Source organism: Rhinoderma darwinii, chromosome 3, assembly GCF_050947455.1.
Source record: "Rhinoderma darwinii isolate aRhiDar2 chromosome 3, aRhiDar2.hap1, whole genome shotgun sequence".
Taxonomy (NCBI): domain Eukaryota; kingdom Metazoa; phylum Chordata; class Amphibia; order Anura; family Rhinodermatidae; genus Rhinoderma; species Rhinoderma darwinii.
Genome location: NC_134689.1, coordinates 31,294,723 through 31,583,080, shown reverse-complemented (window position 1 = coordinate 31,583,080; position 288,358 = coordinate 31,294,723). Strand labels below are relative to the sequence as shown.

Here is a 288,358-nt window from a genome sequence, read left to right as displayed (position 1 = left end):
GCCAGGAACGCATTAAATTTTTGCAATATCAGCCAACTGGCCCAATGCAAAACCCTTCAGCAATAGGAGCATTGCCGGCAGCTCCTGCAGGGGAATTAGCAACCAGTTGCCCCAAGTGTGTCTGGTATACGTTCACTCCTTTTATGTCCAATGTGTGTACAATTATTAGACATTAATGTCCAGTGGTTAGTGTCTCAGTACCACTAATCCAGTTTGTTAGCTGACGTAAATGGTTTGGTGCTCCAGTCTCTGGTGTTTAAAGTTTAATATCCTAGTTCCCAATGCCCCTGGGATTCAGTAGTTTATGGTCCATACCTGATGATCTAGCATCTATCCCTGGTAATCCAATGTTTAGCTTCCACACATGATGGAGAATTATGCAGCCTGGTATTTTTTGTTACTGTTGGGGAATATCATGATAGAGATAGGTCATTTCGGGTTAATGGAAACAGAAGTCATGCAGAGGTATCACAGGTCTTCAGATTGGAGGAGACATTATGTAATTGAAACATCATTTTCTAATTATGACATATCCTCCAGATCTTATTCGTAATCATCAGCCTGGAAATCTGTAAGGCACAGACATGTTTAGCTCATTTATGGTTCATTTTAGACAGAGATTATATTTGTTTGTATAAACTAAAGATGTGTCAAAATGCTTCTAAATCTAAAGCATATCTAAAGCATATCCATTTTGTCAATTATTGTTTGAAAAAAGAAAAAGAATATCACTACATAGCAAAAATGTAGAGCGATCCACACAGTCTCTTAAAACAATGTTGATAGCCATAAGCAGGGTAGGACTAGTCCACCAGAGTACGAGAGGATCCTCTGGTGGGCCGAGGCTGGGCCACAATAATAGATCTTGATAGAGCCCCAAAAGTCCAGCAGAAAACAACTGCATTCAGAGCTAACTTTTAATCCGATTACTTGTCACTAGGGTCTATTTCTTAGGTTAAACAACCTATAAGACCTTCTTGATGATATGTCCTACACTATTTAAAGTGGAGGTGCCCATGTCCTGTATAAATCGAGGGAGGGTCTTCAGAATCATATCCTCCGGTGGGTCCAAGAATCCTTTCATGCAAGGATTCCTGGCACTCGCTGGCTGTTCAAGGTAAAAACCTCTAAAGCTCAAGATTGAGGGCTACATATTGACCCCAAAGGTCTGTGAAAAGACTACCTATCACCATAAGATTTATATGTTACATATTGACCTTAACAGGTCTGTGAAAGGACTCTCTATCACCATAAGATTTACATAAAAATCAAGGATCCGCTTAGGAGGGAAAAAGATACGCTGCAAATTATATCCCCTTAACATACGGGACTATCTTCCTATTTTGAGATTTATATTTCTTATAAAAAGAATTTCTTCAAAACACCATTACCAACCACTCTATATAGGAACTCTGGCCACTCTGTGATAAAAACAACATATATGGTTGAAAACCGCAAGTGTGAACACAACTCAGCGATTTTGCTTTGAAAATTGTTATCTTCTCAAATTTGTTCCATGCATATATGATGTTTTACATACTTATGAGGTGATATTATAGACGCAAAGAGGTGCTATTATATGTCTCTTTTCCTGGCCAGGAGATAAATATTTTAAAATTGTTGTTGTATAAATTTATATTGCCGGTATTATCTGGATTCATAAATAAAATATTTTGTTACATTTTATCCAACCCAAGAGTGCCTAGTTCCTGGATCATTTTTTTTCTTTTTTCTTTTTCAAGCCGGGGTCTGACACTGACCATAAGATTTGAGCATTTAAGGCACAATCTTGAAGATCTGTGATGAAGGGTACTAATTAATAATCATATATATAATTTCCAGCAAAACACTCCATTGTAAGATGAACATAGACAAGGGAGCTGACAAAAGAGATCAGTATCTCTGAAATGTGTCGATTTGGATTGACTAGTTTAGCGTTGGTAACATCTCTGGTGCCCCTCAAGGACTGCTTATCAGAGTTGATGCTACTAGTCAGCGCGAGCCTGTTACTTCTATCACATAGCACAAATGGTTTATGAAGTCAAGTGACATCCAGAGCCAGTTTTGATACCTTTCTCTTTCTGCAGTAAATAAAGACCTACTGTCACAATCTGTGGTTATGTGGACCCACTGGTCCGTACCACCGTAGCGGGATAGCAGCTGGCCACACAGTACCAAGTAGAGTCTATAGTTCGAGTACCTGTGGTAGTTCAGACAGTAGCGATGGTTAGGCTCGGATGGGACCTTGGCAGCAGACACCAGGCGTGGTGTAACATAGCAGACGTGATCGGTGGCACAACACGACTCCAACTCTCTAAGGTACAGGAACAAGGTAGCATGGGATACAGGATACAGGAACGGAAACACTGGAAATGGAAAACACTAAGGGACTATTTGCAAGACTAACACGGGTAAACACAACAATGCTCAGGCAATGAGTGAAGGGGCAAGGCCCTTCTTATAGTCCAGGGTGATTAGACAATTCTAAACATGTGTGCGCGCTGGCCGTTTAAGGCCAGGACTGAGCTTGCGCACTCACCCTAGTTGGTCACTGCAGGCCAGGATGGCCGCATGTGCTGGCATCTCCGGGAAGGAAGGCGTCGACAGGATGAGAGGAGTCTGCTGTCTCGGCCGCGGACGTTACACCTATCTTACACTTTTCCGCAAAACCAATAAGGTGGCCTCTGGTACAGGGTCTATGTCCTCCCACTTTACCTACCTAATCCAGTATCTTATGTCTCAATGGTCAGTGACTATTACAACAGCAAATATAATAATTACAAACCAACCTTCTTTAGAGAACTAACATATTCCTACGCAGGATGGCTTGGGATCCTAATAAAGGCCACTGGGTACCTTGCTCACAACTGGGGTAACTTTTTATACCACATATGCATAGTAAGACATGTTTTTTGTGCATAGCCTACAAAAACCCAGATCATAAAGGCAAAGCTTCTCCGACAGGAATAGCAAAAACACCATGTCGTCACCCACCAAGTTGTACTGATAAAGAATAAGGAATTATTAAAAAAAAAAAAAAAACTTGTAAAACCAAAAGATAAAAATTAGATAAAAAAAAGGTTATTGTAAAAACTAGACAGATTCTGATGCTATTCTTGGATGCTGAGTGATGGACTTTATTACGGAGGTATTATCACTTAGAAAAAATGCTTCTAGGGATGATCATTTCAGCAAAACGGCATCTGAAGGATTTATTTTTTTCTGTCGGATTCTGTATGACTCTAACATGAAATGAGGGGCATATTATTCTTATTATATTTAAACAGATCAATTAGTATTAAGCAAGTTTTAAAAAGCGTTGCTTGTTTTTGCGTCATAGTCACCACTTAAACAACCTGGGAGGTCATCTTGTTTTCCCTCTTGTCCCTTGAGTTCTTTAGCCCTAGAGGTGACCAGATCCTCTCACCATAAAACCCCTGAGTCATGGTCCTGAACAAAACAGGCTATTAATTGTTGTCCTAACACCTGAGCTGCTTTATTCTGCAGGGGATATAATATCTGTCCTTTTAGACTATGCTTTATCAACACAATGGAAAGAACTACATACTAGGAAACAAGCTTTGTGCTGCTATTGTTCAACATCTGAAGCTTTTCTACTTCTAAGACACACAATACGCCTTTTAACTGTTAATAAAACCAGTACATTAATCACAGAATGGAGCCGTCGTTCATGTCGTAGATACCCAACAGCTTTATTTTATTTTTATTTTCTTTAATCTAACAATCTTTTCGGCCGGTAGGAACGCTGTATTGTCTTCATTACGAGAGATGTACAACATGTTTTCAGAAATTTTACTGTTTTTCAATCCCCAGTGTTTATAGTGAAAACAGGACTGAATTGGAAAAACAGAACACTGGAAAAAAATAACAAATGTAATAAGTGTATATTATATAGAACATCTCATAATGCTCATGGGTTAGGCCTTTTGTTCAAAGCAAATATTTGCGCAAACCAGAGGCACACATAGTAGGGGGGTCCTAGTACCAGAAACTCCCTCTGATCATTTCAGGAGAAAACATGAAGTTCACCCCTTCCCCTTGCATCCATTTTTCGGTTTTCAATTTGATTTTTCCTCCCCACCGTCCAAAGGCCATAACTTTTTACTTTTTCCATCAATATAGTCTATTAAGAGCTAGCTTTTTGCGGAACAAGTTGTAGTTCTTCACAGCACCATATAATGTACTGGGAAAGTAGAAAATAATTCTTTGTGAGGTGGAATAGGGAAAAAAACTGTGATTCCGTTTTTTAAGTTTTGTTTTTACGGGATACACCGTGCGGTAAAGTCAATTCGATTATGGAGATACAAAATGTATATCGTTTTTTTCATGTATTACTACTTTTACAAGGAAAGAACTAATTGTTTAAAATAAAACTTGTTTTGTGTCGCCATATTCTGAGGACCATAACTTTTTTATATTTCCGTCAATTGAGCAGTGTAAGTGCTTGTGTTTTGCGGGGCAAGCTGAAGTTTTTATTTGGTACCATTTTAAGGTGCATAATACCTTTTGACCACTTTTTTTGTGGTAGATGAGGTTACCAATAAACAGTCATTCTGGAGTTTTTATTTTTAATTTCTTTACTGCGTTCACCGTGCGGTTTAAATAATGCTATATTGTGAAGGTTCAAACTTTTAAGGCAACAAAACCAGCTATGTTAATTTTCTTTTGTTATCGCTTTTGGTGGATAATGGTAAAAATTGGGTTTTTTTAACTTTTTTTTTAATAATCAGAAAAATTTTATTTAACTATTTTTTATTAGTCCGCCTAGGGGACTTGAACCTGCGATAGTAATGTATTGCATTATATCGTGATTTCTACAGGCTCTTATTAAATCCGGCCTCTGGCAGGGCTTAATAGGAGTACAAAGATGGCAGACCTGAGGGGCCTTCATTAGGACTCCAGGTTGCCATGACAACCATCCGCAGCTGAAATGTGCAACTTATGGAGCAGGCTCAGCCAGTGAGCCCGTCCCATAGTTTCCCTCCTGGCCTCCACCGTATACATATGGCGGATGTCAGGAAGGGGTTAAAGGGAACCTATGATTGACATTATGCTGCCCTGAGGGCAGCATAATATAGACATGATGTAAACAATGATTTCAGCGGTCTGTCACTCATTTGCTTAAGTTAAGCCGTTTCTAAGAACTTACATTAGAGTGATGGCAGCGCCACGAGAGAGGAGTCCGGTGTATTCATGAGATCCCACTAGCTCCACTTACTCTACGTTAGCTCCGTTTCCTATTTCCGCTGACTGACAGATATTTCTGTATTACTGTGCATACGTGGACGTCAAGCAGCGCAGAGTGGGCTGAGCTAGCGGAAAGTGGGCGGAGCCAGCCGCGGTTCATGAAGACACCGGACTCATCTCTGCCAGCGCTGCCTGGGCTCTGAGGGTGAATTCACGTGACCCACCTCTGAAATCAGGCAGACATAATTTTACCATGAAACTCTATGGATGTGTGCAGGGAAGCAGAAGATTAGGAACTCTGCATCAGAAACTCTGAGCTCTTACCCCGTACAGAATTCTGGACATAGCTAGATTAAATAAAATTACATTTTAGGTATATTTTCCTGCCCTTGACCACCTCCATGAATTCTTTCACTGTCCTAAACCATATAATAATATCCATACAGTAATATTATTTTATTATGTAATATTAAGTGTTTACCAGCCTTACTGGTCACACAGGGCGCATGATCCGACCCTTCTGAAGGGGCGCCACTGGTGGCCTGGTCCCCAAGGCTTGCAGCTACCACAGATCTTAATATTAATCCTATAATATAATTATTTAGCCATTGTGTATCACTGTTAGTTTACTTGATGTAAGGAGCGGTTATTTGGCCCCTGTATATTTGGATAACTTGAGCACTGGATGGTGGTATCTACATTGTGTGGCACTGCTACTTATGCTTATCCTGTGTGATATGGGTATTTGTATACTGTGTGACAGTACAATATGTTGGGGAGTTCCTATAGAAGATATTGTACAGCGTGTCATCCAGTGAAGGGCCAGCCCTGCCAGTGATTAACTCATAACCACTCCGGACAACCATGTATAATGTATATCATTATTAACCCCTTTATCATTTCAAACCACCAAGAATATTAGGTATTGACTGCTAATGCCACTCCAGACCACCAGCCGGGTTGCCAACCTGATTATTTCTTGTTTTCTAGATAACTTATCCAAAAATCAGATAGACATATAATTTTGTTATGGACAATTTGGAGAACCAAAGTGAATCATAAAGATGATATGTGATATATATCTATAGCTTAGAATACCAGTTTAAATACATCAGCAGCATTTACTGTGTGTTGTAAAATTATTATAATAATAATAATAATAATAATAATAATAACTGTACAAACTTTTCCGGCTTACAAAGAAAAAAAAAAACCACAGTTGCATCAAATTTTTTTTTACTGACATAAGTCTCTTATTTTTATTTTTATGCATTTTGCAGGAATTTACAGACTAGTGGAAACACTGGCCACCAGCAGTATGACCCGTAAAGTATCTTATGTAAAAAAGTGTTGGTAAAGTTGGCAAAGTTTGTATAATTGAGGGAATTTTTTTGTTACGGGCCCCAATGCACTTGGAAAACCCTCCTTTAAAGCGTGCTGCGATCTGATCTAGGCTGGCTTCGCTCGTCTCTGCTCATTACAAACCTAACACAAGGGAGCATCTGCAAGGCAAACTCTGTTAAATTGTGCTGTATTACAAGAAGCTAATTAAGCCGTCACTGTCTAATATTACAGAAGTTATCATCATTAATTACTAATTATATTGATTCTCTTGCTCAAACTCATTTAAAGGGGAAGTCACCAGGGTCATTCTCCATAGTGTCATTGTTCAGTTGGCAATGCTGTATCTGGCTATATAAATAACCGGAACACATGTATCTGGAGTTCATGCCAGGATAATGTCATAGGGGAGTCATGCTCTTTTGTGTGAAAAAGCAAAATTTACATTAAGAGGACCTGTCATCTCTCCTGATATTTTTAATATTAGTTAACTGTCTCTCATATTTAACCAAACTGAGTGGCAAAAACTCTTGATGTGAACCTGTCCCCTCTCCTGACATGTCTGTTTTAGTAAATAAATGTATTCCCCATGAAAAATCATTTCAGGGGCATTTTTTCTTAGAACTCTGCATTGTACCTTTCCCCTGTTATTCCTCTTAGAAAATTTATGAACAAATTGACAACTGGGTGTTATCATTCCCCTTGTCAAAGGGGTGTGTCACTACAAAGTTTAATTCTGTAAGTACTGATTGGACAGTGTCCGTCTGTTTATGGACACACCCCCAGCTGGTAACGCCCTGGTGTCAATTTATTCATAACATTCTAGCAGGAATAACAGAGGAACGGTGCTACTCCGAGATCTAAGAATAATTGTTATTTAATAGCAAATACAAGTATTTCCTAAAACAGACATACCGGGAGAGGTGACAGTTTCACATCAAGAGTCTTTACCACTCAGTTTGGATAAATATGAGAGACAATTAACTAATATTTTAAAAAATATATATATATATATATATATATTTTGCCAGGAAATTGTACCTCCCATGCCCCACTTCTTTCCCAAAGTTTTTTTTACCCGAGTTATCTTTGAGGTGGATTCGCTAAGCCTGTGCATCAAAGGGGTTGTCCCAATTGACTGAAACCCCCATCAGTCATCTTATATTGCTGGAGGAAGCTGCAGGAGCCACTGCAGAGGAAATGTAGTATTTCATGACACTCGTTTAAATGAACGCCAACCAGTTTTGGGAAAGGATTGAACGGCGGAATATTTTTTTCGTTTTCTGTTCTTGGCCAGAGAGTGTCTTTCACAAAAGATTCCACCTAAAAATAAAAAAATTTGTGGTGGGATAGTATACAGAATATAAGGCCACGTTCACACAGCGTATTTTGGAGGCAGAACAACTATATCGCATATTTTGACGAGCAGTTTCAGGGCATTTTTTAAAGCTGATTTTTTTTAATGCTGTACCTAAATACATAATGTATCTTAAAAATGTACTGGCCTAAAAATATGCGCCGTGTATTTTTTGCGCTTTTACGCATGCAAAAACACTGAAAAGCAAGCATTATTTGCCTATATTTGATTGCAGTGGAAGAATTTGGTGCAATTTTGTCGCAGAAGACGAGTGGAGGATTGACATGCCACATTTGATGCGAATTGGAAGCTTTAAAAACCTGTATTTTAATGCGGAAAATGCTCCCAAATGCACCTCAAAAATACACCATGTAAACGCGCCCACTTTTGAAAAAACTTTGTAGAGGCATTTTCTGCTTGTCCCTAAACCCTGCAGCATTATCATCTGTGATGTCAGTCGAGTTGACCCATTTATATTTCTACCGATTATTTTGTATTTGTCTTCAATTATCGATTGACAATCTAAAGTTTTTTGTGGTTTTTTAGCAATTTTCTTCATCCTCGTGAGAATCCGGCTATAAGTTTACAAGTGCGCAGCTCTGATGTACTTCGGTAGTTGTTTCCCTATTGTGCTACTTGAGATTATGACAAAAGAAATCCCAAATCTTTCCATGTCTCACAGATGAGTGACTAGGAGATCTAAGCCAAAGTGGCGGAGAGCATTGCAAAATCTGGTACATACTGACATATCTTATGATTATTAAGGTTATTAAACAATCCCAAATGATTGGTGCATCTGGTAGATGTGCCATTGTAGAGAATGAGATTTTACTGTATGTGAACCAATTCCTTCATGGGATTGACAGCAAATTGCGGTTTTGTTGTGACTTTTATTTTTATTCCAACCCGGTAGTGATATGGCTTATATAATGGTTACTCACAACTTCCAGATTATAATTGATCATTTTTTCTTCTGGACAAATGCCTGACCGAGAGGAGCGTTGGCCCACCTGGCCCACTCGTCAGCCCTTCCTTGGTGACCTTATGATGATTCATCTCCTATGAACATTAATTCGTATCAGAAAACAGCTGCCTCTGCTACATAGATAAGGAACCAGTGCACGCAATATCTATCATATATAATTATTGACGGAGTTGGCATCGCAACTAGACATGTGCCAGCTCCCACGTGGGTGTCTTTCCCTCATTTCCTCAATACACAGTGAAATGGGAAACCCTCTATAATCTGTATTTCTCTTATCTCTGGAGTGCTTCTCTGTGATTTGGCACAAAATGCCAATTATGATATTAATAGACTGGGCATTTTATCCTCTGGGCAGGGCTGGACAAAAACATATCAGTCTTACTGTTGTGCCTCCTTTATTTCAAATGTCAGCATTCCCGATGGATTCCATGCTGGTCACCGGCAGAGAATGATATGAACAGACCAGCGACGGAGGGGGAAAAAAAACGTTCATTATTTTTCTTCTTAAAATTACGGCTCTAATAGTCCTGCCTGTAAAGTTGACCTTCTCGGCAGCTACAAATAGCATTTCTGTATTTTATTTCAAAGCATGTTATAGAAAGCCTATAACATAAAAGGAGAATGCAAAGCTGCTTATTATTAAAATGTCAGGGTTTAAGTCTGTGCGGTTTTGTCACCTTTAATGCTCTGTTGTAACATGGTAATCTCCTATCAATTCCCCACGGGTGCCAGGCGGCCATACGCAAACAAATAAACAAAATCCTGTTTATTTTCATTACCGCCCGGGCCTATGAAAGGTCTACGAACAATCTGCCCAAAAAAAAAAAAAGACTTTTTTTTTGTTATTTCGATACGATACAGCAACGTTGAACATTATATCTGGTTGCTATGGCAGCTGTGACTGGGTTTACTTATTGTGAGAAATATAGAAAAAATATTAGTCACCGAAAGTAAAGCGCAATGTGAAGAGAAAAAAGGAGGGGGGGGGAATATATCAAAACAAGACTGACTGGGGGGTGGCGGGGGGGAAAAGTTTAAAACAGTAATAAAAGCAACCTTTCAGTAATAAGGAAGCAGGTACCCTGCAGCTAAATGCACTTGTAGGTTTGTGAGAAGAAAAGATTTGGCTTTATTCAGAAAAACCAATACTGTATTTTAACGTTTGCCCTTAAAGAACGAAGGAAAATCCCTGGTTCCCTCAACAGTCACAGGACTCCTATATGGCTGCGGACAAAGAAAAGGCTTCTAACAGAGAGGTCGTGATGCCAGACTGGACTGTCTTATAATCCTTTTACTGTGTTTACAAGGGCTATATAGGGAACAAGAAGGGGGATTTCAGGACTGGTGGTGGAGGGCTGCCTGCTCTGAATGGTTACGACTTCAGTTTGGTTACTGAGCTAAGGATGCGGCCTGAGGTCCCCTCTGTTTTCTTGCAGCGCTGTGAGAGGAAGTCTCAGCGGGTTACAGGCCTTCTCTGTGTTACTTACATTCCCTCAGGGATTCCAGGACAAAGTCAATGAATGTTATTCATCACAGAAATAGTCCAGAGTGTAATTTATCACTTCCTCATAGGTCCACGGTGCATTTCTACACAATACGAGCAGAGGGCAGGGATTGTGAAGGAATGAGACTGTATCTGATGAACCTTGATGTATATACTACACTATATGGACAAAAGTATAGGGACATACTACACATTACACTTACTGGAGCTTTTATGACATCCCAGTCTAAATCCATGGGCAATAATATGTACCCTTTGCGGCTACTACAGCTTCCACTCTTCTGGGAAGGCTTTCTACAAGTTCTTGGAGTGTCTGTGGGTATTTGGGCCCATTCAGCCAGAAGAGCATTTGTGAGGTCAGACATTGATGTTGGAGGAGAGGGCCTGGCTCACAATCTATGTTCTAGTTCATCCCAAAGGTGTTGGATAGGGTTGAGGTCAGGACTCTGTGTGGAACAGTCAAGTTCTTCCGCACTGAACTCACCCCCCATGTCTTTATGCTCCTTGCTTTGTGGGTAACAGTCATGCTGGAACAGAAAAGTGTTGAACCCCAAACTGTTCCCACAAAGTTGGAAGCTACAATTGTCCAAAATGTCTTGGTATTCTGAAGCATTAAAAATTAGCCTTCACTGGAACTAATGGACTTAGGCCAACCCCAGAAAAATAACCCCATAGAATTATTCCATCTCCACCAAACTTTACAGTTGGCACGAGGCAGTCGGGTGGGTAATGCTCTCCTACACATTCACCATACCCAGACTCGTACATCAGACTGCTAGATAGAGAATCGTGATTCATCACTCCACTCATGAAGCTCCCGGGGCATAGTTTTTGTGTGGATGTTAATACCAGAGGAGGTTTTGAACAGTTATTGAGCCAGCAGAGTGTTGGCGACTTTAATGCACTATGTGCCTCCGAACACAGCGACACCGCTCTATAACTTTACATGGATCTCGTGGGTGAGTTGCTGTGGTTTCTAAACAATAATACCACTCAAAGTCGACCGTGGAATATCTAGGAGGGAGGACATTTCGCAAACTGCAACGATAGCATCCTATTATAGTACCATGCAGGAATTCAGTGAGCTCTTAAGGACTACGCATTCTTTCACAAATATTTGTAAAGCCACCTGCATGGCTGGGTGCTGGATTTTTATACATATGTCAGGGTGCATTCACATATATCAGTTGCATCAGCATCAGTTTTTTGTCTCTCAAGTGATTACAACGGATGCAAAAACAAACCAAATATATATTAGTTGCCATCAGACTTTTTCACAATTTTTACTACAAAATCATCTTGTCAGCTGTCTTGACCATCTGTTTTTAACATCAGTTTTTAGCACATAGGTCCACCAAAAAGGTAGTCTGGGGTCTGAAAATGTGCCAATTTTATCAGAGTGGTGCATAGTTTGGGATAGATTAGATACATGTTGTGTACTTATCATTTCACAAAACTTTTGACGTGATCCTGGCATGCCAGGGCTCTCCTCTGCTGCGGCCTCAGCGCTACACTGAAGTCTGACGCACACATTGTAATGTCACGTGTGTCATACTCAGTGCAGTGCCGAGGCCGGCGCCGAGAGTAAGGCCTCATGTACACGACCGTAGCCATGTGCGCGGCCGTGATTTTTGGGTCGGCCGGCTGCGGACTGTCAGCCGCAAGCCGCACGCAAATCGCGGGCCATGCACATGGCCGCGGCCATTATTTTCAATGAGCCCGGACCGCAGAATACGGCCGTAATAAGACAGGTCCGTTCTTTCTGCTGTGCGGGCTCCCGGGCCATGAACGGACCGTAAAAACTACGGTCGTGTGCATGGCCCTATAGAAATGAATGGGGCCGCAATTCTCCCGTGGATTTTCGTGGGAATTGAGGCCGCAAAAGCACGTTCGTGTGCATGGGGCCTAAGAGCCCAGAAGGCAGCTGTAACGTCCATGGTCGCTGACCACAAACTCCTTCCATCCAGTCGACGCCCTTCCATATAAAGATAATGCCTCAGTAGATAATGCCACAGTGCCCTCTGTATATAGTGCCATAGTGCCCTCTGTATATCGTGCCACACACCCCCTGTAGATAATGCCACAGTACTCTCTGTATACAGTGCCCCACACGCCCTGTAGATAATGTTGCAGTGCCCTCTGTAGATAATGGCACACTGTTCTCTGTATATAGTGCCACACACACCCCTGTAGATAATCCCACATAACCCCTGTAGATAATGTCACAGTTCCCTCTGTTGATAATGCCACAGTGCCCTCTGTAAATAATGCCACAGTGCCCTCGGTAGATAATGCCACAGTGCCCTCGGTAGATAATGCCACAGTGCCCTCGGTAGATAATGCCACAGTGCCCTCGGTAGATAATGCCACAGTGCCCTCGGTAGATAATGCCACAGTGCCCTCGGTATATAGTGCCATACATACCTCTGTAGATAATGCTGCATTGCCCTCTGTAGATAATGCCACAGTGCCCCCTGTAGATAACGCCACACAGCCCCCTGTATATAGCGCCACATAGTCCCTTTTAGATAGCACCACACAGCCCCCTGTAAATAGCGCCACACAAACCACCTGTAGATAGCACCACAGAAACCCCCTGTAGATAGCACCACAGCCTCCTGTAGATAGTGCCACCCACACCCCTTGTAAATAGCACCACCCATGCGCCCCTGTAGATACCGCCACCCATGCCCCCTATAGATAGTGCCATTCACGCCCCCTGTAGAGATAGTGCCACCCATGCCCCCTTGTAGATAGTGCCACCCATCACCCCTTCTGGAGGAGCCCCTGACATCAATGTCCACATATGCAGACGTGTCAGGGGCTCTCCCTAGGAGCGGAATCCCCAGCCAGAGCGTCGGCAACGCTCTGGCGGGTATTCGTTCCAGGAGGAAGTCCATGTGTTCCACTCTTAGAGGGAGCTACAGTGGTGATATCTACAGGGTGGGTAGTGCTATATACAGGGGGTTGCGCTATCTACAGGGGGCGTCGGTTGCACTATCTACAGGGGGGCGTGGGTGGCACTAAATTCCGATCCGGCTCCCCGGCCTGAGTGTCGGAAATGCTCTTGCCGAGGATTGACAATCTGGTGCTGCCGGGAGGTGGATGCGACAGCATCCGGCGTTGAACTTGTGAACAATACACTAAATAGGATACGGCCAGGGACCCGGTCACAAAAAAGCTGCAGGTAACTTTTTTGGACCCAGCTCCTGCATAGGTCCAGGCCATACGGCGACACAACTTATGTCCCGTGTGCCAGAACAGATACCATAGAAAGCTATGGGATCCGTTCTAGTATCAGTTTCCCTCCAGCTTTTCTGTAACACGCCAAAGAAAAACTGACAGAGACAATGGACATATGTGAATGTTTCTTCAATGGGACTGAAGAAAAAAACCTGAATTTAATGATTAAGAGGTGTGTCCCAATACTTTTGTCCTCATAGTGAACTTTTTCATGACAAGTGCAATGTTACTGCTATCTATGCCAATTTAAAGGGGTTGCCCTAGGGGGGGGTCTGCGTATGGCGCTATCTGCAGGGGGCTGCGTGTGGGGCTATCTGCAGGGGGCTGCGTGTGGCGCTATCTGCAGGGGGCTGTATGTGATGCTGTCTACAGGGGGTGACGCTATCTACAGGGGGATGTGTGTGAAGCGGTCTGCAGGTGTATGTGTGTGGCGCTATCTACAGGGGCTGTGTGGCACAATCTACAGGGGGTCTGTGGCACTATCTACAGGGTGCGTGTGCGCCGCTATCTATAGGGACAGTGGTGTAATGAGGGATTCTTTCATTGATGCCTATAATTGGTGTTGTCTATTTTACTGGTGTACATTGTAAGGGAATTAGGTAGCGGGACAGTCATCTCCTGGGGTAGACGGGCACTCTGTATCAAACACGCCAGTAAATTTCAGTCCGCACAGCAAAGATGTGGTACTACTGGCCTCAGCCAGTTTTATTTACAGGTTGTACATGAAATTGAAAAGAAAACAAATAAAAGAAAACTATGCCTGTCCGTCACTAACTATACAGTCAGGTATCCTAACTAACACAGTGCAGGCCTAATGCCTGGCACCATAAACCATGCAGACCATACAACCTGTTATGAATGCAGTCGGTTTTGCTCTCACAAGCTCCTCTCCCCAGGCTGAGAGAGAGAGTGACTGAACTGCAGCCTTTTTAAAGGGCTATCACACCTGATCCCTGATTAATTGCTAGACAGCCCAAGACCCACCCATCTCTCCCCACTCCAACATCCAGGCCCTTTTCTAGGTTTTAGATAAACCTATTGCAGAGGGAGAACCACATTCTCTGCTGAATTATTCCCTGGTTGTTTTCAGATAGCAGAAGACAGAAATCTTGGGGAAATATAGACCCCATCCACAACCTCTCCACATGGTCTGTCACAACTTGTAATATTATAGTATTTCAAAAAGTAATTTAAAACTAATTTCAAATAAGTTTTCTTATTCTCTAATTTAGTTGCTATATTAGCGTTTACTGGGGTATTACTTTTGGTCATCAGATCGCCCACCATTGATGGAGACTTGCCCTGCTCCCTAACTGCCCCGCTCAGGAGCTGCCAAGAGGGAACATTGGACGTGATCAGTGTGCTGTCCGTGTTTCACGCAGCAGTTGCTAAAGAAATGCAGAGAAAAAAATAAAGAAAAAAATATGCACCGACACTGACATCAAAAACTGATGCCACACGGAATATACACTGATGGGACACAGAATTGTAAGGCAGGAAAAACGCAGCCTTTTTTGCGGACGCAAAACGAACACGTTCGTGTGAATCTAGAGTAAGGGGGATATTACATCGCACCGACGTGGGCCGTGTAAACTAGCGCCGATCAATGAGACAGCTCGTAGATTGGCGCTCGTTTGCTCCTTTCATAAGGAGCTAGTATGGGGACGAGCGCTCGTTAAGGCTATTTTATACCGGCCAATTTAGGTCGGTGCAGCGAGCGTCGATCAACGAGACAGCTCATTGATAGGCGCTCGTTTGCTCCTGTCACAAGGAGCTATGGATGAGGATAAGCGGTCGTTACTCCAATCGCTCGTCCCCATACATTATTATCATGTCGGCAGCACGTCTCCCTGTTTACACAGGGAGATGTGCTGCAGACAATGATAATATTTTACCTTTTTAAAACGATACGATCAGCAGATGATCGAGTGTTTGCTCGTTCATCTGCTGATCGCTGCCCTGTTTACACAGGGCGATTATCGGCAACGAGCGTTTTATGAACACTTGTCTGCCCGATAATGGCCCAGTGTAAAAGCCCCTATACTATGATCGCTCGTCCCCATACATTTCTATCATGTCGCTAGCATATCTCCCTGCTTACACAGGGAGATGTGCTGCCGACAATGATAATAGTTTCGTTATTAAAAACGATGCAATTAGCCGATAAACTAGCTCGTTCATTGGCTGGTCCCTGTCCTGTTTACACAGGGCAATTATCGGGAACGAGCGTTCTGTGAACGCTCGTTTGCCTGATAATTGCCCGGTGTAAAAGGGCCTTTAGCCATGTGTATATTAGATAGATAACTTTACATTACATAGAGATACAATTTTATATACATAACACTGGACAACCACCTTATAAGGCTCTTTACCCAGGCCATTATTATTGTTACATACTCCCCTCAGCACTAGGGTGTTCTGTTACTATTTGTTTATGGCAATATATATATGACATACTAAAATGTATGTAAATGTTTATTGGGGTTCTCGGCACTGTGTGATAAAGTAGTGATCATGGAGACAGACTTGTTTTTAAGCACGAAAAGCTGCTTCAAGAAAGAAATAGATTACATTACAGCAATTCTACATAAGGTAGGGTTTTGCATGTAGTGTTCCTTTAAATTCACAGTTCACGGAAATGAACATCAGGGGCAAATTACAGCACTAATTAGTGCTAATGTAGAAGCAATTATAGCTTCTTTTCACAATGTAGACCTATTTGACACAGAATAGTATGAAGACAATGTTTGTGTGAAAAGACAAGTAGAGGCGACTCAGCCCTACATCTTTCCCAGGTCAATGCCTATAGGATGGCCACCCAAAAACATCAACCTGCTAAGTGTACCACATTCAAACAGGAATACTGCAGGAAAGACAATACTTGAGCCTTTTGCCAAGGATATCCGTGCCATTAGAGCCGTTGTGGTTTTGGAAAGAAGGGGGCCAAATCTGCAGTTGATCCTATTCTCCATGGGAGATGAGAACCTTGGCAGGGTTCCCCTTCTTCCAAGACCTTGCAACTTTCTCAGGCCTTATTCACACGAATGTGCCCATTTTGCGCACGTAAAAAACGCAGCGTTTTTCTTGCGTTGCAGTTCCGCGTGACATACGTGTACAGTGCGTGTCTGCGTTTTTTACGTGCGCATGTCATCCTTATGTCAGCAAAATAAACTGAAGAAGGTGTTTTTCTTTTTCTCATCATTTCTTTAGCAACTGTTGCGTGAATCACGCACAGCACACGTATGACGTCCGTGTGCTGTCTGTGATTTTGCGCAAAAAAACGCACAAGTTTAGGATATGCAGCGAGTTTCACGCAGCGGACACACGCTGGGTGAAAAACACTCAATGTTTGAATGGACCCATTGAATTGCATAGGTCCTTGTGACGTCCGTTGTTTTAACACATGTAACACGGACGTGAAATACGATCATGTGAATAAGGCCTCATACAAAGGAGAGAGGAATAGGACAATGGTCAAGCCTCCATCTCTCATTCAAGAACTGTAGAGGGTTGGTGAACAATTGTTGAGCCCTCCTGGCCTATGATAGGGTGGATTGGATTGGCATGAGCCAGCACCAGGAAACACCACCATTTATGATTACTATTTTGGTGTGCTCTCTTCTACCTATTGTCACTATTTACATCAATGAAGAGGTTAAGTCTACAGCTGAACACAATAAACTGGCATAAATCATCAGTAATATTTCATTTATACATTTCGGGAAAAAAATATATTTTAATCATAGTTGTCCTATGAATCATTCGGAAAACTGGGCCCAGTGTGATAATGGCATCTGTTTCACAGGCAGAACAGTCTGTCACATTTCCGCTACTTGAAGATTGATCATAGCGTTCATGAAGCAGTACAGGGAATGAACTCCGGGTTTTTTCCAGCAAGGCTGTAGAAGACAATGCAGGTTCTTGTGTGTATTGATGGAGGCTGGAATATTGGCAATAATTAATGATACACTACTCAACATTGAAATTACAACACCAAGAAGGAAAAATTTTGGAATTGTAGAAATCACAGGATCGATAGACATGTTAATGATATGCAAATGATAAAAAAAAATGGAAACAAAATTTTCCAAACATCTTGATTTATTCAGTATCGAGTGTGAGCGATATGCGCAAAAAAGCACGCACTTACACGTCTTGGCATGCTATTAATAAGGTTATTAATGATTGTCTGAGGAATGTTATGCCACGGTGAATGCACTTGGGCATGCAACTCGCAACTCATCAAGGTTGGCTGCTGGCAGCTTCCTTTGCAATTGCCGACCAATGACGTCCCAGATGTGCTTGATGGGAGACAAGTCTGGAGACTTGTAGCACGAGCAACATGTGGCCTGACATTGTCTTGTAGAAAAATGGCCGTAGCACTGGTTCCACAACCAAGTCAATGTAAAGTCGAGCTGTTAGTGTACCTGAAATAAAAATTATAGGGGTCCGGCTATCATAAATTATGCCACCCCACATCATAATCTCTGGAGTAGGACCAGTGTGACATTCTCTTGTGAAGGCATTGCCCACGTGGTCTCCAGACCAATCTCTGGCTATCATTACATCCGAGACAACAGCGGGACTCATCGCTGAAGAGGATAGACCTCCGTTCCAGCCTCCATTGCTCTGCACCATGATAGCCTTTGAGAGTGGTGGCGTGAGGTCAATGGAACACCTTTATCTGGACGTCTGGCTCATAGACTGGCTTCTGGCTTCATCTGGACGGCGGCAATGGAGACCTGCTCTCTTCTGCGCAGGTCTCCTGGCGGTTGAACGACGCAAGCAGCGCGATGACATGATCGTGCCGTTTGCGTCTATGAACGGCGCTGATTGGCAGGGCAGAATGACTTTCCCTTTCAACGAAGCAAGTGGCGCCAAAGTATCACACCGCTTTACTTGTACCTTCCTATAGATGCAGGTACAATTATAGTGCAGGAGGGGGTGGCGGCTCGTTTCAGTGGCGCCGCCAACCCCTCAGAGAGGCAGCAGGCCACCGTCATGGACGGTGCGGCCCTGGCGCCCCCCTCTAAGTTGCGCCCGGGTCACATTCCCCGCCTGCCCCCCTAGCTACGCCCCTGCATACACCGGCTACATCCGCTATACATGTACGGCGGTTGTCGCAAGAGGTTAAAGAACATTCACAATCAGGCATGCTAAATGTAAATGTTAATGGCTGGCATAGGGTAGAGGAGGAGACACATGAATAGCTATCAAAGGACAAGCATTATTCTCTCTCACACAGCATGTTAGACAGTATGGTCCGTTATCTGTGATAAGATTAATAGAGAGCTGCAGAGTAGTATCGGACTGTAGGCTGCCTTGAATGGTAAATAATAGTAAACACTTGTCGGCAATTCCATTAAGGCCTCATGCCCACTTCAGTTTTTTTCGTCAAGGTGCTATCCGTTGTTTTAACTGATAGCACCCTGACACATTCATTTTAATGGCTCCATGCACACTTCCGTTGTTTTAACGGAATCGTGCGGCCGTTCCATCAAAAATCGGACAGGTCCTACTCCTGCCCGTTTTTGACGGAACAGTCTCAGGCTTTTCATTGATTTGGTCCATAAAAAAACGGACTGCACACGGAAGCCATCCCGTGTTTGATGGAACCGTCATTAACAGCTGTACAACGGCCGACGGAAGTTTGCATGAAGCCTAAGCCCTTATTCACACGACAGGGTTTCCTGGCCGGGTAACGGCCATTCATAAATCGTCTGTCACCCGGCTGCAGTAGGAACAGTAGACTCCTAATGGGGCTATTCACACGACCGATTTTTTGACGCGCCGGGAAAACCGACAGTCAAAAAATGGGACATGCCCTATTTTCGGCCATTTACCCAGCCGCCCGGCTCCCATAGACGTCTGTGGGGCCGGGTAATACACGCCCATCGCTGGAATGTGTCCTGAGTGATGGCCGTCTCTACCATCGCTCGCTCTCTCACAGCGCAGAGTGCATGTTAGCAGGAGGAGTTTATGCCATTCAGAAGAGGCGCTGTATTCTGGAGGTAACAATGTGGGGGTGCTGTATACAGGGGCTGCGCTGGCTCCCTTCCCCTGCTTGTTTTAAAAGCGCCCTGGCACGGCGAATCAGCAGTCGCCTTTCCGCCAGGGTGCTTCTTCAGGCATCGCTACCGCTATAGCTGCCATAGCGGCTGCTAGCGGCGACACCTCCCATGGCTGATGGTGCCGCTAGCAGCTGCTGCGGCTGCTACTGCTGTAGCGACGTCCCTGCTCTGCTATGTGCTATCCCCACTTTAGCTCCCTGAAGGATCGGAATCCCTGTGTGCTTGGGGATTCCGCTCCTGGACAGAGCGCTTGATGTCTCTGTCCATATATGGACAGTGACATCAGGGGAAACTCCTGAAGCGGAATCCCCGAACACTCTGTGACCGGGGATTCCACACCAGGAGAAGCCAGTAACGTTCAGTGTCCATAAATGGACACAGATGACAGGGGCTTTTCTTGAAGTGGATTTACCGGCCACATGGGGATTCCACTTCAGGAGTTGCCACTGATGTCACTGTCCAGATATTGACAGAGACATCAAGCGCTCTGTCCAGGGGGACATACTAAAGAATGAAGTAAAAGAATTAACATTATTACTAATGTGAAGATAATATACAAAAGGGCATAATGATTTTTTTTATGCTTGGTATACATGGCATGAATAGATTTGATTTGGAGGTAATGAGGAAATAAACAGAAATTCCATATAAAGAGACGTTTTTGGAAATTTCTCTACTTGATAGACCTGGAATGAACAGGATCTATGTGTAGTTTAATTATGCATCTGTTTCTATGGAATATGTGTTCATTCCACTATAAACTGCATTTATATCCTATTCATTCCTGTTCTATAAAGCACAGGAAAATAATTACTTATCTGTTTCTATGGAATATTCATTCCACTATAAACTACACGTAGATCAAAAAAACAATTGAGAAATGAAATTCATCCGATTTAAAAACGGTCAGGGAAAAAAAACGGATGCAAAATGGGTCAAAATCGGCCGTTAAAAACGGCAACACGGCCTGGAATGGAATCGGAATGAATGCAAAACTGATGCAAACCGGCCGGGAAAATCGGCCCAAAACAGACGATTTTATCGGCCGATACTCGGACCCTGTCGTGTGAATGAGGAGTAAGCTTTTTTCACACGACAGGGTCCGAGTGTCGGCAGATAAAATCGGTCGTTTTGGGCCGTTTTTCCCAGCCGGTTTTCACCCGTTTTATATCCGTTCCGATTCCGTTCCGGGCCGTGTTGCAGTTTTTAACGGCCGATTTTGACCCATTTTGCCTCAGTTTTTTTCCATGTCTGTTTTAAAGTCGGATGAATTTCATTTGTACATTTTTGCCACACACTTCCCTCTGTAGATAATGCCACACACTGCCCTCTGTAGATACTGCCACAGCCCCCCTGTAGGTAGTGCCACACAGCTCCCTGTAGGTAATGCCACACAGCCCCCTGTAGGTAGTGCCACACAGCTCCCTGTAGGTAATGCCACACAGCCCCCTGTAGGTAATGGCACACAGCCCCCTGTAATGGCACACAGCCCCCTGTAAGTAGTGGCACACAGCCCCATGTAGGTAGTGGCACACAGCCCCCCTATAGGTAGTGGCACACAGCCCCCTGTAGGTAGTGGCACACAGCCCCCTGTAGGTAGTGGCACACAGCCCCCTGTAGGTAGTGGCACACAGCCCCCTGTAGGTAATGCCACACAAGTAAGCAGAAGTCTAGACAGGGGCCGCTGTGGATTTAGTGTTTTTGGACTTTGCAAAGGCATTTGACACTGTCCCCCATAGACGCCTAATGGGTAAATTACGGACTATAGGTTTAGAAAATATAGTTTGTAATTGGATTGAGAATTGGCTCAAGGACCGTATCCAGAGAGTTGTGGTCAATGATTCATTCTCTGAATGGTCACCGGTTAGAAGTGGTGTACCCCAGGGTTCAGTGCTGGGACCACTATTATTCAACTTATTTATTAATGATATAGAGGATGGGATTAATAGCACTATTTCTATTTTTGCAGATGACACCAAGCTATGTAATATAGTTCAGACTATGGAAGATGTTTGTGAATTGCAGGCAGATTTAAACAAACTAAGTGTTTGGGCGTCCACTTGGGAAATGAAGTTTAATGTAGATAAATGTAAAGTTATGCATCTGGGTACCAACAACCTGCATGCATCATATGTCCTAGGGGGAGCTACACTGGCGGATTCACTTGTTGAGAAGGATCTGGGTGTTCTTGTAAATCATAAACTCAATAACAGCATGCAGTGTCAATCAGCTGCTTCAAAGGCCAGCAAGATATTGTCGTGTATTAAAAGAGGCATGGACTCGCGGGACAGAGATGTAATATTGCCACTTTACAAAGCATTAGTGAGGCCCCATCTAGAATATGCAGTTCAGTTCTGGGCTCCAGTTCATAGAAAGGATGCCCTGGAGTTGGAAAAAATACAAAGAAGAGCAACGAAGCTAATAAGGGGCATGGAGAATTTAAGTTATGAGGAAAGATTGAAAGAATTAAACCTATTTAGCCTTGAAAAAAGACGACTAAGGGGGGACATGATTAACTTATATAAATATATTAATGGCACATACAAAAAATATGGTGATATCCTGTTCCTTGTAAAACCCCCTCAAAAAACAAGGGGGCACTCCCTCCGTCTGGAGAAAAAAAGGTTCAAGCTGCAGAGGCGACAAGGCTTCTTTACAGTAAGAACGGTGAATTTATGGAATAGCCTACCGCAGGAGCTGGTCACAGCAGGGACAGTAGATGGCTTTAAAAAAGGGTTAGATAATTTCCTAGAACAAAAAAATATTAGCTCTTATGTGTAGAAATTTTTCCTTCCCTTTTCCCTTCCCTTGGTTGGACTTGATGGACATGTGTCTTTTTTCAGCCGTACTAACTATGTAACTATGTAACTATGTAACTATGTAACCCTCTGTAGGTAATGCTTCACAGCCCCCCTATAAGTAATGCCACACAGCCCCCTGAATGTAGTTCTACACAGCACCCCCCCTCATAGATGGCACCCCCCCTACCTGTCTGTAGATAGCACCACCATTCCAGGAGAAGTCCCTGACTTCAATGTCCATATATGAAGACAGTGAAGTCAGGGACTTCTCCTGGAGCGGAGACACCGGCCACAGGGTCGGGGATTCCGCTTCAGAAGTCCCTGACTTCACTGTGTCCATATATAGACGGGGAATTCTGCTGGAGCGGAATCCCCAATCCCCAGCCACAGCGTTGCGGAAGCTCCTACAGGGAGCAAAAGACATACCCTCCTCTTCCTCCTCACATGCACTTCGCACTGTGAGGAGGAGAAGGAGAGAGAGCGAGCGACGGAAGACACGGCTGTCACTTGGAGCACATTCACGTGATGGCCGTGTATTACCCGGCCCCATAGACTTCTATGGGAGCCGGGCGGCCGGGAGAACGGCCGAAAATAGGGCATGTCCCATTTTGTGACGGCCGGGTTTCCTGGGCCGTCAAAAACTCGGTCGTCTGAATAGCCCCATTAGGGGTCTATTGTTCCTACTGCAGCCGTGTGACGGACGTTTTTTGAATGGCCGTCACACGGCCAGGAAACCCTGTCGTGTGAATAAGGGCTAAGGCCTTATTCACACGACAGTGAAAAAAAATGTCCATTAAAAACTGATCAATGGTCAGTTTTTCATGGCCGTTTTGCATCAGTGTGTCTCTAAATTTTCATCCATTTCCAGTCCGTCTGTCCGTTTTTAATGGCCGTTTGACATCCATTTTACATCAGTTTTTCATGGCCGTTAAAAAAACTGATGAATTTCATTGGTCAGGTTTTTTTTGTCCCAGCCCCCTGAAAACAACCAAAAGAAGATCACATGTTCACCTAGACACTATTTTCTCTGGCTTCTACTGCATAAAGACTTTTGTTGAGTCCCTAGTTTTTCTGCATTGTTTTCTGGAGTATTTATAGCTATTTGTGGCTTGCAATATGTCTTCAGTACCTGTAGACAGTGTACTACGGAATTGGCTGATTTCTGGGCAATTTGGGGAGCCCGTGCCGGAGTCAGTCATTGTGCAGTACTGCAGCACATCCACTATTCAGTGTACACAGCCATTTGCTTCCAAAACCTGCCACTGCATAACATCCGATGCTCGGAGGCAGCCAGAACAGCTGATCGGTGCGGGGTCCGGCTGTCGTACCCTCATCGATCATGTGCTGATGACCTATCAGTATGAAAAACCTATCCATGCATGGACAACCCCTTTATCTAAACTGTTGCTAAACTTTTAACATGTTATAGTGACATGTCAGAAGTTTTGATTGTTGGGGGCACGAGCACTGAGACCCACACCAATCGCTAAAACTAAGTGGCAGAATCACTTATAGGTGAGCACTGGGCCACTTTGTTTATGATTAGCCTTCCCAGGAGCGGTGTACGGACTGATATATTTTATATTGAGCCCATACACCACTCTGAGGAAAGCCAATCCTAAATAAAGTGTCACAGCACTCTCCCAAGTGTTTATGCAGCTTCTTTTTAGCTATCCGTGGGGGTCGAAGTGCTCGGATCCCCAATGATAAAAAAACTTCTGACATCTCACTGTGAGATATCACTTTTTTAAATAATTTCACCCTTTCAACTGGTTTTGTGTCCACATGGGTTTTCATACCCCTGACCTATCCACAAGATAGGTTATCAGTAAATGATCTGTGGGGTGCAACAATCAGATACCCACACAGATCATCTGAACCAGCTGCCTCTGTGCCTCTGAAGCTGTAAGCAGGGACAGGTGGCAGATGCAGCTCTGCTGTTTTAGGACCAGATCTTCAGTACCGTGGTGCCACTGCTATACAGTGGACATTGCTGGAAGAAGACACACGACACCGTTGTAAAAGTGAAAAAAAAACCTTTTAATACAATAAAGTTAACAATTCAAATACGCCAACATGGCGACAACAAAAGCACCAACATGGTGCAAAAGTACCGTTAAAAGAAATACTTCGAGAAACAAAACAATTTAATTGTCTAATAACTGCTGGAAAGAGGTGTCAGGGGTAGTTCTAACAAAACTACCCTCTAAAACATCCTGGTTACCCTGGATAGGGTAGTGCCCCGAGTAGCCTGGGACAGGTGGTGGGCCAGATGGTCCAGTTGACGAGTAGGACGACGGTCCAGGTTGGCTCGGTCCATACTGTCCTGTAGAAGGACCAGGTCGGCTGTATGGTACGGCTGATTGTGCAGCCGGGGTCTGTACTGGAAATTGCCCATGGGCACCATAATCGCTACGTTGGGTGCGGTCCTGACTAAAAAGGAGTGGGGACGATTCCATTCCCCAATAATGGTTGCGTGTCCCAGTTGTTGCAGGTGGAAATTGTGCATCATCCAGCTGTTGTTGATATGCACTGAGGCACCTCACTATGGGGGATGGATTGTTTGGAGGGACAAAAGCCTCCAAAACAGATATTACTGCCATGTGAGCACGGTACCTGTTTGCTTCTGGGATCCGGCGCAAGAGGGGTCCCAAAGATCGTAGGAATGACTCTTCAACACCCTCCTGCGAGGATCTTTCAAGGTACTCCAGTACCCTCTGGTTTATTCTGGCCCTGGTTACGTTCTCCTCAGAGGCAGAAGCTGTTGAACGTTTCCGTCTTTGCACTGGACGGATGGCAGAGGTTGTAACTGAGGGAGTCGCTAGCTCCTCGGTGTTGATTGTGGTGAGGTCCTGGGCATCAGGAAGATTGATCTGGGTGTCATCCTGGTCGACCTCTTCCACATCCTCTTGCTGCTGTGGTGGATGGACCAACAAATTATCAGTTGATCTACATTGTGAAAGACATGGAAAATGTATGATTAATCAGTGTGAAAGTACATGCCATATTGGCCTTTGCGGCACTATAGTATGGACCAAAGGGGTCTTTGGTCCCACTATCATGCAATTTACCACTCAAACAATTAACTGCCTGTTGCATGATGTTAGCGACCAAAGTAGAATTTTTTAAATTTTATTTGATTTAATTTTAATATGGTATAAACTAAAAATAAAAAGACGCTCAAAATAAATTACTTACGGCCGCATGTCCATAACTCTGTTAAGAAACTGTAATTGCTTGTGATAGGAGTAGGGCCTTTTCTTCAAAGGAGCATCCCCACTCCTGGCGTGCTCCCTGAGATATTTCTTATATTGGTCACGGCAACATGCCCATCGTGACTTCACATCTTTAACTGTAAAATAAATATATAAATGATTAAGCTAGTTTAAACATAAAGGGCCCTGTAACAAGAGGAAATCCTCAAAAGTGCTACCTGTGACCTACAAAGTCACTTTGAAGTACGGTAATGGCAGCCAGTTCTAGCAACATATGACGAAAACAGGATTAAAGTTATGGCAATTGTGTGAAAAGGGCAAAGGTTGGGGGGCTTCTGTTGGAGCTTTCAGTGGGGGGAACCACTCAACAGAAAGGCAAACACAAACATTAGCTTCCCTTTGCTTCACCATTGTTCCCAATGGGGACGTAAACGTTGCTAAAGTTTGTCGTTTGCCAACGTTGTGACAGGGTTCCCTTGTTTTGATAGAATCAATAGCACAGTCAACGGAAGGGACAGCGTTACTTACCAACCAGATCGCGCATCTTGCCTCCTTTTGCCCACTCGATGGGGAACATCTCCTGCCCAATTTCTTACCAGACGGCATCCTTTCGGTGGCGGTTATGGTATTCTTCGCTAGCCGTGTCCCAGACAGCTGGCGGCTCCTGGACAAGCAAAATTAGGCGCTCTACATCCATGTTTCTTGGCATTCTGTGATGTTTGCTGTAATGTCAGGTGTTGAAAAAGAAAATTTCGTAATACATTTATTTTGACCATGCACCCGCTATCAGTATTGATCTGAACGTATCAAACTGTGTAGATTTTTATATTACAATGTATAATTTAAAGGGCAAGGCTAATGGATATGTGCTGATGCTCGCACTCACTGTCCCTGAAGATGATGCCACACAGTGCCCCTGTAGATAGTGCCACACAGTAACTACGCACAAAGTGCCACACTGTCCACATGTAGATATTGCCATGTACTGCACCCTGTAGATAACGCCACAGACTCCCTGTATATGATGCCACACCAGCCTCCCTGTATATGATGCCACACCAGCCTCCCTGTATATGATGCCCCACAGCCTCCCTGTATATGCTGCCACACAGCGTCCCTGTATATGATGCCACACAACCTCCCTGTATATGATGCCACACAGCCTCCCTGTATATGATGCCACACCAGCCTCCCTGTATATGATGCCACACCAGCCTCCCTGTACATGCCACACCAGCCTCACTGTATATGATGCCACACCAGCCTCCATGTATATGATGCCACACCAGCCTCCCTGTATATGATGCCACACCAGCCTCCCTGTATATGATGCCACACCAGCCTCCCTGTACATGCCACACCAGCCTCACTGTATATGATGCCACACCAGCCTCCCTGTATATGATGCCACACCAGCCTCCCTGTATATGATGTCCCACAGCCTCCCTGTATATGATGCCACACCAGCCTCCCTGTACATGCCACACCAGCCTCCCTGTATATGATGCCACACCAGCCTCCCTGTATATGATGCCACACCAGCCTCCCTGTATATGATGCCCCACAGCCTCCCTGTATATGATGCCACACCAGCCTCCCTGTATATGATGCCACACCAGCCTCCCTGTATATGATGCCACACCAGCCTCCCTGTATATGATGCCACACCAGCCTCCCTGTATATGATGCCACACCAGCCTCCCTGTATATGATGCCCCACAGCCTCCCTGTATATGATGCCACACCAGCCTCCCTGTATATGATGCCACACCAGCCTCCCTGTAGATGCCACACCAGCCACCCTGTAGATGCCACACCAGCCACCCTGTAGATGCCACACCAGCCACCCTGTAGATGCCACACCAGCCACCCTGTAGATGCGACACCAGCCACCCTGTAGATGCCACACCAGCCTCCCTGTAGATGCCACACCAGCCACCCTGTAGATGCCACACCAGCCACCCTGTAGATGCCACACCAGCCACCCTGTAGATGCCACACTAGCCTCCCTGTACATGCCACACCAGTCTCCCTGTACATGCCACACCAGTCTGCCTAGAGATCGTGCAACATACTCACGAGAGCAGCGCCGTCTCTTGTCTTCAGGTGTGGTCACTGGTCTGCACGGGATCTGGCAAGGCAGCGCGACGGGGCGGTGACGTCATCGAGGCGCCTTCAAACCCGTGAAGACGAGTGACCACACCTAAAGAAGCGCCGCAAACGTGAGTATGCCAACCATAGCCAGCAAGGGAACTAGTAGTTCCCTTGCCAGTCCCCATGTAACAGATCCGTTTTTAACGGTTGTTACATGTATTGACAGCCGTTAAAAACGGATCCATTGACTTCTATGGGGGCCGTCAGGCCGTTAAAACGGCCAAAAATAGGACATGTCCTATTTTTTGACGCCCATTATTCACGGGCCGTTTAAAAAACGGCCGTGTGAATAAACCCATAGAACATCATTGTTCTGAAAACGGCCATGTGAAAGCCGTTAAAAGGACGGCCATCACATGGCCGTTTTTCACTGTCGTGTGAAAGAGGCCTAAGGCTCTATCCACACGACAGGGTCTGAGTGTCGGCCGATAAAAACGTACGTTTTGGTCCATTTTTCTCGGCCGTTTTGCAGCCGTTTTGCATCCGTTCCGGGCCGTGTTTCCGTTTTTAACTGCTGATTTTGACCCGTTTTGCATCAGTAGTTTTGCCTGTCTGTTTTAAAAACGGATGAATTTCATATGTCAATTTTTTCTGCCACACACTTCCCTCTTTAGATAATGCCACACAGCCCCTGTAGATATTGTCACAGCCCCCCTTGTAGGTAATGCCACACACTGCCCTTGTAGATATTAGCACACAGCACCCTGTAGATATTGCCACAGCACCCCTCTAGGTAGTGCCACACAGCCCCTGTAGGTACCACACCGCCCCCTTGTACATAGCACCGCCGTAGATTCTCCCCCCCCCCCCATATATGGACAGTGAAGTCTGGGACTTCTCCTGGAGCTGAATTCCCGGCCACTACTTTGACAACACTGTGGCCGGGGATTAGGGATTCCGCTCCTTCAGGGAAAAAAAAAAAATCTCCTCCTCCTCACATGCACTTCGCACTGTGAGGACAAGAGAGCGAACGAATGGCAGAAAGCACGGCCATTACACGGATCAAATCCAAGTGGCATTCCAGCAAATATATATAAATGCTCCTTGCCTCACTTTTTAGTGATGGCAGCCCGTCATTGCATTCCCTTCAGATGGAAAAATTCCTCTCCTCCTGCTCTGTCCCTCTGGATTTCTAGGGTCAACGACCTCATGCACATGGAGGACCTGACCTCCACCGTGACTGACTCTTAGGCCTGATTTACACGAGCGTGTGGGTTTTGTGCGCGCAAAAAACGCTGCGTTTTGCGCGCACAAAAGGCATTTGACAGCTCCGTGTGTCATCCGTGTATGATGCGCGGCTGCGTGATTTTCGCGCAGCCGCCATCATAGAGATGAGGCTAGTCCATGGCCGTCACTGTCCAAGGTGCTGAAAGAGCTAACTGATCGGCAGTAACTCTTTCAGCACCCGCGACAGTGAGTTCCGATCACAATATACACCAACCTGTGAATCAAAAAAAGACGTTCATACTTACCATGAACTTCCTGCTTCCTCCAGTCCGGTCTCCCGGCCGTTGCCTTGGTGACGCGTCCCTCTTGTCATCCGGCCCCACCTCCCAGGATGACGCGGCAGTCCATGAGACCGCTGCAGCCTGTGATTGGCTGCAGGCTGTGCTTGGCCTGTGATTGGCTGCAGCTGTCACTTGGACTGAATTGTCATCCCGGGAGGTCAGACTGGAGGAAGAAGCCGGGAGTTCTCGGTAAGTCAGAACTTCTTTTTTTTTTTACACCTTCATGTATATTGTGATCGGAAGTCACTGTCCATGGTGCTGAACCAGTTTAACTCTTTCAGCACCGTGGACAGTGATTGTCTCCTGCCGTCGCGTACCCAAACATTTTTTGCCGGGTTCGGTCAAAACGAGTTCGGCCGAACCCGGTGAAGTTCGGTGCGCTCATCTCTAATTTGACACTCCGTTTGGATGTTTGTAAACAGAAAAGCACTGTAATGGCAGAGGGTAGTGAGACGGACAAGTGAGCCCTAATCTACCCGCCACTCTGTCCCTGCCTACTTGCAACGACCCGCCCTAGGCGACGGGGTACAACTGGGCGGCGGTCCCTGCGCTCAGTAAGTGCACGACAAACACGACAAACATACAAGGAACACAAGCAAGGAAAAGGGGCCGTTGCCCACGGCAACACCGTGAGCAACCAGAGTGGTGAACGAGCCGAGTCAAGCCAGGAGTGTGCGAGGTACAAAATGAAAAGCAGAAGAGTAGTCGGTAAGCCAGGGTCTGTATGGAGCAGGATCAAAAATAGCAGGAGCTGTAGCTGGGCCAGGAAACCACAAGGAGGGAAACACAAGCAATAACAAGCACCGAGGGACAGGAAGTGCAGGCTTAAATAGACCGAGGGCAGGAGCTAGCTGAGTCTGGCCAGGTTACGATAGGCTCTCCCACTCCTAAGCCTGCCAGCCTGAATGGTGGAAGCAGGAGTCAGTCTCAGGGAAGTATTCTCAGGTGCTGACTGATTAGTTCTGGGAGTTAACCCCGCTGTGCCTGGCAGATCCTTTACAAGCACGTGGTGCTTTTCTGTTTACATTCATCCTTTTGACAGCTCTTGCGCGAATCACGCAGTTCGCACGGAAGTGCTTCCGTGCGGCATGCGTGGTTTTCACGCACCCATTGACTTCAATGGGTGCGTGATGCGCGAAAAACGCACGATTATAGAACATGTCGTGAGTTTTACGCAACGCACTCGCGCTGCGCAAAATTCACGCATCGTCTACACTGCCCCATAGACTAATATAGGTGCGTACGACACGCGTGAAAAGCACGCGCGTCGCACGCGCGTATATTACGCTCGTGTAAATGAGGCCTCATTCTAAGTTCTGGCAAACGTGGTCTCCTTGGATTGTTTTTCAGAGTTCTGATTCCTACAAAGACATTCTACGTGAGATGGACCTTGCTCAGTAGTCTGAGTAGGGCTTTCTCTTGTCGTTGGTTCTTATCTCAGTGGGAGGATCTGCCTTTTCCCCTCTCTGTCTTCAGCCTCCCCTATATTTCCTTCTTTCCTTTCCTTTTTCTGCTTGTCTTGTATCTTTTGTTACGTTCACCATTTAGCATGGATTTGAATACCATCGTCTCACTCACTTTTGTGACCATACTTTATTGATCACTGTTAGGCCTCATTTACACAAGCGTAATATACGCGCGTGCGACGCGCGTGCTTTTCACGTGTGTCGTACGCACCTATATTACTCTATGGGGCAGTGCAGACGATGCGTGAAATTTGCGCAGTGCGTGTGCGTTGCGTAAAACTCACGACATGTTCTATAATCATGCGTTTTTCGCGCATCACGCACCCATTGAAGTCAATGGGTGCGTGAAAACAACGCATGCCACACGGACGCTCCTGCGTTGCATGCGCAAAAATCACGCATCACTTGTTATGTCCATGAAAGACAGTCTATAAAGCTGGACAAAGCAAACAAAAACCAGGAAGTGCTTGCGTTTTCACTGCGAGTGGGCAAGGCTAGTGACTGGAGACTGAAGTTATCTTCCACTGAACATCTGCTGCCATGCCGCGTGGGATGGACGTGGAGCGCCTCTTTGTCCTGGTCCAGGGACATCCTGCAATTTGGGACACTCGCTCGGAGGCGTACCACGACCGCACGGTCAAGGAGGACGCCTGGGAGGAGGTCGCGAGGGAGCTGTTTGGCCAGGAGTGGGAGAGTGGCCGAACCCGGGACCTCAGTCGGTTGGGTGAGTACCAGGCTTTTTCTGTCAATGCATGTCATCCCTATTGAAGAACTGGGGCCCTGTATGTGTCTTCTGCGCATTTGCCCGAGGAACTTTGGTGCAGCAGGCGCATCACCGTGGACCACGTAATTGGCAGTGCAGGGCCCCTGATTTAAGTGAGAGGGCATAGTTCTGATCGCGTGATATTTGTTTTTTTACTCCAACAGTCCAAAAGATCAAAACACGGTGGCGGAGCTGCCGTGACCAATTCCGCCGTGAAATGGGTCAAAAGGGACGCAGCGGAGATGGCGGATCTCGCAAGCGACCCTATATGTACACAAAACAGCTGATGTTCCTGAAGGACATCATGGAGATGCGCACGTAAGAGTTTCTGCTTTTGCATGTGTCTAATGTGTGTTCGCCCATGTCCTGTTTGCCATCGTGTTGTTGTGGGCATTGTTCTATATTCTGTTCTAACGTAATTTTCTCATTATAGAACAACCGACAATTTGGAGGATACCACAGAGGAGACAGACGTTGGCGAGTCTCTGCCGGAACCTCCTGCTGCCCATGTCCTGCCCCCTAGCCCAGAGCCGACACCCCTGGAGCCCGCCCCTGGCCAGTCTGCACGGGCCGTCGCCTCTCCGGCAGAGGAGCGACCCGTGCGTGCCCGCACTCGCCGGGCCCGTGCTCAACAGGCCTCCGCAGCTGGGCAAATAGATACCCGGGTCCTGGAGTATCTGAGGCGAGCCGCAGATGAGGACGGGAATGACGCCTTTGGGCGAAGCATCGTTCCCCTACTCCGGCTGGTCCCCATGGACCGTATGGGCCGTCTGCAAGCGTCGATCGTAACGTTGATCGACGCTTCCAGACCGCCCCACAATCCCAACCAGTGCTTCACGGCCATTGAGCAGTGGCGCAGTTCAGCCATGCCGGCCACCACGCCCCAGGTGCCGGGCCCATTCCATCCAGCCCCCCAGATGCCACGTCCGCATCCTTATATGCGCCCTATGGCTCCCCACTTCCCTGCCCCAACATACCACGGGCAACATCAGCACCACTATGCTGGCGAGGAACAACCTCCACAGCTCCAGGTCCAGCATAGTGGTGCTGAAATACCGGCATATTCGTCCCCGGGCCACCAGTACCAACACATTTGAGTGTGTTGGAGGACTGAATATTTGACGCCAGAGTTGTTTTTGCTGCAGGGATGGCAACTCGCCGTCCTCTGTTTTTTGGATGTATATTAGACACCATGTTGGTGTTTTTGGGTTGAAGCAAAATGTTTGTGTTTTTGCAAAACACAGTATTAAAAAATTGGATGTTGATTGGTTAGATTTCGTGTGGTTTTTCATTGATACCCCTCAACACAATGTTTGTGCCACATTTCATTTGCCTATACCCTCTCACACTTCTGGGCTTTGGGTCCAATGCATACACACGTGATATGAGGTTTTAGTTAATCAATCTGGGTTTGATATGGTTTGCAAGAGGTGCGAACGTTTAGGTGCTGTCATGGGCCCCGAGGCAAACTATGTACACTAGCAATTGGACTTTCCAAACTTTAGCCCACACAACATTCTATCTCCAGAAAGAAGGTTGCCAACTTGCAAAAGTCCTGCTCAAACCCCGACAGATGTAAGCTCGCAACCCGCGTCAAGACTCCTCTTGTTTTGCAAGTCCCTAACCCAACACAAACCCCTAAAAAAAGAAAAACCACAGGCCACATGTGACGTGTGTAGGGAAGCCGACAAACAACAGAGAACCCTTCAAAGGTCATCACGCACCCACGGTGCGGTTCCAGATCGACACTCAAAATCTGCCGCCAAAGTATCCCTCACGCGAAGGCCGGATGAGAGAGATCGGCCGAGAGGAAGAACCGGGACAGTGAGGCTGCTGCCTGCATGTGTAAGAATATATTCTGCATCAAAGGTAGCATCATTAATGCGGCAGAAGTTATGCAGCCCGACACACAATTCTATAACACGTGTCACATTCTGCATGGACAATGGCATTGTCGTCAGAAAGACACGCCACCTGCTCGACATAATGCCAAAGGCACATTTCACACATCGACGAGCTCGGCAGAGGCGGAGATTAAGGTGCTAAACCTGCTTCTCCTAGCAAGCAGGGGTTGGGCCAGCTGGCTTATTTGTAGGCGGGCTTGCCATGAATCCTCTCTGCATTTTTGACGTGCGTGGCAAACGCTAGTCGTGCGCGCGTTTAAAACGCAACAACGCAGCGTATACGCTGTCAAAACGCAATGCCAACGCACGCAACACGCTGCGTTTTTTGCGCGCGCAAAACGCACACGCTCGTGTAAATGAGGCCTTAATCCGCATGCATTTTGTCTTTATATTCTTTGTCCTTTCTGTATAAGATGTATCCCTATTGTTTGGAAAATTTTACCTCTGGTCGTGAAAATAAAGAATTTCTAAAAAAAATCCAAGTGGCAGCCGTGCTTTACTCGGCCCCATAGACTTCCATGGGAGCCATGCGGCCGGGAGATGGGCCCAAAATAGGGCATGTTCCATTTTTTGACAGCCCGGCATACCAGGCCGTCAAAAAATCGGCTGTGTGAATAGCCCCATTTGGGGTCTATTGTTCCTACCTCGGCCGTGTGACGTCACACGGCCGGGTTTCCCTATCATGTGAATAGGGCCTAATAATGTCAAATTGAAGGATTGCTAATTATGAAATTTAATTTTATACTTAAATAACATGCCTATTTGGCTCAATTTAGCATGTTAAAGGGAATCTGTCAGCAGTTTTTCACCTATTGAACTCTCCTCAACCCCTCGCTGGCCACTGCTGTCAAAAGTTCATTGCCGTTATCCCCTCTCCAAAGCTCCTCCTCCGACTGTAAATAACGGCCTGCAAACATTTTGCGCCTTTTATGGTAATAATCCGTCAGTCTCATTCATTCCACTTCTTATTCCCGTCCACCACAGAAAACTGGCCCGCCCTGAATGGCAAAATCTCGTCTGAGATAACGCGCATGCGCCTGTCATGTATGGTCCGATACAATTGCTGCTTTGCCTGGGCCTCAAATCAAGTTACTGTTCATGTGCCGTTATGGTGTCCCGATGTGCGCAGGCATCAGAACAGGGCATCGATGAGCAAGCGCGGGATTTTGTGTGTGCTGTGGGGAGCTGTCAATCAAAATTAAGGAGGCGGGGGTTAACTGGGAAAGGCTTGAGGAATGAAGATATGACTCTTTTATGCGCATTGGCATACAGCACGGGAACACTAAAAAATGGAATAGTAAAGGTAGAGAGTCGACTTAGAAGATAATTATAGGTTACAGAAAAATTATATTTCACCCACTTCCAGCAGTTACTGCAGCTTTAATAAGTGAAATGCTGGTGACAGGTTCCCTTTAATGGAGATGTTGGAGAACCAACAGCTATAATATACTTATAGCCAGTCATGTACATCAAAGTCCTATACCAAAAATAAAAATAAGGTTGCTTTCAGGTGCCTCTTGACATCACCACACTTGTCCCATTTTACTTGAGTACATTTTACAATATCACCCCCATTCTCCATTAAAATGGGGTTGAGGTTGAACTGGAATGGGCTTCCTCTCTCCATGGGCCAAATAGCTGCCTCATGGTTTACCTTTACGATACGTACACCCGTGCCTATGACCAACTTTACAAATAATGAGCAGGAAAGAAAAACTTTACCTTGACTTGTTCTACTCTCAAGAAAGAAAAGTAATTGTCTGCTTGACCCAGAATACATCCTACAGAGGCGAACCATACCCGAATAGGGAAACATTTCCATATCAATATATTCCCTCATATGGGCATGAACATACCGATATTGGATGGACACTAGTATAAATAGCTTACCATCGGCCATCCAGGTGCTAGTGACCAAACCTGAATAACCTCATTAATAACAACTCTGAATACAGGGATAATCAACAGTTTTCCCTTCTTTGGGTCCAGAAGGAATTACTATTAAGGATATTAAGGATAGAAAATGGATTTCTTCTATAATACTCAATTACAAGGTTACCGTAAGGCAATTGTGTGTGAAATAATAATAAAATGCAACAAAATGAAATCTCCTTTAGAACCCTGTGCCGACCCCTTGTAAATTGTCATCTGCTTGCGCCCCCGGCCCATCTGTTCCACTCCGGTGATGCAATTGTATCCAGAATCTAAAAAACCTTTGCTTTTTTTTTTTCTACTTTGTTCCCAAGCTCCTCTGATACAGCACATTTTGCAGACAACAAAAATAATAATTGCTGATTGTTTCATATGCTGCTTCTTTGCAGTTTTTTTTTTCTTTATTCCTTGTTAATTGTACGAGAATAAAAAAGAAAAAAAGAAAGAAGTCGCAACATCTGCTTCATTTGCATTTCCTGCGCAAGGCAGAGTTAGCTCTGACTCCTTTATAGCGCAGCTTGGATGATGAGAGGGACACAGAACAGAGGAGTCTTTGAAATGCTGACTTCAGAGAGAAGGCAGGTTTGTCTTACGTGAAGCGGAGGAAGGCAGGGGGAGCTGAAGCAGAGTGTTGGGGGCTCCGAGGTGTTTATTGTATTCTTGTAAGGTTCATTTGCTTCTCACATTTCCTCTTCGTCTTATTTTAGCTGCTCACCATCCTTTCTTCTTCTAAGGGAGCTTTGCTAGTGCGAAACAGCTGCTTATGATACAAAAAAATGCCAGCACAAAGCTATGTCTGATCTGTGCCACCACACCCTGCCTTCTGGCGTTCTGTTAAACACGGCTGTCTGTATGAGTTACACTGGTACCATTCACAGTACAGAGCTGCGGCACACATTTTATTGTCGCCAGGCCTGGTATTGGAGAGCGCAACCTTTCGGGTCTTTGTCTCTCTAACAAGTTCTGGTAGAAAGGTCAGTTTACCTTTGTATTTGACTCAGAAGGTGTATGCGTCTTTTACAGAATGACCTTTAACACTTCTCAATGATCAAGTACACAGACGTGAACGCCACTAGGGGATAGAGAAAGTCACGGCGTAGGTGTAATAGTAAGTAGATGTCATGTTGTTAGGTTCAGAGGCAACACAAGTAATCACAGGGCCCTATAGCAAAAAAACAAACAAAAAAAACAAAATAATTAACAATAAGGGTATGTTCACACGGCGGGGGTCCGTAACGGCTGAAATTACGGGGATGTTTCAGCCTGAAAACATCCCCGTAATTTCAGCCGTACCGGCATGTGCAGGCGCTTGAACGCCGCGTCAATTACGGCCGTAATTAGCGCTGCTATTCATTGGAGTCAATGAATAGCGGCTCCAATTACGGCCAAAGAAGTGACAGGTCACTTCTTTGACGCGGGCGTCTAGTTACGCGCCGTCATTTGACAGCGGCGCGTAAATATACGCCTCGTGTGAACAGACAAACGTCTGCCCATTGCTTTCAATGGGCAGATGTTTGTCAGCGCTATTGAGGCGCTATTTTCAGACGTAATTCGGGGCAAAAACGCCCGATTTACGTCCGTAAATAGGCCGTGTGAACATACCCAAATAGGGCAGATTTACTATTCAAAATGCGCCAGAATTCTGGTGCGCATGTCGTGCGCCACATTTATTAACCTCTTTAGACACTTTTTTTGCCTTGTTTGAGAAGGGGGCATGGCTTAGAGGAAAGGGAGTGTTCTTGTGGAAAGGGGCGTAGCTTAAAGTGATCCACATTATGTCAAATTTTTGGCACAAAAAATTGGTCTGAAGTAAGCCACTGTGATATACTTGGCACATCTATTCTCTTCCATTTTCTGTTTCTTGGCGTTCTTTTTACATTGTCCTTCTTTACCTCCTGCAATTCCAAACTCTAATCACTGTTCCAGATGCCTGCCATCTTCCAGTAACCATTCACTGCCTCTCACCTCTGATGCGCTTTAGAAAAAGTGGGGTTTGGCCCCAAAAGAAACTCACCCTCACAGCAACTGCTATACCTACTGCTATATCAGTTACCTACTTGGTTATGTTCTCTTAAAGGGCATTATGGGCCATTTACATTATGACTCTAACAGATTTGATATAGTGACTGCATTTTTATTCACCAAACAGCCACTATAGTTCCAGTTGTTAGGCCCATAACAAGCAGGTATTATATTCTTATAGCTCATGTGACCTCATAATTTAGCATTTGTGGCCAATCAGAAGGACCACGAGGGCTCCTATACCAGTATTTGTGATAGACGCCCTCAAGCTATAAATTTCCCATCAAATTTGAGGAGGGAGGGACTCTTATCTGATCATATCCATATTCTTGTCGACAGGGGGCAGTAGAACTGTTGTCAATACTTGTGATAAGAATATATATATATTTTTTTCCAAACCATATAGCGGATTTGAAAAGTGACACTGACTTTTCTCAGGTAGAAATGTGTGCACAGCTGTTATCACATCCCCTCACCAATTATTTTTCTTAAAATTCTCTTTTTACTGAATTTACCATAATACAAACAGGCAGTGGCTTAATGTGAAGGTCCTGGTCGCTGATGCAAAATCAGTAACAGGGCCACAAGAAAGGTGTTTTAAATAGTACTGTTCTCCCCATATGGGGCAGGAGGGCCTTTTAGCCCACCAGTCCCCAGGGTTCAGGTAGAACTGCATATCTGTACCCGCTATAGTTACATGCCGATACTAAATCTGTAACAGGGAAACCCCTACTATCTCACATGTTTAATAGTACTGGTCTCCTCCTATGGGGCAGAGGGACCTTATAGGCCTTCACAGGCTCCAGGGCCCAACTGCAGCCTCCATTAGAGTTTTCTACCCTGGACAATCACTGTTCATATGCTCTATTAGAGCACACAAACAACATGATCATACATGATCACCAATTGAGTTCATTGGGCACCATTTAAACTACATTTCTTCTGCAGAAAGGTGGAATCGCCATCTGCTTTTCCTGGCGGTAACAACATTCCAGCAGCTGGACCCCTGACCATCTGCTCTCGAACATGATCAGGGGTTGTCCTAGCTGGACAACCTTTGTAAGACTCCAGTGAAACTACCGTAAAAATTTTAATATAGTAACAATTCCATGCAATACCGTATTCGTACAAAATAGCTAAATTGTACGCAACTTTTACAATATTTTTTCTTTAAGAATCTCTTTCTTCTCTGCCTCTTCCAATGTCTGATGTGCCTGCACTTTGCTAAAGTTTGTTCTTTTTTTCTGAACTTACAAGAAGTAAGATTTTACAAAAACGATGTAAGTTATGGAGAACAGGCATACACACTGCCTGCAGACACTAGGAATCAATATCTTGTCAGTCGTACTTTCTCTACATCAAGAAAAAATATTTTTGGAATATTCAGTAACATTCCTCAACTTGTCAAAACACTTCGCAAAAATCATGGAGCATCATTTTACAAAATAATATGTGATTCACAAAATGATTTTACTCTACCTGTCCAGCAATGCACTTAGGCCAGACACAGAGATTTGATGCAGTTTTTTGGCTCCGATTTTTGAGCCAAACACAGGAGTGGACCCAAAGAATGGAGATGCGTCAGTCGTTTCTATACACCTTTTCTTTCCTTTAGATCCACTTCTGGATTTGATTCAAAAAATTGCACCGAAAAACTGCATCAAAACTCTGTGTGTGATTTTACCCTTAGGGCATGGCCACACGTGGCGGATTTCCTCCGCAACTGTCCGCATCAATGCCGCACCTAATCCGGGTTGCGGATTACGGCTGCGGATCTGCCCAAAATGTGCAGAAAATTGATGCGGACTAGCTGCTGCGGACTGCGGGAAAAGTGCTTCCCTTCTCTGTATCAGTGCAGGATAGAGAGAAGGGACAGCACTTTCCCTAGTGAAAGTAAACGAATTTCATACTTACCGGCCGTTGTCTTGGTGACGCGTCCCTCTTTCGGCATCCAGCCCGACCTCCCTGGATGACGCGCCAGTCCATGTGACCGCTGCAGCCTGTGCTTGGCCTGTGATTGGCTGCAGCCATCACTTAGACTGAAACGTCATCCTGGGAGGCCGGACTGGAGACAGAAGTAGGGAGTTCTCGGTAAGTATGAACTTATATTTTTTTACAGGTTGCTGTATATTGGGATCGGTAGTCACTGTCCAGGGTGCATAAACAGTTACTGCCGATCGCTTAACTCTTTCAGCACCCTGGACAGTGACTATTTACAGACGTCTCCTAGCAACGCTCCCGTCATTACGGGAGCCCCATTGACTTCCTCAGTCTGGCTGTAGACCTAGAAATACATAGGTCCAGCCAGAATGAAGAAATGTCAAGTTAAAAAAGCAAGACGCATCCGCAGACACATAACATGTGCATGAGAGCTGCGGACTTCATTGCGGAAATTAGAATCTCCATTGAAGTCAATGGAGAAATTCTGCCATGAGTCCGCCACTGCTCCGCAACAGACAGAGCATGCTGCGGACACCAAATTCCGCTCCGCAGCCTATGCTCCGCAGCGGAATTTTACGCATCGTCTAAACGAACACTGCTAAATTAAAGTGGAAGTCAATGGAGAAACGGCTCCGCTGCGGATTAACGCTGCGGAGTGTCCGCAGCGGAATTTAAGTGAAATTCCGCCACGTGTGAACCCAGCCTTAGGGTTAAACAGAGCAAATAAGGAGCTTATATGACCCCTGAAAACTACCACTGTCAAAAAAGCTTCCGTCTTGTACGGTGAGGAAGAGTCAAATATTTTGTACATATTTATTTTGGTTGAAAGTTAGTGAAAAAAAAAAAAAAGTTTTATTTTTCTATACCATATATACAGCTGGCATGTTTAAAGCATTAACTTGTAAACTGAACCTCTAACCAAAAAGCAATGGGTGAAGATTTATTAACGAAAATTCTCCAGAATTCTGGCACAAATTGCATAAAAAAGTGGAGAGCATTGCGTCCGGAACCCTGCTGATTGATCATTGGTGGCATACCTGCCACTAATATATATACTGAGACAACTCCTCTATGGTAAGTTCACACGTTGCATAAATTCTGCGAATTGTAGAAAATCTGCAGAATGATACAGTTGCAACAAAGTGGATGAGATTTGAACAAATCTCATCCACACGCTGCGTAAATAATGAGTGGAAAAACGCTCAGAAATTGACCTGTGGTGCATTTTTTAATCCGCAGCATCTCAATTGTATTTGCATAATCGCTGCTTTTGTATTGCGGGTTTCCCCTATTGAATTCAATGGGGAGGTAAAAGCTTCAACAAATAGATGTTGCGTTTTTTTGCAGCGCAAAAGCAGCCAATCCGCCACAAAAACGCAACTCAGAAAAAAACCTTCTTATACTTACCTAGAATTCCGTGTTTCTTCATCCAGGCTGGCCTCCTGGAATGACGTTTCATCCCACTATTTGGTGCGGTTGTTCGGCAGGAATTCCCTGCGGCGACCAGGGCAGATACGCTGTGTGCTTTTACGCAGTGTATTCGCCCTGTGTGAACATAGCCTTAAAGCTCTGACATATCTATTTTGGTTAATACTTGCATTCCCCATGAAATAACAATTAAGTAGTAAATTTTTATTAGAAATCTGCATTGTGTTGTTCCTCTGTTGTTCCTCCGGGAAATGTATAAATAAATTGACATTTTACTGTTACAATTCCCCTGGTCAATGGAGTGTGCCCTACACAGTTTGACACTGTCCAATCAGTGCTCTCAGTGTCAGATTGTGTAGAGTAACACTCTACTGAGAAGGGGATAGTAACACCTAAATAGTAATTTTTTTCTATACATTTCCAGGTGGAATAACAGAGGAGCTGCACAATGCAAAGATACAGCATGGGAAATGCAAGGATTTAATAAAACAGACATGCCAGCGTAGCTGACTGGTCTGAAAACATGTATAACAAAAAAAATTATAGAACTGTCAAAATAGCCCATTGTTGGTATACATATACAGTGAAACCTATATGCCAAAACCGACCACCTAAAATTGCATTGAAAGTCTTATTCTGGGGAAAGATGGTGGTATTGGGCAGTATGCATAGTATATGGTGGAACAGAAAATCTGTCACAAAATTCAGGTCTCTATAAGGGGGTGGTCTTCTCAAATAGGTGGTCTTTTGGAGAGTTTTCACTGTATTTTAATAAAAAAATATATATAAATACCAAAGTACATTTTAGATGCATATACACTAAAGTATTTTAATATGACATCAATGGTAGCTGGTGGGTAGCAGATTATTAAATAATTGGGATTATTGGACATACAGGGAAATTTATATAAAATTCCCTTTTTAGGGTAAATAACATTCAAGAAAAAGCCAAAATAAAAATGCTAACACAAAATCTGCTACTAAATGGGTATGTGCACACACACTAATTACGTCCGTAATTGACGGACGTATTTCGGCCGCAAGTCCAGGACCGAACACAGTGCAGGGAGCCGGGCTCCTAGCATCATACTTATGTACGATGCTAGGAGTCCCTGCCTCTCTGCAGGACAAATGTCCCGTACTGTAATCAGGTTTTCAGTACGGGACAGCAGTTCCACGGAGTAGCAGGGACTCCTAGCATCGTACATAAGTATGATGCTAGGAGCCCGGCTCCCTGCAGTGTGTTCGGTCCGGTACTTGCGGCCGAAATACGTCCGTCAATTACGGACGTAATTAGTGTGTGTGCACATACCCAATAAGTTCTTTCTGCATTGACTTCTGCTTCTAGTCTTCCCTAATTCCACAATGTACTGCAGGAAACAAGTGGCCGAGTATCAGACTCTCTGGATTGTATTGTAAGGGGGAGTTCACACAGAGTTTTTTGACGCGGAAACCGCGCCGCAAAACGCGCCAAAAAACGGCCGAAAATGGCTCCCATTGATTTCAATGGGAGGCGGAGGCGTCTTTTTCCCCACGAGTGGAAAAACCGGCTTGCGGGTAAAAGAAGGGACATGCCCTATCTTCGGACGCTTACGCCTCTGACCTCCCATTGACATCAATGAGAGGCAGTGAAAGCGTATTTCGCTGCATTTTATACCCGCGGCGCATAATGGCCGTGGGGGAAAAACGCAGCGAAAATAGGTGTGCAGGCAAAGGAAAATCTGCCTGCAAAAAAACTCTGTGTGAACCCAGCCTTAGTTGCCAAATGAAAGGAATTTTTCTGTATTTGATATCAATGTCTTAAAAAAATACTGCCAAGTAACAAATAATAAATCATGACTCCTACAAATACTAAAAATTAAATGAAATCCTTGCAACAGAATGATGAAACGCTTTGATGGTTCATGTCACCCTAGTTGCGTTGACACATTTTTTTGCACTCTCTGTTTTAGTGAATAATAATGGACTGGAGAACATATTTCCCCAGGACCAGTGTGAATGCAGCCTAAAACTGCCCATACACTAGTGATTTTGCACGGCCAAAAAGGCTAATTTAGACTATATTCTGCCGACGGTTGACCCCTTTTCGTGACACAAACGCCGACCAAATATGGTTGGATTTCGGTCATTGTCAGGTACAGTCATTTAAAAGTCATTCATGCCAAAATACGTGTCTGCAACAACAGAAGCCCAAACCAGGCCGCAGATCTAGGCAGAGATTGATCAGTGATTTCCCATTTTAATTTATGGCGTGGTCATCCAACAACCTCCACAGAACAACCGTCTGTGACAAGTTGTTCAGAAAACGTGCGTCTGAGATGCCTAATATACGGCCAGTTTAAGACCTCGGTATACTTACTACAGCCCTCCCTTATCCCCCACATAGATTCTGTAGGACTTAGTATGCCAGAAACACGCACAACTTCACTTTCCTCCTGATATAATTTCCCAGTCAATGTTCTCTGATAATGTGTCTCCATCGCTGATAACCTTATTGATTTTCTTATCTTCCATCTGTGTTTATAGCTGTAGAAGTTCTAGTGTGCTTTTTTCTCTCTAGTCAAGCGAATACGTTCTTACCCTGCAAATAAATCATAGTGAGGGGGATATTTGAGGCCACCTGTCACAGGGAACTGCCATCTTGTTGCGTCCGAAAAACAGTCTATTGATTCACTAGGACGTAACTTGATGGGTTCCTAAAATGGATAACATTGCGGAAAGGCCATTGGGGTACAAGGTTTAAATAAAAAAAATAAAAAAGAATGGGTCTTAGCCAGCAAGCTACCATTAAGGGTTCATTCAGACGAGCGTAGTACTCGTCCGTATGCTGTGAAAATAACACACAGCACACGGACCCATTGATTTCAGCGGGGCTATTCAGACATGTGTGAGTTTTCATGCAGTGACTGTCCGTTGCGTGAAACTCACTGCATGTCTTGTATTAGTGCGTTTTCACGCACCTAGTCGCCCATTGAAGTCCATAGGTGCGTGAAAAAACACGGACAGCACATGGATGACATCTGTATGCTATCCGTGTTTCACGCATCAAATACATTGAAAATCTGAGAAATAAATGTAAAAAAAAATGACGTGCTTGCATGGACGTGATAACCACATGCCACACGCAAAGCAGACTGATGCCAATACGCAACACTCATGGACAAGAAATGTAGGAAAAACGCTGCATTTTTTACGTTCGCAAATCAGACATGCTCATGTGAAAGTAGCCTTAGGGTATGTGCACACGAAAACACCAATTACGTCTGAAATTACGGAGCGGTTTTCAGGAGAAAACAGCTCCGTAATTTCAGACGTAATTGCATGTACTCGCGTTTTGCAAGGCGTCTTTTACGGACGTAATTTGGAGCTGTTCTTCATTGGAGTCAACGAAAAACGGCTCCAATTACGTCCCAAGAAGTGTCCTGCACTTCTTTGACGAGGCTGTTATTTTACGAGTTGTCTTTTGACAGCGACGCGTAAAATGACATGTCGTCGGCACAGTACATCGGCAAACCCATTTAAATGAATGGGCAGATGTTTGCCGACGTATTGGAGCCGTCTTTTCAGGCGTAATTCGAGCCGTAAAACGCCTCCATTACGCCTGAAAATAGGTTGTGTGAACCCAGCCTTAGGGTAATGTCCACATGGGATAGATAACCTACTGATTTTTTTTGTCACAGAAAATTTGCAGTGTATCGGCAGGAAAATCTGCATCAAATCGTGCTGTAGATTTGCCTTTTTTGCTGCGGAATTCACTGCAGATTTTCCTGCTGCAGATTTCAGTAAAATATGCGGAAGTTTAGCCAGTTTGTTTCTGCTCCACACCGGAAACGCAGTAAAATCCTCAACAAATTTTAAGGTCCCTTTGCAAGTGTATATGGTGAATACGCAACAACTCCGTAGCAGTTCCGCAACACAACCTGAAATGCTGCGGATTTCAATTCCGCAGGTATATTACCGGACGTATTCTTAGTGGATTTTTTTCCACAGCATTTAGATTACATTTGTTAAAATATCATCCCCTTTGCTTCTACCGTAAGTGCTGCTGGTTTTCCGAACGGAAAATCTGGATGGAAAATCCGCAGTGTATCTTACCCTTGTGGACATACCCTCAAAGTGCAGGTATTAAGGATAACTAAAGCAAATGGCAAGTGAAGAGGCCCTTAAAGGACTATATTATGGAACTGAATAACTAGTAATTAACTAATATACTGTTGTTTTTATTATATTCACTCCCTTAAAGGTGTTATCTCATCATAGACAATCCCTTTCATATAGGAGCCGCCGCAACAATCATCTCATGAAATCAGAAGATTTAGCCGTATATACATGTTGTACATGGACAACACAAGTCCGTCAGAGAGAGAGCTGGTTCTTGTTAGCGGCTCTCCGCTCTGGTTTATAGAGGGGGATAATATAGAGCATATAGGCAGGTGTTGTCCTGATTGGACAACTTCTTAAAGAAGTGAGAATGGGGAAATCGAATTCCATGATTCCAGACTGAACTTGGCACTCCTCAGCTACCCTCAATGACATCATTTGGTGGATCGTCACTCACATCCCCGGTGGGGGGACCCAATGGCAATATCAGGAATCAGCCGTTTTCCAGTTTTTTGTCCCATTCACCTGATTAACTTGTATGGCATCAAGATTTTGGTTCATTCTCTGGTTTTGTTATCAAGCATTACTTCTCATTACTTCTGGCTACATCCCTTGATTCCGCCGGCCACCCGTGGCGTTAACAATACTTGCAACTGGAGGTGGCACAGAGGCAGGAGGGGACCCAAGCTCCGCAAGGAAGTGACTCCACCAACCTTCCCCCTATGTCAGAAATCGACCCCTCAGGGCTCCAAGCAGATGCTCATTGGCAGATACCAGGGAAAACTCTTGCTGGACAGGGCAGTGGATACAACAAGTCGCCTCCAAGACCAGGCAGGAAGATGTAGAAACTGGTAGGAGCCACTTATTTGAGCACCTGTTAGGGGGAAGGGCAAGAGACAGAACTATTACCCTATTGGCCAATACTATACTGTAGAAAGGGTGGGAACATGCGAATAGTTGCTATCATCACAACTCTGCAATAAGGGGTGGGGGAGAGGTAAACAGTGCTACAGCTACCCAGCTAATGCACCCAGGAAACATCAACCCCCCTTACAGTCAGAGTGCACCCTCCCTATTTGGTTGGGTACCCATTAGACCCCCATATACTGACTGTGCTCTAGTGTTCTGATTTTAATAACTTGCATCTCTACGGACCCCACGCAGAGTACATGGCCACTACTTGTGGGTAAAGGAAATTTAATCTCAAGCTCTGAAGATCTATCCAATTACTAATAGGGATCAGAAACTAATTATTTCCACTTTATTGCAAATTAGACTTTTTCAACTAACTGAGGTTTGTAAGTATAAAAGATTGAACTTGATGGATTTAGGTCTATTTTTAAACTTATTAACTATGTATTTATGACTGTTATGCAATTTCCTAATATATGGCTTTCAAATGGCGATCTAATGAAGATATTGGGTGCAGAATAGTTTTCGGGTTTGTGAAAACATTTACATTACATATATATATTTTTAGACTATTCTAGACTGTTTCTTTTAATATCTCCTAAACTATTTTTTATCTTTCTTATTGCTTCCAGACATCACACTGATATGCCATGGCAGGAAGCAGTGGGCAGCATCATTACTTGGCACCTAGCTGCTGCTCTGAAAAAACAGAACTCCTCTATGGAGGGTAAGATGGATAAATGTATGACAAAAACCATCATTCATCTACAGGGGAGAGACATTACTTCGTTATTTAGGTTGAAAAAAGACACATATCCATCAAAACCAAGCTTTCTCAGATCAATTATACATCATTCATTGCTAAATTATTTATAACCGTCAATGCCATTTGTCATTAGATAAGAATCTAGCCTTTTTTTTCAATGCCGTCAGTGATTATCTTTAGTCGTAGAGTATTATATGGTATGACTACTCTAACTGTAAAGAATCCTTTCCTACATTAATGTCTGAATCACTTTTCCTCCACACGTAAGGAATGTCCCCTGGTCCTTTGTAGAGTCCTTGTAAAGAATAAATCATGTGCTATTTCTTTGTATTGACCACACATATTTATACATGTTAATAAGTGGCACGCATCTTTATCTTTGTGTAAGTGGCCAGGACGATCACATGTACTGTAGGTGGATGTCACAGCAAAGTAATATAACAGCTAAGACATACAAGTGGAGGTACCTTTGATATGACTACACAATATATGTACAAGTTTTTCTGCAGGTGACTCTCAAGGCCTTCCTCAGATCCCCAAGGACTAGAGCATGAAATATGTAATTTATTTTGTATGTAGTGTAGGAAGAATTGACTACCACTAGCATTACATATGCCGAAGATTAGATCCATAGCAGGAAATGTGTGTAAGGGGAGATGTAGAATAACACATACCACCAATTGTACATGACTAGCAAAGCTGGGAATGCAAGTGTTTGCTCCCAAGACGATCTGAGGAACATTATTAAGAGAAGTGAGAAGTGTCTTAGGACTTAGGGAATATACAAATATATACTGGGAAGGAAACCCTCAAAATTGGAGGTATATCAAGGGTTTTCTATTAATTATTTCAGTTATTAAGCTCCGAAGTGCAACTCTACATGCGTAAGGAAAGAACTAGATCTTCTCTAGGTATACTGAAACAAAACAGTTGGATATATATTAATAAGTGACATTTTTACCCTAGTAATGCTGGTGATACGAGTACTATATCCCAGGATATTATTATATATGGGAACACAAAACCGTTTTATTGGACTATTTGTCTAGAATCATGCATCAAGCATTGGAGAAGAGACCCACATGGAAAACCTCCCGGCTTATGCGCTCTACCTGCTGGTTGGCACTCAGACGGACACAGATTGACACACAGAATCAATTTTCTATCAAAGCACTGACCTAAAGTTTATAAGGAAGGTATCCAGTCAGTTCTGTGCTTAAATCACATATCACTGTATATTTCCAACGAGTCTGGAATGCAGTGCAGATAATGCAGGACGTGCTGACTTCTCGTAGTTCAGTGCGGTTAGCATTGACCATCTGATTCTAATTGGCACTGACAGTCCTTTGCAGCACTTACTTGCTTCACTTATCCTACACAAGTCGACTGATGTTTATTGTACAATAGAGAATCCATCCAGAAGGGATTAGCAAAACCAAGGCCGTCTACACATTGATATTCTCTTTAACTGTTATTAGACATTACAGGAAAATCAGAGGACATTTTAGGTCAAATTAAAATGGAAACACAGATAAGGACCAAGGATTTGCAAATGTGGGAGATATACTCGGCGAAACGCGCGTCAGGACGAGCACTGTGCAGGAGAATGGGGACATATTTTGCCTCTAGGTTTAGATAGCTTTGATAGGATTAGAAGCTCTCAAGGAATCTGTGGAATCACGCTTGTGCGACGTACGGATGCCGTATAGAAATAGCAGAGTCTAGTTGCCACTATTATCACGTGTATCTTTCTCTCACGCGACGTACGGATCACACGCTGCAGAGAGAGGAAAGCCGTACTGTGCCCTCTATTTGGCCAATATTAACCATAGAGAACATAGCCATGGCGCTGCAAGATCCCTTTGTATACATTTCTGCTCAAATTAAAGTGAAAAGCGTAGTTACATAGTTGCAGAGTATACATAGTGACACCTAAAATAAATTATAAAAGCAACAAAAAGGAAATAACAAATACACACTATAGCAAAAGTCTGTCTGTAATATTGAGATTTATGTATATGAAGTTATATACCGCAACAAAAATAAAAAATAAACCCACTCAAAACCTGCATATCTATCATAATAAGATGGGATGCAGAACATAGTGGCTGGACTGCCTAAATATATTGGGGACATCCAGCCCACCTGTCCCTTGGGTTAACATATAAAAGTACACACAATCCTGGTAGTAAATATTCTAAGTGTCACTTAGAGGTTTAAGGTATATTAATAGGGGCTATATTTTCTTATTACATCGCTTTCCCTCCTCTATTTAGAATGTAATTGAATTTTGGTGGTGCACACCCGATGGTCAAATTCAAAATACCTTCATGTGTTACATTAATAAATTGAATAGAAAAGTAGAATTGGTGTATAACTGGAAGGTTAATGGGGGCTCAGCACACGTTGGACCCAGAGATTCCCCTTTCTACCAACACAGATGACAGAACCTGGTAATGGACCCCTCCTCAAGATGTCAATGCAGAAGATTACAATCAAACTTTACTCCTAGCTTTAAAGAGGATCTGTCCCCTCTCCTGATACGTCTGGTTTAGCAAATTATTGCAGTCACCATGAAATAACATATCTGGAGCATCTTGTCTTAGAATGCTATGTTACGCTGTTCCTCTGTTATTCCTCCAAGAAATGTATGAATTAATTGACAACTGAGTGTTACCAGTTGGGGGTGTGTCGATTTGGGTAACAGCGGAGAACAGCAGTGGGAGCAGAAATTCCCTGCACTTGCTCTCACTGCACCAGATTTACAGTGCCTATATTGTGTCAAAAGAGAGCAGAGGTGACGTAAAGTGCTGATGGCCACCACAACAGACCTCTCCTACACCATACACATTGCTTGTAGACTGCATGGAGAACCACTCTACCTTACACTACCAACAACCAACCCCTTAGGGTATGTGCACACGGTGAGAGGCTTTTACGGCTGAAATGACAGACTGTTTTCAGGAGAAAACAGCTGCCTCGTTTCAGCCGTAAAAGCTGCTCCTCGTATTATGCGAGGCGTCTTTTACGCCTGTAATCTTGAGCTGCTCTTCATTGAGTTCAATGAAGAACGGCTCAAATTACGTTGCAAAGAAGTGCCCTGCACTTCTTTGCCGAGGCAGTCAATTTACGCGTCGTCGTTTGACAGCTGTCAAACGACGACGCGTAAATTACAAGTCGTCTGCACAGTACGTCGGCAAACCCATTCAAATGAATGGGCAGATGTTTGCCGACGTATTGTAGCCCTATTTTCAGGCGTAAATCGAGGCATAATACGCCTCGTTTACGCCTGAAAATAGGTCGTGTGAACCCAGCCTCAGGCTATGTTCACACACTGTGTTTTTAGCCGTTTGTCAGGCTGTAAATGCCTGAAAAAACGGAAGCTGAACTCCTCCAAACATCTGGCCATTAATTTCAATGGGAAAAACGGCGTTTCGTCAATTTTTTCAAACAGCCGCATAAAAAAACGCCCCGTAAAAAGAAGTGCATGTCACTTTTGAGTCGTTTTTTGTTCCGTTTTTCATTGTGTCAATAGAAAAACAGCTCCAAAAACGGCTCCAAAAACAGCTCCAAAAACGGCTCCAAAAAATGCATAAAAAAACGTTTGATGCTTTTGAGGCTATGTTCACATACTTAACAAAAAATGACTGAAAATATGGAGGTGTTTTCAAGGGAAAGCAGGCCATGATTTTCAGCCGTTTTTTTAAGCAACTTGCGTTTTTTGCGGGGTTTTTTACGCCCGTTTTTTGGAGCTGTTTTTTTATTAAAGAGGCTCTGTCACCACATTATAAGTGCCCTATCTCCTACATAAGGAGATGGGCGCTATAATGTAAGTGACAGCAGTGCTTTTTATTTAAAAAAAACGATCTGTTTTCACCACTTTATTAGCGATTTTAGATTTATGCTAATGAGTTGCTTAATGCCAAGTGGGCGTGTTTTTACTTTAGACCAAGTGGGCGTTGTACAGTGGAGTGTATGACGCTGACCAATAAGTGACCAATCAGTGACCAATCAGCGTCATGCACTCCTCTCCATTAATTTAGGCAGCGCATAGGGATCCTTTTAGATCAGTATGTGCTGTCTTAGGGCAGATTCACACGAACGTTGCGTTTTTGCGCGCGCAAACAACGCAGCGTTTTGCGAGCGCAAAAACCATTTGACAGCTGCGTGTGTCATGCGTGTCTGATGCGCGGCTGCGTGATTTTCGCGCAGCCGGCATCATAGAGATGAGGCTTGTCAACGCCCGTCACTGTCCAAGGTGCTGAAAGAGCTAAATCTTTCAGCACCCTCGACAGTGAATGCCGAACAGCGAAAAACCTGTAAAAAAAAAAGATAAAGTTCCTACTTACCGAGAACTTCCCGGCCGTTGCCTTGGTGACGCGTCCTTGGTGACGCGCCTCTCTTGACATCGGGCCCCACCTCCCTGGATGACGCAGCAGTCCAAGTGACCGCTGCAGCCTGTGATTGGCTGCAGCCTGTGCTTGGCCTGTGATTGGCTGGAGCTGTCACTTGAACTGAAGTGTCATCCCGGGAGGTCGGACTGCAGGAAGGAGACAGGAGTAATCGGTAAGTTAGAACTTCGGTTTTTTTTTACAGGTTAATGTATTTTGGGATCGCAAGTCACTGTCCATGGTGCTGAAACAGTTTAACTCTTTCAGCACCATGGACAGTGACTATCTCCTGACGTCGCGTACCGATAATTTTTTTGCCGGGATCGGCCAAAACGAGTTTGGCCGAACCCGGTGAAGTTCGGTACGCTTGTCCGGCTTCGCTCATCGCAAAGACACTCCGTTTGGATGTTCGGAAACAGAAAAGCACGTGGTGCTTTTCGGTTTTCATTCATCCTTTTCACTGCTGTTGCGCGAATCACGCTCGTCCCACGGAAGTGCTTCCGTGTGGTGCGCGTGATTTTCACGCACCCATTGACTTCAATGGGTGCGTGATGCGCGAAATACGCAGAGTTATTGAACCTGTTGCGCTTTTTGCGCAGCAGACAAACGCTGCGCAAAAAGCACGGACTGTCTGTACTGCCTCATAGACTTGTATTGGTCCATGCGTGCCGCGTGAAAACCACGCGGCCCGCACGGACCGAATACACGCTCGTGTGAATCCCCCCTTATACTAACACATTAACAATACTGAAGTGTTTAGACAGTGAATAGACATTCCACGGGATGTCTATTCACAATCTCTGCACTTCGTTACTGTTTCTGTGCTAGTTACAGCAGAGGAAGCGTAATTTCGCAAGATTACGCTGTAGACGACAGGTTACAACAAAATTACGCTTCCTCTGCTGTAACTACCATAGAAACAGTAACGAAGTGCAGAGATTTTTTTACCCCGTGGGAACAGATCGCTGTTTTTCCCATTGAAATCAATGGGCAGATGTTTGGAGGCGTTCAGCCTCCGTATTTTTAGCCGTTTTTCGGGGTCTTTATGGCCCAAAAAACGGCTGAAAATAGCCCGTGTGATCATGCCCTAATAATTAAGTTCGAGTAACAGGAATCATATCAAATATCTTAAAGTCTGGTTTCCTTGGTTTACTCTCCAAAAAGTTCCCTCTGTTGTTTAGATTCTTGAAATTAGATTAAAGAGGCTCTGTCACCAGATTTTGCAACCCCTATCTGCTATTGCAGCAGATAGGCGCTGCAATGTAGATTACAGTAACGTTTTTATTTTTAAAAAACGAGCATTTTTGGCCAAGTTATGACCATTTTTGTAGTTATGCAAATGAGGCTTGCAAAAGTCCAAGTGGGTGTGTTTAAAAGTAAAAGTCCAAGTGGGCGTGTATTAGTGCGTACATCGGGGCGTTTTTAATACTTTCACTAGCTGGGCGCTCTGATGAGAAGTAACATCCTCTTCTCTTCAGAACGCCCAGCTTGTGACAGTGCAGATCTGTGACGTCACTCACAGGTCCTGCATCGTGACGGCCACATCGGCACCAGAGGCTACAGTTGATTCTGCAGCAGCATCAGCGTTTGCAGGTAAGATCGACTTACCTGAAAACGCTGATGCTGCTGCAGAATCAACTGTAGCCTCTGGTGCCGATGTGGCCGTCACGATGCAGGACCTGTGAGTGACATCACAGATCTGCACTGTCACAAGCTGGGCGTTCTGAAGAGAAGAGGATGTTACTTCTCTTCAGAGCGCCCAGCTAGTGAAAGTATTAAAAACGCCCCGATGTACGCACATAATACACGCCCACTTGGACTTTTACTTTTAAACACACCCACTTGGACTTTTGCAAGCCTCATTTGCATAACTACAAAAATGGTCATAACTTGGCCAAAAATGCTCGTTTTTTTAAAATAAAAACGTTACTGTAATCTACATTGCAGCGCCTATCTGCTGCAATAGCAGATAGGGGTTGCAAAATCTGGTGACAGAGCCTCTTTAAGGCCGCTATTCCCCCTAAAATCCCCGAAAATCCCTGAAAATCCATTAATTTCTATGGGGCCATGCACACGACCGTGGTTCCACGGTCCGTGCATGGCCCATGAGCCCGGACCGCAGAAAGAACGGACATGTCTTATTCAGGCCCAGGTCCAGGCTCATAGAAAATAATGGACGCGGCCATGTGAACGGCGAGGCTATTTGCGGGCGGCTCAAGGGTGACACTACGCTGCCGGCCGACCCGAAAATCAAGGCCGTGCACATGGCTACGGTCGTGTGCATGAGGCTTAACACTGAAACTGTATAATTTTCTGATAAAGGATCCTTGAGGCCGGCATGGAGGATAGGTGATAAGACCCCTATTTGTATTTGTTTTGTATCGTACCCTTGATGTATAATACATATTGCAAATTTTAGATCTTTGATCGCCATGTTTTCCATCGGTGGTTTTAACACCTTTCCTGATTTATCCCTCCCCCCTCCCCATATAATCCAACCAATCACTGGCATCTCCTTTTAAAATGCATACAGCTCTGATGCAGCTCCTTCCTTTTGCATTAATCTTTATATTGTTACTGTATGATAAAATTTTTCTTACAAATGTAATATGGAGGAAATATTCAATTTTTCTTTCTGTTGTTAGCAAACTGTCTATTTATACCTGTATTGCTGTACTTTTCGAAAATGTTAATAAAAAGAGAATTAACAAAAAAAAAACGTTTGATGTTTTTAAAACGGCTGAAAATCAGAGGCTGTTTTCCCTTAAAAACAGCTCCGTATATTACAGCCGTTTTTATTTTAGCACGTGAACTTACCCTTAGACCATAGCGTCTTAAACCCGAATTAACGCACAAAGTCCCTTCTTTTTTTGGTTGGGTGGAAGTCGGCCACAACTTTATTATTTATTGAATATGGGTGGTAATAACAATATGATAGTTGGAGGGAAAAGCGGAAGAGACAAGCTCTGCCTCCCCTTCTTATTAGTAACAGAACTCTTTCTTTTGAATGGCTTGAGGGTTGAGGGGCTTACTCAGGGGCGTAGCTAAAGGCTCATGGCCCCGGGTGCAAGAATTCAGCTTGGGCCCCCCTACCCCTCCCCAACACCACCATCAACAGACCCCTGCGCACGCCTAGGCCCAGACGCCTTGCCCAACAGCCCCCATAGTATAATGCCCCCAAACAGTATAATGCTCCCATAGCTGCCCCCACACAGTATAATGCCCCATAACGTATAATGCCCCCCATAACAGCCCCATACCGTATAATGCTCCCCATAACAGCCCCATACCGTATAATGCTCCCCATAACAGCCCCCACAGTATAATGCCCCACATAGCTGCCCCCATACAGTCTAGTGCCCCCCATACCAGGCCTCATACACTATAGTGCCCCCCATATCAGCCCCCATACATTATAATGCCCCCCATATCAGCTCCCCATACAGTATAATGCCCCAATATCAGCTCCCCATACAATAAAATGCCCTCTTACCAGCTCCCCATTCAGTACAATGCCCCCATATGAGCTTCCCATACAGTATAATGCCCCCCATATGAGCTGCCCATACAGTATAATGCCCCCCATATGAGCGCCCCATACAGTATAATGCCCCTCCATATCAGCTCCCCATACAGTATAATGCCTCCCATATCAGCTCCCCATACAGTATAATGCCCCCCATATCAGCTCCCCATACAGTATAATGCCCCCCATATGAGCTTCCCATACAGTATAATGCCCCCCATATGAGCTCCCCATACAGTATAATGCCCCCCATATGAGCTACCCATACAGTATAATGCCCCCCATATCATCCCCCCATACAGAATAATTCCCCCATATCAGCCCCATGCAGTATAATGCCCCCCCATACATTCCCCTATATCAGCCCCATGCAGTATAATGCCCCCCATATGAGCTACCCATACAGTATAATGCCCCCCCCATATCAGCCCCCCATACAGTATAATTCCCCCATACAGTATAATTCCCCCATGCAGTATAATGCCCCCCATACAGTATAATTCCCCCATATCAGCCCCAATGCAGTATAATGCCCCCCCATCTTATCAGCCCCCATGCCATATCAGCCCCCCAGGCAGTATAATCCCCCCCCCCCGCAATATCAGCCCCCTATACAGTATAATGCCCCCATATGTGCATAATAGAAAAATAGCATAATTACTTACCTATCCCCGTTCCCACGCCGGGTGGAAGATCCTTCGCCTCCTCCAGTTTGTGCTATGAGTGACTCGGCGCAGACAGGCGCGATGATGTCGCTACAGCCCACCAGCCTGCGTCGAGCCGCTCAGGGCACAGTGAATGCTGGATCAAGGAGACGTGAGCTCCTTGCTCCAGCATTGAATGGAACCGGGACCTCGGTGAGTGACTCGCGACCCCCCGGAGGCCTTCACACGAATTCCCAGGGGGACACGACTCACAATGTGTAATGTATTGTGTTGTATTGTGCAGTTTGCGGTGGAGAGAGGAAGGGGGGACTGTAATTTAACGGGGCCCCCCTCTCCACCGCAAACAGCAACACAATACATTACAAGGCAACACAATACAACACAACACAATACATTACAATACAGATTCTGCAGCTCACCTGGAGTCCTCCGCACCGACTCTTCCACTGCGCTGGCTGGAAGACGTGTCACGTGACAACACGGTCACATGGTACACTAAGTGTACCATGTGACCGTAACCAGGAAGTGCCGGCTTCACGGCACAGAAAATTAATTTAACAAGCCTGCTGTATGGCAACGGGGGCCCGTGGGCCCCCCAGGCTTAGGGGCCCGGTCGCAACTGCGACCCCTATAGCTACGCCACTGGGCTTACTACAGGTCTGAGGGCCATATGCAGAGGTGTGACTTGAAGCTCCTATGCCCGAGTGCAAAATTTGTGTGGCAGAGAAACTTTGGGCCCCTGCAGGTACCAGGGCACAGATGCAACACCTACCTCTGCACTTCCTATATCTATACCCTTGGGCAGATGTGACAAGCAATATTCAGCCCCCTCAATGGCAATTTGTAGGATATTTGCACATTATCTGGTAGTATTATTAGGAGGCCTAGGGCCTGTCTCAGTGAATGGTAAAAATGACATTGCGCCATTTTTTTTTAATCTCACATACATGACTCCACTTAATCTTTCATGAGTGTCCTCCAGAACGAGGAGGTCTAATGGCCTTATAGAATTCGCAGGTACTATCACCTTTCATTCTGTATCCACACCGAGCAGAGATATTCATTTTCCAGCCAAACCTGACATACAGATCTTATCTGTCATGAAATTTTGATGAGGTATGACAAGCAGCTGAGAAAGGATAACGATGAAGCATCAGACACCTGCCTTATGGTGTCACCGGGCCTCAAGGGATACGTATAAATTTTCCCTTTACAGTTAGTAGGCTAATTCTCATTTCCAATGCATGATTTAATGCCATTTCTTCACCTTGCAATGTATATGTTTGCTGCAGTGTGAGCTGGGAAGTCTTCAGCCAGAGAAAACACCTGCCATGTCACTTATGGTTTAGAGTTCGCTCTCTCCGTGAATGCGCTTTCACAGCCCCGTGTTTAGTGCTGCAGAATGGTAACATTTTCCATATTTCAGTAAGATGACATATGAAAGAGGTAATACTTCTCTCAGATGTACAGAGACCAGATGTATGGGCAACCATTAAGGGAACTCCGCACAAATGTTATACAAAAACTCAGCTCAGTACTGGATGTGTAATATTCTTGGTAGAAAAAAGAAAATTAAATATGAGCCCCGGGCTACTAAGGGACAACCTGAATCAACCTGTGCCCAGGGGTGTATAAAATATTGTGTATGTGCAACCAGTGCATCTGTGCAAAAACGCAGTAGGTAAAGAGCTCTACTAACACCTTAAGGGTATGTTCACACAGCCGATTTTCACCTGTTTTTCGGGCCGTAAACGCCCGAAAAACAGCCGAAAAATCGGAAGCAGAACGCCTCCAAACATCTGCCCATTGATTGCAATGGGAAAAACGTTCTGTTCCGATGGGCCGTTTTTTTATGCGCCCGTTTTGAAAAATGTGTCATAATGATGGCGGCTGCGCGAAAATCACGTAGCCGCGCACCATATGATCATGACACACGGAGCTGTTAAGTGCCTTTTGCGCGCGCAAAACGCCGCGTTTTTTTGCGCGAGCAAAACGCACACGCTCGTGTGAATCCGGCCCTATTAGGCCCTGTTCACACTGTTTTTTTTACGAGATTTTTGACGCGGAAACCGCCCCGCAAAACTCATCAAAAAACGCCCGAAAATGCCTCCCATTGATTTCAATGGGAGTTGGGCGAGTTTTTTTACCGCGAGTAAAAAAAACGCATCGCGGTAAATAGAAGTGACATGACCCATCTTGAGGCGGTTTCCGCCTCCAAAACCCCATTTGAATCAGTCAGAAAGGGTAAAAAAACACCTTGACGAGTGTTTTGACGAGTTTTTGTCAAACCACTGTGCAAAAAACGTCTAGAGCAGTTTCTGCGGGAGGAATTTTCCTCCTGCAAAAAACTCTGTGTGAACACAGTTGGTTCAGACAAGTTTTCTTTCCCCAGATTTTGTTGTGAATCCACAGCAATTCTGCAGCATTTCCACAACTAGTCAGGATTCCAGCGTACATACTGTGTGCCACATTTATTAACTTTTTTAGACACTTTTTTCGACATGCTTAACAAGTGAGTGTGGTATAGCGGGTAATGGGTGTGGTCTAGCGGAAATGGAATGTGGTTTAAAACATGATACTGTGCGCCAAAAAACTGGCGTAAACTAAGCCAGTAGGTGGTACAAGGAAGAGAAAAGTGTCTAGCATGCCAAGCAAGATGCACCACATTTTTCATACACAAATTTTCTGACTGCTTGTTCTAAGTTGTTGCTGTCTAAAACTTAAGAGTGCCCTATCTCCTACATAATGTGATCGGTGCTGTAATGTAGATAACAACAGTGTTTTTTTTCTACAAAAAAACTATTATTTTTGAGCAAGTTATGAACAATTTTAGATTTATGCTAATTCGTTTCTTATTAGATAACTGGGCATGTTTTTACTTTTTTACCAACTGGGCGTCATACACTTCTCTCCATTCATTTTTAGCAGTACTCGCAGCACAGTGTGATCTCGCGAGATCACGCTGAGCTGTCACATACTCCCACATTAACTTTACTGAAGTGTCTTGAGAGTGAATAGACATTGCCTCCAGCCTGACAAAAACTTTGTGTGTGTGTATGTTTCCTTGACCCCAGACTTCCTCCACTATATGCCACTAAAATATCTAGAAAATGCTTTAAGAAGACAGAGCCATAAGATAGGAAATATTTTTCTTAACATGTCAGTCAATAAGGGCATAGGGTAAGGCCCCATGCACACGACCGTAAAAATTCTGCCTAATTGCGGACCGTAATACGAAGTGTACCGCAAAAAATGGGACATGTCCTATCTTTTGCTTTTTACGGGCCGTGCTCCCATACTTTGCATGGGAGCATGGGCCGAAAATGCGGGTAGCCGGCCGTGCCCGCAATCGCAGCCCGTGATTACGGGCACAGCCATGTGCATCAGGCATAAGGTTGAGCCTAATATAATGATGGTTGTGAACAATTCTATTATAAGGCAATGTGCACACTTTGGCCCCATACACATGACCGTGATATTCATGGGTCCGTGTGGGGGCCACGAGTACAGGCCACAAAACTCAGGACATGTAATTTTACTGTCCATATTTGCGGCATGGATTGGTTGCCGTCTGCGTGTTGTCCGCAATTGTGGATATGTTTCCAATTGTGGCCAGACAATTGTCTCCTGAGCGATCCTGTGACCTACTCTGAGGGTTGGAACAAATCCAGCCTTCCTTATTTTTTGTGGATCCGTGAATACTGATGACACTTTGATGCACTATGGAAGGTGTTTTGCGGACAAATGGACCGGAAATACAGAGAACGGATCTGTGGTTTTGCAAACCGCAAACTCACCATGGTCATGTGCATTAGGCCTTAGAGTCATCCTATCCTAGATAAAGGATCTAAAAAGGTTCAATTTGAACCACAAATGTAAAGTATGATATGAATATTATGGGGGTTGTCTGAGATAACTGCTTTTTTTTCCTCAGAAACAGCACCACTCTTGTCCATGGGCTGTGTCTGGTATTGCAGCTCAACCCTATTAACTTGAATAGGACTCAGCTACAATACTAAACACAGCCCATGGTAAAGTGTGGGGCTATTTCTAGAAAAAGTAGACCTTTTCTTCCATGGCAGCAATAGCGATCTATTGAAAATGATTGCTTCAGGTCATTTACACACAGTGATCATTGTAAGATAAAGTCAGAATTATTCAGATTTCATGCCTGGTCAGACAGGATAAGCGAAGCCACTGCGATAGAGCATGTAGGACATTTTCTACCTTTTAAAACCAAATCCCATAAATAAATAAAGAAGGTCCATGATGTTGTGGATCTTAATTCGAGATCAAGCAAGTAATATCACAACCTTGACACCAGAAGTCGCGTTAAAGTCTGATACATTACAATCTCGCTGCTGGAGAGCAAAGGCCATGTTATCTAGCAGGCTACATCAATGTTTATTTGTGTGAGGGCCAAGGCACAAGGGCATAAGACTCAGAGCGCACTATCAGAAAGGGATATTATTTTCTCTGCATTAAGCCAAACTTTTTTGAGAGGGAATTTTTATATCTAAATGTATTTTTTGTGTTGCTTTGCTGTAATAGTTTAGTGTTGAAAAATAATTTTTTTTATGATTGGTCCCGTTCATATATGAGGCACCTGCAATCTAACTGTGATGTCAACTGAAATTTTTTTGGCACGTGACATGCCCTCTTTAATTGCCGTAAACTGTACCGCGGAATAATGCATGCATTAACACATGATGTGTTTTTGATGCCTTTTTATCTCATGCTTTAGGCCAAGAGGTGGACTGACAATTTGAACAGTGCCCAGTGTCCCATGGCCAGAAGAGGTCCAAAGCCCCTGAGTCAGTTGTATTAACGCCATTGTCTGATTTTGAAAATCCATCATATATTGTGTTAAATGGGTATTCTCAAAATCATAAATGATCACCTATTCACAGGATAGGTGATAATTTATGATTTTGGGAATACACCTTTAATGAAATTACAAAGAGGTGGAACCACTGTTCAGGAATCAGGATCTCTATCTTTTAGCCAAAATAAAGAGTGGCAACAAAGAGTATCTCTCGGCCTGGAGGTCCCACATGTGAATAAATTGCATCGACAATCTATTGATTTCAATGAAAACTGTATTGCTTTATATCTCCTGTGGGGGAGCTGCAGGGGAATTAAACATATACTGCCAGGTTACTCAGATGTGATCAGCTTATCGTTGAGGGACCCTTCTAACAAAAAGGGATTGTCAAAAGTTTGAGTGCAGGGCCACAATTATAGCTTAAAAATGTATTAAAATCGCAAAAATGTATTACAAAAATTCATGTAAATATGCCACAAATAATTCAAGTGCAGTGCCTTGCAGTGAGATATTTAGTACGAGATCTACATTACAGGAGCTTGTAGACACAAAATGCACTTTAATTAAATTTTGTGCAGTCAAGACAGTTCAGTCAATGATATCCCGAACTACATCAGCCAAACCTATGCCGAAAAGACACTTTTTGGCATATGTATTGTTAATAAAAAGTCTGTGGACACGTTAGGGCCTGTTCACATTACATTAGTGATGTACGATTAGCGTGTATGTCAGGAAAAGCTCCCTGACGTACAGGCTAAGCGTATACCAAGGCTCAATCACCCTGGAAGAGGTCAAAAAAAGTATCGTTTTGGCCTCAGTTGGGCCGGTGTAAATCCAAAAAGTTTGGGATAATGTAGAAGACTACGCTAGTTCATATAACTACATAAAGTTAAAAAAAAGTATACGCAATATAAAGTTTTTTTTACAATGGGAGCATATGAGCGACATATCCCATTGTATGCCTATACAGTGGTATACATCAGAAGCTTTTCTCAGCAGAGGGCCATAGCATCATGTGAATAGGGCCTTAGACGTATTAGTCAGGAAATTTTCCCAGCATAAGGGCATGACCACACGTAGCGGAATTGCTCTGGAATAGCAGCGTACACGTTTCACCATTGCCTTCCACAGCTTTTTAGTTGTGTTCGTTTACACGTTGCGGACAATTCCGCTGCGTAGCATAGGCTGCGGCGCGGAATTTGGTGTCCGCAGCATACAATGGTTGTTGCGGACGTGTAGCGACTTGTTGCGGACTCATTGCGGAATTTCTCCATTGACGTCATTGCGGAATTTTGACTCTCCATTGAAGTCCGCAGATGTCATGTACATGTTATGTGTGCTGCGGAGCGTATTGGTTTTACTAACATGACATTTCTTCATTCTGGCTGGACCTATGTATTTCTAGGTCTCCAGCCAGACTGAGGAAGTCAATGGGGCTCCCGTAATTACGGGTGACTACGTGTGTGCACCCATAATTACGGGTGACTACGTGTGTGCACACGTAATTACGGGAGCGTTGCTAGGCGACGTCAGTAAATAGTCACTGTCCAGGGTGCTGAAAGAGTTAAGCGATCGGCAGTAACTGTTTCAGCACGCTGGACAGTGACTTCCGATCACAAGATACATCAACCGGTAAAAAAAATATAAGCTCATACTTACCGAGAACTCCCTGCTTCTTCCTCCAGTCCGGCCTCCCAGGATGACGTTTCAGTCCAAGTGACGGCTGCAGCTAATCACAGGCCAATCACAGGCTGCAGCGGTCACATGGACTGCCGCGTCATCCAGGGAGGTCGGGCTGGATGGCGAAAGAGGGACGCATCACCAAGACAACGGCCGGGTAAGTATGAATTTCTTTTTACTTTTACTAGGGAAAGGGCTATCCCTTCTCTCTATCCTGCACTGATAGAGGGAAGGGAAGCCCTCTTCCCCTCAATACGCAATGGCTAGTCCGCATCAATTTAATGCCCATTTTAGGCAAAGCCGCAACAGAATCTGCAACGCAGATTATGTGCGGCATTGATGCGGATAGTGGCGGAAGAAATCCGCCACGTCTGGGCATGCCCTAATAGCAGAATGTTTACACCAAGCATTGTTTGTTCCCAGCCTAAGGCCGGATTCACACGAGCGTGTACGTTTTGCGCACGCCAAAAATGCTGCATTTTGCGTGCACAAAAGGCACTTAACAGCTCCGTGCTCATATGGTGCACGGCTGCGTGCTTTTCGCGCAGCCGCCATCATTATGACACACTGTTTGTATGTTTGTAAACAGAAAAGCACGTGGTGCTTTTCTGTTTTCATTCATACTTTTCACTGCTGTGGCGTGGATCACGCGCGTCCCACGGAAGTGCTTCCGTGTGGTGCGCATGATATTCACGCACCCATTGACTTCAATGGCTGCGTGATGCGCGAAAAAACCAGACATATAGGACATGTCGTGAGTTTTACGCAGCGGACTCACGCTGCGCAAAAATCACTGACTGTCTGCATAGACTAACATAGGTCCGTGCGAGGCGCGTGAAAATCACGCGCGTTGCACGGACGTATTTTACCTTCGTCTGAATAAGCCCTTACAGTGCTATAATATAATCTACTATTTCTTCCAATAATAGGTATTACATTAAAGGCTATGTACTTCTTTGAAATGGATTTATTTATTTTTTTATAAAAAGGCAAATCAGTGTGATTGGTGCAACTTTCTTATTTGTTTTTATTAAAAAGTCTTTTTACTTTCTGAGATATAGCTGCTCTGTATTCTCTATACAGAGCAGCTGTATCAGTCCCTAAATCATATTCCCGTCAGGTCCGTGGGACTGACGGGTTCAGTGTCAGTGGATCCTTCGTGTCTCTGACACGCAGGATCCACCTAAGGCCTTATTTACAAGAACGCTGCGCATCTTGATGTGAAAAACTGCCATTTTTCACGTCTGGGATACATCTGGGCTCAGCAATGCGGGATGCGATGTCACGCATCCCCCATAGTTGAGAGTCTATGGAGGGATGCGTGATGCGCGAAAAGAACGGACATGTCCTATTTTCGCACAAACCCTTCACATGGTCCGTAGAAACAACGGCTGTGTGTTTATTAAAAGAAGAAAAAAAAATTCCTTTCAAACTTCTACATAGCCTTTAAGTTTCAAGTTCCTGGTAAATACAGTTGTTGTTCTGCTTGTGCCCATGTTTAGCTAATTAAAACTCGCACATGGGTACACCTACATTTCACTTGCAATTTTTTTTTCCTGATACGTGCATAAGTTTCCCCTCAGTCTATTTGCAGACAAGCCTGAATTAATTGCTCAACTGTACAACAAGCAAATGTGCCATTTCACCCACACAATAACCCTCAGTCATGATTCTATAAACATTCTGAAATGCCTAATAGCGCACTATCATCAACTGTGTAATCATGTCTCATTTCCAAAAGTATCTTTAACCTTGATTAAACGGTAAACACCTACTTTATTTTCTCTCTGTTGGCTGTAAACTTACGAACAACAACTAATTTTATTTAAGTTTTCTTGTTTATATTTTGTTTCAATGAAAACACGGGCGGGGATGGAGTTCAACGTGGTACAAGCTTGTGTAACTCTTAGAAAAATAAAGAATTTCTAATATCTGTTATCAAGGAACTAGATAAATCTAAGACAAATGGGCCATATGGACAAAAATTATTTGGCCCATAACGAGTGGCCATGCATCTATGGTAACACAGTAGTGGTTTCCAGATGATAAAGATCTGTTCCACACAGGGTCGTAACTAAAGGCTCATTTGCCTCGATGCCAAAGTTCTTCTTGCCCTCCCCCAACTTCTCTTCATGGTCGACAGGCCGCAGCTCTCGGCTGCATCTCTGGGTCTCCTAAATGACCTAATGATGCAGCACTAGTTGCTAATGGCTGAAAATGTCAGGGGCAATAGCCCCAATACATATGTCCCCCTAAAAAATGTATGTGTGGACATGATTAGATACAGTGGCTCAGCAGACTTTGACAACATCCATTACTAAGGCAGGGCTTAGTGTTAGCCGGTGAAGAGGCTAACACTAACACATTATTAACCCATTATTAACCCAGTACCCACTGCCACCAGAGTTACCAGGAAGAGCCGGGTACGATCCAGTACCTGACAATCTGCAGTGATGCTCGGGCACTGGAGCAGCCGCAGGCTGGTATTATTAGGCTACAAAAGGCCAGAAACCGTGGGCCTTCCAAACCTGGTAATACTAGGCTGCTGCTGCTATGTTGTAACTGGCTAGTTGTGAAAAATGGGGTGGGCCCACATAGCTTTTTCCAACTATTCATTTATTTATTTTTTTTAAATGACATGGGGTACCCCCATTTTTCATAACCAGCCAGATGTAACACAACTGGAGTAGCCTAGCATTACCAGAGTCGGAAGGGTCATGGTTTTTGGCATTTCCCAGCCTAATAATTCCAGCCTGTGGCCACTCCAGTTTCCAGCCATTACTACAGATGGTCAGTTACTGGATTGCACCTGCCTCTTCCCGGTACCCCTGGTGGCAGTGGGTACCGGAGTAATAATGGGGGTTAGTGTTAGCCTCTGCACCACTAACACTAAGCCTCGCCTTAGTAATGGACAAAGTAAATCAGCCGGTGGCCATTAATAAGGCAGTAGTAATAAAGTTTAAAAGAAACATAGACACATAGACAAAATATTTTATTGAGATAAAAAAAACCTACACAACCCTCGCCGTCATCTACATAGTCCACGAAACCGATGTAGTCCAACAACCGAAGCTGCAAAAAAAGCAAACACAAAAAAAACCTGATTAGTATCATATAAAAAATCAAAACAAATATTATACTTACCTTTCCTGGGGCTGTGAAAGTAAACTAAGCAATGACAGCTCTAAGCGGTCATTGGTTAGTTTACATAACGTGGTCCCACGTTATCCCCGTGTCACTGGCCTACTTTTAAAAGTAGGACAATTAAGTGAGGGGTACCAGGTGATATAAACTAATCATTGACAGCTTACAGCTATCACTTCTTAGTTTACTAAAGCTTGTAAGGGGCACAGGATCACCTGAGATGTGTCAGAAGTTTGGCGCATCTCGGGCGCATGCGCCATTAAAACATCCTACTGCGGGGTCTCCTTCAGATACAAAGGAGTCCCTGCGCTTTGAGTTATAAGCAGTCATTCACCTACTTTCAAAACTTGGTGAATGATCGCTAGTAACCAGGTAAGGCCCTGTTCACAGCTTCGTTCGGCAGTCCGTTGTTCTGCTTCATCAGACGAGCAGAACAACGAAAATTCCGGAAGTGAAGGAGACAATTGGCGGCCCGACAGAACCCAATGACTTTAATGTGTCCTGTTTTGGTGCGCTATTGTTTCAGGTATTTTAGGCGGAATCTGCAATGGGGGCCCCTAACAGAGCCACTAACACAGATGTGAATAAGGCCTAGGATTCTATGGGTGATGGATGCAACTGTATGGCTTTCATCACAGGTATAAGTTAAACGTATACCTCTGGGAGCTCTCGACATGACTGTCCACTGTCTGCTTGATCCTGTATCTAAGCCTACCACAAGCCTACCACAAGCCTACCTTGGTGTGATCCTGTCTGCTGGGCCCTATATCTAAGTCTAACACATGGTAGGCTTAGATACAGGACCCGTGTGTGGTACTGTCTACTAGACCCTGTATCTAAGCCTACCACATTCTATCTATCTATCTATCTATCTATCTATCTATCTATCTATCTATCTATCTATCTATCTATCTATCTATCTATCTATCCATCTTTCCAGACATTTTTCTTTTATATACATGTTCTTGTATATGTTAATCTCTTATTATACAATGTTCTACATTATAGAAGATGCTTTCATTTTATAAATCAATCATTATTATAAAAACAAAACAAAACTGCAAATCTCAAACTTGGCAAATCACATTGCTCATCTCTACTCCGTGGCTTCATTTTTGTCACTTCTAACTGGACAGGAGATATAGTTGGCTAGACCCCTACAGGTGATGTCACAGTCAGATCAGACACTGTGGATGACAGAGATGGATTCTGCCCAGTTTTCCTGTCTCCAGGCAGTAATTTCAGCTTAGAATTTATGATTTTCTTTTCAGTTATAATGTTAATTTACAAATGTCTAAAATGCAATTAAAAATATGACGGAGCAATTGATTAATTTCTTACCATGTCTTTGTTGAAGCACCCACACATATGATTCCGTGCACATTGTGTAAAATAAAATAAAAAACTTTACAAAACGAGATAGATTTGATGAAGTAGCAACCACCAGAGTCTACATGATTAACTAGCCACCACAGATTATTTAGGAGTCAAGCTCCTTAGTTGCATAGACATCAATTGTAATATCTAGTATTTTTGTTCTATACAGTATCTTCATGATTTTTGATTTTTTTGCTGCGTTCAGTTATTTTTCAGTTTGTTTGTGCAGTTTAGAAAAAATTTTCATACTTTTAGTACTTTGAAAATGGGTGCTGATGTAATATTGTTGGTGCTGTTGGTTTAATTGGCTTATTAAAGGGGTTATAAAATATAAAAAAAAAAAAAAACTTGCCCGTGACTCTATAATATGTAACTGTGCTTGCATGGACATGTCTTTGCAGTGTGAATGGACCCTTAAAGGAATTGTACAGAATTAAAAAAATATAACTGCTTTCTTCCCAGAAACGTGCCATGCCTGTCTATGGGTTTTGTCTGGTATTGCAACACAGCGCCATTGAAGTGAATGGGGCTGAGCTGCAATACCACACACATCCTTTGGACAGGTGTGGCACTGTTTTTGAAAGAAAGCAGATATGCTTCTCTGATCCTGATCCCATGAAGACAACCCCTGCTTTGTAAGAGTCGCTACGGCACTGGTGGACGCCACCTCTCTATACATTACGTTCATGTACCGCAGCACCTACAGTATCATCAGCAGCTCGGATACAGCATCCAATTGATTATACAAAGAATTTTTAAATCATTTTACTATTGTTAGGATCTCCTGCTGTTAAGATTGTTCCTACTGCTAATAACAATATATATTAGGGAATTGTTATTTATGGCGTTCAATAACATTTTATGCAAAGTCAATGAAACCAGAGATGCACTGTTTAATTTTCCTTATGCTCATTATTTTACATTTTTAAAGAGGACCTGTCATTCCCCATTACATAATTCTAAAGCATCTTTTCTCAGAACTGTGCATTGTACTATTCCTCTGTTATTCCTCCTACAAATTCAATTAATAAATTGACAACTGGGTGTTATTAGTTGGGGGTGTGTCCCTACATAGTTTGATACTGTCCAATCAGTGCTCACAGTCTCAGACTGGGTAGGGACACACTCCGTTAACAAGTAACCCCCAGTTGTCAATTTTGTCTAACATTTCCAGAAGGAATAAAAGAGGAACCGCACAATGCAGAGATCTAAGAAAAGATGCTCCAGAATTGGGATTTTATGGGGAATACAAGTATTTACTAATACCGACATGTCAGGAGAGCTGACGGGTCCTGTTTAAGAGCATACATATGTGCAAGTAAGATTCTGAACTCTTAGTAGTGCAGGTAATACATATCTCACAATACGGTAGATAGATGATATATAGTACAAGACATAAAAAAAACTGATATTTCAGCCCCATCATTCCCTTTTCTGCATATGAAACAAGAATAATGCACAAGTGTTAAAATGAAGTCCTAACACATTTAACTATTCTAAATTCTAATACAAAAGGAACAGTAGGGAATGACAGGAGAAATAAAGGAACTGGATTGCCGGTGAGAAAGTGCATTATCCAACACTATTTAAGGGTATTTTTTCTTTCATTTAAAGTTTCAAAAGATCTTCAAAGGCATGTAATATTTATAATGTATCCAAGCATTTATAATGTAAAAAAACATCACTTGCCGTCTCTCAGAGACACAAGTCTGCCCCTGTCCCAATCTTTGTGCTCTTATAGTGAATTAAAGGATTTTTCTGATAAAAAGAATTTGCTCCCATAATGAAAAAATTGCCAGTTTATTTAAAACTTTACATCACATCTGAGCCTTTCGTCAGACATATAGGGTAGGAGTACTGCATATTCAGCAGAAAAACAGTGGCATACGTCGCCAATATGTGGGGTCAAGTCCTTCTGCCGGATGCCTCTGCATAGAAAAGCGTTGTTAACTACGGTTTTCTATACGGCAAAGAAAAAGGTATAACAACGGACACTCTTTTGGTCTCCGCCTGAAAAATAGAACCCTATGGATACATTTGGTAGAAAAGCTCCCGGCGTATACGCCAATGTAGGGCTCAAACATGAAGTAAACAGCGCCTTAGTCCTTGAGTCATCCTCTTCTATCAATATGTTAACAATCCTCTTTAGCTATTTCCGATTTATATCTGTGACAGATGCGTGACAACCAATATGGCTACGACCATTATTGCTCCCACAGCGGCTCGCAGATTTCCCAAACTCCTTAAAGGGTTCGTGACACAAAGATAACCCCTATTAAAATATAAGTCCGTCCGGCGTCAACTGATCACCACTGGTCCAACTTCTCTAACCTGCGGCAATGCAAGTGTAACTGCAATGTCTTTTTGGGAAGGTAAGCGTTCCCAGTCAGCTACGCAGCTATATTAGGATTCCATGTGCTAAAATAGTTTGATAACCACTCATCTAGTCCACCATACCAAGAACAAATGTTTCCTATGATAGTCCTTATGAGGTGTCTGCAGAGCAAACGATGGACGTTACAGAATAAAGGATGTTTTGTGTATGGTCCATCATGACTGATCAGTCACACTTATCTACATGTCCCCTATGGCTATCTTAGATATTCATGATCTCCACAGAAATAAAGAACCATTTGTCACTCAGCGAGGGACTGATGACATATTGACCACGGATGTATCTACAGTGTTGTACAAGTAGACATGGCTTAATGTTAATCTCCATTGATCATTGCTTCAGGATGACTGCAGCCTGGCAGTATTCTACAGGTTGGGAGAAACATGTCAGGAACAAAATTGTCACTTAAATTTATTAATGACTGTTTAGTTGGAGGCTTCAGTCGCCTTTAATCCAGACCTGTGGCAAGGCTACTCCACTGTGGATGTGTGTTATTCTATCCTGTCCTGAGGTTTGGACAAACTGCCTATTGATTTGAGATATCCTGACAGCGGTATCACAACGGTCTCATATCACAATTATAGTTTGATAGATTCCAGTCACAAAGGGGCTGTCCAGGGTTAGATAAAAAGGATCTGCTTTTATCTCAGAAACAGTGCCACTCTTGTTCATGGGCTGTGCCTGGTACTGCAGCTCTCTGTACAGCTCCTGGTCAAGAATGGTGTTGCGCAGAGAAAAAGCAGAATAAATGATCTTGCTATGTTGGGAAAACCACCACTGGAACCTTGGAGATTGAAGGCAAAATACCCATAGGGTGCCATTATGGGGAGCTTATGGGGAGCTCATAGGCCATGAATGCAAGTAAATATATATATATATATGTATATATATATATATATATATATATATATATATATATACACACATCTTCAAGACTCTGCCATTCACTGCTCCCGGAGCAGAATCCCCGGCCAGAGCATTGCCGAAACACTGGCCGGGGATTCCACTCCTAGGGGTAGCCCCTGACGTCACTGTCCATATATATGCAGTGATGTCTGGGGAATTCACTCTTAGAGGAAGCCCCAATGGTGCTATTTACAGGGAGGGGGTGTAGCGATATTTACAGGGGGTATGTGTGGCATTATCTACAGGCTAGTGTGTGTGGCACTATCTACAAGGGGAAGCTGTGTGGATTTATCTATAAGGGGGCAGTGTGGCAGTATTTACAAGGGGGATGTGTGGCACTATCTACAGGGGGGTAGTGGCACTATCTACAGCGGGGGTGTTTGGCACTATCTACAAAGAGGGTGTGGTGTTATCTACTAGGTGTGAGTGTGGCAATATCTACAGGGGGCTGTGTGGCACAATCTACAAGGGCGGGTTGTCTCCTTTAAGGGGGGTTGGTTGTGTGGCACTATCTACAGTGGGGCTGTGTGGCACTATCTACAAGGGGAGTGCTTGGCACTATTTACAGTGGGGGCTGTGTGGCGCTATTTACAATGGGGTGCGGTGTGGTACTATCTACAAGAGGAGGCTGTTCATTATGTCACCATATAGTTTCATTAGCCTCAGTTATACAATCTGTTTTAGTCGGGCACTGACCTCTTTAATTTATTTTCTTTTAATTTATTGTTATGTTAACTACCTTATATAACTATATTGCTTACAAATGGTTTTATGCTCGAGTTATATTAAAAAAAAATACACCTCATTGATTGGTAGAGTAAGCAAACATGGCTAAGGGGATGGAGATGTCGGGAAAGACGTTAGGGGGGCGGCAAACTGAATCTTTGCCCCGGGTGCAGGAGAACGTATCTACGCCTCTGAGCCTTCCTAATAAAGATTTTTAGTGGTCACAGTTGGGTCGTTAATTAAGTCCACGATCACATACAGTTTTGATGCAGTTTTTGTGGCAGTTTTTGGCTTTTTTGAGCCAAAAAAGAGGTGGACACAAATTAAAGGAGATGTAACAGTCTTTCCTTTATACCTTTCCTTCCTTTTGGGTTTGGCTCAAAAAACAGCCAAAAACTGTCACAAAAACTGCATCAAAAGTGTGTGTGATCCTGATCTAACAACAACAGACTATGCTGCCAGATCTCCATGCTTCCAATAAATGTCCATCTCCATGCTAGAGAAGGAATGATGGCATGCTTCCAACACTTCTGGGCTACCGAAGGCTGGCAGTACCTAACACTGAGGCATAAAATCCAAGGTAAATCTAAGTTTAGAAAGGAAGATAGATTATTTTGTGCTTACCTATGATAATTCCAACCAGCGTTGGAATAGAGTTCCTTGGGCCCTCCATCTATACAGAACATATGTAAGGCTGCTTTTTATTGCACCATAAACTTTGCAGTTATCATTTCACACAAAGGACGTATAATCAATTAAGGTCTAATATTTAATCAACCCATAAGAAATACAGCATAGTGGCAAGTGATTGGCTGTAAATGGGGTTATCTTCTACTTGACCTTTAGGACCCATTAGGGCATTTTCACACACAGCAGATTTGTTGCCAAAATTTCTGTGATTCAAAATCTGTTCCGAACATTAGAATGTGGTGGTTTCTGCAGTATGTACATGGATTTTTACAAACCTTATTCAGATGTATGGAACACTGACCGCTATTTCAGCAACAAATCTCCCACATGTGACCATACCCCAGTACCCACCGGAGGATCTTCTGGTATCCTGGTGGACCAGTCTGAATGATTGTGGTTGTTATAGATCTATAAGAAAACTTACACTAAACTTTATTTGCTTGGGTAACTAATCATTAGACAACTATTTACATGACCCGGTCAAACAATAATGATCCACAATAACGATAAGTTTTCAAGTGGCAAATATTCCATTAATGATTTAGTTATTGTCACTCATTATTAATACTCATTCATAGAGGAAGATTCTCAATATAAACATTGATATCATACAATAAATTGTCCAGTCGAAACGCAGCTTAATGGGGTTGTCCAGGATTAGAAATTCATGGCTACTTTCTTCCAACAACAGTTCCGCACCTGTCCCCAGGTTGTGTGTTGTATTGCATCTCAGCCTCATTCACTTCAATGGAGCTGGGCTACAATACCAGACACAACCCATGGGCTGGCGTGGAGCTGTTTCTGGAAGAAAGCAGACAGGTTTTTCTAATCCTGTACAATTCCTTTAAGGGTCTATGCACACTGCAAAGCCATGAGCACAGAAGCTGTACATCAGCAGACAAAGTCTGCACAATAACGTATTATAGAGCCGCGGGCACTCCATGTGGTGTTGCATGGTACCACCATGAGGGCCATAGTCTCCCCTACAAGTAATGCTTCTAGAGGACAATATCTGCCTATTTTTTTTAAGGATTCCATATAAATTGTGAGAAGAACCTCAAATTTCTGTACAGTATGGGCCTATAGCAGTGTTAGGACACCGTATCATGAATTGTTCATGGGCCCTAAGTCTCTACGTCCAAGTTTTTTTTTAGGCCGGGTTCCTACGTAGCGCAAATGTTGCGGAATTTCCACAATGGATTTCTGTGCGGAAATTCCACAGCATTTACAGTAGAAGCAATGTGGATAAGATTCTGAAAATCCCATGCCCACTCTGCGGAATTTAATTCCACAGTATGTCAATTTATGCTGCGTTATTATTGATTCTCCGTTGGGGGTTTTCCCCATTGAATTCAATGGGGATGCAAAACCCGCAACAGAAAGCCCAGTGTTGCAACTTTTGCGGCGTATTCGTAGCGATTACGTCGCAAAAATCACAACTACGGAAAATAAAAAAAATAATCATACTTACCCAGAACGCCCTCCTCCTTCCTGCAGTCCGGCCTCCTGGGATGACATTTCATCCATTGTGATCGCTGCAGCCAATTACAGGCTGCAGCAGTCACATGGGTTGCAGCGTTATGCAGGAAGGCCAGAACGGTCTGCGAAGGAGGGATGCGTCGCCATAACAATGACCTACGTAAGTATGAGCGGTTTTCACCGTTGCTGTACAGAACGAAAATTCTGTCCGAAAAAACGCACCACAATGCGCTGCGGTTTTCAGACGGAATGTACTGAGGGTTCCAGGTCGGATACGCAGCGTGGTTTTTACGCAGCGTATCCGTCCCGTGGAAACCCGGCCTTAAGATGACTCCTTTTATACAGCTTTTTGGAAGTTGTACTAAAAGGGTGTCAAGTGTTGCCCCTCTAGGTTTCCGTTGGTCCATGAATGGCTTCACACAGTCAATGAAAATAACTTTCTAGAAATAAATTTAAGAAGAGGCAATGTGCTGTGACTGGCTGTTTGATAATAAATATGGTATAGTCTCCTGTTCATCAAACATTATAAAACTATCATAGATTCTATCCAGTCTCGTCCAATACAGCAAAAAACTCATTTGCCCAAGGGGAAAACTATGCAAGTTTGCAAATTGTCTTGATTAAGTGCGAAATGTAAACCACATGAAATAAATGCTCGTCTTTAATTATATCTCCTTGAATGCCAAAACGTTCCGGCGATTTATGAAGATGACTTTGTAAACAAGATGCATGCATTGGGGGGTGCTGGGATTCCATCTGCTGGCATAGAATCTTTGGCACCCAGACTATTGTGGGCACTGCTCTTCTGCTGTCATAGCTCCAATGTGAATCAATATATTTCTACGGCAAAACACTATTCAGAAAATAGGCATTTGGAATAGGACTGAGTTATATGATGAAACAATGGAAAAAAGGAACAGATGGGAGATGACGACTGAAAAAAGGAGAGGGTGGAATGGTGGTAATGAATACTAGTGGCCTCGTAGTAGTGCTTTTTATTAGGCTGGTGAGAATGCACGTAGGAATGAGTAAATTCATTAAAGTGAATAATCTCTATAGATATCCCACGAACAAACAAGTCTAAAAATAGTGTTCTGAAGTCAGAGTCTTTGAATAGATGCCCTTGTACACACAGGATAATTTTTAATATTTTCACATATCATTGGTATCAGTAGCGTAGCTACCGGGGGGCAGGGGGGCTGTGGACCCTGGCCCACTGAGATGGTGGGGCCCACCACTATTGCACCCACCATGACCGCCGTTCCCGCTATGGCCACGCCACACAGGGCGGCCTGCTGCCTGTCTTAGGGGGCGGCGGCGCAAACTGAAACCAGCTTCCGCCACCCCCTCCTGCACTAATTGTACCTGCGTCTATAGGACGCAGATACAATTACATGCATTCAGCACCTAACAATAAACCTGATTGGAAGGGCAGAATGACTTGCCCCGCCAATCAGTGCCTTACAACGACGCTAGCGTTTCTGTTGTTGAAAGGCGCTGATTGGCGAGGCAAGTCATTCTGCTCTGCCAATCAGCGCCTCATTGCGCCGCCTCCGTTGTTGAAAGTCGCTGATTGGCGGGGCAAGTCTTTCTGCCCTGCCAATTAACGCCCCTCAACGATGCAAGCGTCGTGCAGCCCCAGCAGACCTGCTCAGAAGAGAGCAGGCCTGCATTGATGCCACACAGCACGGGAACTGGATCAAGGTGAGTATGTAAAGTTTGTTTTTTTTTCACTAAAAAGTGTGAGTGGCATTATCTACAGGGGAGAGCTATATGTGGGGCACAATCTACAGGGGAGGCTATATGTGGAGCGCTATCTACAGGGGAGCTATATGTGGGGCACAATCTTCAGGGGAGGCTATATATGGGACACTATCTACAGGGGGTGCTATATGTTGGGCATGATCTACAGGGGGCTATATGTAGAGTGCTATCTACAGGGGGGCTAAATGTAGCGCTCTATCTAAGGGGGCTATATGTGGGGCACTATCTACAGGGGGCTATATGTGAATCACTATCTACAGGGGGCTATATGTGGGTACTATATACAGGGGGATCTATGGGAGAACTATCTACAGGAGGCTATATGTAGGGCACTATATACAGGTGGTGCTATAAGTAGAGCGCTATCTACAGGGGGGCTATATGTTGAGCGCTATCTACAGGGGGCTATATGTGGTGCACTATCTACAGGGGGCTGTATGTGGGTACAATCTACAGGGGGATCTATGAGGCACTATCTACAGGGAGCACTGTATGTGTGTGGGGGCACAGTGTATGGTGCTATTAGAATCAGGGACACAGTGTATGGTGCTATTATAATCAGGGATACAGTGTATGGTGCTATTATAATCAGGGACTCAGTGTATGGTGCTATTATATTTAGGTGCGTAGTGTGTGGCCCCATGAGAATTTTATCTTCAGTTATAGGTGCAGAAAGGTTTGAAAAATAACAAGCTGAAGACATCTGAGTGGCAAACTGCAGAAATGGTCCATGGCCGGGAGAAGTCACCATAGAGGTCTGGACCAGATGGAGAAGAAAATAGAAAAAGAACATCTAGAATCTGAAAAGATGTCACCGGTCAGTCACTTCATTTAAATGTTTATTCTGCCTCTAATTAGTACTATAGTCACTGTATGATCTGCAGCGAGATGATGACTCCCAGCATATCCTTATCATTGTTCAGGTCATGCTGGGAACAGTAGTTTTCCACCATACAAACCTATACGGCAGGGGTAGCCTGGCTGGTATATACCGGGAGGATGGGTTTATATACAAGAATGATGTTTGTTATATACAGGGATTATGGTTGTTATATACAGGGATGATGGTTGTTATATACAGGAATGATGGGTAGTCCAGCCATCATCCCTGCATTAACCCCCATCATCCCTGTGTAAACCAGCCATCATTCCCTTATGTAACCCCCAACATCCCTGTATATAACCCCCATCATCCCTGTATATACCAGCCATCATCCCTGTTTACAACCCCCATCTTACCTGTATATACTAGCCAGGCTGGTATATACAGAGATGATAAGGGTTATATACCGGGATGATGGCTGGTATATTCAGGGATGATGAGGATTATATACAGAGATGATGGGGGTTATATACAGGGATGATGGCTGGTATATAATTAAAATGCACCTCTTCAGTTGTCAACATGTGTTACGGGGGGGCCCACTGGGTTGAGGCCCACTCAGATATGTTTTGCCTCTGAAAATCAGAAAATGGTGGAATCATACAATCATAGTTATAGAAATCAGGTTCTCTACTACCTCTTATTTTACCATTAAAGGGGTATCAGGGCCCCAACACTGATCGTTACTATACATATCTTGATCTCTCAATTATATTTAAAGGGGTTGTCTTCTTGACAATCCCTTTTTGTTAGAAGTCTCCCGACAATAAGCTGATTAAAGGGTGTCCTGCTGCTGGGACCCCCAGTGACCTGCTGTATTCAGTGCCAGAACTAGACAGCAAGTATGACATTACCCTGTAGCGCCACCATAGGGTCAAATGAACCATCAATGAACTGCCCTGCAAAGTATGTTCATGTAGAGTCTTCCAGAGTGATAGACGCTCCTTGTAGCCTTTCTCAACTCTGGCTAACAGATGAGAGTACTGAATGCAGGACCCCATCTACTAAAAAAATCACTACAAAGAATAGGAGTAGATTCAAATATAAGTGTTAGACTAAAATATATTTTATTAATACCGTGGTTTTGTCTTGTCTCGTGTACCTCTTGTGCATATATGTCCTTTATCCAGAAATCACTGAGATTTCATTGAAAAAAATAAAGGATGATTTCGTCAAAATGTGCAGCCCTATGCGGGAACCAGTCCCTTACTGACTATAAAGGCCTTTTTCATATGAACGCTCATTCCTGATCATTGCCCTGTGTAAAGATCAGCCGATGACCGAGAAAACGCTCATTTATTGGCTAATTTGCTGGTTTATGCGGACAATAAAATGATTGCTAGTCGGCAGCACATCTCTCTGTGTAAACAGGGAGATGTGCTGCTGACATAATGGAAATGTATGGGGACAAGCGATCATAGCAATGATCACTCATCCCTATACATAAACGATCATTGCTTCTTGTTTAGCTCCGTGATCTCGCGAGATTTGGTTTCACTTGCCGGAATCTCACAAAAAAAGATTCAGAAGTGTCAGGATTCTGAGTACACATCATGTCCAGGCTGGATTTCATGTGTATTCATTATCAGGACACTAGTAATGTTAGGGTTTGTGTATGAGGCTGCACATAGTGATATAACTATATCGCTAGTGCAGTGTAAATGAATGGAGTGGAGTGCATGATGCCGATTGGTCAGCGTCATGCACTCCTCTGTACAACGCCCACTTGGTCGAAAGTAAAAGTACGCCCACTTGGGCATTAAGAAAGCTCATTAGCATAAACCAAAATCGCTCCTAACGTTGTGAAAAAAGATCGTTTTTTTTAAATAAAAAGCATTACTGTCACCTACATTATAGCGCCGATCTCCTTATATAGGAGACAGGGCACTTATAATGTGGTGACAGTCTCTTTAACTCAGAATTCAAAAAAAAAAAAAGCAAAAAATTTACTTTTGCACTATTATGGCATATGGGCATCATAGATTAGAGTTCTCGTCTGAGAACCCTCCATTAGCCATAGCAGAAAGTTGTAGCCGAGGGCACCTCCCGCTCTGCAGGACAGCGTCACTATGTATTATACATGGTCACCCATTATTTGAATGGATGCTGTGTAATAACAAATTTTCAATGCAAATTGCAACTTTTGGGCCTGGAAATCCCTTATATAGTGTTTAAATGGTAACTAAACTTTCGAAAAACTTCTGAAATGTCATAGTGACATGTCAGAAGTTTTGATTGGTGGGAATCCGAGCACTGAGACCCCCACCGATCGCTAAAACCAAGAGGGAGAAGCGTTCGGATGAGCGCTCAGCCGCTTAGTTTCTAAACTGCTTTTCTCGGAAAGCTGAGCAGTGGGTGCATGGGCTTAATATAAGGTCTATGGGCCCATACACCAACTGCTCGGCTTTACGAGAAAAGCCGATCAGAAACTAAGCAGCTCAGCGCTCACCTGAACGCTTCTGCCGGCCTTCTGAGATCACGTCTTATTGTTCCATGTGATCGCTGAAGCTATTCACATACCTGGTCGAAATGCGTCAATACAGGAGACAAGGGGAGGTGGTGAGTATGGTATTTTTTGTTTTAATCTTCTTTTCTCCTCTTTTTTTCCCTGTAATCTGCATTTTGACAATTTGTGGCTCCCGCAAACCCCAAAAGGTTTGGATTTCTGCGAATCTGAAACTTTTGGGAAATTGGGACTGAATTATATTTGTGCCGAATCGGTTCACTAATTGTAACATCTTGATGCCACTTTTACTGCCCTATATTTATGTTTTAATACACAAAAAAATTTGTAATATGTTGGCACAATATAATCTTACAGAAATGTTCATCTTACTGTGGCAAAAGCGGGTTAATCATTTCTCAGTTTGAGTCCGCAGCATTACAGCAATATTGTATAGCATTCAGATCACATCTAGCATATGCCCAGAGCAATGCCACCGAATGTTTATGGTTTGCTTGGCCTGGCAGGGGGGCAGCTGACCAGTTCTCGCACGCTGGTCGTCGTGACAGCTCGGTGTTCCCTGCTTGGGAGCTGATGAAGAAATCCAATATTTAGTGGAAGGAAGCCTGATCTCAGGGAAATGCAGGCAGCAGCTCCCTCTTTTATCAGCCAGTGGAAGTGCACAAGCTTTCAATGCAAACGGCCAGCTCTCATTGCTGCGGTGTCTTTCCTCTGATACAGTCTTTGCTTTTCCTATCTTCTTATTTTATGAGCCGGCGGAATTCTAAAATCGAGAGCTCGATTGCGTTATTTAGCTGCATCCTCTGAAACAATACGGATTAAATGTAGAAAGCTGCTTTAACCCCTTGGCTGATGTGAGTACACGTCCTTTTTTACTGTTAACACAATATTGGACGGAAGGTATCCCCCAAAGCATAGATTTTCTTTTCATGCTTTTCTAATGCTCAGCTATTTATATGCAGATGTAGCAGAGCTGGAGCTGCATTGTTTGTGCATTAACTCACTGAGCTGTGATAATGCAGATTTACCTGCAGTCCTATAGCAAACCAAAAAGAGTACAATATGCACTACAGTGCCATTGCCAATCCCAGCTCTGCTACATCCAACAAACTCAACCCTACTACATCTATACTTAGCATGTATTTTAGCCTATTAAGAATCAAACCGGTTTTCTTTAAGAAAAACATTTATCTGAACAGGCTCCCTTAAGATCAGAACATTTTAATTATACAATTTTTTTGTCAGAGCTGAAATACTGGGCACAATTGCACCCACACAGTCAGGGAGGAAGGCAACTGTGCCCTCCTCGATGGCTGAGAGGGCACACAGGGGGAAGGGCATGTGTGGAAATATTTTTTTTTTACATGCACCAGCACTGTGGAAAACCATTACCGGATCCTTGGGCATCTAAGGGTAGGTTCACATTACACATGTACAGGCTGAAAAATACGTAGCTTATTTCAGAGAAAACAGCCTCTGAATTCAGGCGTTTTTGGAGCTGATTTTCAAATCATTTTTTATTTTTGCAAGAATTTTTGAAGAGTATTTTGAGGAATATTTTCGAAGCACTTTTTGAAGTGTCAATAAGAAATGGGAAAAATCAGCTCAAATGTGCCATCTTTTTTATGAAGTGTCTTTTTACAAGTTTTTGTTTTTTAATATTATTTATGAATTTTGTATAACAAACAAAACAACATTTACACGGCACACATGCCTAATAATACAGACAGATAACATATCTCACAATACCATTTCAGGGAAATACATAGCAAAAGAAAAGCTGTTCAGCCATTACATTCATGACAATACAGTAGTAACATATACAATTGTTTTATTTATGACCACTTCACCAGGAAAAAGCGAAGACCCTCAAGTGACTTTTAGGAGTCCTAATTTGCCCTTTAGATTTTCTAGGAGATACCATTCCGTAAGGGTGAAAGAAAACAAGTGCAATCTCCAACGTCGTGTAATAAGTTGTAAAAAAAAAAGTCTCCATTTCCTAAAGAAATATTCAGTTTGGTTATCTTTATGTTATTCCATTTAAATGTGTTCTAAACTAAGCAAAATTGTAATTTGGTCTATCAGCGTATGAATAGTGTGCATCAAAAATTGCAACCAGTATTGAAGCAACCAGACAGATAGTATGTATTAAAGGTCCTAATAAATTGATGGCCTATCCTCAGGATAGGCCATCAATACCTAATCGGTGGGGATCTGACTCCCGGCACCCCTGCCGATCAGCTGTTTCGAAGGGGCTGTAGCGCTTGTACGAGCGCTGCTTCCCTCTCATTCCTTATTTGCTCATACTGTGAATCGCCAACATACTTGTAGCGGCGGTACACAGTATTACAGCCTTCTCCGTTTCACTTGAATGGGAGAAGGCTGTAATACTGTGAACCGCCGCAACAATTGTGTCGGCGATTCACAGTATGAGCAGGTTGAAATGAAGGGGAAGCAGGGCTCGTACGAGTGCCGCAGCCCCTTCAAAACAGCTGATCACGGGTGTGATGGGAGTCATACCCCAACAGATCAGGTATTGATGGCCTATCCTGAGGATAGGCCAGAAATTTCTTAGGACTAGAAAAAAAAAAACTTTAATGCAGGCAGGTATCTCCCACTGCCCATCCCACTGCCCCGACATCTACAGAATAAGTGAAGAGAAATAACAGAGGGGCACTGTAATAAATCACACATTGAAGATCAATGCTTGAACTGCGACCAAAAGAAATAGACCATGCCATAGACCATGGTATAAGTCTGTTTTTGGAGTGTTGCTTCAAAGCAATGAGTTATCCTATCCGGCTTGAATGGGGTCTGCGGTAAAATGAAAGGCATAGATCGCTCTATGCATAATTATAAAATGAGTGTATCTCCATAAGTTATTAAAAACATGGCGGCAAACCGTTCTCCACCCCAGGAAAATCCTATGGTCTACCTCTGGATCACTAAGCTGGTTAGCACAGGCATCAAATAAGGAGTTAAAAGGAATGGTGGAAAGTACCCATTTCAAGCGAACATACAACAATGATATGGATGTACGTCCAGTCTCTGAGACCAGGATTTTATCCATGTCATTCTGAATTACCTCTTTACGAACATTGACTGAGCGGGTCATGAGAAAACTTTGCACCTGCCCATATTGTAAACACTGTGTAGGTTGTAGACCGTATTTCGCTATAAGCTCATCGTTGGTATACCAGCGGGGGTCAGAATCATGTATTAGATGACGGACTGTGATGATGCCTTTTGTTCAACATTCAAGAAATAATTTGATCTCTCTACCCTGGGAGAATTCGGGATGGTTCCACATGGTCAGTATTTAGATATTTCAAAGGACAACTGAAGTTTTTTGCGTAATGCCTTTGTTGGCAACTCTATGGAATTCCACCTCCGTCTTAGCCTTAATAAAATGTTCCCTTCTATCTGTCCAGAGATCAAAGTTCCTCTGAACTGCAATCCATTTCTCTTTTAATTCGGGAGTCTGAGAAGCATGAAACTCTGTACAGGCTCTACGTAGTTCTTGGCTGGCCTTAGTAAATTGATCTCTGGTGACCTGCTTTAAAGCCTGTACATATGCCACGATACGTCCCCTTATCACTACTGTCATGGTCCACCAAAAAAGCATTTGTTTGTCACTATGAGAATGATTAGTGTCAACAAATTCCGACCACCAACCCCTCAACAAGTTGACAAACTCCTCATCTATAACTAGAAAAGCAGAAAATCACCATATAAAATCACTGCCCTTGGGGAAGGAATCAGGCAGGTCTAGCAGCACTTGATCAGAAATGACCATGTCGTCTATAGTTAGGGCATGACCACACATGGCGGAATTCCTCCGCAACTGTCCGCATCCATGCCGCACAGAATCTGCGTTGCAGATTCTGCTGCGGATCTGCACAAAATGTGCAGTACATTGATGCGGACTAGCTGCTGCGGACTGCGGGAAAAGTGCTTCCCTTCTCCCTATCAGTGCAGGATAGAGAGAAGGGACAGCACTTTCCCTAGTGAAAGTAAACGACTTTCATACTTACCGGCCGTTGTCTTGGTGACGCGTCCCTCTTTCGGCATCCAGCCCGACCTCCCTGGATGACGCGCCAGTCCATGTGACCGCTGCAGCCTGTGCTTGGCCTGTGATTGGCTGCAGCCGTCACTTACACTGAATCGTCATCCTGGGAGGCCGGACTGGAGACAGACCCAGGGAGTTCTCGGTAAGTATGAACTTATATATTTTTTTACAGATACATGTATATTGAGATCGGTAGTCACTGTCCCGGGTGCAGAAACAGTTACTGCCGATCGCTTAACTCTTTCAGCACCCTGGACAGTGACTATTTACTGACGTCTCCTAGCAACGCTCCCGTCATTACGGGAGCCCCATTGACTTCCTCAGTCTGGCTGTAGACCTAGAAATACATAGGTCCAGCCAGAATGAAGAAATGTCAAGTTAAAAAAGCAAGACGCATCCGCAGCACACATAACATGTGCATGACAGCTGCGGACTTCATTGCGGAATTTAGAATCTCCATTGAAGTCAATGGAGAAATTCCGCCATGAGTCCGCCACTGCTCCGCAACAGACAGAGCATGCTGCGGACACCAAATTCCGCTCCGCAGCCTATGCTCCGCAGCGGAATTGTACGCATCGTGTAAACGAACACTGCTAAATTAAAGTGAAAGTCAATGGAGAAACGGCTCCGCTGCGGATTAACGCTGCGGAGTGTCCGCAGCGGAATTTAAGTGAAATTCCGCTATGTGTGAACCCGCCCTTACGGTTCTGATCCTGGAAAGTGAAGGTCGGGTGAGGAGGACATTGTCAATTCTGGACCACAAGTTATGGGCGTGAGAAAAATTAACATACTCACGGCTATCGGCAAAGAAAAATCTCCAACTATAACATTGAGTCGTTGCATCCAATAGACTATTCAAAATGGAAGGATGGGTGAAACCCTGTCTTCCTATGCTATCAGGTCCTTTGATGTCTTTCCGATTGGATACAACAGCCTTAAAGTCGCCACTGAATACTTTAAGTGGTTGAGAATCCAGGAGATCTTTTGCCTGCAAGAATTTGTAAAATGGTTTCTGTTCAATATTGGGGGCATATATGTTATATATACTAACATCCCAATAAGGACCCGTTATATGCAAATGAGAGAACCTCCATTCATCTTGGACTTGAGATAGAACCTTATGTGGAAGGGATTTATAGATCAATGTCCACTTTCCGGGATTTAAGCCCCTTTACATTCTATGACACTAATTTCATATTGGGAAATAAAAGTTAAAAAGGGAATATAATCAGGACAGAGCGGGAAGGTAACAGTAGGTTCCCGATGGTTAACAGGGCAAAGTAGTCATTACATAATAAAAAGTAAACTAGTAAGCGATCAGTACATGAAACAGCACACTCTAAAATGGCAAAATGTGAGTGAAAAGAACAACAGAAAACACATACAAAATATTATGCGTATGGAAAAACAAGAAAAACTCAGTTTTGAAGGGGTTTTCCAGGACGGGCCATGTAAGGCTCTGTTCACATCAGTGTTCCTTTCTGCTGAGGGGTTTCGTCGGAGTGTTCCGTCAGGTTAACCCCTCAACGGAAAGGTGAACTGAAACCTTAGCTTCCGGTTCTCTCACCATAGAACTCAATGGTGATGGAAACCTAGCTAATGATTTCCGTTTGTCACCATTGTGACAGGGTTCCGTCATTTTGACGGAATCAATAGCGAGGTCGACTGCAGTGGTGAGGGAACCGGAAGCTAAGGTTTCAGTTTGCCTTTCTGTCGAGGGGTTAACCCGACAGAAACCTCTGACGGAACCCCTCAGCGGAACGGAACACTGATGTGAACAGGCCCTAAGAGGACCTTAAGTCGCAGAAATTTCTACAACAAAATCTGCCTTACGTGAATACACCCTTTAAAGGGGGTTTTACACAGGACGATTATCGTGCAGACGAGCGTTAATATAACACTCGTTTCCGATAATTGCCCTGTGTAAAAAGGCAAACGATCAATAGATGAACAAGCAAACTCTCGATCATCTGCTAGTCGTATTGTTTTAAAAAAGTAAAAGATTATCGCTGTTGGCAGCGCGTCTCCCTGTGTAAACAGGGAGACGCGCTGCCGACATGATGATAATGTATGGGGGACATGATGATAATGTATGGGAGACGAGCGACGTTTAACGACGCTCGTCTCCATCTATGGCTCCGTGTGACAGGAGCAACCGAGCGCCGATTAACAATGTCTCGTTGATCGCCGCTCGCTGTACCGGCCGGGTGTCGGCCGATGTAAAGGGGCCTTTACTCCTCACAGCTGAGAGTTTGCTACAATTATATCCAGTCTCGACAATCCCCTGTGAGATAACCATCAACAGCACTAATTTCTCTTTTGTCTTGTTCCTCTCTCTTGTCTTGTGCTTGCATATGCAATTGTATCCACCTCCTAGGGTGAGTTTACACGTAGCTGCCACAGCGCAACCTGGGTGCTGCCGCAATGCAGCCAAAAACTGTGTCGCCATGCTATTTTCTCGCAAATCTGCATAGTTTTCAAATTGATTGTTGATGGCAAAAATTGTGTAAACTTGCAAAACTGTGCGGCAATTAAAGTGGTTGTCCTGTTTAGAAAACCCATTATCACACAACCTATTATGGAATTCTGTTAATATTGGGGGATCCTCTGCTCAGAATCTCCATCTCTTGGCCAGAGAGGAGAGTGGTTACAATGAGTGTCACTCACTCTGGAGGACCTGTCATGTATTACACATACAACGCATTGATTTGAATAGGCACTGTGTAATGCTTACTTTCCCCTGTGGTGGCGCTGCAGGGGAATTGAACACTTTCTGCTAGGTTTCCCCACAGATTACAGCTGATTGCTCTCTTCCCAGCAGGAGAACTCTGTGTGATCAGCTTAAGGGACCCTTCTAAGATGTAGATATTGTTAAAGTAGAGAACCCCTTTAGCAATCAATATGAAAGCTGCTACAATTTGCAGTAAAACAAGATTCTGGCGTGATTTTCAGCCGTACCTTATCCGCACTGTGCCAGATTAAAAAGTGAAAAAAAATCAGATTGGTTGCTATCGGTAACTGCTCCACATTTCCACTAGTTTTAATAAACCGTCCTCATTGACCTTTCTACACACGCAGGACTTACCAGTTCATGAATCTTAAGAAAATCCCCATCATAATGGCGTAATATCACTTATTGGTTAATGCTCATAAAGTATGGGTCTCCGAAGGTCCTAAGAACTGGTGATATGTTAGGTAAAGCAGCAATCATGGGGACAGGGATTTTACTTAACTTCAGTAGTCCCACTGAGGTTCATTTCCGTGACCCTCTCCCTAACCTGAAATGGCTGATAACAGGGAACAATAGATTGCAAATATGTACACGGAATATGTAGATAAGACAAACTTCAGTTTCAGCGTTGCCTTAAAAAGCTTTATGTGCTTTGTGCTTGAATCCCTGCAGCAAACGGTCTTTGAATAATGTATTTAAATGTTGGCAGCGAGGATGTTTTTTGCACTAATGGAAGTATAATCACAGCCTTCCCCACAGCCAATCGCCTCTTGTTCCGTATTGTGATCTGGGTCAAGATGGGAGATCCTGGGCTACATAGCATTTTATATGTAGACATTACTAGCGTTAACCTGGCAGTTAGCGCAGAAGCTCTGAAAGAAGAGGAGGTGTCAATCAATTGACCGAGACGCTTAGTTGAGGATTCTCCATTGCACATCTCATTCCAGGCAGGTGGATATTTCAAAGCCTTCATATATATTTTGTACTCGTATAAGGTAACCAGACTTCCCAATGCTGGATGCTTATAAAAAATGCATGTCATGGAACTATATTGATGCCAAAGCTGGTCTACAGAATAAAAATTTCATGAGTGCCCTGCTTAAAAATTAGGTCTGGTCACCTTATACCACATATAGTATGGATATGGTACGGTTTCTCCTAATGACCTTATGTCTAGGTCAGTAAAACATATCCCAGTAGGTCCGCTGTCACGTTTCCTCTACTGAAGCCATCAGCAACTTTCACACGTTCACAGTTTAGATAGGAGAACTAAAAAAAACTTCCTCCTTCACGCGGTCAGTCAAACTTCTAGAGCAGCCGAATATTTTGGGAAGTAACTTGTCCTGAGAGAATTCAGGATAAAGGGATGTGAGTCATCTGTCTCCTCTTATCTGCTCTGTAATGACCTATGATAATACATGTATGTGACTGGGATTTTAGAAAATTCCATCCACACATTTACCAATCTATTTTCTGGTGTAAATACATTGAAAACTTGGACAGGGTCAAATGCTATATTTATGAAGCCCCTGCGCCACACGTGCGACTTTGTCTGACTGGGTTACAAAGTTGCACAGAATGCTGCTCATTTATTAACAATCTCTGACGCTTTTCTAAACTGAAATATAATAGCTTTTGGCCTGCGCCACATTTAACAAGGCATGCACCCAGGTGGCGATCACTGCACAGGGGAGAGATACTGACACACCACTCGCACAGTGGGTTAGTATCAATAAATCTCACCCATTGGTTTTAGGGTACGCTGCATTATTTTCTAAACGTACCTAACCCTTACCTAAGACTTCAATGAGGAAAATGACTACTGGAAGTTAGATTTTACATGAGACACCACAATCTTATTTACCTAGTCTCTAAGTTCTAGGAGCATTTCCTACAAAACCTACCAGTGCTCTTTTAAAGGTTAATGATTTATCACTAGAATATGCCATCAATGTGTGATCGCTGCGGATCCGATCACTGGTAGCACAACCAATAGGTGGTTTACCAGACACAGCCCCACTTCTGTATACAGTACCTGGTATTTCAGCTCAACTCCATTCAAATGGAAGGGCTTAGTAGCAATATCAGATACAATACATGGACCAGACCGGCGCTGTGTCTGGTAAAGCTCAAACTCTGGTCCCATAATTTGTGGAGGTGCCGATGGTCGGGCCCCCAGCGGTCACACATTGATGGCATATTCAAGGAATAAGTAATCAATCTTTAAAAGTGCTGGACCTTTTTAATATTTTACACGTGACTTATTTGGTCTAATTCCCAAAGTGGTAACCACTATTGAAGTCATTAGAGTGTTGAATGGCATAATAAATCTCCATTGTTGTGAAGCATTACTTTCCCCGTCTAAATTCTGTCTCTACTCTGTATGTGTCAGTGCACACTGTAGTTCTAACATTCTATTCATGAACTGGGAAATGAATTTAAATGGTAAAATAAACACATTGCCAAAAATAAAATATGTTATTATCATTATCAGTAAGCAATGCTGCATCTGGAATATTTTATTCCAGTTAAAAGGCAGCTGTTTGTACAACACCTATATATATATAGATTTATTTTTTATTTTATTTATTTTCTTTATTTATTTTTTTTATAAGCAGGTAACAGTGCCCTTCCCTGGCTCATGAGCCTATTCCTACTGATATTGCTACGAACATGCTGCCCCCAGCTTCATATTCATATGTGCTGGTGATTTAGCCCCCAATGCGGTCTACCCAATCTGATTTTTTTGCTCATAATATTTTCTTACATCAACTATTTAGAAAAGTAATTTGAGGGCCACTTATATACACAGATACGGCCCCATGGTTAATGTAGACAGTTGACATCAGAAAATATTGATGACCACATGATATACAAGTGAATAAAGCTTGGGGAAGAATATAAGGGGGGTGGTATAGAACTTTTTGATACACAGCAACAAATCTCCTGCATACCTAATTTAAATTATACAATTCTGGCTGCCTGTAGCCCCCACTAGAGGGAGCTTAGGAGCTTACTGCATACTAGTTATACATTAAAGTCAATAATAACAAAGTATGCAGTAAGCTCATCAGGTGGCAGAATTGTTTTGTTTGATGCTATGTGTATGCAGGGAGTTTAGAACTCTTTTATGAACATATATTACAAAATTAACTGTGGACACACAATTTATGGAGACAGATCTTAGTAGGGTGACTGCCCTACTTTATATGCCCCATGTATCTTAGGTCATAGTGTGGTATTATTTGCTATCACTTATAAATATGTTTCATAGCTCGGTACAGGGAGATGACAAACAAAGAAACACAATCTCATTTACATTGTCATGAATATAAAATATGGGGACAAGTAGTTTTATAGTGAAAGCTATCCTCTGGATAACGTGGAATTAGATGTGAAATGTCACATGAATTATTAGCCAGATGTTCCAGGAGTCAGGTACACAGTGAGGCGCCAATGTATATGGCATCAGGTCTAATCTTAAAGGCGACCAGAACGATGTCTGCAAATCAGCCGGGGTGAAGAAAAATATCAGACAGATTTAGACCTTTTTCCTTATGCTACATATTTTATAGGATTATCATGAAAAAGACCTTCCTAGTTTTGTTAAAAGAACCAGAGAATATGGATTTATTTTATGCAATATCACATAGGCTGCAGAGCTCAACATATGGAGCCTTCCCTGACATTAACATTTTGTAGAGCTCAATCCTGAGATTAAGGAAAGTGATTAAACTGTGAGGAACTTCTGTTATTAGAAATTTCAGAACTGGTCTGTTAATGTCACTGTCACGCCTTATATTGTGTCCTTCAAGAACATTAGGGGTCAAATTAATCTGGCAGTGCTTTTAATTTCGGCAGATATAAGGGACCATAGGCTGAATCCATTCAGCTTTCCCTACATGGTACCCTGCACTCGGGGCAAATTGTCCCCCCACTAGTTATGCGCCTGTGTCCCACCATCAGAAAATGTTAGTTGAATGGTTTACTTTCATGTTTTCGTATTGATGATTTTAGAAGTTCGCTCGTTATTTGGGATAAAAGTTTTACAATTTGGGGTTAGAAAGTCACTGGTCCCAGCCAAATTCCAGGGAGATCACAGTTTATTCCTGCTTGTCACTTGTGACATGTTGACACTCATCTGCATCTTCTGCTTCTGGTAGATTCAAATTTCTACATTTTAAGCGGTTTTGAGCAGGGAAACAACTTTATCAGACTTTCTGGATTATCAAATGCTGGATTATAAGACTTGCAGTAGTGATCCTTGGATTTGTACTTCTATTTACACATAACATATTGGTTGGGAAGAAAACACTTCCCTGTGTTGCACCAGATGACGGCATATGAAGCTCCTACTCTGTGCTCCGCCATATTCCTCCATTCATGGATTTACCACATACAGTACGTGGCAAATACTAATTTCCGAGCCCATAATTAGACCAGTTACTTGTAATTAGATTGTTGAAAAAAAATGACAAGTCAGTAGAATTGAGCCCAAAAATCCCTGTAAACAGCACAATAAAGGCCTAAACGTGCAGACCTTAAGGTCTTGTTCACACAGTGTGGATTTGCTGCAGATTTTGAATGCATTTTTTAAGCCAAAACCACAATTAGATCCAAGAGAGCAGACCTATAAGGCTTTCCTTTATATATTTCTTCTGTTTAGGTTCCGTTCATGGTTTGACTTAAAAAAAAATACATGCAAAATCTGCAGCAAATCTGCACTGTGTGAACAAGGCCTAACAATTATTTATAAAAATAAAATAAAAATAAATGGTAAAAAAGTGTCCGCTGCTTATGTCCTTTATAATAATTGGATCAGAAAACAGAAGTGAACATTTTTCCTTCATGCGTCCCTCACTTAGGCCAGTTTCCCACGAGCATAATAGGGGCGTATTTCTGTTCCTGTATTCCAGCCACAAGTCCCAGTCTGACTGTGGTCCCTATGTTGCTGCTAGATCGGGTTAGTAGGCTTGCGGACAACTGAGCTGTGGCTAGGGCTACACGGCGACGTGATCACAACCTGACAATCACAAGAGATCCAAACCTGCTGGATTTCTTGCGACTGTCGGGTCGTGGCAACCTGCGGCTCGCAACGCGGCCGCATTCTATTTAATTATGTGCGATGCACGCAGGGACACACAGCAATCTTTGGCTGCTCGACCTGTGGACAAGTCCCTGTGTAGCCCTAGCCTAAAACCGACCTATCAAACATAGTGCAAAGTAAAAGAGGAGTAGTTGCCCATAGCAACCAATCAGAATCAAGCTCTCATTTCTCAGAAACCTTTATATAAATGAAAGCAGCAATCTGATTGGTTGCTATGGGCAACTACTCCACTTTTCCTTTGCCCTCGTTTTTATCAATTTCTCTTTAGGGTCCATTCAAATGTTGTGCTTCAGGTGCGATTAGAATGACATCGAAAAAACGCATCTGAATACCACAAGCATTTTGATAGCGATTTGATGTTTTTCGATGCGGTTGCAGTAAAAAACACATCAAATCGTAGTAAAACCACATTCGTTTTTTGGATGCATTTTTTCAATGCTACGTGTGAATGGACCCTCATCGGTCAAAAACTGCACTAAAAACATAACAAATACCTAGGGCTTCCATTCGAAAAGAAGTATGAGGCACATCATGTCTCAGCCATGCCACTCCCGTTAGCCAGTGTCTCCCATTAGCACTGAATTGAAGCTGTACCCTCTTCAATATTCATTCATTTCACAACATAACAGCCTCCATTGTAAACAGGAGACGGCTAAACTTTGAAGGATACTACAAGGCCTCTTGTTTGGTATCTGTATGCAGTACGAGGACTCTTTACGCCGTTGTTTACAATAATATTTGCCTCATAAATGCACAGGTGAAGCCATTTACTTCTTTTTCAAAGATTAAGGAAGCCAAATTATGAAAGGAAAATTGCATTATAGATCATTTATAAAAAGAGAAATGGCCGCTCAGAGTTTTATTTATTTTTGATGCTATTAAAGGAGGTGATTTTTCACAAGGACTTGATTGCTGCAGAGACTTGCATCCATTTGGCCAACTCGCTGTTGTTTTAACCCCCTCTGTGGTTACCTCTCACATGCAGCTGGCTGCAATATAATCATTGGCGGGCGAATTACTGGAGCCTCCTCTCCTGCTGAACTCCAGAGATAATTAACGCTCTCAGCACCAAATTGAATTGCATCCGCACCACACATCAGTCTCATCTGGCAGAGGGAGTGTAATGCACAATATCTGCTCACTACAGAGCCATTAGAAAATCACAGCCCACAGCCATTAAGAAACCTCTCCCCTTCTGCATGAATGTGGAAATGTTGTAACAGAATATCGAACGAGTATGAGATATTAATTCAAGTCATTGAAATCCTCAGACAGCATGTTTACTGTTTTTATTGCCTCTGGGCTTTTATAAGACTATAGGCCGGATTGTGCTCGGAAGCTTCTCTTCTTCCCTCTGGGGATCTACAAAAACTGCAGATTAGCAGGGTCAGATTTATTCAATCCTGACTTCAGATCTTGCAGTGTTTTCCATATGATATCTCACCAAAAACATCAGATTGTACAGAGGAGATGACCATGTTGACTAGGACTACTTTACCGAGGCCTTCAACAAAACCCTAGTGAACCTTTTGTGATCTGTTGTTGAAACTAATGTACACCCCTTTACAGGGCTGGCGATAAGGTTTTTTTCCGCAGAGAAAAAAATTGATGGCTTATCTTCAAGATGGACCTTTGGCGATCAGATATTGATGGCCTGACTCTCAGCACCCCCGTCGATCAGCTGTTTTGAAGGGGCTGTGGCGAGTGCTGCTTCCCTTTCATCGCTCACGCTGCTCATTACTGTCAAACGCCACCCCACTTGTTGCAGCAGTTCACAGTATTACAGCCTTCCCCTATTCACTTGAATGGAAGATGGCGAAATACTGTGAACTGCCGGTACAAGTGTTTAGACAGTTTTGAGCAGTAAAGGGAATGAAGGGAAAGAAGTGTTTGCATGAGCAGCGTGGCTCCTTCAAAACAGCTGATCGGCGATGGTGCTGAGGGTGGGACCCCCGCCGAGCAGATATTGATGGCCTATTCTGAGGATAGGCCATCAATTTTCTCTCTTCGGAAAACTTCTTTAAGGCCCTCTTACACGGGTCGATAATCAAGTAAACGAGAGCACGTTCGAGCATTTGTTTCTGATCATCGGCCCGTGCAACATGCCCAGCAATTGTCTGACATATGCGAAAAATGATTGTTTATTGGCTGATTGCATGCTTTATGCACCCAAAATCGGCTATTGGCAGAACTTCTTCCCGTGTAAACAGGTAAGTCCTGCTAACAATAATAAAATGATATGTGCCCTAATGAACACACTAATGATTGTTCAGTCACATACAATAGCGAGGATTTCAACATGTAAATGGTGCTAAACTAGCGCCGATCGACTTGAAAAATCGTCGATTGACACTTGTTAAAGGCAGGAAATCTGCCTGTATAAAAGAGGCCTTAGTTTTGGCTTGTAAGTACTGACCACAATACACCCTTGTTAGAGTGGCCTTAAATTGATTGGTGACTTGTGCAAAACCTTCTATTAACCCCCTTCTAACGTACCATATAGTGCCCAAACAATAAAGTAATACAGTGTACAAATAACAATACCCAGTTAATAAATTATGGAATAATTATGAATTCTGTGGGCACCAAGTACAGGATACGGGGTGCAAGCTTCTAAGAATCAGGGCAAGTGGCACCCCGTTCAGAGATAACAGGTTGCATACCCCGAAGGCCGACTATGCCCTAGAAATATTTAAGAAATTACCCCCCCAATACAGAAGTGGATTAAAACCAGATCTTTACGTTAGTATCATTAAATGTTTTGTTAGTTTATTCATTCATTATACAAAAATAGCAATTTTTCTATCAAAAAAGAGACACATGGTTTTTCTGACTCTGTCACTCATGGAAGATTTTGATGGTGAGTTAGAAAGAAACAGTCTAAATTTGGAATACAAAATTGTTTATTTTTACATCCGTTCACTCGTTTTTAATGAAGGCTGTTCGAGAAAGAGGGAAAAAAACATCTCAGCTGTCAATCTCCCCGACTAGTGAAGAAGATGAAGAACTGCCATGAAAAAATGGTTAAAGGCTGAATGGGTACTGCATGTGCCAGTTGCTATTACCTGTAGGTCCACAGAAAGATCTCTGTCATACATTGACTTAATCATTTGCCGTGATAGTTTGCAATTACCTCATCTTTGGAGGAGAACATGACATTTTTATGGACTTCTAACCAGGTTATATATAAATCAATACAGAGGACATAGGATGTGGGTCTACATGTCTAACTGTAATCTAAGATCTATTGGGAATAGGCAACTTGATGTTGCAGAGGCTGTTCCCTCCTTGATTCCCAAATTTCTTTCCCTTGTGCTTAAGGATATATCCAGACAGATGTAATTTTCTTTTTCAAAAATGCTGTAGGCACTTTATCCTTCATATGGTTTCTGTGATCATAAAGAACAAGGCCGCCTTCATTCCCATGTCTTTTCCTGGTGTTGTAGAGAATTGTTAATAAATTCCATTTATGAAGAAAAGCGATGACATATTAGGGTCAGATCTCAAGCCGATGAATATATGTTCCAAAATATGTTCCACGTCTATTCTTCCAAGAATGAATGCCCAATAAATCCATACTAAATAGATACATATCTGTCAATACACTTAACCAGCATTTCACAGCATACAATAATGATGACATCACAACACAAGTGGTGAGGTATGCATCCTTGATCAGACTATATAGATATCCAGTTTGGCTTCATATTATGAAATACTTCATGAACATATGTCATGTGAACAAACAGGAAATCAGATGCAGCCTAAGACTCTGTCCACATCACGTTTTGGCCCTACACTTAGCGTGTACATCGGAAAAGCTACCAACGTACACCCTAAACGTGTCCACAGAGCTCCATTATGGAGAAGGTCCTTTTGGACCCCGTCGGGCTGGTATACATCTTTATATTTGTAGAGGATGGAATAGTGTAGTAGACTACGCTTTTCCATCCTGAGGATCCGGCAAAAAAAACAACAAACGTATACTGCGCAGTGTACTATTTTTTAACATAGGAGCCTATGGGTGATGTATGCCACTGTGTGGCTCATGTCACAGGTGTACGTTTAGAATATACATCATGGGCTTTTTAATAGTCTTTCATGACATATAAGTTAAGCGGATGCCATTATAGTTTGTGGGCGACGTATGCGTTAAATGGACGCCTAATAGACTATAAGGGTATGTTCACACGGCTTAGCAAAGTACGTCTGAAAATACGGAGCTGTTTCAGGCAAAAACAGCTCCTGATTTTCAGACGTTTTTTTCGCGGCGTATTTTACAGACATTATTGGAGCTGTTTTTCAATGGAGTCTTTTTTCTCGCCGTATTTTGACAGCGACGTGTAAAATAACACCTCGTGGGAACAGAACATCGTAAAATCGATTGAAAGCAATGGGCAGATGTTTGTAGGTGTAATGGAACCGTTTTTTCAGGCGTAATTCGAGGTGTAAAGCGCCCGAATTACGTCTGAAAACAGTGCGTGTGAACATAGCCTAATGGTATCCGTTTAACATATAATTCATGAACAGGGTCATGAGAGATCATGACTGATACGTTACACGTACACTATTTAACTCTAAACTTTCAAAAAACATTTAACATGTCATAGTGACATGTCAGAAGTTTTTATAGATGGGGTCCAAGCACTAAGACCCCCACCGATCGCTAAAACGAAGTGGCGGAAGCTTTCGGGTGAGCGCTGTGCCACTTAGTTTCCGATTATCTTTTCTCGGAAAGTCTAGCGAGCGGAGTACGGGCTCATAGACTTTCTATAGAGCCCGTACACCTTTCCGAGAAAAGCCGATCAGAAATTAAGCGGTACCCGTGTGCTTCTGCCACTTCGTCCGAACACTGTGACCCCCACCGATCAAAACTTCTGACATGTCACTAGAATATGTCAAATGTTTTTTTTAAAGTTTAGTTACAGCGATTTTTAAATGAAACACGCGTGATTTATGGAATTTTTACATACGTTGTGGAGTTTTTTTATTTTAAAACATTTCAAACTTACGCCTTTTTTCTGCTGTTTTCCAAGCCCTTTAGAGAAGCGTATGAGAAAAACGCCATACTTAGAGCGCGCTGTTTTTTTAAAAAAAAAAAAAGCCAATGAACCCAAAAACGCATGCAAGACGCCCCAAACCAAAATGCTGTGTATGTAGCTTTTTCAATATTTCACTATAGACTTTAAATTTACATCTGGCCACAGTGTTTTTGGTTTCAAAAAGATGCTGTGAAAACGAATGAAAATGCTTTACAAAATGCTGTTTAAATCCAATACTTCATCTCCAGCGACACCTGCATCTGATTCCTTTGATGTATCCCTGTGGCATGATAATGTACCACCCACCCATATTAAATGACCAGAATCCCACCAGCTGAACTCGTTTTGCCACCAGGAGAACATATTACCGGTATCGCACCCTCACAGGCATCATTGTTATGGCCTGAATTTCCAGCTTGGTGAGGGGGGGGGGGGAGAGACACTAAATAAACTGAATGTCATATAGTTTTTCTGCTAAAATGAGTCAGATTCTTGTGTTTGTTTTCTTTACTTTTTTCCCCTCAAAAAATAAAAGGAAAAATAACTTGTTCTGTGTGTTATTGCCCGACACTCACAGCAGCGCAGGTGTGGGGGAATCTGTGCATCAAGTACAAATGAAGCAGTGTTTAGTGAGCGCCACACCCAGACTATCTATCAGTGACAGCAAGCTGACAGGAGTATGTGTGTGGCTGCTAGATCCTGGGAGCGTAGCTTGGGCCTTCTGCGGTGGTGATGGGGGGAGGGGAAGGAGACCAGTTCATGTTGTGTTATCTTATCAACCGTAGTCAGGAAAGATTGTGTAACACCTTGTCCTTTATGTGGTATCAGCAAATGGGGCACAGAATTGTCGCATATATTAAAGAGCAGTTCCCCCAAGTTCTTGAGTTTTTCACTTTAACTAATGCTTCGTTCACATCTGCGTCGTTTTGACGGAACCCTTAGGGTATGTTCACATGAGGGCGTCCGTTACGGCTGAAATTACGGGGATGTTTCAGCCTGAAAACATCCCCGTAATTTCAGCCGTACCGGCATGTGCAGGCGCTTGAACGCCGCGTCAATTCCGGGCGTAATTAGCGCTGCTATTCATTGGAGTCAATGAATAACGGCTCTAATTACGGCCAAAGAAGTGACAGGTCACTTCTTTGACGCGGGCGTCTATTTACGCGCCGTCTTTTGACAGCGGCGCGTAAACATACGACTCGTGTGAACAGACAAACGTCTGCCCATTGCTTTCAATGGGCAGATGTTTGTCAGCGCTATTGAGGCGCTATTTTCGGGCGTAATTCGGGGCAAAAACGCCCGATTTACGTCCGTAAATAGGCCGTGTGAACATACCCTTACACAACGAAGACAAACTGAAACCAATGTCGCCGGATCAGTCACCATTGAAATCAATCAACAATTCAAGGTCAAGCAGCACTGGTCACAGTTAGGGTATGTGCACACGACCTCTTTTCAGACGTAATGGAGGCGTTTTACGCCTCTAATTACGCCTTAAAAGGCGGCTCCAATACATACGTCTGAAATTACGGAGCTGTTTTCACCTGAAAACAGCTCCTGATTTTCAGACGTTTTTGTAACTACTCACGTTTTTCACTGCGTATTTTACGGACGTTATTGGAGCTGTTTTTCAATGGAGTCAATGAAAAACGGCTCCAAAAACGTCCCAAGAAGTGACATGCACTTCTTTGACGCGGGCGTCTTTTTACGCGCCGTCTTTTGACAGCGACTCGTAAAATTACACCTCGTGGGAACAGAACATCGTAAAACCCATTGAAAGCAATGGGCAGATGTTTGTAGGCGTAATGGAGCCGTTTTTTCAGGCGTAATTCGAGGCGTAAAATGCCCGAATTACGTCTGAAAACAGTGTGTGTGTGAACATACCCTAATTGGGAGCAGATCCCAGGGATTTGACTATCATCCCCAAACTTGCAAAGAAACACAAACTAGGCAGCACATCTAGTAGATAGGGTATGTGCACACACACTAATTACGTCCGTAATTGACGGACGTATTTCGGCCGCAAGTCCCGGACCGAACACAGTGCAGGGAGCCGGGCTGTCCCGTACTGAAAACATGATTACAGTACGGGACAGTTGTCCTGCAGCGAGGCAGGGACTCCTAGCATCGTACATAAGTATGATGCTCGGAGCCCGGCTCCCTGCACTGTGTTCGGTCCGGGACTTGCGGCCGAAATACGTCCGTCAATTACGGACGTAATTAGTGTGTGTGCACATACCCTAAGTGTTTAGAAAAGAAAGAGCTTTATTAGCCCAAATGCAACGTTTTGGCTCAATGTCCTCAAGCTTGAGAAAGGCTCTAGGACATTGAGCTGAAACGTTGCATTTGGGCTAATAAAGCTCTTTCTTTTCTAAACACCAACTACTGGATGTGCTGCCTATTTTGTGTCTCATTGAAATCAATGGTGATGTAAACGGAAACCTATGGTTTCAGTTTGTCAGTCAGGGCTCCGTTCCGACGGAAAGCTCAGACGGAACGTAGCCCTGATGCAGAAGTGAACATAACCTAAGTTGTTAAAAATTTTGTGGGAAAGCCGAGTGACAACCAACTTGTCTGCCACTATAGCCATAGTAGTTGTCGCCCAACTTTCCTGGTTTCCTGAATGAAAAATCTACCTTGTAACGTGGTCATACATCCCGTGTAGTCTCTCCTACAAACATGGGAGGCAGCATGGTCGCTCAGATGTTAGCGCTATTTTCTTGCAGCGCTGTTTTTGAATCTGACAACATCTGCATAGGGTTTGTATGTTCTCCCCGTGTCTGTGTGGGTTTCCTCCGGCTTCCTCCCACATTCCAAAAACAGATCTATAGGGAATTTATTGTGAGCCCCATTGGGGACAGTGAGTGGTGACAACTTCTGTACAGTGCTGTAGAATATGTTGGTGCTATATAAGTAATAGAAAGCGGCATTGAAGCAGCTGCGATGCGGGACTGGCACCCTCTACACTCTGGTTGTCATGTATCTTGTTTATGGCCGCGTGGTGATGCGGGTACCTGCAAAATTGTGTGGCCATAAAGGGCGTATTCACTAATAGCCGCACGATTTTGCAGGTAAACAACTGCCATGACGGTGCAGCTGTCGGCCGCGTTAATGCTGCTCTGTGGGGCCTTACCCAAATAAATACACCTCAGGATATAATCATGCAGTGACATTTCTGAAGCTACAACCAGAAGTGGATGGCAAAGGAAGGGAAAGTATATAGGACAGATTCTACTTCTTCTCTCCTTTTTTAATTTAATCCTGGTTGTGTCTTCAAAAATTACATCAAACCTGCACTGTGTGGATATACCCTAAAAATACAACGGATATTACGGGACAGTAAAGGGGGTTTTACACAGGATGATTATCTGGCAGACGAGCGTTCATAGAAGGCTCGTTGCCGATAATTGCCCTGCTTAAACAGGGGAACGATCAACAGATGAACGAGAAAACGCTCGATCATCTGCTGGTCGTATCGTTTTAAAAAAGTCAAATATTATCATTGTCGGCAGCACATCTCACTGTATAAACAGGGGGACGCGCTTCCGATATGATAATAATTTATGGGATCGGAGTAACAAACCGCTCATCCCCATCCATAGCTCCGTGTGACAGGAGCAAACAAGCGCCGATCAACGATGTCTAGTTGATCGGCGCTCCCTGCACTGGCCGCTTATCGGACGGTGTAAAAAAGGCCCTTTAGGCTGGCCCCATACATATTAGATTGTCAGCAGGATCTGCTCACAGATATTTTGACGGAACGTATTTCGGCCGCTAATCCAAGACCGAACACACTGCAGGGAGCCGGGCTCCTAGCATCATAGTTATGTACGACGCTAGGAGTCCCTGCCTCTCCGTGGAACTACTGTCCCGTAATGAAAACATGATTACAGTACGGGACAGTTGTCCTACAGCGAGGCAGGGACTCCTAGCATCGTACATAACTATGATGCTAGGAGCCCGGCTCCCTGCAGTGTGTTCGGTCCGGGATTAGCGGCCGAAATACGTTCCATCCATTACGGACGTAATGTGCTCGTGTGAATCCAGCCTTAGGCTACACAGTTGTGGTCGCGCGCAAAAAAAAAAAAATGGTTGCGACTTGCAAATTGGTGAAATTGGTTGTGGGTTGCATGCGATTTAGACTTTGCTACATCCAAAAGACACAAAAAAAAATAATTGCTGATATGTTGCAGATGAGTCATAGTCACAAATGACTTGCATGTGGTTTTCAGCCACGAGGTTTTTACAGGTGAAACACGTTTTACCTGTAAGAACCGCACAGGCGAAAACCACATCACACAGCGTGGCAATTCGCAGCTTAAAGGGTTTTTTTTCGTGATTTTTTTTTTATTGATGGCCTTGCCCTAGGATAACCCATCAATATCCGATCACTGGGGCTCCAATCCCCAGCACTCCCACTGATCAGCCAGGTACCCTTCATTGTTTACAAAACACAACACCGTACATTTGGTAGTGGATAGGCCATCAATATTAAAATCCGGGAAAATACCCTTTAGTGTCTAGCCATGCAAAATTGTGTGTAACTTGCAATCTGCGACCAAAAATCCATAAGGTTTGGATTTTTTTTGTGACAGTCGTAACGCTACATTTGCTGTCCTTACTTGAAATGTCGCATTGCGATCTCTATGTCACTGTGTAGCCCTAGACATGGAGCTAAAATAGCGCCAATCAATGTGCTATATCCTGGATTGGCGCTGATTTACTGGCAGAAATCTGCCTGTGTAAGACCTTGTTCACGGCGGAAAATATCTGCATGAATTCCATTTGTAAAAAGCCTCTCAATGTTTCCAAAGGGAATCTGCCACAAGCAAATTAGCCTCATTGAATTGGGCTAATCTGCGTGCAGAAACCCGGAAGATTTTACTGCAAAAGCGCAGCAGAAATCTGAGGGTCAGCCTGAGATTTCTGCCACGGAATCTCAGCCAAATCCACGTCTGATTTTTCTTCTGGAAAAAACCTCTGTGTGAACACGGCCTAAGGTTGGTTTTACACGGGCAGAAACGAGCGCTGATCGTCAATAACAGTAGGTGCTCATTTGCATGGTGCAATGATCAGGAGTTTGGGATCACTAAGATCATTCACCCCATACAGTTTGCTGTATATACATCCCCTGTTTATACGAGAACATGTGCTGCCCACAAACAACCATTTTTATGGTGGCATAAAAGATGCGATCTGCCAACGAACGAACGAACGAACGAACGAACGTTTGCTTGTCCATCAGCGGATCGCTGCCCAGTTTACACAAGCCGATGATCGGGAACGATTATTCGTACAATCACTGGTTCGTCCTATCATCAGCTCATGTAACAGGTCTTTAGCCACGTTCGATCGACTACCACCTCCTGAGATCAATTCTTCCAGCTGTCCCAAACGATCTTACGGTCGCTATAGGCGCTCATTATACATCATAACGCTGCCATACATCAGTTCACATGAATGGATCTACTCTCCATGTGTGTTTTCCACCCATAAGATCACAGAACTGTGACACTCTTAAATATTGCAATGACTGTTTTTTTTTTCTGTGAGAATCACAGTCTGTCTGCTCCCCCCCAAAGTAGTGATGGAGGAGGGGTCGCTCACCCCACCCCATTTGCAGAGTTGAGGCATGCAACAAGCACACAGCAGCAGCAGCTTTACATTGGAGAGACACAAGGACTGGATGCTGAGAGCTGGATGTGATAAGAATCAGGAGCTCCTCCCCCAGTATAGAGGGACACTGGAGAGAAGGAGAGATCTCAGCTCATACACATCTAGCCACACACCGGGACGGAGCTCTGCTGCCTCCAGTGCTGCGCTCATTTCAAGGGGAGCTCCCTGCATCCGACTGCGGAACTAGTAGCAGGAGCGCAGCCCGGCGGTCCGTCCAGGGGAGCAGCGACTGAAGAGGAAGGGGCTGCACACAACTTCTCATCATCATTGTTATTCTCATTGCTATCACTGGGAGGGCTGCTGTGATTTCTATCGCTCATTTCTCTGGGACTTGCCCGTGTGGATGTGACAGAGGAGACCCGGGAAGAGCAGTGATGAAGAGTCGGGAAGAAGAAGGTGGAGGAGACTGGAGGAAAGCAGGTAAGGAGCTCGAAAACTGCTAGTAGTCACCCCAGTAGTCCTTACTTATGATGGAGATTGAGTTAGGATGAGATCAGGAGCCCCATGATGTGTTTTGAGGGGCTATGGATGGGTGCTATCTCCGCTTTAAATGAAGATTGATCCAATGTATCAAGGCGTTAGAGGCGATTGATACAAACAACTGACTGCACATTGCTGCTACAGATGGCTTGGGAAATATGGGGGGCATTACCCAGCTGCACCCCTATATGTGCTAGGGCGTCAACCCCAATGGGAGTAGGGTTGAGGAATGTGGGGTGCTGCGAGGCAGGATGTGTATTTATCCATATAGAGCTGTAGTCGGGGCAAGATACCCCACCAAAAAAATTGGTAAGTGGATGTAATAGGGGGGAGGGGAGGCTGTGTTTTTAATTGCAGAAAAAGTGCGAAACAGTTGACGCTTATCACATAGAATCGCATGAAATACTAGTGCAGATGTGGAAGCAACACAGAGCTATTGACTGGATGTGACATGTAACCCTTTCACTGCTGGAGACTAGAGATTATGGGGAGGGGGGTCATCAAGAAGGAAGCGGCTTGGCCAGATTTTCTGACTTCATGAGCTGTGGGGGTGCAGCAGTAATGGGGAAACCCTGTAACTTCCAGTCTGCAGATCTTTGCAGTGACAAGAGCTCATCTCACTGTTATGTGAGCTAGTGGTTATAAAACACTGTTAGATTGAGAGCATCAGTATATGGAGATTCCCTGTACTGAGACATCTGTAGACTACACCCCATAAATAATGGGGATCATATATATATAAAATGAGAATACATTCCACAGGGCTGTACAGAGATTTAATGTATTCATATCAGTCCCCATTGAGGTTGACAATCCAGTCCGGCACATGACTACTAGGGACAGTTTCATAGCAAGTCAATAAATAATCTATCTGTATGTTTATAGGGTGTGGGAGGAAACCCAGAAAAATGTGGGGTGGGGGGGAACATGCAAACTCCATGTAGAGGCTTCCAAGGGTCCGAATCAAACCCATAACCCCTGTGATGTGAGGCAACAGTGCCAAGCACCATGCTGCCCAACATACATGTCATACCAATCGGTGTAGGGAAAGGAGGGGGACACTGGAGAGATTCTGGGGAGAACCTACTCTGGAGAGACTGACGTAAGGAAGCTGACTGTTGCCTGATCCTGCGTAGATGTCCATAAATAAATGCATTATGGGGAGATCTGTTGGCAAAAAAGGGGCTCCCTGTGTTTTACATTTCAGACTTGCATTTTGTATATAGGAGTAGCAGAGAATGGCTGTACACAAAGGATGGTTGTCAGTCGTACTCCTTAAATGAGTCCATATATCTTGATGTGAGGCATATAGACAGGCAGTAAGTTCAGAGGTGGGGGCTCACTAGCATTAGTATACAGCTCATTGAACTCAATGTAAAAGGCTATAGACATGGATCGGAGCCATGGTATACAGAGGGGAATTGGGTGCCTGATGCACATTAAGCCGGTATATGGAGCCTAATACTGCCCGGCTTTGCACTCCCGGTGGTGGTGAGTGCAACTACACATTCATTGCGAGATACTTTACAGAGAAGCCTGCAGGTGTCCTATGAGCACTGATCCAGCTGGGCTCATCGGAGTTGGACCCTGTAAGATGTATGTGTGTGGGTGCAATTGAAAGATGTATTGTATTAGATCATTTACTTCAACCCTATCACTGCACGTACCCATTACCCTATAGAATTTTTGTAGAACTAGATGCCCACCACCATCAATATACCCACCCTTTAACTGTTTGCAATGCAACTTTTTTTTTTTTCTCTCCCCTTCGCACTGTCAATTTAATGGACAAGCTGCTGTGTAATATCAGATGTTTTATGCCCTTCTCTCTGTATTTAAAACAATCCTTACATTACCCACTGGCAACTTGGCCAAGAGACTTATTTAATCAGCGAATGCCATTAAAATAAGCCAGTCTGGCTGTAATAAACAGTTCCTATGACTTGGCACTTAAGAGAGAGCATCGGATGCGGTGCCATTCTTCTATAAAAGGTAATGAATATGTAGACATAACACAAATTTGTGAATTAAGGGGTCACTAAAGCATATGGACAATGAGCAGCGACACTCCCTACAGCACGCAGTAGTGGATTTATTATGGAGCGCCACTTTTTGCGTTCTATGATTTACGGCCATTTCAGCCACAATTTTACAATTTCTGTTTTCAGAGGGTTAATGTTGACATATTACGAAATGTTGTTCGCAAATGACAATAAAAACCTAATCCGATCAATCGCCGGTGTAGCTGGGCTTACTGCAGGAATAGGCGCTTTTTATCCCATTATAACCTGGACAGTCATTACTAAACTAATATATGTGTATATATATATATATATAATTTTTTTTTTTTTTTTTGCTGACCTGCAAATCCTCGCTATCTGTTCTAATCAGCACCTATTTTGTGCATGGCGGTTGTTTGTTTTTTTTGTCGCTTATGGGAAATCTTTGCTCTTTCACCCCGAGTATTGCTGAGGAGTGCAATACACAACACCTGTTCATGAGCAGCCGTGTGATCCAATGTCTTTGCCCCTTGCTGATTTTTACCCTCTCATTTCACATAGATTCTGAATATACTGTATAATGCCCATTTTTTAAATTAAATTGAATGGGCACTTATTTCTGCCCTTGTCATTCTGCATCAGAGGGTTGTAGTAAAGTAACTCCTCTGTATACCAGCCTATGTATGGCATCCTTAACATGGCAAAAGAGACTAAAGTGTTAGCTGGCACACTGGTCAGTGGCATAGGTCACACCTTTTTGTGTACATACACAATACCATACATCTTCTCTGGGCATCATGTCACAATTCCTCTTGGTTTTAATGAATGTCTGGCTCAGCTGCAGACTCTGTAGACCTGGCAATCCTCTCTACCTATCACCCAATCTTCTGCGCTCGTCCTAGGAAATTAGATGCTGAGGATCAGGCTTGCTGCGTTTTCCAGCCATGCCAGGCTATGAAGACTGACTGTTTTTATTATACCTTTTTGGATGATAATATTTGGCTGTTTGTTGTGTATGTAGATGTTTACTGAATACAATGCAGGAAAGGGAGCGCACACACAGCAAGTATTGATTTGAGTAGATCTTCTCTCTCTCTCCCTAAATGAACCACACAGATTTAACACTTAAGGTGCTTAACACCAATCGGATCCCTGTGCCATAAGAATTCCTAAGCCTTTTTGCTCTTTTTATGCTGCAGTCGGGTTTCTGTGTAATAGTCGGCTACATAGGCATTTGCTCAGTGGGAAGAATGAGGCTTATTTTGGTGGGTATGACGAAAATCTGAATTCCGTCAGATAACCACTGTCCATTCGTCTTGCAGTGACCCAATGACTATACCATTCTACTTGTGCTCCGCGGCAGTAAAAGTCAGACTGTGTTAGAGAGGCTAGCTAATCGGGGTATGCCAATTGTACTCTGTCTGCCAGGAGAATAAAGCAAAGAGGATTATTCGCAATAAAGATGCAGATTAGAAAGCTGTATATTTGCTGTAGAAATACAGATCCCTGTCTATATACATGAATGCACTACATACATTGGAGTTAATAATTTATAATACTTCATCCCAAAAATATGGTGATTGCAGAATTAAGACTGACGGGCCTGGATTTTAAAGTAAACTACGCATTTCCAGATCTGAAGGAAGGGAGCGAGAGATTGTTAATGAGTGGGAGAGACTCTCGGCCAACGTCGGTGATGGAGATCCACCTAATGCTTGTTGTGTCAATGTAAACCATAGTGTATGTGAATGACGTTTTGAACGGTCTCTCTTTATATAGCACCCCTTTTAACCCTATGTTACCCGCCTCACAATCGTGGCCAGCTTCTGATTGATTCTAATCGGTGATTTAATAGTTAATTTACACTAAGATATCCATTTGTGCAAGGCTTAGGTGAATATAAACTGGGGATTAGCGTGGCCAGACCATATCTGATGTCTGTGAATTATAGATATATACATTGGAGCGGCTGCTGCTGCATCGATGGCTGCCAGTATATAGCCTTTTGCTGGATGTGTTTTTTTTTTTTTTCTTCTGTCATACATTTCATGATATGCGGGAGTTTTTTCTTTTTCTGTGTGTGATGCCAGAAGGCGGTCAGCAGCACAGTACGGAGAATCTCTTAAAATGAAGCGTGATTATGTATGTAATTGAACAGTGTGCACAGTGTTAATGTACAGTTACAATGGATGACAAGAGCCGACTTTCTATAACGCAGTTGTGTGGAAGCTGAGTTTTTCTTAATCCTTTTTATTTTTCCACTCTCCCCCACGAGGAACACTTTGAATCATACAGATTTATAGACCGCTTCTTCAATATACTGGGAGAGGCGAGCCCCATAAAAGTGCCGAAATTGTATCCCTGTGTTTGATGGAGAATTATATAATATAGATGGGGAAGAGCGCCAGAGATGAGATGTTATATTTTTCCTTGGTTAGTTCTCTTGTAGTATTATCCACCCATATGTGTCCCGTTTCCCCTATTCTCTCTAGATGCTCCCTGTTTCTCTGCTCCTGTTCAGCCATACATCCGAATCCATTCAATGGCCGATACAACGGATGATGAGGATACAGTGTATGTTCCATAATATTACAAAGTGCCTTGTTGTATTGTTACCGAAGACATGCGTTGAAAAGAGACCTGGCTGAGCTGTCATTTAGGTAATTTGCCCAGCCAGCAATAACCTATTTACTAACACTAAAATGTGCCTGGATGCTTTCTGTTCCACGTACCGATAGTTGGAGATTTATCCAAAAGCATTTTGTAGTATTAGTAGTTTTTGCTCCTATGTAAATGGTTGGCTCCTACAGACTTTGTATTGTGGTCTGATGCTTATTTGCTGTCCCTGTGGCATTTATTTTGAGGCATCCAACTCAAGAAACCGCACGTAGACCAATGTACAGTAAGGGGTTATATTTGATTTTGAGACCTATAAAAAAAAATCCTTTATTATAAACTTTTTTTTTTTTTTATTTTGTTTTTGTTCAGCTTCTGTTTTTGCTGCCTTTACACTGTTCATGTATCAAGCAGAACTCTTCCAGAGACAGTGCTCCGTGACATGTGAATATGTAATTACAAGATTATTTTTTTCCTGATCTGCTTTTCCCTTTCCCGCTGCTCGTGGTTGTGGTAACATGCATTCTCTCAGATAGCCACTTGAGGCAGTGTAGTCATTGAACAGGTGGGCAGTAGTGAGCTGTGTTTCTGTATAGCGTACAAAAAAACACACCCATATATTAGTATAGGTTTTCCAAATCTTTCCTGCACATAAATGAAGACAAGCGAGAGACATCATGTAAGTCATTTCTACACATTTTTTTTTTGTATGCCACTGACATGTAGAAGCGGAGCATTAAACATGCAGTAATTCTTTCAGGATATGTCTCAAAATCCTGTTAGATTTGCAAGTGATTACGCAGACAACCTTTTTTACATTCATGGGAATAAACGTCAGGCGTTGTAAAACTGTAGCCGTTCTGACCATTTTAAAAACAGATGTTTGCTGAGAGCTGAACGTAAGCGAGAAGAGGAATCCCATAAAATGTGCATTTCAAACAAGCGAAGGGGAATTCTGATTTAACTCGCTTATCCCCAGAAGCGACAGGTTCATGTTGTATATGTAGTCTCCGTCAGCAAAGCTACATAGAGACAGTATAAAATATTCCATTTCTGTAATATTATAAGGAACATACAATGGCGTCCTGGTAAAGATAGGAGACGCTAGAGTCCTATACTGGTAGCTGGGTGTTCTCTAGAAGGTGTTGAATTTGCCACAACGCACTGTGTAAATGTGTCGGTTTTGTACAAATTGATCCTTCCTGTCCCCCAAAAGGCAGCGACTCCCTCCAGGACCAAAAGGTCTATAGATCATAAATGACAGATGGGCCGGTTTTAGGTGGTCTTACACTGAAGTGACATCTTCGACTGTTTGATGTCCACAGTTGAAGACCATTCCTGGAGACAAATTGACAAGTCGATCACTAAAGCAAATGTTATCAGAGACACCTCACACTTATATTATCTTAATAAGAAAAATGTTGACCGGTTTTTATTTTTATTTTTTGTCTTTAGGAAGCAGAAATATATCTCTTGCAATATATTTCTATTTTTTGGGGGGGCCTTTCATATAGTCTGGAAGCAATCCGATTTGATCTTGTAGATTTACCCACAGGGCTTGGGCTGGTATAATGGTGATGTCTGTAGCCTACTTTTTCTGGTGGGTTCCCATCGGCTCCTAGACTTGACCTGATGGTCCCCAAGCATTACATTATTGACCGTCTAATTGAATTTACAGTTGTAGTAGTAGAAAAACTTTGGTGCCTTATTGTTGGCAAGTCACTTTTAAATCCTGGTGACCATATTAAGTGTTCCTATGTCCTGTTTGTTGGTTTTTTTTAGCTTACCTTAGGCATGGTCTTGATTTCTAAGGTAGCGTCCATGTATCTCGTTGCTCTTCAAGACCTTCAGGTTTCCAGAATAAGTGTCTGGTTTCATTGGTTCTTTTCATGATGTGTCCAAAATAAGGAACGTTTCAACCTGGTCAGTTCTTCCGATAATTTTTTTAGACGTTTCTCCTCATTTAGAAATTATATGGCACGTGCCACTCTGAGCGTTGGGCTTCACTATATCTTGACTTGAGCAGTTTATTTTGCTGTACTCTCTCATCTACACCCCCCCCCCCCCCCAGCCTCTGTGTGACCATCCTCCTAATTTGTAGAATACATGTAATGTTTGTTTGGATACAGACCCCACGTATGTACAAGCTGTGACCTGCAATCATACCAGGATCTCCTGCTATGAGACTCTTCTGTTGTGATGCCTTCGGGCAGCCCATGTGCTTGAAGTGTCAGGTGTAACTAAAATGCTATTTTAACACTTTGATGGATGCGGAATGACTTATCGTGGACATCATGGACTCTCGCTGCTTGATGGAGACTTCATTCTTGAGGTTTCAGAGATTATAATCTTCTGCGAATTACAAGGCTTTTATAGGCTTTACAATGTATTACAGTTTTTTTCCATATTCTAAAAGGAACGAACTGACAGTCGTATGAGGAGCGAGCTTTTAGCATAGCGCATGGTGAACCGTTTGGTCTGAACAAGGTTAAGCGACTACAATCTACGTTACTCTTAAGCACTTGTTATGTTGAGTCTTTTTAAGTTAATGTTCTTGGTCATTCGGCGTGTTTATTGTGCACGGACTGAATTACTTGAACGGTTGCCATTGTTTCCTGCCATTAAATAGTATGGCTTTATTGAACAGTGAACAACTGTGACCTGTCGTTGATGGACTGATCATACAGAAGAGAGATGTATACTAGCCATGGACGACGACTAGTATACATCACGATTAATGAAGAATTGCGAGATTAAGGGCTATAAGCTAGGGGAAGTTAACTCCATTATGTTTCTGCTAGTGTAATGACTAGAGGAATTTGTGTGACTTGGTCTTCTGTGTATATGCAGTTGCTGTGATGATCTTGCTGCTGTTGAGCACCAGAAGCCGTGACACCCTCCCCCCCCCCCTTCCTCCGTGATGTGCAAACGTTAGGATTTTATTGAATACCTCTGAAAAATGAAGTATCTGATACACATTTAAGTGGTGCATGGAACGATCCATTAACTTCCATGTACCCCTCTGTCTTCAAGCTTGGCTAGTCATTTCACCGGTGAAAAGTAAAATGCTGAATTTTGCATTTTATGCAGAATGCTTCTTGTATCTATTACTTGGTTTTCAGGCATGAGCCATTAAAGTCTATCTGATGTTAACGTTGGCTGTACACGTCTTCCATATCTGCAACCAGAAACCCTCTGATAACCTGAATTGGGTTGGTGGGAATATTAGTTGCTTTTTGACTCTCCTATCCCTTACATTATGGATGAGTGGGGGGGCCCCCCTCCCCATGACCACCTCTTTGACTTGACTGCATTAGTTAACACGTACCACAGAATGACTTCTTTACAATGTAGCAATGCTGTGACTAACATCCATTCATATACGTCAAGAAATAGGAGACCGTAGCGTATTGATCCGGAGCGTATAGAAGCTGGTCACTGCAAAACAGTGGTCTCTTGGGCTATACAGCGAGAGAGACTTTGTAAGGCGTTGCCATAGAAACACAGCCTTGCTTTGACGCTAGGTGGAGAGCCTGTCAACATATTGGCATCAAAGTGGTTAACCCGTCTCTGACAGAATCACCACTCCTGTATGCTGCATTAGTGTGGGGGGTAAAATCTCTAAAAGGGCAATGAATATTTAATTTTTTCTAATTGCAATTCTATGGGTATTTTTACTGATTCTTTGAATTATCAAACCGGAAAGGCTTCACTAATACGCTACTGTATGTAGTGTAAAAAAAAAAAGCTGCATATCTCGACTCTCTGGATTCTCCAGGATTAGGAAAAAAAAGATTTATAACCCCCTTCCCCTCTAGAAACCACATCTGTCCATAGGCTTTGTCTGGTATTGCAGCTACAAGTGATGTTACTGGACTGCAATACCAGATGCAGCCCTTGGACAGATGTGGCGCTGTTTCTAAAATAAAACAAAAAATGATCTAATCCTGAACAACCTCTTTCAGAGACTAAGGGTGCATTTAGTTATGTTTTTGGCCACGTGGTAAAAAAAAAAAAATGCTGCAAAAGGACTAATGGTTTTACTGGGATTTGTTTGCAATGCAGTTCTTACAGGTGAAACCACACTTATTTTAAGCGTTTCACCTGTAAAAACTGCACAGGCAAAAAAATGCATCAGAAACTGCACCAAATTATGGAAAAACAGTGTGTGGTTTTGCCTCAATTTACTACATTTTTTTGGCAAAAAAACTTCATCTAAATGCACCCTAATAAGATTGCATTGAGGTGACTGCTATAACTGGTTGATGTCTCCATAGTTGAGTGGTGCTTGTTTTGTGCCAGTTTATATTACGTGGAAGGAAAAGTTTTAAGCAATTATTTTTTTTTTTATTTTTTTTGCAATGTCTGGACAAATTTTACGATTTAAGTTTGTCTTTTTTTATGTCTAAATTTGTAATGATCAATACTTGTACTTCCTTCAACAAAGTATTTTTAGAAGGTGTTGGAAGACATCGGTTGCGGTCAGCGGCTATAACTTTATATGTACGTGCTTCCAATTGATGAAACCTTCAATTGCTGGGTATTAACTCTTGTTACTATAACCTTTAGTGATGGCAATAGCAAAGGAGCACGTAAAGGACTAAACACAGCGGACTGTTTATAGATGGTTTCTCCAGCCTCCAGTAACTTTGTATTACTTTCTATAGGCCACCTCTTCATGACCCAACTGGTGAGTCTTCATCTAGCAATTGGCGACTTACAACTGATATGTCTGCATGTAGTATTTCTGTGGCCAGCAATGATGTTTTTGGAAATGGTCTTGTTGGGTTCTGCAGCAGGCTGAAGCTGCTTGATCTATGGTTCAGGACCATGATAATAAAATGATTTAGTAAAGAGTCCTAGAATGGTTTACCTATTGTCTCAGGCTCTTTGTAACCTTTGGGACCTGTGTTTTTCTTGGCCTTGTTCTTATCTGCTAATGGGCCCGTAGCCCAGATCCTTTGAATAGACAGTTACTAAAACAGTCATCCTTCCGAGAGCTATTTAGAGGTGGACTTATGTCTCTTGTGGAATTAACGCTGTTGAGACAGTCCGGCTTGAAGGTGAGTGGTGACTGATCTTTCAATCCCAGACGCTTGCTCCTGTTTTATTGTCACGTCTTGAAGATCAGACCTTTCACCCTGGCCAGTCCATTACGTGAATTTAAGGTCATGCTATTCTGCAGGCATCTGTTATTTTCAAGGAATGTAATCCTCTGAGTAAACTTCTGATAAGCACTAATACAGGGAGCAGTCTGTCTTCTTCCAAATACCTGACTTGTTTCTCATGGGCTATTAAATGGCTTTGAAATCTTTCCCATGAATGTATGTTCATGGTTGTAAAGACATTTAGTTGTGTTTTATATACTGGTAAAACTGTAATGGGAGCCCTTTTATTCTTTATACTACTTTAGGCCCATTTCAGACGACTGTAGTATACGTCTGTGTGACGGCTGTGTCACAGACGCATGTATTTCAATGGGGCCGTTTCAGCGGACAGTGTGAAGGGTCCGTTGAAAAATAGAACATTTCCTATTTTGTTCCGTTTTTCACAGATCCCCCCGATAGACTCAAGTCTATGGGAATCTTTGAAAACGGGACCCGTACGGGGGCAACTCTGATGTGAAAAACTTACTTTTTTCACGTCAGTTTCCCCACGTTCGTCTGAATTCGTCCTTCGACTTTACACAAGACAATTTACAGGCTTATGTTTTTGTATTTGTTATTTATCCTTTTAATAGTGATTGGTTATGGCGTATTTTTTTTAGATTCTGGTTTTCTGTTAAAATAGGTTAATCTTCTTGTGTGCTGCCAGTATTATAATAATGGTGAATTTATGCTTCCATTATGTTATAAATCTGCTGTTAGTAGATTGATTCCCTTGTAATCTGCCTACAAATCGTGAAGGGCCTGTGGGCTTATTTTTCACTGTTCTTTTTTTTTTTTCGAATTAGAGTATCACTTTGAAGCACTGGTAAGTGTTGCACCTACAGGTAACCATTGTCTTTAAAGGGATTGTCCGCTTTGTGCAGTCCTTCTTCCCTTTCTTTTTTTTTTTTTTTTTTTTTAGTTACGAAAGTCACCTGAAAACTAGGCAGATGACTGTCATGTTTGCACATTGATTAGCTGTAATCTGCAGGGCAACATGACAGCAAGTGTTTAACTCTCCTGCAGCACCCCTACGGGGGAAATGAAGAAATGAAGCATTACACGGTTCCCATTTAAAGAGGCTCTGTCACCAGATTATAAATTCCCTATCTCCTACATAATCTGATCGGCGCTGTAATGTAGGTAACAGCAGTGGTTTTTATTTTAAAAAACAATAATTTTTTATCAAGTTATGAGCAATTTGACATTTATGCTAATTAGTTTCTTAATGACCAATTGGGCGTGTTTTTACGTTTGACCAAGTGGGTGTTGTAAAGAGAAGTGTATTTAGCTGACCAGTGACCAATCAGTGTCACACACTTCTCATTGTTCCAGCCCAGCTTCTTTCACTGCACAATCACACTGGAACAATGAGACGTGTATGATGCTGATTGGTCAGCATCATACACTTCTTTTCACAACGCCCAGTTGGTCATTAAAAAGCTAATTAGCATAAATCTAAAATTGCTCATAACTTGCTCAAAAATGATCGTTTTTCAAAATAAAAACCACTACTGTTATATACATTAGGGTTGTCACGATACCACTATTTGGACTTTGATACCGATACTTCGTGTAGTATTGCGATTTCGATACCAAAACGATACTTTGCCAACAGTAATAAAAAAATAATAATTCTGTTTCCTGATGAGGCGCGAGGTGTGGTGATAAATTTTGAATGTGCCTCATTAATAGTAATTAACACCATCATGTTCCTCAGTCATAATGGGTTAATGTGTAATTTACATGATGGGGTTAATTGCTATTAATGTGAGGCTCATGGAGGTTAAATTCATCACACCTCGTGCCTCACAAGAAGTGAAAGAAAGCAGTTTTATATTTTTACAGCGTACACATTATAAATGACGCCAAAAAATTGTCGTTCAGGTTATTACGGCCACGCCAATACCGAATGTGTATTTTATGTATTGAGTTATTTTAATGATTATTGTAAAAGTGTACGTGTATATATATATATTTTTTTATTTAACATTACTTTTGCTTTATATTTTAAACGTGAATGTACTGGCATACATCTATATTACAGTACATTAGCCTGTGTACTGATAGTACACAGGCAGTTCTTAGGACATACCCAAGTATGCCCTAACAGGAAATATGGTAAGACCGCCCTGGGGTCCTTCAATGGACACTGTGCTGTCTGCCCATATATCGTATGTCCCTCAATCGCGTCACAGGGATTCCGGTGATGCGATCCATGGAGCCCCCCCCCCCTCTCATTTACCCCTTGAAGGCTGGGGTCAACTTTGATCGCAGCATTCAGGGGAATAGCGGCAGAGATGAGAGGTTTCTCTGATCTCCACCGTTATAGAGTGGGGCTGCGGCTGTGTAATACAGCCATTGCCCGCTCCTGACAACAAGTGCGCGCGCGGTCAGCATGAGGTGATGTGGCCAGCGCTGCACTAATGAGCAGCGGCGCAGGTACTGAAAACAAAACATAGGGGTGTTTTGTAGTGCGCCCGCCATGTTCTGTCTTCATTGCCGGCTCTCATTAGTGCAGCGCTGGTCGTATCGCCTCATGCTGACAGCGTGCACTTGTCAGGACTCTGGAGCGGGGCAATGACCTGTATCACACAACCGCAGCCCCGCTTTCATACATTCATGTATTCCTATACTGAGCTGTGCGGCCGTACAGCTTCGTATCGAAATACATGAAATAACGGTATCGAGCCGTTTGGGGATGCACCGTATCGAAGTTTCGATGCATCGTGCATCCATAATCTACATTACAGCGCCGATCAGATTATGTAGGAGATAGGGCATTTATAATCTGGTGACAGAGCCTCTTTAAATCAATGAGCTGTGATTGTGAAACACTATGCTCAGAATGCCATAGTCTTCGTTCAAATCTGTGCTAGAGTTCTGTTCTGTCGGAGTTTCCGTCAGAACGGAGCCCTGACAGACCCAAACGGAAACCATAGGTATCAGTTTCCATCACCATTGATTTCAATGGTGACAGATCTGGTGCCAATGGTTTCCGTTTTGCCTCGTTGTGCAAGGCTTCTGTTTTGACGGAATCCGTAGCGTAGCCGATTTATTGTATTCTGTCAAAACGACGGAACCCTTGCACAATGGAGACAAACGGAAACCATTTGCACGGGATCCGTCACCATTGAAATCAATGGTAATGGAAACCTATGGTTTGTGTTAGTCAGGGCTCTGTTCCGTTGGAGATTCCACACGCAGATTCTGTTTCAGTTTTGATGCCAATAGTGGATCTTGAAAGAGGGAAAAGTATTAATGAACGACTGATGTATGTATTTGTGTGTTTTTGCCGAAAAATACTGAGCCAAATATTGTATCAAAACTGTGATCATGTCAATCGCTGCTTGTTGGCTCATTCGAGACAGGAAAGGATATGCCACCTCTGGGATCCACACCTATCTCTAGAACGGCACCCTAAACCCTGTTCTGTCGCACGGTGTTGCTGCAGAAGCAGGCAAATTCTGACCGTGAGTTTAGGAAACCGCGTAGCTTGCTGAGCTATGCTGTTTCTGTAAGTCCCATAGAACTGAATGGTAGTTGCGGAAACTGCGTAGCTCGCATGCTACACTGCTTCCGTAAGTGCCATTCGCTACTATGGGAGTTACAGAAACCGCATAACTCCTGACCATATAGTCAGGAAGTGGTGGGAAGGCAAAGGGAGTAAAAAAAAAAAGTTAGAACGGGGTTTAGTGGGTCCCATTCTAGAGATATATGTGCAGTTCCAGAGGTGGGACCCGCATCTGACATTTGACATATCCTGTGGATATGTCATAAATGTCTGATGGAGTAAAGCCCTTTTAAACAGAGCAACGATCAGAATGTATGAGGACGAATGTTAAATACCTTCGTTCATCCCCATACACTTTGCATCTGATCTGCAGCACATTCCCCTGCTTACATGGGAAGACGTGCTGCCCACAAGCGACCATTTTCTGCGCTGCATAAAAGATCCTGTCCGCTGACAAATGTTTTAAAGTTTGTTGGCGGATTTGCTGCACTGTTATAACGGGGCAATGATTGGGCACAATCACTTGTTCACCCGAATATTGGCCAATATAATAGGGCATTAGTACCAGTGATTTATTTTATCTTAATTATATCCACTTGGATAATTGTAACTGATCTAGTTTTACAGATTTTGCTTTCCTTTTTATAAACGTGCCAAACTTTCTGCAGTCTTCTGGCTCTTTCTGGTTTTCCTAAAATCACAAAAGTCAAATAGAGAGTGAAGATTGTCATAATTGTAAAAAGGAAACTGGGAACAGAACCTACTTCTCTGTCCGCTTTTCTAAGCAAGTTCAGAAGCGCTGGCTGCATTGTCAAAGGTCACCGCTGTCAGCCAGATGCACTATTCCGGTCATCAGAAATTACCCGTGCTCAGGTCCCTTTTGACATTTGAAAGGCTCAATATACGACTGGTCCTGAAGTATTTGTTTAGGTTTGAGTATTCTTATGTAATTCTATCAATCCCGTTGTAGAAATGGTATGTTCCACATTAGCCTTTCAAATTTACTCTAGACTAGTAAAATAGACTCTTGTATGGGAATTGGTGCAGACCAGATCTGGAGGTGTTGCCCATTCCAACCCATCTTTAACTTATTTTTAGTGCTAAATTCTGATTGGTTGCTCCAGACAATGTCCATACGTGCCTATTTTTGAGTTCTTTGTTCTGCACATTGCAACTTAAAATTTAGACCACACCCCAAAATACCCTCCTCAACCTGATGCCCATCAACACAACTATGACATGATCTCCTAGACCAACTAGTGCCCTTTCTCTTATCTGAAGCGATGAGGCCATTGGTGGCTCGATGATGGCAGCAGGGAACACCAGCTAATGTCCTATTACTATAGAATACAGTTTGTGTTTTTTTTTACGGTTTCTTATATAATACCAACATATTTTGCAGTGCTGCACAGTTGGTCCCTGTCCCTAATTGGGCTCTCAATCGAACAGTCTAGACACTGTGCTATGATATTTATGTATATACATCTTAGTTTTGATGTAATTCTGCTTCATTTAGGCCTTCACACACATTTTCTACCGCTGTAAACTGCATGAAAAAAATGCTTCAAAAAAAGCCAACATTATTAAAATGTAACATGCATCTTTTTTTTTTTTTTTTTTTATGGTGGTTTTTCATTTTGGTGTCCTTTTGTACATGTGTGAGTGTAATGTTTTTTTGCAGTTCTTAGGAGAAGCATATGATAAAAACACTATACCCAGAGCATGATGGCTTTTGGGGGAAAAAAAATGCTATTGACCACTTTTGCTCCAAACAAAATGCAATGGTATAGTGCTTTTTAGATTTCACTATAAGGCCTTATTCACACCAGAGTGAAAAACGGACGTGTGACGGCCGTTTTCAGAACAATTTATGTTCCATGGGTGTATTCACACGGCCCGTGAATAACAGCCATCAAAAAATAGGACATGTCCTATGTTTGGCTGTTTTCACAGCCAGATGGCCCCCATAATCTATATCGGGGTCTGTGTGGCATAATCTACCATCATGATTGACCTTTTTTCTTTGGGTGTTTTCAGGGGGTTGGGACAAAAAAAGCCAATGAAATTCATCAGGGTTTTTTTTTCTTCCCCTGCTGCTTAGTAATTTAGAAATGCCTAGTATTTGGACTACAGTAGACATTTGCAAGGTCACATTGAGGACTCTGCTACAAGTTTTATCCAAGGGTATTTCAGTTAAACTCCGCCAAAGCCCTTCTAAATCCTCTGGCTATTGTTGTGACCACATACTTTGGTGAGAGACTTCTGTGACGGATTTAAAGTGGACTTTGGTCTTTCTGAAACATATCTACAAAAATAACTGACTGCCGTATCCTGTTAAATTGACACTTAGAACATTAATGCATTAGACCGAGATGTTTGGTGCAAGTAAAGATTTTTTTTATTTTTTATTTAATATACAAACAATACTACCTGTTAACTTTTATTTTCGTGTGTGTTAGTCCTAGGGACACAGGCTGTTCTTCAATCTCTAAAAGTTGTAAGAATAAGATTTAATTAACGGTATGTGCACTCACAAACGTCTGAAAATACGGTGCTGTTTTGAAGAGAAAACGGCTCCTGATTTTCAGACGTTTTTTTAAGCTGCTCGCGTTTTTCGCTGCGTTTTTTACGGCCGTTTTTGTAGCTGTTTTTCTATAGTCAATGAAAAACTTCTGAAGTGACATGCACTTTTTCGCGGCCGTTTTTTTAAATATGCGGCCGTTTAAAAAAAAAAAAAAAAAAAAGGCTGTGTAAACGCCCCGTCAGAACAGAAAAACGGCTGAAAACACCGTCTGAACATACCCTTAGGCCTATGAAGGGGGCTGTATTTTAAATCGCCCATTTGCTCTCCTGAAGGAAGTCGGGCAACAAAGGTGACACATCGAGAATCTATTAGGACGTTAACACTCTGGCTTTATGTTCAGACGACCTTTTTGTGTTTGATATTGGGAGAGTTCCCCCACGCGCTACCAATTTTATAGGCGAGTTGCATCCAGTTTGACTCTGTATTCTTTTCAGTACGAAGGCTAGATGAATTTCTATGGTATTCTCTTTTAAAAAGAAGGCATGATTACTTAAACCATCTTTAACTATCACTTTGTTTTTCTGTTCTTACCAATAACCTGTCATTTTGTCATGTTGAATTGCTCCTCTGTTTTGGCGTTCTATTTGAGATAAAATAGACCGAGTCACGTGGAAGCCTGAACAATGTAATCTGTGGTACTATTGAAAAGAAACATCACTCGCTCCTAAATCCTGTTAATTAGCTTTTTATTATGTACTTTGTACGTTTTGACCCCTCCACGTTGCCTTTTATACCAGCCTGTGCTTTGAGAACTGGGCCTTTACCACATGGTCTGCCGTTTATTGTACTGTAATAATCCAGTCTTTAGTATGATGGTGGCTTCAAATCTGCTCGGATTTGTTGCCTGGCTCATTGGGAAAAGGTGTTTAATGTAACTCTCTTGAATTGTTTCAACCGTTTCTCAAACAAAGCCTAATACCGGCTAGGATACTGTTACTTTGCTCTAGCATGGCAGGCTTCTTGTATGACATTTATGGAGAGCCCAGAGGGAGAACAGATGGCAAGATGTGTCACATTTTTTTGGTCGTATGAGCTGTCCCTTAAGATAGCGCTTATTTTTGTTTCAACATTGTACTCCCTTTAGTCCCTGTTCCCACCAGCCCAATGTAATATCTCCATCCCCACATTCATATACACTGTTGTATGTTTAATAGATTCCCAAGTATCCGTTAATGTCGGTGGAGTACCTGGAAAATAGTACAAACCTCTCACAGATGCCGTTGTCTGATTTGAGCCCAATGCTGCACCGTAAGGCCTCATGCACATGGTTGCGCCTGCAATCACGGCCTGCAATTGTGGGCACGGCCGTCTGCAGCACGCATTTTCGGCCCGTTCCCCCATACAAAGTATGGGAGCATGGCCCGAAAAAGCAAAAGATAGAACATGTTCTATCTTTTGCAGTACAGTTCTACGGCACAGACACCTTTCTGTAGCGATACAGAAAGGTGTCGACGGGCAATAAAACTGAATGGTCCACAATTACGGAGATTTTTTTTACGGTCGTGTGCATGTTGACTGTGAGCCACCATGCTACGATCGCCTTTCAAAGTTCAAGGTTTAGCCACAACGTGATTTCTATTCATAGTAGAAGACTATTAAAGGGCTTGTTCGTTCTATCAAACGCTAGTTCAGATTGCTGGCTCCCTTTTATATAAAGTGATTGTAGGTCTCACCTGGTATAAAGAAGAGGGATGGAGTAAGTGGATTTGTGTTTCTTATATTGCTTCAACATATTCTGTCCCTATCCACAGTGGGGCTGACTTTTTTTTTTTTCCTCCTTCTTTCCCCTCCCAATCCCTCTCGCATGTACATGCGCGCTAGGTCGTGATAAGCCAATCAAGCGATCAGTATCAAACGTCTCAAGAGAAAACAGCTCCTGATTTTCAGATGTTTGTTTTGTGCCATTCGTGATTTTCGCTGCGTATTCCGCTGGGTTTTTTACGGCCGTTTTTGGAGCTTTTTTCAATAGTCAATGGAAAACTGCTCCAAAAAGGTCCCAAGAACTGTCCTGCACTTTTTCGCGGCCGTTTTTTACGCGTCGAAAAGCACTCCGTCAGAACAGAATGACGTTTTCCCATTGAAATCAATGGGCAGATGTTTGGAGGCGTTCTGCTTCCGATTTTTTCGGGAGTTTACGGCCCGAAAAACGGACGAAAATAGGTAGTGTGTACATACCCTTACAGGCAACAAATCTGGAGTTGTTGCAAGTTAAATACATATTTTTGCTACAATGATTTGACTAGAGATGGTGATACGTTTTTGTTTTTATACGCATATAGCGAAGTATCGGTAATAAGGCGGTGCCATGGGGTAAACATGCTACTCGGCTAGGTTATTTGTTTTTTTTTTTGTTTTTTTTTCCTTCCTATTGTGTCGACTACACTTGCCAGAAAATCTTGAATGAGTACTGAGACTTAGGAATAAATAGGGTTTGGTTGCATAGAGGGAGTAATGCATCAGGAAGTCAGGCGTGCCGAAGTGACTGGCTGAAGTGCAAAACCACTTGATCAAATGCCCCATCGGCTCCATCTCTCCGCTGCTCACAAGGCCTGTAGAGCGTTGCAGTTCCATCTTCAAGAAAGAGAAGTTCATACACTGTGACACAGCGATGCAGAATGAATCCGGAGCCTGTGTACTACTCTCTTCGGCATGATGTATGGGCTGACACTCCGCTCTGATGTGCGGAGACTTCACCTTTTTACCCTGACCAAAAAAAAGTCCTCTTATACAGGTTTAGTTGGTTCTTCTCTGTATCCCCCTCGCAAGGATAAATGGCCGGTTTATGATTTTGGATCTAATGTATAATCTCTCGCACATTTTTGCGAAATTCATTTTTATTTTACATATCCCTCACCAGTTCAAGCAGCATTTTAGAACAATGATCTACTGAAACCCTGGAGACTTCCCACTGTAATTTGTAGCACCTGAGATCAGGAGAAATTGTGATATTTACTAAACAGCAGGAATCCAGCGCTAAAACCCATACATCTGCCGGCTGGGGAACATTGCTTTTACGGGATATAAATTGGGCAGATTGGCCATTTTGAGTGGAGACGTGACTTGATATGAACAAAAGCATGCACCACATCTGCTACAATGACACTCTCTTACCTCTGCTGGGTGCAAGCGGCAAATGTCTCTCGCATTCAATTTTACTGCAGTAGAAAAATATACCCGTGTTGTTTTTACCACCCTATTCAGAGAAAATATAATAATGGGTTTATATTTGCGAACGCTGGAAATGGAAAAATCATCCACATGAGCTCCCTTGTAGATAGCTCCACGCACCCCCCCCCCCCTGTAGATAGCTCCACACACAACCCCCTTGTAGATGGCGCCCCACACCACAGATCCCCTGTAGTACATAGCGCCACACAACCCCAGACCCCCTGTAGTACATAGCGCCACACAACCCCCTTATACTTTGTGCCGCCAGAGCGGTAGAGGTAGCTGGCCCTACTGCTGCCACTCTCCGCTCTGCTTTGATGTCACTCACCGTCAGAAGAAGGCAGGAGTGTTGCAGCGGCATTCTCACTGGTGTCGATGCCTGCCCAAGAGTGGACCAGTCCAGTCACCTGACCGGTCATCTGACGTTACAGGTCAGGTGACTGGACTGGTCCACTCCCGGGCAGGCATCGATCCCAGTCAGAAGACCGCCGCAAGACTCCTGCCTTCTTGTGATCGCTGCTGCAGACGTCTGGCATGCAGGGCGCCTGTCAGCAGCGATCAGCTGTTTTGATACAGCTGCAGCGCCCAGCGGGACATTTTTCAGAACTCACGGGACAACGGTAAAAAACAGAGACTGTCCCGCCGGATCTGGGACGGTTGGGAGGTATGAGATGGCTCATGCACCCATTCATTTATATGGCCTCATGCACGTTACTGTGATGTTCACGGATCCGTGTGGGGGCTGGGAGTCCAGGCCGCAAAAACTCAGTTTGGAACAAACTGGTGACCTCAATTCCAGCCTTCCTTTTTTCATTTGTGGATCTGTGAATACTGATGAGACACGGATATACTGTGGAAGGTTTTGTTGTGGACAAATGGACCGGAAATAGACAACTAATCTGTGGTTTTGCGGACTGTAAAATCGCAACGGTCGTGTGCATTAGGCCTAAAGGGTATACTAGTTACTTCCAAGATTTGAAGGACACCTGTGTTTATATACAGGGCTGTGGAGTCCTTAAGCCAAACTTCCGACTCCGACTATTTTTTACACTGCTCTGACTCCTTCATAAATGACTCATGTATAATTATTAGTGATACTATTTTTCTTCAGTAAATTTAATAGCCATCATGTAAATTATCACGCTACTTAGATAGCACATAAAATATATTTATAGGAATGCAATTGTTTTTTGTTCAGTTCTAAATTACGAATATGCAACACTATATTTATTTATTTTTTATAAATTTAATACAACAATATATCATTTTAATGTTGAAGACTGAATTGGTACATTTCTACCGACTTAGACTTCACAGCCCTGGTAATATACAGTGGTCATACACTGAAGAGAGGGCACTCCACAACAAAAATCGGTATCTGGCCACCGTCCAGAATGTAGCTTATGCCATCTCAACCCTCCAACCATTTACAATGCTATACTCTAGGACTCCTTGGAAAGTGCCACAGTACCCAACTTGATGAAGCCATAATGATCTCACCATGTCACCCATGAGTTACAGATATTTGGTAGTAGGAAACAAAGGGAGAAATCCTCCAGCTCACCTGACACAAGGATTGGGTGTCACTGTCAGCGCCTGGATCTTTTTCGTGTCGGCACACGATGCAGGAACAGAAGTAGCAAAGGAAATGAGGTCCAGCGCTTTAGTAGAAGTAAAATGGAAAAAGTATTTTTCCAAGTTTAATTAGATTGCGTTAAAAAGTCCATTGTAGTATGGTCTCGGTGTGTGGATAGAAGGAAAGAATGATCCTATAAGCCTACGCGTTTCGGACGAGGCAACGTCCTTAGACTTGGCTGTAGTCTAAGGACGTTGCCTCGTCCGAAACGCGTAGGCTTATAGGATCATTCTTTCCTTCTATCCACACACCGAGACCATACTACAATGGACTTTTTAACGCAATCTAATTAAACTTGGAAAAATACTTTTTCCATTTTACTTCTACTAAAGCGCTGGACCTCATTTCCTTTGCTACTTCTGTTAGATATTTGATCTGGCTAAAGAGATGGAAAAAATTTTTATATGCTCCCAACACTTTTTTTTTATTTTTTTATGGCTCTCGACCACTAATTAGTCACATAATTGGTCACATTCTTTCATCCAAGAGATAAAGAAATGTTTTTAGACTGGTTATGATGCTACTTTTGAGGTTGATCTGACTATACAGTGGGATAGGTCGGAGACTTCTGTCGGAGATATGCATTGGGTAATACTCTTGACATATACCTATGATTTGAAGCCTTAAACGCAGTGCAAATTTCTTTCAGCATATTACGCCATTTAATACGGAGGCATCTCGCCCAAAAAAGTGGATTGTCCAAATTTTTTTCTTTTTAAGCTTTTTTAGATTGTCAGGGACTTTATATAACCGTATAAAGAAAGTTGGTCTTCAGTTGGCTCTAATTCTTATTGAAATTAGCAACTCTGCTAAATCTGCAGCCGTAATGGAGGAATTAAGGTATAATTGTGCATGGAATAGACTTTACACCAGTTGAACAATCAGACTAATTTCCATAGATGATTCTTGTCCCCTCAGCTGCATTGTGATACGAAGTGACCCGGCAGGGTCCTGTCTGTACTGAGCCCTTCCCATGGAGCTGTGTGTTGTGGGTCCTGCAACTTGCTAAGCTTTGGAAAATATGTACATGACATTAGCCATTGTGAATAAAACCCCCAAGGGCCTACACCATTCACAATTACAGCACCAGATTTCACACCTCTTCTATACTTGATGAAATTCTACATGCCCCACCAATTATTGAAAGTGAATGACTTGGGTTTTTTGTTGCTGAAATGTAAATCCTTGTTTATCGTCCTTTCTATGCAATGTAGTCACAAAGCCAGTCACCCTTTTATGCAACTGAGTAAATTGAGGCGATAGAAGAACCAAAACATTTTGCGAAGAACATTTTTATATTTTTGTGTGTGTGATCCAGCTACTAAAATTGTTGCCCCTTCAGCTTTTCATACATGTGGGTAAATAGTTTTTGCAGAATTTGGGATTTGTGAGATATAGTATTCTGGATGACTGGGATATTCCCACTAAGGCCCCACCCAGTACACAGGACAGAAAGGCGGTGTTTTTTCCGTACATTTATTTTTGGGCTGTATTCAACCCTGCATCAGCGACGGTTTAAAAACTCAGTCGCAAATTCCATCAGTTTTGCTGGAAAAAATAGCCCAAGATGCAGCAGTATTTGTTCACCAAACGATGAAAACCCATTAGCCGTCGGGTTCCATGGGGCGCGGCTGGTTTCCTGCGCTTCTGTTTTTCTCGTACTGCTCCTATGAGGCAGCAGAGAAAACTGAACACAGATGTGAACAAGGTCTAACAGGATGCTAAAATGTGATGTGAACCTTGCTGTTGTATTAGTCAAAGGTTATATTGCACAAGAAGCCTTCTGAGGTCATACGTGGAAGTTACTGCATTGTACTAAAATTAATGATTATTTGTCTCTTTTATTGATCTCATTTCCACCGTGACTGGTACATTAGACCATGTCTGGGAAGTCATCCTGCTGAAAACACGCCAATGCATTACAGGGCGCATGTACCAATGAGTCACGCTCCATAAAATGACAGAAGTGCAAAGTGCAAACTGTTTCTTAAAGGGGTTGTCTCAACCAAAACCCCCTCCCCCATATTCCGAATACAGCTGTCCAGCTATTGGCCACGAATCTGGCTGCTAAAACCCCTGCCAATCAGTCGCTGCAAGGAAAGTGTAGTATAACCGTGCTTATGCAAAATGACTAGGTGACCCATATAACTGAGTCCTCCAGAGCGAGAGGCGTACTCTATACAGTGGCTCCAGCTTATATAGGGGGATCCCAATGAAGTCTATGCCCTATTAGGATATAGACAGGACTTCTTTTAGACAATCCCTTTAAGCAAGGTCTCATATATATGACTGTATTACACTACACTAAAGGATGCTTACCACCAGCGCAACTTTTCTTTTTTTTTTTTTTTTTGGTAGAAACTTTTTTAGGTTCAATTTGCTATGTAATACTTCATTTTTTTTAGTTTGAAAAGGGTAAATGCACGACAGGTTCGGTCTTTTTGTAGTTTCACACACAGATTGTTTAATGCTGTGTAACAAAAGTAATGGTCATGTGACACTTCGAAGAATGAGGAGCTTCAATTCGCCACAAACTGTCTTAGGAGGTGTACGAATTCACATGAGCGTCTTTACATAAATATTGATAGCCATATAATTTTAAAAAAAAATTATTTTGTTTGTCCAACTTTTTTACATTTTTGTAATTTATAATTTTGCCAATAGCATTCGGCGGCTCGATATTTTGCTTGCGTCCCCTAAGTGTACCGGAGTGCTTGCTCGGTAGCGCAATAGGTGACTGGATAAACCCTTGTGTCCCATTAAACTACATGACCCTGAGGGAGTCTCCTTAATCCATCTTTCCTCAAACAAAACTTCCTGTTCTTCTCTCTCTGAGGACTATAGAACGTGCTTGTCAGATGCAGGTAGTTACGAGATGAAAGGCCCTTTTGATTAACTGCAGCGAAGTTCGGAATGACAGACTCATTTTTAAAGTGAAGGAGAAAGGTCTGTTGATATTTAGAAGGAAGGGACGATGTTTGAAGAGGGGGAAGGTAAAAGGTTGGTGTGGCCTATAGCTTAACAGAACCTGCTTGTGTGCAAACAATAGGGCCATTAAGAACCCGGAGACCATTTCATTCTGTGATTTGTTTAGTCTTCCTGCCTTTGTCCTTCTTAAATCCTTTAACTTTTTACCTTTTCCATACATAAATTTCAGATCCGGTCTAATTTATTTACAGTATTGGTGCTTCTTCTTGGGATCTTTATGCAACTGGATAATCTTATAAGGGCTAATTTAGTTGTCATCCCACTTGTCCCTATTGTAGTATATTACGATCATCGTTGATTATGCAAAGAATATTGGGTCAGATTTACTATTGGCGTTGCATCTTCTTTTTGGCATGAATAATTTTATACATTTTAATCAATAAAATGCACCAAAAAGAAACACGTTTGCAAAGGTTAAGCTCAGCGGGAAAGGGGGCTGTAGCTTAAGAAGAGCAAAAACAGTGATCTAAGCTAGCCAAGAGTTGGTATAAAGTAAGACCGAAGCGTCACTATGAACCACTGATAAATTTAGCGCCTGTAGTCGCATTCCAAGCTGTCTGAATTTAAAGGGGTTCTCTGCATCTTTTTATATTGATGGCCTTTCTTCAGGATAGGTTTGATCGGTGGTGGTCCGACTCCCGGCACCCCTGCTGATCAGCTAACTAAAAGGGGCCGCGGCGACCAACACCGCTGTCTCTTCATAGCTTGCCAGGCACAGGCCCGTACACTCCCGTAGCAGTTGTTCCTGGGATTGCAGTTACCGTACCATTCAAGTAAATGGGACTGAGCTGCAATCCCAGGCACAGCGCCATGCACATCCGTAGCAGCTGTGTGGTAAACATTGCCGAGGTCACTGCGTTCATTCGGACCCCCTCCGATCTGATATTGATGTCATCAATATAAAATGACTGGAGATCGCCCTTTTAAGACCATATAAGTAAATCTGCCCCCTTGTTCCAAATTCATGCACTGCTTCTGGATGGGTGTATAAAGTTTTACATTCACTACGTGTCCAGCAAAATAAGCAATCAAGTCAGCTGGCCATAATTTTTTTTTTTTTCATGGTTTTGCTACTGATATGCCTTTCAGATTTTGGCCGTTGGAGAGCCATACAGGGGTACCATAAATAAAGTCTTAAGAGGAAACACTTGCTGCTTATAAAACAGAATCTTTGAAGTCGCGCATATCTCTGTGTAGGTCTCGTTATTGCGGTTGTTGTGATGTGTCTCCTAGGACCGCCTTAAGAGAGAGAACCCATTTTATGTAATTACCATATGATTAGTACACCTGCAGCTTCTGTAATCTGCCTTCATATCATTAATGCAATCAAGGGCCTTCTCTCCCCCTCCCCCTGAAATACAACATATTTTTTTCAGGTGCTGTGATGGGTTTTTTTCGGCGCTGGCTACAGCGTTTGGGATCAGTTGTTTTTTTTTTTTTTTTCACTTTTTTGTCTTCTCTCATTGAAGTGCATGGGAGAAGGCTGTAATACTGTGAATCACCGCTACGTCTGTCTACTGTTCAGTGACCAAGCAGAAATGAAGGCGAGCAAGCGCTCGTATGAGCGAAACACCCACTTCACAACAGCTCATTGGCAGGGATCCCAGGAGTCGGCCCCCAGACCCATCAGCTATAGGCCATACATTTTTAGCGATTGGAAAAGCCCTTTTAAACAAATAAGGTTAGAACGGTGCCTCATGTTTTATTAAAAAAGAATATATAAGATTAGACCTTGCATAAATCTTTGTTTCTTAAATCTTGTTTAAGAGTTATTTACATCTTCGACATTTGACATCCACGGCGATGCATTCAAGTGGGGATTCAGCTAAGGGATGACTGAGATTGCGGAAAAAGCCAGGCTTGCGGTGCTCTGCGGTTTCCGTAATTTTACATTCCCTAAATGTCTAAAATGAGAATACCTCTTTTTAAATTGCCTTTTTTTTTTTTGTGTGGTGTCTACTAAGTGATGCAAAGAACACCAAAGAGTGAATCCTTGTCATGCACCGCCACCTCATGCCCCGCATTTAGCACAATGCAGTGTATTTAGAGGTGCATGCTATGTAAATAAACCAAAAATAACTTCATATTAAGCTTTATCTCCATGTACAACCTTGCGCTAATACTTCTATTGTTTCTAATGGAATTATCCAAAAAATAGTATGATTCTGGGCACAAGCATTATATGTAAATTTAGCTTTTACCCCTTTTTTCTATCAGCAGGGGTGACCATGAACAGTATATGGGCCCCTTGCTCTCCAGTAACTTCATAGAGCATGCCCTTTTATATTTCTAACAATCCACCGCTAATGGTGTTCTGTAAGATTCAGCATCTCTGCCCCCTACTTGCAATCTTTTAGACCATAGGGACTATGTATGTATAATATTTGACATCTATAGTTTTACTAAAGCAACTGGTCATTTCGGGTTGATTTGTAGTGGGAAAGTCTATTGCAATAGAAGAAATGCCATAGATGCAGCATTCGCGTTGCACATGTCGGTGGTAGAAAGGATAACATTGTATGGGCAGAATTACTCTATTTGTTTCTTCCTTGGCACTTGCTGCCCCCTCTACTCCAGCTAGATCGGCTGCAGCCGTGGGAGCCTCTAGGGTTCCTATTATATAGCACAAAGCCCTGGATTTCAGGCTGTCACACAGAAGAGGGAGGCACAAGCTCCAGGGGAGGGACTGGCAAGTAACACTTCAGGAACTGCGGGCTCGCTTGCTTATTATCGTGGAGGTATTGCCTTCTGACTTTTATTTTTTTTTCCATGAGAAATTCCACTCGACCAGACTGAGCAGATGAGACTGAATGTTTCTGCCTTCTCTCCCTTTTCCCAGAGGTAATAACGGAAGGTGGGAACTGGTGGAAGTTGCGAGGGCTTGCACCTGTCTCGGCAGCTTTAGATTGCTGAACTCCACAGACTAGCCGGTGAAACCTGTTGGGGCGGGTAAGAAAGTTGAGTGGGGTGTGCTGAGGACTGTAGTTCTACACCGGCTAGAAATCCATTTGCCTCGGGCTCTCGACATTTTGTATAGAAACTAATTAGACTTACTATGAAATCCTGGCACTGATCAATTCAATTTATTTATGCCAAAATTTCTCTACATATTATCCTTGCAAAAATACATCTTCTAACCTACTATATATTTTTTACATTTTCTCCCCGTGTAATAAAAAAATCTAGTTTTCCAGGTGACTGCCGGCAGAGGTAGGGCATAGGTCATGTGTTTGCTGTTGTAGAAAGGGTCCATACTCCGGCGCCTGTTGAAAGCTGTAACCTCATTACTAGCGGCTATTCTCTATGTGATCTGCTGGGAAAGCGAGATCTAAGATGGCTTTACTGTGCAGAAAAATGAATTATTCCAGGCTGCTGTTTCATTAGTGCTAGCCTGCAGGTGACGGTCACAGCTTGCTTCCTGAACGGCAAGCAAGGCAGCCAAAGTTGGCCATACATGTAAAGATTCTGTCACTTGTGGTTCCACTGTCATGACATAACTATAGCGGCAGCACTGCATGCATTTTGTTCTAGTTGCCATAGAGACAAAAAGCTGTCATGTATGCAATAGTCATTGCTGAAATCTTAAAACAATTGATTAAAGCCATCTTTTTTTAAAAAGTAAAAAAAAAAAAAAAAATAGCGCCACTCTTGTCTATTGGCTGTGCCTGGTATTGCAGCTTACCACACATACATTTAAATAGCAATTGCAATACAAGGAACAGCCCATAGACAAGAGTGGCTCTGTTTCCAAAGAATGAGTAGACTTTTTTTTTTTTTCTGATCTCCGACAACCTAACCCCTTCATGACTGCCATACGGCTATATACATACTAACTGCCGATGCCCCGTGCAGTTAGCACATGTATAGACATCGACAGCCTGGAACTGGTTTAAAGAGGCTCTGTCACCAGTTTATAAGTGCCCTATCTCCTACATAATCTGATCGGCGTTGTAATGTAGATAACAGTGGTTTTTATTTTGAAAAACAATCATTTTTGACCAAGTTATAAACAATTTTTGATTTATGCTAATTCATTTCTTAATGACCAACTGGGCGTGTTTTTACTTTTTACTAACTGGGCGTTATGAACAGGAGTGTGTGACGCTGACCAATCAGTGACTAATCAGTGTCCTACACTTCCCATTGTTCCAGCCCGGCATGATCCACAGCACAGTGTGATTGTGCAGTGAAAGAACCTGGGCTGGAACAATGGGAAGTGTATGACGCTGATTGGTCACTGATTGGTCAGCGTCACACACTCCTGTTCATAACGCCCAGTTAGTAAAAAGTAAAAACACGCCCAGTTGGTCATTAAGAAATGAATTAGCATAAATCAAAAATTGTTTATAACTTGGTCAAAAATTATAGTTTTTCAAAATAAAAACCACTGTTATCTACATTACAACGCCGATCAGATTATGTAGGAGATAGGGCATTTATAATGTGGTGATAGAGCCTCTTTAATGAGTGCAGTGATGCTTCAGCATGAGCAGCCCTGCACTAATCTGTCGGCTCGCTTTACAAGTGCCGTCACCTCTTTGACTTAGGCCTAATTCACACGAGCGTGTCCGTTTTGTGCGTGTAAAAAATGCAGTGTTTTTCCTGTGCTGCAGTTCCGTGTGGCATCAGTGTCTGCGTTTTTTACGCTCGTATGTCACGCGTTTTATGTCAGCATAAAAAACTGAATGAGGGGTTTTATTTTTTCCTCGTTCCTTTAGCAACTGGTTCGTCAAAAACACGGATGACGTCCGTGTGCTGTCCTTTTTTTTTTTTTTTTTTTTTTTTTTTCCCATTGACTTCAATGGGTGCGTGATGCGCAAAAAACGCACAAGTATAGGACATGCAGTGAGTTTCACGCAGCGGACACACGCTGTGTGAAAAACCGTCTGTCTGACCCCATTGATTTGCATAGGTCCGTGTGACGTCCGTTGTTTTAACGCGTCTAAGGCCTCATGCACACGACCGTAAAAACACCCGTTATTGCGGGTCGTTATTACGACCCGCAATAACGGGCTCATAGGCTTCTGTTAGCCACGGGTACCTTCCCGTTTGCTCACGGGAAGGTACCCGTGCCGTTAAAAAAGATAGAACATGCCCTATTTCATGCCGTAATAACGGCACGGGCATCCCATAGAAGTCTATGGGGCTCCCGTAATCATGGGTGGCTGCGTGTGTTCACCCGTGATTACGGGAGCGTTGCGAGGTGAGGCGAGGTCAGGGGACTACCCGGTCTGCAGGCCACAGCCCAGTGGCGTAACTACCGCCGGGACTACAATGAAAACTATGGCAGAGCGGGGAGGTATCTCCCCGCTCTGCCATAAACAAGACATGTATCCCCTATCCTGTAAAAAATAAAAATAAAAGACGTTCATACTTACCGACAACTCTCCAGTCCGGTCTCCCGCCCGTTGCCTTGGTGACGCGTCCCTCTCGACATCCGGGCCGACGTCCTGGATGACGTTTCAGGCCATGTGACCGCTGCAGCCAATCACAGGTCAATCACAGGCTGCAGCGGTCACATGGACTGCCGCGTCATCCAGGGATGTCGGGCTGGATGTGAAGAGAGGGACGCGTCACCAAGACAACGGCCGGTAAGTATGAATTTCTTTAACTTTTATTACAGAAAAGGCTGTCCCTTCTCTCTATCCTGCACTGATAGAGAGAAGGGGCTGCCGATTAGTGCAGTGCTATTTTGCTGCCAAAAACGTGCTCGTAAATACGGGTGGAATACGTGTGACACCGGACCCATATTTACGAGCACGGGTTCGTAAATACTGGTGCAAAACGGGTGGAATACGTGTGACACCGGACCCGTATTTACGCCAGTATTTACGGGTGTGAAAAAATACGGTCGTGTGCATGAGGCCTAACACTAACGTGAAATACGCTCGTGTGAATAAGGCCTTCGTTTTTTAATTTAAACAAGTTACAAGATTACTGTGCCAGTGTGCTGCTATCGGGGCAAATAAGGTAGTAAAACTTTTACTCTTTAGGCCTTATTTACACGAGTGAAAAAAGGACCGGTGCTCGGCGCTGCGGGACGCGATGTCGCGCATCCCCCATAGATGAGTCTATGGAGGGATGCGTGAAAAGATGCGCGTGCGTGTGTGCTCATAGATGGATAAATATATTTAAAAAATTACAAGCGTTTTTTTTTTTCTTTTACATTTTTATTGAGCTTTTTGTCTCCTCATAATAAAAATGTAAAACATGGAATTAATTAAACTAATCTAGATAATTAAAACCTCTTAAGTCTTGTAAAAATAGTTTGCAACCGCTCTGAATATTCTAAGATATTATCGGTTTAAAGAAGTGCATATAAAATGGAAAATTTGACCTGGACACGCATCAATGACCCTTGGTCATGAAAGGGTTAATGATGGCATTGTGAGAAAAAAAATCACTTCAAAGATCCTTGGCCTGTTCAGTTGGTGCATCAAGTTAAACGGGTTCTCTAACCTACAGTGTTGAAAGATTTCTGACAAGGCAGTTTCTCTGGTGACATTGTTTAGGCTTATAGCTAGTTTTCTTTTGTTTTTGAGTTTTGTTTTTTTTTTTAATTGCAGGAATTACTGTGGGGTTCAATGCAAAAATATCTTCTGTATTTAATTATTTTTTTTTAATCGGAGCCTCCATATTTAATTATTTTTTGCGCACAGGTGATTTGATTTAATTCCTATAATCCTATTTTCTTGCCGGAGCCGTCATTGATCAGTTTCTCTGGATGGTGCCTATTGAGCAAGTTTTCTAATCTCGCAGGTGTGGCTTTACTTTGTGACATATCAGGGACACAATTGCTAGGTGTGTGACAAACACCAGAAAGGGGTGTGGTGTTTTTTTTTTCCCCACTCTCCTGTTTGTCCTTTTACCTTGACGTGTGACTAGTCAGACAAAGCATTTAAATTGGGAACCAACACCTGCATTCCACAGTGGGGTGTCCGCTGCATGTCTTTCTGATTAGCATATGAATGATTGAAACTCGGCTGTTTACTCATTGGGTGGCATGTTGTTCTGACCTTAACCTTGTTTCCCTTTTTATCTGGCTTTCCTTGCAGAGTGGCCATACCCGTTGAAACTAAGGATGAAGAGAGTAGTCTCCTGCTTTTACTTATGGCTTCTGCTCCAGCTTCCCCTAATTGGATCTTCCACTCAAGTGAAATACAAGGTTGAGGAAGAACAGCCACCTAATATATTGATCGGAAGCTTAGCTGCGGACTATGGCTATCCGGATTCAAAGCACCTGTACAAGCTGGAGCTGGGACATCCGTACCTCCGTGTGGATGGAAAGACTGGGGATATCTATACTACAGAGAGTGCCATTGATCGAGAGAGTCTCAAAGTGTGCCAGAACTTGTTCCCAGGCCAGCCGTGCTACTTGGAGTTTGAGGTGTCCATGACTGATTTAATGTCCCCAGTTCCCCGGCTACTTGATGGTCAAATTGAGGTCTTGGACATTAATGATAACACCCCAAACTTTGCTTCTCCAGTTCTTATACTCACTATTCCAGAAAACACCAACATCGGCATGCTTTTCCCCATCCCAGCTGCTACTGATCGTGACTCTGGAGCGAATGGGGTGGCTTCTTACGAGTTAATTGTGGGTCCTGAAGCACATGAACTTTTTGGACTGCAGGTAGCCGAGGACCAGGATGAAAAGCAACCCCAGCTTATTGTGATGGGAAGTCTTGACCGGGAACAGAGGGACTCATACGATCTCACAATTAAGGTTCAAGATGGTGGAAAGACCCCAAGAGCTAGCAGTGCTTTGTTGCGAATCTCTATTCTTGATACCAATGATAATGCTCCGAAGTTTGAGAAGATGGCTTATGAAGCAGTGTTGTCTGAAAACAGCCCAATGGGGCACTCTGTACTCCAGGTAAGCAGAACATGTTTAATTTTATTTTCCCTGCTTGCATTTGACCCTTTAAGACCCCTTTTATATAGAGGAGTTCAAGAGCAGAAGACACTTTGTCAGCATGTGTACCTGTTTTCTATCAGATAAGTAATTAAAGTATATACAGTGTGTCTAATGGAGTGGCTCTTCCATTCTGCTCAGGATTGCAGCCTGAAGGGATTAAGCAATGGTTGAATGAGATTGTTTAATGTAACATGTACACAGAAATCAACGTTAAAGCAATCTTGGGACTGATATCTTTTAGAAGATTTTTCCTTAAATGTGGCATTTGGATTAGTATTCTTTCATTGTCTTATTATATTAAACCGGTAAATGAGGATCTCATGTCACAACCCCCCCCCCCCCCCCAAATTTCCAATTATAGAATTACTACTAATTGCTCAAATTTGCCCAGGCTGAATTTTAATTTGTGTTATGGTTCAGTTATGCAGATAATTTACAACCAATATATGCAATCACATCGATATGACCTTTTTGGAGACTGTTACACTTATAGCCACAGTAGGGCAGTATCCGGGAAATTTGCCAATTTCTCAGTCTATAATTTCGTTGGCCAATTTGATTTCAGTGAGCTTTAAATGGCCTTGATTTCTCCCCGTTTTTTAGGTGTCCGGAAGGACCAGGTTGTTTGCTGCGCTCCAGTAAATGGAGATATTTTTGTGTTTTTTTTTTTTGTTTTTTTGTTTTTTGCTTTAATCCTCTGACACTTAGTTTGAGTGTTCAGACTTATACTTTAGTATTAGCAGCTCTTATCTTTACTGTCTTTTCCATCTCTGGATTGGCCGCACCATTATTTTTATATATATATATATATATATATATATATATATATATATAAATTTATTTTTTTTATTCCAATGCAAGTCCATACGATCACGCATTTTAAAAGCCCAACTCGGACAATGCCGGATTGATTCATATAGTTTTTTTTTTTTTTTCCTTGTGGCCCTATAGGGAAAACCAGTTTTGCAAATTGCGATCTGCTTTTACCCTGACCATTTCAGTTCCTCTTAGCAGTGAGTAGTTCCAGGTGACTGCATTGCAGCATTTTTTACATTCCGTATATAAATTACGACATGGGCCTGCTGACTAGGAACAGGTTGGACGAGTTTTTGTGATAGCCTGTGAATAAACAACCATCAGGGAAATGACTCCAACTTTGACACATATGAAATATAGTATTGTTTTTTTTTGTTTTTTCTTTTGTCTCCCTTTGTGACTTTTTTTTAGCTGTTTTTGCATGTTGTAGTAATTTAGAACGGTCAGGGTGACATCTGTTGCTAGAGCTGTACACATTCCTATTCAAGGGTCTGTAACCTTTGTGGGTTTTTTTTTTTTTTTTTTTTTTTTCAAAGTAAACTTTTCAGGGTTCCCAGCCTGGATATGATGGCTGTCAGCCATAGTATCCGGCCAACATATATCATTCCCAACTCCCTCAAAAATTAGCAATTTCAGCTCTGCATGTTTGAATAGGGGATTGGGTTTTGATGGCATCCATGCACGTCTGTGGGGAAAAAAGAGATCAGAAAGGTTTAAAACAAATCATTTCACCCCAGGAGACTTCCGGTGACAGTAGGGGGTCTATGTACGCTTTACATTATCAAAAAATGATGTCGCTTTCACAATCAATGGTCTACACTGACCAATATCTAAATTGTATTTGCAGCTTTAGTGGTCAAAGCAAGAGATTTGTGTCAAATGATCCAATTGTTTCAGAGTAATGAAAACCTTCAAGTTCCTTAATATATTGGGCAAACAGAACAAACCATAATAAATCCGTTTAAAGGCTATGTAAACCTTCTGAAAGGCAAGTTTTAAATTTCTTCTTTTTTTTTTTTTTAGTCCGTGTTATTGGTGCAACTTTCTAAATAGTCTATTCAAAAATTGTTTTACTTTTTGAGATACAGCTGCTCTGTACATCTCTATACATATCCGCTCTATCCAGCGCTAAATCCTGCTCCCATCATGTCCACGATAGACTGGTTCAGTGTTAGCGGGGCCTGCGTGTCACTGACCAACAGGATCCACCTGTAATCTATCACATCTAAGTTCATAATTTAGAAATCATGGATTACAGGTGGTTCCTGCGTTTCAGAAACGCAGGCCACGCTAACACTGAACCAGTCAGATCCATGGGACTGACTCGGGTCATAGTGAACGATACAGCTGCTCTGTATAGAGAATACAAAGCAGCTATATCTTAAAGTAAAATTTATATAAAGCTTATTCAAATAAAGTTGCGCTAATCACACTGACAATTTCCATAAAAAAAATAAATTGCCCTTTCGAAGATGTACATAGCCTTTAAAATGGGTATAATTCTTATTGAATAGAAAGCTTTTTAAAAACCGTCCTCTGTGATCTGTACCCATTTTCCATGTGGTTGGTCTGGCCTCACATAATTCCTCTCGGCTCCATGTGTACCCTCTCTTGCACTGGGTTGAACATGTCTAAAAATGAAGACTTTTCAGCTCAGAAGCACATTGATCTGAGCTCTGTCCCACGCTTTAATTGTGTAGCATTCTTTGAGCTAGTTCAAAATCACGCCTGTCACGGTAGAGTGACTTTGACATCATCAATATGTGATCAAAGCAATCCCTCACACTTCATGGCTGCGTTGACCTTTTTACTAGATGTTCATTTCTTAGGATTGATTCTGGGTTAGCAAATCTGAAAAACATAGCGTTGCTGTTTTTCGATTTGTTGGCCAAAGTGCAACAGGGCTGAATGTATTGTCCCTATGAAGATTTATAATGTTGCTTTGTGTTTAACAGAATCTGAATATGTAACCTACTGTTTTCCACCACTTAATTTTTATTCTACTACAGTGATGACTGCGTTTAGTGAACTAGTTTTTATCATCTCATTAATATCTCTATTATCGCATGGAAACATGGCTACCTAGTTTCCTCCCAATTCTTATTTTGACTACCTCGATGGCAAAAAAATAATTGCTTGTTGTCCGGTTTGTGTTTTTCAGGTTAAAGCCAATGATTCTGACCAGGGAGCCAATGCAGAGATAGACTATGCTTTCCACCAGGCCTCAGATACCGTGCGAAGATTGCTACACCTAGACAGGTCAACCGGTCTGATAACTGTGCAGGGTCCCATAGATCGTGAAGATGTTGGAACGCTCCGGTTCTCTGTAGTGGCCAAAGACAAAGGATCCAATCCAAAATCTGCGCGGACCCAAGTCACAATCACTATTCGTGATACAAATGACAACAAACCAGTAATTGACATTAGAGGGTTTGGTCTGGTGACGCATCAGGATGGTGTTGCAAATATTTCTGAAGATGTGCCGGTAGAGACACCTGTGGCCTTGGTACAAGTTTCTGACATTGATGAAGGTGAAAATGCTGCTGTGACATGTGTTGTGGCAAGGGATGTCCCCTTCCAGCTAAAGCAGGTCAGCGATACTGGAACGGACAGTAAAAAGAAGTACTTCCTGCAGACCACCACACCACTGGACTACGAGTCTGTGAAAGAATACACTATTGAAATTGTGGCTGTTGACTCTGGTAACCCTCCTCTTTCCAGCACCAACTCTCTTAAGGTGCAGGTAACTGATGTGAATGACAATGCTCCTATCTTCACACAGAGCTTGATGGAAGTGACCTTCAAAGAGAACAATTCACCTGATGATATTGTGATGGAAGTTAGTGCAAGCGATGCAGACAGTGGTTCCAACGCTCAGATATCCTACTCCATACTTGCCGACCCCACTACTCGGGGTATCTTTTCAATCAATCCGGACTCTGGTCAGATTAGGGTTAACACCGTGTTGGATCGGGAGTTAACAGAACAGTACAATTTCCATGTGGTAGCTTCAGACAAAGGCACTCCAAGTTTAAAGGGCACTGCCTCTGTTGTCATTACCGTTCTGGACTGCAATGATAATGATCCAAAGTTTATGCTTAATGGCTACAATTTCTCAGTCATGGAGAATATGCCCAGGTTGAGCCCTGTTGGTATGGTCACTGTCATAGATGCAGACAAAGGTGAAAATGCTCATATCAAACTCTCAGTTGAACCAGACAGTGGAGAATTTATCATCCAGAATGGGACAGGCACTATCCTTTCTAGCATCTCCTTTGACCGGGAGCATCAAAGCACATATACCTTCCGGTTGAAGGCGGTGGATGGAGGGGACCCTCCCCGTTCATCATATGTTGGTGTTACTATTAATGTCCTTGATGAAAATGATAATGCTCCAGTAATTGTTGTACCATCAAATATTTCATATGCTTATCTAACACCTTCAACACATCCAGGGACACCAGTTAACAAGGTACGAGCTGAGGATATGGACACAGGCCTAAATGCGGAACTTCATTACAGTATTGCAAGTGGTAATCCCTTTGATCTTTTCCAAATAACTCCTACAGGAGGTGAGGTAACTCTAGAAAAACAGATTTTAAGAAAGCACCATGGTCTGCATCGTCTAGTAGTAAGGGTGAATGATCGAGGAAAGCCTTCTAGGCATGGCACAGCCCTTGTCCATTTCTTCATAAACGAAACTTTGACAAACCAGACCTACGTAGAGACTTTGCTTGGGCACAGCCAGGATACACCATTAGACATTGATATTGCTGGAGATCCAGATTATGAACGTAATAAACAACAACGAAATATTGTATTTGGTGTAATTGCTGGCATCATGGCGGTTATACTTGTCATTGTGGTGGTGGTTTTAGTCCGATATTGTCGACAAAAGGAAGCAAAGAGTGGTTATCAAGCGGGAAAGAAGGAAACAAAAGATCTTTATGCCCCAAAACAAAGTAATAAAAACAATAAAAATAAAATCAAAGTAAAGAAGAACAAGTCTCCAAAACCACCCAAGCCTGTAGAAGAGGATGAGGAAACTGGGCTACAAAAGTCTCTCAAATTTAACCTGATGAGTGATTCTGTTGGAGACAGCCCACGAATCCATCTACCTTTGAACTACCCACCAGGAAGCCCAGACTTGGGACGTCATTACCGTTCAAACTCCCCCTTGCCATCAATACAGCTTCAACCACAATCCCCATCTGCCTCCAAGAAGCACCAGGTTGTGCAAGACCTGCCAGCTGCAAACACCTTTGTTGGCACTGGGGACAACACTTCCACTGGCTCTGATCAGTACTCGGATTACAGCTATCGGACCAATCCCCAGAAATACAACCATAAGCAGGTAGGCGATTACTTCCTTCGTGAGGCGTCCAAGGATGGCACTCTAGCATGGACTGACGTATGGTGATGCCGGTCTTCAAATGAGGGGTTGGAGCTTCTAAGAACCAGTTGGGATGGTGGGCAAAAAATAAATAAAACTTGCTCCTGTTTGTTCTGCAGGTGGGGTAGCAGTTTAATTGATTCAGTTGTTGCTGTATTCAACCAAAGGAAAAAAATGCAATGTACTTTCAGCAGCACTTGCTATTATAGGCTTTTTGAATTTGTACAAGTCCAGGGAGCCTATTTATGTATTTGCTAGATAAATTATTCGTATAATAGTAAGATGAGCTTGAATTCCAATGCTAGCTGACACTTGCTAAAGATTAATTGAATTATATTCAATATATTAGGTTAATGTTGTGAGCTGGCTCTCACGCTATCCTCATAGGATAAGGGTTTTACGTTAAGCGTGCTTGAGTTGTTGCAGTATTCCTTTCTGCTAAAATGAAAATAAGGGGGATAGGAGTTTGACATACATTGCAATTAATCCTTCTATAACTCGACTTAACTTTACTGGGTGACTCCTTCGTTGTGACTGCATGTGATAAAGATATCTCCTTTTGCTTGCGTTATGAGTGGAGGTCTTGTTGCTGCATTGTGTTATGGCTAAGAACGTCTACTCGCCTTGTTTACGGAGACTTTAGGTAGAGAACTTTTCTCAGTGCCTTGTTGAATTAATGCTGCTAACTTTAATACGAAGATTCTTTACTTTGCATGGTTTGTCTTGTGCTTTGTTTTTCTCTTTTCCAGTCTCCTCTATCCATCAACTTTTCCTAACCAAATGTGTGTTCCGCCAGCTTCAGTCACACAATGGAATCAGTGTCTCCAATATAACAGTAGTCCAAAGAGCAAAGGCTTTTAGGGTCTGTAGCATTGCACTTATCCATAGATACCGTTTGCATATAAGCAAATGTCAATCCATTTAAGTCATTAGACAAACAATGGGCATAGAGGGTATCCAAGATAACGTAATCTAATGGCATCGCAACATTATTGCAGAGTGGGAACAATGCTAGTGTATATTTGACCTGTGTAGTGGCCCTTTTACACCGGCCGGTGGCGCTCGTTTGCTCCTGTCACGCAGAGCTATGGATGGGGACGAGTTGTCGTTACTCCGATCGCTCGTCCACATATATTATCATGTCGGCAGTTGCTCATTCATCTGCTGATTGATGCCCTGTTTACACAGGGCAATTATTGGCAACGAGTGTTCTATGAACACTTGTCTGCCCGACAATCACCAAAACCCCCAAGTCACCAAAATGTGTTAGTAACCCTCCCCAGCCCTCTTTATAAAGGCACGTGACTGCAGCATTTTGGACATCTTAAATACTTTTGTGTTCTAAGTTACTCAATAAAAACACCAAAGACTTTAAATTCTAATGAAGTCTTAGTTTCTATACAAAGTATCGCCAGTCTGAAGTGCAAAGTTCCCTCCGCACAAAGTGAGACTGTCATAAAACTTTTCAAGGAGAGTGATAAAAGAGCGCTTTACCTTCTAGGGGCATTATAGGGTTTTCAGAAAGACAATTTAAGTGTGCTTTTTCAACGTACCGTATAAACCCTCACTAGTGCCAAGGTGCCCTAATGTTTAATGGTGTTGTGAATGGGAAAACTTTAAGTTTGGAGGCTGTTGCCTTTTCAAACCAGTAAATATTCTGGAGATTATAGCTTTGTTTACTAAAGCAAACCTTTTTATGTATGTTAATAAAAATGAAGGATTATAGCAATGTTTAGAGCAAACTGAATTTATTTGTTAAGGTGCAGCACTTTAAATGCACCAAATTCTGGTTTGTCTTCACATACTGTGCCCCTACGCACCAACTTGGAATGTATAATATTTTTAATTGTATTTTAATAAAGATTTCATGTTTTGTGTTACTAGTTTATATAGGAGCGTTACTTCTGGCAAAAAGTTGAGCTTCCCCCACAACCCAAAATCTTTTTTTTTAAACTTGGTCTCTTGATCTTACAGGGGTGGATTGGATTAAAGAAACAAGGTTGCTTGTTTAAAAAAAAAAAAAAAAATCGTGCCATGTCTGTCCTCAGGTTGTCTGTCTTGCAGCTCAGCTACTTTGAAGTGAATGGGTCTGAGCTTCAATACCACACACAACCCGTGACAGACATAGCGCTGTTTTTGGAGGAAAGCTGCCAAGTTTTTCTAATCCTAGACATCCCCTTTTTAACGGTCGTTTTAACCTAATTCCTCTAGGATACCATAGTTTTCCCAGTACTTTATGACCCAGCTTGACTTTGGTATAAATGTGTTCCATCTGATCAATAATTCATTCAGCAGGAGGATGGCGCATATATACAGATAAGAGGACCTCTCTTTTTAAAGGCCACCAGGTTGTCATGATGTGGAGCAGTGGTCTCCAACCTGTGGCTCTCCAGCTTTTGTGGAGCTACAACTCCCAGCATGCTGTCAGGGCATGGAAGTTACAGGTTGAAGACCATTGACCTGGAGGACCTAAAGTAAAATCTACATATTAGGGTTTTGAACCCTATATGGGTAACATATTATGATTTATTTTTAAAAAAGGGATTTTAAGTTTAATGTTAAATTGTTTGAGTGCAGTGAGTTATATATTTGCGTATTGCGGGGAGGGGGGGGGCATAGTAAGCCTGTTGTGCCTTTTTTACTTCAGAGTTGGAAAGTTATAAACCGCAAAAGTCAATTTAAAGAGGCTCTGTCACCACAAGTGCCCTGTCTCCTATATAAGAAGATTGGCACTATAATGTAGGTGACAGCAGTGCTTTTTATTTAGAAAAACAATCTTTTTTAAACCACTTTATTAGATTTTTAGCTTTATGCTAATGAGTTTCTTAATGCCCAAGTGGGCGTTGTACAGTGTATGATGCTGACCAATCAGCGTCATGCACTTCTCTCCATTCATTTACACTGCACTAGCGATATAGTTATATCGCTATGTGCAGCCACATACACACACTATAACATTACTTCAGTGTCCTGATAATGAATATACATCACTACCAGCCTGGACGTCATGTGTATTCAGAATCCTGACACTTCTGAATCTTTTCTGTGAGATTCCAGCAAGGCAAGCGTAATCGTTTGAAATGACAGGTTACATCGTAATCTCGCGCTTGCCTTGCTGGAATCTCACAGAAAAGATTCAGAAGTGTCAGGATTCTAAATAAACATCACGTCCTGGCTGGAGGTAATGTATATTCATTATCAGGACACTGCAGTAATGTTAGTGTTTGTGTATGTGGCTGCACATAGCAATATAACTATCGCTAGTGCAGTGTAAATGAATGGAGAGGAGTGCATGACGCTGATTGGTCAACATCATATACTCCTCTGTACAACGCCCACTTGGTCTAAAGTAGAACACGCCCACTTGAGCATTAAGAAACTCATTAGCATAAAGCTAAAAATCTCTCATAAAGTGGTTTAAAATAGATTGTTTTTCTAAATAAAAAGCACTGCTGACACCTACATTATAGCGCCAATCTCCTTATGTAGGAGACAGGGAACTTATAATGTGGTGACAGAGCCTCTTTAATAGAGAAACCTTTTTCTACAAAAATTGCACAGTATTAAATGTAAAAATTCTGAGACCTAGCACTGCATATTGCATAAATGTAATCTTTACTGTGTGAACGGTCCATAACTTGATGCAAGCAGTAGTGCACAAAAATCAGACTACTTATTCACTGGAATGTATATAAAGGAACAATAATTTGTTTGCACAATAAGTAATGCAATCGGCTCCTTACGCTTTCTGTAAGCAGCGTTACTTGTGTTAATATTTATGCTATTAAAGAATAGCACCGTTTGTCTAACCTCAGTTTATCTACTTTGTATTGGCTGAACACTGTGAATATCGTTTGAATAAAGATTTTGTGCTTTTCTTTTTACTATAAATTTCAGAGTTTATTTTTTTTTCATTTGTCATTATTTTTTTATTTTTTTGATGTGTTAATTTAGATGGGAAGAGTGAATGATTAGGGTTACTAGATGTGGAATATGGAATGGTGACTCCCCAGAGGCTTTGCTTTGAGTGCCTGGTGAAGCATACGCAGCTTTTCTTTATGTCCAACTGCTACTATTAAAGACGGGAAAGAGAGGACGGCACACTTAGAAGCCTATTAGTGGGCATTATAGGTCTTTTCACTTGTAATGGAAGTTATCCTAATGGACAAAATGCTAATTTACGGAATGTATTTTGGTTTCTATAAAACCAAGTCTTTCCTTTTTATAGGGAATATTTGTTTATTTTATTGGCAGGTAGAGAAGAAATTGCAGAGAACTATTACCTTATTTCTATACTGAGCAGCAATGCTTGTAAACCCCATCATGTAAAGAAAAAAAAATATATTTAAAATCCAGCTTTTATATTATATAGGCTCTCTTTTTTTTTTTTTTTTTTTTAAATATATAATAATGCTGTACTTGTTAATGCAGTTTCTTGAGCCAAATACAGGGGTGGATCCAAAAGGAAATAAAAGTTTAAATGAAAAACTTATAAACTGATCACAGAGCCTCTAAGTGCCCTATCTCCTACCTAATCTGATAGGCGCTGTAATGTAGATAACAGTGGTTTTTATTTTGAAAAAAAAAACGTTAATTTTTGAGGAAATTCTCAACAATTATAGATTTATGCTAATTAATGACCAACTGGCTGTTTAACTTTTTACCAAGTGGGCGTAGTAAAGAAGTTTATGATGCTGACCTATCAGCGTCATACACTGCTCTCCATTCATGCACAGCTTGATCTCGCGAGATGACTCTGTGACGGGACTTCCTCCCACAGGTCATTCACGAGCGATGGGACAGTTAACGGACATAGCCTACAGTTGTGCCAGGACGTTTATCCGTATCTGCAGCGGCTGGAGGTTATGTCTGTTCAGTCTTCCATGGCTCCGATAAAACCTGTGGGAGGAAGTACCGTCACTGCGTGATCTCACGAGATCACGCTGTGCATGAATGGAGAAGTGTATGACGCTGATTGGTCAGCGTCATACACTCTTTACTACGCCCACTTGGTAAAAAGTAAAAAAAATGGCCAGTTGGTCATTAAGAACTAATTAGCATAAATCTAAAATTGTTCATAATTTGCTCAAAAATTGTTTTTCAAAATAAACACTTATCTGCAGTACAGCGCCTATCCGATTTTAGGTAGGAGATAGGGCCGTTATAAACTGGTGACAGAGCCTCTTTAAACCTTTTCTTCCATTTTGGATTTACTCCGATGTTCGGCTGGATTCACACATATAGTTTTTGAGCCAAATGTTTGCATATTTTAAGAATCTTAAAGATTGCCATAGACCAGGAATAAAACCAAAAATAAGGCCCCTCTGGAACTCCAGATTTTTGTTTTATTTTAAAAAGAAATAAACTTCAATAGATAAAGACCCAAAGATACCAACTCTACTAGACACATTGATCGATTGGACCCTCAAATTATATCCGCCTTACCAGATTACCATTGGGACACGAAGGTCACCGTTTTTTTTTGTTTTTTAAGGCTAAAAGAAATCCAATCTTTCAACTTGATAATTTATTGGACATGCCATCAATACAATCATAGTGCTTTGCTATATTGACCAAAGCGGCACAATGGAAAAAATTTAGATTTTTTTTTTTTTTTTTTTTTTTTTTTTTTTTTTTTTTTTTATTTTCCATTGGATAACTTTTTTTAGAACTTTTTGAATCTTCACTTTTAGGTCATCTAAGGCACACACTCAGAAAAGATAGTCTAACCTCCATCTGCATATGCAAAGGTTCCTGGAGGTTTTTATATGTTCAGCTCTAAATCATGGAGGCAGACATTTTCTAAGACTTCTTGCCAGTCATCCCAATGAAGAACACTACAGTCAACTTTTCCAGCCTAGAAGGGCCACTTAAAGGGAACCATAATTTACCTTCAATTACATCAAATGGATTTAAGACCTGTTACTTTCCCTTTTTACTTGGCCCCCATAAAGGGATTTTCCTACTTCCTCTTGCTAATATATAATTGGACCTCAAAATAAAAACCTTTAGGTTGCACGGTAATTTAATTTGTCTTATTTGCATAGAACTTAAAAAATCAAATAGACGATATGGCACTGTTTAACAATAGCAAAATATTGCGCTGTATTACTACCGTCGCTTAAGGCAGTGATACAGCGGAGCCCACTGATTAATATCACTTGCTGTGACATAAAGTACAGTTGACAGCTTTGTCATAGTTTCTGGGTATGAACATCGCTGGGGACTATCTTTCCCACACCACACTGGAGTGATTCGCTGCCCGAGGCAACCTTGCTTTGCAGATCTTACAGACAGAGGTAATAACAGGTTTAGTTTTTACTTCTTTTTTTTTTAATTTATTTTTTTTTACATTTTCCCATGTACATTTTTTTTTTTAGGATTTTGTGCATCCATGGTTGTCTGCCTCAAACTTTTTTTTAAATCCGTTCACTGATCTCTTAAACTATCAAAATCTGCCACTTTCAGCTGTAGACAGCGATAGTTTGAAGAAAATAAAAATTAATTCCAGAACTGGCAACTGGAGACACACGTTTTGCAAATCAGTGTATTCTCAAACAATAAGAAGATTAGGTACCAAATCCAGTGAGACCAACAAAAAACTGTGCAGGTGGTTTAAAGTTCTCTATTGTGATATTAAATGGGTTTTCTGAGTTCTTCAAAAATGTGGCCGGGGGAATGCAATAAAGCAAATACAGAGGCATTACTCCTTTGACATCCCTTGGCATTCCAGCACAGCTGCTCCAGTGCTCCCTGTTGCCATGGCTATAGAGATAATGTGCCTATGCCCACGGGATTGCTGCTGCCAATGACTTGCCTTAGTTTCTATACAACACGATACCGCTGAGGCCAGTGATTGGGTGCAGTGGCCATTTGGGTATACAATCATCCCTGCAGCAATGTCAACAGTGCTGCGCTGGATTACCGGTGGGATCTATCTGGTAAGTAGTAACTTTATATATTTTTTTTTTTTTTACATTGCATCCCCCTCCCTTGGCCAAATTGTTTAGGAATGCGGAAAACCCCTTTGAATCTACCTAAAACATATTGCCAAAGTTACTTTCTAGTTTTTAACGAACCTATCTACAGCAGTTAATTATGTGAAGAAACTCTTTTAGGATGTGAATGTCTGATGTTCCACAAAATACTCTGTGCAAGCATGTTCACTGTGTACAACTAAAGGGGATTTTGGTTTATCAGAAGGGTCCCCCAAAAATAAGCTTATCATATATGGTGTCCTCTTAATGAGACCTCCAGTTAACCACTGTAAATTGCAGGGGAACCTGGTAGCAGGTGTTAAACTTTCCCTACAGCGTCCCCACAGGTAAAATAAAGCATTACATGGTGCACCTTGAAATCAATGTTTTGTTTTTTTCCTTGTAATCCATGGGTGTGCTAGGTCCTACAGGGAGAGAAGCTTTTTATTGCTCCTTTATTCTATTTGACAGGTCCTAAACTATGAACTCAAAATGCCACAATAGGGTTTTTTTTTTTTTTTTTTTTTTTTTTAAATCGCCCCTTTTTAAGGCTGGGGTCACACATGCAAAAAACTTCTTAAACAAAAAAGTGTCATCTGGTTGCTATGGGCAATGCTAAATCCCATCCTCCTTTCTTTTTTTATTTTTTTTTGGGTGTTCTCCCCCCTTCTCTTCCATGGTGGATAAAAGGTAAATATCTGATGGGTTATCGGAAGCTCTGATGATGTTTTGTGTGACCGCTGTAAACCTTAGAAATACATGCAAGAGTAATAGGTTTAGAGAATTAAAATTTCAATGTCTGCCACACAACAAATATATCAATTGATATCCAATAAGGGATCCTAAACTATATCCATTTATACTATACACTTAAATGTAATACACTGTTCTTAGCGGCCATTTCATCTTGAGTCTTCAACTCCATTCTTGACAGAGGTCCAAAAAAATATAAAAAATTCCTGTCCTCGTGGCCACTACTTTCTTGTTTTTGACTCTCCAGAAACCTTTTATATACATACAGAAAAATGTTCAGCTCTTGTTCCTTTTTAAGTGGTGGGTATTCCACATATAGATTATTATTGCCCACCTATTCAGATCAGTAGCTGTACAATCTGTTATCCCTGGAACAACTTTCGATGACTCAATCCATCTTCATTCCATAAGTGTTTAATGAACTTGTCATTGCTGCATCAGAGGAAACAGATTCCACTATGTCCTTGTGATTTATTTAGTTCCCTTTGAGACAGAGCTACATACATTTACATTGCTGTCTAGGGTCAGAAGTAAAATTTAATTGTGTGGAAGCTTAATAAAAGGGTAGAAGGTGCTTGGAACAGTTTGTAGGATTGGTTGTTGCAGGACTAATATGGAGACTAGGCTTTTTTTTTTGGAAATATTTTTCTGCTATTGATTTTTACTGGTGACTTCCTAAGTAGCTGATCCATAAGCTTTTAATGTTCAATGACCTGGCAAGTAAGAATTTTTATAATTTTATGATATTGGCTTTTTTTTATGGGGCAAAGCCCTACTGTTCCGGTAGACTGAGCGGTGTACCAGTTTTTCTGTTTATTTCAGTGTGTTTCCTACACTTTTCTCCCAGTGTAGTGGCCCTCCCTGGGAGAGATGAAGACTGGTCATAGATTGTAATAGTCTATGCTGTCTCTAAATCCCACAGTTGATCACTCCTTTAATCTGTAAGAAGTTTGTTTGAAACTGGATTTCAACTTTTAAACGGGTTGCCTTCTTTGGACAATGCCTTTGTCAAAGGATCCCCCAATAATTAACTGTTTACAGGGTGTCCTGCTGCTGGGTTCCTCAAGAGTAAACTATGTGTTTGGGACACTGGCTGCAAGTGATCTATTTTTCTGCAGCACCGCCACAGGTGAAATGAAGCATTACATGGTGTCCATTAAAATCAATTGGTTTTCATTTGAAATGCAAAAGGGTATAGTTCTCCAGAGCAAGAGCAAACTTTCTAAAATGTTAACCGTTCTGATCATTGACAATCTTTCCCACAACGTTTTGGAATAACTGAGAATTTAAGTCTACCTCATTTTTAGTCTGAAATCTTGTGTAAAAATAACCATCCAAATGTTTGTTTTTATTTTGTCAAATTATTGGCTCGGCTTTTTTTGTAAATGACCCCTAATGTGTTGATGGGTGTGCCTTTACCTGCCATTTAGAAATGTTTAGTCACAGAATATATAGATTATTTTCCAGCACAACCTGGAGTAATACATTCTAATTAGTCACATTTGACTATAGTCTCACAGCCTCCCTCCATCCGATTTCCCACCCTCCTGAAATGACTAATTGGACTTTTAATGTGAACGTTTTAAACAATTGTTCCGTACCAGTCTCTCGCTTGCTACGATCATTAAAGATAAAGGAGCACAGAGGCCTCTGTGCCACTAGTTGAACTCTGAGTGTGTATACTGAAGGGAACAGCTCCCTCCCAAGTTTTATTTAAAATTAATTAAAATATACTTTAGTTGTCATGTTTGTTTAAAAACTGCATCCATCATCCAAATGGCTGCCGAAAATATTACTGGTACTAATCTATGCGTTTTGGAATAACATTTGAGAGTAGATATCCTTGAATAGAAAAGGTTGAGTTGTCCAGTTTGGGGGGGGGGGGGGTGATTTTTTTTTCTGTTTTTTTTAAAAGGTACTTACTCTAGTTCTCTCACTAACAAGGTTATCCAGGGTTATTTTTCCTATTTGAATTACCTATGATTTTCAGGGATATCACGGGTCTATAAATATTTTTATTTTCTTTGTCCAGTATTCGGAATTTAAAAAAAAATAAAATCCTCTGCATCCTTGATTGATTTAAGGTGGGTGAACTTGTGCAGGTTGTTGTGGTGATGATCAGTTCACCATAAATGCTGCCAATGTGTTCATATTACGATCGGAGACATACAGTATATTGTCTTGATATTTTCGTTGTCATTTTTTGCTAATGTATCATAAAAAAAAAAGGTTGGCAACCATTTTATATTATTCATATGACTTCAAGAAAGTGGAGGCGCACCTAGATATGACTGTAGCATTACTTAAGAGTCTCAGTCTTGGATTTATGGGTGCTGTAAACATGGATTCACATGTGGCAGATTTGCAGAAGTTTCTGCGACAGAAAATCCATTCCAGTCGTCTGATTGGGTCATTTTTCTGCATGGAGCACATGGATTTCTGCAAGTTCCAATCAGGTTAGTGGAACTGCTTTTCAGTTGCAATGATTTTGTCGCGTGCGAATCCGCCCGAAGACTGCCAATGTAAATGTCTCTTTCCCCTAAAATCAGTTGATCTCTTATTTTTTTTCTGATTCGAACTCTAAGCTATATCTGGCCCAGTGGCATACATATAAAATAGGCCCTTTTACACAGGATTTTATTTTCCAGCAGGACTTGGCACCTGCCCACACTGCCAAAAGTACCAATACCTGGTATAATAACCACCGTATCTCTGCGCTTGATTGGCCAGCAAACTCGCCTGACCTAAACCCCATAGAGAATCTATAGGGTATTGTCAAAAGGAAGATGAGACACCAGACCCAACAATTCAGACGAGCTGAAGGCCGCTATCAAAGCCACCTGGGCTTCCATAACACCTCAGCAGTGCCACAGGCTGATCTCCTCCATGCCATGCCGCATTGATGCAGTAATTCATGCAAAAGGAGCCCCGACCAAGTATTGAGGGCATATACTCTACATATTTTTCAGTAGCCCAACATTTTGGTATTTAAAACCTTTTTGAAATTGGGCTTCTATAATCTAATTTTCTGAGACCCTAAATCTTGGGTTTTCCTTAAAGAGGCTCTGTCACCACATTATAAGTGCCCTATCTCCTAGATGAGATCGGCACTATAATGTAGGTGACAGTAATGCTCTTTATTAAAAAAAAAACAAAAAAAAAACAAGCCTATTTTTACCACTTTATTAGCGTTTTTAGATTTATGCTAATGAGTTGCTTAATGCCCAAGTGGGCGTATTTTTACTTTAGACCAAGTGGGCGTTGTACAGAGTGTATGACGCTGACCAATCAGCATCATGCACTCCTCTCCATTCATTTACACAGCGCATAGGGATCCTGTTAGATCCTTATGTGCTGTCTTATACTAACACATTAACAATACTGAAGTGTTTAGACAGTGAATAGACATTCCACGGGATGTCTATTCAAATCTCTGCACTTCGTTACTCTGGTAGTTACAGCAGAGGACGCGTAATCTCGCGAGATTACGCGGTACATGACTGGTTACAACGAGATCACGCTTCCTCGGCTGTAACTACCATAGAAACAGTAACGAAGTGCAGAGGTTGTGAATAGACATCCCGTGGAATGTCTATTCACTGTCTAAACACTTCAGTATTGTTAATGTGTTAGTATAAGACAGCACATCGTGATCTAGCAGGATCCCTATGCGCTGTGTAAATGAATGGAGAGGAGTGAATGGCGCTGATTGGTCAGCGTCATACACTCCTCTGTACAACGCCCACTTGGTCTAAATTAAAAATACGCCCACTTGGGCATTAAGCAACTCATTAGCATAAATTGAAAAACGCTAATAAAGTGGTGAAAATAGATCGTTTATTTAAATAAAAAGCATTACTGTCACCTATATTATAGCGCCGATCTCCTTATGTAGGAGATAGGGCACTTATGATGTGGTGACAGACTCTCTAACTATTAGCCATAACCAACATTAAAAGAAAAAAAAATGCTGGAAATAGATCATGCTGTGTGTAATGAATCTAAAGAATGAGTTTTTAATTTTTTTAAATGAAGTTACTGAAATTACATTTTTGATATTCTAATTGGTTGCGAAGGACTAGTATATAGTAGGCTTTGCATTAGTGTTTAAAACTGCAAAGATTAGGAGAGACTAGATTAACAGCTATTCATAGTAGTCAGAGTTCGGGCAAAAAGCCACACAAGCGCACATTATTCAGGACGCTCGGGCAATAATCTTCTCTATAGAATACCACATTACTTTAGCTGACTTGGTCACACCGATCACGTTAATCACTCTGACAAGCAATACCTCAGCTAAATGCAAATGCACTGGCAGGTCATAAAACCTGTCTGAGCACTTTAAATGTTGCGTGTAATCAAGAGCGGTTAAAATGCTGCTGATGCGTTTCATGGTTTGAAAAGAGTCCATATGCTTCTACCCTTAATGGTGATTCTAATATGTGATTTTGTTAAAGGTTCTGATTTGTTAACAATATTGCAGGTGTTATATTCAGTTTATACATGGGTATATAATATATAGTTTGTCTATAGAGATTTGAGTGTTTTGTGCACACATGGGTTTCCTTGATCTGGTAAGAAGCTTTTATTTTATTTTTTAAGAACCTGGCACCTGTGGTCCAGTGCCTAGGGTAGAGGGTGTGGGTGCTAAAGTAATTGCAGGCTATAATTCTGCTATTGAATAACTTTTTCCCATAATCGAATAATTTGTGAACCGATGTGGAGCATAAATGTGCTGGTGACTTAAGGGTAGCATCAATTTTAACAGCACTGGGTTTTGATCAGTTCTCTCAACTATAGAAAAGTTATGGGACAAATGTCAGCTTTGGGTTCATTAGTTGAAGTGGTTATTTACTGGATAGAACAATTTATTATGGAAAATGATTATTACCAAGAAATAGGGTGTTAAAGTTGTCTATCTTAAATTATGGTTGAACCAGATGTGTCTCTTACATCTACTGACTTGGTAGACCTCTTCTCACCCGGTGTCCCCTGCTACACTAGGAGGGCCAAGGAATTCCAATTCTATATATTTTTTTCAATTTTATGTAGGGAATTCTTAAATTGTGCAGAGCTATGCAGCGCGTTGTAACTCTTGAGCGCTTTTGGTCACTAAACTAAACAAGGTAAACTTACCATCTAGATCGGGCAGAATAATTGGGCCATGTGTTGCAAGATTTCGTGTTCAGACCTATAAGCCACAATGCTTGTTAGAGCAGATTTCTATCGATCTATATCCGCCTACTCCATGCAGGTATATGTTCTGACCATAATCCGTTAAAAATGTAGGGGTTTCCAAAAGAATAAGAAAAAGTTGTTGGTTTTTGTTTTTAAAAATAAAATAAAATACCACAGAAGCAGATGCCATTCTTGTTCATAGTATGTCTGATAATGCATCTCAGACCCGAATTAAGCTGAGATGCAAAGCCAGAGACTGCCCATTAACCTTTTTAATCTACCCCCCCCCCCCCCCCCCCCCCACCCTCAAGTTTTGGCTTTTCCAAAATGATGCAGAGAAGAATATTATTCAGACTTAATAGTGTTTTTTTTTTTTGTTTTTTTGTAAAGCTTTTATATTTGTAGATCGCCAGCTGGTGGTCGCACTTTGAGCTGGCGAGTAGTGTTGCCTCTGTGTTCTGGTCTATGGTAAGTTACATTTCCTTCCTCTTCTCCCTTCTGGGACAGATAAATAATACCAATATACGAGGAGAGAATGCTCAGCCATTCAACATCATAATGGCCTCTAATGCGACAGATCTTTGTTTAATAGACTTCCAGAGCTGCCCCAGTGTCTGGAAAATGAAGACTTCAAGGTTGCTCACCGAACAGAAGCCACAAAATATATGTTCGAAGGCCTGGACTATTAACGGGTGACCCTGATTAACCCCAGTGAGACTTAATGTTGCCTTACATGAAGAATTTATAGGTTTATGTACCCGTAATGGAATGATCCAACTTATGATAATAGAAGAATAAAATAAATCACTCAGCCATGTAGCATGGACGCTGCATATGAGCAGTCGTAATATGCCGGTCAATTGTTAGTTATATGGAATTATGGCCATTATTCTATTTTACATTTGTATAGGAATTGTACATGAAGGCTTCATTATGTTTGAGTCTGTATTGCATGCAATGTCTCCAAGGATTTAGCCTTAGGTTTAACCGTTCTTTTAGGTTTTACACATTTAGTGGATCCGTAAATACGGATGCAATATGGACCGTATGTACAGGCACCCTTCTGTATATGCGGAGGATTTACGGATGACTACGGATCCGTGTTTACGTATGGATGAAAAATATGGTCGTGTGCATGGGGCCTTAGTGAATATTAATCCCATTCTGCATATAGTCAGGTATGCTAAGTGAAAATATCTAGCTGGCTTCAAAATGGGAGGGTATAGAATTGTATGGATTGATACTTTATGAAATGTATCCATAAGATGTGTTAATGGAATAACATAATGTAAAGAATGGTGGGGAGTTTAACATTTTCTGTAGTCCTGCCTATGTGGTTGTACAGGATTAGGCCCCATGCACACTATTGTAAAAATCGTCCGTATTTACGGGCCGCAATTACGGATCCATTCACTTCTATTGTCCAGACACCTTCCCGTTTTATTTATTTTGTACCGCAAAAGATTGGACATGTCCTAGCTTGGTTTTTATGGGCCATGCTCCCATACTTTGTATGGGAGCGTGGGCCAAAAAATGCGGGCAGCTGTCGCCGGCCATGCCCGCAATCGCAGCCCATGATTACGGGCAGGGCCGTGTGCAGGGGGCTTTAGACCAACATGATTCCTTTCTCGTAGACAAAGCACCACATCTATTCACAGGTTGTGCCAGGTATTGTAGATCAGCTACTTCGAAGTGAATGTGGCTGAACTGCAATACTATACCCAACCTGTTGACTGGAGTGGCGCTGTTTTTGAAAGAGCAATGTTTCCCCGAATCTTGTACTACCCCTTTAACTCCTTGTATAAATTTGCTACAATTCAGCACGTAATGAATGTTCATATTAACCGATAACAGGGCTGCTTAATCCCATGTTGCTGTAATATAAGGGTGCAGCCTTTTACATTATTTTTCATGTTGTGCAGTCACTCCGCCATGAAGGGAGTACACCTTTTTATATTCTATTTTATTTTTATTTTTTTTCCGGTTTCATCCTCTTCGTGCTTTTCAAGATGCTTTTGCTGCTAACCAACCGAAACACATTAGCAGATGCCTAAAGAAGGTTGTAAACCACAGGCAGAAAGAGCCGTATCCTGTCCTCTTACTGAGCAATAAACGTGAACATTTAGGCCTTTTTTAAGGAGGTTTTTTTTCTTCTTGCCATAACTTCTGCCTGGTGGAGGTAAATTACCATATCCTTATGCGTTCATTGGCTGTATGAGAAGTGTTTTTTTTTTTTATTTCTTGTATTCAAGCCGTATCCCACCCAGCTGTGACACTTGAGTTAGACTAATTTCTCTGTAATGGAGCCCATCGGTATCTCTAGGACCTTTTAATCTTTGTAATACATGAACCACGTGTCAGTTGACATGTTGTGTACTTGGAAGGTGTGAGAAAGCGGCAAATGGAACCTAAAAGTTCTCAAATTGAAACTAGATAAGTTCGCATTTGGATTAAACACTTTATAGTTGCCCTATGTGTGCGTGACTCCCTGTTCAGTGAATGACATTACCAACCAAATTGCTTTTAAGTGCAGACAATCGGAGCCTTAGCAGACCAGTGTTTTCTCCGCATCTGGATCCCCACCGTTTTTTCTTTTCTCCAGAAATTCGAGTAAATGGAGTTGAGCTGCAATACCACACACGGCCTATTGACCAGAGTGGCACTGTTTATTGAAAAAAAAACGTTTTAATCACGTACAAACCCCTTTTTGTATGTGATGCAAAGTCCTGTAAAGTCTTCCCGCCTTGACTCTACTTTCAATTCAGTATACATTTTTCCTTGAGACAAACTGGTTGTTAGGGAGGTGCTGCCCGACCATTAAACTAGTCACATATATTAACCTGCTGGAATGAAAGCGGATACACCTACCATAGATCTTTAGCAAAACTTCTGCTCACTGCCCCAATTCTTCCAAAGTTACTAGTATCAAAGGATTGTCCGGGAATTTTTTAAAAATTGTGAACAGTAAAGATAAAAAACATTAAAAACTATTCTCAATTGTTCAAGCAGCATCCTGACCAGCCCGGTCTGTTCATGAATTACATGATCAGCCGTTCCCATTTAGGTACAGAGCCTAATGTAAATTCCTGCAGTTACACCGAAGGTAATTACAATTAGTTTACTTTATACCTGATTTTAACTAAAATGAATAATCTAAATTTTTGTAAAAATATCTTTATACATAGTAGTAGATTGTGTCCGTACTAATGGTATACAGTATAACAAATAATAATGGCCAGTGTCTATTAATCCCCCACCTTAGCTCGAAGATCATTAACAACATGGGATGGTTTAACTGCAATTTCAATAGCATTAATAAAATCTCCAGTACCATCAAACTTTCTAACGGTCAAACGTAAATCAGATAACTTTACATACGCAAGATTTTTAGGTCTGCAGATAAATAAGTACAAAGATAAATGAGCCACGTTGATGTATGTTTCATAAAGATTGTAAATGAGACTATAACTAGAAGGGGTAAAAAGGTTGATATTTCAGTTATCGATTTAGTTAATGTAATATCATTATGCGAACTAGCTGGTGGTTACCAAAGGCCGAGAATATATCTAACGTTCGAGAGCACACTTCAGACTTTAAATAGAATGAACATGTAATTCTTCTGCGAGATGGGAGACCACCTAGGGTCTTGTTAAATGGATTCTTGAAATGAGTCCATGTGCTGCTATGTATCATATGAGATGGCTTAACGGAGAAGGAATTTGTCACTTATGTTCCCACTTCTATTATGAAGACAGAAGAACTTTAAAAAGATTTTCCACTCTGGCAGTGACTGGCAACTATCTCGAAGTTCTAGTGGCATGTCAGCGATCGGGATTACCAGCACAATTTTAGTATAAAAAAGGTGACTATGCTGGTCTCCTCGAGTGTAGAGATCCCATGTAGTCCCCTCAGGGGGCTAAGTCTGTTGCTTGGCAGCTGCCTTAACTTATTCCGGAGCTACCTAACTAGCTCAGCACATGCATAATTCATTTATTAGGGAGTCTGATTCCTATAGAGAAGAAGTTGAAGCGAGGTCTTCGGCATGATGTACAGTTGCGTCCATACTTTCATAGGAACTGAAGGAACTCTGATATTTTTCTATATTCCATATTAAGAACTGAACATACCAGAGCTGGATGCATTTCAGGATAACCAAGTTGTTTACGTTGGTTGTAGGGTTCGAAAAAAAAAAAAATTGTACAACCCCTTTGAGTCTAAACCTTACTGTAGACTTTTTAGAGCCCGTTATAGCTTTGATTCTCTAGTGGTCTAGCAACCTTCATAGACTAGCTTTAGAAAACAATTTAAAAAGTGACATGCCAAATTTATAGGCTCATTGGCCACTTGGCACCTTCGATTGTCCACCTCTGATTTAAGGGACCCACCTGGCCCTCCTTTATCAAAACCATTTAACATGGCCACAATCACAGTACAGATTTCATATTAAAGAACCGTATCAGAAATAAGTTGATCTGGACAAGGTCACAGTCTCTGGACAGTTTTTAAAATTAGGTGCAATATTTTTTACTTTCTTTAAAAGTTGTGTTCACATCAGTTTCCCTTCCGCTGAGGGGTTCCGTCGGAGGTTCTGTCTGGTTAACCCATCAACGGAAAGGCAAACTGAAACCTCCGCTTCTGTTTCCCTCACCATTGATCATTGAAGGACGCTTTTGGCATACACCAGGTGCATGGGGCCCTACAGATACCTTTGATTATATGCATGGAGAGATTTATTTTAAACATTTCTACGGGAAACATGGGGTAAAAACATTTGAGCAGTTCCTTAAGGCCCTGTTACACGGACCAATAATAGGCCGAATGATTGCTCTTATGAACGCTCGTTTCAGTTTGTTTTTTTCCCATGTAAATTGGCCAACGATTAAGGGTATGTGCACACGAGAACTGTCTTACGTCTGAAAAGACAGACTGTTTTCAGGAGAAAACAGCTGCGTCGTTTCAGACGTAAAAGCTCCTCCTCGCTTTATGCGAGGCATCTTTGACACCCGTAATCTTGAGCTGCTCTTCATTGAATGCAATGAAGAATGGCTCAAATTACGTTGCAAAGAAGTGTCCTGAACTTCTTTGCCGAGGCGGTCAATTTACTCGTCGTCGTTTGACAGCTGTCAAATGACGACGCGTAAATGACAGGTTGTCGCACAGTACGTCGGCAAACCCATTCAAATGACTGGGCAGATGTTTGCCGACGTATAGTAGCCGTATTTTCAGACCTATATGAGGCATAATACGCCTCGTTTACGTCTGAAAATAGGTCGTGTGAACCCAGCCTAACCGACAAACGAGCAAACTTTTTTTTTTTTAATGTAGCCTGTAAGATCATTGTTGTCTGCAGCACATCTCCCTGCTGATAATGACACAAACTAATGGGGACTGAAGTAGTCACCTCTCTAGTTCCTGTTGACCCCTTCATCTTCTGTGTTAAGGAACTGATACTCTAGAAATACTTAGTTTGCATGTTGCAGTTCTTCACAATGTACATGAGAGCACAATGTTAAGTGTGAATAGAAATGTACCTTTTGGCTTCATGTAATGGAACAGTTCAGTTTACTAGGAAAGACAAATAGACTGTTTTGAATGTACTGGTTAATGCTACGCCAAGTCTCCATGCAAATATAATGTTCCCATGCAAAGCACTCAGCAGATATTTACTTTGAATGATACCGTTATTAACTACTTCTTTCCCAAATGTATATGATTTCTGCATGAATAGCATCTACACCCTTGGCTGGTTCTATTTGCTTATGTGCTCTCCTTGTTGCATGTTTTTCTTTTTATAAATGGTGTCGAGTATTTTTTGAATTTTCCGACCCATGTGACCAATTTTGCCTAAAGTGACAAATGTTTTTTTCCTTCCTGACCTTTGCTGGATATCACCCAAACACATATAGATAAAGCATGTTGTTGCCTACACCTTTTGGGGATTGGATCCTATTGGAGTAAAGGCTTACACAGAAGCACCATATGGCGGCACATGTAGTTCCTATGACTTTGTAACATTGAACCTTTCACTGTACGTCATACCAAACCTCCCAAATAATGACATTCACAGGCAACAAGTTTTTTTGCGGTTTAGGTGAGTTAGGAGTATATGACGTGGTATTTCTGCAGAATATGGTAATCGTTTGAGTTGCCCTTTAACATTTTCTACTCCATACGACTCATAATGTTGTTTTTTCTGTAATTGAATCCTGCTTGAAGTGCATCTGTTCATGGCATGAGCTTTGCCACCTTCTGTCCACCCACCACTGCATTTAACACACACCTATATATCCAAGGTGAAAAATGAGTCATGCCAATCTACATTCCTTTTGTCCCTTGAGTTACTGTCAGAATAGAACATGTCTGCCGGGCTTCCTAATTTTTTAATAGACCATTACCGGTACATTTTGTGAGTACTTTTATGCGTGTTTTTTATTTTCCGCTTTTCCTTTTTGGCTGTCAAAAGTTCAAAGAAACTTCTGACTGGGGTTCCTTTAAACTTGTAATTAAGTCAAAGAGTTGCTGTTTGTAAACCACAAGAAAGTACTTTTACGGTATGTAATGGCTCTATTTGTGCTTTCCAGAGACAGACCAGGAAACCGTAATAGTTTCATAACTGGAAACGAGTAACCAACAAATTGTCGTTCAAGAAGCTTTAACATCTGCATCTTCAGGAGACATCCGAATACATTTTAAAAAGCTGTATTTTCCAGATTCAATGTTTGCAGTCTAGCCAGACAGAGTAACCCAGAATGTATCCCGACAGAAGATGTTCACTATGGTACACTACATGGTAAAGAGAATCATTTTGATTCCGTATAAAGCAAGCGTTCAGATATGTGAGAGTGGCTTGTTTTTCAGCTGATCGGCGGGAGTGCTGGGATTGGGCCTCCCACTGATCTGATATTGATGACTTATCCTAAGGATAGGCCATCAATCTAAAATGCCCGGAGAACTCCTTTAATCTCTCTCCGGTATGGTTTCTTGCACTCTATAGCAGCTATAAAGCGTGGACAACGTACCTTATCATGGCCACAAGGGTGGACAACATTACCTACCATGACCACAGGGGGTGAACTACACCATATTTCATGGCTGTAAATGTTAAGGATTTTCTTCTAAATATTGATTGAAATTTGACACTCAACACTGCTCAATCCCAGTCCGTTCCTTTTATTAAATGTCTATTGAAGCAGCCTACAAGTATTGTTCATATCAGTGTATTTTTAATAAACCTACTGCAGTTATGGTTTTACGAAGGTCTAGGCAATGGCTTCCTATTGGCACACAAATTGATTTTTCTCCCGGTTTCCGGAAAATGAAAAGTAGATGTGCGCTAACATCTATATTTAGGTATACATGAAAGACTTAATATTTTGTTTTCGAACAGGAAGCAATTAATTGTAGGAGAGCGGTTTTGAATGCTTTCATGTGAAGAAATTTTCCTTCACCACAGGAAGTGGCAATTCCAAAAACATTCGTTTTTAAGTAATTTTCAAAGAATGTTCTATTATTCGTACTCATTCCCAACATTATAAACTCCAGGACATATAGCTAATCGGTCTAAATGATCAATCTGTATTCAGGTACAGCATTAAAACACCTGAAGCTTTTAAGTCCATGAAAGTTTGCTTGTTGGCTGCAAAGTTTGAAGTTGTCTTCCCCCACTAACTCTTGGGTCATATTGGCCAACTGAACTTGACATTAAAGAGACTGTCACCACATTATAAGTGCCCTATGTTCTACATAAGGAGATGGGCACTATAATGTAGGTGACAAGTGCTTTTTATTTAGAAAAACAATTTTTACCACGTTGTTAGCGATTTTTAGCTTTAATTTGTTTCTTAATGCCGAAGTGGGTGTTTTTACTTTAGACAAAGTGGGCGTTGTACAAAGGAGTGTATGACGCGGACCAATCGGTGACCAATCGGCGTCATACACTTCTCTCCATTCATTTACACTGCAGATAGCGATAGTTATATGCAGCCTCATACACACACTAACATTACTGCAGTGTCCTGATAATGTATATTCATTAACTCCAGCCAGGACGTCATGTCTATTCAGAATCCTGACACTTCTGAATCTTTTCTGTGAGATTTACAGCAAGGCAAACGTAATCTCGTTTGAAATGACAGGATACATCGTAATCTCGCGAGATTACGTTTGCCTTGCTGTAAATCTCAGAGACCCTACAGAAGTGTCAGGAGTCTGAATAAACATCACGTCTTGGCTGGTAGTGATGTATATTCATTATCAGGACACTGCAGTAATGTTAGTGTATGTGGCTGCACATAGCGATATAACTATATCACTAATGCAGTGTAAATGAATGGAGAAGTGCATGACGCTGATTGGTCAGCGTCATGCACTCTGTACAACGCCCACTTGGTCTAAAATAAAAACACGCCCATTTGGGCATTAAGAAACTCATTAGCATAAAGCTAAAAATCTCTCAAAGTGGTAAAAATTGATTGTTTTTCTAAATAAAAAGCATTACTGTCACCTACATTACTGCGCCGATCGCCTTATGTAGGAGATAGGGCACTTATAATGTGGTGACAGTCTCTTTAAGGCTGGCCATGCACTATAGATCGCGGTGATCTGAATGTTTAGTCGACAGGGTAGGTTCACACCAGAAAACAGCCTCTGATTTTCAGGCGTTTTTGAAGCTGAAAATGAAGCTGCTTTTAATTTGGAGCTTCTTTTGAGGCGTTTTTCATAGTGTTCAATGGAAAATCAGCTCCAAAAAACGCCTGTAAACGGTTTAAAAAATCAGCGTATAAACTAAATGCTGTTTTTCCCCATTGATTTCAATGGGCAGATGTTTGTAGGCGTTCAGTTTGCGTTTTTCGAGGTGTAAACGCCCCAAAATACACCTGAAAACACTGCGTGTGAACATACCCTTATTCCGAATTACTACTCCATCTACATGCTGCTACCGGATGACTCTAGTGGCGGCTTTTTTTCAAATAAACAAAAGGATGAGATTTTGAAATTCAAGATGCCTAAACCTTCTTGCCCCGACATCTCCCGTAGGGGGAGAATCTTGATGCCGCCATATACATCAGATGACCGGCTGGTCCCACCGAAATTGGTGGGTTTGTCTGACCGGCATCTGTGTACGGCCAGCTTAAAAGTTTAGTTGCTTCTAACCCTCTGAAGTGTCCAGCAGATTGCTTGACTTTGTGCTGAATTTTTATTTTATTTTTTTCGAATGGAGTTACAAGGAACAGGTGTAAGGAAGGCTTGATGAATTATTTTATTTTTTTGTCCATTCTCATTGGGTGGCATTACTTCTCCAGAAGTCAGGTCCGGCCCATGTTCTCAGCAGGGAACCCTTGTTGAGTATAACATTGGGACAAAGGGTTAAGGATCACTGAAAATGTTAACCTAAACAGTATTTTGCTGTATTTGGGTTGTTATCCCTTTTAAGCGAGCTGTATGAAAAGCATATCTGTGTGGAAAAGTTATTTTGTCTGTGTTCTGTCCCTAGTGAAGGAATTTGCTCATGCCACCTGTAACTTGGGGGTTAAAGGTAAAAACATTGGCTTTGCGTTTGAGGTAGCTCATGAACAAGGTCGTCTCTGACACTGAGCTGTTCAAGTCTTTAGCAACAGGTGGCTTGGTTCATTGGTACTTTGAGGAATTCACGGCTTTCTGTCCTCATGGAAACCAAATGAAAAAGGCCTTTATTGTTGTGCCCTCTTCCCTCCCTCTGTGACCTCATACACTAAAGATATCATAAAGCAGGCTCTCCGCTGTACCTAATATATTTACTCGCTGTCCTTCACATTCTGTGCACCTGCATAGGGTCTACTGATAAGGTGTCTCAAATGCACCTAGTAACCTAGCCAGAACTGTTTGCTTGGTAGCTTTGCAACATTCACTTCCAATTGATATCTTCATCTGGTTTCTGTCTGTTTTATGGCATACAGCAATAAGTCTTCATATGTAAAAAAGGCCATGTTCCTCTTACCTTTGTGTATACGTTGACTTTAATAAATATTCATGCTTTGCCATTGTAGGTTGCAGGGTCCTAATTTGCACGATAGTTATTTATTATTATTCATATATAATAAAAAAATATATATATATATACATTTTTTTATTTTTTTTTAGGACGATTTATTTTTATAAACATGGCATTTTTGTGCCAAATAGTTTAGAATGATCTAGTCAATATATTTTGTACTATATGGGGGTAATTGTACTTTAAGTAGTTGTCAAAGATGAGAAAAACTTGGCTGCTTTTTATCCAGATACGGTACCACACCTGTTCATGGGTATTGCAACTCTGCTTCATTTAAAGGGAATGTGTCGCTAGAATTTTTATTTTTTTTTAAGTTAAACAGTTCGTGATTACACTTGTTCTCTTTTTTTTTTATTTTTTCACAAGTCAGGAAATGTTATAAATTAGAATCTAATTTATAATATTTCCATGTGCTGGTCACCAGAGGGAGCAATTCCCAAAATTGCAGCATTGGCATGTGGTAAAGCAACTTATTGCTTTATGCTGCAAAATTGGAGAAGACACACTCGCTCTAACGTCCTCAAACAATCCCCCTCCTTTATCCTGGCTAGTGCCAGGAGAAAGGAGGGGGTTGAATGTTCAAACCTCCTACACTGTGTGCTGCCATTTTTTGAGCGGATGCACAGTGTAGGAGGATTAGATACAGTGGTAATCACACAGTATAACACGAACATACACAAACATAACTTACCAGCTCCAGCCGCCGCCGCTCCCTCCGCTCCTAGGCCTAGCTCCTGAACATATGTCCGGAAGCCGCGACCGGAAGTAGTCATCTTACTGTCCGGCCGCGGCTTCCGGTCCACATGAAAATGGCGCCGGATGTCGCTCGGCCGAAGACATTCCTTTTGGACTGTGGGAGCGGCGCATGCGCCGTTCCCACACAGACGGCGTATACTATAGTGTATGGAACGGCTCCCGTTCGCATTCTCTATGGGGATGTATGTGCAGTATTCCATCTCTGTATGTGTCGTTAATCGACACAAACCGAGATGAAAAAAAAAAAATGGCAGCCCCCATAGTGAATTAAAAGTAAGAAGAAAAAAAAAAGTAAAACACAAATAAATAAAATTTATTTTAATAACGCACTAAAGGCAAATTTATATAAAAAAACATTTTTTCGCGACACCTGTCCTTTAAGTAAATAGAGATGAGCTTTTGAATGGAGGTATCCTGTCTTCATAACCACTTTTTTTTAATGAATGCACCCCCATGATCGACTGCTTTTCTAAGTTTTGCGCGGCCACTTATTTCATACCCATAGGTAACATCCGATTAAATGTATGGAGTCCGCTAGAGAGGAGATTTTCGCAGCAGCTCACTGCTGGGGTTCATAGAGGGGTCCTGAGCACCTGACCCCCCCCCCCCCTGGTGTCCATATGCCATAACAGGACTCCTGAAAAGGAGTTGTCCAGGAGGGACAACTACTTTTACCTCTCGAGCCTCAATCGCCCCGAATTGTTTTTTGTGAATTAATGGCATGATATTACACAATGTCTAAAGAAAATATATTAAATTATGACCTTGATTGTAACATAAAATTGTGTTGGATTGTTTTCGAACTGTTGAATTTATATTCTAAAAACAGACCCTTTCCCACGTGGCAATAGCTCATGCTACTTTAGCAAAGTGTTAAATATCAAACTACAACCGAAATAGTGATTACCCTCTGGCTGTTGTGTCTCTGTCTTTAATGTCCTTGACATGTCGATACCCTTACTCCACCCGGTGTTTTTCTACTAGCAGAATTTGGTAAACTGTCATGAAAGCCCTCAGGTACGTATTTATAATGATATTTATAGTGGCACTTTTGACTAGGATCTTCTTTTCCAGTCTTTTTCCAGGCAATTATAGAATCCTTATGATCATGCGTGTTCTTCCACTCGTCTCCAGTTTGACCCAAAATGATTTGTCCATGGTTTTTTCTTTATTTTGGGCTTGCATTTTTCATTTGCCTTTTTATAACCTTTTCTTTCACATGCCTTACTTGTAGAAGACAAACATTGCTAAACACTTAAACTATATTACAGCCTCGGGCAAATACCTGCATGTGCATTTAGTATATTCTGACATCACTAACTGGCAGAAGCTTTAAGTCATCTGAAATGTGCTTTTGCTTTATATGTAAATTTTATGAGAATAAAGTGTTCTTGTACATCTGAAGCGAGGCCTCCAGGGCTGACGGAGCTGTTGCCTGCTCCTCCTGGGGTAGTGAGATGAGCGACCTGATGGCATGGAAACTGCAGCTAGATCATGTGCTAGTAGAGCCTGGAGACGTGGACAATTGAAAGGGCTACAATTGATATGCGCTCTACGTCTACGGGTCTCTGTTCTAGGTCCAAAGGCTTCCAGTTCTATCAGATTGTCCTTAATTGCCAGAGAATATGCCTCCTATAAAAATAACCCATCATTTTATTAAAAAATATATTAAAACTTTGCCCTATCAAATCAAGCACTATAATAGATTAACACACAGCTGCCCAGCCAAGTCCATTCTCCAAACTAGTTGTACATTATGGAAGCATAAAATACAATGCTGTACGCTTCACCCTGATATCCTCGATCGCCAATCCCCTTCACTACTTGCAGTTTGGTGACCACCTAATCTCTATCCAAAAGTAGTGGTCACGTGTAATTATGCTGTGCCACGCTGTACTGTATCGACCTAAAAGGCAACAATAACCGTTCATGAATCGGCTGGGTGGGCAAATGATATATGATCAAAAAAGAGGAATTCTTGAATCCAAAAATAGTGCAAGAGGTTTGGAAGAAATACCAGATATGTTGGAAATTTTACGACGGTGACATGAAGTCGGATGTGAACTGTGGTCGAATTGGAAGCACAACTTTAACTGTTTTACCCTATGGGGAAAAAGTTACAGGCCACCGGGCAGTTACGCCACGCTTGTGGTTCCGTTCTTGCGTAAGACTGCAGGAGAAAGTTCAAGTAATTTTCACGTCACCAGCCTTGCCTAGAATGTGACTTGTTAAACTGTTCACAGAGTGGTGTGACCGTATATCCTGAACACACAGTTGCTCCTTTGTTGTCTTTTGTAGGTGTGTTACCTGTAAGGTTATGGGTATTTTAAAGATTTCATATTTAAACCTTGCGGCTTCATTACATCCGGATTAGAGTTGTCTCTTTTCTTTTCGGCCTGATGACTAATGGTTCTCATTTTACACTATTTCAAGTAGAACCTCCTTGTAGATTCTCACACTTTTTTACAAGTCGCAACTCTACTTTTTTTTTTTTTATTCATGTTACTTGTTTTCTTTAATTTGCTGCCTTTTTTTTAATGTCCTTTTCTTCCCTCGTTCTCTATTCTCGCTCTCCTTGTACACACGTTTTTCCTCCATATGCCAGTGAATCCTCAGAGGTTAGTTGTGTCTGTGTGCGCACTTGATGTAACTGATTTATCTTAACACAGGCGAGACCAGAGAAAATATAGAGCCAGTTAAGAATTGCCAATCGTCTGTAAAATTGTATCCTGGGTTTTTCCATTTAGTAGTCTGTGTAGTGCTTTTAATAACGGTCCTTTAGCTTCGAGAATTTTCCCACAGTAAAGAAGGAAAAAATATATATTGCTGTCCTGTTAAAAGAAGAGATTTCTAATAATCTAGTTCTTTTCGAAGGGGAAATTCACCATTTATTTATCCTGCTAGTTTGGAATTGGCAACCAAATTGGACTTTTTGTAAATGTCATTCTAATTGAATTTTAATCTTTTTTTTTTTTTTTAATCCACTTTTGTAAGCAACTTTACAGTATGAGAAGAGAACATGGTATTATAGACTAAGTGGACCTGTCACTATGAATTAACATATGATTAAATGTTACATTACAGCTATATGCCAGTCTACTCATTTGTCTTTTTCCAAAGCATTTTTATCCTTTTTGATACTCCACCTCCACCATTTGCTTTTTATTCCTAGCCACTGATATGATTTTTCTCAAAAATCCAAGGAAATTTTGGGCCTGCTTTCAGACTTACCTCAGTATATCTTGTAGCTCTGTGATGGGGTTAAACAGTTGTAGTCGGTGGTGGCCATAGAGATGAGATATTTGATGGCATGTCCTACCTGTTGATTAAGGGTCCTTTTACACAGACCAATTTCGTGCCTGTGACGAGCGCCGATCGACAATACAGCAAGTCAATCTGTGCACGTTTAACTTCTATTTACATGCGGCAATCATCGGGATGCAAACTGTATGGTTACGAACTATCGTTCGATTGTTCGCCCCCGTACACTTTACATTATTGTTGGCAGCACTTTCTCGTTTTACACGGGGACATGCTGCCGATAAATATTTGAGAGGAGTGTATGCATTCATTTTTATACGCACTTGTCTTAAAATGCACACACTTCCGCTTTTGTTTAATTACGGAGTCCTGGGAAGCCAAATGCATTACCCATGATCCATGGCTACTGTGAAAATACCATAACCTATGAGTAAATATCACATTGTAGAGACCGCTTATAACAGGCAAGGTAAATTGTTTGTTTGCTAGAGGCATGCTGAATTATTTATAAGCCCCTGTAATTTACCGCAACCTGCCTATTTTACTTACCGGTTGACCAAACACATTTCTTGAAAGTAGCCGTGCCTGGAAGTGGACATGAGTTTTCACCCCTCTTTTCGGGACACAACTCATGTGATCCAGTGCTTGCAATTTATTTGATGTTGACTTAATTATTGTGTGGCGTTTTATCACTTTAGTTGCTTTTTCATTAAAACTTGATTGCCAATTTTGGGGATTAAAGGAACCCTAAACCTAGAAATGAATAGAAAAAACACATGCCTATTTGTCAGTCTGCAGAGGCTTCCTCAAGCTACTGAAATAAAGCTTGTAGAAATATATCACAGAAGCAAGGGTCTTTCACACATGGATATTCTCCATATTTCAACTTAAAGGACCTGTCTGTTTTTTTTTTGTTTTTTTTTTGTAACCACATACCTCCCCTTTATTCCTGGTGTCCTCTATTCCTGCTCTGTCATTTTTTTGTATTTTTTGGCCTCCCGTTGTCTCGCTCCGGGTCCTGCTTCGCTTGGCGTCTAATATGCTAAATTTGCGTAAAGTTAGAGCAGAGACCACCTAATCTCTCCTCCGTAGGCGTTGCTTCACTGTGATAATGTCCAATCAGGGCAGACCGCCTCAGTGATGCAGAAGACCTGCTGATCTCGCAAGACTTATTGCAGGTTTTCTGCATTGCTGTGTAGCTGTTCGCTCTGGTTGGACAGCGTGAAAAATGGTGCAGGAGGCAACGCCTTCTGAGGATAGATGAGGTCCCTTACTCCTCTGTACCTTTACTCAAAATTAGCATATTGGGCGCCAAGTGGAGCAGGGGCCATAGCAGGACAATGGGAGGTCCAAAAAAAAAACGACCGCACTGGAATGGAGGATGCCAGGAAAAAAGAGGTATGTGGTCTTAAAAAAAAAAAAAAAGGCAGGTCCTCGAAGGGTCTGAAGTGGGTGGGTTTAACTAAAGAGGTGGGCTGAGCTTTGCTTGGTGTCAATTACTGTCGAGTCAGTAGGGGAGCTTTCTATTGTATACACAGGCCGCCTAATCCCTGCTGCCTATCCTTAAACTATTGTTCCATAGTCTAAACTCCGTAGTGAGGAGGGGGAGATGGAATGAATACTTCCTAGGGAAAAAAAAAATCTTTAATGTTGAATAAATCTGTCCGTCTAAATCATTCAAAGAACATTTACCCTTACCTCCTAATGTGAACTAGTTCTAAAAAAAATATTAAATGCAATTAAAAAAACTAAACCTATACAATGTAAACTTGGCTGTCCACTTCTGTTCTGCTTGCGTGTTCTTGAAATGGTGACTAGTAGATGCCGGTCAGTACAGTGCCCCATAGGTGTTATCACATGGACTCTATTTGGCATTACAACTGAATGGGGCTGAGCTGCAATACCACGCATAGCCTAAGGACAAGAGTGGCACGCTTTCTGGAATGGACTCCCTTGCTTTTTTTTGTTTCATGATCCACTCCATGAATATTGGTTATCTTGTACATATTCAGTGAAATGCCAAGTGTTTTAAAAGCTGGCAAATAAAAAGCGTGCCCATGTAGATTGCCACTTAGTTTCCTTTCAAGGCCATTAAGTCTACATATCCCACAAACCGCTGAGATAAGGCACAAAGAAAAATATCATTTAAAGTTTTATGTATTTTTCCATCTGATCGAGAAATAGAATCACCTGTTTGTGGGGAAGTTTCCCATCATTCCCTCTGTTACTGCTATGCCAACAAAGCACTGTAGTGTTATCACTCTATTGGCTTTTATCAAAGGGTTTTGTGTAGGTGTAAAATAAACTAGAGGCCTCTCTTCCGAAGACGTTTCTAATGGGGAGTCAAAGGTTTAGGGTCATGAAGCTTTTTTTTTTTTCTCTGTTCTGCTAGGATACGGTATATAGTGAACAATTCTACACGTAGTTGCTGCAGACTCTATTGTGTGGCTTTGATGCATTGCAGGAACAGAATTAGTTGAACTTGCTATTGTGTGATAAGCGAGATCTTCACGTATGGAAGTGAGAGAAAAATCAGAGTTTTCTACCTTGCTGAGCCTGGGCCATCAGGAGAGGGAAATACAATTAACCTGTTCTTCGAACGCTGCCTTTCTACTTTCATGTCCGATACAGCAATCTCCTTTTTACGGTCTTATCTCTTCCCCCAACAAACTTATCACACTCCTGTCCTCTTCTGTCAGTCGTGCCCATTTTGGTGTTGCTTTATAATCCATGTTTCCTCTTCCCAAACGCCCCTCTTTTCCAGCTATTTGTAATTCTTCACGTTGCAGCCTAGCCCAACATGTCCACCATCGCGTTCCTCACTCTTCTCATTGTAGGGCTAGGCTAGTCTCAGCAGCAACTGTCAAAATCTCACTTTGATAGAAATTGCCCTGCCAATGACTCTTTCTGTGGAATCTAATGATCCTTATCTGACGCTACATTTTAATTACATTGGAAATTGCATGGAGGGAAGCGGTGAATGAAACGCCAAGAGGTCAGCTTGAGTCGGGCCTGGATTTGGCAGGTTCTACTGGGAACAGAATCGCGTGTCTTAAGATTTTACTTGCATTTGGATTCGGTGTTAACTGTTGGGTGGCTTTAGCTGATGGTTCAGTAATGGTAAAAATAAATCATGCAGGTTTTCTTCATTTTATTCTATGCATAGACATTGATGATCACTCTTTCATTATATTTTACTAACCTTATTTGGACATTTTTACTAGGGGACCTGTCTTTTTTTTTTTTTTTTTTAATACCATTTTTTAATGAGGTAATCAAAATGGCTGTATGTTCATGATACATATTTCAATATATCAATTTCTTAATGTTGCATTTGTTAAAACTATTAAATATGATTATTATTCAATACAGAAGATCGTTCAACACCATGCGACTATGCATAATGCAACGTTTAAGTCTAGGTGTTGGGGGGTCAATCTTCAGTAATAGTCTATTGTTTGTTGGCACAAGGCTTACATTGATCTCTATAGAAGTGCAAGTGTGGCATTTGTGTTCTGTTGGGGCTCTTGGGGGTGCCCATCATGACCACAGTTGATTGCAGCCCCGATATGCCCGATGAAGACCCTAGCTGAGGGTCTAAATGCGTTGAACGTTTCCATTTTTGAGGACTTGTTACATTGGTCTAGATCGGTGAGATAGCAGCACCTTGGAAATTGGAATTTTTGTTTAAGTTTATTTCTTGTTTGCATCTGTCTTCCACCCGGTCTTGGAAAACACTCAGGAGGTTCTTCTACCAACGGATGACACATTTTTATCCTAATGGCACGATAGAGTTGTGCCTATCCTTTAGCATAACTCGTTCAGGTTAGTGGCCTTTCATTATTGCTCCTTTTACATCCCACTGAAAGACAATATTGAATTTTTTTTTTTTTTTTTTTTTCTTTTTGGTTTTCGATTGCACAAACTGAGATTTACTGCAAAAATATTCATATTTTGGTAAGGCAAAATTGTCTTATTAATCCCCTATCTGTACATGTTACAGAGATCCCCTCAACAGGATACCAGTGTGCCCGTCACTCAAGCTGCCAAATTAATGCCAAACAAGAGCTAAGGAATAGCCTCCTCTGCTATATTTATTTTTCTTCACTCAGGACTTGGGATGTATGAATGATCTTTTTGGGTATTTGCAACACGGTTCGTGTGCAAAGGCTAATTTTAATGTCCTGTCCCTTTTGGGCGCAATCTAGGGTGGTTTTTGTTTCTGCATTTTTGGCTGCATGTAAGGGTATGTTCACACGCTTGGCAAAATACGTCTGAAAATCCGGAGCTGTTTTCATGCGAAAACCGCTCCTAATTTTCAGACGTTTTTGTAACAACTCGCGTATTTTAGGGCCGTTATTGGAGCTGTTTTTCAATGGAGTCAATGAAAAAACGTCCCAAGAAGTGACATTCACTTTTTCGGGGGCGTCTTTTTACGTGCTGTATTTTGACAGCGACGCGTAAAATGAAGTGTCGTGGGAACAGAACACTGTAAATCCCATTGCAAGCAATGGGCAGATGTTTGGAGGCATAATGGTGCCGTACTTTCAGGCGTAATTCGAGGTGTAAACGGCCCAGATTACGTCTGAAACCACTGCGTGTGAACATACCCTTATAGTTGTGATGCCTTGAGAGGTTTATTATTGGCAAGTCATAACCGGATGCCTTGATACTACCAGAATTGACCAGCCAGTGTTGATACCTTTTCTACAGCTTGGCATAGCTGGACAAACCAAGCAATGAAGTAACCAGCTTTCCAATTCCTGTTCATTATTCTTGCATAGTATACAAATATTTGTTTCTACGGTGAGAACTTATCAGTCAACAACATGTTCAGATCATGCAATAAAATCTGGATCAGTAGTTCAATGACAATCCGGCAAAAAAAATTAAAATATTTTTTTTATTTTTAAACCATGCCCAGTAAAGTTACCGATGGATGCAACACGTTTCAATTAGTTAGAAACTGATACCGAGCAATTCTGGCAATTAAATATATTGGCTGGCATATACGTGTGCTTATTGCCAGCTTAAGGCATTGACATCATGGAACAGATTTCGATTCCAGCTTTCCAAATTCTTCCTCCTGCACAGTTGGTAGGAATGAAGTATGAAAGATGTAAAATATCTCAAGCATCGGGACTGTAGCTGTAGAAATAGGTTAAGTAAAGTAGCATGCGTATTGCATCTAATGTTGGTTATGTGAGCAGATATGTAGGTAATCGGTATTTTTGTACTTTGCACTTGTACATTTCCTCTCTTCTTGAAGGCAGGAGGTGTGGTTATGTGGGCGTTTAACCCTTCCGGTAATGAAGTAATCAATACAAGGGAGCAGAGTATAAATATCAAGGTTGTTTAATCATCTTGCCCTGCTAAGCACCATGCTGCGAGTTCACCAGCTCCTGCCTGGCACAGCTAGCATCCTACATTCTCAATTATAGAAGAAAATCAGGGCCTCAAAGAAAATTGATAGCAGGGATGAAGCTTTGCTCCTGCTGGTTTTCGGGCCCCTTTTCTGCGTGTAACCCGCACTTATGAATTCCATTTAATTTTCTTTCGTCTTGTAATTTTTCTTTCTATATTTATTCATTGTATTTCTTTATTCTTCATCATTTTATCATATTTCTTCGTAGTGTGTAATGGTCATCTTGAAGAATCCCTTCAACCGGCTTCTAGTCAAGGCAGGCATTTTGTGTATGTGTGTACATATATTAGTAAAAGGGGTTGTCCGGGCACGTGGATAGGTAATCCATATGAAAAACGGTCCCGGACAACCCCTTTAATGTATGGTCCTGGGCCTTGTCTGAATTTGTGTTTCTATAGAGGCTGGAAATGGCTGCAGAAGTGAGAGACAAAGATGTCTCATCAGGAGAAGTCTCCATAACAATCTGTCAAGAAGAAAAGAGAAGGACTCCTCAGAGAAGACATCACTTGTGAGTCACTGGATCTCTAGAGGAGGTGTCCCCTCTCCTGACCTGTCTGTTGCAGGTAATCCTTGTATTCAACATAGTCTGTGTGTACCCAGGACTAATAGACTGCGTGTTACCATTCCCTACACAGTGTTATACTGTCAGCGATGGTTGGAGACTGTCAGTATGTAGGGCTACATCCCTTTGACAAGGGGAATCGTAACACCCATTTGTCAATGCTCGCACAGCAAGGTGGTGTTCACTATAGACATGGCAGATCGGCGGTGGGGAAGGGTGGCCCAAGTTTGTGGTACAGCCCAGGGCCTATGGGCTACTTAATCTGCCACTGATGGAGACTAATTTTCAGTGATGCGATTTGTCCCCAGGTAGTAACACGCAGATCAGAATTGTATAGAGCATCTCTCCACTCTGTTTTCTCCGAGCCTCTCTCGCTTTTGAGTTGTCTATTTATTTGTATTGTATTGCACAACCATGGCAGAAATTGTAAGATCTGCAGGTCATATATTTGGTGTTTTCAGTGCTCAGAGCAGTTTTTCATACTTTAAATGCTTCTCTCCATGTTTGCCTTGCTCTAAAATTGTAAATTGTGGTAAATATCTATTGTATAACCATTCCTGGTGAGCGCCCCGATCACATACTATAGCAGAATACTTGTTGGATTAGGGGAGAATCTTTTTATCGAAGGCCAGTTTAAAGTTATCCACCATATTGTTTTTTGTTTTTATTTATCTAGCTAGCTTCAAAATTCTGCTTTTTTCTTATTTCTCCATGTTTTGTTTTTTTCTCCATATCCCCTGCAAAGATATAGTTAAAGGGATTTTACCAGAATCAAAAATTGTCCTGTGGATAGGTGGTCATTTTCCGATCTCTCTAATCCACACCTATTGAGAACTGCAATGAGGAGAACATTGACTAGAGCGGGGGTCAAGTATTCGCTCTGTCGCTCTTTTCTATGTCTAGGGGAATGTTTCAGTCATTCTCGTGGGCATTGAATAGAACAGTGGGTGCATAATCGGAAGCCTCTCCATTTAGACTCTTCCTCACTGTGGGGGGGGGGGGGGTGCAGTGAGGGTCTAAGGGTTTGGGAACTCCGTTCTGGAGATCATTGGGGATCCCAGCAATCCGAAAATGATTCTCTATTCTATGGGTACATGATCACTTTTGATTTTAGGACAACCCCTTGAAGAGATGACCTTCTTGCGGTCAGCAGCCACCACTAGTGAGCTACTGCATTCTATTAAACATTGCATTTGATAATAAAACAGTATGCAATTACAACCTAAGCTCCCTCTAGTGGTGGCAGAAGGTTGTCAGAATGTCTTGTTTTAAATCAGTCTATGCAGATAATTTGGCACTCTAGATTAAAAAAATGAAGCTCGGACCTCTTGAAAAATTAGTCTGCACAGAATTTTTGGACCAAAAATATGGTGTTAAAAGGGGGGCCATTTTACAAAGTTTTTGTTAGTGTTTCGTGAAAGAATATTGAACTATTATTATTTAGATGTTGGTGTGACCATGAAATTGGAAATAACAGAATCTTCACATGTATGGTCAGCGTTTCAAGCAACCTCTTTACTGTTCATCCTGAATTTACCCTTTTGTGATGATGACCACATTACTATTGTATACTTTCTAACACGGGTAATGTGTCATGAATGTCTCCCCCCTACACATCTGGACAGTGGTTCTGTGTATAAGGAGAGCCGTTCATGAATACACGTACGTAGCGAATTACTAATTACACACAATTGCTTTACAAATAAATAAATAAACAGCAGCCATATTCTGTTAGCACTTGCCCTGCGACCCTTTTGATTACAGCCTGTGACCCAATGGTGGCTACAAGCTGATTTGCGATTCACTCTGGGAAGACATCCAGTCTTGCGTAACCAATCACAGGTATCTTCCTCCAGCAAGTCAAAAGCTTAATAGTATTTGGTTACCACTGATGCGTGCAGAATTTCATCAGTCTCACAGCTGGCAGGCTCAGTCTTTTTACTTCAAACACTTTTTTTTTGTTTTTCCTTGTTTGTGGATTGACTGTCATGTAACATTTGGTGGAGCAAACATGCAAAATTTTTTTTGAGTTCACCCTCCAAGGCGTTAACCTTCCACTACACAGAGAAGGAGTTCAAGGTCAGGTTGTGTAAGTTACCAGAATTTTTGGTCTCTACAAAATTTTATATCTATGTTTGAAGCCCAAATAACTTAATTTATCTGTCCTAGAAACCCCTTCATCCATTGGATAACAAAGTTAAAAAACTTTTTTTGTAATGTACTTTGTATTTCAGTTCCACACCATTTTGATACGTTTTGCCGTCGCAGAATAAAAAAAAAATCTTCTTCAATTCCACATTCCTAAAACCCGTACAGACCTAATTCTCTTTAGAGCTGAGATTTTGGTACAGGTAAATCCAGTCACTTTTGTGAGCTAATAATCTTACACTCCAGGCTGATACGTTTTGCCTCCATTGAAGCAAAATATCAGGACAAGGCAAAGATCTGTGCTGGTGTTTTTAGCCTAGAGGCAGTAACCGCAAACAGTCGGCTGTGAGAAATCTGTACAGGTCTATAAACAAAATGTTCCTATTCACTGGCAGCATGCAGAGGTCTTTTAAGATGAAGCGAAATTGAGACACATATTAAAAAGTTGCAATTTTTTTCGACCTTCACATCAAAACAGAAATTTCTTTCAAAACCTTGAAATAACTAGATTTTGCCGACTTGTCAAGTCAAGTTGTGCTAAGAATAGAATTGACCACTGAGCGCATTTGTTGTCAGATTTGCATTTGACTCATTTTTATTCATGTATGGAAATCTTGTTTAAACACAAGTCCATGTTTGTCTGTGGACAGTATATTAGGAAAGGATAATGGCCTTCGAGGTCTAGTAGTGGCAGATTCCGCATTGTATAGATGGCCCTGATCTAATAATCTTATTGTACGTTCTTCACACATACTGTCAGGAATCTGTGCTGCTTAAAGAGACTCTGTCACCACATTATAAGTGCCCTGTCTCCTATATAAGGAGATCGGCGCTGTAATGTAGGTGACAGTAATGCTTTTTATTTTAAAAAACGATCTTTTTTCACAAAGTTAGGAGCGATTTTGGTTTATGCTAATGAGCTTTCTTAATGCCCAAGTGGGCGTACTTTTACTTTCGACCAAGTGGGCGTTGTACAGAGGAGTGCATGACGCTGACCAATCGGCATCATGCACTCCTCTCCATTCATTTACACTGCACTAGCGATATAGTTATATCACTATGTGCAGCCTCATACACAAGCCCTAACATTACTACAGTGTCCTGATAATGAATACACATGACCATCCAGCCTGGACATCATGTGTACTCAGAATCCTGACACTTCTGACTCTTTTCTGTGAGATTCCAGCAACGGGATACGAAATCTCGCGAGATCTCGGAGCTAAACGAGATTTGGTGTCACTTGCCGGAATCTCACAAAAAAAAGATTCAGAAGTGTCAGGATTCTCAGTACACATGACGTCCAGGCTGGATGGTCATGTATATTCATTATCAGGACACTGTAGTAATGTTAGGGCTTGTGTATGAGGCTGCACATAGTGATATATCCCTCATTAGCATAAACTTAAATCGCTCCTAACTTTGTGAAAAAATCGTTTTTCTAAATAAAAAGCACTGCTGTCACCTACATTACAGCGCCAATCTCCTTATATAGGAGACAGGGCACTTATAATGTGGTGACAGAGCCTCTTTAAGACTGAAGAAGGCGAAGGCTACACGAGAAGTGTATGGAAAAGTGAAGAACACATTGTATTCATTCTATAATATTTCTCATATATCTGTATTTGCTCGAAGTGACCATTTAAAGGCTAAATATGTCCTGGGGGAAAGGTGCTCACCCTAATTCAATATGGATATACACCTATATAGATTTTATTTCATTTAAAAAAAATAACAAGTTAGTGTTCTCTTGTTAGAACAGCAGGAAAATTCCTCCCTCCCATTGAAATCAATGGGAGGTTTGGGGTGGAATCCGCCTGAACAAGCAGGACGCTTTTTCCCGCTAGATTCTGCCGCAAAATTTCTGTGTGAACATACCCTTAGAGTCCCTTTTTTTTTTTTTTTTTTTTTTTTTTTTTGCAAGCCGTGCAACTGCTAGGAACCCTTATGTTAGTCCCTTCTAAATCCTTTGCATAGGCCTATAAAGTTTACAAATATTTGGGGCGGCTTGCAACCACCACTAGTGGGAGATAAATCTTCAACTCTATTATAAAACCGTATGCAGTTAACGCAGAATGCAGTAAACTCTTAAGCTCCCTCTAGTGGCGGCTGCAGGTAGTCAATGTTGTTTTTCAACTCTGTATATGCAGGGATTTGCAGCACTGTGTTCGTAAAATGCACCTTCAACCTCGTAAAGATATATTAAGAAACATAGAATTTTGTACCTATTTTGGTTAAAATAAATGGTCCTGAAGGGGGATGATTCACTTAGTCATACATGTTGCGATACATCAGCCTGATGAGACAACCGGACAGTGAATGGAGAGCTATGAAAGACGACAGATATTAGAATATGTTCAACTTGTTAAAAAAATGTCATGGAAACCCTTTAGGACCAGTTAGGGTGTGTGCACACAAAATCAAAAACATCTGAAAATACAGAGCTGTTTTTCTATAGTCTATGAAAAATGACGCCAAAAACGGCTGAAGAAGTGACATGCACTTTTTTTGCTGCCGTTTTTTTACGGGGCAGTTTTGAAAAACGGCCACGTAAAAAACGCCCCGTCATAACAGCACAGTTTTTCCCATTGAAATCAATCGGCAGATGTTTGGAGGCGTCGTTGTTCAGAATTTTTTGCCGTCTTTATGGGCCGTTCACGGCCTCTTAAAACGGCCGAAAATAGCCTGTGTGAATATACCCTTAAAGATTTAAAGCTGTTGACCAGGCTTACAAAAACATGGCTGTTTTCCTCCAAAAACAGCACTATCTCTTTCCACAAGTCTCATTTGGTTTTGCAGCTCAGCCCCACTTCTTTGGTGGAGCTGAGCTGCAATACCACACAGAACCTATGGCCAGGAGTGGCACTGTTTTTTTTTGGGTGAAAAAAGCATCCATGTTTTTCAAATACTTTAGGATTGTAGGAATCTTGCAGACCAAGACCAATGCTAAATTTTGGCCTAGAATTGGACATGTATGGGGTGAGACAAATGGCCACCTCCTAGAATGTAACCGATTTTAGACTTTTACAATGTAACCCAACAGTTAAAATGTTTGCAAAACTATTCTAACCAATCCGATGTAGACAGTCGTACCACAAGACAAATGGAACATTAGTATTTTTTGGGTAAACTCCATATTCTAGTAGGAATCCTTGGACGTTCGGCATTACAGCAGAGATGCAGCTCTTCAGACCTCCTCTAGTGTTACTTGTTTATGCCATTGATGTGTAAATTGCTGTGTTCTATTTTACATGCGAGTTGGGGCTTTTCAGACACTCCGGCTGCCGCTGTGACAAATGATATACTGTAAAACTCATTAAAGATGCACGATTAATAGTGTTTCATAGCAATAAACCTGTCTTACATAGGTTAAGTAATTATATATGCATGCGTATACGTAAAATGCGTCTAAGCCGCTTAAAAGAAGGGGGGTAAACACAAGAAGAACCTTCTTAATTAGGGAGGAAGTAGGTAATTGCCCTTCACGGAGAAAGCTTCAAACAAATAATTTTTAATCAACAAAACAAAATTAATTAGTACCAGAGCGTCACTCCCTCCTAATTAGGATTCTGAGCAGCCTCGACTGAGGAACATATCAAAGGCTGTTTGTTCTGCAGCTTGTTTTGGCTGCAGCGCTGATTTGCATGGGGATCATGACCCGCTCTGCTCTACGCCAGCTTTTGGCCGGTGGGTGCTGTGTGCGCAGACTTGGCCTCCCCCCGTACTCTTTGCAGTGCTTGCTATTCTTCCCGGATCAGCGTCTTCCTCCTGCCGTGTATTTCGCCCATGAGTCTCCATCATACAATGGGTGGTCATTTGTATACACACAAGCTATTAGATACATATTCTGGGCAGGCGTTGCATGTACAGTAGCTGCGGAGAGAATTTTGCAGTATGCATCCAGACTCCTGGAAGGCTTTATTGCCATATATTATGGGGATTTGTACATGTTGAGTATGAATCTAATAAAGACACCGCTAAACAATATGAAGGTCTTACAGGACTGGTCAAATTCATTGATGCCCGTTTCCCTATGGACATTCCGATAACAAATATGGGTACACTCTTTGATCTTTTCCTCCTATGGTCCTTTTAGGACAGACCCCTTTCTATTAACGTGGTCCATGGTTAAAACGTTCCGCTCAGATCTGGCGCCAGATGCATCAGGATAGACTTTTGGTCATATGACATCAAAGCATATGTAAATGTCAATCTATAATGACCTATAGGATTTGCTGTCAGTTGTGTGTTTTGGGTGGGAACACGCCGTATATGTAAATATCACCTATATAAAATTGTACAATATTGTAGAGTGAACATGCTGTATCCCGTGTCAAATCTGGACAACCGCATTCTATTTGTCCTATTATGGAATATGGACATTATATAGGGAGACCCCCCCCCCCCCCCACCACCACCCCTGAGCCAGAGTGGGCATCTCTCGCTCTGGCAGGCCCAGTCTGTCCTTGTATCATACGGTCAGCCATTCATGTATAGCCAGCTGCATGAGGCCTCTACTGTACCTCTGTATATCTCTATGAAACCTGAGCCTTTTGTTATGTCGTAATAGAATTGACAAAATTATTTGCAGCATGTACCACCAGCCTACTTATGTATTTTGGAAGGAAACCCCCCGAAGCATTGCTTCTTGGGAAAAATATCTTCCATAGTCCCTGCCTGTAGGGTGGCCTGTATAGCTCCGTACGAAGAAGCCATACAGGCTCCATGTACAGTGTTCTGCCCTGTGCACAAGCACTCCGGCCCCATGCACACGTTCCTAGATTTCAGCCATCCATAAACACGGATCCGTAGCCATTTATAGTCATCCGTAAATTATCCTCCTATATGGAACGGTGTCTGTAAATACGGTCCATAGTGCATCCGTATTTACAGATCCGCAAAAAAACTGGAATTTTGGGTAATCCCCTGGCATCATATAGCAACGCTTGCGTAATTACGGACAGCTACGGATGCACATCCATAGCTGTCGGTAATTACGGAAGCACCCATAGACTTCCATGGGAAATCCGTGCTGTAATTACGACAAAGGCCATGTTCTATAATTTCTACCATCTGTAAAACTATGGAGTGTCTGTAGCACATAGAAATGAATGGGTCCGTGATTACGGATAAAAAATACGGCCTTATATTGTACACAATGCATCTGGAAATATATTAGATTGTAGTTCTGTAACGTATAGGGGTTTTCCAAGAATCATAGATTATCACCTATCCACAGGACAGGTGATTTTTTTTTTTTTGATCGCAGGGACCTCCACCGGTGGGGGTCCCGAATCCCTTTTGTCTCCATTTTGCCTCCTCCGCATTCAGGAGGAGCTTGATTTTGAAGCATCGGTCGATAATGTCTGAGTATGACTTAAACAGCTGAGCGCTGTACTCGGTTCTTTCTGACATACTCGACCGACGCTCCATTCAAAGTCCTCCTCACTGCGGTCGATCAGTGAGGCGAAACGGGGGTTTGGGACCCCCGTTCTTACAATCGTTGGGGGCCCCCAGCAATCAGTAAATGATCAGTTATCCTGTGCATACGTGATAATTTGTGATTCTGGGAAAACCCCTTTTAAGGCCTCATTCAGACGAGCGTATTATAAGTCTGTGTCCTGTCCGTTCAGAAAACGGACTGCACACGGACCTATGCAATTTAATGGGGCTATTCCACGTGTCCGTGGTTGTTCACACAGCGTGTCCGCAGCATGAAAATCACTGCAAGTCCTATTTTGGTCCGTTTCAGCGGACCACGTCGCTCATTGAAGTCAATGGGTGCGTGAATAACACGGACAGCACACAGACAACATCTGCATGCTGTCCATGTTTTTTATGCACCAATCGCTAAAAAAAAAATGATGAGAAAAAACAGGAACACTGATGCCACACGGAACGGAAATGCATAAAATACGGACCGTTTTTTTGCGGACGCAAGACTGACACGCTCGTCTGAATAAGGCCTTACAATGCCATTTATCACTTTGTATTATATCGTGTGTGTGTGTAATTATGTGTGTATATATCTCAAACGGGTCTGAAAGATTCCTAAATGTCATCTACCATTTGGGCCACTGTACTGAACATCACATGACAAGGGTTTATAGCAGATTTGATGGATTGGCATTTAAAAAGCCGGGGTTCCTATACTTGCTCCCCAGTTTACATAACATCGAGGCCTTTCTTGCTAGTTTGTATATACTTGTATACACATGTATAAATCTCCTTCTCCGGCGTTTTCTTCTTTTCTTGCACCAGCTTCATAGTTGCAATACATTATGTCTGGCAGCGGCGGTGATTAAATGTTATAATTTACTTTAGTGCTGTGTAGGGTTATACATTTCAAAAGAGATCATTAAATCTGAAAGGAAGAGAAACAAGCCGGTATCTTGGAAATTGGGTTGTTTTTCTGCATATTTATAGCCCGCTCTATTCTGCTTGAATGTAAACTAAGGAGAAGTTTGGGTCCAATTTTAAATTATTATTCGGCTTTTAATATTACAGAACTCGGCTGTAGAAATCTAGATAGTGTCAAACCCTTCATCCAAAGTCTATTAAGGCGTAGTGCAATAAAGCGATGGTAATTTAAATGCACAGATGTAGTCTATAAATATTAACAACGTTAAGGCAAAGTCTGGAAAGCTGGAGAAGTCACAAGCGCGCCTTTTTAACCATTCAACTTTATTGTTCTACTTCGGCATTACAATGCCAAGCATAATCTGCCATTAACGGTTTCTAGGCCCCACATTTCCTCAGCCTGACAAGTCGTTTTGTCGCTAATGAAAGTGACAGTTGATATGTCTTAATTGAGACACTCAGCCATGAATTAAAGAACATCTGCCGCATGCCTTAAAGGCAGACTTTTTTTTTTTTTTTTTCCCCAAATGTTGTTTTTTTTTTTTTTTTTTATAGGATCTATTCCCTGGTGGGAGAGTAAATGTGGTCATTCCTTCTCATGTACTTAAATGGTAAACATTTGTAATGCGGGATTCCATATTGAGTGATTTAAAATGGATTCACCATTGAATTGTTTCTTCTGCTCAACCTACAATCACTTGGTAGCTCTATCTGCAGTCCTTTGGATCTACAGGTAACACATTGGGGCAGATTTACCAACGCTGTCTCGGCTTTTCTCAAAGCCACGCCTTTTTTTTTTTTTTTTTTAAAGTACCTGTTGAAGCACAATCATGTGTTCTTTTTGGCGCATTTGCTTAATTACTAGGTCTAAAACATGTTGCAACATTATGCGCCAGAAATAAATCTACCCCGTTGTGATATCCTGACTCTTAAGGCCAGATGCCTAACTTGAAGCTCTGGGGCCCCAGTGCAAAATGTATAACAGGGCCCCCACCTACCAAATATTTGTTTTTACTGGTGTCTTCTTATGTGGTGGAGGGGCTGTTGGGCCCCCTAAGGCTCCAGGGCCCGGGTGCAACCTCTGCACACCCCTATAGCTACGCTCCTGCATAAGGCCAAATTACAAAATTGTCTGTCAAAATGTTAATATACTTTAAAAGCCATGTGCACCTTTTTTAAAGAAAAAAAAAAAAAAAAAAAAAATATATATATATATATATATATATATATATATATAATATAATTTTATTTATTTTTTAACAATGTTCTATGTATTTTTAGTTTCTGGCATAAATTATAATAATGAGTTGGGCCGCGGGTGACCCTGCCCCTTCCACTAAGCTCCACCCATGTGTAATTTTTCCCAGGATATTAAAAACATATCTCCTTTTTTGGATAAGGGTCTGTGGTAGACGCAGCTCAGCTGTTCACTCCGTGTAGAGTTCTGAGTGAGCAGTCAAAGGAGTAGTAGTTATGGGGGACATGTGGGGGGTTGAATCACACTACAAAAAACACAATGTATTAAACTATTAAGACATCAATATAATTTTATGCGAAAATCTGTGTTTATAGAAACGCCATGCTCTGTTGTATCAATGGGTTAGGTGGGTGAAGAGTTACATTCCGGTTCTGGAGACAGTACAGATCGCTGCGTTTGTATGGTGGGGGAGGCATGCTAGGCCGGCTGCTGCTTCATTCCAAATCCAATAATTGCTGGGATTTATTGAGCTGCATGCTCGGCCTTAAACACTGAGAACAAGTGGTGCTATTTTAAGCACGCTGATGGCATCCCAAGCTCTTGGAGGTTTTCAAACACCCCATAATTCTTGGCAAACAAAAGCTGCCCTGTTTTTTGGAAGCCACACTCTGGGAAGAGACTAAGGTGCAAGGAAGATTCTTTTACTTCTTCCTCTGACAAGCCCACATACTGTCAGCACACTGAAGTAGAGATTAGTCATGGTAGGGACCGCGTTAATCATTCCTGTGTCAAGCAGTCAATTAACATAAGGTGTGGGAAGCTGCAAATATTACGTACATAGACTACCCACAGTTTACAAGTGTTGCGTGCCCCCTTTCATCCTCCAGATTACCGCTACATCTCATTCTGACACCCTCGTAATCCATACTGCAAAACCCCACTTGCTATCCGAGAAAGATGAGGTAAAATCTCTGATCATTGCTACCTCCCACCGACAACTCTAAATAAACACTTATTCCTACCGGGCTGCTGTAACGGAGCTGAAGGATTTCAGTATTTTATAGATTCAGGTACTGTCCTACCGTGGACTGCGACTGAACACCCAAAGATGAAACCTTCAATGCATTAAAGAAAAATTTGCATCTCTACCCATCACAAAGGGCACCAAATGCTTCTAGTATGGTGGTTTTGTATAATACAGCCTAGCTTATTACAGACCATGTCCATCCACAAATCCAGTGCAGCATAAAAAAAAATCTATACACAAAGGCGGTTTAACTTTTACCCTTTTACGTTCTACGCTTACCTCTGCTACATCTGTGCTTTGTTAGCCCCAAGAATTACTGATTAGTTCAATGATTAACGTATGACCTGCAGGTGAACCACGCCATTCAACGTGCAGGAAATGGCTCATAGGAAAGCACAGTGAAACTGCGGACATATAATATTGTATTCTGATGAGCAAAAACAAACAAGGTCTTAGTGATGCATCAGCAAGTGAGATAAGGATGGTTGGTTCACATGAATAAGCTTTTGAGACCTGAAAAAACAACGATGTGACTTATTTATTTCTTAGGCTTCATTCACGTTTGCTTCAGGGTTCCGTCGGGGCTTTCCACCTGAGGAACCCATGAATGGAACCCAAACAAACAAACAAACCGAAACCATAAATTTCCATTTGCATCGCGATTTGATTTCAAAGGTGACGGATCCGGTGCAAATGGTTTCTGTTTGTGACCGTTATTTAAGGGTTCTGTCATTTTGACTAAATTAGCGCAGTTGACTACGGTATTGATTTTGTCAAAACGATGGAACCCTTAAACAAATGGTGACAAACGGAAACCATTTGCACCGAAATCAATGGATCGTTTCTTTCAGTCAGGGTTCCTGGGTTCCCCTGAAGGAAAGCTCAGACGGAGCCCATGAACGGAGTCCTGACGCACATGTGAACAAAGCCTAAGTGGCTTACCACACAGTCATATCTTGTATTCGATAATTTGGTCGATACAAATGCCTTAAAGGGGTTTTGCAATTCCTTAAAATTGATGATCTATGCTTAGGATAGGCCATAAATATTAGATTGGTGGCGGGTCCAGCTCTTGGCACCCCCACCAATCAGCTGTTTCAAGGTTCGCATACCCTTCATTGTTTACCAGGCACAGCTCCGTGGTTTTAGTATTACAATACGCTACTACTTCGTCCCATTAAAGTGAATGAGACAGAGCTGTAATACCAGGCACAGCCGCTACTAAAAGTATGAAACTGTGCTGTATTGAGCAGTGTAAACCATAAAGGGAATGCAGCGTTCGCCAAATGTGGCTGCATCTTCAAGCACCTGATCTGCGGGGGTGCTGATAGCTGGACATCCCACCGATCTTATATTGATGGCCTATCCAAAGGACGTTCGTTCCCGATAATTGCTCTGTGTAAACAGGGCAACGATCAGTCGATGAACGAGCAAATGCTCGTTCATCGGCTGATTGCATCGTTTTAAATTACCAAAATATTATCATTGTCGGCAGCACGTCTCCCTGTGTAAACAGAAACGTGCTACCGACATGATAGAAATGTATGGAGACAAGTGATCGTAGTAATGATCGCTCATCCCATACTTCTTGTAAAAGGAGCAAACGAGCGCCGATCAACTAGCTGTCTTGTGGATCGGCACTCGTTTTACACGGCCCACGTCGTGCTGTGTGAAAGTACCTGTAGTCCAGAATGGTTTTTGCCTGTATGGTCACATCTACATGGAGTTTGCCTGTTCTCCCCATATTTGTGTGGTTCCCCTCAAACTCTAAAAAACCTACTAATAAGTTAATTGCATTAAATTGAAATTAGCTTGTGTTTGTCTAAGATGGCAAAATTGGGCTGTGGTGATCTCTGTACAGTGCGGCAGAATATGTTGGCACTATGTAAGCAACAGGAAATGACAATTAAAAAGCACAAAATTGTTAAATTGCTGATGAGAAATCTCTACGTCTAAATTTGAAAAGTGGGGCAGATCTACTAATCCAAACGTACCAGAATTCTGGCTCAAATTGAGGCAGAATTCTAGCGCACATGTCGTTCACCACATTTATAAAATGTCCGACACCTTTTGCGACTCGTGTCCGACAAGGGTGCCTGCGGTAAAAAGGGGTGCTGCTTAAGATGCGCCCAAATTTTGGTCTAAACTAAGCCAACTAAAAGGTAGTATAAAGTTAGACCGATGTGTCCAAATATGCACCAAATTTATCATCCAGCATGAGCCACTGTGATAAACTTGGTGCATCTAGTCCAATTCTAAATTAGTCTTAAGTCTATCTAAATTAAGCTGTGCAAATTTAAGACTGTGTATTAATAAACCTAAATTCATAAATACGGTCCTCAAGAAACCGGTCGGATATTAAAATGGATTGGAGTGCTGTCACTTATTAGCTAATGCTAAGTAGTTAAGTATTTAGAATTTATACTTGCGGCGCGCCGATTACCCAGAACTTGGATGGTCCAGCACCATCACCTGCATATTTGCTGAAGTTGTTGATTTGGCATTGAGTTTTTCAGTTCTAAAACATGGTAATGTCATATAATGCAATGCCCTAAACTGAAATAATGATCGCATCTCTTTAAAATATAAAGTAGTCTTTGCTTCCGCCTTTTGACATCTGCGTAATCCAGTCTTATCAAGCACAGATAAGTCACCATGACCATTCGTGGAAACAAAAACAAATCTGTTCCTCAATGTTCTCTTTCACATAAGTATTATTTTTTTGCACTGCGCAGTGCTCGGTGTTCATTATAATGTACGCCAGTCTCCCAGTCAGCTGGTGCGTTACTAATTAGCAATGTGACATTTCCGTGACAATCTGTTAAACCTTCGTTTAAAAATAGGCCGTAAGTGTCCAACTCCACAGGTGCAGTGCCAATTACCTATGCAGAAGCACGAAAATCTTCATGTTGCCTTACCATGCTGTATTGTGACATTATGAGCTGGAGCACAAAAACAAAAGGTCCTGCTAATCATTACTTTAATGATGTGATATGCAGCTTATTTGTCTCCATCACTGGGTTCTTATGTCATTTCCCTGGCACACCGTGATAGTCTTTACACTTGACTCCAAAGCCACGTGAAGATATTGCTGGAGGCAACCTAACACGTGGCGGTATTATGGCATGAGCCGTATATTTAGTGCCAAATCCTATCTTATGGGATCAGTGAAGTCTTCCCAAAAGCAAACTTTGAGAGAACCTTTTTTGATCTAACCTGAGATGTCATCCCGTCTTTAGCTCTGGATCTAAACATATGGTTTTTGCAAGGAGATGGACTATGGCCATTCGTATAAAGATAGTATTGCATTATTGCCGTGCAATGTTGCCAAAGCAGTAGGGCTACACCAGGGTTTGTATTGTCCAGGACTAATTTTTTGAGGAGACGTGCACCATGCTGTATTCCCTTCCAATGGTTGGATAACATTGCGACTGTACAGCTTTTCCAATACAACAAATAACCTCAAAACAATGTTGCTTTATGACACGAACTCCATCCGAATGGTGCCGACATAGCTTCAAGATGACATAGACATTTGCTTTTTGTTGGCAAATTCTGTGTAACACTGTAGAATTTACCAATAATATAATCTCTAGGAGACCTGGCAAACCCTTGGTCAAAAGATCAGACTGGGTGGTTTTATTTGTTCATTTGTTACCCATGTAGTTAAGTGGTGTCAGTGCTGATTGCATGTTTTGTTAAAGGGGGGCATCTGTATTAATATTTTAGTAGCCAAGTGTCTGTTTTCCACATCCAGTGTTAAGGTGGTTGTAGCCAATTTACACTTGGCAGACCAAATTGATGAGGTCTGCCAACAACCATGTTTGATATTATATATATATATATATGTGTATGTGTGTATGTATATATTTGTTTAAAACACAGATTTTACCAAAACTTGAAACTTCTATAATCCTTTTATTATTAAATGTACATTCTGATAAACCTAGACACATACATTTCTAACTTTTCCATTTATCTGGGGGGTTGTAGGGTGGTCTAAGCCTTGATCCCACCCATAGTGTTAATCTGGCATGCCACAGCTTCATAGCCCTTGGAACATGAAGTACATTTTGTAAGCATGGAGACCTATCCAAACATTTTTCTACCTGGCCTAGCATACAGCAATAGCCTGGTTCTGAATATAACTGATAGGTTGGCAATCCACTGTGCCTGCGAGGTAGATCTGCCAAGTAGTTCTTCAGTGATTGTCAAATTCAAAATTTCAGGGCAAAGCAAAATGCCATTTGTTCTTTTAACCAAGCAGAAATAAGGTACACTGGTTCTGAACATTGCCTGTGCCAAAAGTTGTATGAAGTAAAATGAATGTAGATAGATTATACATGGATTCTATATTTCAATGGATAATACAATGGTTTTATGAATACTAAGCAAGCCATCAATTGCCCTTACTAAGCAATTTCCCCATCTGCTTCACCATGTCGTGTATCTACACATCTCTGGGACTTGCCAGCTGAGTCAGTGCAGAGGATTCTGTTGTTACCATGGGCATGTTGGACAATAAATTGTTGCTTATAGCTCATCTGGCACGCACCCTCTATCTCGGTCATCTGGCGCTCTGTCTGTCGTTTTCGAGCTGCCATCCCCTTCTCTTTCAGCTCCTCCATCGCTTTTTCATTTTCTCTCGTTCTGCTTTTAACGGTTATCTGTTTAGTCTGATGACTGCTTTTTCCCTGTCCTCCTCCTCCTTCTTTCTATTTCAGCACGATTACAATTTAGTGAACCCTCCTGCTCATCTTCTCATGATTAAAGTATCCCTAAACACAACATTTGTTTTAACCCTTTATAATTCACTTTGCAACGCCCTCCGTTGCTGTACTGTGCTTCACTGGAGCCTCGGCTGTCAAACACGTCTCCATATTCTGCTATACCATGGAGAATAGACATAGCTTTGATTATATATCAGAGCGGAGTTCTTGCACCGCCTGACTTAGTTAGTTTATTCCATTTTCTGATATTTCTTAAGCTAATTAACATCGCTAGATTATAAATGAGGGTGCTATGACGTGCAGCTGTGAATATTCTGTATTTGGACGAAGGTGTAGTAGTGTTATGTTCAGTAGGATTTGCGCTGATTAAAACCTTGCTGTGCATTGCTAAAGACTTTGAAGAGTTTTTTTAAAGAATATATGCGTATAACTTAAAGGGATATTCCATGACCGGACAACTGATGACCTATCCACAGGATCGTTCATCAGTATATGATCGGTGCGTGTCCGACACCCGAACACGGCACCGATCAGCTTCCTCCAGGCGCCAGATGTTTTGAACAGTATGCAGTAGTTGGAAGCAGGTGGCTCCGGTCACGAAATAGCAGTACTGCACCTCGGCTGCTATTCCGTAACCGGAGCTATCTGCTTCTGGCTCCAACTGCTGCATACTGTTCAAAACATCCGGCAGCTGTCGGACCCGCACCGATCATATCCTGATGAACTATCTCGTGGATAGGTCATCAGATGTCCTATCGTGGACAACCCCTTTAACAGTCAAAGATCTACTTGAATTTCCCCATATTTTAGTAAAAAGAATTTTCACCGACTGTTTGTTTACGTTACTTTTGGTCCATACACCTGGTGTACTTCCATTTGGATTATGAATCACAATTGATTCAGCAAGGGGTTCTTTCAGGACCATGTGGACTCTAGTGCTTATAAAATGTTTTAGGCACCATGGTGGCAAAATGTTCTGCTGTAGCCTACATCTGCATTGGAAGGTAGTCAATAAGGAATGACAGTCATTGGAGTTAATCAGTAGAGCACACTCTCTGCAACAAGAAATTGTCATTAGAAGCGATACTTCACCCATTAAGGCCATTGAACCTCATAAAGTGGGGTCAAGTAGCACAAGAAAACACAATACAGACCAGGTATATTCTATTTTGAGAACTGGGCGCATAATTAGAGCTTTACTAAAGCTGTCCATGGGTATAGCGATGTTCTTCATTATCCAACCATAAATGGTGGTCATTGCAGATGATGACTACATCTGTGCTGCTAAAACATAATTTAGAACCACTCAGAATTATTTAAATTTGATATGCTCTATTAGCCAAATGGCACAATATTTTTTTTTTCGTAGGACTTGTCCCCAGTGCAGCATATTATGATGACCGATCTCCTTTAATAGAACTCAACTAAAGGCCCTTTTACATGGGCCAATGATCGGGAAAGCTAGCTTTTGTATGAATGCCCGTTCCCGATCATTGCTTGCTAAGCAGAACAACTATCAGCCGATGAACGAGCAAACGCTCGTTCATCGGCTGATCGTATCTTTTATGAAGCACAAAATATTCTCATTGTCGGCAGCACATCTCCATACAGACACCTGTTTTTGTGCCCTGTTTTTTTTTTTTTTTTTTTTTAACGTACCCATTTAATTCAATGACCTTTCTTCTTATATTTTCCTCAAATGGGACTGAAGAGGGTGTACTCAGTCACTTGATACCAATGTTTCGTCTACAGAGAGATATCAGATGTAGGTTCTTCACCAACATTTATGGCTGTCTGTATCTCCTAAACCTATTGATAACGTAGTATTCTATTTTGATGTCTTATATTATGGTATATCCCAAAAAATATTGACCATAGATGACTGCCAAAACTTTTACCACCTACAAGTCTCATTTTGATTACGTTGTTTAATTATTTTGGAAGGCTCACTGGTTCGATCTTGCATGCAGTCCGATTATAGATGCACAGATCTACGTTCCTACTTGAGTACATTGGTGTCAAAACAAATTAGCCAAATAAATGTCACATAGTCCCACGTAATTGTGAGGCTGTATAGGCTGCACAGGCAAACCAGATTAGAGTGTTCCCATTAGCTGATATTACGGGAGCACACGGTCACAAAACTGCCTGCTAGTTCTCATTCCTCTGTGTCTGAAATTAGCATGTATGCCTAAGCCTCCAGCCTCTTGTTCGAGGAGACTTCTCTTGGGGAGATTTTTAGTTCTATATATTTTTTTTTTGCCTGACCTGGTTTTATGTCAGGGGGACCTGGAGGCTAATAGTGTACTTGGATTGGGAGATAGCGAATACTCCCTAGGCTCATTTAAATCATGACACCAATGAGATGACACAGAAAAAAATTGGGCTTAGATTGAGATGTTATGTAGGATTGTGTCTAGCATAAATTTTATATAAAATATGTACGGTAACTGACTGAAGTGCCCACCATAATGTATTGAATTAAATCCCACTCCTTTATCTGGATTTTGCGCTCCAGTTAAAATCACTTTTTGTTTTTTTAATCTATAGATTTACAGAAGATTGTACAACTTTATCTTTAGGATATGAGTAATTAAAAGAAAACATCATTCAGAAGATGATTTGCTGCCTTGTAATTAGCACATTTCATGTTTTAAAGAGACAGTGGTTACCATGAATTACTGTACAGCTCCCAGCTGTTCCAGTATTATAGTATGCAATGTCTATAGTAGAACTGTAATAAATACTGCTTAAAGGGGTTGTCTCATAAAGACAACCCCTTAAATACTACAGTCGCAGCCGACTTTACCCGGGGAAGTTGTTGATGCTTTATGCAGGGTAAAAGTAGTATTATGTGGTAGCAAATCAGATCCGTGTTAATCCATCTAATACATGGTTCTCCAAAGCGAGTGCTGCCATTTTAGTGGAACTCCGCTCTCGCTCATGGAGTGTGGTCGCAAGAGAGGGACCCCCTTCTATTATGTTTATATGCCTTAGTAGGGGCAACCACTTTAACTTCTGTTTCCCCATGTATTAGTAGAATATCCAGTCTCTCTGCAGATATTGCCCTGGTTAAGCTACCTTATAGCTCCAGTGTTACAAAGCAGTGCTAACCACCAGGCCACCACTCCACCCATATTGGGACTTTAAATTATCCTATGGGAAAGCGGTTTAGTAATAGAAAAAAGACTGAACCAATCATTCGGTCATCATAGATTTACCACTCATCAGTTGGGTCAGCTGGTGGTAGTAAAAAATATGCTGCCGTTTTTTATAGTTGAGCAGAATATACCTATGTGGTTTAAAGGAATGGTTAGTTTTTAATAATAATGCAGTGACCATTCCATCTTCAATTCCCCATTAATTCAGAGAATGAAGAGACAAGGTCTGAGTATCATAAACTCAACATTTTTGAAAAAAATGTTTCTTCGAGAGTGCAATTTATTGTTGTCGTTGAGCTATCAAATTGTATTAGTGTTTTTAGATTTTAAGTGATTTGACTCTGGTCGTAGATTTAGAGCTACGGTGTTTTGCGTTGGGAGTGTAGCAGCCATGTCATCCTAGAAATTGGTGTCAGTACCATGTCCCGTATCTCGACCAATGTTTTCTTCTGCTCTTCTGCTATGTCTTATAGTGGTTGTCTAGTTTAGAAAACTTTTTTTTTTTTATATACCCCATTAGGGAATCAAGAGTTAATAGCCTGGGTACTATATTTAGGATCCTTATCTCTTGGTTAAGGTGCAGAGCATTAACAGAGTGTCTCTCGCTTTGCAGGACCTGTCCTGTCATGCATTACACAGACAACCCATTGATTTTAAATGGGCAATGTGTAATGCTTAATTTCTCCTGTGGTGGCACTGCAGGGGCGTTGAACACACACTGCCTGGTTTCCCCGCGGATTGCAGCTGATCACTTTGTGATCAGCTCATTGAACAATCCCTACTTGTTGGAAGTGTCCCACGACAAAGCAGAGCACCTCTTTAATGGCCCATCACAAGACAAAAAAAGTGGTAAGCCTCTTTAGCATTGTTTTCTGTATTGAGGGAATTAAAAAATGACTTTAGACAAAGTGGTAGCGTTTTTCGTTGGCCGTTTCAAAAATTAGGGACCTTACCACCTCTCCAGAGACTTCTAGTTTAATTTATAGTAGGCACTCTGGTGCCTGAGTTATTGTTTTTGTGCTTGTCCAATACTTAGATTTATATGCTTTACATCCTCGTCTTGTTGCTGATGTGAAAGTGCATAGACGGCCTTAATTCACTTTTATCCGTGCTTGGCACCTCATCCCTCAGTCAACCCTGGTAAAATATCTAAACTTTAGTAAACTAATTTAAGTGCTCTTCTTATGAATCACCTGGCAGTAAAAGCAAATGACTGGATTACAAACACTTGTAACATTTTAGATGGGTGAAGACAAGAAAATGGCTTCATGCATGAATTAAAGATTTAATCGCCGTTCCATTACTAATCAAGAGAAGAAAATGAAAAGATGAATTTCTGCTTGTTTTGTCATCATAGACCCATTCCTCCTATGTAGTAAAAAAAATCCTGTCTCAAAGGCCAATACCTCATACGTCACCACTGCATTGGTCATAAATTTATAGCCTATTGAACAAGCACTTGTATTGTTCCACCATGTGGTCTGTTACTGTGGGTCAGCGAAGAAACGCTTCATGCTAAGGATCTGGCCTTTTTGAACCATAATCGTTTGGAATCCATGTCTGTTATGTTTTTTTTTCGTTTTCATGGTTTCTCTACTTGAAGGCAGAAAATGAGGACATTTCTAAATTTGCTCTGCGCATATTACAGAAATAAAAAATTGCATGAATAGGTCTAGTAATTGTTTTCTCTCAATTTTTTTATTCGGTTTATAATATTTACATGTGCCGGCTTTTGTTACATAAATCCGCCGCAACAAATCCGCCGCATGTGAATACACCCTAATTGCTCTATGTAGCATGACATGAGTAGAACATGGTGTAATAGGTCAGAATGTACAGCGGTTTTTCTTTCTAGTGGTTGTTTTTATTTTCCCTCTGTTCACCATTTTCTAGCATCCACAGCCAAAAAGCTGCTAGTGTCGAAAGCTTGACATTATAAAGCCATTGACATTGATTTTGTATGAGTGCTTTGGATAATCGTTGTTTTAAAGTCCTGAAAATTACCCAATCAAATTTGAGAATGCAAAAAAAGGCAGAGAAATGGGGAAAAAAAATAGCAGATCGAAAAAAAAAATTGCAATATATTTAATGATGATACATATGTATGCATTTTTAAGTGTTTTATATATGCAATGTTCTGACTATTCCTCCGGCAGCCATAGGGTTTGTAAGGAAAAGCCTAGTGAGACATTAGTGTGGGTAACAACAGCTTCTAGAGAGTCTTGTCAGAAAGTGAAAAATGGAAGGGAATTTAAGGGATGCTCCTGGACACACTCTAAGTCTAACATGGTTACAGGACGATGAGATTTATTATCATGGACCAGCATCCATAACAGCTGGTACCATAAATAATTAAGGCCAATGGAATTGTATCCCTTTATCACCTACAACCTTTCCTCCTCCCTTGTCGCGGCTCACTGGTTAAAAATACTGTATTGAAATGCAATTGTAAAGATGGGCACTGAGGAGCTGTCAGTCCTTTAAACGCAGCCTTTGCTAAGTGCCGGTAATTACCAAGGCTGCTGTAATATTTACTAACCTCATGGGCCTCTAAAGAGCGTAATAATGAGCTGCCAAGCGGTGGGGTCAGCTTGCATCACTCATTTTCATTTTCCAGTATGTTTGATGCAAGGCCCACTAAGAAAATCAAATTAATACATAGTACTTTTTATAATGCTGGCCAGAAATCTAAAGATTTTTTGATCAGATAGTTTTAACAATGTGGACTTATAATTCTGAAGAGTGTGAACTAGTTTGCTTCTGCCCCGCAGTCCTTGATCATTAATGGTTCATCAGGTTGCCTAGTACATGTGGAGATCGCTTAATCCCGAAGAATCAAACTTCCAAAACTTGCCAAAGTTTTTTTCTAACAATTCGTAGGATTTAATTTGATCTCACCTGATTGCTTTGGCACCACAGTTGTAAAAATGCGGGGGCCTCATAATTTGATCATATTGTGCAAAATTGTTTTGAGCTATGGGAGCTTTACCTATATATAAATAAAAAAAACTCCTGATTATTTTGGTAAATTCGAGGCAATGATCATCCTTGGTCATGTCGAAGATAAACCTATGGCCACCTAGATGGCCAATAACACTTGTACTTTACTTTTCTCCCTACAGTTTCAAGAGAAGCCAAATGGCTTCTAGTGACTGTCAATTCTTCTGATAATTTCAATGACTTGGCTTTGGAATTTAACTTTTTGGAAATTGAGGCATTCTTTCAGAATAGTCTGAAATCTTCATCACCTTTTAGGCTGGGTTCACACGACCTATTTTCAGACGTAATGGAGGCGTTTTACGCCTCGAATTACGTCTGAAAAAACAGCTCCAATACGTCGGCAAACATCTGCCCATTGCTTTCAATGGGCTTTACGATGTATTGTGCCGACGACCTGTCATTTTACGCGTCCCTGTCAAAAGACGGCTCGTAAAATGACAGCCTCGTCAAAAGAAGTGCAGGACACTTCTTGGGACGTTTTTGGAGCCGTTTTCTCATAGACTCCAATGAAAACCGCTCCAAAAACGGCCGTAGAAAACGGCGCAAAAAACGCGAGTTGCTCAAAAAACGTCTTAAAATCAGGGGCTGTTTTCCCTTGAAAACAGCTCCGTATTTTGAGACGTTTTTGACTCTACGTGTGAACATACCCTAAACTGAATAAATACGATCAGGCATTTTGCGGCACTCGTGTACCATTTTGTTAAGGGGTATTAAGGTTTTATTAAAGCCTCCATTAATTTTACGTCCAGACCTAAAATGCATGAAGTATACATAAAAAAACAAATAAATAAAACTTTTATAACTTGCTCCACTGTCTCTATTTTACTACTTTTGCCTAGTCTTGGGATGTAGGTGAGAACAAAGTCTGTTAGTGTATAAAAATATGTACTTTTGTTCTTCGCCACTAACACAATAAATACCAGTGGATGGAGAGCTCTTGAACCCTTTGACTTGTTGTTAAGGGTTCTTCTATTGCAGAATGAAGAGAAGCAAAATATTCTAGGTAAGGGGAAGATCAATCACTATTTCTCAAGTGTTTCTTTCTTAGTGGTACTCTGTTAGAAATTTTAGATAACAAAGATAATAATTGGTTAAGAATTGAGAAGAATGTTTTATGAGTTAATTAACTTACTTTATGCACAGTTTTATTTGAGATTGGCTAATTATATAATGTAAAAGATTTTGATGCAAATCTTCAGTTTGTCAGAAGTCTGAATGGAAATGGTCCCAATAAGGATAAAAAATCCTCTAGGCAAATGTTGCCTTGTGTATGGCCTTTAAATGTTAAGAGCATGTTGGCTTATGTACTCTATAAATGCAGACCACTATTTGGTATGGTGTTTTTTTTTTTTTAGGAATAGTTTTAGATTTCATAGATAGCCATCCCACTAGAGTAACCAATGGGGCACGCATGGGTGATTTAGTTTGGACATTGGCCCAAAGAGTCATCCTGCATGGTGCCAAATTCAGGTGTTTCATTCTGAGAACCTGTTTAATTTACATAAACCGCTGTAGAGCTGTGCCCGTTAGTCTTTAATTGGCATGCCAAAGGGGTGAAAGATATATTCTATATTTAGATACATACCAATTTTTTTGTTGTGACACAGTTACTTGTCTTTGTCATTGGTGACGGCATGTGTGTCAATAATCATTACAGTGTAGCAGCATGGATGTGTGCATTATGTATTCAATAGTATTGATTTATGTATGTAGAGTGGTCATCATTAGAGAAGATCATGGCTGTTGCTCTTCTGGTTGACCTGTTTTTCAATAGTTGATGGAACAGTTCATGAAAATATACTCAAAGTAAAACCAACCACATTCCGAAACCTAACCCTTTAATATGTCACTGCTTCATGTGTATCTGAGAGCCTCTAGGTCACTAGGGTCTCGTGACCTACAGGAAACCATTTTTCTACAAAAAATGTTATGGTCTTCTTTCTATATGTATTTTCTCATAACAATTCTATATAATGTTCCCTCAAAGCTCAAACACTGAATGAGCATCATGGACCCTCTTTCTAGCCCCATACCCAGTCTTCACAGGAAACATCACTATGAGGCCTGATTCAGACGAACTTGACATTTTTGCGCACGCAAAAACCGCGGCGTTTTGCGTGCGCAAAAGGCACTTGACAGCTCCGTGTGCCCTGTTCATATGGATGCGCGGCTGCGTGCTTTTCGCGCAGCCGCCATCTTTATGACACTCCGTTTGGATGTTTGTAAACAGAAAAGCACGTGGTGCTTTTCTGTTTACATTCATTCTTTTACTGTTATTGCGCGAATAACGCTTGTCCCACGGAAGTGCTTCCCTGGGGCATGCGTGATTTTCACGCACCCATTGACTTCAATGGGTGCGTGATGCGCGAAAAATGCCGACACATAGAACATGTCGCGGGTTTTACACAGCGGTCTAACGCTGCGCAAAACTCAAGGACTGTCTGCACTGCTTCATAGACTTCTGTAGGTCCGCGCGAGCCGCGTGAAAACCACGCGGCCGGCACGGACGCAAAACACGTTCGTCTGAATCAGCCCTTATTCTGTGTATTGATCCTTTTTATTAAAAGAACAAAGCTTGAGAGGATTCAAGATAGGTCCGTGAATTGTATGGACGCATTGGAGATGGCTTACAAATGGCTGCCACAGACAGGTTAACTTAAAAATACATTTCGTATATGTACTTTTTTGCTATAATATTGTATCCTATACATACCGCCAACAGGATCTCGCCAAACATTAGTAAATATTTTGACCACCTACTCCACCTTTTGGTTTATGTATATGACATACATGGAAAACCTGGAAGACAAGGTATTTGGCAGTATTGCCTTCATTATAACTTGATTATCAATATACTGATGCTTTCTGTTAGGCTGGGTTCACACGAGCATGTTACGTCCGTAAAGGACGGAACGTATTTCGGCCACAAGTCCCGAACCGAACACACTGCAGAGAGCCGGGCTCCTAGCTTTATAGTTATGTATGACACTAGGAGTCCCTGCCTCTCCGTGGAACTACTGTCCCATACTGAAAAGATGATTACAGTACGGGACAGTTGTCCCGCAGCGAGGCAGGGACTCCTAGCGTCGTACATAACTATGATGCTAGGAGCCCGGCTGTGTTCGGTCCGGGACTTGCGGCCGAAACTCGTTCCGTCCTTTACGGACCGAACATGCTCGTGTGAATCCAGCCTTAGTAGAACCAATATTTTCGTTCATCTGGTAGGAATTCATTTGTTGTCTGATGGGTGTCTACGAAGCGAATGGCATTAAGTAGGCTAAAATCTCATCAGTCCTCCACTGTCTGTTACCATGGTGATTTTAAGGCAATTCTCTAGTTATCGGTCACATACCAGGGACGTGTAATCATGTAATGCCTTTGTCTCTCCCCTGTTGTTCAGACTACAAACTACAGAGGAGACCATTTAGACAATGAATTGGCTCCCCATTGCCTCATGACCTCATTGACTCTCTTTATACAAGTCTTAACTTGTAGAAATTTTGTATTAGGGATTTATGTCCTAACAATGAAGCTGACCGGATGACAACTAGCGACTAAGTCTGAAAGATTTGTGGCTTGTTAGAAGTTTACAAACTTCATTATCACCTTGATCAGAGGGTCTTAAGGTAGTTGTTATATAAAAAAAAAAAAAAACTAGGAAAGTCCAAACTTTAAGTGCGTAGGTTTATGTTCCTTCTCTGTACATCTTAGGGGCATTGTTCTCACCGTTCCTTTTACAGTATGGTTTCGACATCGTAGCACCGTGGCTGTTATTTCAATGATACAATTTTTCCAATGCTAGAATAATGGGTCATACTCTATCCCCTACACTGATGCAGTGGAACAGTCTTGAGGCACTTTTACACAGGCCGATGATTGGCGGAAAAAAACACTCGTTCCCTATAATCGACCCGTGTACAAAAAGCCCAGCAATTAGCTGACAATCGAGCAGATGCCTGTTTGTCGGCTGATCGCGTCCTTTATGCAACAGTAAAAAAAAATAATCATTGTCCGCAACACATCTCATGCAAACCGGGGATGTGTTGTCGACTGTGATGCAAACTGTATGGAGGCGTACGATTTTTCATTTCCCTAAATGGAGCTAAACAAGCGCCAATCGACATGCTTTATTGTATATTGGCACTCGTTTTACACCAGCAGATTTCGGCCAGTAAAGAACTCTTAGGACATGTTCACACAGGGCGGATACGCTGCGTAAAAGCATGCAGCGTATCCTCCATGAGTGCCGCAGGCAATTCCAGGCAAAAAAGGGCACCAAACAGGGGTGCAGTATTTTGCCCGGAATGTCCGCTGCGGAAAACCGCAGCACATAGCCTCCTGGGATGATGTTTCTTCTTAGGAGACCGCTGCAGCCTGTGATTAGCTTCAGCAGTGGTCACATGGGATGAAGTCATCCCAGGAGGCCGGCCCTCTGACATCATCCAGGCAGGCCTCAGATGATTCATCCCATATGACCACCGCTACAGCTTTTGATTGCCTGCAGCCGTCACATGGGATGAAATGCTAATAAATTTGCAGCGGAATTTCTGCAAACAAATTCCGTTGCGGAAAAAAATCGCAGTATTTACTCTAACTAAAAATGAGAAATAAGGCAGTCAACAAGACTATTTTTTTTGGGGGGGGGGATTGGTTAGATAAATTTGACTCCATTTACTAGAAGTCAATATGTCAAATATGTAACAAAAAGGCTGCCTACACTATAGGTGAGCAACCGCTTCACTTCACATTTAGACCTAAAGCACGCAGCTGCATAATGGCTCCTTATTTGGGCACATATAGAAGTGTATAGTGGGTCTTTCTGTGTCTCCATATGCCTTCAATTTCCTAAGGAGGCATATCGTTTTTCATATGAAATTTTCTTAGGAATCAGGCAGGAAAAAAATTGTGCCATATTATGGAGGTATCATTGAAATACCACATCTTACGGAGCCATGCGGTGGTGCACAGAGGCTCAGGAAACTTTTGTGTTCTGCCGTACGGCCTCCTGCACGCGACCTTGCCATTTACATTGCTTATTCTATCACAACAATTTACATTATGTATTTTCAAAATGGCCGTAAAAGCAAAAACTATTTTTCCTATCCATAAGTCTGTTACAATCTGAATGTGTGGTACAAATAGGATTAACTACGGTCAGTTCAAGTCCTTTGAATCCTTTAATTATATTTTTAAGTGAAATAATGTTGTCATGTACTTGCCAGTTTGCTGTCCTGAATGCATGGAGCCTGTACGGTGGAGTACGTATGCTTCCATATAACAGAGCCGCTGGCATGTCTGCCGCTGTGTGGTGCCGCTGTGTGGCGCCGCTGTGTGGCACCTCCATAATACGGCTTGACCAATTCATATAGAAAAGATTTCTCTGTCTCTGTATAAAAATCTTTGAAAATGTAATACAAAGATTGTTTACTGATTTCTACTAAAATTTGCAATCCCCGACCCATAGAGCAGTCATTAAAAGCCTTCTTATCTGGGCAGTAAATCTTAAATTCTAAATTTTATACCTCATATCCCCTTTTAATACATTACACTGTTTACAGGATCCAGTTTCTAACTTTATTAGCCGGTTATTAAATCAACTAAATTAAATAGTTTAAATATTACAATAATATTAAATTTCTCAATTATATTTCACATTAGCTTTATCAAAACGGCGGCATAATTTTAATGCAATATATTTTACTTGTCATTTCTTTATATAAAGCACAAAGCTTTGAAATAACTCGCTAAATGAATGCCGTAATTAGTTTTTCCCTTTGGATCTCTCATGATGTAGTAATTTGGAGCACAGCTCCCCAATTAACCCTTTCTTTTCCCGCCTTTGCTTGTGCCAGGAAAATTGTGCAGTATTTTCAGTCTTTGCTTTTCAAATAATTACATTCTCCTCCTTGACCTTTAATTGGAACTTCAATCTGTCAAAGATTTGCTTTGTGGTCTCAGTTTATTACTATTGCATTTAATAATGTGTTCTATTCTGTACATTTTAATGATGGAAGAACACCACTGAGGGGTCTACAAAGCTGTAAGCACTTAGGGCTCATGCACCTAAGTGTTAGCACTTATTCACACGACAGGGTTTCCCAGCCGGGTGACGGCCGTTCATATATCGGCCATCACACGTGTGCATTAGGAACAATAGACCCCTAATGTGGCTATCCACATGACCGATTTTTGTTTTGACGGCCCGGCTCCCATAGAAGTCTATGGTGCCGGGTAATACACGGCCATCACCGGAATGTGTCCCCAGTGATGGCCATGTATTCCGTCGCTTGCGCTCTCTCTCCTCCTCCTCCTCCTCCTCCTCCTCCTCCTCCTCACAGTGCAGAGTGCATGTGAGGAGGAGGAGGGTCTTTTTTTGCTCCCTGTAGAAGTCTGAATCTCCAATCCCCGGCCGGGGATTGGGTATTCCGCTACAGGAGAAGTGAGTGACTACACTGTGTCCATATATGGACACAGCGACGTCACTCACTTCTGAAGCGGAATCCCCGACCCCGTGGCCGGGGATTCCGCTACAGGAGAAGTGAGTGACTACACTGTCCATATATGGACATTGAAGTCAGTGACTTCTCCTGGAAGGGGGGCTATGTGGCATTACCCGCTGTGTACCTACAGGGGGCTGTGTGGCATTACCTGCCGGGGGCGTGGTGGCATTACCTACAGAGGGCTGTGTGTAGCAACAAATTTGAATGAAATTCATCTGATTTTAAAATGGACAGGGAAAAAAACGGATGCAAAACAGGGCCAAAATCGGCAGTTAAAAACGGAAACACGGCCCGGAACGGATGCAAACCGGCCGGGAAAAAACGGCCAAAAACAGCCGTTTTTATCGGCCGACACTCGGACCCTGTCGTGTGAATGAGGCCTTACAGCTCTGTACAACCTCCAGGGTTTTATGAAACCATTAAAAGGGCACCCATAGAAGTCCATGTGGATCTACTGTACCTCCGTATGCCTGCAATTATTAGGGTCAGCTACTATATACAGTGATGGTCTCACAGTTCATTCTTTATACGCTATAGCATCAGAGCTGGAATGTTTAAAAAAATATAGATCCACAACTATAAAGTTTTATCATACAATTGGATAAGTGACCTTCATCTCTTAGTGCTAACACACTTGAAGTGGTCGCTGCAGAGAAAATAGGTGCCCATACAAATGAATAGGTGACCGTGTAATACATCGCCATACGGAGTCCTTCTCTTTGTATTGGCTCTCAACCCTGACAGAGTGGGGAACCCACCTCTTGATGTCCTTAAGCCCTGAATGAGCGTGTTAACAGGGATTTTCCAGTTAAGCTAAACAAGTATACTATAGCTACCAGGACAGAGACGCAAACTTAAAAATTTATTGTAAAGGAGGATGTAGTTAAAAGGGTTGTACAGGATTAGAAAAACATGGCTGCTTCTAAAAACCGCACCACACCGGTCTGTGGGTTTGTACTGGTATTACAGCTCAGTGCCATTAAAGTGAATAGGGGTGAGCTGCTGTACCACTCGCAACCTGTGGTCTGGTGCGGCACTGTTTCTGGAAGTAAGCCAACATGTTTTTTATTTTATTTTTAAATCCTGGACAACCCTATGGCTAAGTTTAGTTTATACATGGCTCTCTCTAACTGCCAATGAATCGGTATAAAGGAAATAACTGTTTTTTGCGTATTTTTAAGGCTCAGGAAAGTTGTCACTCCTCTTACCCTTAGTCCATGAAATAAATTGTAATTTTTTTTTTGTACCCTTATTACTGCTTCAAGTGAAGTTATGGTTCATGTACAGGTGTGCAAAGTTGTGTTGCTGGTGAGATGTAATTTAGTATAACCAACTTCTTCCAAAAATGTTCATCCAAGGGCTTATTTAAACGAACGTGATATACGTCCGTGCAACGCGCGTGGTTTTCACGCGCCTCGCACGGGCCTATGTTAGTCTATGTGGCCATGCAGACAGTCAGTGATTTTTGCGCAGCGGGTGTCCGCTGTGTACAACGCACGACATGTCCTATATTTGTGCGTTTCGCGCGCATCACGCACCCATTGAAGTCAATGGGTGCGTGAAAACCATGCGCAGCACACGGAAGCACTTCCGTGTGACGCGCCTGATTCGCGCAAGAGCAGTAAAAAGTATGAATGAAAACAGAAAAGTGGCATGTGCTTTTCTGTTTACAAACCGTGTCACAATGATGGCGGCTGCGCGAAAATCGCGCAGCCACTAATCATATGGTGATGACACAGGGAGCTGTTAAGTACCTTTTGCGCACGCAAAAACCTGCGTTTTTTTTGCGCGTGCAAAACGCACACGCTCGTGTAAATCCGGCCTTAAATGAATATACATGTAAGCCATTGTTCTTGGGGTCAAAAACATGTATGATGCACTGGGCAACTTATGGACTGGCATGCACTTACATAGATATTATATTTGTTTTGCTCTGGGTCTAGCTACAAGGCCGCCTTGAAACCACACATTCGACGGTCATCCTGTTCATTATCTTGGTCAATTTAGTCCATCAGTAACTGGAGCGTTCATAATTTCCACTCTCATTACAACATAAGAACCTAAATAGGGACAGAAGATACAATGCATCCCTGATTAGGCTTTAAGTCGACTTTTCTTTTTACCTCTCAGCATCTCTCCATCTTTCCTCTTTTATTGTGTAATTACTATTGTTTTATTTGCGACACGTTAGAGATTATTGAATGGCCTTCTATTCCACAGGGATCTCAAGGAATTCAATTCATAATTAATTGACCTGTATGACACTGTTCATACCTCCTCTAAGAGCAGAAAATCTCTTGGTGAACCGGTGACACTCACCCCAGGGGATGTTAGTGGAGGAATGATTATCTGAGATATACAGGTCACACACCAGCGATCCCATAGTCTGACTATTTGTGGCAGTATATGTGGCAATACAAGCATTTATTCTTGCTTGCAGTCATATAATCTTCACACATGTCATGTACACTTCCATTCCCCAAGGCGTCTGCTCCATGGGGGGATCTAACAACCGGTGAAGATTACCAGTGTTCAGCACTGTGTTGTGTAGGTGGGACTCGTCTGTTGATGTGGGTGACAATGATTCTGTAGGACAACACTTGTTTTTTTTTCTGAAAAGGGACGACTATAAAACTCTGGATACCTTTTTTTTTTTTTTTTCTCAAGCACCTCCAAAGTCAGAATGTGGAGCTCCATTTTTGCCTATTATATAAATGTTTTGGGGCATCTGGTTGGAGGGGCTGAACCAAAATTGTCCTTTTGGATAGTACCCAAGTTTGTCATGTACCCATTCCAGTGCTTGTAAAGCTATTCTAACCTCCAGGTCCAAGTGGTTTCCACCAGCATTTATCGCCCTTGGTTTACACCAACAACATGTGTTTGTCTTAAAGAAACGAGTATGTTAAGAAAAGGCCTTGTTCACACGTTTAATTTTTTGCATGCATTTTTTTTTTTTTGGGCTGGATGCCAAAACTGGCATTGAATCCTATGCCGAAAAAAAGCATATGGGAAGGACTTCCTATATTTTTTTTAATTCAATTTTTGTTTTGGGATTAAATAAAAACGTATGCAAAATCTGTACGTTGTAAAATTGGCCTTAAAGAGGCTCTGTCACCACATTATAAGTGCCCTGTCTCCTACATATTCTGATTGGCACTGGAATGTAGATAACAGCAGTGGTTTTTATTTTGAAAAACGATCATTTTTGAGCAAGTTATGAGCTAGTTTAGATTTAGTTTCTTAATGCCCAACTGGGCGTGTTTTTACTTTTGACCAAGTGGGTGTTGTGAAGAAGTGTATGAGGCTGACCAATCAGTGACCAATCCGTGACATACACTTCTCATTGTTCCAGCCCAGCATGTCACTGATTGGTCAGCCTCATACACTTCTTCACAACACCCACTTGGTCAAAAGTAAAAACACGCCCAGTTGGGCATTAAGAAACAAAATCTAAACTAGCTCATAACTTGCTCAAAAATGATCGTTTTTCAAAATAAAAACCACTGCTGTTATCTACATTCCAGCGCCAATCAGAATATGTAGGAGACAGGGCACTTATAATGTGGTGACAGAGCCTCTTTAAGGGTGAAAGGGTTATTAGCTGTTGGAAACTTCTAGGTTGTGGAAAACAAAAATGTCTGGTCTAGGGCAGCTCCAATGGCATGTTGTTAGTTCAACCACTGTTATCAGGACTTTCTATGGCGTCCACAACCTCCTGTGCAGTCTCGTACACAGTATAACAAACGAAGGGTAGCTTAAAGCTTACAAGATGGCAGTGTCTTCAAGTCATCAATGAGTCTTCATCCAGATCTTTTTCTGAAGTTACCCCTTTTAATCCTTTAATGGTGAATTTGAGATGATCACTCTGTGAACCCCTAATAAAGCAAAGAAAAATGCTCTGTAAAGCAAAATTTCTCGGCCTTTGCAGAGAACAGTGTCCAATTATTATTTTTTCTTAATTCACCAAGATTAGACTAAGCTCTACAGGTCGGGAACTTGTATGATTGTCATGCATGATGCAGTGTTAAGGAATTAAAAATAAAGATGCACAATGAATTGAAACATCTACATGAGTGATGTAGGCACTATTGTAATTAAGGGTAAGAACAATATGGGGCATCTTGGCACACACTTTCCTACATTTTTCCCTCTCATTACCCATTCCCGATTCAGTCTTAGAGGGGCTGAGCTCCTAGACTGAAAGTAAAGCGGTTTACATAAGAAAGCGAGATTTCTTTCCGGGTCACAAGGTTCCAGTAAATCCATGTCCGTGACTGTGGCTAAGTCTGTTAGCATGCGGTAGTCCGAGCCTCTTTTTGTAGAGGTAGGAATCAAATGGGAAAGCTGCCATTGCCAGAGTAGCTAGCTTAATTATGAAGAGCCATTCTAGTCCTGTTCTTCTTTGTTTCAAAAACTCATAATGGAAAACAGAACCATTTTGTGATCCAGGCGGCTAGGACTGTAATTCTATATTAAATGGATCATCATTCACACAAGAAATGGTAAAAAAAAAATAATCATTTAATAATCATTGGAATACATTTTAAAATATTTCCATGACATCAATGGTTTCTATATGTATTTTTTATTCTTTACTATATCTCTTGTTGATCTGGACAGACCAGCTTCCTTCACTTGACTCCCTTGTAATCACTTTAATTACTATGTTTCATCCAGCACTTAGTATGTGTGCAATGTCTGTTTCTATGTACTTATATAGTAGTATGAACACCTGCCTTAGAACTTTTTTTATGGGTTCTTCGTCCGTGTTCCCTCCATATGTATTGACAAAATTAAGATTGAATCCTTCGTCATTATTTGTTAAGGAAATTGAATGCCCACACTGTTTTTGTACAAAAAATTAAAGAAATTGAGGGGGTAATGGAAAAAGTAAGTTTTTTTTAGATTTGGTTTGTATGACATTCATCATGCGATATAAATTACTTAAGTTTTGTCCTGTGTCTTGTTACTATATGGCGATACAAAATTTTATGTGCCGCCACATTCTTAGAGCCATAACTTTTTTTTTATATATAGGCTATATATATATATATATATGTATGTATGTATGTATATGTATATGTGTGTGTGTATGATGCTGGAGCTGTATAAGGGTTAATTTGTAGTGTCCATTGATGCCGTTCTAGGGTACATATGACTTTTAGATCACTTTCTTTTATTTTTTATTGCTTCTTTGGAAGGTGAGATGACCTAGAAACAGCAATTCTGGCAATACTTTTTAGTTTAACGTCTTTTTTTTTTTTTTTTTTTTTTTTTTTTTTTAACTACATTCACAGGCAGCCTTTTAGGCACTGCTTTAGGTAGGGCCTTATGGGCTCTTTTACATGACAGTTCTGGGGTCATTATTAGGCGCCATGCTGCCATGGCAACCCACTGGCACCCCGCAGAGGCGCTCAGTCTGTAAAATCACTTCGGTGCTGCAATCATTATCGACCGTGGAATCTAAGGTTTAAACGGCCGTAATTTGAGCTATCTTTGATCCTAGCCATTAGAGTGGGTGTCTGCTTTATAGATCAACCAGCACCTGCAGGTAAGGGTGCGGACATAACTACTGTGCTAGCACCATCATTACCGCATAATACGTGGGAATTACATGTTCACCATAACGTCTTTTTGCGGCGGTGGACGGGAAACGTAAAGATTCTAAATTTAAAGAATCTGCTATATAGAGACTTGAGGATTTGCATGAACATATAAATCGGCCATTAAAACATGAAATTATGTTTATAAAATATATAGGTTTCTGAATATTGCTCTTTCCATAATTGTGATTTGTAACCTCTAATTTGTAATTGCAGTGGTGTTTTTCAGGCAAAGAAATGGTTACGCACGGCAGATAAGGCCTCTCCTTCCTCTGTACTGCTCAATGTAGCAGTGCAATGCAGTTCCCTGTGGCAGGGAATGGATTTAAAGTGCGGTTTCACATATTTGCTCCAATAAATCTCTTTGAACAAATTGCCCTGACTTTGCCATTTTCATCCTGATCACATACTTCATCATCAAAGCCCCCAGGAGCCCTCAAATAAAAATTGATGCACATACAGTCACTTATGAGTGAATTTTCTAGCAACTGCACAATATCTCAGCCCTGATCACTACAACTTTGCAGATGATTAACAAAGCAGCGTGTAATGAAGAAAACATAGCAGGTTCTTCTGTTTTCACAGTACCATTTTATGACTGATACTGATAATGACATTGACAAATGAAAATTTATCGGTCTCCTCCTGCAAGAAAATCTATAAAATACAGTTTAAAGCTACCTGTTGCTCCCTCTAGTCCTGCTCTTCTGTGAACTTCAGAATCTCTGTCGGTACTCTGTCGGTACTCTGTCGGTACACGCATTGTGACATGATATATACCACTTTATTGAGAACATATATATATCCAGGCTTTACTTCTGACCAGTGAATGACCCAATGAGGACTACAGGTCATCAACCTTAAATTTGCATCTATAGAATATGATTTTCCAAATTGCCAAAGGAATCAAAAATTTATTGTGTATTTAACAGGTGTTTAAGGCTGGGTTTACCATGACATCGAGAGCCAGAGAACTAGTATAAACTTTTAGTTTGAGTACAGATAATTTTGGTAATTTTTGACCTCTTCATGGCCCTGGATTTCTGAGCGTGCCAATACAATCTTGAAATGTATCGCCACCTTGTACAACAAAGAGTTACATTTTCAAAAATGTCAGTAAAGCATATTGGGCCCTATTCAGTTTTTTGCAGGCAGAAAATTCTAGAAAAATCAGCTCCGGTTTTTTTTTAATTATTTTTCACCACAGGCGGTTTTTGAAGTTTTTTTTTTTTTCTGCATATTTTTTCGTGTTTTTTGCCACGTGTTTTTTTTTAGCCCTTTTTTTTACCTTCAACAGGCAGAGGAAAAAACATCTCCCATTTGATTTCAATGGGCTTTTTGAAGCGGAAACTGCCTCAAGATAGGGCATGTCACTACTTTTTTCCCACGAGCGTTTTTTTCCGCTCGCTTGAAAAAAACTTCTCCACCTCCCTCTGAAATAAATCGGAGGCAATTTCGGCCATTTCTTGCCGCGGTTTTTCCGGCAAGAACTGCGGCAGAAAACTCAAGTGTGTACAGGGCCTTACTGTCATGGTTTTTCAGTCTACAGCCCTAATAACGATTGACTCGTCTCTTTTAATTTTCAAAAATGTACCTGTTAAGGTGGTATTGTAAGCTATTCTGTCACGATCCACTCCCTTCTGTTTTATTTCTATTTAATAGTTTTTTGGAAACCGTGAAGACGTTTTTACAATTGTGATGTGCATATGCCCAACATTTTACAAATAGCCCATAAAGTTGTGTCCAGGGTTTACAAGCATTTAACAAGTGCTGACCCTTAATATCACACACTTCTTACACCTAAAGGCCAAGAATCTCTGTAAAAACCTTGGTCAAAAGTAGAATAATTTAGAATGTGTGAGAACTTGTGCTCTTTTGTTAATATACAACAAAGCCAAAATGACCAATGCTTAGTGAGTAACTGACCCGTTACTCAGGATCACTGACCTGAAGAAAGTAACTTCCCATCCTTCAATGTCATCTCTGTGTGTATTTAACATAAAGTGACTAATGTGTAACTTTGTAGCCCAGTATCCCTGTATCTAGTTTATCAGTTTGACTCTTTATTTTTTTTAACCTTTTTTTTTTTCCCCCATTTCTGATTGCTTTCATCTCACTTTACTCATCAAGCCATATAACGTGATGAAATGTCGAATTTTTTCATCTCATTTTTGCCCAATGTGGTAGTAAATGGATTAGTAAATATAGCACATCAAAGAGAAAAGCAGAGTTGGTTAGAAACAAATTAATATAGTTATTGTAATTTTGCATTCCACTGATGCCTCTCCGAGAGAAGAGTTTACAGTAAGTATAGAAAATATTCCTTCAATGTTCCACCTCAATGAACACCGTTAATGTACTTGTAGATTCCCCTCTTTGCAGGCTTACGTTTATTAATCCAAATCTGCTACTTGAAAAATAGCTAAACATAAATCTTGTCGTCTGAGAAGATTCAGTATTTTGGGCATTCTTTTAATCAAAAGGAAATATTTTCGAAAGTCAAATTTTGCAAAGATATATTGTGCTGGTGAAATATTATGAACTAGTGATTTGCTGAAGGAAATTGCATTTTCAATGTCCCAACAGAATTTAACAGCTATATCATAATGCTTATTCCACTTCTACGGGGCTACACCAAGTGAATCAATTTTATTTGTATTCTGGATACAGTTATCTGGTGGTCAATTATAATTGGGTTTGTTTTCACATGAATGGATAATTATTTGAGACGTACGCCCTTTTTGGGCATACAGACATCGTATGGGTGTTCTCCGCTCATGACCCCCTCCCCTTGCGAGCCAAAATGGAGAGTTGCTAACAAATAGTGGTTCTCGCTCAGGTAGACTTCAGCAGTTCATCATTCATTTAAATGACCACTTATAATACAAAGGCTCCCCTGCAGCAGGGACCACATGTAATACTACGTATCCCCCTGGGTGACGATCCAGTGCAGGTTAAGCCTTACATCCCTTAGTGCACCAAAAATTAATACATGAAAGAATATGCAAAAGTAATAAAAAATAAATATTCTTTACATAACTGCTCCATCGGTCAGAACACTTATCATTGCCATACATTGCTCTAGATTGTGGGCGGCAAAGGCTACAAGCTTTAATTATGTCTGAGAAAAATACACATGGGGCAATGAAAATATTTCCCACAATAAATTTTCTGTTGACCTTTCGGATGAGCGTTCCGTTTCAACATGTATACTATATGACCGGAATAATCCTTAAAGGGGTTATCTTATCACGACAACCCCTTTCTATATGTCTTATTAATGGATGTCATAGACAGGTAACCCACTCAAGAAGCTCAATTCATCAGCCATAGTAAAGACCTGCTAACAAAAAGGTGGTCTTACCCTGGTCAACCTAGCCTGTCCATGTAAAATATGAAGGTCTGTCATGTATTCCAAGGTGACGCTTTGTTTTACTGGGGGTTTCTAGATGTTTCTCTTGTGGCGGCCAGTCAATTTGACGGCCCAGCTTGGTTGAAAAATGGGTTGGAGAGAACCAATTCAACTTATTAAACCCAAGGCTGTTACATCTCTAGAAATAGGCTGGGTTTTTAAAGGGGTCTGCTCCTGGTCCTGCGGCAAATGGTTGTTTTATTTCTAGGAAAAGCTGGTGCCTGCCAGTATTACATGGCGACCATTTTGGCCACATAACACGAGGATGGCTCAATTCCACCAGAACGGGAACAGCTCCTACAGCGTGGCTCTCAATTTTGCCTCATAGTGCAGGAGATCACCCCCTATGATGTCCAAATGCAATAATAGGACATATGGAAAGGGGTTTTCTTCATGAGACAACTCCTTTAATGAGTTTTTTTCTGGAAAAAAAACTCTAAAGTAGTGTTAACACAGAATTGTCCCCCCCCACACACACTCGTCAATTAAAACAATGTTCCAGATGCCATACATTCATTAACATGTTGAACTTTGGGTTGGTTACCGGTCTCTAGTGCTGAGAAACTTTGCTTTTTTTTTTTACAATGCTAAGATAAGTTGCTCAGCACTAGATTTCCTTAAAAGGTGGTTTCCTTGAGGCACTTTTCTGTTGAACTGTTCCTCCTGGGTTGTCTGCCTTCATCTTGTTTTTCCTGCTCACATCCAATCTTGTCAGGAGTCCTGAGAGACTTTCGAGATAAATTTGAAAATTGTTACGCCATAGATCCTCTACAAGAACTCTTTAAGCTTGAAGAGAATCTCTCTAGGAAATTCCAGACCATGTATCTCTAAAGAGAATCCTTACACTCATATTATACTCATTAAATATTTTTTCCTACCCAGCTAAACTAGTGTATTGGGGGGGGGGGGGGGGGATGAATACTGAAGTGATATAAAGATGTTCTTATGTATTATTAGTATCTTCCAAAATGATAGAACATAACATATGTTGATATCTCATATGTCATATCTGACTGACGTACAAAATAATCTGGGGATTGAACAGTAACATAGCTTACATAGCCTTTCCAATATTTGACTTCTACTATTTATACACTATATGCCATTGTTGCAAACACGTCCATTGTCGAAGAACCTTCAATGGTTGAAAGTACGAAATGCATCCATTTCCAGCTGGGCAAGGTTATCTGTTAAAATAGTTGAACTGAAAATCTGCTAAATTTTTCCTATGTTAATGACTATAATTTGCTGTTCAGGAAATAATAATCTGGCCATTCAAACGATCACCGACGGCAACAAAAAAATCTGTACCATTGGTCGAAAAACATTTATCAGATTGATTTCAAGGGGTTGGGCTCTCTAAGGCTTATCTAAGTGTTCAGAATAAACGGTCATATGTGTGTACATGAGGAATAACACTTTCTGGCCATTATTCAACTTGTATCCTGCATTTTTTATTAGTTTTCCCTTCTGTAGACTAATCCTCAGTGGTCCTTGAGCTAGTGGACAGAACATAACTTCTCTCATATATATAAATCCCAAAAACAGGCAGCACACCATAGTGAAAAAAGAGGGTACTTTATTGCCCCATGTGCGACGTTTCAGCTCTGTCCACTAGAGCCTCTCAAGCAGGTGCTGCTGTATCCTCTGTTTTGCTATAATATATATATATATATTTTAAAAGCTGCAGCAGCATGGAGGAGATTAAACCGCAGTAATTAACAGTGTAGCTGAGAATCCAGAACTGGGGTGACAGAAATCTTACCAGCAGCCTGCATCTCTCATACTCTGCTCCTACTCCCTTCCCCTCCCCATAGACTTCTATGGGTAGCATGTCTGTTGCGGACTCTCTCTGCTCCCTCTTCCTGCTCCGCCTTCATAGATTTGTATAGGTGAGCAGTGAAGACACCCCCCTCCCCCACTTCCTGTAGTCCGTCACCTCTACTCTAACTAGTGGAAAACTTTGCTTGACAACACAGATAGACAGCAGATTACAGGAAACGAGATACCTAGTGATAGTAACGTCACACGGAATTTGCATGGATAAAATAACTAAAATTTTAACAGCAAGTAAATTCCTAAGGTGTTTTTGTTTTTTAATCAGGTATACTATTAGATCAGCATAAATTGTTTGAAAACTTCAAGTCCATTTAAGCTGCTTCGGTCCTCAGATTCTTTCTGCATAAATACGCTGAAGCTAAATGCCAAATATAGTGCCAATGTGACAGTGCTGCTTTATACCCCATGGAAGTACTGATAGATTCTTGCAGGATGCATCCAAGGCAGGCAATCGGAGGCTGGTAATTTCAGCACAGCTTGAATCTGCTTGGTACACCCCCACCCCATTACAATTATTTACCCTGCTACAATATTAGAAAGTACCACGTTGTAGGAAAATGGCGTGAGCAGACAATGCGTCATCGCAAGAATGTCTGGGTTTTAGTATGCTGCTTATGCAAGCCCAGAGAATGATATTTAGTAATATGGTGACACAAGCAACGGATAACCCGGTGTTCATTCATGAAGTGTCAATAAGTATATACATGTGTAGAGGGCTACTCAGTGGTCACTAAATCAATAGAGACTGAGACGTGTAACACACAGATAAGATAATCAAATCTACTTCCTCCACCAGCGAAGGCTGAACTAAATCTATAGCTACGACAGGTGGATTTACGCAACTGTATTCAATGGAGGAATATCTTTTGACTGGGTTTACAGAGAACAAGGTTATTCACCAATTAGAGAATTAAGTTAAGCATTCATTATTAGAGAGTTCGATACATATCTGGTTTTAATTGAACAGTGGTGAAATAACGCATCTCTACAAGTTAAATGCCAAAGAGACCTAGGTCGAGTCTCAAGATCGGCCGGTGAACCAAGGGTTGGAATCTGAATGCTATGGCATATTGTAGCTATATGACATAATATTCAAGCATGGTATTACCCCTATAACATTTCATACACCGCTCTATCTTATAAAACCACCATCTTGCTCCCCAATCCTAAACTTCACAACTAGCCCCTCAATATTCGGCATTATTATAAAAAAAAAAAATCCAGATAGCCCATTTATATGATCTGAAGCGGACTGCATACTATATCCATGGGGCATCATTGCTAGTTATAGACTGCCTGCCATAGTCAACCATACGTCATATGTTACAAATTTGTTGGGTTAACTCTTTAGTGTACAGTGTTTTTAAGGAAACGTTGCTCTAGTCATCCACCCTCATCCGGCTACCATTTTTTTTTATTTTATTTTTTATAAGCTGACTGTTCATGCCCGTAGTATGACTGCAGTGGAACATCTTCAATGACAAGACGCAAATGTATATTTTTTTTCCCTGCAAGTGGTGCACATTGACCTCTTATTGGGTAACTGATGTTTATAATATCCAGGCTTGCAGAAACACTTATGTCTTGAAAGCCTTTATCTGTAAACATGAGGCAGCCAATTGAAGAAAGCGTCCGAGCCATTGTGAAAGCAGGCATCTGTGAATATCTATAAACATCTGTTACTTAATACAGGTATCATCTCCGCCTGAGACAAATGGCCAGCGCCTGGATATTGTGGGCATTCGAATACAGAAACTTCAGGGGACTAGGCTTGGACTGTAATGTCAAAGTGTTATTGATGTCATGGTTATTTTGAGAATCTAAATGGAGCTCTGCAAAAGCAGAGTCCAGCTGAGGTTGTCCATGTGTTTACAATGAGGCTTTAACAGTGTTTTAAGAGACTTCTTAAGGAAGCAATGTCTAAGCTGGCACCTTATCAGCCACTGGAACTACAAAGCCCAGCATGTTATGAAATCTATATATTTTCATCTGTTGCCTTTATCAAAGGATCTGATATGACAATCATTCGGTTTCCAAATAACTAAAGATAAATTCAACATCCATGTGACTCCATAAGTTTATGCATCTGGATAGTCTTCGGTGAACTGTACTTGGGTCTACATCCAGTCACCAAACCTAAGCAGTTAGACTACTCTTAGGCTGGGTTCACACAACCTATTTTCAGCCGTAAACGAGGCGTATTATGCCTCGTTTTACGTCTGAAAATAAGGCTACAATACGTCGGCAAACATCTGCCCATTCATTTGAATGGGTTTGCCGACGTACTGTGCAGACGACCTGTCATTTACACGTCGTCGTTTGACAGCTGTCAAACGACGACGTGTAAAAATACAGCCTCGTCAAAAAGTGCAGGACACTTCTTTCAGACGTAATTTGAGCCGTTCTTCATTGAACTCCATGAAGCACAGCTCAAAATTTATGGCTGTCAGAGAAGCCTCGCAAAATGCGAGGAGGAGCATTTACATCTGAAACGAGGCAGCTGTATTCTCCTGAAAACAGTCTGTCTTTTCAGACGTAAAAGCCTGCTACCGTGTGCACATACCCTTAAAGGGAATGTGTCGCACATTTTTTATTTTTTTTTTTGTTAAACAGTTATTATATACATGATTAGACATTGTTTTAATTTTTTCACAAGTCAGGAAATATTATAAATTAGATTCTAATTTATAACATTTCCCTGTGCTGGTCTCTAGAGGGAGCAATTCCCAAAATTGCAGCATTGGCATGTGGTAAAGCAACCACATTGCTTTTATGCTGCAAAATTTGAGAAGACGCACTCACTCTAGCGTCCTCAAACAATCCCCCCTCCTTTATCCTGGCTAGTGCCAGGAGAAAGGAGGGGATTGAATGTTCAAACCTCCTACACTGTGTGCCGCCATTTTTTGAGCGAATACACAGTGTAGCAGGCTTACATACAGTGGTAATCCCACACTAAAACACGAACATCAACAAACATAACTTACCTGCTCCAGCCGCTGCCTCCGGTCCGTCTGCTCCTAGTGCTTGCTTCTAATCACATATCCGGAAGCCGCGACCGGAAGTAGTCTTCTTACTGTCCGGCCGCGGCTTCCGGTCCACAAGAAAATGGTGCCGGATGTCGCTCGGCTGAAGACCTTCCATTTGGACTGTGTGGGCGTACACCATAGTGAATGGAACGGCTCCCGTTCGCATTCTCTATGGGGATGTATGTGCCGTATTCCATCTCTGTATGTGTCGTTAATCGACACATACAGAGATGAAAAAAAAAATGGCAGCCCCCATAGTGAAGAAAAAGTTAGAAAAAAAAATTGTAAAACACAAACACACAAATAAATAAAATCTATTTTAATAAAACACTAAAAGCAAATTGATATATAAATAAAAATTTCACGACACCTTTCCTTTAAAGCCAGTTTATACATACAGATGTGTCCTTCCTTGCCTTTCCTCTTGCGCCAAATCTCGGGATTTGTTGAAACGTGATGACCAGGTTTGGAAAAAAACTTGGTTTTGAGATACTCTTCCATGAGATGTCTATGCTATGTGTATCTACGGGTGGCCACTTAGTGGATGTGATGTGAATTGCAGCCAGTCAAGGGTTTTCTTTGCATGTCGCGATATTTTATTGAATTTGTTTCATGAGAAATTTAAGTCCTTAACCAAATTAAAGCAAAGGTAAATGTGGACACAGCCGTAGCATTTACCGCATTAAAGATAAAGGCCATTGGAGGGCTGAGTAATATCTTTATACATTGCTTCGATATCCGGGCCTTGCAGTGCCCAAATAATACAGACGTGCACACAAAAAAAAAAAAAAAAAACACTGCACAATGTCTAAATATTTGTTCACAATAATAGCACTATACAGTGCCCAAAGCAGTAGCTTGCCTTCAGGATTCGCCATGGTAAAAAATCCTGTCAAATCTATTTGACACAGACCTTCCGATGGTTATGCTATGATGGTTCTGAACTCATCCAAAGTCTTTGCCTTCCTCAATCTGAATGTCCATCATATGTTGGGCTACTGAACATGGAACCCCTATATATTAAAAACCCTGACTCAATTGCCCCGTTTCAGAAACATTTTCTCATTTACTCTGTTCTCGATAACGAGTGTTTGTAACAATCTGCCATTGGTCTAATTTTGGTGTAAATGGGGTCCATTGTAATGTGGCCATTGTCAGCTGGGAAACTCATTAGCGTTGTTGCATCTGTTATCTTTGTGTTCTTTTAAGATGCAGAACCTTAAAAAGAGGAACGGGGTGGAATTGTTCTGGATTAATAAAAAAAATCCATATTTATTGATCCTTATTCCATTTTTATTTCCTATACTGCATGCGTTGTGTGGCGCTTTCTACAGCACCCAGGCGAACGCCTTCATTCTCTAACAAAAGATTACCAGCTGCAGTGCATACATTATCATTATTCTTGCGCAAATACTGACGGTAATGTGGGTAATGTTAGGTTTTGCTTGTTGCCAAGGAATTTTTGATCATTTAATATTGGTATGTATATAAATGGATCTTCGATTAAAATGCAGAAAGTAATGTGTAGCATTAGTTGACTAAGACCCTTTACATCTTGTCTGACATTTTATACAAATTCAAGTAAACTGTATATTTCTCATACTCTGCGTATTGTTTCCTCATTACTTTGTGTATGTTAATGAGATCCAGGTTGTAACATGATTTTTCTTTTATCTTCCTTAGTTACCTCATCGTCGAGTGACATTTTCTACATCCAATCAGGCACCTGACCTCCAGGACCCTTCTCAGCACAGCTACTATGACAGCGGCCTAGAGGAGTCAGAGACCCCAAGCAGCAAATCATCTTCTGGACCAAGAATAGGGCCTTTGGCTCTCCCAGAAGACCACTATGAGCGAACCACCCCTGATGGCAGCATCGGTGAGATGGAACATCCTGAAACTGGTAAGTGATCGAAAGGAAGACCCAAGTCACATTAAGTGTTGCCCCATCACAAAACATCATGCTTTCTGGCAGTGTTTGTCATGTCTTTCCACATGTGTATTATCCAAGCTTTATCCTTAAGTCAAGTACATACACTTTTTTTACTTTATTTTTTGGTTTTTGTTTAGTTGGGGGATGGAAATGATTCCTAAAATACAAGCCCAATATCATTCTTGCAATACCATTGTATAGTGTTCTCATTAGGCATAAGCGTTTCCTTATGTGGACAACTAGATGGCAAATTTGGTTCATTTACTTGGTGAGTGTAATATACAGTATATAATTAAAGCCTTTTTTATTATCCAGAGTTTTCAATACCTACACTTACCATTCTGGCTTAAAAGATCGGCTTGGTCCATAGGCTAGATAGAATAGCTGTATTGGTACAGTACCAGGTTCCCAGTAATAAACAGCTATGGTTTCTCCTGGCCTTCAAGTTGCGTACTGAATTGGTTAGTGTATCGGGTTAATCCATGAGGCAACACCAGCTATCTTCCATGTATAAACAGCTCATCCTTTATGTAGAATTCCTTATGAGGATGTCGAAGCTGCCCGTTTACACAGATCTTTTTTTTCAACAAATTAGGACCCTTCTGTTCCCCATAATGGTATATTCTGTAGCAAATATAGATTGCACGCTGCCAACGTAGCAATAACCGTGAATGGATCAGTATTTTTTTTTTTTTTAATAGGTCAGATTATCTGATTCAATTGATCCTATTTGTTTTTGTCCTTTTACACAAACCGGTTCTTGCTTCCTGTAGAATTGTTAATAGTTTTGTATATAGTCTAAAGAGACAAGCGATTTGTACTATGTTCCATGCTCCACACATCCGCACTATATGGAAGCACTGCCTAATGCAGCACTTTTATGAATGGCGTTAACCCCCCCCCCCTTCCTTCCAAACATTTCCAATCGATGTAACTTATGTTAACAAGCCTTATTTGATGATCTCTGAAATGGAACATTCAGTCTCTTTATTATGTAGCTGTGGAGAATAAACTAGTGGTTTTGGAAATATTGGACGCACGGAAGTCGCACCGGACAATTTGGAGACAGTGAATTTTCTGCTTGATGTATGGCAAGCTGTATATTGACCTGACCTTTCTAGTATTGCTGTATCTTCATGAAAAATGGATCTTGAGGAGTAACGCTGGCTCCTCTACAGAATTACAGAATGTCTATATCATAAGCACAAACTTCAAACCACTAGTATAGAAATGCTGCAGACCTAAGCGAGATCCCAATTATCTGTGCGCCCTTGTAAGTGGTTATCGGCTTTGTGTGCTTCTGTATTCTTGAATTCTTTCGATTTGTTATACACTACATTAAGGGCTTTGTACATAAAAGCAGTGTACTTGTCTTATTCTATAGTCCCCTATTTAGATTTACTACTTAGCAGTTGGACGTCTAGATATAGAGTCAAACCAAATCTTAGTAAGAAACTCCATTGTCAACCATCTTTATAGACTTGACTTGGTAGTGTTGTGTACGTTTCTTATTTCTCGGTCATACCATATATTAAAAAAAACTCTAATAGCTGGTGGTTCTTGTATTGCATTAAACTGGCCATACATATCAGATTTTTATTGTCTTTGATCCCGCTCTTAGGGTAAGTTCACACGTAGCGTAAATACTGCGGATTTTCCGCAACAGATTTTGTTGCAGAAAATCCTCAGCATAATACAGTAGCAGCAAAGTGGATGAGATTTGTTAACTCTGCGTAAATGAGCGGAAAAAATTACCTTTGTTGCGTTTTTTTAATCCGCAGCATGTCCATTGTATTTCTGTAATCGCTGCTTTTTTGTTGTGGATTTTCCCCATTGAATTCAATTTGAAGGTAAAAACTGCAACAAATAGCTGATGAGATTTTTGCGGCGGAGAAGCTGCGATTCCGCCGCAAAAATCACGACTCCGTAAAAAAGAATCTTATCCTTACCCAAAATTCTGTGCTGCTTCGTCCAGGCCGGCCTCATGGAATAACTTTTCGTCCAATGTGTGTCCTATGGAATGAAACGTCATCCCAGGAGGCCAGGCTGTAGGATGGCAGAGGGATGCGTCGCCATGGCTACAGAAGTGTCATGTGCAGTTTTCCCCAGTGGACATTCCAGCTGCAAAGCAGCACCACAATTTTTGGTGTTTTCCAGCCTGAATTCCCTGCAGTGCCATGTGTGAACATAGTCTTAATCTTTCTTCCTCCTCGAAGTAGGGTATGAACATCAACCAGACTTTTCTTGCACCACTAATTCCTGTCATAGTTAGGGAAATGGAAGATTCAGGTACCCCTTAAAAACAGGGTGGCTAAACTTTCAAAAAACTTTTTGGACATGTCCGTGCTCATACCCCCTTCGACCAAAACTTGTAAGAGCCCCCCAATCACTAAAATTAAGTGGAAGAATTGCTCTGGTGAGGGCTGTGCCGCTACGTTTATGATCAGCTTTCCTTGTAAAGGCGAGAAAGCAGTGTACGGGTTCTTAGATTTTCTATTGAGCCTATACACCGCTTGCTCGGATTTCCAAGGAAAGCCGATAAGAAATGAAGCGGCACAGCACTCACATGAGCACTTCTGCTGATTTAGTTTTAGCGATCGGTGGGAGTCTCGGTGCTCGGACCCCCACCGATCAAAACTTCTGACATGTACCTAGGACATGTGTGAAGTTTTTTTGAAAGTTTAGTTACCCTTAAAAGGACAACTCTAGTAAAAATTTATACGGTTATACCTTTTTCAGAACCCTCAGGTCCTGCACAAGATAGAACACTGTATCAGTTTTTCCTGGAGTGTTAGGCCGGGTTTACACGAGCATGTTCGGTCCGTGAAATACAGAGCGTATGTCGGCCGCGTTTCCCGGACTGAACACACTTCAGGGAGCCGGGCTCCTAGTGTCATAGTTATCTATGACGCTAGGAGTCCCTGCCTCGCTGGGAGAAAACTGAAAACATGATTACAGTACGGGACCGTTTCCCCGCAGTGCGGCAGGGACTCCTGGCGTCTCCGGGTCGAACATGCTCGTGTGAACCCGGCCTTACTTTTAACACCGAACAAGTCAAGTTGCAAGATTATTTTTCAGTATGACTACGAAGTACAGTTGCGCAAAAGAACAGACATTCTGTATGTCCCATGGACGGCTTATCGAGATTATATGCTCATGGATGTATAACTGTAGGCTGACATCTGCTGGCATGACAGAAATAATTGTCGATCTACATATAATATAGTATGTTTTACACACTAGGAAATGAATACTATTTATTTTTTTGATAAGTCCTAAAGGAGATTTCGACCCTTAATCGTCAAGTATCTATGGAGCTCCCTCCCGTATCTATGGAGCTCCCTCCCGTATCTATGGAGCTCCCTCCCGTATCTATGGAGCTCCCTCCCGTATCTATGGAGCGCCCTCCCGTATCTATGGAGCGCCCTCCCGTATCTATGGAGCTCCCTCCCGTATCTATGGAGCTCCCTCCCGTATCGATCGCCTTGCATAAAATATATTTTTTTTTTCTGAAAAGACAAGTGCACTTATACCTTGTAATAATTCCTCCCTAGCATGGATTTCAAATAGATATTAATAGTTGGTGCTCATTTCATTTATAACCTGGTTTAGCTTAAGACCTGTATTGCGTTCCAGGGAAAAGCTCTACATATAAAGTATTTTAATAATGCATCTGTCCGTAATGAGGGACATCCCTTTAAGCCGGATCCTTTGGGACTTCAACATCCCAATTATAAATAGGAAGCATCAGGCATAACACACGGGGGTCCATCAGTAATCCTAGATTTATACCTAAAGATTAGTGGGATTTAGCCTTGAATATAGTGATTGTTATCTATGGATTACTTACGTTTACCACAAATCTGATAAAAGTTGTTCTAGCTATTGCCATCTGCAAATATATAGCAACATTTTATAAGCAAGTTTAGAAACCTTGACCTGTTTAATAATATTTTTAATAATGGAGTGTCTGTATAGCTTATTGTATGTATTCTACTTAACTGGCAAGTGTCCAGAACTACCCCTAGAGTAAATTGCACTGCACCTCGCTGTACGGCAGTCAGTGGACTTGTGATATACGTTCTCATATGGAAAGCAGGTGGGCACTGGTGTAAAAATCAATAAAGCCACCTGCATTTTTAGTGTCGCGCTCATCAGGCGGTTTCTGTGCTGTAAGCAAACTTTAGAGAATAGTTGTGGATGGGCTATGCACAGCAGGTTGGAGTAAGATGTCCTTTACCTTTACCAAATGTTTAGGTGGCCAAAGACCCAAAGATGTGACCGTGAGCAGAGAAACATTGTAATACAATCAATCAGTCAATCGGGTTTTCCATCCAAAATAGAAAACTGGCCCTTTTAACTCTGATCCTCTGATATTTCGTCTTGCCATTAAGGATTCTGGGAAAGCTGGGTTACAATTTTAGTGGCAAATGCAATGGCAAAATATTACTGGAAAAGGCCATCCTAGCAGAATGCAAAAAAGCCACAATGTTTTATGAGGGAAGTCACACAGGTGCAAACTACTGCTGAACATCCACTCTCACACCTATCAGCAATGAGGAGGGGGGCTTCTTAGCAGGGGCGCTGCTGGGGGCTTAAAAGATCAGGGGCACAAGCCCCAAGACATATGTTTACTCCACCTCTCCCAGATTTTTTATAAATTAAATAAAAAAAAAATATATATATATATATATATATACATATATAGCGCCCCACAGTCATCCCCCCCCCTTTAGGTAGCGCTTTTGTGGTTCCCTCTAGGAGTGGAATGCCCAGCCAGAGCATTGCCGACGCTCTGGCTGGGGATTCCGCTTCAGGAGAAACCCCTGACGTCACTGTCAATACACGGCTAGTGATGTCAGGGGCACCCCAGAGCCAAAGTCCCGGGACGATCGCTTCTAGCTCTCTGCCTGAGATTACTTCTCTCCTCCTGATATCACTGTCCATATGTGGACTGTGATACTGTGATGTCTGACGCCAGCCCTGTGTGTGTGTGTGTGGTATTCTATCTCTCTACTCTATTCTATCTCTCGCTTCACACGCCCCCCCTAGATGGTTATACACACGCCCCCCCTAGATAGTTATGCACACGCCCCCCCCCTAGATAGTTATACACACGCCCCCCCTAGATAGTTATACACACGCCCCCCTAGATAGTTATACACACGCCCCCCCTAAATAGTTATACACACGCCCCCCCCTAGATAGTTATACACACGGAACCCCCTATAGACAGTGCCACACACAAAGACACAGATATAATTGAATGTGGTGGGTATCCGGGGCACCTGGCCAAAAGTCTGGGGCTTGTGCCTTGGATGCCCGGTGCTAGTGACGCCACTGCTGCTTAGTATTGTATTTGCACACAGAGGTCTTCTATGAGGTTCCAGTCACGAGGTTAGTGCACCATGCCGACTTGCAGTCTATTAGTTACGCCCATACTAGTAGATCAAGCAGGCTGCCCAGCATCTTCCAAGTATACCCCACAATCTACTGACGCCTTACTGACCCCTAACAATACATAGCCAGACTGCATCCTGACAAAATGATAAACATGAGGTATTTAGTATATATTTTGCCCAAAATAAGCACTCATAACATGTTTCAAAAGACCTCACTGAGTCTATACACTAAAGTTTATAGCAGCCAAATGCATCACATGTGAAAAACCATAAAACCAGTAGAAAAATACATGTTAAAGTATTAATTGTCAAGTTAATATCCTTTTAACCCATTTACAACTAAGTGCCGTACATTTACCGCTGTAAGGTTTTTCGCACGTTGCGTAAATACTGCGTTTTTTCTATTGCGGAAAATCCGCAACAAATTTCATTCCCACAATGCGTTCATTTCTAGTGGTTATTTTTACGTTCAGTCCCTGCAAATCCTGCCCAACATGATGGCCTTTTTAAATTCCTAAATAAGGAAGACTCCGGAAAATGGTGTTCAGTTACAAATCAGGTTTTACTAGAGGAATTAGTCATAATTATATGCGTTAAATAACTGATGTGGTAATTCTCACAAATCCCATGTTGTAAAATCCATAAACAGACTGAGGTTTATACCTCGTAATATAGAAGCCCACAAATTACACATTTTAATAGTCCCTTTTTGGTTATGGGGAAGATATTTTCATCAGGTGCTGACAGTTTTTATTAGGCATTTCTTAAAATAGGAGTGTGCATGTAATATGTAATATCTCCAATCCGCATGTGGAGTTTACCTTATGTTACCCAATTAAAATTATGGTTGCAATTAACATTCCACTTGTTTGGTACTTGAGCTTAGAGGTTGATGTAATGATTCAAACTACCAGTGTCCTGGATACCAGTCTCTGCTGTTGGTTTAAAAACTGCAATAGGATGAGTAGATAGGAGGCAGGTTATCACACACAGAGAGATTTTCGATGACAGTCACCAGCACTCTGTCGGAACATAGTTGCAAATTTTGGCGCATGATTGTTTTGGACTAAAAATTTGGATACCTTTTTACACTGCTCTTTCCACTTTTCAAAAAAGTATGTGGGGCTTGGCGATAAAGGTGGGGCTACACATGGCCCAACAAATTTACTATAACTTAAGCCAGAAATTGGCATCAATTATAGCGGAAATCTATGCCAACTCATAGCTGCCATAGATTATAAATTGAGGTGCACAGACCACCTAAGATATAACAAAATTATAAAGAACTGTGTGCCAGTATGCAATGCCAGTCAGAGTAAATCTGGCCCACTGTGTGGTAATGCCTGAGACACATAACTAACTTTGATAAGACAATATAGATATATTATCCAAATCCACTCCCTCTGTAATAATTGTGGCATGATCTTATGACCGTAGGTCCTGGTGGTCAGGATGCAGTCTCAAAGCTCAACCTACCTGGCCTCATCTAATATATCTACTTATGTATGTATTCTGGTGTTGCTACTATTACAGTCCAATATTTTCCGATTGTCTTGACCATTGGTGAACACATTTTGAGGCTTACTGTCTGTAAATATTAATAAAAATGTAGACTATCATACTATGAAGTGAAGGAAGCCACACAGTACAACTAAAGTTGGCACTTCTTCACTCTATCCCCCATCCATTGTATAAGGGAAGGGTTCATGATCAGCCAGTAGGTTCTCCACTCGTTCCTAAAGTTTGGCCTTTGGAGAGTCGGGACCATGTAAAGGCCCACACCACCCAAGAGGAAAAGGGAATAAGGTGAACCTGGGAATATTAATTTCTGAGAATTTTTGGGTGGCTACCACACTGAAAGAACTACCGATGGCATGTTGTCAATCGAACTTGGAATTAAATCTTGCAAAGGAATTGATTTGACAACAGTTTATAATCCGTCATCCGGCAAGATCAAGGATGTTAAAGCTTTCATGCAATTCACCAGAATCACAGGGATTCCATACACATGTACATAAATAAATAAATATATATATATATATATATATATATATATGTAAGTAAACATCCGTTTCTTTTTTCTTCCATTATTTGAAACCCAAGTCTAACAGTTTTCAACTTCAGTGAAATTCGCAATTCATATATAAGGATACAATATTTTTGTTAATCACAATGAAAGACAATCCATTCCATCCCTATCCTCAATCTCCTCTTTCCTTTCCGGATGTATCTGGGCCGCTGTGTCTATCTGCTGTGAGTTTATTCAATTAGAAGCTTCTAGCCCTTGGGTGTATAATTCCATTTTCGGCTGCTGGATCTCAAACATGTGAGGTTATCCCTTGTTAGTTCCCCAACGCGCGCACCCTCCCTGGCTGTAAATGCATTACCTTGCCATTCCATCTAATCATTTCCCGTTAAATGCTGCTAATTGAATCACACCGGTATTAGCTGAAACCTTCCCCCTGCTCGTGTTTTGTTTCTCTGCCTAATGGAGAGATCTCCAGTGATTTCAGGTGCAAATCTCGACTCTGACTTTGTTATTAGGGCTTCTGGGTGCAGGAATGCCATTGTTATGTCCTCTAGCTTTTTCCTAGGGACTGATGGTGAGCATCAGACTGCTGGGTGTGAAAGTGTGAGCCTGGAACAGATCACTGGGCTTATGGAATCAACATAAATCTGGTTAACACCCTAACCTCACATCCTTTACACACATGTCACCCTCTACACTCCCCACCACACCACCTCCCCTGACTTGTCGCTGCTAATCCATCTGTTGCTGGCTGTAGAAACCAGCTTGTTAGCCAGAACATCAACCCAATTAGAGGAGGATTTAAGCACTGTCCAGACAGAGCAAGTGATGGCGACACACACAAGATATGCAGCAACTTCGAGGATGGAGAAGACAGGGCCACGACAACGGTCCAGCTTTGACTGAACGTTTTCAACCTCTGAAGTTGGCCACGTTTGTTCTTCGTCCCACTTTAATATCTTTCTCTCCCTTGTATCTGAGTTGTTTTTCCTTCCTCCTTAGGACTCTGGGTTAATCCTGTACAAAGGCTCATTGTTTCTGTGGCTCATTGTGTAGAGCACAATTGTATACTTGCCAAGGTTAAGCTGATTCTTCGAGAAAATACCTGTGATACAACATCTAGTTTTTCTCACAATTACGTTTCGTTGTTTTATTACCCAGAAAGTGAATACTTCTGGGAAATAAAATGGATTTATAGACTCAAATATATCAGCGTTTCAAGTGACAAAATGACTACAGTTCACGTCTGAAGTGCCATTTACCTCAAAACATCAGATGTCACAACAACTGGTGTCTATTGTTCGAGATTTTTCTCTTTTGGAGTCTTATTTGGCTTGGTTTCCAACAACGAAAATAAAGGAAACTCCTGTCATAATGTAATTGTAACTTGATGACGCTCTTTAGGATACCACAGATAAAAGGCCTTTAAATTGTATAAATATCTTATTTTATATTTTGGATACATCTCCTGTCGCGATATTGTATTGAATTTCCAGCTGCTGTTTTCTAAACCTTTCTAACCCTGGGCAGAATCTAGCTGTCACATTACTGTGAGCACCTTACTATAGATTACCTGTATACGTATAACAAAATTATATAAGTGTGGAGTCTGGGACATACAGATGTGTCCACCCTTAGCTTGGCTTGGATTTGGTTAAGGACTTAAATTTCTCATAAAACAAATTCAATACAATATCGTGACATGCAAGCAAAACCTTTGACAGGCCGCAATCACATCACAACCACTTGGTGGCCACACAAATAAAAAAGGGATACTCTCTCACGAGATGACTATTCTATATCTATTTTTTTAAATTTGGTCCTCTCGTGCCAAACCTCTCAGGATATTTGGAGATATGAGGAAAGATCAGGAAGGAAACATCTGTAATTGATGTGACATATAACACCCACAAGCTGGCATCATGTATAAACCATGCTGTAACCGTAAACCCAAGGAGCATAATCTCTTTGAAGGTGAGAAACCCACATAAACACTATAGATTGTCCGTTTATGTATAAATTAAACTTGCTTTTGAGAAACGTTTTTGTGGGTGTAAAATTTAGACCTATGTCCAATCCCTCAATATATGAAACACACCCGCAAAATGCCTACAACTGCCCTTGAATCATGAGTAGTACACATGAACTGAACTGAAAGATATGGATAGTTATGTCTTTATCGGGGCAAAAAAACCTAACATACCTGAACACTGATTTCAGAGCCTGACCACTCACTGCTGCTTAGTAGCATAACCTCTATGCGCTAGATACTACGGACTGCTCCGTGCTGAGTCTATAATATGGAATTGGAAGGAAGGAGTCTGTAGAATGGCCAATCAGAGGAGGACCCCATGTGGGAGAAAATTGCCCTGTTCAAGCATTCTTGGAGATCTCTCCTTTTATCCAGGAGTCCCTCGTACATTAGAGTAGGCAACGCTAATGTAAATGGCTTTTTGGGCATAATAATTATATAGCGCCACTTATTCTGCCTCATTTTACAATGCAGACATTACATAATGACAAACTAATTAACAATTCAAACAGGAGGAGTGAGGAACCTGCTTTCAAGAGCTTACAAACTGAGGAAATAGGGGTGGGGACGACACAAAATGTAAGACGTGCTTGTCCAGTACAATGGTCCAGACGTCTTTTATAATCATAGTATAGACCGCATAAAGCTGCATGAGTCCGTAACCAGCCAGTATCTGTATATGACAGACATGAAGTGCAAGGAGTGTGGGGGCTAACGTTGCACGAAGAGTTGAAGTTCTGATGGCTAATGTAATTTGAGGGGATGGGGAGTCAGATTAGGGAATGTGATAGGCCTGTATAATAAGCCATGTTTTCAGGGAACGCTCAAAACGTTGTATGTTTGGAATTCATCGAATTGTCCTGGGTAGCTCGTTCCAGAGATCTGGTGCAGCATGAGAAAAGTCTTGAAGAGGGGGGTGGGAGGTTCGGATGATGGAAGATGTTAAAGGAACACTCTAGGCAAAATCAACATGCTAGTTGGGGCCTAAGGGAAGGAGCATGACCCAGGGTTTAAAGAAAGAGTCTATGTGTCATGCTCCACCCCTTCAGGCCTGGCACTAGGCATAGCCGTGTATCAGCTTTGCACGGAGTGTTCCTTTAATCATTAACTGAGCAGTTATTGGACAATACTGCTATTGATCACCAAGATCACATGGTTGATATAACATTGTCCATTCTATTGTGGCATAACCGGTTTCTTTTATTATAATTTGCAATTACAAATTAGGACAAATTTAAATTTGAATTGTTTCAAACAGAAAAAGTATTTTAAAAAAATATGTTTTGACACAGTAATTTGTCAATTTCTTGAATATCCTAGCTTAAATGAAATGAAATCCGTCCACTCCAAGCAGAGATAACAATATTGTGTACATAGTAAACCCGATTAATACACAGTAACGCTAAATTAAATGCAATGATTGCTTCTCCTTAATCAGAAATATCCTTTAAAGCCATAGCTATTGGGGTTACTTGAGGACGGCATTGCAGTACATGTAAATCTTGGCTCCTGCCATAGTGCTTTGTGGATCAGACTGTAAATGGCAGTTCAGTCTGCCTGCACCAACCAAGTTGGGTTTTTACTCCTGCAGGCATCTCTTGACCCCCTCAGCCTCAATGTAGTGTCAGAAGGGGAAACAAAGCTAGAAAACTAGAGGCTCTTTAACAAACAATGGATCCATTTGTTTAGTATTGATTAGCCCGGTGCTTGAAGCGAAGAGCTGTGTAGGTGTGCCTCCAGCAAGCTCTCTTGTTCTTCTGATTCTATGGTTCTCTTATGCGAGGAGTTCGATCGAAGCTCTGTAGTTTCCAAGAGTTTTGAACTCTCGTTACTTTGTTTGCCGGAGATTCCTCGCTGATCTGGCCTCATGCCCACCTTTCTCCGTCAACTTTTGTTGCTTGTCTGCATGTGTAATTATGTACTCCAGGGCTTTGGGCCAAGTGTGCTCTCGCCCTTTTGTATTTCTGTATGGTACATCAGTGTCACTGCTTCAGAAACTGAGTGGGATGGCATTGTTCTATCCCTTGTCGGTTTAAAGATCCTAGTGACCTTTTCTGCTCAGGCCATGTAATGAAAAACTTCCCTCGTGTTTTCCTGCAGACTATTTACTCCTCTGATTCTGCTACGCTTTATGATTTTTTGGAACTGAAGACTATTCTAATAGTAGAAAAAAAATCATAGAAATGTAAAATGATGCATAGATACTTGCCTTGAAGCTCCTTTGCCCTGAAACAAAACTTGTATGTAGTACCATCACCTGCTGATGACTCCACGTGCCACCCTATGGGATGACTCCACGTGCCACCCTATGGGATGACTCCACGTGCCACCCTATGGGATGACTCCACGTGCCACCCTATGGGATGACTCCACGTGCCACCCTATGGGATGACTCCACGTGCCACCCTATGGGATGACTCCACGTGCCACCCTATGGGATGACTCCACGTGCCACGCTATGGGATGACTCCACGTGCCACCCTATGGGATGACTCCACGTTCCACCCTATGGGATGACTCCACGTGCCACCCTATGGGATGACTCCACGTGCCACCCTATGGGATGACTCCACGTGCCACCCTATGGGATGACTCCACGTGCCACCCTATGGGATGACTCCACGTGCCACCCTATGGGATGACTCCACGTGCCACCCTATGGGATGACCTCTCTGTCTGGAGCAATGACTACTTTGGGCTATTAGAATAAGTTATTGCTTCTTTAAGGGGGTTTAACACTGGGCGATTATCCGGCAGACGAGCGTTCATAGAATGCTCGTTGTCAATAATTGCCCTATGTAAACAGAGCAGCAATCAGCAGATGAACGAGCGAACGCTCAATCATCTGCTGATCGTATCATTTTAACAAAGTAAAATATTATCGTTGTCGACCGCACATCTCCCTGTGTAAACAGGGAGACATGCTGCCGACATGATCGTATATGGGGACGAGCGATCTGAGTAATGACCCCTCGTCCCCATCTATAGCTCCTTCTCATAGGAGCAATCGAGCGCCGATCAACTGTCTTGTTGATCGGCGCTCGCTGCACCAGCCGATTATCGGCAGGTGTAATAGGGCCTACCCCCACTAATCTTTCATGTTGCTGGACGACTATGGTCCAATTGTATGTACATTATTGTGAAGGTTGCAGACACAAAGGTGTGTTTTATCAAATCGGTGTCTTACTTTATAGCTGTTTTGCAATGAGTAGTTTGTTGTCGTATGTTTTTTTAACCAATTTGTTGCCCAGAGAGATTAACATACTTTAAGTTGGTGGTCAGAAAGATGAGCGTTGTCATATCAACATGCTTTTCGAAAAAAGCCTACCCAGTCTGCTGAAATATTTCATCGTGGCCATCACATCTGGGACCACACTACAACAGTTATACTTGAGCCCCTTTCAAAGCTGCAGTGATTCAATCATCCTTGGCCCAGGTCAAGTGTGGGCTTAAGGAAGAAGTATAATTAAGATCCCGTGAGATTTTTGTAAATTTGCAGTGCTACAAATACACAATTGCAGACTTTAAGGTATCTTATACTATATGGTGCCTAGAGACACACTAGTATATTTAACCCTTTAGTTGTCCCCAAAAATTATTTTCGTTTTAGAAAACATTTTTCAGCAACTCCTTTCTTAAAGGAAACTATTTTATTTGTCTATTTATAATTGTTCTCTGCTATTTTTCCCTCTTTGGCGTTACATCCTGTTACTTTTACCACTTAATCTTTGCTTTGCAGCAGTAGCTATTTCTGGCCTCACAAAAATCTCCACCTGCCTCCTCCTTTCTTGCTAAATCTTCTAATAATAAACTTGTTGTTCTTCTCTCTGCACACACCGCTCATGCGTGTACTTATTCTCTTGCGCTGTCTTGTTTTCATAGACTTAGCACCACATGATTTGAAAGTATTTACGGAAGAGAATTGGTGGATTAGTCTGTCCTTCTAAGTGTGATTGGGTAGCAGTGGCGGGCGAGGTGGGGGACGACGACCCAAAAGAGTGATGCCCTAAGAAGTGGTAGAGATCAGTGTGGCAGGTACTGAAGAGGATCAAGCCATTGCGAACAGAAGAGGATTATGGGATTAGTAATATCCCAGCAGTATCGGGCACCGGTTGGCCACTCATAAATCTACTGTGCCTGCTGCATTTGATCAGTGTCAGGTCTGGTATAGTCAAGCACGAGATTGCAGACTGGTTGAATATTATACATGAAAACACATAACACAATTAGAGTCAAATACAGTTATGTTAAAGCAACTCATTTTGGAGGTTTAACCACATTTCCTAAAATTGGAGCATATGTTTCTTTAAATCAATCTGCTGGTGTTGAGTCATATAGGATGGTAAAGTTGTGTTTTTTTGTGTTTTTTTTTTTTTTTTTATCTAGACAGATCTGACTCTTCACATGTGAAAATTCACAGATCTTACCTTCCATAGAAGATACCCTTCAGTTGAAGATCATCTTCTTTTTTTTTTTAACACATAGAACACCAATCTTTTTATACAATGTTTGAAAGGAGTGATTAGCAGTGTATATATTGATTCTTACAAGAGCTATAGAAAAAGACCATTAAAACTTACAAATATGAACATGGATTTTAAAGCCTGAAATACCAATGCGGCTATTATAGGGCTACACTCAACTGTGCGTTTTAAAGGCCACTACACTGTTGGAAGTAATTTTAGATTTTTTTATATTTATGCAAATATGTTATGTGCTTTTAAGCAACTTTTAAATAAGTTTTTACCTTTTGTTATATATATATATATATATAACATTTATTATTACTTTTTACATTACAGCCTCGAAGTATCCTGTATACATAGAATCTCTATCGTTCTCTCTCAGCTGATTCTGTCAGTTCAGCTCAACTGACGGCTCGACAGAGCGTGTCTTGTGTGTCTGACACACAGGATACAGCTAACTTCAATCACATCAAAGTTCATAACTTCGATGTGATCCATATTAGCTGGATCCTGTGTATCAGAGACACGATTGACCCGCGCCAGGTCAGGTGAGTTGAACTGGCCGAATCAGCTGTGAGAGAACGATACGGATTCCATACTTAGAAGCTATAACGTAAAAATAAAAAAAATAATAGATTTATTTAAAACTTGCTTAAATACACACAACACATTTACTTAATTAAAAAAATATATATTTGCCTCCAAAGGTGAACATAGCCTTTAAAGATATCATTATGAAGTTAGTAGAAGATAGTAAGCATTAGCCAGACTTAAAAAAAAAAAAAAAAAAAACCTGCAGCTGCACTCGATTTGATGGCGTATTAGCAGTGGTGTAGCTATAGTGGTCGCATCAGTTGTGACCGGGCCCCCGTTGCCATACAGCATGCTGATTTAAATACATTTTCTGTGCCGCAAAGTCGGCACTTCCTGGTTAGTCACATGGTACTTAGTGTACCATGTGACTGTGAGGGGCGTTCCAGCCAGCGTGGAAGAGCAGGTGCGGAGGACTCAAGGTGAGCTGCAGAGTCTCTGTGTTGTGTTGTCATGTAATGTGTTATGTTGTATTGTGTTGTCTGTGTATGCGGTGGAGAGGGGGGGCCAGTTAAACTACAGCCCCCCCCTCCTCTCTCCACTGCAAACTGCACAATATTGTACAATACAACACAATACATTACAAACTGTGGGTCACGTCCCCCTGAGGGCATTATACTGAATGGGGGGCTGCTGGGGGCATTGTACTGTGTGGGGAGCTGATATGGAGGGGCATTATACTGTATTGTGAGCTGATATGGGGGCATTATACTGTATGGAGGCTGATATGTTGGCATTATACTGTATGGGGAGCTCATATGGGGGCATTATACTGTATTGGGGCAGCTATGTAGGGCATTATACTGTGGGGGCTTATATGGGGAGCATTATACGGTATGGGGGCTTATATGGGGAGCATTAAACGGTATGGGGCAGTTATGGGGGACATTCTACTGTATGGGGCAGCTATGGGAGCATTATACTGCGTGGGGGCATTATACTATGGTGACTCTTGGGCATAGGCGCGTGCAGGTGTCTGGTGGTGTTGGGGAAGGGTTGGGGGCCCAAGCTGAATTCTTGGACCCGGGCTCATGAGCCTTTAGCTACACCCCTGAGTACTAGAAATTCTCCTACTTTTAGATAAGCGTGCATCTCTTCATTCTACTCATCAGCCATTTCCAAATTAGTGATTTGCAGCAAGGAAGTTGTTAAACTAAAGCTCCCTCGCATCTCACTACTTGATCAACAATTTGAATTGGTAAAAGTACGGAATAGTTTTGATCTGTCATAACAAATTATTGAAAGCGCTCCTTTATGGTGATGCAGTTAGAGCTCATTGGTGATTTCATGATGACTACAGTATTACCTACAAATGTCCAATTTAAACCTTAAACTTAAACCACCTATAATGGGATTACTATTAAAAGCCCAAATAGACATTAGAAGACGTTAACCTAATGAAAGGGAAACTGTCACGTCAAACATGCAGTCTGATCTGTGGGCAGCAAGTTAGAGAGCAGGAGGAGCTAAGCATATTGATATATAGTTGTGCTAAAAAAAAAAATATTTGTAATTTATTGGCTTAATTCCCTGCGAACTCCAGTCCATTAGGCCCTCCTTCAACTATTGGTGGCTATTTCTGAATTTACACTAATGCTGTCAATCAGTGGTTGAGACCGCCCACTAGACTCGATCTCAAATTGAGCCAGGATTTAAATGAATAAATTACAAATTGTCGTGAATCTTTTTGCACTAAACTATTAATCTGTTCAGCTCCTCCTGATCTATAAAATGCTGATTGCAGATAAGACATCGTGTTCAACCTGTTGGGTTCCTTTTTAACTAATTTGAAGGAACAGTCTTTATGTTTATGGGTGCCATCAGACACCCTGACATGACTGGTCAATCACTAATGTTTCCACCAAGGTAGTCCGGAGGTGAATGGGGGTGCTTCTCACTACTCACTGTGTGGACATGGAAGTCCATATTTAGATGATCCAAGGTTGCATGGTGTCAGAACATCTGACCATGTAATGCCTATTAATAGGTGGAAAATATTATACTTCTACCAGGTTTGATACCATAAGCCTTGTTACTACATTGGTCTAGCCAAATCCAGATAGTTATTTTTTATTTTTTTGTAGAAAAGGCCTACATGTCTCTAACATGGTCTTCTCTGAAAGGTGAAAGATCTCCAAACGTGCAATGAACTAGTGATATATTATAGTTAAATACTACCAGCCTGAATATTATTCCGATTAAGTAGCTATTAAGGTCCAACTTGTTTTGTCTATAAATTGACTTCTTTCCTTTTCACTAATTTACTGGTGACTACAAGCAACATACATAGTTCTGATTAAGCTCTCATGTTTTACCTGCTTGATTTATGTACAAGATATATAAAAATATTTCTGTAAACGTTAAAGAAATACTGACTACTGTGTTAAATTGGCCCCGAATCCTGTAAGTGTCAGATTGTATCGTCAGACATTTATTGCTAGTTTATGGGGTACCAGAGTCCGGTATTATTTCTACACTAGTACTACCTTAGTTTATGGTTGACCACATTGTGGAATTGGCTTCCCAAGACACCTCCTTTTGGTCTTTAGCATTACTTAGTAGGAACTGTTGGACGGCTCCAATAAATGTTTTTTGTACGTTTTCAAATTTTTTTGGCTACATCAGAAGGATATTGTTCACATCACGTATATTAATTACGTTTATCATGTACGTCGGGAAAGCTCGTGATGTATATGCTAAATGTGTCCATAGGGCTCCATTGTCAGATGGAGGCCAAAAGAGTCCCTTTGGCCTCCATCTGGCCGGTATACGTTGGTGTACCATGAAAAAAGGTATGTCATTATTCCATACCACTGTCCAGTATAATAACATAAACTTTATTTTAACATAGTAGTCTGAGTGACATCTGTCACAGCCTACGTTTAACGTATATGCTGGGAGATTTTCCCGGCATATACGTCAAATGTAGGCCAAAAAAAGTGATGTGAACCTAGACTGTTGGATAGCAAAAACGGTATCCAATGGGAAACTTAGAAACCTATGGGTATATCCATGGGCCAGCTGTATCCCAAAGAGTGTTTGTTTGGCTTACGTTTGGCAGGTAAACGTTTTGATACTAGTATTTTAGGCTGTAGCTTCAGAAAAACATACACTACAGTATGTTTTTTGTTTTGTTTTTTACATTACGTCAACGGAAGACATATAAAGCTGAGCATACATTCTTTTCTCATACAGTATTCCTCAACTGCACAGCACAAGTGTTCTGAAAGGGGTTCCATATTAAGGGATTGCCTCTTAAATTGGAACCCTCGTGGAGCATATGGTTATAGTCCATAATTGGTGTAGCTGAAGAGACTGATATATTTTATTAAGGAGTTAATGCTCTCCGTTGTCTTCCATTCTACACGAGGCTATCATGTTACTCATGGCCGATTTACCACTGATGATTACCTCTAATGCCCTTGTGCCTGTTTGTTAGTACCATCATTGGCCTGGCATTTAAAGTATTGAATGGAATTGAGCGAATTTAAAGTTTTTCCTAGTTTTCAACCTTTGATTCATTATATCATCATCAAAACATAGATTATGCCTGTTCATGCATTCAACCCCCTTTTTCTAAAGACTTGCAAAACCATAGCAATGAAAGCAGTCTATTGTATATAAACTTAAAACAGTATTTTTCATTTTTTGTAATACATTTTTGTTTCCGGACGATGCGTTTCCCCAGGTTGATGATCGGTGAGTGCACTGCTGTTGCTTTACCTTTTTCTTCCAGTGTTTTCCCTCCCACTCCCTAATTGGCACAGAGATGAATGGATAAACATTGTTGTCCTCCACTGCCCCATCACCCTTTTCCTCCGTCTTTCCGACGCTCTAATTGGCACAGAGATGAACCGGACGACTCTGGTTGAGCATTTCATTTCTATCCCCCTTGATTCTTTCTTTACCTTGTTATATTAATTTTTTTTCCTTTGCCTTCATTTGTGCCAGGCTATGCTTTGATTCAGCCTCTTCCTTTCTTTTGACACATACTGCTTCCAGCCCTTGCCTTCAATTGTTAGATTTACCGTAGGATTAAACGAATGAATTTATTGAAGCTTTGTCCAGCTTCAACTTTTTCCCTTTTCTAATTCTCATATTGACTTTCTATGCAAGCGTGTGCATATGGTACTGTATATACAGATGTAGCATAGCGGAGATTGTCATTTTGCACAACTCATATCATATATTGCGGTATGTGTTTTTTACCATATGTCGTCGGGAAAACCTACATACTACACGCAATTAAATATTCAGTTCTGCTACATTTTTATGTTTTTGTGTACATATATGTATTGTAAAGTTATTGCTGCAATTGAAAGAAAATTGCATGTACACCACCATTCATGTAAAGATGCATTGAGCCTGGCACAGTGAGGACAAAATCATGACAAAAGGACAATCTTTTGGCATCTGACAGGCCCTTTAGGGTCTTTGGACATGTCTGGGCTCTGATTTTATTTTTGTTCTTTAGCAGCACTCTTGTCCTTGGGCTTTGTCTGGTACTCCATCTCATACCCATTCTCTTAAATAGTGATGAGCTGCAATGCCAGACACCGTTCATAGGCAAGAGTGGCATTGTTTCTGGTGGGGAAAAACTGACCCTATTGTTCTAATCCCAAACAAGCCCTTTAATACAATACAAAAATTCAATTGAAAGGAGGTCATGATCCTGACTTTTGACCCTCCCTGATCACCCGCCTCCGATTCAGTCTAAATCACTTATTGCCTTCATCTAATAGGCAGTGTTACATTTCGGTGTTTCTTCTCCCTTGCTGCATTCTCTCCATCCTGCTACTTCTCTAATCCCCTTCTTTCTCCCATTTCCAATCCGCTTTCTCTCCATCCTGTGCACCCCCACCTCCTCTCTGTATTTGTGTCCCCTTTGATTAGGTGGAGACAGCTAGGATATTCAGAGGGTTTAATTAAATGATAACAGCCTGAGGCTCCCTCCCTTCCGGATGATAACACAGGCCTTTATCGTACACACGCTCTCAATCCCTTCTCTGCCTCTTTCCCGCTTTCTCCTTTCATGTGTAATTTTTAATTATGTTTTATAATCTCAATTGCAAAATAGCCTTAAAACAAAACGCCACCCTTTTCTTCCCCCGTGTCACTTCTGGCTGTTTCCACTGTTTGTTAGGGTGTATATTGTGTGTATGTGTGTGGTCGCTTTTTATAAATCCAGGAACAAAAAACACTTTATCCTGTGGTATTTTTTTTTTTTTTTTACATCTTTAATGAAAATATTCTACATTAAAATGAGACATTTTTGTTTTCTTTGGATAGTAATTGTAATGTATAGGGATAATATGTAAATTACGAACAGTGATTGATGGCTTCTTTCACACCTAGGAGGGCTCCCAGGCTGCCTAAAGGCCCTTTTACACTAGCCAATAATCGGGGACCGAGTGCACTTTCGAATGCTTGTGCCGATCATTGGCCCGTGCAACATGCCCACTAATTAGCCGACAAACTAGCAAACGCTTGTTTGTTGGGTAATCTGATCTATTATGCGGGCATTAAGAGCGCCAATCAATAACTGCATGACGATTGAGCTGATGTTCGGCCCCATACATTTTTCATCTCGTCGACGACTCATTCCCTATTTGCACAGGGAAGTAGTGCTGCCGACAAGTGACCATATTTTTGGGCTGCATAAAATGCATTCACAGGGCAATAATCAGGAACGATAGTCAGTTACGAGCACTTGTTCAGCCGAATATCTGCCTGTGAAAAAAGGTCCAAAAACCATTGGTTTTTGGCAGCACATTTCCCCATGTATACAGGTATGTGCTGCCAACAATAATTAAACCTATGTGCCTAAACGATCGCACTAAGACATATAGTACCGATGATTGCTCCATGTAAGTCTGCCTGTACAAATACCGGTTGTTCTGCGATTTGCATGCCGCCGAGAATAGTGCGGCAAAAACCACGTGGTTCATTGTGGTTCTGTGGAAAGTACAAACGTAGCACATGGTTTCAACTTGCAGCGAAACTTTGTGCGGTTTTTGCCGTGCAGTTCTTGGCCGCACAGCACTTACCGCGACACAACTGGTACGTGTATGAGCAGCCTAAATGGAGATAAACGAGCGTCTACTGACTTGCTATATTCTAGATTGGCACTTGCTACAGGCGGAATATCTGCCCGTGTAAAAGTACCCAAGTCTAAAAAAAAAACAGGGCTGGAAGGTTTTATGACATCACACTTAGGACAATGATGTAATCACAACAAACAGAAAAATCTATACAAAACCACATTGAGTGACCATGGTCTTATAGTTACGCCTGTTTATCAGATGTTAAAGGAACACTCTGGGCAAAAGTCATACTGTTTAGTGCCAGTCCTGAGGGGGGCGTTGCATGGCACAGTAAGTATAAACATCAGTAATAAACATCAGTGTCAGCACCGTGTGATTAACAGGTCTGGTTATGCCACGGTCCTGTGCTGGGATATAAGTGCATACAGACTGCAACAGTGTAAACAATATTCACAGGCGTGTGCGTTTTTTTTTGCTGCTTTTTTAAAAGAAACTGTAACACGCATGCACGTACTTGCAAATAAGGGATTGTATCTGCATGTGCCTGGCAAACCGGTAGTCCTCACGTTGATGATTTCTTTCCCTGTATGCACAACTTGGAAGCCATTTTGTCTTGTCCTAGCTTTTGTGTCCCAAAAAAATATTTCTACCCTTCTTGAGCAACTCCATAAATGTGGTGAATAGTAAATGTTTAATTAAACCAGCAGAGCTTTACAAAGCAGATGGGAATTCCACCTCCTTACATAGAAGTGAATAAAATCGGGAATAGTATTCTAACCTCATGTGTTTAATTTAACGGCAGCAGCCCCTTCGGGTAGTGTCGTAATGTGGGAAATATGGCACAATTGTGAACGTGTGAAGAAAAGCCAGGTTGTGACATTGTCGTACATCTGTGATCATCCGGATTAACTTAAACAGTGCGGCCTCCTTCAACAGTCATTTATCAGTGTTAATGTGGAGCTTCCAGGGCAACTCTCTGACACGCAAAGCAAGCATTGAGACACATGGCTGCAGGACAGAGCGGCTCCGCTGACGCTCCTGCACTGTAGGCCCACAGCGAGAAGATGTTGACACTTCAGAGTAGAAGCCATTTTCTCTGTACTGTAACGTAATGTTTCCTGCTGGCAACTCTTACACATTACTCTAGAGTACAAATGTTTGTCTTTTTAGGTAATTGTCAACTCTACTTACAACATTCTTGTAGATTCTGTACTGGCGTTATAGATTACATTGCAAATTTTCAATATCGTCCTATGCAGTGTAGTACACCCTTGTAGGCCTTTTAAAGAAGTTGTCCGATCAGGACAAGCCCTTATTAGAGCATATGGATGTGATAGAGGGGGTCCCTTGCTTGGGACCCCCACTGAGCCAGAGCAGAGTCACCCATCCATGTTTTACATGGACACACATTTAATGGAATTGCTGCAATTTCCCCCAGAGAGAACAGCGAATAGTCAGGTTTTTCAGAAGCTGGACCTGCAGCGATCGGGCTGCCTTTATTTTCAGAATAGATTGTCATGGTGAGTCAATCCCAGTAAAGTAGTTCTATACAATATTGCACTTAATCACAGCTCTGCACAGTTTAGTATAAACTCACGTAGTCACAATTTTAGTATTCATTCATGTTGTGCTAGTGTTCTAGTCCTATGTTGTGTAATTATAGGTTATAGCCCTTTTCTGGTGTAGTATCACTTGCGTCTGTGTCTGTGGAATTGGGTGTACTCTTTTAGTCCTATACATTGTAGTATGGAATATTGTAATCCAATGCATTGTAGTTGGAAATCACGTAAGCAGCTATGTAGTCTTGCAGTATAGTATGGAGTCATATACTGTCCGTTCTGAACAGTGTAGCATGCGGTCACATTTCATGCAGTCATATGGTCCTATGCAGCGTGGCATGCAGCCACGTAGTCCTATGCAGCGTGGTATGCAGCCACGTAGTCCTATGCAGCGTGGTATGCAGCCACATAGTCCTATGCCGCCATGTGGCCCTATGCAGCGTGGTATGCAGCCACATAGCCCTTTGCAGTGTGGCATGCAGCCCTTTTCAGCGTGTCTTGCAGCCACGTAGCCCTTTTCAGCGTGCCTTGCAGCCACGTAGCCCTATGCAGCGGGGCATGCAGCCACGTAGCCCTATGCAGCGGGGCATGCAGCCACGTAGCCCTATGCAGCGGGGCATGCAGCCACGTAGCCCTATGCAGCGGGGCATGCAGCCACGTAGCCCTATGCAGCGGGGCATGCAGCCACGTAGCCCTATGCAGCGGGGCATGCAGCCACGTAGCCCTATGCAGCGGGGCATGCAGCCACGTAGCCCTATGCAGCGGGGCATGCAGCCACGTAGCCCTATGCAGCGGGGCATGCAGCCACGTAGCCCTATGCAGCGGGGCATGCAGCCACGTAGCCCTATGCAGCGGGGCATGCAGCCACGTAGCCCTATGCCACACAGCCCTATGCAGCGGGGCATGCAGCCACGCAGCCCTATGCAGCGGGGCATGCAGCCACGTAGCCCCACTAATAAATTGAAGGTTTTTTTAATAGGCCACTTAAAAGCAACCATCTCTGGACTTATGTTGTCTCTATTCTTTCCTAACCTGTCCTTGGTCCCCTAAACATGTGGTGAGACAGAATTCTTTCCCACAAGACAGGTGAGGGATAGAGCAGGTGGTTTTCTTGGGCCCTTGCCGACATGCTGCATATTATTAAGAGTAAATTACTGTGGCATTGCCGATAATTTCGGGAGAATTACTGTCAATTGGAAGCTGTTAATTCTGTTGGTACTTTATCACCATCTTACCATATGCTTAATAAAATAAACTTCCAGTAAAACAAAATGCAATATTCAGTGCAAGCTTAGCAGTTCTATTTTATTATGCCAGAGAGACACTTGCTTGTATTAATCTTTGGTTAATGTGTCTTCAATAAGCAGGATCCTCACTTTGAAATTCTTAAGAAAACACATTCTGTGACATGTTTTCAAATATGTCAAATGGGAGATCTGATGTAGGTACAAAACGGGCCCTCTAAAGGCACCTGATAGGCAGACAGTCTCTTGGTAAACACATATTTAGGGTAACCCTAGTCTTTATCCTTTTTTTAGAACATAATAATTTGTAGTTCACTTTGTACATGCAAATGTCCACCAGAGGGCACTCTAATTGAATTTTAGCAAGAGCTTTCAGCATCCTTGCTGTGGGACTGCTGCAAAGTCAGAGAGCAGACAGACTGATAAAACAATAAATGCAGGCAAGGGACATTCTGTACACAATTTATAATCAAACCAATTTGGTTCCATTTCTCTTCATATTACCTTGTGCTCTGTACTCTCAATAGAACCCACTTTACTCTATTTTAGTGGGATATATGCATTGTAATGCCCTTATTTTTATTTATTTTTCAATAATGTGCCCCTTATAGTTTATTTTCTAGTGTTGTGATACATGGCTATGTGCACCATGACTATTTTGCAGTTGTAAGATTTAGTATACTTCCATCTCTTGTACATCCATAAGCATTTTAGAGAACAGTTGCTTGAATTTGCCCCTTTCATACTTTTATGGGCAAGATATGTCTACAGCTGGCCATTAACACTATATGGTACAATATGTTAATTTCCAAGAAGTCCATTTCCTTCAGAGCATCATCTTCAGGTTGTAAAGTTCAACCCCAATTAGCGGCATATTGCTCAAGAATGGAGGCACTCAGCCATCTAATGCTACTAATACATAATTTAAGAGCCATGTAATAGCTTCTCACATTTAGGTTTTAGAACCATAATGAAAAATCCCATGTAATACTGTTGGCCCTCACTCAATGCTTTACACCTATGAAAAAAGAAAAAAAATTGGCGGACCTCCATGTATTATTATCCAAGTAACCCATCCAGTGTTAATATCCCATTGCCACCAGATCCATTACAAATGTCGTTTTTTTTTTTTGTTTTTTTTCATAGTAAAGGGTTAAGAGTATCCCTATAAAGGCAAGGTTTAGCACTGGCCTGTAATTGCTCGGAGCTTGGCTTGATCCCATCAGTACTGCCCGTCCTACCACTGAAGATATTTTGTGGACGGGTTAATGATGGTGAATTTCCCTGGTCACCCCGCTAACAGCACATATACGCTCTGCATCTCATCATATTGAGCCCCGGTAATTACACATTCACGGCCGCCTTCAATCTCCCGGCAGGGTCTCCAGAGGAACTCGGCTGCACACTGAATTCTGTCTCTCTCCATCTTTCTTTAAACTCATCTATTCTCCTCCTGACTTGTCTTATAATATCATTCTTATGCGCCTCCTCTTACCCAATCTCTCATCTGTCGGTCTTTTTTGATTTTGTGTCAGCATGTCTATTCCTATAATCTCTCTCCCCTTTTTATGATTTGGCTCTTTCATTTGCTTGAAAGGAAAATTTCAAGAAATTGAATGTTCAAGCCTCGATGAATCCACTGCATTAAATTGCAGTAAGAAATCTAAATATCATCATCTTCGGCCCACGACGTCTTGTGGGTTTGGGTGCTGGTTCTGCTCCATTGTGTGAGTCAGCGTTCCCAAATACCTGGCACCCACCGATTGTCCGTGTGCAGAAGCTGCACTGGAATAGACATTTAGCCTTTTAGATTAATGACGATAAAATCAATATCTTGTGTTGGCAGCCGAGTTGATGGCTCTTATGGCAGCCTGTGATGGCCTTGTAAGTTCTCGAGAATGGGGTAACTGTTAATGCGCATTGATAGCAAACAGCACAGCACATGATCTCTGCCAATAGCTCGCTCACAATTTCTTGATGCCAGAATACCACAACTGGCAGCAACGCAATCGCTGCAGGCTGATCTGCTATCTGATACCCCCAGGAGACCCTCTTCTGAACATGTTCATGACATTTCCTTATAGACAAAATAACAGCCACGAAGTGGATAATGGCATTTCTTTGACAAATTTAATTAGAGCCTTAAGTATTTTTCTGGGAACTGCTTTACTGTAAAGGCAACAGTTGAATTGATTTGCTATACTTGATTAAAGATTGTAAGCTCCTATGGCCAATTTTTTGCCCTTGTTCAGAAATTATCTAAATCAATACTCGGGAGTAACCTACCTATGTCTCAGATTGTCTTATGGATATACATAGACTGGTATACAGGGATGGTCTTAGGTTGGTTCCCTTGCAGTATCTTCTATGGATGACCATCCCTTATGGTGTACCATATAGTGCCCAAAAAAATACAATCATATAGTGCCCAAATAATACAATCCTATAGTGCCTAAAGAACATTGCCCTATCAATAAAATCATTATAGCATATACAACAATAGCATTGCCTCCATCAGTAGTGACAGGCACTCACTCCTAAGCCTGGCCCTTCTGGTATTCTACCATTCCTTTTATTTATTTGACAAATACTAGAGCATGTTGGGTATTGTAGTTCATATTGCACACAGTTGCAGCCTTCTTGTTGCAAATTTTAATTGTATGGGGGATGTAGGCGACAGACTTGCATTCTTATTTTCTCTCGCCCTATATTGTCCTATTCAAATGCCCCCTGATGGTCTATAGTGATGAAAAGGTCTACAACTGAAACTAGGGTTAATTTGCTTAAATGCGTAGTCCAGAATAAGAAAAACATGGGTGCTTTCTTCCATAAACAGCACCACGCCTGTTAATAGGCTGTGTATGATATTGCAGCTCAGCCCTATATACTTAAAGGGGTTTTCCAGGTTCTGACTACTGATAACCTATCCACCGGATAGGTTATCAGTACGTGATCTGTCGGGGTCCGACACCCGGGCCCCGCACAGATCAGCTGCTCCGCTCTGGTGCCTCCGTGCACCAGACGTACATGCCGGAGACAGTTAGCACCGACGACAGAATAGCGGCCGAGCTGCAGTACTGCAGCTCTGCTCCTATTCAAGTTAATAGGAGCGGACCTGGAGTTCTGCAGCACGGCCGCTATGCAATGGTCGGAGCAAACTGCTTCCAGGCTCTGTCCATAGCATTATGTGCCATAACATCCGGTGCCCGCAGGCCGCCGGAGTGGCTTATCGGTGCGTGGTCCGGGTGTCGGACTCGCACCGAAGACACACTGATGACCTATCTGGTGGATAGATCATCAGTTGTCAGAAGCTAGACAACCCCTTTTAAATGGAGCTGAGCTGTAATACCAGACACAGCCTATTGACAGGGGTGGTGCGGTTTTTGGAAGAAAGCAGCCATATTTTTCTAATTCCGTACAAGCCCTTTAAAGTAAGGTTGCAGTGCCAGGGTCATCATTCAACTTTTTAAATGGCCAGCATTTAGTTCTATGAGGTGTAGTGTAGGCCACTACTGAGCCGGCTTATATGCACCCATATTCATTACTTCTTAAGTTGATCTGTTCGCTTTTAAATGCTAATAAAAGTTAATATTTAACCAGTTTCTTTGCTGGATGATAAATAAGTCTGTGGTAGATACAGCTATGGTCACTCTGCTCAGCAGTGTAATGCCAGTTCCTGTGATTTTTATTTTTTTGTATGTTTGGTTTATAGAAGTTTTTTTTTGGCAAATTGGTTTCAACACTTTACTGATTCAGAGGAAAAAATAGCTGTTTATACATTAAGGGCCTGTCTCACAAAATCAAACCCATTTTAAAATTAAGTCGGCTTCTTCCACCCCCGGTGATCAGCTGGTATTGGCAGGAGGTATATACGTTTCTCGGCACACATGTAGCATTACATTGTAGTCATTCCAATAAATGTCTGTACATTTAATGCATGGACGCCCTGTGTCTGCCGGATTGTCCCTCTATTCTGGCACACAGAGGATGGTCCAAAGCCGGGGATCCCCCATTATTACGGCCAAAAGGGGCTTGGTTCTGAGATCGCTTTAAAGGCGTTGCATAACAATAGAAAAAATGCACAACTCTTGTCATATGGCTGTACCTGGTATTGCAGCCCAGTCTCCTTCACATGCCCGGAGCTGAGCTGCAATACCAGACAACGCCCACAGACCAGCATGGCACTGTTTTGAGGATAAAACAGAAGACCCCTATTCTAATGTCCTAGAACCCCTTTGTCTCCTTCAGTATTCAGTAGACATTGTATTTATATGTAATGTGTGTTACAATAGCTCCAATTTACAGTTTATAGAACACTTCCTTCCCCCAAAACAAGTCATCCTTACCATAGGCCAGACAGGAAGCTGAGATCTGGGGCACTATTCTTTATTTTATTTTTTATATATCCCTTCAGTGGAAAGTTGCTTTAACTGTATTCGAGCCATCAGAACTACCATGGAAGGAATGAGGTGATCACCAAAAAATTTCATTCTCCGGCTGACAAATTAGTTTCTCTACTGTCAAAATGATTTTCCTCACCCTAAGTCACAGGTGACCACCTTTTTCCCTTCATGTCATTTCTGCAGACACAGGGACAGCTAATGCAGTCCTCCAGCAGAACGACCCTGCAAACAGCTGCATAGATCTCAACTTCCTTTACTCCTGTAAGTATGATCTGGTGTATATAAGGGAGACTTGAACCCCAGTCAAACCTTAATGTTTCTGTTTACTTGTCCTTTTATATGATATGACGTCATACTGTACATAGGTGCATCTGACACTTGACATCTTATGTTTTTCTCTACATTTTGGCATATCACTTACATGACGCTACGAGAAGAGCATTTCTCCATTGCTGTTGGATCACCAGAGAGACTTGCATTCCAATACCACGGCAAAGACACTCATATATTGTTACAATATTCTGTCATGTGCTGGTTTTGCTAAACAATTGTCATTTCGTGAAGAAATCGGCTTATACTTGTATTCCCTATGAAATAACAATGTCCCTCTTTTATTACTCTTGGAAATGTATGAATATATTGACAACTGGACGCTACCATTTTGCTTTTCAATGAGACTTGTTCCTACACAGTCTGACACAGTCTAATTAGTGCTGACAATGTCAGACATCAAGTAATACACCCGATTTGTAAGGGGAATGTTTACACCCAGTTGTCAATTCAGTCATATTCCCAAAAGTTGAAACCGGACATTGTAAATTTATGGGGAGTGCAAGTATTTATTAAAATAGACAGACAGGCAGGAGAGATGACCGGTTTTGTTTAACCTGATACTTTTACTTTTGGACATTTGACGTCCATGTTTGTCGGTCAGAAGAGGGCAGCGTGCAAGCGGGTTTCTGAACTGTATTACAGTTGACACCCTGCTCTAACGGCTATAATCGAAAAAATAAGTACAATCCCAGTAGCTTAACCACTTAGACGCCACAGTCAATATCGACAACATCTAAGCCATTTAGAGAGGAGGGGGGGCCTTCTCTGTCACCCTGTTGTCGTCCTCCATGACGCAATGGTGGGGTGCCAGTGGGTTGTTATGGTAGTTGTGGGCCTTATAAATGCCCCCAGATCTGCCATGTTAGTACTCCTTATTAAAGGGGTTATCCCACCACAAAAACTTGTTTATCTATAGGATAGGTGATAACTGTTTGATCACTGGGGGCCCACTGCTGCGACTCCCGCCGATCAAGAGAACAGGGGCAGAGTACTCTGAATGAACGGAGCGGCGGTCGTGTGCTTCCCCTCCATCCGTTCTCAAAGGAACTGTCGTAAATAGCCGGCTCCCAAAAAAAAAAAAATATATAAAATTGGTACCAATAAAAACTGTAACTTGCCCCCAAAAAACAAGTCCTCGCACACTTACAATGATGGATCAATTTAATAAAAAGTTAAAAGTCCCCGAATATAGCGACACAAAGTAATTATTTTTTAAGTTGTGTTTTTTTTTTTTTTCTTTTTATTCTGTAAAAATATTAAAACATAAATAAAATATATCCATTTGGTTTATAGCACTAACCTGCAGAATACATGTAGCATGTCATTTTTACCATGTGTGATGGTTGTAAAAATCAAGACCCCCAAAAAGAATGGAGGGATTAAATGTGGGTGCATAGACAATAAAGGTAACTAGTAAAATACTGCTGCAGTGAGCTATTCTATTTGTGCACGCTTTAGTCTTTAGGGGGTCACAATGCTAATGTAACTAAACGGGCCCCAGTCTCCCCACTAGTCTTGTTATAGGTGCCGTTCTATAGAGAGTACACTATATACCCAATTGCTTTACTGCGCCTCCCTCAACACACACTGACTCAGAGCTGTACAGTGAGTTCCCCAGAGTTCCCAGCATCACATGTGCAGCTTCATGGAAAATATAATGGCTGATACTTTTCCTCCTCTACCCTGTTATTTCAGCCAGTATAATTGCGTGGGGTCTTCGAAATCCCTATGCTGGAATCAGTAAGCATATAATTATACTGAAGGAATAAGCCTCTGGGGATAAATTGCAAGCCTTCTCTCAGATGGTATCAGATCTATTTCCCCAATCCAATCTACAGATTTTTTTTTTGTTACTTTTTTTTTCTGAACTAAAAAAAAAAAATGTTATGTACATATCCAATAGTCTGGTATACTCCAGACCATGATCGTTTCAAATGATCAGAAACTGTCCACAACCGTACAGGACACCTCGGATGTACAGCACCCAATTTCTCTATAGTGCCACATCTTTTCAGCACATACTCCCTTCATCTATGCTACAGTTTGATCCAACCCCTTACCCTTATTCTATTAGTGTATAAGAAAAAAGTAACTTTGGGGGTGCATAGTAAACGGACGTAAACACCATCTCCGCGTGGGATATGGAAATACAACTAGAAATTATATTATTTTTGGTTACAGAGATGGTTAAAGTCTAGGCGATCCTTGCTCTTGAGATAAACCATTGCTCTATATGGTAAACTCCATCTTCATAATTGCTAAACTACAGCAGCTTGAGACTAGCTACTACAGTACTTTGACTTGGATGGGATGTTCAGTACTTGAAATACAGTTGCTTGGTTTGCAGCAATAGTCTGGTGTTTCTGTACAGGGAATTACCTTAAAGCCCTTGAACGTATATCCTGTCTGATGGAACATCAATGCTCTTCTTTGGCCTTTGGAACATCTCTCACCATAAAGACCTTATGATATTCACGTTTTGAGATGCACATTCATATCTGTCTGGAACTTCCATAGGTATTTGATGGTTTAAGGCAGCTATGGACACCTGTACCTTTGAAAATACATAGCTGTCATTGCAGGCCCATGGTTGATCAACTTTTATTGGAATTGTCTAATTTAGACAACCCCTTCCCCAAATGTGGACATGCAGACAGTTAGCTAGTTGCTGCAGGTTGGGAAGCGGAGTCCCCTTGCAATCCATCTTTAGGATAAGGCACCCTGCATACGGCTGTAGCCGTGTGCACGGTCCGTGATGACTGGCACAGACGGCCGCAGACTGTCACCCACATTTGCGGGCCGTGCTCCCATTATAATTTATAGGCGCACGGTCCATAAAATTAAAAAAATGAGGACATGTCCAATTTTTTTTTATTTTTGTTGTTTCTTCAGCCCACACCTTCCCGTAAATATAGGGAAGGTGTCCGTGGGCCACAGAAATTAATGGATCAGTATTTTGATCCACAATTACGGTTCCGTAATTGCGGATCAAAATTATGTTTGTGTGCATGGGGCATTAAAGCTCTTGCTGCTCTAGGAGAAATTTGAGTTACATGGCTGTGTAGTACTCTGGAGTGGGAGATTCTCTTTGCAGTGGCTCTTTGCTCTGCCTAATAGAAGGTAGAAACCCTATCTTTATGATGATCATGTGCCATAAGAGGATTTATAAACACAGGTTGTCCTAATGGGACAATCCCCTTTTTTTAAAAAAAAAAAAAAAAAAAAAAGCAGTTCTTAAAAACAGCACCACTTTTGTTCTTGAGCTATTTCTAGTATTACAGCTACGCTTCATCCTCTTGAATGAGACGGAGTTGCAATACCAGACCCATCCAAAGGACAAAAGTGTCTCTGTTCCTCCTAAAGGCTACAGACACCTTTGCAATTATTTTTATTGTTTGCTTGCCTAAATGCAAAACTAAGCAGCGATCTAAACAGTCTTAATAAAACCTTTTCCACCATTTTGCTGCTGTAAAGTCTGTGTAACCGTCGCCTAGCTGGTTGTTATGCGGTTTCTGACAAAATCAAGGGGCTAACGTAATCTCTTCTCCCCATTCTTCCCTGTCCTTTCTCCGTGTTACGCCTCATGCACACGACCGTGTGTGCCGTCCGAGTCCCGTCAGTGATCCAAGGAAAGATGGGACATGTTCTATCTTTCCTCGGATCGGAGGCTTGGACCATTTTTCACGGACCCGATTCACCCGCTAAAGTGAATGGTTTCGTGAAGACTATCGGGGGCCACTCGGATGCCGTCAAAAACGGCCCGAGTGGCACAACGGTCGTGTGCATGAGGCATTAGAGAGAGCAGCAGGAAGGGGAAGGAGATTCTACATGTCAAATAAGATTAGAGAGAGGATGCGTGAAAGTGTTCAGGGAGGGCAGATCACACAGGCTGCACTGAAATCAGAGTACAGATAGTAAGGAGAGCAGTGGGAGGGAGGGGGAATCACACTCTCCCGAGCATCAGTCTCTGTATCGGCACAGGGGATATTTTCTCATCAGTTGTACAAGAAGAAAGCGGTACATGAATAAGGCTGTGCTGATACATGGGAGCTAGTGAAGGCAGCATCCTGGACACACAGAACTCACATCCAGGATATATTACTTGTAGGAATACGTTTACATGAGAAAAGTCTGATGCTAGTGGCAGGTTGTAAACTAAATTTTAGGGGATCTATAAATAAATGAAGGAATGAAGATTGCAGCCAGAAACTTAGTGCAAATTTCTTAACTCTTGCCATTGACATATGTGAAAAAACAATTCTCAATGTCAGAGGGGTCTATAGTCTTTAAAGAGGCTCTGTCACCAGATTTTGCAACCCCTATCTCCTATTGCAGCAGATAGGCGCTGCAATGTAGATTACAGTAACGTTTTTATTTTTGAAAAACAAGCATTTTTGGCCAAGTTATGACCATTTTTGTATTTATGCAAATGATTCTTGCTAAAGTCCAACTGGGCGTGTATTATGTGTGTTACATCTGGGCGTGTTTACTTCTTTTACTAGCTGGGCGTTCTGACGAGAAGTATCATCCACTTCTCTTCAGAACACCCAGCTTCTGGCAGTGCAGACACACAGCGTGTTCTCGAGAGATCACGCTGTGTCGTCACTCACTTCCTGCCCCAGGTCCTGCATCGTGTCGGACGAGCGAGGACACATCGGCACCAGAGGCTACAGTTGATTCTGCAGCAGCATCGGCGTTTGCAGGGAAGTCTATGTAGCTACTTACCTGCAAACGCTGATGCCGCTGCAGAATCAACTGTAGCCTCTGGTGCCGATGTGGCCGACACGATGCAGGACCTGGGGCAGGAAGTGAGTGACGTCACAGCGTGATCTCTCGAACACGCTGTGTGTCTGCACTGCCAGAAGCTGGGTGTTAACGAACAGAAGTGGATGATGCTGATTCGTCAGCATCATACACTCCCATTCCTAACGCCCAGCTAGTAAAAGAAGTAAACACGCCCGATGTGTACACACAATACACGCCCAGTTGTACTTTTACTGTAAACACGCCCAGTTGTACTTTTGCAAGCCTCATTTGCATAAATACAAAAATGGTCATAACTTGGCCAAAAATGCTCGTTTTTTAAAAATAAAAACGTTACTGTAATCTACATTGCAGCGCCTATCTGCTGCAATAGCAGATAGGGGTTGCAAAATCTGGTGACAGAGCCTCTTTAACTGAATTTCCTTTTAGGTTTGAAATATAGCATTCATTACGATTTGGTTCTCCTGGTTATCTCTAGTAATGTAGGTGGCAAGTACGTTGACATACACTTCATTACAGCTTGCTATGATATCACAGTACAGTATATACAAATCTGTGTCTGAATTGTGGTAGAATATACGGGTATCCTCAAACATGGGCCTAGCTGTTCAGCCTCTTTTATTTATTTATTTTTATTTTTTTTTGTGCCTCTTTTTGTTTTTTACATTGGTAATTTTTGGTATACTTGGATGCTCGTTAAGCATGCATTTGTATTCTTATAGCGCAAAGGACAAATCTGCAAGAGCAATGGGATCCTAGCGCAGTCTAATGACATGTTGACCACAGCTCTAGCCATAATAAAGCTCGCTGTGAGAATCTTGTGTGAAGGCTCTACTAGTTAGAAATATTTTCTCCAATTGGTGGTTGTTTTTTTGGATTTTCTTATTCCATAGATTCTATCCCTTTACCCAAAATAAAGCTATTCTAGACTTTTTTTTTATTTTTAAATTGCTCCACGCTTCTGCGCCTCATTTGCATGCCTGTTTCCATATTCCCCTTGGCTCCTGCTATGCTTCATGCTACGCCTAGCTTTTCTCCTTTGGGCCTCCACTTGTAATTTTAGATTATCCAAGAATATGTGAAATTCCTGCATTGTTGCCAGTGGCGATTACAGCATCAAATCTAGCCAAATGGTCCAGCAAGCTTCTGATAAATTATATTTTCCCCTTGTTTTAGCATGTTGAGTGTTTAGCTTTGAAAATGCAGTGTGTGTCTAATGCAGAAATGGTGCTACAGATAAATAGCCATGAAATTGGAATGCTGTAATTGCATTTGTGACCATTGCATTAACAGCTTGGGATTTTTGTTATTTGAATGACGTAAACGTGATGGCTTTCGGATACAGGACAGGCATTCGCTGTCATGCCAGTGGTTTTGGCATTGCAGCCAAAATTAAACCAACCATGGAATAAACATAGAGAACCCCATGTTACCTAATTTTAAAAATGTGTTCGATATGTAGATAGATGAGAGCAGAATAGATAGCGACATGAAAGGAAAAACTATGGTGTTACGGAGCTCTACATTAAAGAGGACCTGTCCCCTCTCCTGACATGGTGTCTGCTTTAGAAAATAATTGTATTCTCCATGAAATAACAGTTACTCCAGAAATTGGAACTCTGCATTGTGCCGTTCCTCTTACTCCTCCAAGAAATTTCTGAATACTGGGTGTTACCAGTGGTATTTGGGTGTGTCTCTACATAGTTTGACGCTATCCAATCAGTGCTGACAGTGAGATTGTATAGGGACACACCCCTTTGACTAGAGGAATGGTAACACCCAGTTGTCAAATGCAGAGCCCTTACAGAATATGTTCCAGAATTATTTCATAAGGAGTACAAGTATTTATTAAAATAGACACGTCAGAGGTGTCGGATCCTCTTTAAATGGTTGTTCACAAGCATGGTACATAGTTGATGATCTTTGCCAAGTACTCATCCAATTCTATAGGTTTTTAAATTGGTCACTTCACTTTTTTGTTCATAAGAGGTGGAACAAGACACAAAAACACAACGGTAGAGGAGCATCGTCTAAAATTGGGTTGTATCAATAAAATCTACATTAGGTCCTTAGGGCGCGTTTATATTCACTATAAATAGAATTTCACCACTGATTTTTTAGGTGATTTGGGAATGATAGGCTTCTATCAAACAATTAGGGGTTTTTCCTTGTGGGAGTAGGAAGATTTTTAACAGTGTAGAATGTGGAGCCCAGGAACTAATTATTAAACAATTACATAAAAAAAGGGTTTTCCGCGTGGGCGGCGTCAGGTTAATAACCGTGTAGACCCGGAGCTTCATTCTGTTACACCATGTAACATTGAACATTAGCTGTCATGTAATATTACCAATATGATCTATTGAAAGCCATAAACCTTAGTTTATATTGCACATTAAACATCCTGTCCATAAACTTCTAGGACGGGGAATTACTCATCTATAGCAATAATTTTCCACCAGTGACTACCCGTTCAATTACGCCAAGTTGTCATATTAAGCATACCACTGATACGACTAGTTAGTCTTTTTAAAATCTACTCTGGGTACTAGGCCTTGTTCATACACCACATTAATGACACTTTTTTTTCACTTGCATTGTTTAGATAAAGCAGGAATGGATCGTAGAAATGGGAGAAGGAAAATTAGATATTCAATGTTCCCACGGGACCGATTTCATGTGAATTTACACCGAAATCCGCGTGAAAATCATGTGAAACCCGCCTCCCATTGATTTCAATGGGAAATCCACGTGTCTGCATAGACATTGGAGAAATTTTTGCGTGGAAAGAGGGTGGAATTCTACATGCGCATTAGCCACATTAATTAGGGCTCATCCACGTGCACAGCTGCCACACCTCAAATTGCAAATCCTCCAGTAAATACAGGTCAGATTTGCCTAAGGAAAATCTGACCCGTGTGAACATAGCCTTATACTTCTCCTGTCTTTGGGATCTTTTGCTGCTTTTCCTAAAAGAAGAACAAGGGCAAGCAGCATTACATATGCAGCTCCTAGTTTTTTTAATTAATAGGTACCGGGGTTGAACATAAAATTAAATAGGTACTATCTTTAAGTGAACAAAAGTATTTTAGCAACTAAAAAAGGTAAGAGGGCACTGGAATGTGGACAATGTTACTAGTGTAGTTTTATACTATAGACAATGGGTAGGCTTAGGTACGAATTCTGTATTTAAAAGTAGACGTAGCGGATATGTGAGAAACAATGTGTGTGTGATGTACCTTCTCTCCTCTGTCTCACTGGCCGACCTCTCTCTCTCTCTCTCTTTATCTCTCTCTTATACATGCGCACTGCCACAGGGAAGAGCGGTGAAAATTTCGATAGTCCGCTAACCCGGGATGTGCCAAGATTAGGCTGCGGTCTGCCTCATTATAAGGTTCTAAAGTCTGCAGGGCAGGCGACTCTGCAACCCGCGATGTAGAAAGGACTCTGGTAAATGACCTCCTGATCTACTCACGTTACATTGTTTTAGTGAAGACAGGGGTGTGCAGTCTTTTGTGTTAGTCCGCATGTTCCAGGTGGGTTTGGGCCCCCACATCACTTGAGGAGCTGAATGGGAAGATGAACACTAACAGAGCACATTCACATGAGTAATAGTGTACACATTGTAGTATTGTCACCAATATTAGATCATGCTGTCATTTCAGAACTTGATGATTGTATGCCTCTGCACTATAAAAAAATGTTAAGGACCAGCAAAAAGTACAGATGATGTACTTAAAGTGCTCAATCATATTCATAACTTATTTTTTGGGCGGGGCGAGAAGCAGCAGTTGGGTTTATTATGGTCACTCTGCCATTAGACTACCCAAACAAAGGTTTACATTAAATTTTAATTCCTTTTCCTTGACATGCAATTTAATCCTATCATTGAAAATGTTTTTGATTTGGATACAATGACCTTGAACCCTTGTGGTGCCACATTCGGGCGAACCCTTGCTCAGATTATATTCCTCCACTTCTCTACAGGCAACATAGTGTTGGCTAACAGTTGAGGTTCTTGATGTCCTTCTCGGTCAAAAAGGATGGATAGGGAGGAAGGTAAATCAACCCTTTAAAAGCCTGTTCAAGGAATGGGGATGATGCTCATAATAACTAATGAGCAAGTGGAAATTCATTTTGATTGTTGCTATGGCATGTCCATCTCCTTTATGTACACCCATGTCTGCTAGGTATTCTGTCTATTTTTAATTTTATTTCATATTCGTTATTGTCTGATAATATAAAGACGAAGTACAAAGGAATACAAAAAGATTAACAATGTATTTAAGAGTTGTCGGAGGGCATAGTTAATCTGTACACCGTAGCCCCCTTTCCTATTGTGCTAGTTTTTTTTATTCTGTTGGTAAACGCTTGCAGTGATCTGAGATTCCATTTACCATGACATATTGTGATCAATGACCATTTTCTCACCTCAACTCCGATTTTTCTGGCTATCGGATCACTACAGGGCATTAGTATTTAGGTCTGTATTCCAAGGACACCCATTTCCTTTACAGTGTGTTAAATCAGTATTACCATTTCAATTTCTGTGTGCAGAGTTCAGGTCAAGGTTAACCTTGACTGTAAGGCTTTCCTGATAATATTTCACATATTAACCGTTAACGTATTTAGGAGAACAATATCCTTGTGTATGTGTGATACAGTAAGAATTATGTTCATCATTTTATACTGGGCTCATCGGTTTCATAGGAAACCAATTCAGCTGGTTGTTGAACTGAGAGGAAACCCGAGTACTAGGAGTTAGAAAGCCAAATGAACATGGCGAGAACATACCTACTCTATATAGCTGCTGCATTGGTTGGATTGAACACTTCCAAGTTCCTTCATATGTGATCCCCGTCTTTTATCTTTTTTTTTTTCCATTCTCATCGGACCTTTTGCTCTGCATTACCTCTTCCCTACTTCAAAAAGTCCCTCGTAATCCACCCGTTTAAAACACACACATCAATGTTCATCACTCTCCTAACTATTGACGGGAGATAGATTACTCATCTCTTCCAGCCACCATCTGTACCCACATAGTAAATTACCCAACCTTGTAGATTATAAATCTGGGAAGGGCATCTCCTATTCATGAAGTGCAAATGCTAAAAACATAAAATATAAGGATAAAATAAGTGAAATATCTGTCATTTTATGATATTCTGCATCTGAATACTTTATCACTGTTCGACTGGAGCAAGCTATAACCCTTGCAGTGACTATAGTTGCAATTTGTATCCCTGTTGTGCATTACCCTGTGGAGGTTTATTTTATTGTGGTTTTATTTTAATGTCTTTTTATGTTCTAATATCTTTTATGTTCTTATTGTAAAACCTCATCCTGTAAAAGCATTCGGAGCATCTTGCATGGAATTTTTTTTTTTTTTTGTTGCTAAATATGCTTTTTGTATCTAAAGATCTCTGTATTCTATGTATAACCTCGTCGCTGCCTAGAGAGTCTGGGGATGCATGGTGGAGATGTGGAAAGAGGAGGGGTAGTAGGAGGGAGAGATGGGACTCTTAATAGCCCAGGAGAAGGGATGCACCAGCTGTCAAACAGACCGAGGCAAATGCATAGTGAACCTTAAGGGTCCCCAAATCGTCAGGTTTATTGTTCAGCAAGAATAGTAATTAAATGTTTTGTTTTGACATTTTGATGGGGCACCAGGGCCTCCTGTCTGTATCTTGCAAATACTTTGCAAACTGTTACATCAAACCATAGCTTATTTCACCTTTGTTGCATCACAGGGGATCAACTTCTGACCAGAATGCAAAAAAAAAAAAAAGGACGTGGAGTGCACCAATAGATGATTTTTATTAAGAAATATAAAATTGGTGTATGGTAATGATATACATGCGCTGAGCCTGGTGCTTCCCGCTGGCTCCTAAAACAACACTATCAATCACTGCATATTTTTACATTCATTTTACGTCTAGAAATTGACTTGTGCTTTTCCCATAAAGACAGATTTTTTTTCTTACTTTTTGTCAATACATTATGCAAAATACATTTTTTCAGCATAATTTGCAAACTTGGGAACACCAGGCCACAATCCCTGCTCGAACAGACGCTTCAGCTTCTTTAACATCTCCACTATAGCCTTTTACTGCAGTAACTGAGATAAGGGAATGAAACGAATGTGCTTGCTCTATAGATTCAAGGCTTTATCGGGGCTTTAATTGGGTGTATGTTCTATTATGTGCTCCTGAATATGAGATGTTCTTTGGTCTTTCCATTCTTGGTACAGCTGGCTAGGTACAAGTTCTCGTTCTAGACTTTTATCTAAAATATAGAGTAAAGACCTATAGGTACTGTAATGACGGGGGTAGGGAAACGGACAAGTGAGACCTAGTCTACCCGCCACTCTGTCCCTGCCTACTTGCAACGACCCGCTCTAGGCGACGGGGTACAACTGGGCGGCGGTCCCAGCGCTCAGTAAGTGCACGACAAACACGACAAACATACAAGGGAATACAAGCAAGGGAAAGGGGCAGTTGCCCACGGCAACACCGTGAGCAACCAGAGTGGTGAACGAGCCGAGTCAAGCCAGGAGTGTGCGAGGTACCAAACGAAGAGCAGAAGAGTAGTCAGTAAGCCACGGTCTGTATGGAGCAGGATCAAAATAGGAGCTGTAGCTGGGCCAGGAAACCACACGAAAAAGAATAACAAGCACCGAGGGACAGGAAGGGCAGGCTTAAATAGACCGAGGGCGGGAGCTAGCTGAGTCTGGCCAGGTTGCGATAGGCTCTCCCACTCCTAAGCCTGCCAGCCTGAGTGGTGGAAGCTGGAGTCCGTTTCAGGGATGTAGATTCAGGTGCTGACTGATTAATTATGGGAGTTAACCCCGAAGCTGTGCCTGGCAGATCCTTTACAGGTACGGTGGCATTTGACCTTCTCAAAAGGAAAAAAAAAAATGCTTGAGAGAAGTAGGAATTATTGTGGGATTCTTCAGTAATAAAAAGGATAAACTGTTCCTGGTCTGGTGCGGATGTTATGACTACCCTATAGGAGTTGAGGTATTCCTCACGTTTTTGCTATAGACTCACTTAATTTCCTTTTAGACCTCTCCCTTTATTGTTAATATACAGCCAGACTCTCAAAGTGAGGGTTTGACATGTATGTTCAACTGCACAGGGGCCCACTGCCACCTTTACAGGCACGTTCCTATGTTTTATTTATTCCATGTATCGGACCGAGCTAGCAAATGTTTATAGTGCTCAATTATTGGTGAAATGTTTGAGAGACTCAAGGAGGATGCTTGTTCATGAGCTATTTAAGAGTAAGGATCCCATATACAATTTTTTGCATATGGTCCTTTTGATTTTTGTCCGCCCCTGCTCAAAGTTCTGTAAACCACTTTCTTAACTTCCTTGACCAATAATTAGCAGGTACCCGCTGGTGACTGGGATATTGAACCCTATGATTTCAGTTTTTGTTTTTTTTACATTGGCCTAATTGAAACACATACCCTTTTTATATTTATACTTCTCTTCTGCTTCATGTAGAGGAGCTAGATTGGTATGGTTACCAGTGACGGCATTGTTCTTTTTCAAGATTTTCTTTAAACATTATGCCATCTTGTCCTGAATGTTATTCAAAATCTTTGGTTGAATACAAACTCGAAGGGTTATTCCCATTTCATAAATTGATGGCATATAGCTGTAAAAGGGACTTGGAACCCCTGTTCACTTGATCGCTGGTGGTCCCACTGCTAGTACCCCCATCGAACAACACTTAACTTATAATTTGATGTGGTGGAGTAACCCCTTTTAAAGGCTATGTACGCCTTTTGAAATCAGTGTGTTTGGTGCAACTTTCTAATTTATTTTTCTAAATTTATGTACTTTTTGAGGTACAGCTGCTTTGTATCTGGTATACAGAGCCGCTGTATATAGCACTGAAACCTGTATCCGTCAGGTCAGCGGCACTGAAGGGTCCGCAGGATCTAGCTTTTACCGATCACATCTAACTTCATAACTTAGATGTGATCAAAAACAGGTGGATGCCCTTCAGTTTCCCCTGTACAGAGGTGCTTGCGGCCGCCGACTGTGCAAGGAACTTCAGCATGGCCCCAAAACAGTGAAGGGTCATATCGGTAAAACAGCACTATAGCCCATTTATTCTTCGGGTGAGTGGGGATCGCAGAGGTTGATTACCCCACCGATCAGAAAACTATTAGATATACCAGAACTATATGACCTGGGAAGAACTCTTTAATATAACATGGTAATAACAAGCACAAAGTTTTCTGCTTTAATAACTGTACTCTAGTCTAGTGTATTATATAGAGCTATTTTCATAATGCATGTGTAGGTTCTCTGTGTTGAATATACTGATGAAATGGCTTTCGATTCCATAATAATAATTGCTTTTATTTTGAGTGGGCTATGATCATCTTGTTTCTTTCACAGCCATATTCTGCCCATTTTGTTTCCATCACAGTCACCTCATTGTGTTTTTAAGATTTTTTTTTTTTTTATAGTTTTTGTTTTTTTATGTCATGTTCAATACATACTGATATTTAAGTCTCAATTTTACTCTTAACTTTTGAGATATGACCCAAAATAATTTTCTTATAGTACATGACTCGCAGCTCAAAGAGAAAACAGCTTGTAATAGGACAGCTCTAGGGGTACAGGATCTGTCATATTAAAAGTGATGAATTTAAGTAATTGAACCACTAACTTATATTTTCTATTTCTTCTCTACTGGTCTTCAGATCTCAGACCACTGCCTGATGTAGCCATGACGGGAAACTGCACGCGGGAATGTACAGAATATGGACACTCTGATACTTGCTGGATGCCCGGCCAGCCATCCCCCAACCGCAGGCCCAAGAATTCCCTAAAGCTCTCCACTTTTGTGCCTTACCAAGACAAGGGGAGTCAAGAGCAGATTGGCAATGGGAACCCCAGAATTCCAGAGGACCGCATCGGAGGCAACAATAACAGCACCACCAAAATGGCCAACATCCAGCTGTTACCGACTTACAGTGCCTTTACCAGTAACAGCCATGAGCCATGTACGGACTCCCCTACGGAGGAAATCCCCCTAACCCAAACGGCTGATTTCCAGCACGCCACAACTCCTTCTTCCCAATCTGCCAAGAGAGAGATATACCTGTGAGATTCACTTTTTTGGCATGGTATGAACTTGAAGGAATGAAGGAAGAATTGGAAAATACAGACCTAAACCAGGCTAACTTTAAATGAAGGAGACCTATTAGAAAGGAACTAAAAGACAATTGCTTTATGGTCCATGCAACTGCTTCTAGGCATATGCCTATTTTAATTTTTAGTGTTTTATTTTATTTTTTGTTTGATTTTTCCATTTTTATTTTATTATGCCTATGTAAAATTTAAAATATCCCTCTACATAGACAATTCATTGTCCTAAAGGTCAGAACTTGGATTTAGAGAGAGGGAAGCACAGTTTTCTTTTTTTTTTTTAAATGTAGTTTTTATATAAAAAGGGAACTTGCGTTATGTTTCTCGGCCAAAGATGAGAAACTGTAAAGCAGAGGTGGACTTTATAAGCCATTGTGCTTTGTGTCTGAGAATCCTAAAAAAGGGTGTTCTTGGTGCTCTCATCTCCTTTGGTACATAGGTTAAATGTCCTCATTTATAGGGGAAATTCCTGTCTCTTTGTGGTGAATGAATGACAGTTGGTAGAGGTTTTGCTTTTTTGGGTTAAACACTTGGCACTAGGCTTAGTTTAAGGTTATTCTTTATATATACATAGGCTTATTCAAGGACTCACAACTTTTCAATCTTAAGGTTCTGCTCAGATACTTCAGTATCTGGCTTCATAGACCTGTGTCAAAAAATACCCAGATTCCCGTCTCATACATGGTACGAAGTTTCTTTTTAATTAAATTTCAATAAATTTCTCTAGAAATATTTTTGATATTTAAGTTATTCATTTTATTTCGTTTTTTTAAAAAGGTACTTCTAAAAAATGTCACGCTGACTTCTTACTTTATCTTCTTAACATCCATGCAGTGATCCATTAATTAGTTGGTAACTGCTGTTTTAAGGTCAGTATCAACCGTTTTAGATAAGGGAAGTTATCACATCTAATAAATACTTTTATAATACAGTTTAATGTCACCTAATTTTTTTTTTCAGATTTAATTTACTGCATGCTAGTTCTAAAAATTGAGGAATGCTCAGCCTTGAGCCAAACTCTATGGAGGCTAGGCAATGGCCTGAGGAAACTCCCTCGGGTTATGGTTCCGGACCCCATTTTTAAAGGGGTCTAGTAATCTTGTGACCTTTCAAATATAAAAAGGTGTCAACAAATGTCCTTGGCTAAACTTAAAGGGGGTGGGGGGTATTATATACCAAAGGTGCCAACTGAATGAGTACGGATGATTGCAAGGGACAGCCGGATGGGGACCAAACTGTAATCTATCTGCATATCCAACTCATCAATAACAGGGTAAGCTGCGAGTTTGACTGGCCGTTTCATGTAGACTTCTGTAAATACAATCCCTTTGAATGATGATTAAGTCTGCCTGATTTCAGCTTTTATTGTTGCAAGAAACCCTTTTTTTGTTTTCTTTATTTATTGTAATTTAATTTTGACTACACTCTGCCAAATGGCTCACAGCAGGTTTGGTATTTTTTGGTTACCAGAGCATGTAGGCTGGTGTATTCAGTGGCATTACTTCCTGTTCCTATTTAATGGGAAAGAGAAATCCTTAAAACCAGAGTGGAAAGGTTAAGTTCTGTGTGTATATTTTCTGTAATACATACTAATTTGCACATAATCTGCCTGGGTGAAAGTTGTTCCCTTTTTGTTATCACTTTTGAACTGTAAATTGCACCACGGGCTCTGAGAATGATCTAAAGTTTTGTTTTTTTTTTATATATTTTTTTTTTAGTAGAACATACCATTCAATGGTTCTACAATGTGTTAGGGGGGAAAAGTAACCACTTTAGTAAATCAAGGTTTTGTATCTTTCGAAGGAGACGTGTAAATGTGGCACTCATACGCCATGATACTTTTAAAGGGTTGGATTGCTAAGATTATATTTCTTTTTTCCATTTTGATACACTGACGCATGGAGGAGAGAAATGTTTTGTATTTGACTACTGGTATTTAAAGGACATATAGCTTCATTTTTCTCATACAACATATGGTATAACACTGATCCATATTGTTTGGTGCCGCAAGAGCGATTCTTAAATAAAAATGTAAAATTCCCAGATTCTGACTATTAAATGGTGTTATATTAGCAGGTGAAACATAACCTCCTCCTGACATGTACAATCTGTTCTGGTCACCTAACACTACTACTTTGCCTCTATTTTGGAATACCTTTTATTTTAGGTTTCTTTTCATGCACTTATAACTTCATACCTACAGTCTTTTACGTGGCTATTTAGTTACCTTGTGTACCGCTGTGCAGTAGGTATTGCAATCCCCAGATTAAAGCCTCCATTTTGGTAGAAATTAAAAAATTAAGCAAGAATCTGGTTGCTTTGGGCTACAGTATTTGTTAGATCAACCCATAAAGTGAATGTCTATCTTTTACCAACATGTAATTTTTTGGTCCAACGTTTTGTGCCAAGTTCTGTACAGTGCTGCGGAATATATTGGCGCCATATAAACAGAAATAAATCTCTGTTGTCCTGATACTGGGCACAAAAACAGCTGCTTTCCTTCACACAGTCTTAGTTAAATTCTAAAATTCTGAATGCCTGCCACCACAACTTATATTTTATAATTGAGTCTAATGTAGAAATCCTATATAGTGAGCCGCTAATCTCCTCTCTTGGTGGATGCCGGCAGCCAGAAATTTATGCCTATAGTTATGCATGGGATTTGGAGCACATAATTTTAGTCCTGAGATTAAATAAAAAATCTAAATTGTGTTGGACATTCACTTTAAATGTTTGGGTTAAAGTACAGTTAGGACAGTTTGCTTCCAGTTGCACATACTATAATAATTCCACTGTAGATTATCAGAAGATAGGATACTTAAACAAACTACAAGAAAAAGTACTCCCATTCCCATTTAGTGTCTGTAATTTTTTTTACTCTAAAGTGGATGTCTATCTTACAAACAATGTAAGTTGACATTTTCAAGTAAAGCTCCACATATTTGGCACAACTACCTGAATTTTATAAGTGTCCCTAGGTATCTGGACATAGCCAGAAGCCTTTCCTGCAAAGCTCCGATCAATTATAATAGGAATTTTGTGGGAGAGGTTTTTGGCCTCATATAGTTGCCTAGGCTACTACACCCCCTGCACCCCCGAGTGTGTTTCCTCACTTCATGAGCATGGGAAAACCATAGAGCTGGAGCTGCACTTTAATCTTGTAACAACTTTACAATATAAATGCATTTCTATCACCTACTCTGTAGATCCAGGCTGAGAATGTGAGACTCTGTGTAAGTAATTTGGCTACATCGACTCCTGTGTAGATTCACAGCAGGCATCATCGTGTAACCCCAGCCTTATTGGCATTACTTTGTGCACTAGTGATGTCACTAGTTCCTAGTAATCTAAAGCGGATGTATCACGTTTCCTGACTGCCTATTTTAGTAAGTAATTATATTCCCCCATGAAATTACAATTCTGGAGCATCTTTTCTTAGAACTCTACGTTGTGCCGTTATTGTGGTTTTCCTCCTAGAAGTTTATGAATAAATTAACAACTGGGCGTTACCAGTTGGGGGTGTGTCCCTACAGACTGACACTGTCCAATCCAGATAGAGGGGGACTCTGTAGGGACACACCCCTTTGAAAAAGAGAATGGTAACATCCCGTTGTTAATTTATCCCTAAATAAATGAGGAATGTCAATGCAGAAATCTATGGAAAAATGTTTGAATTGTTTCACGGGCATACAATTATTTACTAAAATAGACCTGTCAGGAGAGGGGACAGGTCCTCTTTAATAGTTTTCTTGAGCCACTCTCAAAATGACTGCTGCCTTTGTATGTTTCTAGATTTTCTTACAGACTCAACAGTGGTCCAATTATAAAAGAATTCACAGATAATGATAATATTTCACAATAATCCAGATATCAATATTTATTTTTCTCGTTATTTCTCATTACCTCGTCTTAAAGTGGGCCATCACCTCTCCTGTCTATTTCAGTGAATAATTGTATTCCACATGAAATAACAATTCTGAAACATATTTACTTAGAACTCTGCGTTGCCAATCCTCTAATTCCGACTTAAATTTTATGAATAAATTGACAACTGGGTGATTCCATTACCCTATTCAAAAAGGTGTGTCCTTTCACAGTCTCCCTGTCAGCACTGATTGGACATTGTCAGTTTGTGTAGGGACAGACCCACAACTGGTAACACGAAGTTCTCAATTTATTCATATATTTTTAAGAGGAATAGCAGAACGACGTCCGAACGTAGAGTTCTAAGAAAAGATTCTCCAGATTTGTTTCATGGGGAATACAATTTTTTTACTAAAACAGACATGCCAGGAAAGGTGACAGGTCCTCTTAAATCCGCACAGAGTTATATTTCCATTATCTCTCAGCAGCTGTCTATATAAAGCTAATATCTCATTAGCACATCACCGGTCTGAAATGCTTTGTTTTTACTTAATAACCTCATCTTTTCAAGCCGTTGTTTCTATCTAGTCAGCTAGGAGACCTCTGGAAAAATGGATGATTGACAGTTTTTGCTTTGCAAGTGAGGGGTAACTGTGTCAGAGCTGTGGCACGCTCCCACATGATCTAATATGACCTCTCGAACACCCATCTCTGTCCGGGTAGGATCTTAATTATCCACTGCTGTCTCCCATTCACTTGCTATCTAATTCCTCACTCACCTCGACATTCTCTGCATTACACTTAGGGACATACGTTTCTCTTGCACGTAGCATTGTTGCTGCGTTTTTAATGTAAGGTGAGATCTTGTTTGCGGAGAGTCTATTTTTATGGTGCAATCATTCTTGACATTTTATGCACAGTGTGGAGAGCCAGGTTGGACAGTTCAGGGGTGTCCTATTCTAAGATGGCTGAATGTGTCAGACGGCTGTCAAGAATATTGTCTGGCTAACTAAGTAGTACACTTGTTAATGTCTTCCTTGCTAGAAGAAATGTTGAATAGATGGCATGCAGAGCATGATGGGACATTTTAACTTGTATACTGCACTGTAACATTGCAGTCCTCATCACAAAAGGCCTTGTGTTTCCATGCCAGAGGAGTACATCACAGATTTCCTGTGGGGTCGGACATCACTAGGTATAACAATTGTCTATTGTAAAGAAATGGCTATTTATATGTTTATGCTATGTTATCATTTGCGCTTTGATGGAGTTCTTGCCACTGCATGTTCGTCTTGGTGAAAGAACAAAAGCAGATTTTGGAATATAGAGTGACCCAGCTTTTGTTCTAAAATGATGGTCCATCATTTGCATGTCATTTAAAGCCATTTTAAAGGAGTTCCATGGCACTCAAAAGGTATAGGGTTTTGGTGTTGAAGCTGTGACCTGGTGAAATCTTATCCCGTACTTCACAAGCACTTTGTTCCTTTATTTGGTCTTCTAAGATGGAAGCATTCTGTGCATGGACCTTCATTCTGGGTCTAAGTATTGAAAAGTATCATTCCTGTTGTGCTGTATGGGCATAGAAAATATGTGGACTAAAGGTGCACCGACATATAGATGACACAATTTAGTTTTTTGGTAAATTCTGGATATATGCAGGTAGACTATGCTCACATTTGCATTGAAGGCTTTGTTTTGAGCCTTTTGTTGCAAATTATGTCAAATTTAACAGGAAAAATAGTGCTACATGTAGTTCTATTTTTTTACATCCAAGCGACAGGCATCACACGAAGTCATATAATGGATCCAGCACAGCATTGTGGCTTCCATTATGAAAGAAGCCACAAAGCAAGTGTGAGCATAGCCAAAGAAGCTGAAAAGTGGTCAGTTCTGTCATATAAGATCTGAGATAGTGTTACATAAATGCACAGTTCTAATCTGCTTTTGTCTAACTATTTTGTGGAAATGGTGACACTGTGTGTCAAATATGTAGACTAATTTTATTGGGCTTAATCAATCCCCTATTCAACATGCCATATTCATTCGGTTATATTACCGTTTTCCTAAAATGTATGTGCAATATGTTGAATATAAAAAAACAGGTCTTTACCCCTATCAAAAAAACTTTCTTAATTTTAAGCCTGCACTATGACAACACAACATTTATTTCATGAGGCCAAAACCAAAGGTTAGACTATGAACGTGACGGAAAAGTTGGATCTCAAGTGGCTAGATTTGGCAGAGTAATCTGATACGAAATGCTAAATTGTGGAAAATAGCCCACAACGTAAAAGGTGTATAAAAAAAATAAAATAATCAAAAGCCTGTTTTTAGATTTTTAGTGTTGATTCTTTTTGCCTCCTGACCTATTGAGGTATTGGCAATGTCCACCAATGGAAAGGGGCTAACACAAAAAATTTAATTTACCTGCTTGTGATGCTGCCTTGTTTTGTACAGTTTTATGTACATGAAAGTGTTGCTTTTTAATATAAACCTTTACAGAAATCTATATATATATATAATGAAAAAAAAATCCCATGCAAAAAAAAATTTGACAGAAAATATTATGGCAAAGTATGTAACTATTTTTAAGATGGGTAAATGAATATGTATAATCCGAAGCTATCGTTGAAGTTTTCTCGATTTCTAAGTATTTGATGTATTTTCCCAAGTTATCCTGAACTTTGACCTTTCTCTCTGGGAAGTTTTTTCTATCTTCTCCCTGTTTTAATTTCATATATATATATTTTTTTAATTTATATTTTGTCACTTCCCACACCCTATTTTAGTTAATTTTTTAACCCTGTGAGCACAATCATTTTTTTTTTTTTTTTTAAATTTTAGTTTTTGTTTCTTGTTTTAATTGTTTCAGCATGGCAAGAATAAACAAATTTGTGGTCTGTCTATTACTGTTTTTACTTTTCAGATACATGAAAATCTTTGTTCTGTTTGCGGAGCTGTCAAATAAAGAATTCCATTGTAATTATACTCATAGTGCCTCCTAGTATTGTCAATCCTTTGTGTACATGTGATTTTATATAAAGTTATGATTACTCTCTGTTAACAAGAAGTGAGTTGGAAATAAGAAAACCAGCCCAACCATGCATTACTTGGATGTCCATTAAAGAGGCTCTGTCACCAGATTTTGCAGCCCCTATCTGCTATTGCAGCAGATAGGTGCTGCAATGTAGATTACAGTAACGTTTTTATTTTTAAAAAACGAGCATTTTTAGCCAAGTTATGACCATTTTCGTATTTATGCAAATGAGGCTTGAAAAAGTACAACTGGGCGTGTTGAAATGTAAAAGTACAACTGGGCGTGTATTATGTGCGTACATCGGGGCGTGTTTACTACTTTTACTAGCTGGGCGTTGAGAAGAGAAGTATCATCCACTTCTCTTCACAACGCCCAGCTTCTGGCAGTGCAGATCTGTGACGTCACTCACAGGTCCTGCATCGTGTCGGCACCAGAGCCTACAGTTGATTCTGCAGCAGCATCAGCGTTTGCAGGTAAGTAGCTACATCGACTTACCTGCAAACGCCGATGCTGCTGCGGAATCATCTGTAGCTTCTGGTGCCGATGTGTCCTCGCTCGTCTGACACGATGCAGGACCTGTGAGTGACGACACAGCGTGATCTCTTGAGAACACGCTGTCTGCACTGCCAGAAGCTGGGCGTTCTGAAGAGAAGTGGATGATACTTCTCGTCAGAGCGCCCAGCTAGTAAAAGTAGTAAACACGCCCCGATGTACGCACATAATACACGCCCACTTGGACTTTTACTTTAAACACACCCACTTGGACTTTTGCAAGCCTCATTTGCATAAATACGAAAATGGTCATAACTTGGCCAAAAATGCTAGTTTTTTAAAAATAAAAACGTTACTGTAATCTACATTGCAGCGCCTATCTGCTGCAATAGCAGATAGGGGTTGCAAAATCTGGTGACAGAGCCTCTTTAACTTGAATATCCATTATGTAGCTTAACGTTTTACTGCAGGGGAAACGTATGGCCGGGAGCAAATTTACCGGGCTATAACAGCTGATCGCCGGTCTGTATTTATTTGATAAAAGGGGTTGTTGAGTGAAGACAACCCCTTCTTTTTTTTTTTTTTTTTTTTTTTTTTTAACCATTTGATGAAATGTGAATTGGGCAAAGCATTCGCTTGTAAAGTAGTCATGGTGTGATGTTAGTGCAACTACAGGAATGCCAATGAAAAAGATAAAACAAAGCAGGAAGTTGGCTTTACTTTCAGCTTAACGGTATGTACAGTTTATTTGACGGTGAGTTCGGCCACAAGTATTATACACATTGTTCCCAGTGTTGGAGGAACATCGTGTTGTTACAACTACATACAGATGGAGCAGGCTGGCAAGATAGCTGGCTTGTTCTGAGTGTCCGGAAGGACCCAACAGATTTTCTACTTGGGAGTAATAGGCCTTAAGATGGTAGGTGTGTACTTCATAGTTCGGCCCTTTCTCCCCTTTGTATTTGGTGGGGACTATTAACTAAGAGAGTCCCTATAGACTTATTGTATGAGAACCAGCTATTTCTAATCCGTTCTTATTTGACAGTACACTACAGGCTCACTCACTTCGACTATCCTGACAGTCTCCTTTTCCTTCTTTCCCTAACCTCATAGCCAGCTCTCCAGGACCCTGCTGCTGCTAAAGGTCCTAGAACAGATAGTCTAGCCCGCTTCTCAAAAGTCCTCGCGTGACACCTCCGTTCCAGCTGTTTCCTCAGATTCAGTGCGTCTCTATTTCACCGCAGCAACGGAAATGGCAAGAAGCTCAATCCCTCAAAAGCCACCACGCTTTCCTCTAGGCTCCTTGCAGTACACCGTTCAGGTCACTCCTAGCTCTATTCCAACACTGAGCAATGTTTGGCAGTCTCACCGCTGTTTTATACACACAGTGCTGCCTACAGGTGTGGGCTGGGAAAAGCAACCTAAGTTGGCGTCTGTGCTGTACATCCCAGGGCCAACGTTTAAGTGACAAAAAGCCTGTATCTACCTCATCTTAATTTATACCCATGCCATCTGCAACTGCTGCACACACAGTCTTCATTGTCAGACAGACACCCTTCTCCAATGTAGTTTGTCTTCTCTCATATTGCCAGATCTTGGCCTGTTAATCCGAGACACAAATGCCACCTACAGAGGGGGGAATACAACACAGCCACTAATCCAAATTGCAATACAGCTGTATGATAGCATTTAAAGACACAGTACCAGATGAATACTATAGAACAATACAATGACCCTATTCGATTGGGAATACAATTCCCACATCTTACAAGCTCATCTCTATTCTCAACAATGCCCTGACTGAACGTCATTCAACTAACCTCTCTAATTTTGGCTCTGAAACATTCTTGACGACTTAGAAAAGTAATTAGACAGAGACCCTGTGGTTAAATGTTTGAGTGCCTTGACCTCATTGGCCATTGGTGGTGGTCTTAAGTAGCGGCTCTGTTATGTATGGGTTAGCCACCTCTCCTGACAATGATGTACACAAGAGAAGGGAAATCCCATTGCAAACTAGACCCCTCAATTAGGGTGCTGGTTATTTCCACTCAGGACTAAAGGGACTGACATTTGTTTCCCCTCCACCCCTTCTCGACATGAGTTATTGCCTTCCCCAAGATCGGCATACTCCTCTTTTTGAAGAGTCCAAATGTCTTCCTGGTTAATAAACCAGACACTCTGTGTGATTGAATGCCACAATACTCATCTAGACCTAGGCCTCATGCACACGACCGTAGCTACAGTGAAGGAAAGAAGTATTTGATCCCTTGCTGATTTTGTAAGTTTGCCCACTGTCAAAGACCTGAACAGTCTAGAATTTTTAGGCTAGGTTACTTTGACCAGTGAGAGATTAGATTATATAAAAAAAAAAAAAAAAAAAAAAAGAAAATCACTTTCAAAATTATATATATTTATTTGCATTTTGCACAGAGAAATAAGTATTTGATCCCCTACCAACCATTAAGAGTTCAGCCTCCTCCAGACCAGTTACACGCTCCAAATCAACTTGGTGCCTGCATTAAAGACAGCTGTCTTAAATGGTCACCTGTATAAAAGACTCCTGTCCACAGACTCCATTAATCAGTCTGACTCTAACCTCTACAACATGGGCAAGACCAAAGAGCTTTCTAAGGATGTCAGGGACAAGATCATAGACCTGCACAAGGCTGGAATGGGCTACAAAACCATAAGTAAGATGCTGGGTGAGAAGGAGACAAATCTTGGTGCAATAGTTAGAAAATGGAAGACATACAAAATGACTGTCAATGGACATCCATCTGGGGCTCCATGCAAAATCTCACCTCGTGGGGTATCCTTGATCCGGAGGAAGGTGAGAGCTCAGCCGAAAACTACACGGGGGGGAACTTGTTAATGATCTCAAGGCAGTTGGTACCACTGTCACCAAGAAAACCATTGGTAACACATTACGCCGTAATGGATTAAAATCCTGCAGTGCCTGCAGGGTCCCCCTGCTCAAGAAGGCACATGTACAGGCCCATCTGAAGTTTGCAAATGAACATCTGGATGATTCTGAGAGTGATTGGGAGAAGGTGCTGTTGTCAGATGAGACTAAAATTGAGCTCTTTGGCATTAACTCAACTTGCTGTGTTTGGAGGAAGAGAAATGCTGCCTATGACCCAAAGGACACCGTCCCCACTGTCAAGCATGGAGGTGGAAACATTATGTTTTGGGGGTGTTTCTCTGCTAAGGGCACAAGACTACTTCACCGCATCAATGGGAGAATGGATGGAGCCATGTACCGTCAAATCCTGAGTGACAACCTCCTCTCCACCAGGACATTAAAAATGGCTCGTGGCTGGGTCTTCCAGCACGACAATGACCCGAAACATACAGCCAAGGCAACAAAGGAGTGGCTCAAAAAGAAGCACATTAAGGTCATGGAGTGGCCTAGCCAGTCTCCAGACCTTAATCCCATCGAAAACTTATGGAGGGAGCTGAAGATCCGAGTTGCCAAGCGACAGCCTCGAAATCTTAATGATTTACAGATGATCTGCAAAGAGGAGTGGGACAAAATTCCATCTAACATGTGTGCAAACCTCATCATCAACTACAAAAAACGTCTGACTGCTGTGCTTGCCAACAAGGGTTTTGCCACCAAGTATTAAGTCTTGTTTGCCAAAGGGATCAAATACTTATTTCTCTGTGCACAATGCAAATAAATATATATAATTTTGACAATGTGATTTTCTGTTTTTTTTTTTTTTTTAATATAATCTATCTCTCACTGGTAAAATTAACCTAGCCTAAAAATTCTAGGCTGTTCATGTCTTTGACAGTGGGCAAACTTACAAAATCAGCAAGGGATCAAATACTTATTTCCTTCACTGTATGTGCATGGCCGTGATTTTCAGGTCGGCTCTCAGCCGCGAGCCACCCGCAATTCGCGGCCCATGCATATTATTTTCAATGAGCCTGGACCGCCGAACATGGCCGTAATAAGATTTGCCCGTTCTTTCTGCTGTCCAGGCACGGACCATGAAAACCACAGTCGTGTGTATGGCCCCATAGGAATGAATGTGGCCGCAATTCTCCTGTGGATTTTCGGGAGATTTGCCGCCGCGAAAGCACGTTCGTGTGCATGGGGCATTAGGCACATTAAAATTAGCCATATGTGAGTATTGGCTGTCGGCTGCAGCACTGCGCCATTAATGATCCATTTTTTTCATTTCATTTTTTTCTTTTGACCTGCCATCTGAGGTAGAATTTGATGGCTGTGCATCTATTCTCCCACATGCAGGGCGGTCATCGTTCATGTTTCTTATAATGGATTTAAAACTGCTTCATGTACATTCTGTTTGTGTCTGTATGACCAGGGCTGGGGGTGCAGACTCATTACTACTAATAGTAATTACTGACAATTACAGCTCTATACACAAATGACCTCCAACCTATTACAGCTATGAAAATAATCTATGAGAGTAACAACCTGTAACGCAGTTTCTGTACTAGTGCCATTGTGTCCTGCAGTGTTTTATCCTTGGGAAAGCCTTTCAAATACTCCCAAAAATCATCAACAAATCCATGATGTCACATAAATGCATCTTCTGAATCATCTTTATTTACATTAATAAATGCGTAGATATTTAATATTACTGCTAAGGTTGGATAAATTCTTCTTGTTTTAGCTATCATTCAGACCAACACAGACAAAGGAAGAGAGAATTAGCGGTATCCATTTAGTTAGGAGTCCACTTCATTCCTCAGTTCCAGATAAAGAGCTCATAGACCAGTTATTGAAAATCGGACTTAATCCCTGGATAGTTCAGTGGACTCACTGGGTATGTGGGTGTGGGTGTCGCTAACCTGAGAAAGAAATAGCACTCGGATATACTATGGTAAGAAGGCAAGTTGGCGGAGGCAGTGTGATTCTCTGGGCAATGTTCTGCTGGGAAACACTGGGTCCTGGTATTCATGTGGATGTTACTTTGATATGTATCACCTACCTAAACATTGTTGCAAACCCAGTACAGCCCTTTATGGCAACGGCATACCCTATGGCAGTGGACTCTTTCAGCAGGATAATGCAACCTGCCACACTGCAAAAATTGTTCAGGAATGGTTTGAGGAACAAGAGTTTAAGGTATTGACTTGGCCTCCAAATTCCCCAGCTATTAATCCAATTGAGCATCTGTGCGATGTGCTGGAAAAATCAGCCCGATGCAGGCCCCACCTAACAACTTACAGGACTTAAGGGGTTGTCTGGGACATGTAAAACAAGGGCAGGCAGGGTATGGCCTAAAATAAGAAAAAAATGTATACTCCCCTATTATGCCGCTCCAGTGATAACACCCCGTTCGGCTGAAGCGAATCACTGGCCTGAGGGATTACGTGTCGTTCTTGCCAGCACTACCGCTGAGGACGGTAATTGGCTGCAGCCGAACGGGATGTCATTACTTCCTGTAAAGTTTTACAGACCTGCGGAGACCACCGCAGCATCCGTGCAGGAACAGCATGGAAATTTATTAGGTGAATATGCCTTGTTTTACATCTCGAACAATATGAACTGCTGCTAACGTCTTGGTTCCAGATACTACTAAACACCTTCAGAGGTCTAGCGCAGTCCATGCCTCGACACGTCCGAGCTTTTTTGGCAGCACAAGGGGGAACTGCGAAATATAAGACAGGTTTTAATGTTATGTCTGAATGATGTAGTTGCCCACTTTTGGGAAACCACTTTTTTTTTTTAAATATAATATGCGGCTTGTTTATAGCTATTCATGGGGTCAGAATATTGTTTGGACTGGATTTCCTACTTAACTTCCATATATGTTTCGGCTACTGGTAGAAAATCTGTTACTATATATCAACCTACATAATAACTGGAAAGATAATTTGAGGCCGCTTGTGTCCACATATTTTCTGCGTAGAAAATACAAATGCACAGTTATGATCAGTGCCCTTAAAATGTTGCTTTTAGTTAGCTTTCTATTATAATTAGAATTTGTTCAAATGACTATTGAATGTATGGGGGATTAACATTTGGCCAGTTTAAAATCTCCTGATTTAATGTAGATGTTCTCATCAGCCTAATGTAGCAGAAAATGTAGTGCGTCCCTCAGCTGATCGCTCATTATTTGTTCTTTTGATTGGCTGCAGCATAACAAACAGCTACTGAAAAGGTCATTGTTGTCGAAAAGAGACATAAACTAACACCATTGATCTCTTGAATGGGTTAAATGAAGGTGACTCAAGCCTGGGGACTACTTCATGTAGCTATCTAAATCTCTACTCAACCTTCTGGATACAAGTCTTTCAATACAGAACATTTCCCTTCTTAAAGGGTTAACATTTCTAAATAAGATTCCCAGTTGACCTTCGCACCAACAAAAAAGAAGGAATTTTTTATTAAATGAATGGAAAACTCCGAGTATTTAGCAGGAGCCTTCTAGAGCCAAAGGTAATGTCAATCATCCTGTCTTCATGGTTTGTTAATGAATCGACATTCCAGTTTCTAAATCAAAAGTCAATAAATATTTGGTGAACATGGATTTTTATCTCCCGGTGGTTCGCCCTATTTTATAAGTGTTCTCAGACATGGGATTTATTGGGTCTAATGGAAATATGGGATTTGTGTTTATGTACACTCAACATTGAAATTACAACACCAAGAAGATGAAGCCGTAAGGTTATGCAAATTGAGGAAGTAGCAGGTGTCGCTAAGATCTGTAAATTATCACATTTTAAAGCACCTAGCTCCAATTTGTGTCATGTGGGAGGCATAAAAGCCAGATTAAAAGCACAGTTTTTTTAGCCATATGAAAACTCAAAAATCGGATCAAGTGTTACGGGATGATTGTGTGATGCCTCCTGTTCGTCAATGTGCCAGTTATTGCCACTTGTTGCAAACTGAGAGGGACAGAATCCTTAAACTGAGAGACCTTGGTTTATCACTCCAGCAGATCGCTACGTGCCTGGGTCGAGATGTCAGCGCTGTTCAATGTTGCGTGTCCAATAGGTTGGGAGAACAACAACGAACGGGAATGACAGTAAGTGGTGCGCCGAGGCGAATCTCTGCACAGACAGATCACCTGATTGGAAGAAGGCTATCATGGTGCACCGCAAGACCGCAATGGAGGCTGCAATGGAAGTCTATCCTTCAGCAACGAGTCCCGCTTTTGTCTCGGACACAATGATAGCTGAAGATTTGTCTGGAGACCACATGGGCAATGCCATGAAGAGGCCTTCAAAAGGGAACGTCACACCGGTCCTACTCTTGGAGTTGTGGTGTGGGGTGGCATAATGTAGCCGGACCCCTCTAGTCTTCATTTGAGGTACAATAATAGTGTCCAAGAAGCCGTTTTTCAACAGGACAACACCAGGCTCTATGTTGCTCGTGCTACTGTGAGCAGCCTGCATGACCTAATCGTGCTACCATGGCCTGCAGCAGCTCCAGATTTGTCTCCCATCGAGCACATCTGAGACGTCATTGGTCGACAATTGCAAAGGGAGCTGCCAGCAGCCAATCTTGATGATTTGCGTGCCCAAGTGCATTCAGCGTGGAATAACATTCCTCAAACAACCATTAATAACCCCATTGATAGCATGCCAAGGCGTGCAAGTGTGTGTTTTTCTGCCCATAACGCTCATACACGATACTGAATAAATCAAGATGTTTGTAATATCATGTTTCCATTTTTTTAGCATTTGCCTATCATTAACATGTCTATTGATCCTGATTTCGAAATTCCAAAACTTTTCCTTCTTGGTGTTGCAATTTTAATGTTGAAGAGTGTATTTAATGATATATACAGCAAATAAACGAAAGACCCTAAGGGCGGATTCAGACGAACGTGATTTTCATCCGTGCAGCCCGCGTGGTATTCACACGGGTTGCACGGACCTAAACAAGTCTATGGGGCAGTGCAGACAGTCCGTGAGTTTTGCGCAGCGTGAGTCTGCTGCGTAAAAATTCACGACATGTTCTATATTTAGCCGTTTTTCGCGCATCACGCACCCATTGAAGTCAATGGGTGTGTGAAAATCACGCATGCCCCACGGAAGCACTTCCGTGGGACAAGCGTTATTCGCGCAACAGCAGTAAAAGAATGAATGTAAACAGAAAAGCACCACGTGCTTTTCTGTTTACAAACATCCAAACGGAGCGTCATAATGATGGCGGCTGCGTGAAAAGCACGCAGCCGCGCATCCATATGAACAGGACACACGGAGCTGACACGCTGCTTCCACGCGCGCAAAACGCAGCATTTTGTGCGCACGCAAAACGCTCACGTTCGTCTGAATCCGCCCTAAGAGCAATAAGCATGATCTATGGATTTAAAGCTTGTATAGGTGTGTTCGAAAGCTTGGAAGAAGAGATAGCTGTTGGTCGGACGCTCATTCTGCTGTCTGTTATTTCTCCTGACTCCATCATAACCGGGCCGAGCTTGCATGATTCCTATAATGGAGCGGGGAGAAGCAGCTACTGCCAGACACCTTTAGCAGTGGTGGGTATATATGATGAGACATGTTGAAATTCAACATGTTCAATCCCTCTTTCATCCAACATCTGCCGTTGGGGGAGAGCCGGGAGGCCGCCATGCACATAAGATTAATTTGTCATTGATTGAGAAAAACATTGTAATAAAAAGGTCAAAGTGGGTAAATGTTGACAGGCCATAACTGGTGCAATCGTACATGGAAAAGTTAGTGTTTAATGAATTGGAATGCACATTATTGCCAAATGAAAAAATACTTCAGATATCCAAAAATAATTTCTTTAAATAGTACTGTAATTTGTACAACAAATATATAGTAAATTAAATTTACACTACAAGAGATACAATTTTCACAGATGCCCCATTCTCCCATGGACCTGATAAGCTCAAAACAGATACACTATGTTATGCCCAGTGCAGTGCATGAGGGGTGGTGCATGACACGGGAAATCACAGGACACTAAGGGCTTGTGTGCACACAATGAAATTGCTGCAGAAAATTTCTGCAGCAATTCCATTGAAAATAGCAGACATTCCACTACGGTAAAAACGCACCATTCCCGGCATTTTTTACGGCAGAAAATGGTGCGTAAATTGCTGGGCTTTCTACAATGCAAGGAGATGGTGACGCAGCAATTCTGTCCACATTCCACAGCAGGAATTGACATGCTGCAGTGCGAAAATTAAGCACCGCATGTCAATGTTGGGTCAGACTTTTTACGCAAATGCGGATGAGATTTATTAAATCTCATCCTTATCCTGCTGCTGTATTGTGCTGCGTTTTTTCTGTCCGCAATTCCGGACGGAAAAAACGCATCAATTCCGCAGCATGTGGACGAGCCCTAATACAGGCCTGGCATTAGGCATAACACAGTGTATCAGTTTTGCGCAGGGTGTTCCTTTAATTGCTTAAAACCAACAAAATTAAAACATCAATGGTGTCTGAGTCCTTCTGTATTTAAATCCTGTTGGCACTCCATTTGCCTCCATGAGGTACCTAACTAGAAGCGACGCTTCAAGGGGAGAAAACCTACATAATATCATGACATGGGGCATACCACAAAAGTATTCATTACAGATTACGTATTAATCTCTGAGAAAAAACCTCTGTATGAAATTAGAGGTGCACAGAGGTAAAGTATAAGCTAGATAACAATGACGTGACTGTGTGCATGATGTCTTAAAGTTGGATTCCCTTCATAGACCATATGACAGTATATTTATAAACCCAGTCAAACTGTTTTTATTTACGTAAATATGTAGTTTAGAATCGCAGAAGCAGATACACAATATTTTTTAAAGCATCTGCCCTTAATTTTTTTGCCATGGTTTTGCTATTTCTAAGTTCAGTTAGGGGGTGCTAATTAATGTCACAAATGCACCAAATTTAAAAAACCTGTGCAACATTTAAAAAAAACAAACAAACTGTGGGCCAGCCTAGATGAGAACCAACCCGGCTTAGGCTCTTTTTTAAATTCTCATACATATGATTTTATACATTTGCATGACTTTTAACAACAGAAAACGGTTACCAAAGTCAAACTTTTTACAATTTTTCCTATTTACGTAATTATTAGGGTATGTGCACACGATGAGAGGCTTTTACGTCTGAAAAGACAGACTGTTTTCAGGAGAAAACAGCTGCCTCGTTTCAGACGTAAAAGCTACTCCTCGCATTATGCGAGGCGTCTGTGACGCTCGTAAATCATGAGCTGCTCTTCATTAACTTCAATGAAAAACGGCTCAAATTACGTTGCAAAGAAGTGTCCTGCACTTCTTTGCCGAGGCAGTCAATTTACGCGTCGTCGTTTGACAGCGGCCAAACGACGACGCGTAAATTACAGGTCGTCTGCACAGTACGTCGGCAAACCCATTCAAATGAACGGGCAGATGTTTGCCGACGTATTGTAGCCCTATTTTCAGACGTAAAACGAGGCATAATACGTCTCGTTTACATCTGAAAATAGGTCGTGTGAACCCAGCCTAAATGAGAATCAAGAATATTTGGCTTCATTACTAACAATCTATTTCATCACTATTATCTGAGGTTGTATAGATCGCTTTAACACTTTTGCATTTTTCAAAATAGTTTATTGTATCTTAGATCTCACTTCCTGACTTTTCCCTTTGTGTGCTAGCTGTAAACGAAAGTATGAAATCACAGTCTGGCCTGATGCCACAAGACCAATCTAATTATCCTTATATGAGAAGTGTAAAATTTCTTATGCTCTCATCAGGCAATTAGAATCATATTGATGAAAAATTCTGTGGATTACCCAACACCTAATGTAAAATTGTATTTAGATTAACCAATGGTGATTAATAGATAAAACAGTTTTTAGTCGTACCCTACACTCTGCTACTATATATCATGTTATGTCTGTAAAGAAAATGCAGAAATTAGAGAGAGCTACTGCCCTTATTCTAAATATACTAACTTTTTACAGATGGAAATAATATATATTTTTTTTATTGTTATTGGATTGAAGGAATAGATACAAATGGATTAAAGCGTGGGTAGGCAACCTTACAGAGATGGAGATCTACTGTTGTAACTTAGGTGGGTCTTGAGATCTACTTGGTATCAAGTTTTGACAGGACAATTGGGCAAATCTATCAAATGTCCTATGCCTCAAAGATATTGATCTCTCTTGGTTTTCTTCCTACCTCTCTGACTTTTTATTCAGTGCATCGTTTGCTTGGTTCTACTTCTCTTCTCCTTGCTGTTGGGGTTCCTGAGGGCCCAGTCCTAGGTATTCTCCTCTTATCTCTCTACACAGCCCCTATTGGACAAACTATCAGCAGATTTGGCTTCCAGTACCATCTCTATACTGATGACACCCAATCATATATCTCTTCCCATGACATAACCCCCACTCTAAAACGAAACACCCGTGATTGTCTGTCAGCGGTCTCAAACTTCATGATGTCTCTCAGAGCCGCACCGTCCATCAGGCGAGATGACTGCCACCCCCTCGTGCACTAATTGTACCTGCTTCTATAGCATGCAGATACAATTACATGCATTAGCGCTGAATAGCTGGGCACGTTTCGTGCCCGACTATTCAGTGACTTACAATGACACTGACTGGCAGGGCAAAATGACTTACCCCGCCAATCAGCGCCTTTCAACGACATGAACGGTGCGATGATCCTCCCTTTGTATAAAGGCGCTGATTGGCGGGGCAAGTTATTTTGCCCTGCCAATCAGCGCCTTTCAACTACGCTAGTGGTGTGAATACGTCATCACGCCGCTTCACTTCCCTGCTGCCCCTATATACCCTGCTGCCCCCTATATACCCTGCTGCCTCTATATACCCTGCTGCCTCCTCTATACACTGTTGCCCTTATATACCCTGCTTCCCCGTATATACCCTGCTGTCCCTATATACCCTGCTGCCCCTTATATACGCTGCTGTACCTTATATACCCTGCTGCCCCTTATATACCCTTATGCCCCTATATACCCTGCTGACCCTTATATACCCTGCTGCCCTTATATATATTCCTATGTGTGTTAATATGTGTCTTTTATAGTTATCATAAACAACATTATCTGGACACAGAGAGTTATCACTGTGTTATCTGTGGTGTTACATTGGGCTGCAGGTAACACTACTACATTATCTGTACTGTATATATATCTGCCTGTGTGGGTATATATGGGTCTGTATGTAAATGTGTCTTTGTGCTTGTATATAAGTGCCTTTTATGTATTTGTGTATATTCCTGTCTGTGTATTTATCTGCCTGTGTGTGTGTGTATTTGTGTTTATACGTCTATATATTTACCTGTATGTATATATTCCAGAATGTGTGTATGTATATTTGCCTGTATGTCTAAATATCTGTCTTTATGTATGTACAGTATATATGTTCCAGTATGTGCGTGTTTATATTATGTGGTTAATTTTTGGTTTGTGTAGAGGGCAGCAATAGAGAGTCCTGCACAGGACGCCATCCAACCTAAGGCCCTTATATTACCTGCAGTCCTATGTAATACCACAGATAACACAGTGATAACTCTCTGAGTACAGATAATGTAGTAGATGTTACCTGCAGTCCTATGTTACACCACAGATAACACACAATGATAATACTGAGTACAGATAATGTAGTAGATGCACACACAGAAATATATACACATACAGATATAGGGGCGTAGCTAAAGGCTCATGGGCCCTGGTGCAAAAATTCAGCTTGGGTCCACCTACCCCTTACCAACATCACCAGACCCCTGTGCACACCTATGCCCAGCCGCCTTGCCCGACAGACCCCATGAATGCCCCCACAGTATAATGCCTCCCATAGCTGCCCCCACACAGTATAATGCCCCCCATAACTGCCCACACACAGTATAATGACCCATAGCTGCCCCCACACAGTATAATGACCCCCATAGCTGCCGACACACAGTATAATGCCCCCCATAGCTGCCCACACAGTATAATGCCCCCACACAGTATAATGCCCCCATAGCTGCCCCTACAGTATAATGCCCCCCCATGGCTGCCCCCACAGTGCCTACCCTAATGTACCAAAAAAAAAAAATACTCCCCTAACTCATTTCCTACATCACACACAGCGGTGATGGCTACAGACCCGCTCTAGATCTAATCGGTTCTGTGCTAATCATTCCTAGACCCTAAGGGCAAGTCTGCAAAGTCAGCTCCAAAAGGGGTAATCTTCTGCTGGACCTTTCGGTCGGGGCATAGCTAAAGCGGGTGCAGGGGTAATAGTCACACCAAGGTCCTAGTGCATCTAGGCCCCTCTTCCACATAAAAAAAGCACTACTAGTATAAATGGCACATGGTAGGTGTGACCTTTAGTGGTGCCTATGAAAAAGATTAATATTACAAAGTAACAGTTTTATTAATTAAAATAAATTGTTTTAAAACCCCTTTAGAGTGAATATCTCGGCAGATTTTTTGGGCGCTGAACACCACTTTGATTGTACTTGTTACTATATAGCCGACGATTGCATAGTCATCTGTTAGTTTTTCTGTGGTTTGTTCTTTACTTGGAAATGGTCTGATCTCTGACTCTCAATAAATCTCACCCTGAGTTCCACAACACTGAGACTTCTGATATTTCACCTGCCTATTCTCATGTTTTTTGACACCATCCGTATCTGCACCGTATGGTGCTAAGAATAGTCATCTGTATAAACAGATACTTCATGTGCTGGTAATAACAGCCTTTGTAAAATATAAAGATCTTAATAAAATCTGTAAAAATGTAATAAAATTAGCAAAAATACAAAATGAAAGGCAGGTGGCCAAGGATAGTAAAACAAATCCCCAAAAATTCTTCAAGTATATAAATGCTAAAAAGCCAAGGTCTGAACATGTAGGACCCCTAGATAATGGTAATGGGGAGTTCATCACAGGGGATCAACAGAAGGCAGAGTTACTAAATGGGTTCTTTAGCTCTGTATATACAACTGAAGAAAGAGCAGCTGATATAGCCGGTCCATGTGCTGTTAATATATCGGTTGATATACTGAATTGGATGAATGTAGATATGGTCCAAGCTAAATAAAATAAAATAAATGTGCACAAGGCCCCGGGACCAGATGGGTTACACCCTAGAATTCTTAAAGAGCTTAGTTCAGTTATTTCTGTCCCCCTTTTCATAATATTCAGAGAATCTCTAGTGACTGGTATAGTGCCAAGGGACTGGCGCAGCGCAAATGTGGTGCCGATTTTCAAAAAGGGCTCTAGGTCTTCCCCGGGTAATTATAGACCAGTGAGCTTAACATCCATCGTGGGGAAATTGTTTTAGGGGCTATTGAGGGACTATATACAGGATTATGTGACAAAAAATAGTATTATAAGTGACAGCCAGCACGGTTTTACTAAGGACAGAAGTTGTCAAACTAACCTAATCTGTTTTTATGAAGAGGTGAGCAGAAGCCTAGACAGGGGCCGCTGTGGATTTAGTGTTTTTGGACTTTGCAAAGGCATTTGACACTGTCCCCCATAGACGCCTAATGGGTAAATTAAGGACTATAGGTTTAGAAAATATAGTTTGTAATTGGATTGAGAATTGGCTCAAGGACCGTATCCAGAGAGTTGTGGTCAATGATTCCTACTCTGAATGGTCCCCGGGAATAAGTGGTGTACCCCAGGGTTCAGTGCTGGGACCACTATTATTCAACTTATTTATTAATGATATAGAAGATGGGATTAATAGCACTATTTCTATTTTTGCAGATGACACCAAGCTATGTAATATAGTTCAGTCTATGGAAGATGTTCATGAATTGCAGGCAGATTTAAACAAACTAAGTGTTTGGGCGTCCACTTGGCAGATGAAGTTTAATGTAGATAAATGTAAAGTTATGCATTTGGGTACCAACAACCTGCATGCATCATATGTCCTAGGGGGAGCTACACTGGCGGATTCACTTGTTGAGAAGGATCTGGGTGTACTTGTAAATCATAAACTCAATAACAGCATGCAGTGTCAATCAGCTGCTTCAAAGGCCAGCAGGATATTGTTGTGTATTAAAAGAGGCATGGACTCACGGGACAGGGATGTAATATTGCCACTTTACAAAGCATTAGTGAGGCCTCATCTAGAATATGCAGTTCAGTTCTGGGCTCCAGTTCATAGAAAGGATGCCCTGGAGTTGGAAAAAATACAAAGAAGAGCAACGAAGCTAATTAGGGGCATGGAGAATTTAAGTTATGAGGAAAGATTAAAAGAATTAAACCTATTTAGCCTTGAAAAAAGACGACTAAGGGGGGACATGATTAACTTATATAAATATATTAATGGCACATACAAAAAATATGGTGAAATCTTGTTCCTTGTAAAACCCCCTCAAAAAACAAGGGGGCACTCCCTCCGTCTGGAGAAAAAAAGGTTCAACCTGCAGAGGCGACAAGCCTTCTTTACCGTGAGAACTGTGAATCTATGGAATAGCCTACCGCAGGAGCTGGTCACAGCAGGGACAGGAGATGGCTTTAAAAAAGGGTTAGATCATTTCCTAGAACAAAAAAGTATTAACTCCTATGTGTAGAAATTTTTCCTTCCCTTTTCCCGTCCCTTGGTTGAACTTGATGGACATGTGTCTTTTTTCAGCCGTACTAACTATGTAACAATGTAACCTCTACTAAAGGTGTAACTCCTGGGTCCCAGGTGCAAAATCTGTAACACGGCCCCCAACCTGCCATGTACCACGTATTCCTTATAATGTGGCAGAGGGGCCGTTGGGCCACCTCAGCCATCAGGGCCCGGGTATGACTCTGCATGCCCTATAGCTACACCCTGATATCTGGGAATATAAATGCTGTAAACAGGGGTTTTTCAGCATCTCTTAAAAATATAGTGGAACTTTTGCTAAACTGAAAAATTCTTACCTGAAAAAGCATATTCATAATTGAATCAATGGGAAGAAGGAAAGAGGCTGGCACTACCAAAACCGCACAGTCGGAATAGGAGTTGAAATATGGCTTGCTTACTGTTGGATGATTGCAGGTAAATTGCCACGGAGTTGCTCTTCGAAAGAATAGCACAAAAAGCTGAATGTATATATAGAGGAATGATCGAGGCACTCACCGAAGCTGGCAAAAAATTGGTTCTTTATTACAAAAAAGGATCTAGGTCAGGATGTGGAATTGCCTACGGCCGTTTCACGTGCTGGTACACGCTTTCTCAAGGCCCTAGCGTCACTTCCTTCACCTGCCTTTTTATTCACAAATTAGTACACATTGTTACATAACAAAAAATTAAAAAAGACAGGGAAATGCACAGTATACTTTGATGGTTCATACAACTAGTACATTCTAATCTTAGAATATCAATATTACAATACCAAATTCTCTAAAAACAAATAAGGTTCATGTTAAAAACGAACTCAGATCATTACGATCATTGAGACCGAGCGGTCCTAGTGCACCTGTCAGAGAAATAATCTCTGCCTCTCTCTGCAGCAGAGATTTGTGTCTGTCTCCTCCTAACACCAATGGCTGAATGTGAACAATACCCACAAATCGCATGCATCGAGCGTTGTTTTCATGTTTCTCCTGCATATGTTGTATCAGCCTAGGGCATCCCTCACATGTATTTAGTGATCTTATATGTTCACGAAATCTTACATACATAGGTCGTATAGTTTTTCCTATATAAAATCTACCACAATCGCAAATTACTGCATATACAACATATTGGGTCCTACAGGTTATTAATCCATTAATTTCAAACGTAATGCCCCCTAAATTCAGGTTCCTTGTACGTATTATGGAATTGCAATAATTGCATTGACCACATCTGTGGTTACCCTTTGGACTATTAGCTGTCAACCAGTTCTCTTTGCACTTCTCTTTTTGGGAAAAACGTCCCCTGACTAAAATGTCTTTTAAATTTTTACATCTACGAAAGGATACGATTGGTTTCCTAATTGCGACTTCCATAAGTAATGGATCATTCTCAACTAGGTGCCAATTGTTTCGAATACTTGTACGGATAACATCACTCATTGGGCTATAACCGAAGGATAGAACAAATCTCTGATCTTTTTTGATAGGAGTTTTTCGACTATGTTTTTTATGATGGAATAACGTTGTTTGTTTAATTTCACTAGCTCTATTTAAAGCATCTTTTACCAATTGTACCGGATAACCTCTTGCTTCCAACTTTTGACTCATCTCATCTGCCTGTTCATAAAATGTCAAATCACTACTATTAATTCGTCTTAGACGTAAAAATTGAGCATAAGGTAAAGATTTAGTTATATGTCTGGGGTGATAACTATCATACCGCAACAATGTATTGGTGGCTGTAGGTTTTCGATAACCCTTAGTCTGAATTGCTCCCTCCTCTATTGTTACATATACATCCAAAAACTCAATTTCTTGATTTCCAAATTTATGTGTAAAACTCATATTTGATGAATTTGCATTCAGGTATTTTACAAAATCTAGAAACTCCTGCTGGGTACCAGACCACACTACAAAAATGTCGTCTATATAACGTAGGTATAGCTGTAGGTATTTGGCATAGGGATTAGAAAGATTATATATCATTTGTTCTTCAAAGTCCGCTAAAAATAAATTCGCAAAAGTCGGAGCTACGGGAGTACCCATCGCCGTTCCCGACTTTTGTCGATACCAGATGTCATCAAATTGAAAGGAATTGTGACTCAACACATACTGTAATGCCTCGCATATGAAGTCAATAAACGCATGATCACTTTTAGTATACTGCAATTGACGTCTAACGGCCTGTACACCGGCATCCTGAGGGATACGGGTGTATAGGCTTTCGACGTCAATACTAGCCAATTTGAATCCTTTTTGCCAACCAAAGTCCTTAATTATTGACAAGAAATCTTGTGTATCCTGTAAATAGGAAGGAATATTCTTTAACAATGGGCGCATAACCCAGTCCAAATAGCGTGAAAGTGGCTCAGTAACTGATCCAATTCCCGCTATAATGGGGCGGCCCGGGGGGAATTCCATTGATTTATGTACCTTTGGGATGAAATACCAGTATGGTCTGTTGGGAAATGGTATAATTAATTTCTCTCCGAATTTTTCAGAAAAGAAACCACCCTCAACCCCTTTTCTCAATAGTGATCTCAATAACCTTAGGTATAATGAAGTTGGTTCCTGTTTAAGGATTTCATAGACCGAATTGTCATCTAACTGACGATGGGCCTCCTGAATATAATATTCTTTGGACAGTAACACTATATTCCCTCCTTTATCTGCCGGTTTTAAAATAATATTATCATTAGAACTTAACCATTTCAATGCCTTTCTTTCCTCTACTGATAGATTGGGAATGGCTGAAGGATAAATGAGGCATTTTACATCACGTAAAACCTCTTTTTGAAATAAATCTAATTGTGAACCGGCAGGTAAAGGAGGGTTAAAGGTGGATGGTCTCCCACCCTGAAACTTCTCAATATTGTACGATTGTGGTTCACAATCCACTTCTTCAATAGGGACATCCATTAAAATATGTAACATTTTTCTATCTTCAGCAGAAAAATTATCATTTAAACTAAAGCCAAGAATACCCACAGTAACTTTCCTTTCTCCAATAGGAGGCACCTTTTCAGAAACATGACCAGAAAAAACCCGATGCAAATTCATCTTACGTATTGATTTATAAAGATCTATTTCAAATTTAGTATAATCAAATTCAGAATTAATACAGTAGTTAAAGCCCTTTGATTCGTTTTTAACATGAACCTTATTTGTTTTTAGAGAATTTGGTATTGTAATATTGATATTCTAAGATTAGAATGTACTAGTTGTATGAACCATCATAGTATACTGTGCATTTCCCTGTCTTTTTTAATTTTTTGTTATGTAACAATGTGTACTAATTTGTGAATAAAAAGGCAGGTGAAGGAAGTGACGCTAGGGCCTTGAGAAAGCGTGTACCTGCACGTGAAACGGCCGTAGGCAATTCCACATCCTGACCTAGATCCTTTTTTGTAATAAAGAACCAATTTTTTGCCAGCTTCGGTGAGTGCCTCGATCATTCCTCTATATATACATTCAGCTTTTTGTGCTATTCTTTCGAAGAGCAACTCCGTGGCAATTTACCTGCAATCATCCAACAGTAAGCAAGCCATATTTCAACTCCTATTCCGACTGTGCGGTTTTGGTAGTGCCAGCCTCTTTCCTTCTTCCCATTGATTGTATACAGTGTATTTGGGCTAGAGCACGCCGATAGAACCAGCCATGGAAAATAATCCAGTGGATCACGTGGAGTCTCTGGCTACTTTGGATTCAGCAGCGCTGATCGCAGGTCGTATGGATGTGGATGCGTTTTTTGCACAATGCAATCTCCAAGATGAGTTGCAGGTGATGGGCACAAAAGCTCTTGAAAATAAGGTTATGTTTCTGTCCGAAAAAGAAGTCATGTTGTTTTGGACTGTTAACTCCTTACAATCTTACAAGGACTGTAATAGATCGCCTAGAGGCTTGCGTATATATAAAGAAATTTCACAATATCATGATGATATGGAATTTGCTGCACAGTGGAAACAGCTGCATGTACAACATTCACTCAACTTAACGGAGTTAATACTGACCCGCACTGAAAAAGAATATACATCTATAAAGGAACAACTTGGTAAAGCCAAAATGGAATTAAAAACGAGATTAACCGAAACACAATTCCAAATGTTTATTAAGAGAGTCGATAAGAAGGTTATTCCTATCCAGTCGGAAATAAAAGAAAGAAAAAAAGATAAATTTATCCGGGATAAAGGTGATTTTGATACCGGTCATATCTTCAGTTGGGGTAATCGGAGGATACGAAAATTTAGACGTCAAAGGATCCAGCAAAAATCAACTGATTACTGGACTACCGATTCAGGATCAGATTCTAGCTATGGAGAAGAAGTGACCAGGCATGGTCCGTTGATGGACATTTCCACCAGTTCTGCAATTGAGGGGAATAATAACCCTTTAGGAGGAGCATCAGAAGGGGTCGTCAAAGGCAGAAGAGGCAATTATGCAGGAGTCAAGCGAAAGCAGGTTTCTTGGAGACAGTAAGAGACTGTTCTTCTAATAATGCAGTGTCTATATCTGATTTAGATGTACCTGTTTCTACCAATGTAACAACTGTGATTAATCTGTCCGATCTTATTTTGACTCCAGATTGTCTGTCTCTGCTTTCAAAGGGCTTTAACTACTGTATTAATTCTGAATTTGATTATACTAAATTTGAAATAGATCTTTATAAATCAATACGTAAGATGAATTTGCATCGGGTTTTTTCTGGTCATGTTTCTGAAAAGGTGCCTCCTATTGGAGAAAGGAAAGTTACTGTGGGTATTCTTGGCTTTAGTTTAAATGATAATTTTTCTGCTGAAGATAGAAAAATGTTACATATTTTAATGGATGTCCCTATTGAAGAAGTGGATTGTGAACCACAATCGTACAATATTGAGAAGTTTCAGGGTGGGAGACCATCCACCTTTAACCCTCCTTTACCTGCCGGTTCACAATTAGATTTATTTCAAAAAGAGGTTTTACGTGATGTAAAATGCCTCATTTATCCTTCAGCCATTCCCAATCTATCAGTAGAGGAAAGAAAGGCATTGAAATGGTTAAGTTCTAATGATAATATTATTTTAAAACCGGCAGATAAAGGAGGGAATATAGTGTTACTGTCCAAAGAATATTATATTCAGGAGGCCCATCGTCAGTTAGATGACAATTCGGTCTATGAAATCCTTAAACAGGAACCAACTTCATTATACCTAAGGTTATTGAGATCACTATTGAGAAAAGGGGTTGAGGGTGGTTTCTTTTCTGAAAAATTCGGAGAGAAATTAATTATACCATTTCCCAACAGACCATACTGGTATTTCATCCCAAAGGTACATAAATCAATGGAATTCCCCCCGGGCCGCCCCATTATAGCGGGAATTGGATCAGTTACTGAGCCACTTTCACGCTATTTGGACTGGGTTATGCGCCCATTGTTAAAGAATATTCCTTCCTATTTACAGGATACACAAGATTTCTTGTCAATAATTAAGGACTTTGGTTGGCAAAAAGGATTCAAATTGGCTAGTATTGACGTCGAAAGCCTATACACCCGTATCCCTCAGGATGCCGGTGTACAGGCCGTTAGACGTCAATTGCAGTATACTAAAAGTGATCATGCGTTTATTGACTTCATATGCGAGGCATTACAGTATGTGTTGAGTCACAATTCCTTTCAATTTGATGACATCTGGTATCGACAAAAGTCGGGAACGGCGATGGGTACTCCCGTAGCTCCGACTTTTGCGAATTTATTTTTAGCGGACTTTGAAGAACAAATGATATATAATCTTTCTAATCCCTATGCCAAATACCTACAGCTATACCTACGTTATATAGACGACATTTTTGTAGTGTGGTCTGGTACCCAGCAGGAGTTTCTAGATTTTGTAAAATACCTGAATGCAAATTCATCAAATATGAGTTTTACACATAAATTTGGAAATCAAGAAATTGAGTTTTTGGATGTATATGTAACAATAGAGGAGGGAGCAATTCAGACTAAGGGTTATCGAAAACCTACAGCCACCAATACATTGTTGCGGTATGATAGTTATCACCCCAGACATATAACTAAATCTTTACCTTATGCTCAATTTTTACGTCTAAGACGAATTAATAGTAGTGATTTGACATTTTATGAACAGGCAGATGAGATGAGTCAAAAGTTGGAAGCAAGAGGTTATCCGGTACAATTGGTAAAAGATGCTTTAAATAGAGCTAGTGAAATTAAACAAACAACGTTATTCCATCATAAAAAACATAGTCGAAAAACTCCTATCAAAAAAGATCAGAGATTTGTTCTATCCTTCGGTTATAGCCCAATGAGTGATGTTATCCGTACAAGTATTCGAAACAATTGGCACCTAGTTGAGAATGATCCATTACTTATGGAAGTCGCAATTAGGAAACCAATCGTATCCTTTCGTAGATGTAAAAATTTAAAAGACATTTTAGTCAGGGGACGTTTTTCCCAAAAAGAGAAGTGCAAAGAGAACTGGTTGACAGCTAATAGTCCAAAGGGTAACCACAGATGTGGTCAATGCAATTATTGCAATTCCATAATACGTACAAGGAACCTGAATTTAGGGGGCATTACGTTTGAAATTAATGGATTAATAACCTGTAGGACCCAATATGTTGTATATGCAGTAATTTGCGATTGTGGTAGATTTTATATAGGAAAAACTATACGACCTATGTATGTAAGATTTCGTGAACATATAAGATCACTAAATACATGTGAGGGATGCCCTAGGCTGATACAACATATGCAGGAGAAACATGAAAACAACGCTCGATGCATGCGATTTGTGGGTATTGTTCACATTCAGCCATTGGTGTTAGGAGGAGACAGACACAAATCTCTGCTGCAGAGAGAGGCAGAGATTATTTCTCTGACAGGTGCACTAGGACCGCTCGGTCTCAATGATCGTAATGATCTGAGTTCGTTTTTAACATGAACCTTATTTGTTTTTAGAGAATTTGGTATTGTAATATTGATATTCTAAGATTAGAATGTACTAGTTGTATGAACCATCAAAGTATACTGTGCATTTCCCTGTCTTTTTTAATTTTTTGTTATGTAACAATGTGTACTAATTTGTGAATAAAAAGGCAGGTGAAGGAAGTGACGCTAGGGCCTTGAGAAAGCGTGTACCAGCACGTGAAACGGCCGTAGGCAATTCCACATCCTGACCTAGATCCTTTTTTGTAATAAAGAACCAATTTTTTGCCAGCTTCGGTGAGTGCCTCGATCATTCCTCTATATATACATTCAGCTTTTTGTGCTATTCTTTCGAAGAGCAACTCCGTGGCAATTTACCTGCAATCATCCAACAGTAAGCAAGCCATATTTCAACTCCTATTCCGACTGTGCGGTTTTGGTAGTGCCAGCCTCTTTCCTTCTTCCCATTGATTGTATACAGTGTATTTGGGCTAGAGCACGCCGATAGAACCAGCCATGGAAAATAATCCAGTGGATCACGTGGAGTCTCTGGCTACTTTGGATTCAGCAGCGCTGATCGCAGGTCGTATGGATGTGGATGCGTTTTTTGCACAATGCAATCTCCAAGATGAGTTGCAGGTGATGGGCACAAAAGCTCTTGAAAATAAGGTTATGTTTCTGTCCGAAAAAGAAGTCAAGTTGTTTTGGACTGTTAACTCCTTACAATCTTACAAGGACTGTAATAGATCGCCTAGAGGCTTGCGTATATATAAAGAAATTTCACAATATCATGATGATATGGAATTTGCTGCACAGTGGAAACAGCTGCATGTACAACATTCACTCAACTTAACGGAGTTAATACTGACCCGCACTGAAAAAGAATATACATCTATAAAGGAACAACTTGGTAAAGCCAAAATGGAATTAAAAACGAGATTAACCGAAACACAATTCCAAATGTTTATTAAGAGAGTCGATAAGAAGGTTATTCCTATCCAGTCGGAAATAAAAGAAAGAAAAAAAGATAAATTTATCCGGGATAAAGGTGATTTTGATACCGGTCATATCTTCAGTTGGGGTAATCGGAGGATACGAAAATTTAGACGTCAAAGGATCCAGCAAAAATCAACTGATTACTGGACTACCGATTCAGGATCAGATTCTAGCTATGGAGAAGAAGTGACCAGGCATGGTCCGTTGATGGACATTTCCACCAGTTCTGCAATTGAGGGGAATAATAACCCTTTAGGAGGAGCATCAGAAGGGGTCGTCAAAGGCAGAAGAGGCAATTATGCAGGAGTCAAGCGAAAGCAGGTTTCTTGGAGACAGTAAGAGACTGTTCTTCTAATAATGCAGTGTCTATATCTGATTTAGATGTACCTGTTTCTACCAATGTAACAACTGTGATTAATCTGTCCGATCTTATTTTGACTCCAGATTGTCTGTCTCTGCTTTCAAAGGGCTTTAACTACTGTATTAATTCTGAATTTGATTATACTAAATTTGAAATAGATCTTTATAAATCAATACGTAAGATGAATTTGCATCGGGTTTTTTCTGGTCATGTTTCTGAAAAGGTGCCTCCTATTGGAGAAAGGAAAGTTACTGTGGGTATTCTTGGCTTTAGTTTAAATGATAATTTTTCTGCTGAAGATAGAAAAATGTTACATATTTTAATGGATGTCCATATTGAAGAAGTGGATTGTGAACCACAATCGTACAATATTGAGAAGTTTCAGGGTGGGAGACCATCCACCTTTAACCCTCCTTTACCTGCCGGTTCACAATTAGATTTATTTCAAAAAGAGGTTTTACGTGATGTAAAATGCCTCATTTATCCTTCAGCCATTCCCAATCTATCAGTAGAGGAAAGAAAGGCATTGAAATGGTTAAGTTCTAATGATAATATTATTTTAAAACCGGCAGATAAAGGAGGGAATATAGTGTTACTGTCCAAAGAATATTATATTCAGGAGGCCCATCGTCAGTTAGATGACAATTCGGTCTATGAAATCCTTAAACAGGAACCAACTTCATTATACCTAAGGTTATTGAGATCACTATTGAGAAAAGGGGTTGAGGGTGGTTTCTTTTCTGAAAAATTCGGAGAGAAATTAATTATACCATTTCCCAACAGACCATACTGGTATTTCATCCCAAAGGTACATAAATCAATGGAATTCCCCCCGGGCCGCCCCATTATA

General features: G+C 41.6%; 1 protein-coding gene and 1 long non-coding RNA gene across 7 annotated transcripts; one reads left to right on the top strand and one right to left on the bottom strand.

Moving 5' to 3' along the window:
- The first annotated feature begins 78,299 nt into the window (after positions 1-78,299).
- Positions 78,300-263,170, top strand: PCDH1 (protocadherin 1). Of its 6 annotated transcripts, XM_075856209.1 has the most exons (7): positions 100,184-100,582; positions 131,351-132,171; positions 135,191-137,383; positions 214,052-214,271; positions 242,255-242,332; positions 250,483-250,615; positions 255,888-255,976. In XM_075856209.1, the coding sequence occupies exons 1-6, from the start codon at positions 100,537-100,539 to the stop codon at positions 250,602-250,604; spliced, it is 3,480 nt and encodes a 1,159-aa protein (XP_075712324.1). In that variant the 5' UTR covers positions 100,184-100,536; the 3' UTR covers positions 250,605-250,615; positions 255,888-255,976. The 6 variants fall into 6 exon arrangements, with proteins under 6 accessions (XP_075712322.1, XP_075712324.1, XP_075712325.1 ...); XM_075856207.1 differs by lacking the exons at positions 100,184-100,582; positions 250,483-250,615 and adding an exon at positions 78,300-78,391 and having other exon boundaries at positions 255,888-263,170; XM_075856210.1 differs by lacking the exon at positions 242,255-242,332 and having other exon boundaries at positions 100,185-100,582.
- On the bottom strand, positions 125,982-129,773 carry LOC142748879 (uncharacterized). The gene is made up of 2 exons (XR_012882325.1): positions 129,674-129,773; positions 125,982-127,232 (listed from the first exon to the last, which is right to left on the bottom strand). It is a non-coding gene; the product is annotated as an uncharacterized LOC142748879 (long non-coding RNA).
- Positions 263,171-288,358: the final 25,188 nt, after the last annotated feature.

Excerpts from the sequence above, each read along its gene's own strand:
- PCDH1 (XM_075856205.1), top strand. The coding sequence starts at position 100,537 with ATGAAGAGTCGGGAAGAAGAAGGTGGAGGAGACTGGAGGAAAGCAG. Across the intron at positions 137,384-214,051 it reads AGAAATACAACCATAAGCAG|TTACCTCATCGTCGAGTGAC; the intron begins GTAGGCGATTAC and ends TATCTTCCTTAG. Across the intron at positions 242,333-255,887 it reads TCTCAACTTCCTTTACTCCT|ATCTCAGACCACTGCCTGAT; the intron begins GTAAGTATGATC and ends ACTGGTCTTCAG.